This window comes from Danio rerio, chromosome 19 (genome assembly GCF_052040795.2).
Source record: "Danio rerio strain M-AB ecotype USA chromosome 19, GRCz13ab, whole genome shotgun sequence".
Lineage (NCBI taxonomy): Eukaryota > Metazoa > Chordata > Actinopteri > Cypriniformes > Danionidae > Danio > Danio rerio.
Window position 1 is genome coordinate 6,714,345 of NC_141039.2, and position 288,358 is coordinate 7,002,702.

Consider the following 288,358-nt stretch of genomic DNA (forward strand, 5'->3'; position numbering starts at 1 on the left):
AGAGGGGAAGGATTGTATGTGTTGAATTGAAGTGCATGTGTCGACGCACAAACCACTCCAAAATTGGCGCAGAAAATTATTTAAATATTATTAAGTATTAATAATAGTCAGTATGCTAAAATAAGTGTTGTAACAACTATTACATATAAAGTATAACGCACGTTAGAATAGTAACGTTTAAAAACTGTAATGTTTACTGTAAATTACACTGGTATTTTTTCTTGTGGGTATGAACTGCAAAATGCACATGCATAATGAATTACTGTACTGTACTGTGCTGTGGTTGGCAAATGAGGTTAGTGTTCCAGTAGCTGACGGTTTCACATACAGTCTATGTGTTTGCATTGGTGAGTTTCTAAGCAACTGGACGAGCTGTGCTAGTTTCTTATCGAATAAAATCTCTCTTTAGGCTAATCAGATGCGTTTGCATATGACATCCCTCAGAGCGTGTTTTGCATTTCCAGTATTTCCTCTCCTTTTCTTTTGCGACACATGCTATCACAATGCATTTGGGTTACCTTCTGTGTTTTCTTTTATTTGTATTATGCTTGTAAATATCTGATCCTTGGCAAACTTTATGTACATTGAAAAAAATAATGATTCATTAGATTTACAAACTTTTTTTTTAAGTAAGTGTTATAAATCAATTCATATGGGCTGAATTTAAACAAACATATTACGTTTAGTAATGTTCAGCTTAATTTGAGTGTTAAAATTCAGCCCATATAAATTGTTTTGAAAATCCTATCCTAATTGAATGTAGTAAATCCAATGACTCATTTTTTTTTCAGTGTACCACCTACTGTATGTGATAAAATCAATGTCAAACTGTTTCCAAGCTGAATATAAAGCACACTCATGTAGTTTCTTTATCTTTCTTCATGAGGTAAAACGCTTGCTGCTGTCAGCACTCACTATCAAGTGTAGATGTATTGGGTGTGGAAAACTTGGCAAACCTCACCGCTTCGAGAATTTGGCGGTAAAAATGTAGCACAAATGTGTGTAGTTATTTACAGCATAATACTTTATAGTACATATCTAATAAATATGTCCTTAAAAGGGTCCCTACAGTAAGTTAACTCGAAAATTGCATTATTTATCACAATTGTTTTATATTATATTCTTTATTATATAACTATTATTGCAGACATTATTAATATGCTGTTAAAGGGACAGTTCGCCCAAAAAAAAAAAAACATGTTATAATTTACTCACCCTTCACTTGTTCAAAACCTAATTAAGTTTCTGTCTTCTGTTGAACAGAAAAGAAGATATTTCGAAGAATGCTGCTGGCTGGCACTCATTGACTTCCATAGTAATTTATTTCCTACTACGGCAGTAAACGGGTCCTAGCAGTCAAACTTAATATTTCATTAAAGGTAAAGGTTTTCATTGAGGTCACTTTCATCTATCGGTTTACTGTCTCTTTATGAGTTCACTAGAGTTAGTATTAATAAGAAGATATTTTGAAGAATGCTGGTGCCTGACTTCTATAGTAATTAATTTCCTACTATGGAAGTTAAAAGGTCCTAGTAATCAAATTTTGTGTTCATAAAGGTTTAAACTGCATGAGGGAGAGTAAATAATGAGGTCATTTTCATTTTTGGGTTTACTGTCTCTTTAGGAGATCACTATAGTTAGGACTAATAAGAAGATATTTTGAAGAATGCTGGTGGTTGGCACCCATTCTATTCCATAGTACTTTTTTCCCAACCAGCCAACTTTTGTCTTCGAACATCTGGGAGAGCAGGTGGAGGGCTTATTTAATTTAATTAATTAATTTGTTATTAAATAACTACTACTGATGTTGCTAACACTGCCATTCAAATCCCACATCAACCACCTGCACAGAAATCAACAGCGCAACCGGGTTTTAACCAGGGTGCGAATAATACATTAATACTAATTTATACATACTATCTTAAAGAGATAGTTCAACCAAAAATAAAGCTTATTCTTTCTTATCAGAAGGGTCATCTTTTTACACTAATGTTAGTTTGTGTAAAACATGCTTCATTGATTCAAAATTATGTATTTACTTCAATGACAACTCATTTATTAATGAAAGGTATGTAACTTTTCAGTGGTTTGACGGACATCTAGTGTATTTGACCTACAGAATCCTCTGATTAGCTGTTCCAGAGGTTACTGTAGGTCAAGCCATACAAACTATGCATCTAATTTGACTTTACTTTTAGGTTATATGCATATACAAACAACTATTTTATGAGAAAAGTGTGTTGTTAACACTTAAGATGTCTATCGGTGCTCTAGATCTGCTGATTTCACATTGTTGATTTTTTTTTTCCTGCATAGACTGATTGAATATGCATTCACAATGGTATGCACCGTTGTAGGGGTGTTCAAATGTCTATGTATATTATATAATACTTTAATTATTAATATTATTATTTAAGATACAGATTTTAAAAAACTATTTCTTACTTTTAAAGGGCTGACCCCCCTCCCCCCATTCATCTTGTTTTGAGGCCCTTCAAGCATTAAATCCACCCCAAACCCCCTGTAACTCACACCCTTGTTATGACATGTTTCCAGATTAAGGTAAAAAAAATGCTTAGAGATTTTAACATTTCATCAATTAAGCGAGGGGATGAGCTTCATACAAGATCTGGCAACTTAACAAACATGGATATAAAGTGATTTTTACATAGCTAGATTAGGCCATACAAATTACGAGAGCTTCCCGGGAGAGATAACGCAATAGCAGGGTGGCACGGAGATGGGGCTAAAATACGAGGAGACTCACAGAAAAAACGGGGGTATTGGCAGGCTTTTGAGTGTTTATGCTACCAGCAACCAGCATTCTTGAAATATCTTTTTTTGTGTTCAGCAGAACTCCTTAAGGTTTAAAACACATGGGGGGAGTAAATGATGAGGCAATTTCCATTTTGGGGTGAACTATAACTTTAAGAAAAACTACAATCTTTAGTAACAGTGGATTCAGTGTTTGAGGTGTATGAGTCGCCCATGTTCTTGTTCCTTATTGGGTTTAGAGCTGGTTTTGGGATGGCATGCGATGTTAAGCAGATACTTCCGTTCAAAGGTTTCAGTTCACTTAGAAATGAATTCTTTTATTCATAAATGATGCATTAAATAAAGCAAAAGTGTCAGTGAAGAAATTTCGGTGACACTTAAACGGAAAGTACAGTTCTTGCTATTAGCAATCAATTAACTAACACTTTTAGCTCAATAAACAACTAATTAACTGCTAATTTTTTAAATAATAAGGTAGGAGTTATTTTTAAATATTGGCCAGGATTAGGAATGTACTGTAGAGTAAGATCCTACTTTAGAAGTACAAGCATTAGGAGGTAATTAATAGTGGTTAATAGTGGAAATTGGTACTCAAACTACTGTAAATAGTTACTGAAATGTCACAAAATATTTCTATTAAAAAAAGCTTTTATTTTGAATAATAATGTTAAAGGGTCATGTGACATGATGATGCCTAATATTCAAATTAAATGTCATCATAAAAAAATATATATTAAAATAGAAAACTTTTATTTTGAATTGTACCATTTTTTCAGCACATTCCCATCACTGTTTTTTTAATCAAATAAATGACTTTTATTTTTTAAAATCTTACAGATCCAACCTTTTAATGTCAGTATATGTTTCTAAAAGGCTTACTTGACATATATATGTGATTACATCATCAAATAAAAGTCCCTATCGGAATAATAAGTTACATTTCATGGACAAGACTGAACAATATCGCCTGATTACTGGTGCTGTCTCATCACTACTAGAAAAGACTGGATTTATGAAAGAACATATTAACCTATGCCCGAAAATGAAAAAGGTCATGATTTGATGTTAAAGTGTCCTTTCGGCAAATCATAATGACTGGAATGGAATCAGCAAGTCATAGAGCACATCATATCCTCTCTTACAACACATGTGTGCGTCTGTATTGACTGACAGTAATGTCTCATGTCATCCCCCATATCCTGTGAGGTCAAAATGTTCAATTATTTGAAGGGTTTTATATTGTGTAATACAGAAATGTCATCGCCTCATGAGTGGGTGTGCAGTCTGAGGATGCAGAAAAATGTGCAGAACGAGATCTGCAAGCTTATTTTCAAAGTGTATTAACAGATTTGTGGTAGACAATCGATTAAAATGCACAATAATTTCAAATCAACTATATTTACATGTACAGATGAAATGATGCAATTTTAAAATGATATTTAAAAATTTTTAAATTTTATTAATTAATTAAATTATTTTTAAAACAATATAAATAATTTAATATTACACATTTGTTTGTTTATTTATTTAAAAAACAATATTTCAAAAAATTGGAAAACTTACAAATTTATTTATTTAAAAACAATATAATTTTTTAAAATAATTACTTATTTTTTATTTATTTTTAAAACAATATAACAAAGAATTATGATTACATATCTAATTACTTTTAAAATGATTAATTACATATATTTATTTATTTAGTTTTAAAATTATATTATAAAACATTTAAATACGTACATATTATTTATTTGGTTTTAAAATGATATATAAAAATGTAAATAACTGCATATTTATTTATTTTTAAAATGATAATATGAAAATTTGCAATAATTACATTTTTTTTTCAAAACAATATTATAAAAAACTAGAAAAATTATATATGTATTTATTTACGATATAACTTTTTAGAATTAATTATATATTTGTTTATTTTTAAAACGATATTACAAAAAAAGAAATACTTGCATATCTAATTATTTATTTGTTAAAAACTACATAAATATTTGAATAATTACATATTTATTTATTTATTTTGAAAACAATAATAAAAAATTTGAAAAAATTACATATTTAAAACTATATTTAAAAAAATTACATATTAATTCATTTTTAAAATGATATTATTAATATGAATAATTACATATTTATTTATTATTTTTATTATATTATAAAACATTTGATTACTTACATATTTATTTATTTATTTGACTTGATTTATAAATAAAAATTGTAACAATAGCTTATTTATTCATTTATAAAATAATATAAAAAATAATAATTACATATATTTTTTAAAATGATAATATAAAACATTTGAATAATTACATATTTATTTATTTATTTGGTTTAAAAATTATATATAAAATTTGGAATAATTACATATTTATTTGTTTATAAAATGATATTTAAAAATTGTATAAATAAATACTTATTTAGTTATTTATTTAATACTTTCCAAAAGCTGTTTTCCTTTTTTATTTATACATATTTTTGGTTATCTAAATATAATTTGAATTTTCAGCTTCATTACTCTAGTCTTCAGTATCATGTGACCCTTCAGAAACTCCTAATTTGATGATTTGCGGCTCAAGAAAAATGCTACAGCGTCATCAATGTTAAAAACAGTTAAATAATGACTTTTATGATACTTTGACGATTAGAAAGTTTAAAAGAACAGCATTTCTGTGAAACAGAAATCTTTGTAACATCGAAAACAGTTTACTGTCACTTATAAGCCATTTAACTTTGCTGAATAAAGTTGATTAGATTTTTAAAGTCAAATATTACACTGGTAGTAGATGCATTTATATTAAAATTATATAACATTCAATATAATACACCCATTTTATGTGCTGTTTAGTTATGAGAATATTGCATCGTTAGCTTAGCAACATGCTAACTCCAAACTACCAAACTCAGTGAGATCTCTCTGTACATGTGACTTTTAGTTTTAAACATAGCAATCTAATATTTAGTATAGTATACCCAATAATTTTAGTGCTATATGGTTATCAGAATATAGCATTGTTAGCTTAGCAACATGCTAACTTCAAACCCAGTGAGTTCTCCGTGTACATGTGGCAATCTTGAAATGACTGGATTATTAATATCAGTCTCTGTGAATGCTGTCAAGACAGATTAACTTGCATTGAACTCTGAGCATTCTTTCAAGGGCTTTCTAGATCACACCCAGATCAACAAAAGCCCGAACTGTTCACACAGCCATTATCTAAGCGAGTTCTTGGTGTTCAGATTCCTGAATGTGTCGAGAATACTGAGAAGTTAATTTTACACTCACTCTAAGCTTGATTTCTTCTTGCGCTTTATAATGCAAGCGATGATGATTATAGCCACAATCACACCAATCACAATTCCAGCGATCGCTCCTCCAGACAGACCGGTGTCTTCTTTACCGTCCGCTGAAAAAACAGGATGAGCTGTTTAGCGCATGATAGACTAAAATAGACAAAATTACACCCGATAAACAAATAAACACCACAAGAATAAAATATTGACTAATACAAAATAATAATGAATAAAACATATATCATGCAACCCTATTGTCAAGTCAATATAATGCAACTTTATTGTCGCGACCCGCTTTTTAAGACCTCAAAACTCTCATTTATTTCTGGCAACGATTAATCTCCAACCTTAGAATTAAAACAGCGTCATATTTACTTGTCACTGCGAGTTTGTGTGTCGTTTTGTCCATCTTTCCTGTGATGTTGTTGAATGCTTCACAAGTGTAAATGCCGCTGTCTCTATCTTTGGCCCTTTTTACAACGTAAACCTGTTGGCTGCTGTTCAGTGCTGTGCCGTTGAGTTTCCATGTATATGTGCTTGGAGGGACAGACTCTGCAGTGCAGGATAATTCCACATCGTCTTCAAACTTCACCGCATGCTTGCCTTGAACCGCCACCTTTTCTGGACCGTCTGAATCACATCAGAGACATTTACATTAGAGTAATGCAAATAAACTGTCCATAACAGACACAAGCATAGTGGAAAGCACCACCATTCGCAAACAAGATATGGCTAATGTTTAGACAAGACAACAAAAGAAATGAGATACACAAATCAGTATGTCCTTGGCAGACAGGATAGGCATCCGTGACCTCGGAAATAAAATAATGTGGAAAGTGAGAAAAATAAAATAAAATACTGAGGAAATCTTAGGAAAATCTTAATTAATATATTTGCTGGAGAATTGGTATTTCAGTGAACAGAAAAGGAATCTAAAAAACATACCATTATTTAATATATATTTTTTAAAGAAGGTAATTGTGTAAAATTATTTACAATTAATTTAAAATTAATTATCTTTAATATAAATTAAATTGCAAAGCAATTGCATAAATTCTGTAGGTAAAAACAATATATGAGCAAAAAGTTTTTGAAATTAAATAAAAACCATAAAGCTGTCATTTTTGTTAAATAAAACACATGCTAAAATAACAAAATAAAAACAATTCAAAACAAAAATAAAATACAACAGCTTGCACCTATTTTATTTCAGCCAGCTTGAAGATATTTACACAAAGGCAAAGTAAATAAAAACCATAAAGCTAGTAATTTTTGTTAAATGATATACATGCTAAAATAATAAATAAAAAAGTAAAATAAAACAAAAACTAAATTAAACGAAGCAAAACAAAAATAAAAAGAAAAAAAACAAAATAAATAAAAACAAAACAAAAATAAAACAAAAAATAATAAAACGAAATAAAATAAAAACAGCATGCACCTTTTTTTAAGCCAGATGTCAGGGAAATATTTTAGCATATAATTATTATTAGTTTAATTTGATTAGTTAACTAACATTAAAAGAAGATTCATAAAAACAAAATGGGCATATTTACAAAAAGGAAAAAAGAAAAATGTGATTTTTTGAAAATAAATAAAAACCATAAAACTGAAGTCATTTTTGTTCAATGAAATACATGCTAAAATCATAAAATAAAAATAAAATAAAACAAAAATAATAAAAAAATACAATAAATTAAATGACATAAAACACAGTAAAATAAAACAGCCTACACCTATTTTATTTCAGCTAGCTGTCAAGGAAATGTTTCAGCATATAATTAGTTATTAGTTTAACTTAAAAGCAAAGATTTATAAAAACTAAATGGGCATATTTACAAAAAGGAAAAAAGGAAAATGTGATTTTTGAAAATAAATAAAAACTATAAAGCTAAATTTATTTTTGTCAAATGAATAATAAAATAATAAAATAAATCAATAAAAATAAATAATAAATAAAATAAAAAAAACTATAAAGCTAAAGTTATTTTTGTTAAATGAATAATAAAATAATAAAATACAATTAAATAAAACATAACGAAAATAAAATACAATAAAAATAAATAAGCTTGCACCTATTTTATTTCAGCCAGCTGTCAATGAAATATTTTAGAAATATATATTTTATAATTTTAATGTTTTATAATTTTTAAAACTGAAATTAAAAGCAAAGATTTATAAAAATTATTTTACAATTATATTTACAAAAACACAAAAACAACAAGCTTTTACATTTAAAATAAAAACAGAGAAGACACAAACAAAAATGTATTTGAATTATTACTAAACTAAAATTGTCAGTCGATGTAACTAAAATGTCATCAAAAAATACACTTTCATTCATCCTTTTTTACTTTTGTAAATTTAACAAGCCTGTTTACTACTTTAAATCGTTTCTATGCCCTTTTTTCAGTGCATCCTCTCAGTGCTGAGTACAAAAAAGTATTATCTATATATATATTATTACTTATCTATCTACTGTATATATCTATATCTATCAATTTATCGATTTATCAATTAGATCTGGTTGAGACACAGTGAAGTATAAAAAAATATTACATCATTTAAAAAATAAACTCCATGCTCTGCTATGCTCAAATTTTCCGACACCTGAACCTTTATCTAAATACTCTTTAAACCCAGTTGTCAAACACTCACTCAAAATATGGGCACAATTTAGAAGAAGTTTTGCACTTAAAGGACTATCAGCCTATGCCCCCATAGCAAGAAATCATATGTTCACCCCCTCTACTATAGACAAAACTTTTGACATCTGGTCTATGAAAGGTCTTAAGATATTAAAAGATATGTTTATTGATGGGCAATTTGCTTCATTCCAACAAGTAAAAGTTAAGTTTCAAATTCCAAATTCCCACTTCTTTAGATACCTCCAGCTGCGAAGTTTTGTGTCCTCCTCAATGAGTCACTATCCCTCACTGCCTCCCCCCTCCCTGCTTGACTCTATTATGGAGCTAAGCCCATACTCAAAAGGACTTATTGGCAAAATATATTCTATAATTAATTCCCACAATCTGGAACCCCTAGTAAAATTAAAAAGAAAATGGGAGGTGGAGCTAGAGATAGAACTATCAGAAGATATGTGGCAATCCGTTTTAGACAATATCCACTCATCTTCAATTTGTTTAAAACATAGAGTTATACAATTTAAAGTAGTACATAGATTACATTGGTCCAAAGTGAAACTAGCCAAATTTAAACCAAATATAGACCCTAACTGTGACCGGTGTAACATTGAGCCAGCTACTTTATCTCATATGTTTTGGGCTTGTTCAAAATTAAAGAAATTCTGGCAGCTAATATTTAAATTCCTCTCGGACGCATTAAATACCTATGTAGAACCTGAGGCCATAATTTCAATTTTTGGAATCACACCACAGTCCTTATGTTTTAACAAAAGCAAGATAAATGTGATTGCCTTTGCTACGCTTTTAGCTAGAAGATTAATATTGCTGAAATGGAAGGAAAAACTTCCTCCAACCTTTAAGCAATGGCTTATGGAACTTCTACACCACCTGACCTTAGAAAAAATACGATACACTCTAGGAGGCTGTACTGATATGTTTTTTCTCACCTGGCAACCTGTTTTAGATCACGTAAAAAAGATGGACCCCTCAGTCATTTTAGAAGAGTAGAACCTTTCCTTGTTTGTTTGTTGTTGTTTTTTTTTTTTTTTCTTCAATTTTTTGTATTTTCTTTTTTCTCCCCTTATTAATGAGAGTAACATATGTTTTACTTATTATTACTATTTATTTGTATTTTTTCTTAATATTATTTTTTTTTTTTTTTCTAGAACCTAAATGTATGTGCGGCAGGTTTTGTTTGTTTGTTGTGTAAAAAAAAAAAAAAAAAATTGAAAAGCTATTTTGTAATGTATGTTTCATATCTAATATGTTCAATAAAAATACTTTTGGAAAAAATAAACGACTAAGTTCATAATAAAAACAACAATTGCTGAAAAACAGATCACTATAAAGAGCATCTAACACTGACACTATCATCCGCAATACTTACAGTTGATCTTTAAATTATAGCTGGCTTCGTCTTTATTCACTTTGTTCCTCAGAAGGCACCTGTATTCGCCTCTGTCCTCCTTAACTACTTTATCAATGCTCACAGATGTCTTGTCAGCTGAGAAAACGATGCGAGAATCAGGATTCAGAGGTTTGCCGTCCTTCACCCATTCCACAGTTTCGGCTCTTCCAGCAGCTGCAAAGCAGGTGAGGTTGACTGTGCTGTTACCAGCGATGAGCAATGATGTGGAGCTGGAGATGTTTGTTCCAGATAAAGACTCTACAGGAAAGAAGACACATCATCAGTGATGCTGTCAGATATGGGTAGATGTTATATCTATTACAAGGTGCGAATGTTAAAAAGCTCCAAATGTTGGTACATCAATGTTGGTACAGTGTAATAAAGATTCCTAAATTTGTTTTGGATGTTAAAAATAGTCAGTGTTAACTCTCCCTTGTTCCTAATCTGTTTGACTTTCTATGTTTTGTTAAATGCAAAAAAAAAAAAAAGATATTTTGAAGAATGTTGGAAACCTGCAACACCTTAAGGTTAAACACCATGATTTAAGTTAGACTGTTTTTAAAGCTAATAAAACAACCACAATTTATTGACAGTTGCATTTTGTTGACAGTGAACAAGTTGACAGATGTCACTGTTGCCATGAAAGCACAGTAGTACTATTACAGGAACAGGTATACTACTTAGAAAGGGCATATCTTTAAGCTATTTGAGCAGACTTTGCTTTTCTAGTGAGCATGTGCACACTGTAAATTTATTATTATTTTTTTCTGTAAAATTGACAGTATTGCTGGCAATTTTAGATGCTAGTAATACTGTAAAATATACGTGCAAATATAAGTGCACTGTAAATTAAGAATTACAATTATGTAAAGCTACAGCTCAGTTGTAATACATTTTGCCAGAAATACTGTAAAAATTGCTATACTGTAAATTTTACAGCATTTTTTACAGTTCTTGCATTGGTAGGTACAATACTGAGTCATTTAGTCAAGCTAGTAGATGCTCTTGTGCTTTGGCCGGTGCAGCAACAAACAGCGGCAAGCTATTGAAATGAATGGGTTTCATAGCACTGTGCTTTCCACATCCAGTGTGAAAGTAGCTTTAAATGAACAATGATTACCGCCGGTGGGAGAGTGAAACTAGTGTGCTGAAAACCACTGGACAGTGTGGCACAACATAGCCTTTTTTTGGCTTTGTTGGCAGTGTTGCCAAGACAGCACAGTAAAACAATTGCATGAACAAGTATACTACTTAGAAACTTCCTATCTGCACGTTATTTGAGTGGCCTTTGCTTTTCTGTTGAAACACTGTGCACACTGTAAAAAATTGCAGTAAAATTTACAGTGTTACTGACAATTCTGGGTGCTAGTAATATTTTCAAATTCACAAGTGCGCTGTAAATTAACAAATACAATTGTGGTGTAAAACTATAGAACAATTGTAATTGTTAATTTACAGTGCACTTGTAAATTTTACAGTATTACTGGCATCCAAAATTGCCAGTAATACTGTACATTTCACAGCAATTTTTACAGTTTTTGCATAGTTACGTACAGAGTAGAATATTGAGTCACTTCGAACTTTAATAAGTTCGCAGATGATCTTGTGCTTTGGTCGGTGCAGCAACAAACCGTGACAAGCCATTGAAATGAATGGGTTTCATAGCGCAGTGCTTTCTGCATCCTGTGTGAAAGCTAATTCAGATGGACAGTGATTACAGCCGGGGGGAGAGTGAAACTAGTGTGCTGAACACCTCTGTACAGTGTGGCACATCATAGCCTTATTTTGGCTTTGTTGGCAGTGAATGAGTGCAAACTCCTCCAGGTCTCAGCTACATTTACAGCATTTGAGGTTAACAATCCTGTGAGGTGCTTTGAAATGTGTGGTTTTTATTCACTGTTTGACGTAATCTCAACTAAAAAATGAAGAAGGTGGGGCATAGATTAGCTCCTCCACTTTTAAAAAAGCAACCAACAGTGTTTTGTTTTATCACCACTCTGCCAATGAGAGTGGTTGAGCTCAAGCGCATCAAATGAGAAGCATTTAAAGAGGACGGGGCATGTCAGATACTAAAATTTGATTGGTCAAGATTTGATGAGAAACGGCAGAAGTGACAAACTACAAGCTTTACATGTTTATATCAGTTTTATATCTCCTAATTGCGAATTTTGTCATCGTTTTAACCCACACTAGCTTATGGATAGCCCTGAAGACTAACATACTGATACTAACATCTAAAAATGCTCACTGGATCTTTAAAGAATTGACAGAAACTCTTAGATGTTTAAAAATTTGAAGAATCTGACATTTTTTACATTCATACACAGCTATATTATGTACTTTGTGAATTTTTTAAACCTTATCGTGTGTATCTCACAGGGTGATTGTTGGCTGATAAGCTGCAAAGTGGACCACAGTGATAATCTCTCAGAGCAGCTTCATTCACCACAGCACTTATGTTTTGACCATCGTCTTTCCTCTAGTTCTGTTTTCTTGTTTTTACAGACATCATTACTGTGGAATGTACCAGTCTGAATCAGACTCTTGCATTCGCCGAATACCTGCCGCTCTATCATTCAGCACACCTTGTCTTCCTCCTCACCATCTGTGTTTTTAGTTTCGAGAAAGACACTTGAAACTGATGAAAATGAACTCCCTTGTTTCAACTTCGACACATGGGAATGAATCCGGGTAACAGATATTATTAGAGGTGTTTTAGCATGGATGGTTTGGAATTGAAATGTGACAATAAAATCAATGGCATATACATACATTATGGACACCATTTTAAAAACAAACCCTACACTGACAAATCCATTGGAGTGAAACCTTAGCCAAGAAGTACCTGCCCAAAATGCATGTGACGTCAGCCAGTTTGTATTCTGCTTTCTTTAGCATAACACACACACACACACACACACACACACACACACACACACACACACACACACACACACACACACACACACACACACACACACACACACACACAGAAACACCTCAGGGGGGAAGACACTGTTCTTTATAAAAGCCACAGTATCTAAGACCACAGGTTCAAAAGCCATGTAAAATCAATCCCTCAACCAAAGGAAGCAAAACACGACTGAAACTTCTAGCCGTGTGTGCTAACGTTAGCCGAGGCAGACCTCAGAGCAAAGCAGAGGAACAGGTTCATCTTTTTAAAAACAACTTTCATGAAGCCATTTTGAATGCAGACAGACAAACAGCCATTGCTTCATAACGCTCAGGATCCGCATACATGAAGACTGCCCCATTATTTACTTACCCACACGTTTACTCAGAATTGCAGTATTGAAAATCTTGTAACTTGAAGATATAGTTTTATTGAAAACTTCAAATTTATGAGTTTCTTTCTTTGATGGACACAAAAGAAGATATTTTGGAGACCATGCATTTGATGGCAGCCATTTTAGCTACATTTTAGCACTATAGCTACTGTCAACTAACAACACTCAAATGATGTTTGCTGCATGTTCAAACTACTTATTTAAAATAAGCTGAAACAACACAATTCTAAAGTTTGTTCAGGGGCAACTTAATTATTTATTTATTTTTTATTTTCGTTATTATTAGATTTGGGTCAAATGACAATTAGAATAGATGACTGCTCTGTAAATATATTTGAGCTTCTGTTGTTGTTCCATTACACTTCCATGCATTAATCTGCCAACACATAGCACTGATTTCTGACAGCCAAGAGCAGGAGTAAGCAGGACTGGTTCAGTTTTAGTTTCGGTGTTTCTGGAGGGGGTTGGTCTTCCTCAATTGAAATTGCAGTGCTTGGGTTCTCCCTGGGTTGTAATCACCAGCTCCCCACCCCCGACAGTATCATCACGATCTTCTTTCCCCCAAGCAATTGACCCTGCTGACAGTTAGGTTGACCAAAGTGTTTTTAGGCAGCTATAAAAGTCAGCACTCATTTAAAAAAATGGTTTCAAACGGTTTCTTCCATTGAGAGTAAGACAAATGTAGTGGCAACAGATCTGACAGTGTTTGCCCTGCCCACATCCACTGTGATTGGAGGGCTGGTGAGTGAGCTAGGGCTAAAAAGAGCCTCATCAACTTGCTGGTGTTTTATATATTTATTATAATTTTTAACTTAGCATTTACAATGGAAACAACTGAAAGAAATATGCTCAGCTCAATTAAAAAACGGAAATGTCCTCCCATACATTTCGTGGTTCAAATGGCTTAATCTTGGTCAAAATGGCTTAAAAAAAAATGTGTTCAGTCTTTCGAGCCCTGGGTCGTTACACACCAGTGATTTCCTAAAAACAGTTTTGAGAGAAAGAAAAGGGAGAGATATATTATTATAAATGTTAAAGTTGTAAACGTATTACTGCTGAAAAAGACTTTAAACTATAATAAAAGCAGTTTTATATAATATACAAAATATTTGAAGTCTCCAGAAGCCATATGACTGCTTTAGCAGAAAAACCCATTTAAAGGTTCTCCCAAAAATGACAGTTTACACACTATTTACACACTTCTTTATTCTACTGAACACAAAAGGAGATTTTTCAGAGCCCCTAGTTTTTCGCAATTTTGCGAACGCTGAATCCATCGCAAAACGAATAAAAAGTCAAAATTTTTTGTGATCCTGCAAAATTCTTAATTTAAAACGCAAAATAATCACAAAAAAAATCTCATAAAACACCCGATTCTAAACCATATAATCAAATTATATCTATTTCAGTTTGCAATTATTTGTTTTTACATGACTTATAGACGTTGCATACGCAGCACACCTGATGTGTTTGAGTGTCTATCAAAAAAATGATGTCTCACCTGCACCCTCACAATCCTAACTGTGCATTCAAAGCGAAAGTATCGGGAGCGTCAGAAGTAGCTGGTAGTCATTCATTTTCAATGGGTGCCGGGCAGCGATAAGTGCCAGTAGCAGCACAGCAAGTCTTTGCCACTGTGGGCATCGAGAAGAGTTGAAATCAACTCAACTTTATGGTAATGAGCTGTGACGCAGTTCGCCGGCAAGCAATCGGAATGTAGACGTCCAGAGAACACAGTCCTGTGTACTTTGGTTCTGACCACAGGTGTTCCCAAGGGTTTGAATATAGCGGTCGTTGGATTTTCAATTATTTTACGATGTTTTCTTACAGGGACAAAAAGTTACGGGAAAGTAACAGATTTGCATTGATTTTATTTATTTTAGTTTTTTCTCACAAAAAGCGGGATTCTCATGGTAACTATAATGACACTACAAAACAGTATTGGACACATATTGGATAAGTATAACAAAGCCATACTACACACAACAACTTGATCTTCCATAGTTTTGAGAATTGATTAAAAAGCATGTTTTTATGTGGGAATGTAAGTGATTTGCTGATCAATACAAGATCAATATAGCGAATTTTGACGCTCTTGCTTTCGCCACCTTCGGTGTGAATGCACAGTTACATTGTGCGGCCTATGCAGTAAGCAGACTTGGATGAAGCGTCAATCGTGAGTGATTTACATGTAAAGTCAATGCAAAGACGCGATTAGACATCCTGTGGCACAAATCAAGTGAATGACACGGCGCGAATTGGACGTTTCGTGCGTTTCATGCATTTCAGACTGCAAAAGAAATTGGGAACAAACATTTACCAAATGTTGCAGAGAACTCAACTCTGGTAAATGTTGCACATTTACCAGAGTTGCAGAGAGCTAGCCGGCAGCTAGCTCTCTGCAACTCTCACATGGTCGCCCACTGAAGCTAAGCAGGGCTGCGCCCGGTCAGTACCTGGATGGGAGACCACATGGGAAAGCTAGGTTGCTGCCGGAAGTGGTGTTAGTGAGGCCAGCAGGGGGCGCCCAACCTGCGGTCTGTGTGGCTCCTAATGCCCCAGTATAGTAATGGGGACGCTATACTGCTCAGTGAGCGCCGTCTTTCGGATGAGACGTTAAACCGAGGTCCCGACTCTCTGTGGTCGTTAAAAATCCCAGGATGTCCTTCGAAAAGAGTAGGGGTTTAACCCCGGCATCCTGGCCAAATCTGCCCACTGGCCTTTGTCTATCATGGCCTCCTAACCATCCCCATATTCAATTGGCTGCATCACTGTCTCCTCTCCACCAATCAGCTGGTGTGTGGTGTGCGGTCTGGCGCAAAATGGCTGCCGTCGCGTCATCCAGGTGGATGCTGCACACTGGTGGTAGATGAGGAGATTCCCCCCACTGTGTAAAGCGCTTTGAGTGCCCAGAAAAGCGCTATATAAATGTAAGGAATTATTATTATTATTATAAATGGAGCAATGGAACAGACAGAAAAGCAAGCAGCTTACAATGATAAAGACGGTTCAAGGATGACAGCTGCTGGACATGACTGAATTGAAATACATTGTTTTTGCTGGTTTGTATGGCTGTTTTTATAATGCGAGTCAAATCGATAAAGGATTTTGCTAAACGAATAACTCCTTTTTGTGCCAATGACGAGTTTTGGCAATCCATGTTTTAGGTGTATTACGGTAGTGGAAGCCCTAACGCACAGGTGTCAAACTCAGTTCCAAAAGGGCTGCAGCTCTGCACAGTTTAGTTCCAACCCTAATTAAACACACCTGATCAAACTAATTGAGTCCTTCAGGCTTGTTTGAAACCTACAGGTAAGTGTGTTGGAGCAGGGTTGGAACTAAACTGTGCAGGGCTTCGGCCCTCCAGGGATTGAGTTTGACACCCCTGCCCTAACGCATGTCCTGAGTGAAATACATGATGTCCAAATGTTCGGCAAATTTCTGAGAATTTCCACCACAAAATGATTATAGTGATTATTGCGAAAATCACACAAAAAAACCCTGTTGGTCTGATATTTTTAAGATATTGACTTCCATTGCAGAAAAAAAAAATTATACTGTGGAAATCAAAATCTCCTTTCTGCAAAATGATTCTTGTTGTGTTCAGAAGGAAGAAACTCAAAGAGGTTTGAAACAAATAAAGAAGTGGGTAAATTATTTCATTTTTAAGTCAAAATGTTTTAATCCTATAGATTCTTTTAAAATGAAACACTGTCAGAGCACAATAAGGAAGTTAACAATTATTGTGAGTTTACATTTCTACCTGTTTTACCACCTTAAGTAATTCCAGAAGACTTGCAATATAGTGTATGAAGACGCCTCAGTTCCCACTCATTGTAACCGGAAAAGAGCAACCAGCAGAAAATCAGCTTTTTTTTGCCTTCCACGGAACCAAAAAAGTAACGTGAAATGAAATGAAATAACCGATTAAACAGTGACTAAATAAACTGGTCATTCAACATTAAACTCAGAAATCAAACTTTCTTCTAGTTTCTCTTCCATTGTCCTTCTAGGCTGAGTATGTTTGCTTAACTTCCCAGAGTTCTATGATTGTTTTGAGTCCTTATCTCACTTGTTGGCAATGAAGTCACCATGGCAGAGCATGTCTATCTGTGTGCTGCTCCACTGCTAATCCAAAGATTTCAACAGATGTCTTTACTGACTTAAAAAAACAATGGTGTTCCTATACAGCCCCATGCATTCATAGAAATACCACCTCTTAAAGATATAGTTCACCCAAAACCCCCCACAAGACATTTTTCTTTAGTAAGACATTAAAGAAGATTTTTAGCTAAATTCAAAATCCCCGGTGGTTCATGTAATGGCAGTGAATGGAGATGGGGTTTTAAAGGGGACCTATTATGCCCATTTCTACAAGATCTAAAATAAGTCTTTGATGTCCCTAGAGTGTGTATGTAAAGCTTCAGCTCAAAAAAACACACAAATAATGTTTTACAATGCATTGAAACTACCTCTTTTAGGTTTTGATTTGAATTGTGTCATTTTGGCGACTGTCGCTTTAAATTCAAATGAGATTGTGTAATAGAGGAGGCTCATTCTTCATCCTCGTAGTGCAGATGGTCTGTTTAACTGTTTTCTCACTGGTGAAGCGTTCGGTTTTTCATCATAGAAAGTCCACCATGTAAATAGCAAATGCACCATGGCGGGATGCAACTGACTTGCGCAACTGAGTTGAGTCTCTGATTGATTTAATGCATGTTATGCTCAAAACACACCCATAACTCATTAAGAGTATAAGCAAAACCCTGTTAGACCATGCGCTAGGGGGCAGAGCATATTTTTTCGTTCTTAAAATAGCAAAAGTTGATTCGGACACGACCTTAATGCTTTTGCACCATGCACTTTAGACTTTGCGCCTAGACCGTAAAAATAGAGTCCGTAATCTTAATATAGCCTGAATTTGCATTCTCTCAAACTCCTGTAATACAGTGGTATAGCACAACAGAAACAATATACACTTGTTGGAACATTTGGTAGTGTGTGAGATTTCAGGGTTTGGACTTACCTACAACCGTCACAAATGCAACCCGCGAGGCAATGTAGCGCTTGGTCTGTGCATTGTAGGCTACACAGGTATAGTTTCCACTATTTTTTTCCTCTAAGTTGTTGAGAGTGAAGTTGGCTGGGGAAGATACGGCGTTCGAGGGCAGATTCACTCCATTAAACACCCACTGGATCGTAGCAGGTGGGTTCGAATCAGCGGTGCAAGTGAGTGTTAAAGTAGATCCTTTCTTGAGATATGTATCTGTCGGAAACTGATTCATAAGGATGTTCTCAGGGCCGTCTAGACACAGAGGGGGAAAAAAGACGATTAAAAGAAGGTTCAATTTAGTAAATCACAAACTTGTAGCAAACTTCACAATTACAAAGCATCAGCAAATAATATATTAAATGAAGTGTAACATCCTAAAAGGGTCACGAAACCCTTAAACATATTTTTTTAGATGATTACAACAGTTCGGTCTAGTTCTCAAATCTGATTGGCTGATAGTCTTGTGATTTTCTGCAATTAACAGCACTTGTACAGCCTCCTCATCCTTCTGTATTACTCCGCAAACATAGAGTGACAGCAGATCAATAAACTCACTACAGTTTGACAAATATTGCAGCTGTTAGACAACATAATGTACTTTTGAGGCTTTCAGGCGAGAATGTAGTTGTTTAGATTGCAACTATGCAGTTTATTTATAAGGATAGTACCTATTTTAAATACTCATAATTGATTCAGTGTGTTGGCAGCCAGTGTGTCATACAGAGCAGAACAAAGGTGATTGACGTTACGCCACAAGAGAGCTGATAATAACTCCTTATGGAAGAAAAACAACATTTTCTCAGCATAAGTTTCAAACTACAGCTGAACAAAGGTGAGTGACATTTTAAGTCAATCTCTCTCTTGTATGACGTAGTGCTGTATTTATACCATAGTAATCTGGTAGTGTTTGCTTTGCTTTGGCTTTTTCGGGGTTAATTATTGTGAAATCCCGACTGCAAGAGAGAAATACTAGGAAATCTCTGTAGACTGATGACATTTCATGCCGTTTAGCCTTCTATAATCTTATTAATATAATCTTAATATGTGAGCAAAATCATCCCTTTTGTAATCATTTTAGACATTACACTAGAGAATCATTCAAATACTATCTCTAAAGTAAAGTTGGTAAAGTAGCAATGATTTCTGCTGTTCTGACGTTTAAAGTAGAAGAAAGTAGTTCCTCTTACAAATGATTTTTAGACTCAGTGTTTTATTCCCTTTTTATATACACGATTATGCCGTCGAACTGTTGTATAAATGCAATATCACACAAGTAGCAGTGCGTTATGGCTGCGTTATCGTCACTAGTTGGACACTAATGGGGACACAGCCTCAATGCTTGACAGAGGGGTTGTGTCTGAAGTTGGGACTGACGCGATCGTCATAGCAGCAGAAATTAGTCAGCAATTGGCTAGTCTGAGCTGGTGAATTTGCATTCAGGGATCTGATTGGCTGATGCTTCCATCGGCGTTTGAAAAGTTGAGAAAGTCTCAACTTCTGCAGCGAGCAAGCCTCTTGTCAATGGGGCATAATCACTCAGCCTGTGGCCTCGAGCCAACACACGCCTCATATATATGTGCCATGTTGCTCAAAACACTATTAGGACACATATATTTCATTAACAAGTGAAAACGTTGCCATTGTTTACGGCAAATTTATTCTTCCAGTTTTGAAGCAACGTCACAGCGATGAGGTCATTGCATAAATTACTCTACTTAGTATAGTTTGTAGTACTTATAGTGTTTTCTTTTAAGGTATGTTAGCATCATGTGCTTTAATTACACTACAACCTATACAAATAATGTTTTCTGGATTTAAAAAGTAATGTATTTTCCTTTTAAAGGGATAGTTCACCCAAATTTGAAAATTGTGTCACGATTTACTCATCCTTTACTTGCTACAAACCTCTTCAACTTTCTTTAGTCTGCTGAACACTAAAGAAGATATGTTGAAGAAAGCCGAAAACCACTGACCTATATAGTATTTCAGCTTTATTCAAAACATGTTTAGTGTTGTTCAGCAGAATAAAGGTTTGAAACCACTTGAGGGAGAGTAAATAGTGAGTACATCTTCATTTTAGGGTGGACTACCCCTTTATGAAATGCATTTCTAGTTTCTGCAATAAAAGCTCTGCAATGTTAGATTTGCGACACTAATTTACATCCTCCACCTTATCCTAATACTGCTAATATTATCTTCAAATGAGGAGGAAGTGTTTTGATTATCAGGATGTGGTTATACAGTAACTGATGAACTGCATTTTAACCAAAGATGTTTCTAAAAAAAAAAAAAGCAATGATACAGTAGTTTAAGACTTGAGAGACTGTGCTGCAATGTGTTTAAAGTCTGTCTTTCAGTATGGTTTGATCTGTCTGGAATGTAAAAGCACACACAAACACTATTTAAAGACATTTGAAGTTCATAGGCTCAACCGTATTTAATCTAATCTCGGTCTCAATTTTTTTTTTCTTCCTGCACCTGCGCCTGAACCTGTCTGAACTAGAAAGTGGCTTGCGATCTGTGCTGTCATGTGTACTTTCTAGTGTGCACCATCTGCAGAGACAAAGACTGCTGACAGTAAAAACTATTTCAACTTACCTCCAGGAGGTTTAGTACTAGGGCATTGGTAGATTTACTTCAACTATTTGCATGCGTACACTACAGCTTTGTTGTAAAATCAAGTTCACAATGAAACTACTTATTTAAAGGTGCTGTATGTAAGTTTTTGACTCTTCTAAAGAATAAAAATACTATAATATGTTTGCAGATATTTAAGAAATATGCTAAGTAAACATTTTTGTTTATCTGAAAAACAATACTGAAGTCAAACATTCCGCTTTGAAAATGTGCTTTCTGTGCTGGAACGTCTTTGTTTTGTTCCCCGCCCAATGCCAGTTTGGCCAATTATATTTTAGCACCCTGGGTCATTAATTCATCATTAATTCAATCAAGTGATCAATCAATCAATCAATCAATCAATCAACCAATCAATCAATTAATCAATTAATCTATTAATTCACTACTTAATTAATTAACTGAAATTGTGATATTTTAAACTACAAAGCTGTTGTATTGCTTCTAAATAAATGAAAATGAAAACTATCAATGTAAAAAATGCTATCGTTTTTCAAAGTAGGCTTCAACGTGCAACTTTGTGAAACCAATACAGTAACATGTCTTCGTGTGAACCACAAAAAGAGAATTTGCAAATATGTGCATGTATATTTTGTGTTCAGACTAATAATGTGTTTTGGACGACCAAATCCACAAGGGCGTACTAAAGGACTGCAGACTTCAGTTAATATTTCTTGATAAAGTAGCCAGACATCAAAGTCCTCTGCACATAAAAAAGTGAAGGAAAAAACTACATTTTTGCAAGGGATGATAATTTACTCATTATTTAAGCGGGTCGCACACTGGATGCGCCGCTTATCGCCATAACACGGCACATACATGACAGTTGGAAGTATCGCACACCAGACATGCACGTTCACATGTTATTTAGAATGAAACTATTCAGATGGTGCTCTGTGAAATATAAGTCCTGAATCGTAGCTGGGCGCTAAAAACATCCACAGACTTGCGGCGCCGATGTGCCTACCCTGATTGAAATCTATGTTTAGAATTCTAAAATGCATGGCGCTGTGTGGCGCGACGTTTGCATATCCGGTGTGCGTCCCCCTTTACTCATCCTCAAGTAGTTCCAATCCTTTATGAGTTTTCTTATTATGTTGAACACGAAAGAAGATAATTTGTAAAAATGTTAGAAACTTGTAACCATTGACTTTCATAGTATGGGGAAATATACTACTATGAAAGTCAGTGGTTACAGGTTTTCAACATTTTTCTAAATATTTTATTTTGTGTTTAACAGAATAAAACAATTGAAGGATGAGTAAATGATGGCAAAATTAAACATTTTGTGATAACTATCCATTTAATTACACTATACACTGTAAAAATGCTGGGTTCCACACAATCCCTTCATGTTGTCCCAACACAAATGGATTAATTAAAACTTAATAGTTTTTACAAATTTAAGTGAATTGAACATAAAGGGCCCTATCATACACCCGGCGCAGTGTGGCGCAAGACGCGGCGCAATAGTCTTTTGGTAGTTTCAGCTTGGCTCAAGAGTCGTTTTGAGGCATTGCGCTACGCTGTTTAAATAGCAAATGCATTAGCGCTCATTTGTGCGCCCATAGGCGTTCTGGTCTAAAAAGGAAGGCGTTCTGAGGCGGACTGCTGGCACATTGCTATTTTGAGAAACTATAATAGATTTTTCATTAGACCAAAACTAACCGGGTCTAAACTCCGGTGCAGAGTTGCGCCTCGTTTACGCACTGCTTAATACGCACAAGAGAGCAATAGGCAAATATCTTTACATATGAAAAAATTTTAAAAATAAGGATATATATATAGGATATAATAAGAATAGATATAGGATATAAATATAAAGGATTAAAATATTACAAAACATATTATTTTCTAGCCTACATAAATATGAAAAATCACTGCTTTTATGTCTTCTTCATCTCGGGAGGCTTTTTCAGTTCATTCATAACAATTTGCTTTTTTTAAAATGTTATTATTATTAGCAGTATTATTTATTATATCCATATTTATATTTGTTTTATTAAAAACAAGCTTAGATTTGCCCACCTGTCAGGTTTTAGACCATATGGGGCACAGCATGTGTTTTAGGATATAACTCAGGTTTTTGAACACACTTCGTTATTGTTGTTTATTTATTTGTTTGCTGGAAATTAGAACTGAATTTAGAAATAGTTTTTAAACGAATATTTGCGCTTAACAAACGCAATTAATTATTTATAGGCTAATTGATGTCTGTGCGTAAAGGTTTCCCTATCCAAGAGCGAAAGTGAAAGTCATCCATTATCTCTCATTCTCACGCAGTAGATGCTCTGTTTATCAGTTTTCTGTTAAAAAACTGTCAACTGTGAACTGTTTGCTTGTGAAATACTCAGTTTTTCCACTTAGACTTACTTTGCGTCCTGTAAATAGCGAATGCGCTCTTGGCGCGGCGCAGCTGGCTCTTAAGGGGAATGGGAGATGAGACTCTAATTGGTTTATTCTCAAAACACACCTATAACTCATTAAGAAAATAAACTCAACCCTTTTAGCCCATGCGCCTTGGTGCAAAGCGAATTTTCCCATCCGTAAATTAGCAAAAATGCATTCTGACACGCCCTGAAAGCGTTTGCGCCCTGCGCATGGACCGTCAAAATAGAGCCCAAAACGATTAGGTTGTCCCCAAAGAAACAAGAATAGTGTTGATTAAGCTCATTTTAAAAAGGTCAAAATATTTTTTTGAGTGTAGTCATGTACCGTAAATGTATTCTAACAGTATATTGCATGTTCAGTATTTTCATTATAGCTTGAAAGACATGGTGATTGAGATTTCTTGTTGTCTCAATACAAAAAAATGACATAATTAGCGTTTAAAATGACATGAGGGTGAGCAAAGAGCTGAACTGCTCTCTTAAGGCAAAGCAGTGTGTATTCATGTCTCAGACTAAGCACATGTGGGTGTGTTCATATACGTACAGCTCACGGTGAGATTGAACGGCGCGCTCTTTCCCGACTCCAGTGCGTTCTCTGCTATGCAGACAATGGGTCCTTGAAGATCTGTACGACGGACTTCAGAAATCTTTAGCTCATTGCCGACAGCGTTAAGCTGCATGTGTGTGCCATCCACCACCAAAGGAACCGAACCATTTATCCACTTGTATGTAAAGGAGCCTTTAGCAGAGCATGTAAGAACCACTGTGCTGTTGAACTCCACAGGTTCCAGGACATTTGACGATATCTTGACATCGGTTACAGGCTCTGGAGAGAAAAGGAGAGAACAATGGATTGCGTTGCATGCATTTGAACAGGGAGTAAACCCTCAGAGGTGAAATGTCTTGCTCATGGCCATAAAAGCTACAAGTCAGGACTTGCTTCTTGAGGATTCAATCAACAACCTTAGGATAGCCAACACTTGAGATCTAACATCAAACGCTTGCTTTCCAGTTACTAAATGAATGTCTTTGCAATGAGTCATACTGCAGTCAGAATTCACTAACTGAGTCACCAGTACTATCTACTTGGGTTGATTCAATCAGATATATCATCGTTCTCAAATTGAACTCCATATTATAGTGTACATATAGACCATTGCTGCCATGAATGGTGAATAGCAGCTCAATAATGCTTTTAAATATGGATAGTTTACCCCAAAATGAAAATGCACTATTTATTTATCTTCAAGTGGTTCCAAACCTGTACAGACATCCCGAGTTGGGTAAAGTCATTTCCGGGGTATACAGAGTTGATTTGCGGGAGGTAGCGGGATAGTGGGTGCCTGATGAGAGAGAGAGGGGGGGAGGGGAGGGGGGGGAGCTGGTTTAATGAGCGACGTATCTGAGTAGGGGGCGTGTGACGTACCCGAAGAGCTGTGGGAGTTGTGCGCGCGACATGACATACCTGAAGAGCGGTGGGGGTAAGTTGCGCGCGACATACCTGAAGAGCTAGGAGGGATGCGGTGGAGAGAGGGGTGTGCAACGTATTTAAGGACCGGGCGGAAGACACGCGATTTCCGGGAGATTATCATATATTTGCTGCCATCCGGGAGTGTCTATGCATTTGAGGGATACTCCTGCAACTTCCGGGGGTTGGGATGTCTGCCTTTATATTTTTTTCTTAGTATTGTATGAAGATATTTTGAAGAAAGCTGAAAAGCTGTAACCATTGACTTCCATAGAATATGTTTCTGCCATTATGGAAGTCTTCAGGTCTTCAGCTTTCTTCATATTGTCTTCTTTTGTGTTTTAAACTCATAAAGGTTTGGAGCAAGTAAAATGATGACAGAATTTTGACTTTTGGGTGAACTATTCCTTTAAGAAGTTTGTTCAAGACTTAATTATCCAGTAACGAATGCAATTTACTTACCAAGAACCTCAAGATCAATCTGTCCAGTCACCAGGTCTCCATTGTTAGTGACTATAGTGAGAATATATTCCCCTGTGTCCTCCTTGACTAGCGGCCCAAGCTGAAGCTGAAAGGTTGTCCTGTTGCAGCTGATTCTGTTGACGTACGGCGGGCGAACACTTACAGTGTTCGATGAGGGAATGACTGTGACCATCGCGATCGGCTGACCTTTGTTGAAGGTCCATGTTACAGTTAGAATGTCAGGCGTCGAGACGACTGTTGTTTTGAAGGTCACGTTTTTACCTGTTTCAAAGAAAAGGTGACTTAATTAAAGATCTTAGGAATGTATACAAACATTTCAGTCATTCAACAACTTCTGATTTAGTGAATGACAATACAAACTTCTATTTAACAAAAACAAATATTGTCAAATGGCAACAACAGGGCATGAATATGTCACTGATAAGGGAGATATATATATATATATATATATATATATATATATATATATATATATATATATATATATATATATATATATATATATATATTCCATGACCGTGTACCACAAAACATATCACAACTGTCAATTATTTAAATTAGGATATATACAGAGCATCCGGAAAGTATTCATAGCACTTCACCTTTTTCCACTTTTTTATGTTGCAGCCTTATTCCAAAATGGATTTAATTAATTTATTTCCTCAAAATTCTACACACAATACCTCATAATGAGTTTTTAAAATTGTGGCAAATTCATTAAATAACAAAAACTCAATACTTTGTTGATGCACCTTTGGCAGCAATTACAGCCTCAAGTCTTTTTGAATATGATGCCACAAGCTTGGCACTCCTGTCTTTGGGGATTTTTGCCCATTCCTCTTTGCAGTACCTCTCAAGCTCTATCAGGTTGGATGGGAAGCAACAGTGTACAGCCATTTACAGATCTCTCCAGAGATGTTCAATAGGATTTATGTCTGAGCTCTGGCTGGGCCACTTAAGGACATTCACAGAGTTGTTGTGAAGCCACTCCATTGATATTTTGGGGATGTGCTTTAGGTCATTGTCCTGCTAGAAGATGAACCGTCGCCTCAGTCTGAGGTCAAGAGCACTATGAAGCAGGTTTTCATTCACGATGTCTCTGTACATTGCTGCATTCATCTTTCCCTCCATCCTAGCTAGTCTTCCAGTTCCTGCTGCCATAAAACATCCCCACAGCATAATGCTGCCAACATTATGCTTCACTGTAGGGATGCTATTAGCCTGGTGATGAGTGGTGCCTGGTTTTCTCCAAACGTAACGTCTGGCATTCACTCCAAATAGTTCAAATTTAGTCTCTTCAGACCAGAGAATTTAGTTTATTATGGTCTGAGAGTCCTTCAGATGCCTTTTGGCAAATTCCAGGCAGGGAGTGGCTTCAGTCTGGTCACTCTACCATACAGGCCTGATTGATGGATTGCTGCACAGATGGTTGTCCTTCTGTAAGATTCTCCTCTTACCATTGAAGAACGCTGAAGCTCAGTCAGAGTGAACATCAGGTTATTAAACACCTCCCTGACTAAGGCTCTTCTCCCCCGATCACTCACCTTAGATGGCCGGCCAGCTCTAGGAAGAGTCCTGGTGGTTTCAAACATCTTCCACTTACGGATGACGGAGGCCACTGTGCTCATCTGAGCTTTCAGAGCAGCAGAAATTTTTAGTAACCTTCCCCAGCCTTGTGCCTCGAGAAAATCCTGTCTCAGAGGTCTACAGACAATTCCTTTGTCTTCATGCTTGGTTTGTGCTTTGACATGCACTATTAACCCTGGGAGCTTATAGACAGGTGTATGCCTTTTCAAGTCATGTCCAATCCACTGAATTGACCACATGTGAACTCCAATTAAGCTGCTGAAACATCTCAAGAATGATCAGTGGAAACAGAATGTACCTGAGCTCAATTTAGAGCTTCACGGCAAAGGCTGTGAATACTGACGTACATGTGATTTTTCAGCTTTTTTATTTTTATTAAATTTGCAACAATTTCAAAAACTCTTTCACATTGTCATTATGGGGTATTTTGTGTAGAATTTTGAGGAAATCAATGAATTTAATCCAATTTGGAATAAGGCTGCAACATTAAAAAAATGTGGAAAAAGCGAAGCGCTATGAATACTTTCCAGATGCTCCGTACATCATTTGAAAGCTGAATAAAAAATGTTGACACCACTTCCGCCACCATTTTTTGTTTTGTTTTTTTAAAGCCCTATAAAAATATTAAAATTATTGTACATTCTTAATTAAAAAAACACATATTCAATTAGTTTACCAGCTGAATATTAATAGCCTTCTTCTAAAGCAAAGTGTAATCCTTTCTTTTACTTATTTTTTTCCATAATTTCCATTGATGTTTTGGTTTGGTAGACAATATTTAGCTGGGATATCACTATTAAAAAAAAATCTGTATTCTTAGTTAAAAAAAATCTAAATATAGAGAAAATGACATTTAAAGCTGTCCAAATCATGCTTTCAGCAGTGCATATTACTAAACAAGAATTGAGTTTTGAATTAAAGTAGAACATTTACAAAAATCTTCATGAATATGACCTTTACTTAATATTCAATGATTTTTAGCAACGAAAATCTATCATTTTGAGCCTTACAATGTATTTTTGTGGCCAATATACTAGTGGAACATAAGACTCAAGGGTCACACACCCACTCGAGCGCACACACACTTACAAAATACAAACACTTAAAAAAATAGCCAATAACATTGCTTTTTAACTACAGCTACCAGATAACCAACATTTCTTAAGCTCTCCAGACACCATTACTTCAAGCCCTACAAAAATATCAACATTATTTTACATTCTTAATAAGGAAACATGTATTCAATTCATTTACAGGCAAATTTTAGTAGCCTACTTCCAAAACCAAGTTTAATCCTTTCTTCTACTTCATCTTTTCATAATTTCCATTGATGTTTTGGTTTGGTAGAAATATTTAGTTGAGATCTTTAAATAATTTGAATTCGTAGGGTTAAAAAAATTCAAAATATTGAGAAGATGATATTTAATGTTGTTCCAATCATGCTCTTAGCAGTGCATATTACTAAACAAGAATTAAGTTTTGAATTAAAGTAGGAAATTTTCTAATATTTTCATGAACATAACCTTTACTTAATATTCAATGATTTTTAGCAAAGAAAATGTCTCATTTTGAGCCTTATAATGTATTTTTTGGCCAATCTATCAGTGGGACATAAGAGTTAAGGGTCACACATCCACTCGAGCGCACACAAACTTTCAAAATACAAATGCTTTCAAATATATATTTTCAAAAACAGCCAATCACATTGATTTTTAAACAACAGCTACCAAATAACCAACATTTCTCAAACTCTCCAGACACCATTACTTTACAGAAATATCCACATTATTTTACATTCTAATAAGGAAACATGTATTCAATTCATTTACAGGCGAATATTAGTAGCTATCTTCTCGAGCAAAGTATAATCTTTTCTTCTGCTTTATTTTTTCATAATTTCCATAGATTTTTTGGTCAAAATCTGAATTCTGTGGGTTAAAAAAATTATATATATTTATAAAACGACATTTAAAGTTGTTCCAATCATACACTTAGCAAAATTAATAAACAAGAATACACACCCACCCACTCTCTCTCTCTCTCTCTCTCTCACACACACACACACACACACACACACACACACACACACACACACACACACACACACACACACACACACACACACACACACACACACACACACACACACTTTCAAAATACAAACACTTTCAAATATATATTTAAAAATAGCCAATAACATTGGTTTTAAACCACAACTTACTACAGATAACATTTCTCAAGCTTTCCAGACACCATTTGTTCTATTACTTTAAGCCCTACACAAATATCAGCAATATTTTACATTCTTAATAAGGAAACAAATTCAATTAGTTTAACTGTTACTAATATTAGTAGCCTACTTCTAAAGCAAAGTTTAATCATTTCCTCCTTCTACTTCATTTCCAAGATCCCTTAGAACTCACACCTAAAATGCCACAACCATCTTGCTATCGATAAATGTTAGCCTAATTAGCTACTGAAAACATTTAATAATACTACCAAATATTAATATTAGAGTCATAAGATAATATTATAATATGCCAAACTCTTAAACTAAAACACACTGGAATCATTTGCATAATATCCTAACACTTCCATACACCCACTTACCTACAACGCCGTTGATTTTGTCGGTAGCAAGCGGACTGCTCCCGGAACAGCATCCTTGAAAAAGGCACGATATTCAGTCAGGTGAACATGAGGATGAATTTAAACGACTCGTTATATATGCTGGTGTATACTACTGTTAATAGGCCAGCCTTAGATTAAGTTTTAGCTTTTAAAACATAAGAAGTATCACGTTTGTCTCTAATTTTATTTGAACTTACCCAGAGCGGCCAGAATGATAAGCAAAGGCAGCCTAAAGTTATAGAAATCCATATGGAGAGCTGTGAGTCCCTGGAGCGACAGAGAGGAATGTGAGACTGTGAGACCTTTCTGTAAGAACTTGAGAAAGTTAACAACGCGGACACACCCAAAAAAAAAAAAAAAAACCTTAAAAAAAACGCCCTTCTCCTCTCAACCTGTGCTCATCTCCCGTGTTTCACCGATGCTCAAAGACTGCGCTTGATTAAGAGGAAACAGCGCCCTCTGCAGTCCGTTCTCATTACTTCTTAAAATTTTTATTTCATTATAAATGAGGTGGGGGTTCTCCAGACTGCAGTTACCCATACTAGTTATAATTTGTTGCAACGATCAACATCGCAAGACATGTTTACCATTAAAATAAACAAAATAAATGTAAATTATTCTTTTAACAAAAAAACAAAAAAAAATTAATTAATAAATAACAACTGCAGAACGGAGCAATGAGCATTAGAAAATATACAGTTGAAGTCAGAATTATTAGCCCCCTTTGAATAATTTTTTTCTTTTTTAAATATTTCTCAAACTATGTTTAACAGAGCAAGGAAATTTTCACAGAATTTCTGATAATATACAATATAATAATACGTTTGAAGAGGCGATTTGTATTCCTGTCTTATACTGACTTCTAGTGTCAAAACGAGACACTACATCAAGGGTCACCAACCCTGCTCCTGGAGAGCTCTTCCTTCCTGCAGAATTCAGCTCCAACCCTGATCAAACACACCTGAACCCATTAATCAGAACCTGAAGCAAGGCTTGATGATTAGAGACAGGTGTGTTTGATCAGGGTTGGTGACCCCTGCAGTAAAAGTAACACCAGCCAGAATCACGAATAGTCAGTTAACAAGGATCTGAAGTTAAAGAGATGCTTTATGTAATCACAAAATATATTATGTGCTTTCATTTTACTCGATGTTAAATGCTCCTAATGTGAGTTTAAACACCATTTTACGTGACTTTTATTGCCACACGGCTGAACACAGCAGCCTATATATATATACATATATATATATATATATATATATATATATATATATATATATATATATATATATATATATATATATATATATATATATATATATATATATATATATATATATATATATATATATATATATATATATATATATATTCATTCAATTTCTTTTCGGCTTAGTTCCTTTATTAATCTGGGGTCGTCACCTGTACTGCATTTCTTTGGACTGTGGGGGAAACCGGAGCTCCCGGAGGAAACCCACGCTTAAATAGACAAAATTTAGCTAAATACAATGTTTGCGGTAATATGTTTTCATTTTTTGGATGAATACATGCCAAGCAGGCACAGGACGTCAACATGACGCTAGATCGACGTTTTACCCCAACGTCATAAGACAGTGTATTTTGTTTGGAAATTAAAATCTTGTTGACGTCAGAACCCAACGTTCAACCTAATATTAACCAAATATTAACATCAAATGATGTTACAGCTTGAGGTTACCACTGTGACGTCTATCAGACGTTGGATTCTGGTTGCTAAACTTGACGAATAAATGGTCAATACGATGTTGGCTTAAGATTTTGGATTTTGAACTTTACAACACAACCAAATATCAACGTCATTTGATGTCATTATTGGACACCATGATAACGTTGTCGTTAGACGCTTGCTAGATATTGTCTAATGATGGTTTGTTCTGTAGATAACAATTTTTCTTAAGTGGGCCAATAATTTTGACCTTAAAATGTTTTTTTTATTTAAAACTGTTTTTAATCCAGCTGAAATCAAACAACAAATAAGACTTTCGCCAGAAATAAAAAATATATAGGAACTACAGTGAAAAATGTATTGCTCTGCTAAACATTCATTCATTTTCTTGTCAGCTTAGTCCCTTTATTAATTCAGGGTCACCACAGTGGAATGAACCGCCAACTTATCCAGCAAGTTTTTACACAGCAACCCATCTCTGGGAAACATCCACACACACATTCACACACCATGGACAATTTAGCCTAACCAATTCACCTGTACCACATGTCTTGGGACTGTGGGGGAAACCAGAGCACACAGGGGAAATCCACGCGAAGGCAGGGAGAACATGCAAACTCCACACAGAAACGACATCTGAGCCGAGGTTCAAACCAGCGACCTTCTTGCTGTGAGGCGACAGCACTACCTACTGCGCCACTGCCTCGCCTCTACTAAACATCATTTGGCAAATACTAGAAAAATAAAGATAATACAATGGCGAACCATTTGGAATTCAACTGTTTTTGAAACTTTAATTTCTTTGTGTAGGAGCATTTGAGGGTTCATTTGTCAATTCTCTACTGTTCGCCCACCTTCCATATGCCTGTTTCTCCTCATTCTTTCCTGCAGTCTTCTCCTGACAGAGACAGATGCCTGTGAAAATACATGACCGTCAATGAAGGCTTACAGGTGTTCATACTTTTTACAAGCGTCCCCTGGAGTGCTGAATGACAGCGCAACACCACGGCCTGCTCAATAGTGAGTTTCACTGAAAACAATTACCTAAAGAGAACACATTCTTCTAACACTCTGATTTATGTCTATAGCTCCAGCTAATGGCGGCCCAAGGGTGTTGCATATGGGGACTGAGAGAATTGACTTGCCGTTGCATGTTTTCTTATCTGGTACAGAGCCCCAAATTAGACATTTTTTTTACCCTTAAGGGGAAAAACTACAAATTTTGAAATGTGTTACTGCTGAATGCTGTCAATAGGGGAGGAATATTAACATAGCAATTTTGTCTTAAGGGTAAATTTTTGGCCAGATGAAAGAATGTGCAAAAAAATAATAATAAAACTATATAATACACTCACCGGCCACTTTATTAGGTACACCTGTCTAACTGCTCGTTAACACACATTTCTAATCAGCTAATCATGGCAGCAACTCAAAGCATTTAGGCATGTAGACATGGTCAAGACGATCTGCTGCAGTTCAAATCGAGCATCAGAATGGGGAAGAAAGAACAGGGCATGATTGGTGGTGCCAGACGGGCTGAACTGAGTATTTCAGAAACTGCTGATCTACTGGGATTTTCATGCACAACCATCACTAGGGTTTACAGAGAATGATATTAAAAAGAGAAAATATTCTGTAAGCTGCAGTTCTGTGGGTGCAAATGCCTTGAGGCCAGAGGTCAGAGGAGAATGGGCAGACTGGTTTCTTGAACATTATAATGAGTTCACTGTAATCAAATGGCCTCCACAGTCACCAGATCTCAATCCAATAGAGCACCTTTAGGATGTGGTGGACGGGAGATTCGCATCATGGACGTGCAGCCGACAAATCTGCAGCCACTTTATGATGCTATCATGTCAATATGAAGTAAAATCTCTGAGGAATATTTCCAGTACCTTGATGAATCTATGCCATGAAGGATTAAAGCAGTTCTGAAGGCAAAGGGAGTCCAACCCGGTACTAGTAAGGTGTACCTAATAAAGTGGCCGGTGAGTGTATAATATAATATAATAAATATAATATAATATAATATAGTTCCCTCATTTTTAAATAATTTATGTAATGTTTGTTGACATTTTGAGAATCACTGTTGTCTTTTACTGTATTTATTCAGGATTATTATTCATATTTATCATGTTTGCTTGAGTTTTAAAAATCTAACTTCTTCCAAAGTCCACTTTCAGTTATAGACTTGCTGAAAATTATTCACAAAAACACGAAAAAACATGACTTTTTCATCACTTTCGTAGGGTAAATCGGGGACATGGTGCATCTGTTTCTTTGGAGTAAGGACTATAGGGAGGGTCCTGGCTGACTTGGTGTTCAAGACAAGATACAACATGAGCGCATGGTAAGAAACACTCTTTAGGTACTTAATTTTTGATGAAAATGTAACATTGCTAGTGATCTGGTAAGAAAAAGTAGGCCTACTGAAGTTCCAAGCTTAAAGTTAAAGCTGACTGTTTTATTCTCGAGACAACAATTCAGTATATAAAATACAAAAGTCTGATAGCCGAGAGGTTGAAGTTTGATGATGGATATTGTGCTTTTAATTACTTTAGCACTAATCAGGGGTATCAAAGTGAACCTGAGTGATGTTGAACACTGAAAATTATGTCATTGATAAGTCAAGAGTATTTATTTAATAATAAAATTAATTACTTACATTTGTATGGCACTTTACTGGGCACTCAAAGCACTTTACACATTGTGTGGAATCTCCTCATCCACCATCAATGTGCAGCACTGGATGATGTGATGGCAGCCATATTGCACCAGACCACACAACAGCTGATTGGTGGGGAGGAGACAGAGAGTTGAAGCCAGTTATGATATGGGGATGGTTAGGAGGCCATGATGGACAGAGGCCAGTGGGCCAAATTGGCCAGGATGCCGGGGTTTAACCCCTACTCTTTTTTCGAGTCAGGACCTCAGTTTAACGTCTGACCGGGCAGTATAGTCCCCTTCACTTTACTGGGGCGTGGGGCACCCACACAGACCGCAGGTTGAGCCTCACTAACACCACCTCTAGCAGCAACCTAGCTTTCCCATGTGGTCTCCTATCCAGGTATTGACCAGGCGTAGCACTGCTTAGCTTCAGTGTGCGACCATGTGAGAGTTGCAGAAAGCTAGCTGCCAGCATATTTACTTACTTAATGCTCATTTAATATGAACTGTTAAGCCTGATTTATTTAAAAAAGGATTAAAAAATATAATTAAATAATAATAATGTAAAGAATATTTAAATAAATTGATTTTATTTTTTTATTATTCATATTATATTATTTTTGTAAATTAAAAGTCTTCTATACATGCAGTATAAATACAGTCAAGCCCCAAATTATTCATACCTCATTTATATAATTGTTGGCTAGGGTTTTATTCATTTATTTTACATTTATTTATTTTAAGAATGGACAACTGAAGAGAAACGTTCTTACTAATAATTAATTATTTAATTAATCATAAAAATGTGCCATAAAAAGTTACTTACTTATTCATTGAATGAATTTAAAATTAAAAAATGGCACGTTTAAATATTTAATATTAGACTAGATTGGATTTTCTAAAAAAAAAAAAAAGAAAAAGAAAAAAATGGTTGCTAACTATTTATATGAGCTGAATTTAAACAAATTAAAAATTGTAATGTTCAACTTAATTTGATTCTTCAAATTCAGCCCATATAAATAGTTTGCAACAAATTAAATAAAAAAGAAAATTACTAAAAAAGTTAATTTATTAATGCGCTGGCCTGCAACATTTTGTACTTTATCAATAAAAGTTTAATTTAAAATCCACTTGACAGAAACGTTATAGGGATCACACAAGGGACTAAGACTGCGTGACATATCTGAGATTAATTATATTTACAAGCATGAATGCGGCATCTCCACTCACTGTCCCTTTGACTGCGAGTAGATGTTTTTAAAAATAGATTCTCATTTCATCATCTGTATTTTCCTCCAAGCCAGGCTTGTTCATTTCACTTGAAGTCACAGTCTGTCCTTCTTCCCATGTTCTCTCATTTTGCTGGCCTCATTTTACCTCAGACACCCAGAATATCACATAAAACACACGTTAGCGTTTAGCCAGAGAACATCTCACTGACGCTACTATTAGCTTGCAATGCTCCCGTTCAACACTAGAAGGCGGTTTTGTATAGATTATGTCAGCCTGCGAGTGTATGCAAACGAACAAAAACCGGACATCTGCTCTGTTTAGTCGTCTTATCAATTCCCCTTGGTCGCCCTTATGTAATTCATAAGCAAATGTCAAGTATCCTTGAGATGTGTGGAAATGCTTTAGCTGTCTTTGTATTATAAGGTGTTGAACAGGCTGATGACATCTAGCTTCTGCATATATTTGCTTGAATACTGTTGTGTGACTCACCTTGATTCACACGTGCTTGTCCTTGTAGGATTGCTTAAACATTAATTGTTAAACATAATGCATAGATCTGTTTTTAAACAACACACAGACATATTAGCATACAACACAATTCTGTTGGCCAGGCCTGAAGTAATTTCTATCCACAATGAATGTCAGTAAATTCTGTAACTACCTGCATAAGCAGCCATGAACGCAGAAGGTTGTATTTGCAAGAGCCCAAAAATCAGTTAAAACTTATATTTTGGTAACACTTTATAATAACAGTACATGAATAATGGTGTGCTAATGTGTAAACTAAACATTACTTTATTATGAATTGATGATGAGTTAAGGCGCATGAACTAGCTTTAACAACAAAATGAGCCAAACGAGTTCATGTGTGAATAACAGCTTCCTTAATTTCTTGTTAGCTCATGTTGTTAATCAATGTATTAATTAACATTTAAGTTTAAGCTAACATGAACTCATGAGCTGTTAATAATTATGTCATGACTTTACTTGGAGGGGTTCATCACCATTAACTCATTCTACTCTTGAACTCCCGTGTTTAAACTGTTCCTGTTAATGGTGACAGAACACTTTTCTATAATTATTTAGTGTAAACTAAATCCACATGGTTAATCAGCTATAGATCACATAGGGCTACAGCTGGAAGTTAATGAGAATTATAAATATTATTATAGATTATATTATATTATAATTTATTAAATTTCCCATTAATTGTATTTTATAAATGTCTACCCCAATCCTAAACCAAACCATCACAGTAATGTAAAACAGATTCGGATCCGAAATCTTCTCTATTTGTATAGCTGATTAACCATATGGATGGATGATAACAGCCTTCTGAGCCTACTAGGCACAGCAGGCCCATGCAGAGACTAAGGTCATTTGCAGGATAAATTTTTTGGAGGGGGGGGGGGGGGGGGTGTTGTTGTTGCGCGCGTACTGAAGAGCGGTGTTGTCGCGCGCCTACTGAAGGGCGGGACCGAAAGTGTGCCGCGTCGCGGGGGCACTTTTGATAATTTTGGAAGGGAACTTTCTATCCAAGACTAAAAAGGGCATGTGTACTGCACAGGTTGAGCCCTATGTGTGCACGTGCCTGAGGCACAGAAGGCTCCTACTGGTCCATATCTATCTGTTGATAACCACTAATAACGCCCATTCAATCAAGTGATAACGTTCAAAGCGGGTGAAATAATACTGGACATTTTTCTCATAACTTTTTTAGTGGAACAAACAGTATTTGTCATTCAAATGTCTTAATAAAATAATTTTTAAGAGCGTCATAAATATGTAATGACATTTTAATGACAAATTCAGCTTGTACCACTGTAGTTGAAGTAAAAAGAAAACAAACATTAATGATGCTGATATAAAATAGTTGCGTATTTATAATGGCTTCATGGCAATCATGTTTATGATTGATTTATGACACGTTTTGTTGCCTTGGTAATGTCAAGTTGTCATGACAATGTCATGTCTTTGTTTATATCAAGTTGTCATAACAAACATAGCCCCTTTCACACATATAGTGCATACCTTTCCTGAAAATTACCGCCAATTGTCTGTAAAGGGATCATGTGTGAATAGATCCTTTTTGAAAATACCAGTAAATTCGTTCTGGCAATTTTCCAAAAAAAGAAGTTGTAACATTACTGGTAATTTGCCGGAATGCTGCTCTGCGTGAATTCAGAAGAAAAATTGCCGGAAAAGCGCGTTCACGTTTTGAACGCACTGACATGAGACGTCCACTCTAGCCAATCAGAACATTCAGACGCATTTACATCTGCGCTCTTTATGAAAATAAAAGTCTTTGAATATTTTTCCAGACACGTTTAGCTGCTAGATGTCAGCCAGAGAACGTTTTTATGTTTGTTCTTAATGCCAACTGTGTAAAAAACTATAAAAATCGATAAAATCATTATGATTAACCGCTGTTTGTTTACCTTCAAGCTCTGCTTCAGTTGCTTGACGTGTGTGCATGTGAAGTGCAGGAGTGCTCCAGTAAGCGCCAGCACACACACATATTAATGTACATCTTGACATGCGAACATGCTCCTCCATATGTTTTCATACAAGTTGTTCACAATACTTATCCATCTACAGAATTTGTAATGTAGTCAAGTGTGTAAACATTTAGCTGTGGTTCACATTTTTGCCTTTGGATGTCTCTGGGACAAAGCAGCTGCATGAATGCTAAAGCTTTAAATAAAAGGGAAATCAACAAAAGCCCAACACTTTCTATGTTTACAGATACATAAACAGCCGTTTAGAGATCATTTCTGGTTAATGATGTCAGAATACCTGTATTTTGGAATGGATGTGTGAACGATCTTTTCTTGAAACACTACAGAATGTCCTTGTCAATGTCCTTGTGAATGTCCTTGTCAATGTCTGTGAGAACAGCGCTTTAATCTTGAAAGTTTAGGGATATTTACCAGTATCACTGTCTGAAAGGAGCTAATGTCTTCTTTGCATTTAAAATGTCATAACTAAGCAAATGACACTTGTTATAAGCATGCATAAAGTGTCATGTCATGGTTATAAAGGTTTCATTTCTTATGAACAGTTCCTTCAGGTAAACTGTTATCCTAATATTCCAAAAAGCTTGCAAAATAAATACTTCAAACTCCTTGTACAGTTGAAGTCAGAATTTTTCTTTCTTTTTCAAATATTTCCCAGATGAAGTTCAACAGTGCAAGCAAATTTTCACAGTATGTCTGATAATATATTTTTTTCTGGAGAAAGTTTTATTTGCTTTAATTAGGCTAGAATAAAAGCTGTTTTTAATTTTTAAAAACAATTTTATGGTCAATTAATAGCCCCTTTAAGTCAATATATTTTTTTGATAGTCAACAGAGCAAACCATCATTATACTATAACTTGCAACCCAGGCTCATTCTGAAAACGTAGTCCCGCTGACATTTCTGGAGACCGGGAATTATGTAGCCGGAGGTACGTATGGCGACCGCTACGGACGGTGTGATGCTGTTCCCTTTTGCGCTTGCCAGTCGGCCGCTTACCTCTGTGTGGAGGACTTTCCCGCGCAACCAGTTTGACGACGACGACCGGGTTCGAGTTCTGGGAAGAGCGGCTCCAGAAATCAGGTAAGCAAAAATCCAAAAAATAAAGTGAACAAGTTCATAACAAGTGAGAATGTGGTAAAATTTGAAAACGTGGTAAAAACCAGACAAGGGCTTTTCTTTTTCTTGACAGCTTTTGTAAATCATTGGTTGGGTTTAGGGAAGGAGGAGGGTGAGTCAGCCGATTGGCCGGTCGCACGGTCAATCATTCTGTCATTCAGACAGACGGTCGTTCAACAGCGGCCTCTGGCGGGCTTACACAAGAACTGCGTGGGCGCGAACGCCCTTGTGAGAGACGTTTGAGACACGAAAAAGCGCGCACAGCAACCTCTTGCGGATTCGCGAAAACAAAACCTGCACAAATACGTACCTTTCGGGACGTATTTCGCGGTCTCCAGAAACATTCGTGGGATTAAGTTCTGAGAATGAGCCTGGGTTGATAACTTGCCTAATTACCCTAACCTGCCTAGTTAACCCAATTAACCCTTTAAATGTCACTTTAAGCTGTATAGAAGTGTCTTGAAAAATATCTCAAACATTATTTACTGTCGTCATGACAAAGATAAAATAAATCAGTTATTAGAGATCAGTTATTAAAACTATTACGTTTAGAAATGTGTTGAACAAATCTTCTCTCCGTCAAACAGAAATTGTGGGGAAAAATAAACAGGTGGGCTAATAATTCTAACTTCAACTGTATATCTAATATTAACGACAAACAAAAGCAAAAGTCACAGTTGAAATCACTCCGTTTTATTCCAAACATGTGTCTATATATTTAACGAAGAGGGGCAACAGCCCTCCTACATAACCCCACAGTTTTATTGGAATATTGATAACAATATAATCTGAATCATTTGCCTTGTTCTCCTCATCGTGGGTGTGATTCTTCAAGCACTGATATAGAAATCTTCGAAAATTAATGAGAAATTTAAAAAAATCAGCTTTGATTTAAAAAAAATGATTCTTCTCATACACTCGCACACGTACGTACAATCGTAAAAGCACCGACATATGAATGCTATGATGCTGCAGATTCTAAACGGGGCTGCTATGTTTACACTTTGGGTACAAATGAATACCGGCTTCCTCCAGACAGCAACTTCTAGTGCACTTCAACAAACCATTCATGATAGAGGCTCATTTAGCTCCATAATGAAAAACATCATTAATTGTCCTCACACATAATCAGATAAATGCCCCTTCGAGTGCACAAAGGGTCCGCCGTCTTATCTTGTTTTTGTTTCGGGGATGAGAAGTGCTTCTCGGCGTACTTGCCAATTACAAATATTGATGGGTAGCTTGTTAAAGTCAACATGAAATCAAAACCGATGCCGTTTAGTTCCCTAACACACATTAGTTTAAACAACTCCCCAGAAATCCCTTAATTTGAAGAAAAATAAAATGCTGGAATATCACAATCTTTTATAAAAGTGTAACTTACTTTCTTCTTGAAATGATTCTCCTGTTCAGTTGACATCGTCTTTGCTGTGCGGGCTATTAGTTCACGTTAACCGATAGCCAAATTGGCAATATGAAGGACTACAGTAGCAGGCACAGTAATCCGAATCCATTGTAAAATGTTGCCAACATATATAACACAGTAATTTAATGCTGGTAAACGTTGAAACAATAAAAGTTACAGCAGAAATAGCAAATAACGACATATTCGTATTTGGAAAAGCAGTGTTACCACTGGGATTTGCTGAAATGGTCTCAGGGGTGAATGACATCCATAATCCGCTGACATTCAGGTCTGAGATGCTCGCGCTACGTGATCCACTCAATTCCCGATGGATAAAATCAAGTCGTGCCCTACATTCTTTCCTCCTTGAAAATCCTGTCTACCTGCAAATACATCAGGGGAGTGAGTTGGGTTTTTCAATGTTGTTTCATGTTGATTTTAACCATTAACAGTTGACATTTAAATTAAATAATACTAGATTGAAATCTCTGATAACCAAAAACAAAAGCTCCCCTTGAAACGTACAAAAAAAAACCGATATACTTAGTCCTCCGAGAAATTAACAATACAAGTATCATATTCCAAAAAAAAAACTAAACGAAAGCCTGGAAAGAAAACCAAGAGACATTCAGGAATAATAATAATAATAATAAAAAGATTTTAAAACCACTTTTTTTTTAAAGAACCAAAAGAAAAGTACTAGTTTGCACCAAAGTCGTTTGAGTTTTGCGTGCACACATTGACTCCAGGAGTGCAGTCCTCCATCTCGACTCGTGGAAAATCTCCGCACTTCTATGCAAAAAGTACAGTCGTCTTTAAAGTTTCCCTTTCCATGTTGCATAGCATACGTTCACGGGATATGCATTGTAACAGTAACTGCGCTGGCTCTGAATGACGTGGTGTTAAGTGTCCGGCTGAATCATCATCCCTCTCTCTCTCCCAGAGTCCATTAATGTGATTTTGCATCCTTTGTTTGCAGTATCCCAGAGGTCACTTTGACAGGAGGTCTATGAGTCTGTCCTCCAGCGCTCATTTACATGAATTTACCGTCCCGAATGTTGGCCTACTCCTGCTTGCAGAGCAGATCAGTGGAGGGGGATTTAGTTGGAGGCACAGGCCTTGGCGGAGGTGCGGGTTTTGCTCTCCGTGGGCTGCTCAAACCTTCTTCTTCAGTTTCGGGGTTTGGCGGCGGCGGCGGTAAACGGGGTAAAGACGATGTTGCTGACGCCAGTGGCGAAATTCGCGAACAAGACGATGTGGATCGAAGACTCTGTATCCGCCGGCACTCCTGGCACACTCTTACATGCGTACATCCACGGGGCGCTGCTGTAGGGAGCAAAACAGGAGCGCTACTTGGGACGCTAGCATTGAGAGGGTCTTCTAGTAGTCGTTGAGGGCCTGGGCCCATTTCTGCTGCGCCTGCAGCAGGTCCCGGTCCTGGTGTGCCACTAGGCACTGTTCCCGTCCCGCTGTAGAGTTTGCCATTGCTGAGACGCATCTCGCGCACCAGTCTGATGGGCCGCGAAGCTCCTAAAGGGAGACGGGCCGGGTGTCGCAGGACACCCTGAGACGAGAAAGCTCGTCGTCGCCGCAAACGAGAGTTCTTTTTACAGGAGATTACATTCCTGAATTCGGTCATCATTTCCTGACACACTGACACCTGGGTGAGGAGGAAGAAAAGGAAGAGAGTGGACGAGAGTCAGGAGGGAGGCATACAAAGAGAAAAGGATACATGATGGGATGAGATGATTGTGATGGGAATTACACAGGCTCATTATGAAACCGTAGCCCTATAGACATTTCTGGAGACCTCGAATTATGTACCCAGAGGTATGTATGGCTGCATTTTATTTTTTAAACAAACACTTTGGGCCGGTATTACGCCAATTTTTTTTGCACTTATCAGCTGACTGCATGTCTCCGTATGGACGGCTTTTATGCTGTAGCCAATTAGCTGCCATGTACGTCGGCGGACTTGAGACGCAGAGAGGTGTCGATCATGAGGACGGGGTTCAAGTCCAATGGAGAACGGTTCCAGAAAGCAGGTAGGACAAAAACAGAATCCAAAAAATAAAATGAATAAGTAAATAACAGGGTGAGAATGAGGTAAAACGTGGTAAAAATCAGACAAGGGCTTTTCTTTTTCTGGATTGCTTTTGAAAATTGTTGGTTGGGTTTAGGGAAGTGGGTGGGCGGGTCAATCAATAAAGTTGGTTGGGTTTAGGCCAGGAGGAGGGTGGGTCAGTCGATCAGTCAGTCAAACAGTCAGTCGACTGCGGCCTCTGGTGGGTTTACGTGAGAACAGCAGGCATGAATGGCACTCACGAGAGAAATTTGAGATCTCAAAAAGCGCACACAGTGGCCTCTTGTGGATTCGCAAAAACAAAAACTGCAAAAAAACCCACGGCGGCGTATTTTGCAGTCTTCAGAAATGTCTATAGGTCTGTTTTCAGAATGAACCTGGGTTGCGATCATCATTACTACTATTTCATATTGAGAAGTTGAGGTAGCCGTTTTGACAACCAAGGCTCAATTTGGATATGTACCCCTGTATACATTTTTGGAGAGCACAAAATACATCCCAGGAGGTGCGTTTTTGTTTTGCAAAACCACCAGAGGCCGCTGTGTACACTTTTGCAGATCTCAAATTTCTCTGCCGAGTGCCATTCGTGCCTGCTGTTCTCACGTAAATTCACCAGAGGCCGCTGTCGACAGACTGACTGATTGATCTGCCCACCCAGCCTTTTCCCTAAACCCAACCGAGCTTTCAAAATCACTGATTGACCAGATAACCCCCGTCCCTAAACCCAACCGACAGTGTTGTCAAAAGCAATCCAGGAAAACAAAAGCCTTCGCGTCCACCTGATTTGTACACATTTCAGATCTTACCACGTTCTCACCCTGTTATTTACTTTTAGTTTTTGCTATTTTTTTTCCAGATTTATGCAACCATTGTTTGCCAGACTCAAACCCCATCATCACGCTCAACTCCTCTCTGCATCTCAAGTTAACTGACATACACGGCGAGTCACTGAGCAAACTGGTAACAGCATAAAAGCTATTTACATCAAAGTAAGCGCGTCAGCTGGTAGCGTAAAAAAACAGAAGCCATCGGCGGCATCATACCACCCCGTATTGTTCGTTTTAAAGACAAAATGCATCTTTATACATAATTCACGCTCTCCAGAAATTTATACAGGGGTTTGTATTAACAATGAGCCTGTGTTGGTTTTGATTTCAGGGACTCAGTACCGGACCAAAACACACCATAGCAGTGGAAAAGCATTTCTAATGACTAATCCAGTTGTGTGTTGTATACTTATATTAATATAAATATTTTTATTCACACACAACTTCTATCCTTGTAAAATATTTTATACCAGAATAAGTAGACGCATGTGCACCTTTAAAGGTTTGAGATTGCTTCATTTTGTACACCAAGGCTGCATTAATTTCATCATTTTAAGTAACAGTTTTTTTTCCCCTAATACTTATTAAATTTGGTGACTAAAAGATGAATTTTCAGCATAATTACTTCAGTCTTCAGTGTCAAAAGATCCTTCAAAAAATATATATATTTATGGTTATTATTATGATCAAGGTTTTATTTTTGTTGAAAATGTTCTTTTCAAAAGTACATTTAAAATAAATTTTGTTTATCAAGGACACATTTAATTGACCAAAACTGAGAGTAAACACATTCATTGAGTTACAGACTGTATTTATTTTTTAATTGCTGTTATTTTAAACTTTCTACTTGTTAAATAATCCTGAAAAGCAACGTGTGTAGCAGTTTCCAAAAAAAAAAAAAAAAAACAAACAAAAAAAGATTTACAACATTGAAAAAAACTAAAAGTTCACAATTAGAGTAATGTTTGAGCACCAATAATAACTGATCATAACAGAATATAATATTACTAGAATGGTGTGAAACTGAAGACAGGCAGTGATGCTAAAAATTCAACTTTTATCAATGTAATTTGTGTAATTAATCAATTCATAACAGTTTAAAACGTTCACATAGTAAACATTTTAAGATGAAATAATCACAATATTTCTATTCTATACTTTATCATACTGAAGTGACTTTAAAAAACATCAACAAACCTACAAACTGCAACATACACTCACTGGCCACTTTATTAGGTACACTTTACTAGTACCAGGTTGGACGCCCTTTTGTCTTCAGAACTGCCCTAATCCTTCATGGCAAAGATTCAACAAGGTACTGGAAATATTCCTTCGAGATTTTGCTCATTATTGACATGATAGCATCACGTAGATGCGAATCTCCCATTCCACCACATCCCAAAGGTGCTCTTTTGGATTAAGATCTGGTGACTGTGGAGACCATTAAAATACAGTGAACTCATTGCTCACAGTGAACCCTAGAGATGGTTGTGCGTGAAAATCCCAGTAGATCAGCAGTTTCTGAAATACTCAGACCAGGCCGTCTTGCACCTACAAACATGCCACTTTCAATGTCGCTGAAAAGCACCTTTCTTCCCCATTCTGATCTCGGTTTGAACTGCAGCAGATCGTCTTGACCATGTCTACACGTCTTAATGCGTTGCAGCAATATGATTGGCTGATTAGAAATTTGCATTCAGGAGCAGATGGACAGGTGTACCTAATAAAGCCGGTGAGTGGAATTAGTTTCATATGACTATTCCAGTTCTATGAATCACATTTTGGTTTTAGTCATTAAAATGTATCCAAAGTGAATTGCAATGCAGATACACACATCTAAAATACATGTAGTTCGAGATTCATATTTTATCAGCAGACATGCTCCCAGGAAAGCAAACCTACAGTATGACCTTTTGAGCAGCAGAAACAGCCTGCATTGAATAATATGTGCAAAATAAAGTTTTCCGAATAAACTTAGAACTAAGTACATGCGATTTCCTCATTTGTCTCAAATATGATGAATAAAACAAGTTCTTCAATCATAAACAAAGACTGTGACGCGCTCTGGTTTTGCATAACACAAGCATTCTCTAATAAATATGCAGGTTGCTTCTAGACAAATCCAGATACACATGAAAACTAATCTCTTTCTCTGCTTTAGGTCTTTTGTGAGCGATGTGTCTGTTTACATGTGCAGTCTTAACCCGGTTATGCTTAATAAGACGACAATGCAGATGCTCATGTAAATGTGTTAACCCATTAGTGAGGTCACAAAGGCTTCAGCATAAACCAATGATCACTGCTAGACTTTCGCCCAGCATGTAAACATATTAACCTTCATGCGATGCAACATGTCCTCAGGCAGAAGAAACGAGTTAACTTCAGATGCTTCTTTTGACTCACAGAATTATAAAAACATGTTTTCATCTCGTACAGTAGAAGAACTACAGTCAATATTCTGCTTCTGAAGAATATAAGATGTTTCTTTTCCACTGACACATTCTCCTTCAGTCTTGAATCATTTATTTAACGTCAACCGACATCAAATGGAGTATTTAGAGATAATTATATAATCTCATTGTTGGTTCCAAACTCAATACCGGGGTGGCAGAAATATGTGCAACAAACTATGTGGAAGCTATAGAACAGTTGGATTATATGAGAAACACAGAGGGTGTGACTGGTTGGCGTGGAGACCTACTCGTGCGTGTCTGTGGTTTCGGACGGGGCAGGGGTGAGGGCGTACCTCATCTGTCTCCGCCGACCGGCGCGTGGACCACACAAACTCCATAATGGCTACAAAAACAGCGATTATGAGCCCACATATCAGCACCACGAATATCCCGCCGATATTATCCATACCAAGACCTGAAGAAAAAAAAAACATGGTGAGTAACACACAGAAATATCCTTACACAAACACACTCAGGATTGTTTTTTTATGAATTGTAGGGACAATATGCAGGTTTCCATAGTTTTTATACTCTACAAACTGTATTTTCTATCCCCCTCCTCCAACTCTATCCCTAAACCCCTCATAGGAAACTGCTCATTCTGTGTGACTTAAAGAGTCATCAGTAATGTCCTCATAATTCACCACCTTCTAGTAAAACCAGTGTCATATCCATGTCATTATACATATTCATGTCTTGAAATGTCAGAAAAACCATGTACAACCCCCCCCCCACACACACATACACACACAAACAGCATGATGTAATCTGAAATACTTAAACTCCACAATGCTAGAACTTACTGGTTTTGCTATACTTTTGGGGACATTTAGACCACAAAATGCAAGGAATACAAGGTCATTCAAGCACGCACACACACACACACACACACACACACACACACACACACACACACACACACACACACACACACACACACACACACACACAGAGAAAGAGAGAAACAGCATAATGTACTCTGAAATATTTAATTCTGTGCAATTCATGAGCTGTTTTCCTGTGCAGACTAAAAAAGTCCCCACAATTCCGGAAGGAATACAAGGTCATTCAAGCACAAACACACACGCAAACACAAACAGCATAATGTACACTGAAATACTTGATTGTGTGATTTTTTTTAGCCTTTTTTTCATTGGGGACCAAAGAAAAGTCCCCACAATGCTAAAATGTACTGGTACTTTTATACTTTTGGAGGCATTTGGTCCCCACAACGCAATAATACAAGGTCATTCAAGCACACACACACACACACAAACAGCATGATATACTCTGAAATACTTCATTCTGTGTGATTTAAAAGCCATTTTGTCATGGGAACCAAAAAAGTCCCCACAATGCTGAAAATTGACTAGTACTGCTATGATTGTGGGGACATTTGGTCCCCACAACACAAGGAATGCAAAGTCATTCAAGCATGGACACACATAAACAGCATAATGTACACTGAAATACTTCATTCTCTGTGATTTTTGAGCCATTTTCTTCATAGGGACCTAAAAAAAGTCCCCACAATGCTAAAATGTACTGGTATTGCTATACTCCTTTGGGACATGTGGTCCCCACAACACAAGTAATACAATATCATTCAAGCGCGCACACACTTGTACAGCTATCTTTATAGAGACTTCCCAAAGTCGTATTGATTTTTTCTACTGTGCAAACTGTACATTCTGCCCCCCAAACCCCTAAACTCAACCCTCACAGATAAAAAAATCTGCATTTTTAGATTTTCAAAATGCTTAATTCTGTGTGATTTATGAACCATTTTTCTCATGGGAACCAAGAAATGTCACACAAGGCCGGAATTTACTGATATTGTGGGGACATTTGGTCCTTACAATGTAAGTAATACAAGGTCACACACTTGCACGCACACACTTTGGATCTGATTAGAGATTTGCATACCTGCAGGATTCCAGAGGGATCCTATTAAAGTACATTTCGGAGATGTAGGTGGGTGTAGGCGGCATTCCTATGAGTTTTCGGCATGAAGACTGAACAGACTTTATTTTTTTAATGCATGTCTGAACTGATTTGTTTCAATGAGCTGAATGGGGAAAAAAAGCGGATCCATCCATGCATGCTTCTTATGAAATAACATCTGTAGATATTCTTTGTTTTTGTCTTATATAAGGAAGGATAAGCAGCTTTATCACATGTAGGAAAACTATTTAAACCTATGAACAAGACCTAAAAACAAGCAGAAGTGTGTGGGAAGAAAGACTTTAACCACTGGATGTATAAAATAAAGGAAACATTTCATAATTCCAAATTAACAGAACAATTGTTATTGTTTGATTTTTATATACAGTTATTATTAACTCATTATACTTATTTTTGGGTGACACGGTGGCTCAGTGGTTAGCACTGTCGCCTTACAGCAAGAAGATTGCTGGTTTGAGTCCCGGCTGGGTCAATTGGCGTTTCTGTGTGGAGTTTGCATGTTCTCCCCGTGTTTGTGTGGGTTACCTCTGGGTACTCTGGTTTCCCCCACAGTCCAAAGACATAAGCTATGGGTGAATTGGGTTAACAAAAATGGCCGTAGTTTATGTGTGTGAGTTAGTGTGTGTGGGTGTTTCCCGGTATTGGGTTGCAGCTGGAAGGGCATCCGCTGTGTAAAACAAATGCTGGATAAGTTGGCGGTTCATTCCGCTGTGGCGACCCCAGATTAATAAAGGGACTAAGCCGACAAGAAAATAAATGAATGAAAAATTAAACAAAAATGTTCTGTTGATTTGGAATTAAGAAACGTTCCATCATTTTTTTATTGCGTTATTTTATTAAATATTATTAATATCAAAATTATTATACAGTAGCTCATTACTAAATCTAAAATAATAAAAACATGAAACTAAAATAATATTTGTTGCCTAAAATAAATACAATTATTTTAAAATAAATATGTATATTTTTATTAATTATTTTTTATTATAACTTAATTATTTTTTAATTGCAGTTAGTTAAACAAAAAAATACAATTTTGTATTTTATTTAAATAGAATTTCTAAAAAACTATACATACATATACAAAATAATAATAATAAAAATAATATTATTATTATTATTATTAATAATAATAATTATAATAATAATGATAATAATAATAATAATAGCAATATTAATAATAATAATAATAGTTATAGTAATAATAATAAAATAGTAATTATAATAATAATTATAGTAATAATAATAATAATAATAATAATAATAATAATAATAATAATATTATTATTAATAATAATAATAACAACAATAATAATAGTAATAATGATTATAATTATTATAGTATTACTACTACTACTACTACTAATAATATTAATAATAATCGTAACAATTATAATAATAATAATTATACTACTACTACTATTAATAATAATAATATTTTTCCCCCCCACAACAAGAAATTTTAAATTCTAAAAATAAAATGATGATAATAAAAACATTCATGAAAAAATAGCTACCCAACCCAACCAAAATAACATCTTAGCTCATCATCAAAATCTGGGTCAATTTTAGTTACCATTCATTCATTTTCTTGTCGACTTAGTCCCTTCATTCAGCAGAATGAACCGCCAACTTATCCAGCAAGTTTTTACACAGCGAATCTCTGGGAACCCATCTCCACAACCCATCTCTGGGAAACATCCACACATTCACACACACACTTATACACCATGGACAATTTAGCTTACCCAATTCACTGTCTTTGGACTGTGGGGGAAACCGGAGCACCCGTAGGAAACCCACGCGAACGCAGGGAAAACATGCAAACTCCACACAGAAACGCCAACTGAGCCGAGGCTCGAACCAGCGACCTTCTTGCTGTGAGGCCACAGCACTACCTACTGCACCACTGCCTCGCCCAATTTCAGTTACCAATGAAAATGAAAGTCAATTTCTAGCACTTTGAGAGTAAAAAAACATACACAGAAAGACATATGTGTCCTTATTATAAAAGCTGCAGCTTTCGCACAAATCCTGTTTGTTTACAGCTTTTTTTTTTTAAATAGGAGTCATTATAAGTAACAGCAAATGTCATCCCCAGACTGTTAAAAATGTTCCTTCGGGTTTTATTGAAAACTAAAAAGAGTCACCTTCATCTCAGATGACCTTAAGCCAAGTCAATTAAAGTCAGAATGTCAGTTTTGGGTGAACTATCCTTTAATTTCCTCACAAAGGAACACAAATGATGTGCTTGTGCAGGAACAGCCGTGCTGAATCACAAAATACAGAGCTCATATTATCTGACATTTTCTCGCCGACCTGTAAATAACCCTGAGAGACTGTAAATGTCACTATCTGGTAAAAAAAAAAAATGCAAGCTTTTGTGAGCCACACCAGAGAAATCACATGCGTGTACAGGCCTGCGTGCACCGAAACAGCTATATTTTCCTTCCATTCCCCCTGGGCTAGTGTGAGTCTACAACACAGAGAATGCAAATATCACCAGACCACATAAATAAACACTCTCGGTGTTGGCAGAGCTGCGAAGCATCTGTCATTCCCAAACAGACGGATGTAGTGCTTCCTATATGCCATATTATAACAATATAGAGAACGGCAGGGAATCAAAGATGCTCACCGCCACTGTTTGTCTGCTTTGAGTCAAACACATTTCTTATATTGAGCTCAAATGGATTTGTTTGAAGAGCAAGATATATTTAAGTAGGAGAGATAAGGCTACTGTTGGCAAACAGATACACAGCACACAAGCATTCATGCTTTTTTATGACATTCAAGGCTGAAATAAAGGATTTTTTGCTGCTTGTTCAAACTACTTATCAAATATGAGCTGAATCAACACAATTCTTTAGGTTCTTGGGGGGACAACTTAATTGTTTTGTGTTTAATACACTTATAATATATAGTATAGTGGATACTAAAATATAATTTATGTATACACTGACTGCACCGGCCACTTTATTAGGTACACCTTTCCAACTGCTTGTTAATGCAAATTTCTACTCAGCCATTCACATGGCAGCAACTCACTGCATTTAGGTATGTAAACATGGTCAAGATGATCTGCTGCAGTTCAAACCGAGCATCAGAATGGGGAAGAAAGGTTATTTAGGTGACTTTGATCATGGCATGTTTGTTGGTCCCAGACTTTCAGAAACTGCTGATCTACTGGGATTTTCACACACAACCATCTCTAGGGTTTCCAGAGAATAATCCGCCATGTCAAATAGAGTAAATCATCTCAGACTGGTTTCTTGAACATGATAACGAGATCACTGTACTTAAATGGCCTCCACAGTCACCAGAGCTCAATCCAATAGAGCACCTTTGGGATGTGGTGGAGATTCATAAATGTGCAGCCGACAAATCTGCAGCAACACGCGTGATGATATCATGTCAATATGGAGCAAAATCTCTGAGGAATATTTCCTGTAGCTTGTTGAATCTATGCCACGAAGGATCAAGGCAATTCTGAAGGCAAAAGTGGGTCCAACCTGGTACTAGTAAGGTGTACCTAATAAAGTGGCCGGTGAGTGTGTGTAATAATATTTAAAATATTACAAATATTTTCTAGGATTTGTTATCACATTACCTCTGAGTTTTACAAAGCTGGGCATTTAATTAATATGGTTATTAATTCAGCAATATATAAATTGAATATAGCCTACATTCCATCCTCAACAGCTTAGGAGCAGAAGAGGTTACTCTGCTGGGTTATATTAGAAATCTCACTCACTCCAAGATTAAATACAGTAAACCTCTATAGATATATATTTATATCGGGTGAAAAGATTGAAAAAGACATCTACTCAATTTATTCCATTTTTTTTGGCAACTGAGGTATTATTTTGTACTTTTACTTGAGTACATAAGTGTGTTGAGTTCTTCACATGAGTAAACATGAGTATCTGTACTTCTACTTGAGTAAAGGATGTGTGTATTTTTGCCATCTCTGCCCATTTGCATACCTGGAGGATTCCAGAGGGATCCTATTATTTTTCATGAGACGTTTTGAACTTACCTAGTCCGCAAACCTACTTTGTATCAGAGAACAACTGAAATCATCTAACCACCTCTACGGCACCTTTAATGTATTGAAGGTAGGCATATTTGGATGCAGAGATTGTCTTTGTCAAGGAATCATTAATTAAATTAAGTGACAAGTTTTTATGAACAGTTTACTGAATGCAAGACTCAGTCGATTTGTTTAAAAGCACAGATTCATTCATCAGTGAAAGCGCTGTGTTTGCTTTGTTTGTAATAATGAGAAGATTCGCGAGTGTGCCAGCTCAGCACTGAAGAAAAATAAATTGGGCTTATTGAGCATGAGTGGATTCTAACTTTATAGCTTGCCCATTGCTTTAAAGAAAACAAAAGATGTGCCTTCCGGAATGCTGTGAAAACGTGCTTTAATAAATAGCGCCATTGGGGTATTAGGCTAAATGTCTCATATTACAGCCTGCTTTAGTGTGAGGGTGTTTTAAACCAGGCCTAACCAAAACACTTGCATAAGTGTAACTAAATATTTTTATCACAGACATAAGCAGTAATTTAATGGAAATGTAAACTGGCAAAACGGGTCTGTATAATTACGAGCAAAAAACAATCTACTTTGTATGTATTTGACAAAAAATGAATAAAGCCCTCATCTAATTATCCTAGTTTATTAAGAATAGGATACATTCTCAGATAGTGTTTTTTTTTTCTTACCGATAAACTTCTGATCAACAGTTAAATTAAGTTTTTTTTAATTTTATACAGTTTTTTTTTTACAGCATCAATGTTGTAATGTAATTAAAATATGTTCAGTTAAATAGGCTTAAGTATTCATTTAGGCTATGTTCACACTGCAGGCAAATGTGGGTAGAATCTGATATTTTCGCCCACATGTGACTGAGGTAATGACCTTCATCTTTTCAATTCAGATTAGTTGTTCCAGTGTAAAACTCTTTTAATTAAGAATAAGCAACGCCATCTCAAAGCAATTCGTAAATTTTGATTTAGTAGCTAATTCCTATGAATTTTTACATACTTATTCATACAATTTGCTCATGCCCCAATGACGATTTGGTTTTGTGCCATGTCTCCTTTTAAAAATAAACATTTTTGTATGATTGAACTTGTACTCGGAAATGAATTAGCCACTAAATTGACAAAATGCAATAAATTAATAAATAAACGCATGAATAAATGATTAAAAATACAAATCACACAGACAGACGTTATAGAAGTTAAATGAATAAATGAAGGCATGAAAAAATTATTTAAAAATAAATACAAACACTACATGTATAGGATAATTTTTTTTCCAGTGTAAAAATAGCAGAACTTGGTCCCAAAAAAAAAAAAAAAAAAAAATATATATATATATATATATATATATATATATATATATATATATATATATATATATAGGATAAAATAAATCTAACAATTTTCCCCAGCAAAAATAGCAAAACTCACAATATGAAAAATATTGAATGAAAATATTACAAATATCTATTAAATGAAGACAATATTAAACACAAATAATAAAAACATACTAAATATTACAAAACAAATACAAACATACATACCTACATAGTATAAAACAAATAATTTTTTCCCTGCAAAAAATAGCAAAACTTGTTCACACACACACACACACACACACACACACACACACACACACACACACACACACACACACACACACACGCACACACATGCACACGCACACCCACACTTAATACGCTTCTAAAACAACATAACATTAATAAGTTACATTAACAAATAAAAGGTATGAATAAATTACTGGATGATAATGATTAAAAAAGTAAATACAAACATACTACATATATAGGATAAAACAAATCAAAAAAATTCTCAGCGAAAATTGCAAAACTTGCTCACACAAAACACAAAACATAAAAAATATTAAATAAAGATATTACAAATATATATTAAATAAAAATAAAACATAATATTAAAATATATCGAAAATTTAAATAAATATATATAAAAAATAAAAAAATAATAAATTGTAAAAAAATAAATACAAACATACTACATATGTAGGATAACATAAATAGAATATTTTTTCCCCATGTGAAAATAGCAAAACTTGCTCACACAAAAACACACTTACTAAATGTGGATTACAAGCATCGACAAGCCCCTAAATGAAAGTGTCATAAGCAGTCAGAATTAGAACATTATGGTAAGCGGACCATACGTTATGGTGAGATGCTATTGAGTGCTATTAAACTGTTTTTCACTCACCTTTGGCTCGATGGTCTTCTTCTTTAAGACACTTTCCCCCCTCCCACCATCGGCGCTTGAGGATTTCTAATCTGTTGTTTTCCTGTAGCTGCAATATACCTAATGTGATCTCATCTCTAAACGGTGAACCTGCCGGAGAAAAAATAAAACAGGTAGCTTAGCTGGTTGCTAACCTAAACAAAAACGTAAAACCTTAAACCATCTAAAAAGCAAGCTAACTATATTTAAACAAGAGATACAGAAGTGCAGACAAGCTAATGCTAACAATGCTATTTTAATACTGTCAATGCTACACAAACAGTAAACAGATGTTAGCCTTTTACCATTTTTACAGACAGGGACAGTGATAAGAACAGACTCGAAGCAGTTTTGCCCTCATTAGCGCTATGATTGAACATGTCAGAACACAAATGCTAACAGCTAAGATTCTGAATGTCTTAAGTCAACGGATGTCGTGCAAATGAGCTAAATTAGCCAGAGTGTCAGGACGGAAATGAATGTTATGATAGGTTAATTCCAAATTATTTGACTTGTTAGAATAACATCATCCTTCATTAAACATTCCTGTATCACAGCTAATCATGTCACGCTAATAACAATGTGACGTGAGAGGATGTGTTCATCAAATTAATAGACGTTCATTTAAATGAGGCACTGCAGATATGCATTGGAACGGATCGGCTGTCACTGAATGTTATTATTCATTCACCGTGAGTGTGAATTACATTTAGGGTGCATGTTTTAGCAGGGGCGACAAGGTGGCTCAGTGGTTAGTACTGTCACCTCACAATAAGAAGGTCACTGGTTCGAGTCCCTGCTGGGTCAGTTGGCATTTCTGTGTGGAGTTTGCATGTTTTTCCCGTGTTGGCGTGGGTTTCCTCCTTGTGCTTTGGTTGTACAACCCAAATACATGCACTCAGGGACGTAGAAGACATTTTAAAAGTGGGGGGGGGGGCAGTAGTATGAAATCCAAATGTTTACATTCTTAATCAACTATTTCTAAATGGTCTGTCTCTAAAAGGGAGGGGGACGTACCCCTAAACTAAAATGCAGTAATTTATGTGTGAATGAGATTGTATGGGTGTTTCCCTTACTGGTTTGCAGTTGGAAGGGCATCTGCTGTGTAAAACATTCACGAATCGTGATTGCGAACTGAGGAGCGGGGGGTGGTGGGGGGTTGTTGGGAGGAGCGGGGCGTAAGTGAGCATGTTTGGCAGTTTGAGACCCCTGGTCCAAGCTGAAGGAAATATTGTCACAGTTCAACTAAATATTTATTTTAGTATTTTGCTCTGCATTTATCATATCATGTAAGCTCGGAAATATGCAAGACTTCAAAAACACCCTTATTTCAAAAACAAATCATTGGTTCTCTGAAAAACAATGTGACCACAGTGACCACGATTAATTAATTTGATTCAGTCTGTACACAAACATTAATTAGCTTGCAGTAATAAAATGGTTCGCGAATACCTCTGTATAATTAATGCATGTTTGTGTGTGTTAAAACAGGTCGTTTTGCACAAAACAAATATTTTAACTTCTCTACATTTCCATGCCAGAAGGTGAAAACAAAATCCTCACAACATGAATTTAATTACAACTTAGCAATGCATAATACTGATGGTGGCCCTTCAGAACCATGCTGTTATAAATACTAGAATTCTTTTCTATTTTTTAAGACAGAAAAACATGTTAAAAGCAACAGGAAATGAATAAATAAATAAATCAAACCTACTACCTATACATGCTTCTTACTATAGCTTTGAACTTAAGTGAATTTGTTGGTCAATGAGAAGCATGTTTGGCAAATACTTTCAAAGCGAAACGTCCAGTGAGGTGTCAAAACCATGTTCAGATTTTTGCAACCAAGCTCATTCTGATTATGTACCCCTATATACTCTTATGGAGAGTGCCAAATATGTCCCAGGAGCAACATTTTTTTTGCAGTTTTTGTTTTCGCGAAACCAGCAGAGGCCGCTGTTTATGCTTTTTGAGATGTCAAATTTCTCTTGCGAGTACCATTCGCGCCTGCGAAATCCACCAGAGGTCGCTGTTGACTGACTGACTGACTGACTAACCGATCGACTGACCCACCCTCCTCCTTCCACAAACCCAACCGAGTGTGTGTTTTAAAAAGCACCGATTGAACAGTTTCCAATGCCTTCCCTAAACTCAACCGATAGTGTTTTCTAAAGCAATTCCCGACCGTCTGATTTTTACCATGTTTTCAGACCACATTCTCACCCTGTTATTTACTTGTTTATTTTATTTTTTGGCTTTTGTTTTTGTTTTACTAGCTTTCTGGAACCGTTCTTCACCACACTCAAACATCTTAATTGTGGTCAATTCCACTCTGGGTCTCAAGTCCGCCAACTTACGTGGCGAGTTACTGGGAAAACTGGTAACAGCAGAAAAGCCGTCCATAGGGAGGTAAATGGTCAGCTAGTGAGTGTGAAAAGAAACGGCATCATACCGCCCTGTAGCATTCGGTTTAAAGAGGAAATGCAGCCATATGTACCTCTGGCTATATAATTTGTGTTGTCCAAAAAACTATATAGGGGTACGTTTTCAGAATGAGCCTATGTTGGATTTTTGATCCCAAACAGATGACCGTGAATCTGGCTATGCTTCATTATGTGGGATTTTGAACAGTTTATTGCAGTAGTTTGGAAATGAATTAGCCTGTGGGTGCCACTACAAGATTAATGTTCTTTCATTGTCAAATTAACATACCACCATATCTAAGACATACATCGACATAGCTAAATAAGTAGAGTTCAGTACATGGAAATGACATATACCGTGAGCCTCAAACACAATTGTTTCCTTGTTCTCATGTAAATCCAATAAGCGTACAATCTCAATTAAAATATAGGCCAATTACAACAAAACACAGACTGTTACTTTCCACACTGTAGCTTTTTTATGCAAGCACCCCGCAGAATTTGATTCGCCACAACTATTTCCTAGTTTTCTCTCAATTTTTAAGTTTATCTAAACTTGTCTGATTCCTACTATAAAATGAGGAAGACAGTGTGTGAAACAGATCATGTTCTTGTGTGTTCACAATGCAAAATGCAGGATATACAGATTATACATTTATTTAATGCACACCCCGAAGAGTCATATGATCTGTTTAAATGCATCTTTAGCTAGTTTAACATGTATATTGTAAAATTAGCCACATATGTTTGTAATGAGGCAACAAACACATGTGGTCTGTTGAATGTGTTTAAATCATATTTATGCATCGTGTCATACCAGTCAGCTCATTTTTTTTCAGGAGTAAAAGAACGGCAATAAACTTTATTGTACACTTTAAACTTTGTCAACAAGATGTAGATAGTATTAACAAATTATAAGGCATGAAAAAAAAGAGTATGAATGGGAATAATCAACAACTAATCTCTCAAAAAAAGTCAACTCTGGTTTCATGTTTCGCAGTTTTATCCAGTCAGAGGAGGCTGTGATGACACCATCTGCACCCGAGGCTGCTATGAAAGCAGATGGAGGTGTCCATGGCGACCAGCCTCTTCTTGAATGAGCGGATGAGAGAATTTTATCACTTGGCACCACAACTTTTGGAAGGGACTTGAAGAGACGTGTTAGAAGCAGGAGGAGGGAATAAATGTTGCAGCTCCTGGAAGACATGCTATGACCTGGAAATACTCTTTGAAGACGGATGCAGCTTCTGGGGTCTTATTTCAAATCTGGTTATGGGATCACGCGATTATGAGTGTGTGTGGTGATATTTGGAGGACACCTCAGCCTGGTGGTCATGACTGATCTTCCCCGAGGACAGAAGATCAAAAACAGAAAGCAGAACTGGAAATTTCCCTCACCTACTGTAGGTACAAGTTCCCCCCGTTTAAATGTTCTCTCTCTCTCGTACCTCATAATTTTATCAGCTAAAACAAGACTGTATTCATTATTTCTCCTAAAAGATTTGGAGGTTTTTTAGAAACCAAAACCCAAAGGTCTTTATTATTCTTCACGCATCATGGGAGTTTAAGGCAGCCCGTATAACTGTACTGGCACACTGATCTGGCAAGTTCTTCGCATCCAATTCCGCCACTTAAACTCTCTAGTGCTACCGGCAGTTTTTAACTAACAACTTTTCCACAGAATAATTTGGACATCAGTACTACTGTAGCTTAAAATAAAGTAATAGTTTTTTTCTGTTAAGGCACTCATCCTCTGGCTGTACAAAATGTGATTTTTTTTCTTCAGTGAAAAACTAAAGCAGATTTTTGGGTAAAGAATTATTGGTGATTCACAAAAGGCAAGTCAGTCACCTGTTTTTAAATAAATATAGTATGTTATAGGCAGATTCAGAGATATAAATATCCACATAAGCAAAGCAAAACTGTGTCCTAACAACAGGTGGCATGACAAGATTCCAGCAACAAGCTATTTGTCTGTCGGCACCAAACACGACATGGCATGACAGAAACAGTTAAATACCAGCCACTGCACTCCCAACAACAACAACTCTTTAACATCATTAATTGGCTACTAAGTGCCTTTTATGGTTTGTACTGGGTCACATTCTGACTTACACTTTCACACTAGCCTGCTAGTTATTTTATTTTTAAGATCTGAGGTAAACTATCTGCTGCTGTTTTCAGTTGTATGGTAATTAATACCATGTAAAATGGTATTTAAACTCAAACTGGTAGCATTTATCACTGAATAAAGCACATGATCTGTACCTGAGGGGCAGCACGGTGGCTCAGTGATTAGCACTTTCGCCAGTGTAGCATTTAGGAAGTGTTATTGCAGAGTAGAAATGCTCACAACAGCATTAGCTATGTGCAAGTGTCACCTTCTGGTCCTACACCACCCAACCCGCTCTTTCCTGGGATCGAATCTGTGACTCTTTGTATGGGAGTCGGTTGATCTAACATGGAGGCTAAAAACAATGTCCCATAGCAACTGTCGCTAAAGCACCTTTTTCGGGTTCAGAGGAGTGAGGTTTACCGACACAGTACTTCACTAGCTGGCCTCTGTTACACTCAGCCTCCTAAATCTCACTCCCATCTGGGTCATGGCACCAGTGTAACCTAGTCCTACACAACCCAACCTGCTCCGGGATCGAATCAGCAACTCTTTGTATGGAGGTCAGCTGCTCTAACCAGGGGGCTAAAGACCATGGCCTCTTAACGGCTGTTGCCAGAGCACCTCTAGAGGTCAGAGAAGTGAGGTTTCACTCAGCCTGTCAAACCTCACTCTCATCCAGGTCACTAATGTAACCCGCTGTTCCTACACCATCTCCGAGCTGGGAAAGAACCAATGACTCTTCGCATGGGAGTCGGTTGCTCTAAGAAAGAGGCTAAAGACGATGATCTCTAGCATCTGTTGTTAGAGCACCTTTTTGGGTTGAGAGAAGTGAGGTTAACTTGCAGAGCCTTTCACTAGCTGGCCTCCGTTACACTCACCCCCCTAAACCTCACTTCCATATAGGTCACGGCACCAATGTAACCTGGTCCTACACCACCAAACCTTCTCCGGGATCAAACCGCCAGCTCTTTGTATGGGGTCCAGCTGCTTTAACAAGGAGACTAAAGACCATTGCATTGAGCATCTGTTGCTAGAGCACCTTTTCAGGTTCAGAAGAGTGAGGTTTACCTGCACAGCACTTTACTAGCTGGCCTCTGTTACATTCACACCCCTAAACCACACCATCCGGGTCACGGCACCAATGTAACCCACTGGTTCTACACCACCCAACCCACTCTGAGCTGGTATCAAACCGGCGACTCTTCGCATGGGAGTCGGTTGCTTTAAGAACGAGGCTAAAGTCCTTGGTCTCTAGTGTCTGTTGTTAGAGCACCTTTTTGGGTTGAGAGAAGTGAGGTTTACTTGCAGAGCCCTTTAAGAGCTGGCCTCCGTTACACTCACCCTCCTTAACCTCACTCCCATTTAGGTCACGGTATCAATGTAACCTGGTCCTACACCACCATACCTTCTCCGGGATCAAACGGCCAGCTCGTTGTATGGGGGTCAGTTGCTTTAACAAGCAGACTAAAGACCATTGCCTTGAGCGTCTGTTGCTAGAGCACTTTATCGGGTTCAGAAGAGTGAGATTGACCTATACAGCACTTCACTAGATGGCCTCTGTTACATTCACACCCCTAAACCTCACTCCCATCCGGGTCACGGCACCAATATAACCCACCGGTAATACACCACCCAACTCACTCTGAGTTGGTATCGAACCGGCGACTCTAAGCATAAGAGTTGGTTGCTCTAACAACAAGGTAAAGACCATGGCCTCTAGCATTTGTTGTCAGAGCACCTTTTCGGGTTCAGAGGAGTGAGGTTTACCTGCACAACACTTTATAGGCTAAGGTATGGGCTTTAGGGTTCGATACTCACTCGATGCAGAAATATAAATCAGGCTTTACTCTCCAGAAAACTGCTATAAATAATCAAAATATTGTCAAAATAGCCATTTACAAGAGTGTTTACATTCAGATAGATACTTTGATAAGATCTCAAGATGATGTTCATTGCTCCCAGTGTTTCCATTTCTTTCAAATTAAATCTGAACCATTTTTAATCCTCCCACAGGTTTCCTCAAATCCTCCCGAAATTTCATCAGAAACCCCACAGACCATGTCAGTAAAGGGCTATTAAAAGCTCTGTGATACGCTACACCGCTCAGCTGTAACACATCAAAGACTCTAAACAAGGTAAGGTCATATTTGTGCAATTCTTTAAGCGACTGACATGTATTGTTGCCAGAACAAGACATGTCACAACATTCACAATTGAAGCTCTTTTCCTCTGTCTTGAAATGACAAAAGCAGCAGGTCGGGATCTAATTCCAGGACAAAAAGCGATACAATTATGAAGCATTTTCAGTCACTCTTGATAAATTGTTCTGACAACAGTATTTTGAGTTTGGATTTTGCGTTTCAGAAATTTGCTTATCAGCGGCAAAAGGAGGTGGAAAAATATAACACAGCTATTAGCTTGCTTTAGAAGTCTTTGGGAATTGGAGCAGTGGGCCTACTGTGTGAAATCACCACATGACGCCAATAACACTTTTACAGCCTATTTCACTTTCACAGCTGGACATAAGCTTCTTAAATTTTGACTTGACAAGCCCCTTTGCACTCAAGTCCAGAAATCCCTTCTACAATATTCCTCTGCATACAGTAGCTCAATAGTGGCCATTATCTCACCCGGCGCGATTCTTTAGCCATGATTAAGACCCCATGTTTTCTCTTTTCCAGCCCTCTTCATTGTAAAACACACTAGTGAGCGGTAAAACCCTCAATGCTAAACATACATTCCAGAATTGTTCTCGATATCCTTGACTGTCAAGGAATGATTGCTAGAAATGTCAAAGACAAAGTCAGAACTGCTGTTAATCAAGCGCAGTGGACAGGGCAGTCAGAGATGTGCAACATCAGAGATGCTATCACTGTGACAGTGGCTTTCTTGTGTGATCATCAATGTTTATTTTTTTTTTAAAAGGATGGTTCACCTAAAAATTAAATTTCTGTCATCATGTGCTAATTTTTCCATGTGTTTCACAGCTGTTTTTTCTATTCGAGAGACCTCATCGTTCTCGAGTCACATAAATGATTTGTTAAAAATGAAGGAAATGTTCAAGAAGGACCCATCACTAGTACTCAGCATATTATAAAGCATACTCACCCAAAGGCATGCCGATGCCGTAGCCCTTGGTGTCCAGCAGGCCTCCTATCTGCGTGAGGTTGCAGTTGAGACGTCGGTGGTACTCGTTCATGGTGCTCTCCAGAAGAAAGGCGTACTTGGAGTTTAAAACCCGCGCGATGCCCTCCTCTGTGCTCTTCACAAACACGCTGGGCTGCTTGGAGTACATGTAATTCCACATGCGCTGATACGTCTGATAGCGCGAGTTCTGAGGGCGCAGAGAAGGTTTGTTTTCAAAGAAGAAAGCCATTGAAAAAGACAGAGACAGTAATTGACATAGTATTAGAACAACTCAGGCTCATTCTGAAAACATACCTCTATATACATTTCTGGAGAGCACCAAATAAGTCCCAGGAGATATGTTTTTTTGCAGTTTTTGTATGTCGCGAATCTGCCAGAGACCACAGTGTATGCTTTTTGAGATCTCACATTTCTCTCGTGATTGCCATTTGCGCCTGCTGTTCTCGCGTAAATCCACCAGGCGGCTGTCAACTGATTGACTGACTGATCAACTGACCCACCCTCCTCCTTCCCTAAACCCAACCAATAGTGTTTTCAAAAGCACCGACTGACTCGCCCACAAACTTCCCTACACCCAACTGACAATTTTAAAAAGTAATCCAGAAAAAGAAAAGCCACTGCCTGATTTTTACCACGTTTTCAGATTTTACCACATTCTCACCCTGTTATTTACTAGTTTATTTTATTTTTTGGCTTCTGTCTTTCTTACCCGCTTTCTAGAACTGTTTCTCACTGTACTCGAACCTTGTCATCGTGGTCAACCCCTCTCTGCATCTCAAGTCCACCGACTTACGAGGCAAGCCCTTGAGCAAACTGTTAACAGCGGGAAAGCCGCCTATACGGAGTTAAGTGGTCAGCTGGTAAGCGCGAAAAGAAAAGGCAGCATACTGCCCCGTAGCGTTCCTTTTAAAGACAAAAAGCAGCCATACGTACCTCTGGCTACATAATTCGCGATCTCCAGAAATGTTTTTAGGGCTACGTTTTCAGAATGAGCCTATGTTGTATTGGAGGGTGGCGGAAAAAAAAAAAATTCAAAAAGTAAAATTATATTTGAGCAATTCCAACGTTATGGATTTGACGTCTGCAGTAAAAACTCAAAACATAAATTCTCAGAGAAAGTAGATGTTAACATTATTTTCATAATATTACTATTCATATTTTCCAAAAAAATAAATAAACAATAACCCAAAGTTATGGGATCAGAAAAATATTAATCTGTAAACATTTTTTTTAGCATTTTTTAGTGTTATGGATGTGACCAAAAAAGTTAGCCGGGGTACAGTCGACAAAATACTTTGTAGAAATTCTGTAAATTAAACTGCATAACCCAAAAGAAATAAAGCCAATAAAAAGGACAAGAGTTGGCTCTCTACAGCAGTGGTCCCCAACCCCTGGGACGTGGACTGATACCGGTTCGTAAATCAATTTGTACTGGGCCTCACTATAAAGGCCGAGTGTAAGACCCACGAACTGCCAACGAATGGATTCGCAACCTATTTGTCAACAAATCAGGTGAATCCAGCATGTCTATTCAAGAAGAAGATCAACTGCTGGAGATAGTAAATGACGGTGGGGACTACTCACATATCATGTCTTTTCCACTCGCAAGTTCGTTATTTCCAATGGAGGTGCGCATATTGGGAATCCCAGTTGAAAAAATCTTAACTTTTCAGAACGCCTTGAGCGCACCATGAGTCATGTGATAAGAACTGACCACGCAGCTTCATACTTTGGTTGGAATACACATTTCGCTAGACTAATTACTTCAGAAAAACACAGAATACCCAAACCCTGCAGTGCTTTGTAATTTTCTCCATAAATAAAACTTGTATCAGAGTTACAGCAATGTTTTGTCAGCTTGTCATCCTTTGAGATCCCCCCGATATGGGGTAAAATTGTGATAAAAGGGTTGGGGACCACTGCTTTATTGAACAAAAAATATTGATTTTATTTTATTTGAAATGTTTGCATTTATGAGAAAAAAAAGCTTTGTTGTGGATGAAACACTACCCAGTTACATGTTTGCATATGATGGATGTGAAATTGCCACTTGAGTGACTAAGTCATTGTTTTCAAACTGTTATATTTAAAGTATTTTTAAAGGTCCCGGGAAGTGCTTTAAAATATGCATTGTTATTGGATGTTTGACATAATCTCAACCGAAACACGATGAGAGGGTGTGACATAGAGTAGCTCCTCCCCTTTTTAAAAACAGCCAATAGTAGCTTGTTTTACCACAGCTCTGCCAGTGAGAGGGGTTGAGCTCAAGCGCATCAAGTGAAAAGCAAATGAGAAGCGCCTTGAAGAGGGTGGGGCACGTCAGACACTAGAGAGCATTTGATTGGTTATGATGTGATGAGAAACTGTAGTGTGAGGTGATGTGACACTAACATTTAAATATTTTTATTTTAATTTCAAGAGATCTTTAAAGTACTTTAAACTTACATGAAAAAATGTAGAAACGATTTTGGTAAAAACGTCATTTTTTTGTGGCAAGGTTGACATTTTTATGGACTTGCTCATTTGCTGTGACATGAGGACAGGTGTGTGTATAAAGACACATTTTATTAGCAGCCACTGAGAGTGAACTAGATTAAGGTAACAGATTGAGAGAAGGCAAAAATGTAGATGGTTAATACATGATTAATGTAACAGGGGAAGTGAACTTGGCCTCGGGTGTGAATATGGATGTGGCTGTGAGTCAGTAGGCCAACTGCTTACTGCCATAAACAGGATATGATGCATTGTGACATTAGTCAAAGCACTTGCACAGACTAGTCGATCAATTCTAGCACTAATTACAGCACTTGGTTTGTTTCGACCAGTCATGTGTCACATTACTTTAGATGCACTTCTTGTATGTTTAATGAGAAAATAATTTTTTTTGTTATGGTATAGTTTTTCAATTACTAATTTAAATGATTTATATTACACTCAAAAATGACGTTAGCTGTTTATTCAAACTACTTATTTTAAAATGAACTGAGCCAGCTTAATTCCTTCATGTTGTATCAACACAAATGGATTGTATGGAACCCAGCGTTTATTTACAGTGTAGATAACTACTGATCCTCAGAATAGCTGACTACTTTTCTGGGGAAAATGTGTAGAAATGATGTACACACAAAAAAACAATCTAGCTGGCTTTACTTTTTTAATTGAACCAAATAAACTTTTCTAGTCATCCCAACTAACATCAAACTGACTAAACATATCAAGTTAAGTTTTGTACAACTTAAAAAAGGGTTGGAACCTGATTAGCTTATTAAAATAAGTTAAAGCAACATAAAAAAATTCTTGACTTTTTGATTATTAAATGTGCACAGTATTTACAGCTGTCTACAAGCAAATCCAGAAGGAATGGTTTGGGGTTAAATCTTTTTTGAGAAAATAAATGACTTTAAATTATTTTGGAATAAGGCTGTAACATAAAATTTTTTGAAAAAACATGAAGCACTATGAATACTTTCCAGAAGCACTGTGTATATATATATATATATATATAAACAAATCTGGACCCGGAAACATTATTTCATATATACTTAACAAGCAAATTAAATCAATCAAACATCAGACTAAAGAAATTTATAAACTTTTTTTTATACAAGATTTAGATTAATATTTCAAATAACCGATGTTCTATTGTAAGTTTCTACAATGAAAAAAATATATACTGTATATACAGTCTATGCGATTTCTGGAGAAATTACTATGAAAAATTATTCTAGAGCACCAAATCAACATGTGACTGAATATGAACCAAACGACACAAGTAATGACTTCATAAAATTTAGCTTTTTTCACAGGAATAATTTACACTTGAATAGAAACTCTGAATAGAATAAAATAAATACAGCTTTGGTCGGAAGAGAAGACACTTCTTTCAAAAATATTAAAAACCTTCCTGACCCAAAACTTTTAATAAGTACTGTATAAACACTGCTGGTTTTATATATATATATATATATATATATATATATATATATATATATATATATATATATATATATATATATATATAAAACATACAGTTGAGTCAGAATTATTAGCCCCCCTGAATTATTAGCTCCCTCCTGTTTATTTTTGTCCCCAATTTCTGTTTAACAGAAAGAAGATTTTTTTCAACACATTTCTAAACTAAAATTTGGCAAATCATTGTTTAATGATGGGTTGTTCTGTAGACAATTGGAAAAAAAAATAGCTTAAGGCGGTTAATAATACTGACCCTAAAATCTTAAAAAAAATGTAAAACTGCTTTTATACTAGCCAAAATAAAACATATAAGACTTTTTGCAGAAGAAAAAATATTATAGGACATGCTGAGAAAATTTCCTTGGTCTGTTAAACATCATTTAAGAAACATTAAAAAATATAAAAATAAAAAATCCCAGGATGGTAAGAGCAGAGTGTGTGTAGAACTTTGTGAATGAGTTTCGTTTTTGAGGAAATCTGAAGTTCTGCCTGCACAGATTCTATGTGGGCCTGCATATGAGTCACCAGTCTAACAACTGCTGTAAACAGGAGGTGATGTTATATGACATTACACTAGCACAAAGTGCAAGCCAGAGAAAAATAATCTCACACACAAACAAGGACATGCGTACCATGAAGAAGGTCATTGTGCTTCCTCCTTGAATTGTCCCATACTGGATGTTGGTCTGATCGGCCAAGTCTTCAGCGGATTCGATCGGCACCTCCATCCTCTGAACCGTCAGAAAAGCGGCAAGGTTTGCAGTGTACGAGGAAATGATGATCAGCGTGAATGCCCACCTGTGCCATACACATACAGACATGTTATTGTTGAGAAATATTACAGCATGTACAGTTGAAGTCAGAATTATTAGCCCCCCTGATTTATTAGCCCAATTAATTTTTTTCTCCAATTTCTGTTTAACGGAGAGCAGATTTTTTCAACACATTTCTAATCCTAATAGTTTTAATAACTCATTTCTAATAATTTATTTTGTCTTTGCCATGTTGACAGTAAATAATATTTGACTATATAATTTTCAAGACACTTCTATGCAGCTTAAAGTGATATTTAAAGGCTTAACTACGTTAATTAGATTAACTAGGCAGGTTAGCGTAATTAGGCAAGTTATTGTATAATGATGGTTTGTTTTGTAGACTTTCGAAAAAGATTTAAGCGTAAAGGGGCTAATAATTTTGTCCTTAAAATGGTGTTTAAAAAATTAAAAACTGCTTTTATTCTAGCCTAAATAAAACAATTATGACTTTTTCCAGAATAAAAAATATTATCAGACATACTGTGAAAATGTTCTTAAACTGTTAAACATAATTTGTGAAATATTTTAAAAAGAAAAAAAAAGTAAAGGGGGGCTTATAATTCTGAATTCAACTGTAGATACTTTAGAGACAGATGTGTTAGGTCAGACTGGGGTGAGAAAATATGCCGACACATAAAACAACACTTCACACAAATAACCAAAGCTGTGAAGTCAAACAGATGAACCTGGTTTGATCAAATGCAAAATAGAAAACTATTAAAAATTCATTATTATGGATATAGTGTTTGTTAACACAAGGTATGATGACTGAATAAAAAAAATCAAATAAAAGAGACAAAAACAGCATACGTATACATCAGTTAGTCTAAGCACCAATTCATTAATTCATTTCCTTCGGCTTAGTCCCTGATTATCAGGGGTCGCCAACTATTCCACCATGTTTTTTTTGCTGCGGATACCCTTCCAACTGCAACCCAGTACTGGGAAACACCCATTTACACACATTATCTAAAGCTAGTTTATTCAATTCACCTGTAGCGAATGTGTTTGGACTTGTAGGGGAAACTAGAGCACCCAGATTAACCCACCCACACCAACACGGGGAGAAGATGCAAACTCAAACAGAAATGCCAACTGACCTGGCCAGGACTCGAACCAGCAATCTTCTTACTGTGAGGCAACAGTGCTAAACACTGAGCCACCGTGCCACCCCTAAGCACCAATTCTCACTATGAAATAGTGGATTATTATCTGCTGGTTATTAAGATATTGGTTGTATATTAGTATTTATAAAGTGCATATTCTGCTTATTCTACATCCCTAATCCTGTGTAATATCTTAACCTACTGTAACTAATTATTTAATAACTATTAATAAGCGCTATTAATAGTGATAATTTTATGTTATAATAAAGTGGGACCCCTGTTCGCAGACAGGTCACATCCAAAACAGCATAACTTGTCATAAATCTGTCATAAACATGATTGTCATGAGGACTAAATAATTGTGTCATGAATATTTTTCTTTCAGTGGAACAATATGTATTTGTCATTAAACATTGTGAGTGAGAATGACTCACTTTATTGAGTGTTAGGACTCCATCAGGATTTTATACCAGCATCATTAATATTTAGCGACATTTGATTACACTTAAATCACATCTGATTTGCACTTTTTAAGTTGATGTCAAAAAAAAAAATTAATGACATTATTTTAAAATTCATTCTTTCATTCATTTTCTTTCAGCTTAGTCCCTTATTTATTAGTAGTCGCCACAGTGGAATGAACCGCCAATTATTCCAGCATTTGTTTTTATGCAGCGGATGCCATTCCAGCCACAAGCCAGAACTGGGAAACACTCATAAACTCTTGCATTTACACACTCAAAACTTTTTTGGTTTTACCCAATTCACCTGTATCGCAAGACGATAAACGTTTTCAAGGTATCCGGCTTTTTGGAAAAGTCAGGGTTCTCAAACCGTCAAAATGTTCTGCTATACCGTTCCTAAGGTATGTGTAAGATTTTTTATTTAGATTTATTTGCCCTCGAACTTTAATTATATTGTTCAATTAAAATATTTTTGGTCAAATAAAAGATTTTTTCTAGAGTCATCCACCATAATTTTGGGGCTTAAAAGTATCAGTTTTGGCACCGGTACCGTTTTAAAAGTATCGATTTAGCACTGGTATCAAAATAACCCCAAACGATACCCAACCCTAGAGAAATATATACATTTTTAAAAGAAAGCATATTAGTGTGGACATAGCCTAATGACAGAATGACACTTAATGACAGTTGTCCATGCAATCATGTCTCACGATTATAAAGGTTTCATGACCTTTATAACTTAACTACGCCCACACGGAATCTGCGATTCCAAGACAAGATTTTTAGCTCATCATTGAGTCTGTGTTTTACTTGTGTAAATGTGTGTAAATTTAAATTTGTTCAGTTTTTAAATTAATTTCACTAATATCATGATATAATAATAGTAACATTAAGTGCAATATACTTTGTTAAGGGCGAGGCAGTGGCGCAGTAGGTACTGCTGTTGCCTCACAGCAAGAAGGTCGCTGGGTCGCTGGTTCGAACCTCGGCTCAGTTGGCGTTGGCGTGGAGTTTGCATGTTCTCCCTGCCTTCGCGTGGGTTTCCTCCGGGTGCTCCGGTTTCCCCCACAGTCCAAAGACATGTGGTACAGGTGAATTGGGGAAGCTAAATTGTGCGTAGTGTATGAGTGTGTGTGTGGATGTTTCCCAGAGGTGGGTTGCGGCTGGAAGGGCATCCGCTGCATAAAAACTTGCTGAATAAGTTGGCGGTTCATTCCGCTGTGGCGACCCCGGATTAATAAAGGGACTAAGCCGACAAGAAAATGAATGAATGAATGAATAGTTTGTTAAGTAATATTTTTTGTCTGTTTAACAAATGAGTGTATTTGCATTGTAAACATAATTTTTTTAACATTATTTTTAATTTCATATATTATTAATTTCATATAAGTTTTTAGTTACGATACTCCCAAAATTATTCCGCATAAATCCGCAGATATTTTTACAGAATTCTCCTTATAACCTATGAAGGTTTTCATATCTTATGAACACTTGAGTCAAGTAGTGATACTAACAAACCTATCATCTGCTTTTAAAACCTAATAACGGAATCTTCCCAATGCCAAACTTTTGAACGAAGGTGCTTATTAGCTTTGCTCCAAATGCTGATTAACGTTGACTAAGGATTTTCAGTAGGACGTTTGAGAGCCCTTCAAACACAAGCATGTGAATCACGTCCAGATGAAGGAAGTCTTCAGAAGCCTTCAGCGAAAGAGCTTTCAAGAGAGCTGAAAACTTTTCTCAAGAGGCCGCCCTCCAAAAAAACGCACAAACACACAGATTAGTTGCATGTCATTTAGTAAAAGCTCTTTATCAAAAATTAAAGTAGACCAATTGCAGACATGCGTCCCCCAGAGCATCCCGGAGACAGCGAGCAGATAGACGAGCGCTTTTCTGGGTCACCCCTGTGTGGGATTAAAGTTGCATCTATTGTGCTTATTCACACCGCAGATGATTAAACGCTCAGCTTCCGCCGCATGCTCAGATCAAATCATTTCAATTCCACTGTTGCTCTTCCTGAAAGTGTCTGACTCAAATGACCCTAACAGCAAGACGCAGGACACAAATTGAAAAGATGGAAGCGAAGACGGCTTGACTTGATAACAAACACTGCACAATAAAGGAAGACAGAAAGAAGCTTCGTGAGATGAGGTGAGAGACTAATCTGAAAATACACTGATGCTGTGCGTCTGTACACAAAACAAACATGCCCGAACATCATCAACACACTTTACACTTGCAATAAATGTGAAGAGACTGTTAATGGTCCTGTTAATGGTCTCTTTGGACAGAACAGATTTTCGACGCATGTTGAATTGAAATCATGCATCCCCATGTGTGAAAATCTGCTCTGCGGAAGATTTGCACAGAGAATAGGTCCAACCTAAAATGTCCAACCTGTTTTCATCTTCATCATCCTGCTAATGTAGATGTTGGACTGAAGCAGCTGATATTCATTTACAATGAGGAAGGGCAGAGGAACTACTGAGAGATTTCAGCTGCTGTCTGAGCTTTTCCTGCCTCTCTACATCCTTCCTTTCTTCATGTGTTCAATACTTTTTCCTGTGTCATTTCATTTTATTCTGCATAACTTTTATGCAAACTAACTAGAATTGTTCTCTTTTCATATACTGTATGGATTTCTTTGGTTGTTTCCAAGTCAACAGTCCTTTAGAAATAGCACCTTTAAAAAAATGTTTTCTGAGAAAAATGGTGTTGTGTTCAATACTTATTTCCCCTCCTGTAATTTACTTTGCTTATCATTATTTTAAAACTTGTGTGTATTTATTGCAAAGGAAAAAAGAGACAATTTAAAAAATGTCAAGTGTTCAAGTATTGTGTTAACACTATAAAAAGTAAAGAGAAACAATACAGAGTTGAAAGCTGCTAAAATCCAATCTTAACTACTAGAGCAGTGGTTCTCAAACTGTGGTACGTGTACCACCAGTGGTAACAGGCTTCCTTCTAGTGGTATGTGGAGAAATGAAATATGTCATGTACATGCTACACACATGCAAAAATGATGTTATAATATGCCATATATGACATATAGCCTATATTTCTGAGGTTATCTGCCACGTTTTTTTAACTGTGCAGAGGTGTAGCTGTATTACTGGGCCTACTACGCTATTGTATTTCAATACTGCTCATTTTGGTGGTACTTGGAGAGACAATTTTTTTCTAAGGTGGTACTTGATGAAAAAAGTTTGAGAACCACTGAACTAGAGATTCGTCTAATTTGAACTCCCTCTGTGTTATCTTAGGAGTATTGTAATATTATAGATTTCATTTCATATTTTTAAGTTGCTCTTATTTACAGTTATTTTTTCATCCTATTAATATACTTTTAATGTTCCAAATTGCGTTTCATATAATACATAGTTTTTTTTTAAATAAATAAATACACAAACAAATAAATATATGCTTCATTTGTAAAATATTTTTGGAATTTAGAAGGCATTTAAAGCTGAAAAACAAACACTTTATTTCCTTTCTTTTCCTTTCTTTCTATATACATACATACTTAAAAAAATGAATTTTATATTTAAATATATAAATATATTTTTATTAATATTGCATTTCTATTGATGTATTAATATATATATATATATATATATATATATATATATATATATACAAACACACACACACACACACACACACACACACACACATATACAAACACACACACACACACACACACACACACACACACATATATATATACATATATATATATATATATATATATATATATATATATATATATATATATATATATATATACACACATACACACACATCAACACATCAATAGAAATGCAATATTAATAAAAATATTTTTATATTTTTATTTTTTATTATTATTGATATTATTTACTATTTTAGAATTTATTAAAACTTTTTTGCTCTATTAAATATTTTAAGGCATTTTTCCTGAAAATGTTTGAATTTTTTTTAAATCAATAAGTACTTTATATTGATGGGGTCTTTCGGATGAGACGTCAAAGCGAGGACCCGACTCTCCGTGGTCATTAATAATCCCAGGATGTCCTTCGAAAAAGAGTAGGGGTATAACCCCGGCATCCTGACCAAATTTGGCCACTGGCCTCTGTCCATCATGGCCTCCTAACCATTCCCATATCATAATTGGCTTCATCACTCTGTCTCCTTTCCATCAATCAGCTGGTGTGTGGTGTGAAGTCTGGCGCAATATGGCCGCCATCCCGTTATCCAGGTGGATGCTGCACATAGGTGGTGAATGAGGAGATTCCCCCTATGTGTAAAGCGCTTTGAGTGCCCAGAAAAGTGCTATATAAATGTAAGGAATTATTATTATTATTATTATCACTTTAGTAAAATTACAATACTTTATTACAACAACCAAAAAGTCTCCTTAACACTTTGTTATTATCAACAATACTGTCCCCCAGGCTGTTTGCAGGTCAGGTTTGCAGAAGCAGCTGGTGCAGATACTGATATTGCACTTGTTGTGAAGGCCTGTCTTTAACACTCGCAGATAAGCACCTCATAAAAGGTGTGAAAGATCGTCACACTTACCAGACGCCACTGACGCAGCGTGTGGACAGAGCCCGTGGCATGATCTCTGAGCCCTGCTGCATGAAGCCACCAATCGGGAACCACAGGCTATTCCCCAGCGTGTACTGATTCTCCAGCAGGTCCCTGCGCTCCCGCCAACACGGGAATGGGTTGTACCACTCATAAGGACTCAGCCTGATAGCAGACGCCAAACACACAAACAAATAAAAAACAGAGTACTGTTATCTCAAGAGGAACGCTGGATTGTGAATATTATGATATTGAAAATAGATGTGTGTGCGTTGGGAGTCAGCGTGGTACCTGGCGGCGAGGAAAAGCACACAGCTAACAGCCAGATAGGCTAAAAGCATAAAGAGCCAGACAGCCGGCGAAAAGGGATCCAAGAAGGAGAAATAACCTGGCTTTCTGCCCTATAGAAAGCACATCAACAATTCAAACAACGCTTTTACCAGTCCTACAGAGCAGAGGATCTCAGAACAGATGAAAGCTTTTGCTCATACAATTTCGTGTTTGTTATTGTGGTGTTTTTTAAATGAAGGGGTTCGGTAAAAGTTTAGCTTCTGATGCTGACAAAACAGTGTACGCAATTGTTCGCGCATCTATGCATTATGTATAAGGCAGGTGCTTTTATCCTTGCAATATATTCATCGGATCAAATGATGCTTTTCAAGGAGCTGAAGCTTTTTACACGTGCAACCATGTTTGATTTTACTATAGGAATGCAAGATCTGTGTGTAAGGTGAATATGTTTTAAAGGGGACCTATAATGCCACCTTTTTGTAAGATGTAAAATAAGTCTCTGATGTTCCTAGAGTTTGTGTGTGTAATTTCGGCTCAAAAAACACCACAAATAATGCTTTATAACTCTTTCAAACTGACCCTTTTAGGCTTTGACCTGTATTGTGTCGTTTTGCTGACTCTCTGAATTTAAATGAGATTGTGCTCTTTTTAAAAGAGGGCGGAGCTACAAATGCATATGTGTCAGCATAGTGACAGATTCAAAAACAAGATTAACGTTCTATGCTAACGAGAGAGAGATTGTCACTAATGGCTGGGGCTTTCCCTCTATGATGACACGTACAAGGGGAGGCTTTAATCCTAATTGTGTCATTTTGGTGACTGTCGCTTTAAGTTCAAGTTAGATTGTGTTCTTTTTAAAATAGGGTGGAGTTACAAATGCCTATGTGTCAGCATAGTGGCAGATTCAAAAACAAGACTAACATTCTACGCTAATGACTATCACTAATGGGCGGGCTTTCCCTCTCTGGTGAGACGTACAAAGTGAGGCTTTATTCCTAATTGTGTCGTTTTGGTGACTGTCGCTTTAAATTCAAATGAGATTGTGTTCATTTTAAAATAGGGTGGAGTTACAAATGCCTATGTGTCAGCATAGTGGCAGATTCAAAAACAAGACTAACATTCTACCCTAATGACTATCACTAATGGGCGGGCTTTCCCTCTCTGATGACACGTACAAAGGGAGGCTTTAATCCTAATTGTGTCATTTTGGTGACTGTTGCTTTAAATTCAAATGAGATTGTGCTCTTTTTAAAAGAGGGCGGAGCTACAAATGCATATGTGTCAACATAGTGACAGATTCAAAAACAAGATTGACGTTCTATGCTAATGAGGGAGAGATCGTCACTAATGGGCGGGGCTTTTCCTCTATGATGACACGTACAAAGGGAGGCTTTAATCCTAATTGTGTCATTTTGGTGACTGTCGCTTTAAATTCAAATGAGATTGTGTTCATTTTAAAATAGGGTGGAGTTACAAATGCCTATGTGTCAGCATAGTGGCAGATTCAAAAACAAGACTAACATTCTACCCTAATGACTATCACTAATGGGCGGGCTTTCCCTCTCTGATGACACGTACAAAGGGAGGCTTTAATCCTAATTGTGTCATTTTGGTGACTGTTGCTTTAAATTCAAATGAGATTGTGCTCTTTTTAAAAGAGGGCGGAGCTACAAATGCATATGTGTCAACATAGTGACAGATTCAAAAACAAGATTGACGTTCTATGCTTACGAGGGAGAGATTGTCACTAATGGGCGGGCTTTCCCTCTCTGATGACACGTACAAAGGGAGGCTTTAATCCTAATTGTGTCGTTTTGGTGACTGTCGCTTTAAATTCAAATGAGATTGTGCTCTTTTTAAAAAGCGGGCGGAGCTACAAATGCCTTGTGTCAGCATAGTGGCAGATTCAAATACAAGAATAACGTTCTATGCCAATGAGGGAGAGATCATAACTAATGGGCGGGGCTTTCTCCCTCTGATGACACGTACAAAGTTAGGCTTTAATCTTAATTGTGCTGTTTTGGTGACTGTCGCTTTAAATGCAAATGAGATTGTGCTCTGTTCAAAAGAGGGCAGAGCTACAAATGCACATGTTTTAGCAAAGTGGCAGATTTAAAAACAAGACTAATGTTTTATGCTAATGAAGGAAAGATCATCACTAATGGGCGGGGCTTTCCCACACTGATGACATATACAAAGGGAGGCTTTGATCCTAGTTGTGGCGTTTTGATGACTGCCGCTTTAAATGCAAATGAGATTGTGCTCTTTTTGAAATATCTATGTTCAGTATATACAGTTGAAGTCAGAATTATTAGCCCCCCTTTGATTTTTTTTTCCTTTTTTTAATATTTCCCAAATGATGTTTAACAGAGCAAGGAAATTTTCACAGTATGTCTGATAATATTTTGTCTTCTGGAGAAAGTCTTATTTGTTTTATTTCGGCTAGAATAAAAGCAGTTTTTACATTTTTAAACACCATTTTAAGGTCAATATGATTAGCCCCTTTAAGCTATATTTTTTCGAAAGTCTACAGAACAAACCATCGTTATACAATAACTTGCCTAATTACCCTAACCTGCCTAGTTAACCTAATTAACCCAATTAAGCCTTTAAATGTCACTTTAGGCTGTAAAGAAGTGTCTTGAAAAATATCTAGTCAAATATTATTTACTATCATCATGGCAAAGATCAAATAAATCAGTTATTAGAAATGAGTTTTTAAAACTATTATGTTAAGAAATGTGTGGAAAAAATCTTCTCTGCGGAAAAATAAATAGAGGGCTAATAATTCAGGGGGGCTAATAATTCTGACTTCAACTGTATCTGTGCATACCAATGTTACAAATATATCTTACTATGTGGACGCGGTACAGGATACTGATGCCAAGGTTCATAAAGGGTTTAGAGAAATCGATGACTTTCTCCCTCTCTGATGTGATCGTAAATCCAGCCACTGCCAGATCTGCTTTCTGCAACAAACAAAGACAAAAGAGAGACAATTAGCAATACCAGATAGATTTAGTGAAGTCAGTCATTTTGGAGGCTGATACAACATTTTCTGTAGCCACTACAGTACTGCAGAGTTATTTATCACCCATTGTCTGATAACAGTGGGTTTATTAAGATAAACTGCAATAGCACATAAATTGCCTCAGATGTGCACAACAGCTACAAAACAAGGTCAAAATATTTTGGGGATTTTTCATTAGCTTTAGCTTTAGATTTTATTTCGTTTTCGTTTTTATCGAATTTTTGTTTGAGTTAGTTAAATTTGAGTTAGTTTCTATTTGAGTTAGTTAAAAGAAATTTAGATGCAGATTTACTAGACTTTTTTGGGGTTTGAAATTGTTTAAATTTTGTTTAGCTTTAATTAGTTTCAGTCTAAGCTTAAGTGTTTTTTTATAATGATATTTGTTAGGTGAATGATTCAAAATCATAAGAATAAATATTGTAAAATAAAACCTTTTTGAAAAATGTATTCAGAGGACATCATCGCTATCATCTACCACTACCATCTACCCATCCTCAAATTCAAATACAATAGCCCACAAGATAGCAGTCCAAAGTACGCATGCACAGTATTATCGGTTCACCGGTTCTCAAATCCAATCTCTGTGCACTGTTCTAGTAACTGAATAACTCAGGAAAATGGTTTATTTCGGGTCAGAATGGGGTATTATGCATGTTAAAAAGTTGCTTGTGGATAAGTGTTTACTGGAGACAAGAATCATTTCAAATGATTCAGTTTGATTTGGTGAACTGGTTCAACCAATTTGCTTGATTCACAATCGGGATCATTAACAAAGTAATAAGCCCCATTATTGGGCACAATTAATACTTTTAAGTGTATGCTTGGGTCGTATTTAATGTTGTAACCATGTGGCTGTCATGTCCAATTATGGTTTTTGTCATGGGAGCAACAGCAAGGTCTGACTGTAGGAGGACTACAGTCGTACGGGTCAAACACCTTGCAAAAAGCTGGCAGCGTGAAGTAAATTTACTTCTAAAAAGCTTATATATTTAATATATTTACAAGGACGAAAACGAAGGACATTTTTGCTATGGTTTTAGTTTGTTTAAATTAGTTTTGTATGTACACAATACAGTTTCAGTTAGTTCTAGATTTATTTCAGTTAACGAAAATGTTTAAAACCACTGAACATAATATACATTGTAAAAGCGCTACAGAAATGAAGATATGAAGATGAATTTAATTTAAAAAAAAAAAAGCTAATTATTTAAAATAAAACTTGCTTTAAACTTTCAAAAGAGTAACTTAAATATTATTTATTTTTTAAAAGTAATTTGTTTCTTTAACCGTTATATTATTAAAGTAATATTATTACGTAACTTGCGTTACTTGTAATGCCTTACCCCCAACACTGATAATGGTTTGTTCTGTAGACAGTCGAAAAAAATACTGCTTGACGGGGCTAATAATATTGACATATTAATTAATTAGTCAATTATTGACTAATTAATATTTTTAAAGAAATTAAAAACTACTTTTATTCTAGCCAAGATAAAACAAAAAAAACTTTCTCCAGTAGAAAAAAATTTTTTAGGAAATACTGTGAACAATTTCTTGCTCTGTCACATCACCACATCTAAACATCATTTAGAAAATAATCAACAAATCAACAACAAAAAAAAGGGCTAATAATTTTGACTTTAACTGTATGTACTTCCTCTTTAAATCCAGTCACTGCTGGACATGTTTAAAAACAAAACACACAATAAAAAATTATCATAAAAATGCTCTTTAATCAACTTTCTTTGCTTCAACTTAGTGAGTAGTTTTTTTGCAGACAGAAACTAAATACATCCCCCTCTATTGTGGTGATAATTTAGCGATGATACTAAGCGCTAATTAGCATACCGCTGTGCCTGTGGTAAAATGCTTGACTAGAACCAGGTCTGCAATTTGGTTTCATGTTGCGTCTTTAAATGCTAAACACTGACCTTGGTTTTGAGAACTCGAAAGAGAAAGCGTTCGGCATTATCTGAGGTTCACTGATAAAGATTAAAAAAACAACAAGACATTTACTGTAGCACAACAAAAATGAGCAAAGAATGGAGAAAAACGAGAAAGTCAAGGCTGGACAGCTGGATGGATGAATTGGCGGATAATAAAGGGATGTAAGTGCACTGGAAAAAGCTTGTCTTGATGGGAGAATTCGATATGAGAGTCCTTGGGTAAAAGAAAAGAGATTTATTTATTATGGGGAAGCAGGGAGATGGAAAAACAGGGCTAAAGAGTGGAGTGCAGCCTGACGAAAACGGAAAGAGAGAGGCGGGGAGGAATAAAGTGGCGGTCCTTGAAGGAAGAAACGGATACTTGTGGAGGAAGGGGTGATGAGGAATGGTTAAGAACAGAGAGATGGTAAAGAGAAAGCTTCCAGCGACGACACAGGAATATTGTGCCCTTGAGAGATGAAGGAAACGAGGGATATGGAATGAAAAATGAAGGGGGAGAATAAAAAAACCTGAGAGTGAAAGTTCCTGAGGAAGAAAAGGAACAATAATGAACAAAAACAACAACAGTGTGGTATTATTTTTTATTTTCTTTCTCAGGGAGGAGGGGGTCGACTGTGGTGGGGACCTAAATCATTAACTAACTAACAGTAGGGATGCCACTAATTGAACAGTGTTTTGCAGGGGTGCAAGAGATTGCTCAGCGGTTTCAAAAGCGAAGTGTTTAGCAAGACAAAATGCAACCGTTTTTTAAAAAAAAAACTGTTCACATGGAGTTTTACTGCCAGGCAGACTAAGAAAAATTCACTGAAAAACTGAAACACTGAAAAATTCAGGAGTCTCTGTTGTGGTTGCATTTTTTCTAGTGGTTTTGGTGATGCTAGTCTCATTGATGGGATTGTGAGTGTAGAAACCTATAGGGCTCTATTTTGACGGTCCATGCGCAAAGTGCAAAGCGCAGGGCGCAAACGCATTCAGGGCGTGTCAGAATCCACTTTTGCTAGTATAAGGACAGAAAAGTCTGCTTTGCGCCGTGGCACATGGTCTAAAAGGGTTGAGTTTATTTTCTTAATGAGTAATATGTCTGTTTTGAGAATAAACCAATCAGAGTCTCATCTCTGAATCAATCTTTGTTTATGATACTTTGTTCCACTGACTTGTTTGACCTTTGTTGCCTGCTGAAATTATTTTTGTTCTTTAAATATGGTTGCATGTTTTGTAAATAGTTTGTAAATAGTGTATATACACACACAAACACACACAAACATATATATATATATATATATATATATATATATATATAGGGATGGTAAGGAGTTTGACACCATTTTCTTTGTAAAACCTTTTGACCTCTGTTTTTGTGTTAGGTAGTTAGGGTAGTGAATTGTACTTTCTTTTCTTTTCTTTTTGATCAGGTAAGTTAGAGATTTAACATAAATGAATTGTTGTTTGTTATTTTGGCCTTGTCAGCTCCCAACTCAAACCCCAATAAATCTTTGACTTCATTTTCATTGTTTTGTTTTTCATGTTGTGTACCATCCCTAGACGGTGCGTAACAAAAGAAAGAAGGAAAGACGTATTAATAAAGTCATCTGGAATGACAAATAAAGAGTTCTTGCAGGAGTCCCAGAGTTCATCAAGATCCTTTGAATTGCCTCCTCCATCTTACTTCAGACATGCTCAATAATGTTCATGTCTGATGACTGGGCTGGCCAATCCTGAAGCACCTGGACCTTCTTTGCTTTCAGGAACTTTGATACCTCATGCTGTTGATGTTGCCATCCACTCTGCAGATCTCTCGCACGCCCCCATGCTAAATGTAACCCCAAACCATGATTTTTCCTTCACCAAACTTGACTTATTTCTGTGAGAATCTTGGGTCCATGTGGGTTCCAATAGGTCTTCTGCAGTATTTGTGATGATTGGGATGCAGTTCAACAGATAAATCTTCTGCCACTTTTCCAAATGATCAACTAGAAGTCAAGTTATTACTTGATGCTCTTACAACTAGGATGGACGACAAGACTATTTGTCAGGTAGTGTAAGTTTTGCTATGAATAAGAATTCACTAACGAGGCTTGAGTTTTGTTTTGAGTCACTTTTATGCTTTTCTAAGGTCAGAAAGTCTCCTTTTGGGGCCCTGGAATAGTTCCTTAAACCGTCAGGCCTTGGGAGAAAAACAGCAAAATCATTTAATAATTTGATTTTAATTTAAATTCATATAAACTTTAGTGTTTTACTGTTTAATTAGAGGTATTTAATGCAAATCATTCTGTTCAAAGACAAAAATCCTCTTTTATTTTAAGCCAGATTTAGGTTTTTTTTATTAAAAAAAATGCATTAAATAAATTTAATATTACCCTCAAATAGCATTTACAAATGCATTTACATTTTATTAGAAACCAGCTATTTTAATTCAGGGGAAGCTTTGCAGCTTGTCAAACAAAGTAGTTTCCCCAACACTAGGGCTGATCAATAGCCGTTTATTCTGCTTAAAAACCCAAGTGTACCCCAGGTATCTCTCAATCTCCTTAATTACAGCCTAATTGATTACCGAGCGCGAGCTTTGTAAACTGCTTCAAAGGGTGTCATCAAATGCTGGTGCGAAGGAAGAGCTGAAGTGCGAGTCCGCGGAGAGAAACATAGGCGGTAAGTGTGCACACTTTACAAACACAACACGCCAACATGTGTCAAGCGTACGCTGGTTTAGCAGCTGTAATGGTATAGTGGCGCAGAATAATTAGACACCGGAGGAACTGATTAGTATGTGTTGGCGTATTTCAAAAGGGCTTTGGTGAGACCTGCCTACACTGAGGTTAATAGAATGGCATTAGCGCTCGTATTGCCGTCGCCATTATTTTTAGCATTAGCGTGAATAGCGTTAATATCTGTAATTGGACAAAATCGGCTGCTAAAGAAGCAGTGAGGAAATCCTGCTTGGTCCTCCTGTAATGTGCTTTTTCTCATTCAAATGTTTCTCAAATGATGTTTAAGAGAGCAAGGAATTTTTCATAGTATTTCCAATAATATTTTTTCTTCTGGAGAACGTCTTATTTGTTTTATTTCGGCAAGATTAAAAGCAGTTTCTGTTTTGTTTTTTTTTTAATCATGTTAAGGTCAATATTATTAGCCCCCTTAAGCAATATTTTTTGATAGTCCACAGAACAAACCATCGTTATACAATAACTTTCCCAATTATCATTGCTTGCCTAATTAACCTATAAGCCTTTAATTGGCCTAGTTTGAATAAAATCAGGAAGGTGGGGGAGTCCAGGGCTGTTTAGGTAGGAGTGTCGGGGGTTTTGCATAAAAATGGAAGTTTTCGTTTGGGCACGCACTGATTTTCACAGATGTTTTGATTAACACAGATGTTTTGAGATGGATTATTGGTGATTGGGTGTCAGCCTGATTGCGTAGCTTTACTTGGACATAGGAATATTAAGACCTGTTTATAATGATTTAAGACCTACAGCACTGTATTTCAGTGTATTTAAGACTTTTTAAGGTCTAAAATGCTGTTTTTGAAATGTATGACTGTTACAACCTTTTTAAGAGTATTTTAAGACTTACGCAGGGCTAAACACAAATGATTTTTTTTCGAATGGCCCGGATTCTTTTGTAAATAGTTTTTGTATTAATGGAAGATCATGTAAACAGATGTGTTGCTTTATAGTTTTCTTTCCCCTTTACAGAATTTGCTGTAAAAATGTCTAAAAGCTGTTTGGATTGTCTTTTTTTTTTTGCAATTAAGAACTTAAATTTTAAATAAAAAGGTTTTGAGATGGATTATTGGTGATTGGGTGTCAGCCTGATTGAGTAGCTTTACTTGGACACAGGAATATTAAGACCTGTTTATAATGATTTAAGACCTACAACACTGTATTTCAGTGTATTTAAGACTTTTTAAGGCCTAAAATGTTGTTTTTGAAATTTAAAACATTTTAAGATTTTTTTGAATGGTGCGGTTACTTCTGTAAATAGTTATTTGTATTAATGAAAGATCATGGAAAGGGAAAGGGAAAATGTTTTATAAGTTGGTGATTGTTTGTACTGTGTTGATGGATGAGATGTCTGTCTGTTTTTATGTTCTGCAGAGCAGGAACCTGCAGAAAAGCAGCATTCATGCTGAGTCAGGCCCGATTATCTTTTAATTTATCCTGTTTAAAAATTATAAATAAATAAATAAAAGGATGTTTTGCTTTAGTTTCTCTCCATGATTAGGGAATTTAACTTGGAGAATTTGCTGTAAAATGTCTAACAGCTGTTGGGATTGTCTCTTTTGCAAAAAAGAATTTAAATATTAAATAATAAGGTTTTGAGATGGATTATTGGTGATTGGATGTCAGCCAGATTGAGTAGCTTTACTTAGACACAGGAAAATTAAGACCTGTTTATAATGATTTAAAATCCACCGCACTGTATTTCAATGTATTTAAGGCCTTAAATTATGTTTTTGAAATTAAAGACATTTTAAAACTTTTTACGACCCTTTTAAGACTTACACAGGGCTAAACACAAAGGATTTTTTTTCGGATGGCTCAGTTCTGTAAATAGTTTTTGTATTAATGGAAGATCATGTAAAGAGACGAGTTGCTTTTGTTTTCTTTTCCTGATTAGGGAATTTAATTCGGAGAATTTGCTGCAAAAATGTCTAACAGCTGTTGTGATTGTACCTCTTTGTAATAAAGAACTTAAATTTTAAATAAAAAGGTTTTAAGATGGATTATTGGTGATTGGGTGTCAGCCTGATTGGGTAGCTTTACTTGGACACAAGAATATTAAGACCTGTTTAAAATGATTTAAGACCTACAGCACTGTATTTCAGTGTATTTAAGACTTTTTAAGGCCTAAATTGTTGTTTTTGAAATTTAATACATTTTAAGACTTTTACAACCCTTTTGAGACTATTTTAAGACTTACACAGGGCAAAACACAAAAGATTTTTTTCAAATTGCCTGGATTTCTTTTGTAAATAGCTTAAGTATTATTGAAAGATCATATAAATGGATGTGTTGCTTTAATTTCTCTCCCTAATTATGGAATTAAACTTGGAGAATCTGCTGTAAAAATGTCTAACAGCTGTTGTGATTGAATCTCTTTGCAATAAAGAACTTAAATATTACAAAACATTTTTTTTGAGATGTCAGCCTAATTGGGTAGCTTTACTTGAACATAGGAAAATTAAGACCTGTTTATAATGATTTAAGACCTACAGCACTGTATTTCAGGCCTGAAATGTTGTTTTTGAAATTTAAGACATTTTAAGACTTTTTAAGACCCCCCTGATTCCATAAAGATGAGATATGCCAAGTGTGATTTCCTGATGATTTAAACAGACATAAAAGACACATAAAAATCTACCAGAGCCATTCTGTAAAAACCCCAAGTGTTTCATTGAGGTCAGTGTGACAGGAAAGCGTCTCTGTTTTTACATAATGTGCCCACAGAGCCTAATTTTGGCAGTGTGTGTGTGTGTGCAGACATGCATACCCTGTTGATGAGTTCCCCCACCATGCCAGTCCATGACCCATTAGGTTCTGGAGCTCCATAAAGACCGTCATCCACCAGCTTGATTCGGAAGGAAAACTTGAGTATGTCTGCCAGCTCTCGCAGCATATCCACACAGAAGCCCTCGTACTGATCGCTACCCTGAAAGTCCTGGTAGTTCTCCTTGCGCATCACGTATGGATTCTCCTATAAAAGCGGATGAAGGTAACATTTAATGCTCTAATATTCCACTCTCCATTTCCATACAGCGAAGCGCCATAAACTCAAATGAAAGTCAATAGCCATACAGTGGAAGTGGCATTTTGATTGGTGTTAAGCCATGAAACGGCAGTAAAAACCCAGTGAAACTGTGCTCCCTTGGCCTTGACATGTGAAAGTTCTTTTCCTGGGTTTGAATGCATTATATCTCCTACAGAACGACGTCTCGTCTGGATAGCAAACCTATTTTTTTTATGTAGCAAAGCACATGATGCAAATTAGATAATTAATACTAGATAATTCAATATAAAGGCTTTAAATGTTTATTTGTTTAAAAGGGATCCTATTATGCCCCTTTTTACAAGATGTAAAATAAGTCTCTGATGTCTCTACAGTGTGTAAGTGAAGTTTTAGCTCAAAGTACCCGACAAATAATGTTTTATAACTCTATGAAACTGACCGTTTTATGATTTGATCCAAATTGGGCCATTTTGGTGACTGCCGCTTTAAATTCAAATGAGGGCGGGGCTACAAATGCCTGTGTGTCAGCATAGTGGCAGATTCAAAACTCTAATGCCAGACGGCTGCTTCTCACTCAGGGCTGTTTATGTTAATGAGGGAGAGATTATCACCAATGGGCGGGGCTTTCCCTCTCTAATGACAAGGGGAGAATGTCAATCAAAGTGTTTCTGTTGACTGTTTTTACGATGTGTGATTATAAATAAATATAACTTAATACATTTTTACCATTTAAAGCTGGTTATATTCACAGACCGTTGCACAAAACTGTGTTTAAACCCCTTATGAAAGTGATTTTTGCATAATAGGACCCAGATAACGCATGTTTTTGTAATCATCTATCCATTATTAATGTCTTTACTTTTTCCTCTAGTAGTTATTGCATTGTTTATGCTACAATTTTCATTTATTAGCTTAGCTTTAGGTTTGTTGTTCACAATATTATTAGTTGATGACAAATTCAATAACTGTATGATGCGATTTTTTTTAATTCATCCGTCCATGCCTGTGTAAACAGCGCTTTTTTTAATACATTGGTAAAGTCATTCCGGAAATTTTCCGGATATTTACTGGTATCATTGAGTGAAACGGGCTATTGATAGTATAGAAGTATGCGATTTTAAACGCAGCCATCAGTTACAGGTTTTCAGCATTTTTCAAAATATCTTCTTTTGTGTTCAACACAAGAAAACAAACTCAAACTGGTTTAAAACAAGCGGCGAGTGGGCAAATGATGTCAGAATGTACAGTTTTGGGTGAACTAACCCTTTAAGAGCCAGGATTTGTTTAGTTAGGAGCTGTTTTTTGAATCTCTTAACATCTGTATGCCAAAAACTCCATTTTCGTTTTATTTACCAAATGGTTTTATTCACTTTTATATGGCTTAGCGTTTGTTTTGTTTCTTCCTTCAAAAAAAAAATGTAAAGGCATCTTTTATTTTGTTGCAAATCATGCCTCCTGCTTCATTGGAAGTATCCTGACAACAGTAAAAGGGTTTAAAAACAGAAATACCTGTACAGACTTCCTCAGGTACATTTCTTATGTTCTGAGGAATTGCTTTAATATGCTTGTCACTTGAAAGTGACATTGTTCGGCAGGGGAATGAATAACGATGCAGTGGATATAGAGTCAATCAATGAAGGCACTATAGACATTATACACTCTGCATTCATAAAGAGACATTATTTTAAAGTGATATAGGACATTCGCTGAGACATAAACGCAGTGCAGTTGTCATATTTTCCATCTGGAATTGATTGGATGGTGCGAAATGGATGGCGTTCTTCACCAGAATGGAAACAGACCGAGAGATTGTAGAGAAAACCGATGCTTGAAAACAGTGTTAACATCAGCTTGGTTTTATCATGTAATAACTTCAGGCTGAAAAACATATGTGCTGGTAAAATTCTCACAGTGGCACCAGGAAAGTGCTTAAAGTAGATTAAAAATAAATTTCACTTTGATGTCGACTATTAATGCATTCAACAAGGGCAAATTGGTCTGCTTGAATTGGTATGCCTACTTTGTAATAACATAAATGAGTCGAGTCTGAATTTGTTCTGAGATTTTCATTACTAAACAATGTTATTATATGATAAGTAATACAATTTTCCTCTGTGCACCAAGACTGTGCTTATTTAATCCAAAATACAATAAAAATGGTAATGCTGTGAAATACAATTTTAGTATAAAATACCTTTTTTTCTACGTGAATATATTTTTACATTTTAAAATGCAACTTGAGTGACTCTTTATTCATCAGAAATCATTCTAACACACTGCTTAGATGCTCCAGAAACATCTATTATATTACTATCATCAGTTGAAGCTAAGCTAAGCTAAGTTTAATGTGCTCCCGGCAATACGAGAGATCCTGTTTTGTTTGTTTGTTTGTTTAATTGCCAGGTTTGCTGGTTGATTCTTTTCCCGAATTTTCAATGGCAATCTTAAGCCAATTGTAGGCTAATTGTTTGTTTTGGTTCAATTTCCCCAACCATTGAAGAGCCCAGGGGATCAGAGAGAGACTCCAGCTTAGCCCCACCATAATCCCATACCGGAGATCATTTAAATCAGTGGTCTCAAACTAAATTCCTCGAGGGCTGCAACTCTACACAGTTTAAATCCAACCACCTCCAACTCACACATGCTTAACAGTCTCTAGTAATCTTGGACGCCTTGATTAGTTGGATCGGCTGTGTTTGATTACAGGGTTGGAGCAAAACTGTGCAGAGCTGCAGCCCTCCAGGAATCGAGTTCGAGTCCTATGATCTAAATGGATTTAAAGCAGGGGTCTCAAACTCAATTTACCTGGGGGCCGCAGGAGGCAAAGTCTGGGTGAGGCTGGGCCGCATAAGGGATTTCACAAAAAAAGTCCTCAAATGTCATTATTAACAGTTTTAATTATTTCTTCTGAACATGAAGTGTCCTGAACATTAATAGAACATTGAGTGAAGATTATGAACAGTTCTTCTGAACATGGCATCTTTTGCCTACTCCTTACTGCCAGAGACTTGACAGCGCTTCTTCTCACAAATCTGAACCACATTTGGCTTCAGAGCGGAAGCAGTTGAGACCCTCAGTATGGCTTGAAGATGATCATCATTAAGTCTAGACCTGTACTTTGACTTATTGAAGTCCAAGGGAAAAAAGTGTGGGAACTCACTCAAAACTTCCATTCCCTCACCTAAAAAAAGGCGTATATATGTATAAATAAAACACCCCCACCCCACTCCAGTCACATCAGTCTGTACCAGTCTGTATCTACCTATGATATATATAAGATGCAGGGCAGGCACGTGCACACATAGGGCTCAACCTGTGCAGAGCACATGCCCTTTTTAGTCTTGCATAGAAAGTGCCCTTCCAAAATGATCAAAAGTGCCCCCGCGACGCGACACACCCTCAGTCCCGCCCTTCAGTAGGCACGCGATAACACCGCTCTTGAGTACGCGCGCGACAACACAGCTGATGAGAACGCGCGCGACAACACAGCGGGCGGGGAATGCCAGTGACCGCTGTGTACGGATAGAATCAGCGGAGCGGGGAGAGAGAGCGCTCCCCGCTCCGCTGATTCTGTCAGTGTACAGCGGTTGGCGCGGGCCACAAAATATTGCACTGAGGGCCGCAAATGGCCCGCGGGCCGCGAGTTTGAGACCCCTGATTTAAAGCATCCATAAAGTTGCTTGTGTGGGAAGAACTTACTAGTATTGTGGTGACGGTGAGCGTCTTGTTGGCTAACGTCTCAGACGTGTTGATGTCTAATGATGTGGAGTTCATCGCCAACGTGTTATTGGAGTACCAGACACCAATCTGCACATGTGAAATAAAAACAACATGAGATTTGATGCTTCAGTGCTTTAGTTTAAAGACATAGTTCAACCAAAACTGAAAAATCTGTCATCATTTATATACTCTTTCATTGTTCCAAATCTAACTCTGCTGAAAAATCCAGCTTAAACCAGCCTAGGCTGGTTGGCTGGTTTTAGCTGGTTGACCAGCCTGGTTTTAGAGGGGTTTTGGCCACTTCCAGGCTGGTTTCCAGCCATTTCCAGCATGGTCTTAGCTGGTCAGACTGGAAAATGACCAGCCAAATCCAGCTAAAACCAGCTTGACCAGCCTGGTTTAAGCTGGATATAGCTGGTTTTGGCTGGACTCCCAGCTTGGCTAGGCTGATCAAGCTGGTTTTAGCTGGTCATCTCCCAGCCTGACCAGCTAAGACCAGGCTGGAAATGGCTGGAAACCAGCCTGGAATTGGCCAAAACCCCTCTAAAACCAGGCTGGTCGACCAGCTAAAACTAGCCAACCAGCCTAGGCTGGTTTAAGCTGGATTTTTCAGCAGGGAAATGAGCTTCTTTCTTCTGTTGAACGCAAAAGAAGATGTTTTGATGAAAGCGGGAAACCTGTGACCACTGACTTCCATAGTGTCTGTTTTTTCTACTATGAAAGTCAATGGTTACTGGGTTTCAGCTTTATAAAAACATCTTCTTTTGCATTCAACAAAAAAAAGAAACTTAAAGTAAAGGGCGAGTAAATCGTGAGTAAATTTTCAACTTTTGGTCAACTATTCCTTTAAATACTAAGACAAAGCAGTTATAACCACACTGAAAAAAACATTGGATCAACATACCTAAAAGAGTTAGCCCTAGATTGCCCCTCTTTTAATTTGACCCGAACCTTTTTAATTATTGTAGTGTTTTCGTGCAGCGTGTTGTAACTGACTAAACACCAAGTTAAACCATAGCCGATGAAGACAGAGTCGAAGAAAGGTTGATCGTTTACTGTCACTCTTCTTATTAAAATTGCACTTAAAATGACCATACCATGACAGACTACAGTTCTCCTTGCAGTAGGGATTACAGTATTAAGCAAACTTATAAAAGATTGTGTTTTTAACAAAATAATCACTGACATCATTTCTTCAACATGTCTAATGTACAAAACATGCTTATGGCATTGCCTCTATGGCGAATTTAAGTGGATGCTTTAGATTGCCCGAGAGAGCACATGTCTGACATGGCTTTCACACAGAGCCAGGAACACTAACAGGAAGTGACTAAACAGGAAGTAGCTTATAACATAAAAGTATTCCTTTTTACAAATGAAATAGATTAATTAATCAGAAATTATGATTTTTACATATATTTATATATATATATATATATATATATATATATATATAGAGAGAGAGAGAGAGAGAGAGAGAGAGAGAGAGAGAGAGAGAGAGAAACTTGTTTATTCCTGCCTGTTTCCTCTCTCGAGCTCAAACTTAAATATATAAATACATATATATATATATATATATATATATATATATATATATATATGTATTTATATATATTTAAGTTTGATCTCGAGAGAGGAAACAGGCAGGAATAAACGAGTTGAGCGAATAAGACGAGGGGATGAAGGGAAGATAAAAGAGCATGAAGCGAGGGATCAATACTATAATCAATAAGAGAGGAGTGAAGTGGTGATTACTCCAGCTACCACCCATTCATTAGACCTCACAACCTCTGCCGTGATTCTGGATACAATCCGGAGTAAGTGTTCATGAGAGTGTGTGTGCGTGTGTACTGGTTTTGGTGGCTTACAAGGACAGTGTTTTGTAAAAGGACATGGGTGTGACCTTGTTTTACTCTATTAAAGTCGGCTTTAAATCAAAATTTACAGTGTTTATTTTGCTAGCTCACATTTTTATACCTAAGGTGAATAATTAATCCGTGCAAGTTACCAAAATGTTAGGTTTGGTAATCTTCAATCAAATTCTCACCATGTTTTGAGTCGCGGTTCTTCTGTTGATGTCAATCTAAGGGGTTTCATAGCAACTGCAGATTAAAAACCTCTCTTACCATTAGTTTGCTATGAGCGAATGATGCACAAAAGAAATCCCTGCCCCCTACTCAATATTCCTTTTCAGTCAGAAGTGCATTAACATAATGAAACAAAGTCTAAGGTGTTATTAACTGCACTGGCTTAATGAGTTGAGTTGTTTTCTGATATCTACATACTGTTGTAGGCATATGGCTTAGGTAAGTTCAAAACAATCATTTTTATTTGCTCATTTATTACTCTATAAAACATCACCAGAATCATTCATTCATTCATTTTCTTGTCGGCTTAGTCCCTTTATTAATCTGGGGTCGCCACAGCAGAATGAATCGCCAACTTATCCAGCAGGTTTTGACACAGCGGATGCCCTTCCAGCCGCATCCCATCTCTGGGCAAATCACCAGCATCAGAAGGTCCATAATGGCCCATTTCCACTGAGTGGTACGTACAGGTCAGTACGTTTCCCCATTTATAAGGTATGACTTTCCACTGCCAAAAGGGTACCAATGGTGGTCATGGTGGTCATTCTCACTCAAAGAAATGTCAAGTAAAGCTGCACGGGTCGATTACATTTCATATGAGAAGCACTTCTCACAAAACAGATTCTTTATACACATAAATACTTGTGTATCAGGCTTGCACGCTCGGACTTGCATGCTCAGGCAACCGTGCATCCTCTGCAAGTGACGTCATTTACATTTATCACCTGTGTCCGCTTGCATGAAAGTCCTTCGGTAATTTAACTTAAGGGTGTCCCTGAAAAATCTCGAAGGTAATGGATTTCATTAAGATCGTTGCAACAAACTTCGTGTCTGTCACCCTTACTCAAGTGCCTTTTTTTTCTCTAAGCGTTTCACTGTGGTTTCTGGCATCATACGGTGACGAGCACTACAGTTGCTATAGTTACCTAAACAGATCGTAACGAACCACGAATGCTTGCCTTACAACAGCTCTGCACTAATGTTACACATCATCTGTGCCGCTTTCTTTCCGTTAAGTGAGGACCTATAAAACTGGGCTGGGATCATGTAGAGACTGTAGAAGCTGCGCTGCAACTGTGTTTTCATATGGATGCACTCCTGCGCAGACGTGCTAACTTATCAAGAATAGTTATAAAGAATAGTTCCCCAAGTCGTTCAAGAATCATTGCTGTAAGTCCATAATGTGTATCTGTTAGTTGTATAACTGCAACTAATGGAAATGTCTGTCATGTTGTACAATGTAAGTAGGTGTAACCCCGCCGGTCCTACGCCACCCAACCCGCTCCGAGCCTCCATTACACTCACCCACCTAAACCTCACTCCCATCCGGGTCATGGCACCAATGTAACCCCCCCGGTGCTATGTCACCCAACCTGCTCCGAGCTGGTATCGAACCGGGGACCTTCCGCATGGAAGTCGGTTGCTCAAACAAGGAGGCTAAAGACCACGGCCTCTAGCGTCTGTCGCTAGAGCACCTTTAGAGTACAGAGGAGTGAGGTTTACCTGCACAGCACATACTAGCGGGCCTCCATTACACTCACCCCCCTAAACCTCACTCCCATCCGGGTCACGGCACCAATGTAACCCCACCAGTGCTATGCCACCCAACCTGCTCCGAGCTGGTATCGAACCGGCGACCTTCCGCATAGAAGTCGGTTGCTCAAACAAGGAGGCTAAAGACCACGGCCTCTAGCATCTGTCGCTAGAGCACCTTTAGAGGTCAGAGGAGTGAGGTTTACCTGCACAGCACATACTAGCTGGTCTCCATTACACTCACCCCCCTAAACCTCACTCCCATCCGGGTCACGGCACCAATGTAACCCCGCCGGTGCTGTGCCACCCAACCCGCTCCGAGCTGGTATCGAATCGGCGTCATTCCGCATGGGAGTCGGTTGCCCTAACAAGGAGGCTAAAGACCACAGCCTCTAGCATCTGTCGCTAGAGCACCTTTAGAGGTCAGAGGAGTGAGGTTTACCAGCACAGCACTTACTAGCTGGCCTTCATTACACTGGCTACTTAGAATTATTTGACAACGTCGTCACTGGCAACACAAACGAACTGGATCTTGCTTTTGGTTTATTTGTCTTGATTTCAAGTGATGTGACAGGTGCAGGTGTCGATTGTAAATGACGTCACTTGCATAGGAAGCGTGGGTGCCGGAGCGTGCAAGCCTGAGAGTGCGAGCCTGAAGATGCAAGTTCAACTCTGCAGCCAGACTCTTCTCGATTTCCTGGTGGTTTACAAGAACATGCCTGATGTGTTAGCAATTCAAAATGCTTACATAACACATACAGGTTTCTTGTGAGGGTTGGCTTTAGGAGTAGGGACATATAATTAGTAGTTTTCACAATATGAAAAAACATTGCGCCTATTGAGAGTCCCTGTAAACCTCAAATATTAACTAGTGTGTGTATGTTACCTCTTTGTGACCCCCCTTGAACTTCTCAAGAATACGCAGTGTGTAATTGGTTCTCTGGCCTTTGCTGTTAAACTCCACACGGCCTGTTAGGCCATCATACTCTACCTAAAATGAAAGAGAGAGAGAGAGAGAGAGAAGGGGAATTTAAACCAAGGGTAACAAACAAGAATGACAAATAGCATTAATTTTGACCTACAATATGATGGTGGAAATTATAGAGCGGGCAGAGGAAAAGAGAGAGAGACAGCCAGAGGACAAGTGGGAATAAACTTTGGAATGATTAAGAAAGTTAAGGTGAAGTGTCATTTCCGCTCTAGCAAATGCAATTGGGAAAATAATGAGCGTTTCTCATTATTATTGGCAAGTGAGGTAAACACTTGGAGTTATGGAGACAAACCGAGAGTGGCGGGCGAGAGGAGGTGATGGCGCCAAATGGAGTGGTGAAATGATGGAGTAATGGAGAAACTGCAAAACAGATGGAGGGACACAATGAATGAAACATTGCACTTCTGCGTCTAGACAACACAAACACACACTCGCTAGGATCACACAGTTTATAATAGCGGCATTAACGTGATCAAATAGATGCAGACCGTCAGACAGGTTGCAATAAACAACGCACATCTGGTGTTAAGGGCACTGTTGTAATTGCTCTGAAACTAAATGTCAGATGTAAAGTTATTGTGGCTGAGTGTAATCATTATAGAGGACGTAAAAGTCATTCTGTGTTGGTCACCATCAGGGCTATTGATGAAGGGGATGAACAGCAATGTTGTCCTGGGCTCTCTGACAAGGGCGGCTCATTAAGCACTTCAGTTACTTGTGATTATAATAATAAAAAACATCTATTTGAAAATTGACATTAAGCTGTGTGTGTATAAATTCGAAGACTTTTTGGGGTTGCAGACTTTGCATAAGTAAAACTGCTTCTTGATTTAAACTATATAGGTACTGTATGTAATATATACCTGCATGATGTGACGTGTCTGCATGATGTTAAATTTATAAACGAGACTTCATATACATAGAAATGCATTTTAGATGCAATTACGTGTCTGTTTTAATGTTTTTTAAAAATAGTGAACAAAGCATGTCAAAATATAGGTGAAATAATGGGGGGAATAATTGTCTTTCTTAATATATATATATATATATATATATATATATATATATATATATATATATATATATATATATATATATATATATATATATATATATATATATATATATATATATATATATATATATATATATAAATATGATAATAATAATAATAATTATTATTATTATTATATATTTTTTAACTAATTATGTCATTTTAATAAAATAATAACAATAATAATAATAATAATAAATAATAATAATAAAAACAACGACAACAAAAACACATGTATTTATTTATATATTTATTTTATAAAAATAATCATGTCATTTTAACAACATAAATTAATAATAATAATAATAAAACAATAACAATAATAATTACATATTTATTTATTTTATTAAAATAAATTGTCATTTTAATAAAATAAATAATAATAATAATAATAATAATAATATACTACTACTACTACTACTACTAATAATAATAATAATAACAACAACAACAACAACAACAACAACAACAATATTAATATATTTAATGTATTAAAATAATCATGTCATTTAATAACATAAATTATATTATTAATAATTAAAACAATAACAATAATTTATTTATTTTATTTAAATAATGTCATTTTAATAAAATAAATTAATATTATTAATTCATAATATTATCAATAATAATAATAATAATAATAATAATAATATATTAATAATATTAACAACAATATTAATATATTTAATTTATTAAAATAATCATGTCATTTTAATAAAATAAAGAATAATAATAATAATAATAATAATAATATTTCTTTCTTTATTTATTTATTTTATTAAAATGAAATAATTATTCTAACCTGTTTTGTGAAATGAATATAAAAAGACTAAGCAATCATGCTAAAATTATTTTTTTTAATTTTTTTATTTCATTCTTGAAATTATATTAAAAAAAACTTGATAAAGTGTGTAAAACCAAAGTATAAAGATTTAAAAAGACTTAATAAATTACTATTTTGGGGCTAATTATTATTTTATTTTAATTAAAGGTGTCATCAAATGATTATTGTTCAAAATATGCCTGACAAGACACTTTGATAGGTATATATAAATCATTACTATGTTAAATAACATGTGAGTTGCTGTCTTTTGTAAATCATGGTAAAAGTATAATAGTCTTTTATTTTGAGCTCACAAATGTTTAACATAATAAATTATTAAAGCGGCTTTCTACATTTTTCTTGCAATAAATACGTATTTTATATATTAAACTAAATGCAAATGTATACTCTTGGTTCATTTCCTGCCGTTATCGCTGTTTAATGCATAGTTTCACAGTGTTGAACTGTGCTAAATGCTTCCTGATGGTGTTAAATGATGCGCAGCGATACTCAATCCACAATAATGCAGTGGCTGAGTTTTAAATTTATTGCAGGCTAAATTGAAAAGCAACTGTCATAAACTCTCAGCATCTTGTTTATCGACCCCAAGTGGCCGTTGCAAAGAACACAAAGGCATTTCTTTTCTATGGAATATCATGCATTGATAAGTTGTGCACAAAGTTATTTAGAGAAAGTAAACAGGGTCAATTGAAATTTCATGTTGGTGAATTTAACAGCGTCTATAAAAGCCATATGTGCGGTAAAAACATAATAAAATGCTTCTGCAGCCCATCAGAAATGAAACAGACATCAACAGCTATGTTTTCATCTAAATATATGAATTAGAATTATGCGCAAAATTAGAAAATTGCATGAAACATTTGCGAATAAAGCTATGTTACACTGAAAAAAGTGTTGCATGCAGAACTGTTGCAAACAATTTATTTGTGCTGAATTTAAACAAACAAATTAAATTTAATAATGTTCAACTTAATTTGTTTGTTTAAATTCAGCACAAATAAATCGTTTACAACCACTTAACGTAAATAAATAGAGTAAATCCAAGGAATGATCTTTGAATACATTTTTTCAGTGTAGTCAAAAGAGAACAAAATTGTTGCTTCCTGATAAACTATAGCACCACATATCAAATCAAAATATATATTTTTTGCAGCAGTAGAAGCCACTATGGGCCTTTTTTCTTGCATATAATGATGCTAAAACACTTTGATGGCAGACTTTTGCTAAGGGATTTTACACTTAACAAAAAGCTGGGTTCACACAATCTATTAGTGTTGGGACAACTTTTTAGTTTTTACTAATTTACTGTATTTTCCGCACTATAAGGCGCACCTAAAAGCCTTAAATTTTGTCATAAAACGGCCGTGCGTCTAATAATCCGGTGCGCTTTATGTGTGCACGGAGTTCAAAAATCTGTAAAAATGTTGTGTGATTTCGGAAAGCGCTCCGCTTGATTGGCTGTCGGAGCATTTTCCGCCGACACAGAGACGTAAAACGTACACTCCGTATGCAGCAGCAATAAATCAATCAAAACCACATATGTTTGTCTAATGATCCCCGAACATGGCACCAGTGAAGAGACATGCTTACGAGGCACAATTCAAACTACAAGCTACTAGTTACACGGTTGTAAATGGGAATAGAGCAGCTGCGAAACAATTCCATATAAATGAATCTATGGTTCGGAAGTGGAGGAAACAAGAAAATGTACTGCGCCAAGTTAAGAAGACGAAACAGAGTTTCAGCGGGAACAAAGCAAGGTGGCCACAGTTAGAAGACCAACTTGAATGAATTCGGAGCTTGAGGTCATTCCGGGAGGACTAACAAAACAACTCCAACCGCTGGATATTGATGAAAACAGGGCGTTTAAAGTGAAGTTGCGAGCTGCGTGGGAGCAATGGATGACAGACGGCGAACACACTTTTACTAAGATTGGTAGGCATGCCGGGCGAGTTACGCCACCATATGTGAATGGATTGTGGATGCCTGGGTTAAGGTGTCTGCTTTAACTGTTGTCCGAGCTTTCGCAAAAGTCGGCATCATTGCTAAACAGTCACCCGGCAATAAGACTGACTCCGACAATGATGAGAGAGAACCCGGCGTGTTTGATGTCGAAACTGCCCAGCTGTTCAATTCAGACACAGAAGATGAGGACTTTGATGGATTTGTGGGAGAACACTGATTAAAAAAATAATAATAATGTGAGTGTATTGTTAAATAGTAAAATAAAGTACAACTAAACTATGTTAACTGTTTTGCTTCCATTACCTTTTTTTTGCAGACAGTGTATTTTAGCGTGCACCTTATAATACGGTGCGCCTTATAGTGCGGAAAATACGGTAAGTGGATTAAACATAATTCTTGAGTTGTTTTTGGGGGGCAAATTAATTATTTTGTGTTGTTTCAGCTCATTTTAAAGGTGCAGTATGTAAGTTTGACACCCAGTGGCTGAACTGGGTATTGCACAGCTGGTTTAAAATACACGCAAGCGCAGGTTGCCAGATTGAACTCCAACAGTGTGCCTTACTGTTGAGCCTAAAGGCTGTGTTCTAACCAAAAGCAACGGCACGTGATATTTCCCAGTATAATTTAGCAAATTGTAATCTGGCTTGTTTTGTTGTTGTTGATTCTGGCTTGTTGATTTTCCCATGTTGTCACAGAAGGAAGCAGTGTGTTTGAGGTTTTCCTTAAAAACTATTCTACAGTTGTGCCACCAATTAACTTAAATGTTGTCAATTAGCCAATCAGAAACTTCCAAATTGACACCATCATATGAGCTTTTTCAGAGGCAGAATAATCTCATTGTATGTAAACTTGACTTTCAAGAAAACTTATAAAAATTTCTCCAAAAATATCTCTCTTGTATTATTTTGCTATTGAGCATAACAGAAACAAATTCGATAATCCTAATTTACCTAAAAGAAAAAAATGTTTGTCACATTTAAGGTGAAGTTCGGTTCGGTTACGATTATCATGCCATCGATTCGGTTCAATTCGATATCTCGGTGCATCACGGTGCATTGACGATGCTTTCTATATACAGTGTTATATTTTGGGGGGAGGCTATAACATGCTGTCTGTATAAACACACAGACACACAGCACCACACTGTCTCTCATTCAAACACATTCACAAACATAGACAGCATCAAACAAACAAACACACACACGCACACACACACACACACACACACACACAAACAAACACACTTAAGCCCTTGCAACAGGGAGAGCTCGCGCTGAGCGGAGCAGAAAAACGAAAAAAAAAAAATAAAAAAAAAAAATAAGCACTTTTCCGACGGTCCCTTACTGAGAGCTCCTCTCAGCGCGAGCTCTGCCGGCTAAAGTAAACGCAGACTGCGAGGGCTTAAACGGAGCAGTGCTGGTAATGTCGAGCGAAAAAAAGAAAGACAGCTGTGAAACATTACCAGCTTTGTCTTTCTGTAGGAAACACACTTTAGATCTTTTTAGGGTAAGAGTTTTTTGAGTTATTGCCGTGACCGTCTATAACTGAATGTGTGTCAGGAAAATCGAAAACAAAACCAACTGAAGCGCGCTCATTTCTGGCGCCCCACTGGATATACAGCGCCCTCACGACAGAACGCATAGGAGATAAATGATGTCACTACATAATAACCGGTTATGATTATTACTGAATCGATACCGAATTGTCCGCGTCTGCATCGCGGTGCACCGGAGAAACAATTAATTTTGACACCCCTAGGATATACTTTTAAAAAAAACCTCTGTTAAACATCATTTGGGAAATATTTATATTTAAAAATAAATTCACAGGAGGACGAATAATTTTGACTTCAACTGATAATCGTTTTGAATAATCGTGATTACAATTATGACCAAAATAATCGTGATTATGATTTTTCCCATAATCCATTAGCCCTAACAATTACACTCTATTAAAGTTACAAATGGTCAAATTGTTTGCGTCTGAATACTTCGAACTCTGTCAGGACCTAAAAACATGCGCAAATTAAAAAGCGTCCATCAATTTTGGTTAAAATATCCAATTCTTATGTGTTCTGAACTCTTTCTCTTGGTAAACTATAGTCTATCATTGCATATCCTGCGATGTGACTGTTGTGGATGTGCACATTGTGATATCAATGCTGTAACGATACATTGTGCAGCCCTAATAGCTAGTGTGACATACAGCAAACACCACCATCTGCGAAGCCATCAAACGCAGCCGTCAGAAACTGGCTGCCAACAGAGTAGCCATGGTGACACATACCATGCGCAGGTAGTTCATGAGACTGGTGCCGTGCTGCCAGATGAGCGAAGATGTGCAGCTCAGAGGCTTCACTCCGATCTCCTGACTGCGGTTCAGCTCTCGCACCGCTCCAACCACCACATGCACTGCGTCGAACATCAGCGCCGATGACAACTGTAGGTGGAACGAAACGAGACGCAAGATAAGCCGAGGCCAAGACAGAAAAGAAGGTGAAGATCGAGGAAGGAAAAGAGAATAAAGGGATGTAGGATTGAGAAAGACATCGGATGGGGTCGCTAGGGGGACAAGGAGACTTGACGTCTGTTAGGGCCCTAAAGCTACTGTCTTCCTCCTGAACGTCTAACAGAGGTTCCTAAATTACATTGTGTGGCGCGTATGCTTTTTGGACACATCAGAAAAATCCTCCAGGCAGGAATAACACCTCATTATTCTACCGGTTTAGTCGTTTCTATGGTTTGCAGTTGGCAGTTTTTCTCCATCTAAGCAAATTTCAGCAATATCGGTTTTAAACTGTGCAGTGGAATGTCAATCAAATTACTGAAATTATGGAGAATTTAAATCTCTCTTACCCTAGGATGCACCTCGATGTCAAAATGACGTCAAAAACATGTCAAACATCCAAACTGATTTGAATGATCTGATTTGATTGGCATAGATAGATAACTACATACATATTAGCATGTTTCTAGTATGGATCAGCATGTTTCTTGCTAGGCACGATAGGGTGTGCTGAGTGGTTGCTGAGGTGTTGCTAGGTGGTTGCTAGGGTGTGCTGAGTGGTTGCTAGGGTTTTCTGACTGGTTGTCAAGGCATTGCTAGATGGTTGCTAAAGTGTTCTGAGTGGTTGCTAGGCAGTTGCTAAGGCAATGCTATGTGGTTGTTAGGGTGTTGTTAAGTGTTTGCTAGGGTGTTCTGAGTAGTTGCTAAGGCTTTACTAGGGTGTTTTATGTGGCTGCTCAGATGTTACTAGGATGTTCTGAGTGGTTGCTTAGGCATTGCTAGGTGGTTGCTAGGTTGTTCTGAGTGGTTGCTAAGGCATTGCTAGGCAGTTGCTAAGATGTTCTGAGTAGTTGCCAGATGGTTGCTAAAGAGTTTCTTAGTGGTTACTAAGGTGTTGCTCGGTGGTTATTAAGGTTTTCCAGGTAGTTGTTAAGGTGTTAGGTGGTTGTTAGGGTATTCTGAGTGGCTGCTAAGGTGCTACTATGTGGTTGCTAGAGTGTTCTAAAAAGCTGCTAAGTAATTGCTGGGGTGTTTTAGGTGCTTGCTAAGACATTGCTAGGCAGTTGCTAAGGTGTTCTAAGGGGTTGCTAGGTGGTTTCTAAGGTGTTGTTAGGCAGTTGCTAAGGTGTTGAGTGGTTGCTAGGTGGTTGCTAAGGTGTTGTTAGGCGGTAGGTAAGTTTCTATAGTTTACAGTTGGCAGTTTTTCCCCATCTAAGCAAATTTCAGCAATATCGGTTTTAAACTGTGCAGTGGAATGTCAATCAAATTACTGAAATTATGGAGAATTTAAATCTTTCTTAACCTAGAATGCACCTTAATGTCAAAACAATGTCAAAAACAACTTAAAAATATCAACAAGACTTTCCTGCAACTGATATTTGATGTATTTTATGATGCTAATGTTCAATGTTAATTTGACGTTGTATAGATATCAGGTTTGCATGTATTGAAGGGAAACTAAATCCAGAGCAAATTTGGAATCAAAGCCTTCATTTTATTTAAATGAAAAATTACTGTAATCTTACCGCTGGACCAGGGTAAGGGCTAAGGTCGCAACCTTCTCTCCATGACAGGTTTAGACTTCTGATGAACTCAAGATAGAAAGGATGACTGTTGTTCAACATGGAGAAGCCAACAATATTTGATTGATCGTTTACCACATCGTCCAGCCTCAACAGAGGGAAATCCTAAGAGAGACAGTGAGAGATAGAGAGTTAAAAATCTTTCAAAACAGTATAAGCTACATTGTACATCTTTTATTTGATATCAGTAAACACTTTAACCACATAAAGTAACATCTACAAAACGCAACATCTTGGTATTTAGTTTATTAAACACTTTAAGTCCTTATTCAATTTAAGTATCTCTTTGATCGGCCCACGTGAAGTATTTATTTAATTTAAATTCAACCACAAACAGAGTCTTGCAATGCACAGGTCTAATATTGCGAGTCAACAAGAGGGGACTTTCACATACTCTTTGGCGCTAAGTTTATTTTTTTAAATGGAGACGTGCGGGTTGAGTGCACAAATAGGAAATGATGCACATGCTATATGTCATGCTCACATTTTCCAGGCACCGCGAGTTGAAAAAGTTGAAATATTTCAGACTGCCGCGAGTGAACCACGAGTCATGTGTAAGGAACCAACCAGGCAGCTTCACATGTTTTAGGGAAATACACAGTAATACAGGTAGACTAAACAGCTTAAAACAGTGGTTCTTAAACTTTTTTCACCAAGTACCACCACAGAAAAAAAATAGTCTCTCCAAGTACCACCGTAATCACCAGTATTGACATAAAGTAGCGTAGTTGGCCAAATTAAGCAGCTACAGCACTGCACAGTTTGAAAAGGAGGCAGAGTCATATTCATTCAACGAAATTATACTCCATACAAAATATGACCGAGAGTAGCAAGAAAATACAGTCATTTTTCTAAATAAAAGTTTTTCAAAATAAATGATCGTTTAGATTCAGATCATAAATAAAACAGAAATAATTAATGATTTTTAGTTCAACCCGGTACCAATTGATCTATAGACTGGTGCCGGTCTGTGGCCCGAGGGTTTGAGAACACTGCTCTAGCAAGTATCTGCTCTGCAAGCACCACGCACCTAGTTTTGCGCCAATTCAATTGATTTTTAGCAGCTGATGACGCAATGCACTAAAGCAAACATTTTACGCACAGCGCTTTGACCGTAGGCTTTAGAGAACAGCCAAAAGCTGATCACATTGGTGTTATTGTACGCATCAAATTCATTACTCAGTGAGTCCTCCGCGTACCACTAGAAGCCCACGTACCACTAGTGGTACACGTACCACAGTTTGAGAACCACTGCCTTAGATAAACAATTTAAGCAATGGAGATACAGATCCTCCCTCAGTGATGATCATTACATTACATATCCACCTCACATTCAACCTGACTTCAGTGCACTTGTTAACAAATGAATAATCGAACAAAAGACCAAATGACGAACATCCGACTGACTGAACGAGCAATTGAACGAATGACTAAACATCTGACCGACCAACTGAACAAGCGATCGAACAAACGACTGACCAACTGACTGAACTGAACGAGTGATCGAACGAACGAACAAACGAACAACCAACCAAATGAGCAAACGAACAAACGAACGACTGACTGACTGACCAACCAAACAAATGACCGACCGACTGAACTGAACGAGTGATCGAACAAACGAACGACCAACCAAATGAGCGAACGAACAAACGAACGACTGACTGACTGACCAACCAAACAAACAACCGACCGGACGACAGAATGAACGAACAATAACTAAGGTGAAGCAATCAAACAAACAACCTTGTGGCATTTATATGAAGCTGATATTGTGATGCTCGAATATTTTGGTCAAGAGTTCACATTTATATATTGCTTGATAATATTAGCAGGTTTGGCATGCTGTCCTGGGAAGGAACCCTGAGCGTGGAGATAATTAAGCCCAGGGCTCCCGCCTGGTCGATGAGCATGTAAGGAGAGTACGAGATCAGGTAGTTCTCGAGAGCTCCCCCTGGTAAAAGAGGAAAGGGGGAGATGGGGTGGATGGGGGGTTTCTTCGGAAAACAAAGCATGTAGTTTTAGCCGGGCTACTTATAGTGAGTTTAAATTAATCTGATTGGCTAACTAATGATTGTAGATGAGAGACCAGCTGTGATCAATCATATCACATGCTCCTCTCGAAATGAGTTTGTGAAACTTCACTTTGTGTAGAATTGATTCTTTTTATAACTTTTTTATTTATTGAATAGTTCACAAAATGTTTTTTTTTTTAAACAAAATAACTGTATTGGTCTGGCCCTCTTCAACTGCCCAAGTCTCTAATGTGGCCCCTTGGAAAAATTAATTGCCCACCCCTGTTCTATAAGTAGGAAGTGTATCAATTGCACCGTCACTAACAATAGATAAACTGCACTATTCTGATGATGTGCAGGCACGTTTTCGGTTGGTTAAAAGAGGCGTAAAGTTCAGCTCTCCAACAGTCCGGTGTCGTGAGTGTTTAATAGTGCAGTCATACAGAACATAAGCAATGTTTTCCTCACAGCATTATAAACTGTTATTTCTGTCCAACAGATAGTATTGGGAGGCAGCCCAGGTTTGCCACAGTTAATAGCCTATTCCTACGGTGAGCTGAGAGGAGTTTGCCAGAATTTTCTCTAGCACTTTGTCATTGTCACTGTATCATAAATATTTAAATTTGACAAGTGTAATAGTTATTGTATACAAGTTATTCATAGTACTGTATATAATGTATATATTTTTATTAATTGAATTGATGGCCAGATTTTGGTGAACAAAATAATTTAAAATGAACAATTTATGGTTTAGGCTAAATCTGAAGAGGAAGAAGTGAGGACCCATAAAAGTAAAATGTATAGCATATGTATATACACACAATAATTAATTAATAAATGAATTCCTTCATTTTATATTCGGCTTAGCCCCTTTATTAATCTGGGGTTACCAGAGCAGAATGAACCGCCTATATGCAATAATAAAAATCAATAAATAATAATTTCTTACGTTTATATAGCACTTTTTTTTACACATTGGGGGAAATCTCCTCATTCACCACCAGTGTTCAGCATCACAGTGATATTGAGACGTTCACCCCTCAAACAATGTGTGATTGTCGGCAAGGACAATAGAAGACAGAATAGGTCATCTGTTAGAGGTGATTGTTCAGTTAAACTTAAGAGAACTGCTTTTGGACAATCAGTTTTTTCAGTTAAAGCAGCAGAAAGATGGAATAAAATACCAGTGTATATCAGAGAGAGCAGCACTTTTAATAATTTTAAAACTGTTCTTAAAATCTGGCTAAAACAAAATCAAATATGCAGCCACTGATTTGATTTCATTTTATTGACAATGATGTATTGTATTTATTGTACTGTAAGTGTATATTGTATTTGTTATAAGTGTTAAATTTGTTACTTCCTGCCCAGGGACTACAGATGTAAATTAGCTTTATAGCTAACTCTGGCACAACATGTCATGTTGTACATTGTCCCTGTAAAAATAAATAAAGTAAATAAAATAAAAAATAAAATCACATGATACCAGACACAAGATAAGCTGAGGCCAAGACAGAAAGAAGACTGGAAGAGAATGAAAGAATGCGACGGCAGCCAGATATATCGCCAGACCGCACACCAGCTATTGGTGGAGAGAAGACAGAATGATGAAGCCAATTATAATGTAGGGATGGTTAGGAGGGCATGATGGCTGAGGCTAATGGGCAAATTTGCCAGGATGCCAGGGTCATCCTGGGATTTTTAACGACCACAGAGAGTCAGGACCTCAGTTTAACGTCTTATACGAATGACAGCACCCACTGAGCAGTATAGATTCCCTTCACTATACTGGGCATTAGGACGCACACAAAACACAGGTTGAGTGCCCCCTGCTGGCCTCACTAATACCACTTCTGGCACCAACCTAGCTTTCCCATGTGCTCTCCCATCAAGGTACTAACCAAGCGCAGCCTTGCTTAGCTTCAGTGGGTGACTATGTGAGAGTTGCAGAGAGCTAGCTGCCAACAATATAGTGGCCTAGCCTAGCTTACATACAATTTCAGCCCTCTCTAAAATGACAGCCTGAACAAACAATGCTTTCCCAACCACTTTGAATTTCTGACTAGTTAAAAAATTCTGAAAATCTTGTAGAAAATAAGAGAAGTGGGTGCCAGAGTGACATTCAACATAATAATGAAACTAACAGTGAAACCAAATGACTATGCAGTCACCACATACTATCCCACATTCCTAGTGATATCAAGTGCAATATTTAGATAATCAGAAAAGATCGACAGGTTTTTAAATAGCCTCATTGACACAGCAGTTAGAGTTTTTGCAAATAGCAGCCGCTCCCTACGGGTTTGGGATAACCCTCATCCATAAATAAATAGTAATTTACTGAAGGCAATATTTAACCCAGCTAGAATTTCACTCAACATAAGTGCTGCCCATTGGGATTGTTCAAGGAAAACATTCAAATTTGGCTTAGATTGTTTTAGAAAAAGCTTTTTTAGGCTGCCGTTGAGCATCATGGCTTTCACCTTGTCTGTTAAATCAATCAGCTCTTGCGCTTTCTCGCCTACTGGCAAGTGGATAATCTCAAGAGGTGCTGCAGGTATAGTGAGTTTGTCAATGGTAAAGTCAACAAAGACTTTTTTCTGTAGCTAAGTGGAAGCGATAGGAGAGCTCTTGGAGGATCCTTCAATGTTGCCACAACAAAGAAGCCTTTAAATTATTTATCACAAACCATTGCCTTTCATATGGCTGCTGAAGGCAAGTAGGTACCACTGCAGCCCGGAGATCTTCAAGTTGGAGGGAGATACGCTGTAAGCTAGTTGGGTGATCTCCAAGTGGGAGAGATTTACACCACAAGTAGGTTGGGTTTGGGATTGTGGTAGGTGTAGATGTTATTTAAACAAAGTAGGTAACCTTGAAGTTTGGGTTTAGGGTTGTGGTAGGTGCAGACGTTAATACAACACAAAAGGTTACTGTGAGGTTGGATTTAGGGTTGTAGTAGGTGTAGATAAAACCCAACAGGTACCAGTGAGGTTGTGTTTAGAGTTGTTGTACAGTCCACTTGGAGCTCAAGTCCCACCCATTTGGAGCTGACCTGTCCATTTGTAGCTGTCTTCGAACTTTGTTTATTCCCTAGGAGCAGGGCCAAATTAATCAATGGGCATTATGTGCACAGGTCAAGAGGCCTGTGCGCACTTGGGGGAATGCCGATTTTGTAGTGTCTCTAAGTGCAAATAGCGCACCTTATTGGAATAAGCTAGTTGAGTGATTCCCGCCCATCACCCTTTGATTGACAGAGTCAACATAACTAAAGCAACAATCAGCAATGTGAGTGGGGTAGCTTATAAAGTGCATTGCAACATGTTTTGACGCAATCGATCATAAGCTCGATTCGAATCCAGCGTCTGATGACGATTTTTTTCCACACTACATATCAGATTTTGCCTACTCTTTAGACTAGGGGTGTCAAAATGAATTGTTTCTTCGGTGCACTGCGATGCAGACGCGGACAATTCGGTATCGGTTCAGTAATAATCATAACCGGTTATTACTGACGTCATTTACCTCATATGCGCTCTGTCGCGAGGGAGGCGATCGCGAGTATTTACAGCGCTTTAACTACTTAAAACTCATAAACTGTGCACAATTTCACTGTGTGTGTTTGCTGGATCAGTCTTTCACTGACATATACAACAGTAGCCTCTATTTCACTGAGATCGAGAGAATGAAAGTAGCCCACTCCATTTCTCTCTCTCTCTTTCTCACACACACACAGTGGCCCATTTGACCTGCTGGCGTGGTTTTTCTTCTCTTCTCGGCTGTTTTACAGCGTAGTTTTGCATACAGTAACGAGCGCGTGTCTGCAGAGTTTTCTCCACCGAGTCTATCATACATCAGCTGTGAGATCGCCGCTGCCGCCTGCCGCTTATCAGCATCACTCATCTGTGAAGAACGCAGCATGCAAGAGCCAATCCCTACCGTTTTTTTTGAGGGTGTGCCCAATCAAAGGGGTGTAAGAGAACTAGACAAGGATCAGAAATTGAGCTGGATGTTTATATTTGTTTATATTATTTGCTAAATGCTTGTTTTGTTTAAAGCTATAGTTTATATATCTGACTGTTTGTATTGAATGACAAAATTGTATTACAAATAGTATATAAATATATTCATACATTTTAATACAAGAAATGCTGCTGTGAAGAAAATATAAAACTGTGTATGGAAAGCACCGTCAATGCACCGTGATGCACCGAAATATCGAGTTGAACCGAATCGATGGCATGATAATCGTAACCGAACCGCACAGTGAGACTAGTGTAGGTTCACAGCTCTACTTTAGACATTAGGAATCATTAATAAGTTTGTGTATTATGGAAGACTAAGGGTGCTTTCACACCTACACTTTTGTTTCGTAAACTGTCTCGTTTGCCCAGTTAGCGCGATTCGTTTGACATATGTGAAACCACCAATTGCACTCGGATCCGCGCCAAAAAAATCGCTCTGAGATCGCTTGAATGAGGTGGTCTTGGCTTGATTGAAACGAATTCTGGAGCGGATCGATTGTAGTGAGAAAGCAAACGATCCGAGCCCGGTTATATCACAGTGTTTTATGGATATGTAATAGGCATACGGCTATATGAAGAGAGAATTATGAGTAGGGCGGGAATTCATTCAACAGACATCCCATGTCTCCCGGAAATTTCAATAGTCTCCCGCAAATGCACAGAGACTCCCGGATGCCCGCAAACGAATGATAATCTCCCAGTAATCACGCGTCTCCCTCCCAGTTCTCAAATACGCTGTGTAGGGACACCGCACCCCACCGCATCCCTCCTCGCTCTTCAGACACGTTGCGTGCATCTTGTCAAACACTGAAACTCTGACCAATGTGAGGAGAGTTTACTCACACGTGACTTGTTTTAGCTCTTTTGGTCTGTTTAGAAACTTGTGAAAGCGAACCGCACCAAGAACAAAGAACAACAATGTAACAATTTTAATCCCTGTTTCGTAACCACTGAATAGATTCACAGGTGTGAAAGCACCCTCAGATTTATAGAACTGGATTGGAGAGGTGTTATATCCAAATCATATGTATTAAAAGTTTGTAGAAGTTTTACATTAAAAAGACCCTTAAATATAAATTTTAGTACTGCTTCTGTGAACTTGAACAAGTATATTAAAATCCATTAATTTTCACTAGTTGTATTAGTATTTTTGTATCAAAGTGTGTTTTAAATGCTTTAAAAGTTAAATCTTTGTAGACTAAAAATATATGTACAGTATATCATTTATTTTAAAAATTCACCCAATACATTATGGATTAATTTAATAAAAAATATGTTATTAATCTTATTTTTTAATTCAACTATAGGGATGCGGCAAGGTAGGGTGCCCTACAAGACATTGTGCCCAAGGGCCTCTGAGTTCTCAATCCGGGCCTGCCTAGGAGGATCCAATTCCACGTTTATAGACACCCATTCACTTTTTTCAGAGATTCTCATATGCCTTCGTAGATTTATAACCTACAATCCAAAACCGTCCAAAGTGCATGTGCCTATCAAGAAAATCTGTGAGGTGTCCTTGTTCTGCCACCGACCCCTTTAGTAGCATCATGTGCTTTTGATTCCTCCTGAGGGTTCTTGTCATACAGTGTATAAATCCAGGTATGATATATAACATGGATGTCTTTGAAGGGCTCGATAATGGCAAGTGTCTTTCATCTTTAGTCTGGTTCTCAATTAGATTGCTGACAGTGCGAATCTGACAAGACGATGACCTTATTTCAATCGCACACTTAATTTTAGAGACTGCTACTGAAAGCCATCACTCAATCAACAGCCACCGAGGAATCTGGTATACATTTGCAGCATTGCCTGGAGGTTGTCTGCATTTGCCTTCTGTTCTTGGGGGGAGATCTCTTGCCAGAGATTAATAAAAGGCTGAGATTGAATTTGAAAGTTCAAATGAGCCGTTTCATAAAAAGAACTTTTTTCATTTTATTAACTTTTAGAAAAGATGCACATCAAAGATCTTTATGATGCCGTAATGATACTCAAGCACGGTGCATTACTAAATTAAAACATTCAGAGTAAATGTAAATCAACTCATCTTCGTTCGCACTCATATTCATGTATCTTTAGAGTTTTACGCTCTTAGGATAATTGCCGCCTCGCTGCAAAGTGAGCTCTGGCTTCCTCCCAAATCCAAAAATAAAAAGATGCATGTTAAACAAATCTATAAACGGTTTAAATATTTACTGAGACGACAAGAAACAGCATATTTTGACAGTCTCAAATCTTATCTCGCGTGATTCAATTTGCCTCTCAAGGTCAAATGCTTTAGCCTACTTCACTTAAACTTGTAAGAGTCGTAATGAATTCCCAAGCTCACAACAGAAGCATATGCGACCTCAAAACAAGGACATAATCCACCTCATCCACGATGATGATGATAAACGGCATGGATGCGCTCTGCATCTGCGATGAGCTGGTCAATGGCCAGGACTACCATCGCTGTAACTCGATGAAAGTGGGTTAAAGGGTAGTGTGTCATTGGTAAAAGTGAGAAAAAAAAGGCCTTTGTTTACCATTGTGGTGAGGATGTACTTGTAGAAGGCTGATGTCATTCCTAATTCTGAGGCCTAGAAAGAGCAGACGTAAGCAATGTTAAAATTAAAATGGACAAATCTGAATTTGAAGCATCTTTGATCAGATTTTCAGACAGAGGTATCATTCAGAAATCATTCTACACTGCTGATTTAAACCCAATAATCATTTAGAATAATATAAAGACACTTTCTGACTCAACCTTGATTGCAACAAAAGGCAATTGTAAAATTGTATTTTTATAAATCTCCTTAAATCCCTGGGATTCAGCTTTTGCCAAGCAGGTACAAGACGTCAACGTTTTCAATTTAGACTCTTGGTCAGCTATAATGCAGATTCAACATCACATATCCTGGTTTACGGCTGAACCCAGGCCGTGTCGTCATTTGTCAAGAGCATTAGCATCTCAAAAATTTCTATAACTTTCCATTTTAAAGCTTGTCTGTTGCAGTTGCATGGATTACTAAAACTAACTATATATGATTGGTTAATTAGGCAAGTCATTGTATAATGATGGTTTATTCTTTAGACCAGGGGTCTCAAACTCGCGGCCCGCGGGCCATTTGCGGCCCTCAGTGCAATATTTTGTGGCCCGCGCCGACCGCTGTACTCTGACAGAATCAGCGGAGCGGGGAAAGAGAGCGCTCCCCGCTCCGCTGATTCTATCCGTACACAGCGGATCTGCGAATCTCTCAGTTGTCGTGCGCATTCTTATCAGCTGTGTTGTCGCGCGCGTACTCAAGAGCGGTGTTATCGCGCGCCTACTGAAGGGCGCAACCGAGGGTGTTTCGCGTCGCGGGGGCACTTTTGATCATTTTGGAAGGGCACTTTAGCCCTATGTGTGCACGTGCCTGCCCTGCATCTTAGGTAGATACAGACTGGTACAGACTGATGTGACTGGAGTGGGGTGGGGGTGTTTTATTTATACATATATACGCCTTTTTTTTTAGGTGAGGGAATGGAAGTTTTGAGTGAGTTCCCCCACTTTTTTTCCCTAGGACTTCAATAAGTCAAAGTACAAGTCTAGACTTAATGATGATCATCTTCAAGCCATACTGAGGGTCTCAACTGCTTCCGCTCTAAAGCCAAATGTGGTTCAGATTTGTGAGAAGAAGCGCTGTCAAGTCTCTGGCAGCAAGAAGTAGGCAAAAGATGCCATGTTCAGAAGAACTGTTCATAATCTTCACTCAATGTTCTATTAATGTTCAGGACACTTCATGTTCAGAAGAAATAATTAAAACTGTTAATAATGACATTTCAGGACTTTTTTTTGTGGAATCCCTTATGCGGCCCAGCCTCACCCAGACCTTGCCTCCTGCGGCCCCCAGGTAAATTGAGTTTGAGACCCCTGCTTTAGACAATCAAAATAAAAGTATTGCTTAAAGGGGCTAATAATAGCTGACTAGCCAAAATTAAACAAACAAGACTTTCTCTAGAAGAAAAAAAAACATTATAGGAAATACTGTGAAAAATTCCTTGATCTGTTAAACATCATTTGGGAAATATTTGAAAAAGAAAATAGTAATAAACAGGAGGGTGATCGATTTTGAGTTTAACTGTATACAACGATACTGTTAATACAAATGACTGCTATATTAACCACTATTAATACAAATTAGTATTGAAAAACACTGGAAATAATACCATGATTTTTCAGCACACATACCTTCTTTAGTATTAGTATTGACACTGATGCATTGGCATCAATGATAATAGTTGCAACTTTGTCATCCCGGATTTCTTTCAGCAGGGGGGTGGGGTCCAAATTTTCATCCAGCATCCTGACTGAGAGAGTTTCCCGGGATATGAGGAAGTGACGCACAAGCTCCTCCAACCTCAGCAGGCCTGCGAATCCAACACAAACCCACAAATCTTTTAGTTAACCGTATTATTACAGGGCATTTGTGAAACATTAGCAAAACTTTAAAGGGCACCTATGATGAAAATCAAGTTTTGTAAGCTGTTTGGGCAGAACTGTGTGTATATATAGTCTCCACTGTGATTTTGGAGTGATAGAAACACAATACTTTTTTTTTTTTTTTTTTTTTTTTTTTTACTTCTAGATGGTAAAATAGGATCCATATCAAAGTGATTTTGAGGCCCACCGCAATGTGACATAGGAGTGCAGTTTTATCCGCCCACCGATTTGATTGACAGGCACCATGTTTCTATAATAACATGTATGCACACGTCCACAGAACATTTTTTACAAATAAACTGGGATTAAAATATCTGTTCCAACTTTCTGTGATTTTTAATGAAGTTTTATACATTAAAACAGAGCCGGTTTGTTATAAAGACAGTATATTAGATGTATTTCTTAATTGATATAATCACCACAGCCACATGGTGTCAGTAAACATGCATATAAATGTATGTGTGTGTGCGTGTGTGTGTGTGTGTTTGTGTACTGCAAATGGCATTTGTGTGAGACTCATCATTTCAGAAAGGCTTGAATAAACTTCCCCACAAGTACATCAAATAAACTTACTTGGTATTTTTGACTAATGAGCTGTATTTCAGTCTCATCCATGTCTGTCTCTATCACTGACTTCTGTTTATCTGCTGTAATGTAGTGCTGGGTCATTCTTGAACGATTCAATTATTTTCAACAAATCTTTTGTGTGACTCAAGAACGATGAGTCCTCTTAGGGAGTGATCCGTTCATTCACGCATATCCACATTTGTGCAGGTGGAGTAGAAGATTAGCTCCTTCTTCAAGTCTTCTATTAGGTTTGAGTCGTTCGTTCATCATGTGAAAGACAGAAGCCAATCATATGCCTTTAAAGTTGGAAAAAGATTTGATCCATTAATTTCTCAAGTACTTGAGTTTGAGTCATCTCTCTTTACACGAACTACTCAAAAACCAAAAGACTCAATGGGTGAAACAATCATGGCTCTTTTCGGCTCAGATTGTGTGCATTGGTTAAACTTATCTGCTTGTTAAGTCGAAATGGATAGGTGACGTATGGAATACTGTTTCGGAGTCCAAGCCGCTACTCATTTGAATTGCGAAAATATAAATTTTTAGTCCTCTTAGACATTAAAGTGAATGTAATAGAAAAGCATGGTGTACACGGCAGTCTCTAAACGTGCTTCATCACAAATACCAAAATTGTAACAATTTATAAAAAAAATTATCATTTATATATATATATATATATATATATATATATATATATATATATATATATATATATATTATAATATATATATATATATTGCGATCGTGATTTTCAAAAGTATTACAACGCTTTGTAAACATTTAATATTACTATTTGACGAGTCTTCCCATACCGTTTGATATAGCAAATGGACCCGGAAGCCGATTCGCGTGTCGTGACACTTAACGAATGAACTACTCAAATTTGAATACCTGTCAGAAGAGGTGAGCAGACAATTATGGACAAAAGAAAAAACAGGTAAACAGTAAATTACCATTTTCTCTTCTTTTAGCACTCTATTTATGACTTGTTTGTATCAAGATCGACGCTTGGTGTGTTTGTTGATGCGTCTGAAAGCAACTCGTATCATTTTAATAATATTTTGGCAAATTGAACGAAACGACTTGAAAAAATGATTCTCACTGAACGAGACTCAAAGGTCCGAGTCAGTAAAATGATCTGAATGTCTCATCACTACTGTAATGCAGGAGAAGTAGACATGCACCTGGGAGGAGTGGGTGAGGAGAGCAGCTCATTTGCATTTAAAGCCACAGGCTATTAAAAACAGCTACAATGTAGTCAGAGACCAAATTGGGCATATTGTGTAGATAAATGATCTGGTGGGTATTTTGAGGTGAAATTTTATAGACACATTCTGGAGACAACAAAGAGGTAATATAGGTGCCCTTTAATAAATATTGCAATTTTTTACAGTGATTGTACAGTTGAAGTCAGAATTATTAGCCTTTTTTATCTTTGCCATGATGACATGTGCATAATATTTTACTAGATATTTTTTACAGATACTAGTATTCAGTTTAAAGTGACATTAAAAGGCTTAACTGGGTTAATTAAGCAAGTCATTGAATAACGTCCTGGTTACGTACGTAACTCTCGCTCAACAAATAGGGAACGGAGACATGTGTCTCCACTGCCACAGCACCTGAGTCTCCAGCTGGGAGGTGAGCGATCGGCTCTTCAGCAGGCAAAATTCTGATGAGCTGACTCCAGCAGCTGACTGATATAGCCCAAATTGGCTCATCAGTTTCAGCTGTGGAGCTAAGCTCCGCCAATTCATTTGGCATTTCATTGACCTGTTTTCATATCTTCAGAAGTGTTTGGTCGTCTAATGCCTAGTTCAGACTGCATGATTTTAGCCCCGATTTTGGCTCGCCGACAGGTTTTGGAAATCGCCGACAAATGCCTGAAATCACAGGTAAATTGCTGCTCGTGCATGTGAGTGACAATCACACAGTATGATCTTTCAAAGACGTGATCTGAGAGAATCGCTGATGAGTCGCCGATGCCTGTGAGGTGTTCGGCATGCTAAATATCTGGAGCTGTCGGCGATTCAAATCATGCGGTGTGAATTGAGTTTTGACTGAAAATAACATCAGCCATCGCCTACAGCCAATGAGAGAGCGACATTCACTTGCGTGTGTGTGTGTGTGTGTGTGTGTATACCTGCTGCAGGCCAGCGGGAGGCTGGGGGAGAAGTTAAAAGCGCTCTTTTTTGGTTTATTTGGACCCATGAAATGGAAGAAAAACTAGTGGAGGTTTGACAGGACTCAGGAGCAACCCTGTCTGTTTGACGTTTCATACAGAAAGAAATTAGTTTATTATCAACGTTAAGGAGAAATGGCTAATTCCCTTTAAACCCAGGTGAGCAAATATGTACATTTTCTACCCCATTAAAGGCTTCTTTCTCATTATGTAGTTATTAATAAAAAAAGATATACTACGTGTTTTTGGCTGGGAGACGTAGTTTGGACGAAGTTGTCGGCGATTCTTCCTATAGTAAAGTCATGCAATGTGAAAGTCCCTGTCGCCGATCCATCTTGCAGTGTAAACAAAGCAGCGACGAAACGCTAGCCCAGATAGTCATGCAGTGTGAAAACATCTGTGACATGACTACTTTGAAAATCATGCAGTCTGAACTCGGCATAAAGCTCTCCCAAAGTCTGTTTATTGGCCTTATTCTAAAATGCCGAAGTGCGCTCGTTTTCTCGATCGTTTTAGAACTTCCGATTCAGTTGCCTATGGGAGAAATGACTAGGAATAATAAATGGCAGAAAACAGTCGAACTACTTGCTCTACAAACAAATGTTTGCATTATTATACAGACCAAGTAGAATAATATAATAAGAAAATATTCGTTTGCAACATCAAGCAGCGTAACGAGCAGTTTTTAATGTCTAAAAATGAATGGAAGTGAATGAGACCGGAAGTCTTGAGCCAAAGGATTCAAATGGCTACGCCCGCTCGTCAGGCAAAGAATAAGGTGAATACAGACACACGTAAGAGTTCCCTTATGAAGGGGAACAATGGTTTGTTCTGCTGCAAAAAAATTGATGATAATATTGACCTTGAAAGAGGCTAAATTATCATATGCATTTGTTTATATGACAAAACATGCTTTTTGACTCAAGCAGGTCCATACTGACTACAAAGGCAGATACTGATAAGATCAGGGCCTGTTGTGTGGACCTTGGGGGTTTTATGGTGTGGTCACATGTTGATTGGTCAGTTTGAATGTCTTGAACGACTTTAGTCAAGAAAGATACAAGATAGGTGGTAAACTCGAGCTCTGTCTCTTTTCCTGCCCTCTCTTTTGCTGGCCTGCTTCTCTCCTGCTCTGCTCCACTCCTCCTCTGGAGTCTATCTTCTCTGACTCTACTGCAATCAGGCTTTTGGGCCTGCTCTCTTTGTCTCTCTCTCCCTCCCCCTGTGTCTCTCCTTCTACCTCTGGTAACTTTAATTTTACATTTAAGCTGGGTACAATTTATACAATATGTTTTATCATTTCATATTTGATCATTTTATACAGTATTTTGTTATTAATTCAGTTGTAACCATAGAGAATTATTGTCATTAAATCATTTCATTTTCCAGTATTTGTGAATTGCTTTTGATTTAACATCAACACTTAATTGTTCCATATTGCAATACAATACAATCACATAATATCAACGCTCTCCCACATTTATAGCTATTAATACTGCCCTTATTTCCGTTTTTGGTATGAGATTGCAGAAGAATGGTTTAACTTGAAATGTACAGTTTTTTACCATCATGCTGATCACTTTTTAGTCACTCTGCAGAACTACAGTTCGAACCGCTGTGGTTTAAAGACCGTCCTTACAACCTTAAAATGATTTTTAAAAAAGTGAAAAACAAATGAGAACAACAAAATAAAACAAATAAGACTTTCTCCAGAAGAAACAATATTTTCAGAAATACTGTGAAAAATTCCTTGCTCTGTTATACATCATTTGAGAAATATTTTAAAAAGTGGCTTCAACTGTATATCGTAATTAGCGCTCATCATAAATCCTATACTGTGATAATTCAAATAAATGTCAACCAAACATCTACAACTGTCAATTTTTTGTACACCTTACCTTTCTTTCCACCCTGCTCCTCCATATTAAAGTCAGCGACTATCGAATGAAGTGACTTTGAGAGCCCATAAAGTTAATTCCATATGTACATAAATTTGTGCTCTGAGCCACCACAAAATCCAATATGGTGACTTCATTGATTTTGGACCGCAGTCAACAAGATGCACGACTAACGATAACAGCGAGGGGAAGTGATGAAAGGGTGGTCACTCAAAAAAAAAAAAAAAAACGCTAACAAAACACTGTGTGCGTGGTATTTATGTTCTCTCATGAAGCCACATTAGCAAGGAATTAGCAATGAGCACATCCATGCATGCTAATGTACACGGAGAGCTCAAAGATGCATAACCACCTGCATCTTAAACAGACGTACGCTTTATCATGAGCACAGGCTGCAATAATTATATGGAAAAGGATGTGATGTGTAGATATGCAAACAGCAGTAAACACTGGTGCGTGAAAGCGTACCTCCATTTCCCGGACCGTACCAATCAAGCGAGAGCTGCTCGCATCAGCAAGTCACGAGAGATCAACTATAGCGGCTCGCATACGTTTCACTCTAGCACACTAACTACCCCTCATTAAGCAGAGTCAACAGAGGATAACAAACACAATTCATAGGTCTTCTTGTTTGCTCGCATGCGGACACAATCCTTAATGTGATGTCCCTCAGAATGTAGATAGCACTGCGCACTGAAAAAAATCAAGGAGCAAATTTTTTTTTGTATATACACTAACCGGCCACTTTATTAGGTACACCTGACTAGTACCGGGTTGTACACTCTTTTGCCTTCAGAACTGCCTTAATCCTTCGTGGCATAGATTCAATAAGGTACTGGAAATATTCCTCTGATATTTTGCTCCATGTTGACCTGATAGCATCATGCAGTTGCAGCAGATTTGTCGGCTTCAAATTCATGATGCGAATCTCCCGTTCCACCACATCCCAAAGGTGCTCAATTGGATCGAGTCTGGTGACTGTGGAGGCCATTTGAGTACAGTGAACTGATTGTCGTGTTCAAGAAACCATTCTGAGATGATTCACACTTTATGACATGGTGCGTTATTCTGCTGGAAGTAGCCATCAGAAGATGGGTACACTGTGGTCATACAGAGATGGACATGGTCAGCAACAAAACTCAGGTAGACTGTGGCATTAATACAATGCTCAATTGGCACTAATGGGCCCGAAGTGTGCCAAGAAAATATCCCCCACTCCATTACACCACCACCACCAGCCAGAAACATTGATTCAAGGCAAAATGGATCCATGCTTTTATGATGTTGACGCCAAATTCTGACCTGACCATCCGATTGTCGTAGTAGAAATTGAGACTCATCAGACCAAGCAACGTTCTTCCAGTCATCTATTGTTCAATTATGGTAAGCCTGTGCGAATTGTAGCCTCAGTTTCCTTTTCTTAGCTGGCAGGAGTGGTACCCGGTGTGGTCTTCTGCTGCTTTAGCCCATCCGCTTCAAGGTTGGACGTGTTCAGAGATGCTCTTCAGGTTACCTCGGTTGTAACGAGTGCTTATTTGAGTTACTGTTGCCTTTCTATCAGCCCCAACCAGTCTAGCCATTCTACTCTGACCTCTGGCATCAACAAGGCATTTGCGCCCACAGAACTGCCGCTCACTGGATATTTTCTCTTTTTGGGACCATTCTCTGTAAATCCTAGAGATGGTTGTGCATGAAAATCCCAGTAGATCAGCAGTTTCTGAAGTACTCAGACCAGCCCGTCTGGCACAAACAACCATGCCACTTTCAAAGTCACTTAAATCACCTTTCTTCCCCATTCTGATGCATGTTTTGAACTGCAGCAGATCATTTTGAACATGTCTACATGCCTAAATGCCTTTAGTTGTGATTGGCTGATGAGAAATTTACGTTAGCGAGCAGTTCGACCGGTGTACCTAATAAAGTGGCCAGTGAGTGTATATAATAAATAACATAATCATCTTCTAATATATATATATGTATTATTAATTTTGTATGGGAACTTCTCACTAAAACTAAATTTCCATTAGACCATTACATCCAAGTCTCGTCTGTCAGCTAGATGTTAGCTTGTCACCTAGCCAGGTTTTAGGAACAACAAATAATAATAGCTTAACTTCTAGTTGATCATTTGGTATCAGAAGTGATTTATACGAAAGGCAAAGACCTCTGGTTATGCTTATTTTACCAAAAAATAAAATTGTGTCGGGACAACATAAGTGTGTGGAAGCCAGCATTTTTTACAGTGTTTATAAACTGAACTAACACAAGCTAATTGCTGAAGCTACATGTTTGTTGAAAATAATGTTATTATAATCATCTTGGAAAAAAAAAATCCAAAAGCATGAAGCTAATAAATGGCTTAATCTTACAAAAAAAATGTAATTTGCTGAAGCATGGCACAGACATTAATAACATCATATAATAGGCAGCAAGCCTAATGATAATGCACTTAGGTTAAAAATAAAGTGAATTGCAGTGTGAACCGGCGACTGTGAAATGAGTTAGAGAGTGTGCTGTGAACAATGAACAATTCGTAGTTCGTAGTTGATTGTGTCATCGCCTTCCCGGCAGACTTACACTCTGCTTTGGCACAGATCAGGCTGGCCGTCGGGTAACCGAAAGAGCGCAAAATGGCACCGATCGCCAAGCTTAAATCCTCGTTGCTAGGATACAGCGTCACCGAGGCAAAGCGTAGATATGGCAAGCGCGGCGTCTCCTCTGGACCGATCTTGATGTGAGGGATCTGGGGGAAACAGACAAGAACAAAGATGGTTTTTCAATCCTGTCCTGGAGAGCTGTAGCACCCCATAACTTATTTGCCTTCCTTATTTAACACAACTGATTCAGATCATAAGCGCATTAGATGAGAGCTCTGCGAAGTGATCTACTGTAAGTGTGTCAGATAAGAGAAAAATACAACGTGTTGCCAAAACTAGGATTGAAAACCACTGATTTAGACGAACAGATTGTGTAATTGACTAACATGGGTTTTCAATGGCTGATGCCAATTTCTAAAGCAGCGGATTTCAGCTGAGCTCCTGGGGGTCCCATAGCTGTGTGCAATGTTGTATGTCTTTTCTTAAACACATCTGATTCAGATCTTCAACTGGTTGGAAAATAGTCTTAAATCAGCAAGCCAGGTTTAGTATTTTTGTCTGTTATGAGAGTTTCTTAGGTTTTTCACACTGCGCTTAGAGCAGGGGTGTCCAAACTCGATCCTGGAGGGACAAAAGTCTGGTTATTTATAGTGAGTTAAGGATCGTCTGATTGGATAATCAGTCATTAGCTAAAGTTGGAACAGCTGTGAACAATCATAAGCACGTAATCCTCTTGAAATTTGTTTATAAATAAACTTCACTACATGAGGCCCCTGGTTATTATAATGTTTAGGGCCTAAATAATGAAAGTGAAAGTAAAAACAGAAAAAGAAAATAATTACTTGGTCTTTTTATACCATAATAAAGCAATGTATCCTGGGAGATACAACTCATAAAATTCTAAATAAATCAAATGTGTTTTAAAAATGAATAAATCTTAGGTCCAGATGATAGAAAAAAAGACATCAAATATTCTTTTGCATTTCCATTCTTGCCCGTTTAAGTGTTAAATTATATTATAACCCGTAATTAAAGCACCCGACCAGACTGTGTATAAATATAACACAATTAAGAGACTGTAAATCCGGTGTACGCAGAATGACTGAAATTAAATGCACACTCATTTCATGCAATACTAAATTGTTAATTGGCTGAGTGGGCACCAAAACGGCCAGATATCGACCAATTAATCATCCGGGCTGATATATCATTCCATCTCTAACCGTAGAGAGAGAGAGAGAGATGGAAGAAAAAAATATGAGAAATTAGGTCAGAGGGAGAGATGCTTTTCAAGCAGCAAAGCAAAGGCGCACAGGAAATAATGGCCTGTGGCTGAGCAGCAGTGTAAATTTATCATCTCAAGAAAAAAAAAAACACACACACACTTTCTTTCATTCTCACCTCTTTTTCCCCACATATATGACTGACAGTGGATCCAGAAGCGGGACTTGAAGCGGGACCGATGACAGACACCACTCCCTTTGGCAGGATCTGACACACTGAGAGGGGTAAAGACATATTATTAGAAAGAGACAGATAAATAGAAGTAGAGATAGAGAGCGAGACAGTGACTGAACGAAAAAGGAACGGGGTAGAGAGACAGACATTACAGTGGGCTGTGAAAAAGCCAACATCTTGGACGGCGTCCAGCTCTGTGTCCTGTTCCTCGATGATATATCAAATTAGGAGTCAATGCAAAGCTCTTTTTGATTAATTACATCAATAAGCACAACACAGATTTATGCTCTGCCTACAGGAGATTGCTGCTCTAATTCTACATAAGAACGGGAGAGAGAGAGAGAGAGAGAGAGAGAGGGGGTGTATATTTAGATGAAAAGATTCTTTTGAACTGTGTTGCATTGAAATGTTGAGGGCACCATGCATGCGTGACATGGCCGTGTAATTCATTTCGCATCAAATGAAAACCTTTTATCCTGTTATTTTTATTGTGAATGTGTGACTCAGTCCAACGGTTGAAGGTAATCTGACTTAAAAATTGACTTCTTTCTTTACCCGTGCACGTAATGCTACAGAAAAAAAGAAGACAGAGTGTTTCATTAGGAGGAAATTACTGTCTGCACTGAAAATATGAATCGATAGTCAATGGGAATATCAAATAATGCAAGTTCTAGGCATTGATATAGACTGATATTGTAGGTAATTCAGGTTTAAAATATGTTGTGAATGGTTAATTTATTAACTTAATATAACATGATATAATAATACAATATAATATAATATAATATAATATAATATAATATAATATAATATAATATAATATAATATAATATAATATAATATAATATAATATAATATAATACAATAATTCATTCATTCATTTTGTCGTCGGCTTAGTCCCTTTATTAATCCAGGGTCGCCACAGCGGAATGAACCACCAACTTATCCAGCACATTTTTACGCAGCGGATGCCCTTCCAGCCGCGACCCATCTCTGGGAAACATCCACACACACATTCACACACACACTCATACACTATGGACAATTTAGCCTACCCAATTCACCTATACCACATATCTTTGGACTGTGGGGGAAACCGGAGCACTTGGAGGAAACCCACGCAAACTCCACACAGAAATGCCAACTGACCCAACCGAGGCTCGAACCAGCGACCTTCTTGCTGTGAGGCGACAACACTACCTACTGCGCCACTGCGTCGCCAATATAATATAATATAATATAATACATTCATTCATTCATTTTCTTGTCGGCTTAGTCCCTTTTATTAATCTGGGGTTGTCACAGCGGAATGAACCGCCAACTTATCCAGCTCATTTTTACGCAGCGGATGCCCTTTCAGCCGCAACCCATCTCTGGGAAACATCCACACACACACTCATTCACACACACACACACTCATACACTATGGACAGTTTAGCCTAGCTCTACGTTGCCTAATATAATATAATATAATATAATATAATATAATATAATATAATATAATATAATATAATATAATATAATATAATATAATATAATATAATATAATAATGTAATATAATATAATATAATATAATATAATATAATATAATATAATATAATATAACATAATATAATATAATATAACATAATATAATATAATAATGTAATGTAATATAATATAATATAATATAATATAATATAATATAATATAATATAATATAATATAACATAATATAATATAATATAATATAATATAATATAATATAATATAATATAATATAATATAATATAATAATGTAATATAATATAATATAATATAATATAATATAATATAATAATGTAATATAATATAATATAAAATGATATAAAATATAATGTAATATTAAATAAAATAATATATGGTGATATCAATGATATCACACAACTCCTGAAAATAGTCCACAGCTAGCTCCTTAGCTTTTCTGTCAGTCTTTGTATGGTTTTAGTACTCTGTAACTATAGAAGAGTCAAGCTTTAAATAGGAAAACTATCTAAACTCTTTTTTAAAATCGAGCAAAATGCCAATGGTCTAATCCGATTTAATGATGTATGCTAAGCTAAGCTAACCACATGTCAGCTGAATAGATTCAAAAACTCAACTGTTTAGAACTGTTTAAAAACTTAAATTAAAAAAAAAGTTTTTACCATTTTTGAAATCATTCAGTTGATCTCTGGTTAGCTTAGCTTAGCATAAATCATTGAATCAGATTAGACCATTAGCATTTTGTCAAAAAAAAGAGTTTTGATCATTTTCCTATTCAAAGTTTGAATATGTTTTCCCATTTAAAGTTGTAAAATGAGCCTATTTCCAAAATAAAAGTGAAGCGTCCCTTTAATATTCATTTAAATTAGTCATACGGCGGTTAGACTGTGAGTGGTGTATCAGTGCACGAGTAGTCATTTTGTTGGCCTCACTTGTGTCTGTAGTCTCATACTGAGAGTCTCTCTGCAGCTCAAAGATGTCGACCTCCACGCGGGCACGCGCCGGACCCTCCATCAAACTGTTGATGTTCTCTCGGGCCAGAGCCAATGCCAACCGCTCTCCACGTCCACATGCAGACTGATCATCTAAAATAGCAGCTGAAGGGGAAACAACAAGAAGAAAAAAAGACTCTCTGTTTTGTTTCTGCTCTGGGAATTAATTGAGTTTTCTGATGTTGATGATTGAAGCTCCATTTGTTATTGCAATAAGATGGAGCTGCTCATCATGACGGAGCACAAACAAGTTTGCAGCGAGTGTTGCACGTTGTGATGTTAACTGATTAGATTGTGCCATTGAGCAACATTTCGTCTGGAGGCTCGCCAGAGATTAATTGATGCTTTATTGTTTGCAGTAATCAAGACGAACATGCCAATGCTTGAAGCAGTCAGTCACGTGGCGCTGGGAAATAGCAGCCAAGCACAAGCCACTTTGAAAAGGCTCCAAATCCGATAATGCTCAGAAATTTTTACATGAACTGTGCTCTAAAGTCAGCTCCATCTATTTTTTTTTTTCATAAAATCAACAGAAATAGATGTGAAATGATGCCAGCATATCTGAGATTATCTCGTTACGCTCTCTGTTCAGTGTAATAGGTGTTTAGTTGGAAAAAAGATTAAGCCTGGAAAGAGGTTAGAGCTTCAGAACTTGCATTTAAACATTCAATACTAAACACGGGCTTTACATTAGTGCCTTCTGCCTTTAATTCGAGTAGTTATATGGAGACTGTAATTATTCCAATAATAAATTAATTCCAATTAAAATCTCAAGACTCAAGATTTACAGTTTAAGTCGATATTTTTCCCCAAAATATTTCCCAAATGATGTTTAACAGAGCAAGGAAACTTTCACAGTATTTCCTATAATATTTTTTCTTCTGGAGAAAATCATATTTGTTTTATTTCGGCTAGAATAAAAGCAGTTTTAATTTTTTTTAAAAACAATTTTAAAGGGCACATAGTTTACCCCTTTTTTATGATTCAATATTAATATTATGGTTCTTCAGAGTGTGCCAGCTTAGGTTCAGTTCAACACACAGTTAAGACGTTTTTATAATAATGTGTTCAAAAGTGTCATGTTGGGGGCGTTTACACAGTTTGCTGTTTTAGGGGCGTGATGCTTCACAGTTTGGGCTTCCCGCCCAACGTAACAAGGGGGCGGAGCCAAGAGCTCCCACGCTCTGTGTTTGCAACAGACAGGCTGACAGACAGAGAGAGAGAAGCTAAGCTAAGCTAGGATGAGCATTCAGCCGTACATGCCCGACCCGGACACAGGCCAAGCAGAGAGTACAAAATCATTTGTGTCTTTGTATAGTCTCGGTGTACAAGTGGCGAGCTTGTACACCGAGACTAATAACCACACACAATGAATTAACTTTGACTAAGGCACTGAATGTGCCATGATACGGCACACCAGACACACTTAGTGACGCGGCAGAAACATTGTGTCCCGAATCGTCGCGCCACGCATTCCAGAACTCTAAACTCAAGCCTCCACCAGGGCAAACACAACGGCGCCGTGGCCGCCGAGCCGCCTGACCCAAAGCTCCGCCACGTCCAACTCCTAAATGCACGGTACAAGCAATAATTCCGATTACATCGATAATGTGTAGAATATCGATCATGTGTTGAGCCCAATGAGCTTTTCATCAAAAATAGAGCACGGGTGTTCCTTTAGTGATATCGCTTTGACTCACATGCTGAAAATGGCGGACGTGCAACAAGAAACTGAGGATATGATCGTGACGTGAGGCTGTCAATCAATATTAGTGGGCGAGGGAACGCTCTCCTACGTAAAATTGCGGTCGGTCTGAAAACCGCTCCAATTGGTCCACGTTTTTATGTTGTTAAATTGAAAAAAAAGGACTGTGTGTGTTTATATCACCCCAATATGACGGTCTATACACTATACTTACACACCTGTTTGTCCAAAAAGCTTGAAAAGTAGATTTTTTACCATAGGTGCCCTTTAAGGTAAATATTATTAGCCCCCTTAAGCTATTTTTTTCGATTGTAAATAGAACAAACCATCATTATACAATAACTTTCCTAATTAACCTAGTTAAGCCTTTAAACTGCACTTTACTACTAGTACTAATATTAGTATCTACATAAATATTGAGTCAAATATTATTTACTGTCATCATGGCAAAGATAAAAGAAATCAGTTATTAGAAATGAGTTTTGAAAACTATTATGTTTAGAAATTGGGGAAAAAAATATGGGACATTCTACCAGAAACGAACAATTTCACTTATAAAAAAAACGTGACAGGGCCTGACTTAAGCTTGTCATCCTCAAAAAATCATACAAAACAAGCAAAAAAATCATGCAAATCAATGATAGAATGCCTTCTTAACCACTGTCAGCTTATTCTCCGTCAAATGATGTCTTCCGAGTCATAGCCTTAAACATGTATTGCACGCATTTTATGTTAAGTTTAATGAAAATGTGACTGACAGAAACACGGGGACAAATGTACATTTATTTTTATGATATATTTGCAGAATTTATTCATAATTTTATGCTTTTAATTAATGTCCCATATAGAGGGGGGCTTATAATTCTGACTTCAACCGTATATATCTGAGAGCTGTGGAACCATTGCTGTAAAGTTCTACACATGGTGACTTTTCGTAATGCGCATTTGAAAGCTTAAGTTGATAGTTACAATATCAAGATTCACAAGCTTGTTTTTTGGAGGATGTAAAGGAACATTTACTCAGATTGAACAGACTGTTCATTAGCAAAATAGTAACATCTGTAAAAATAGTAGCATGAGCAAATTGTCATGAATAAAATGAAAAAGCCCCCGAAATGAAGAAGGCATGAAAGTATGATTTTTTTTATTTATGTAGGCTAGAAAATAATATGTTTTGTAATATTTTAATCCTTTATATTTATATCCTATATATCCTTATTATATCATATATACAGTTGAAGTCAGAATTATTAGCCCCCTTTTGATTTTGATTTTATTTTTTTTAATATTTCCCAAATTATGTTTAACAGGGCAAGGAAATTTTCACAGTATGTCTGATAATATTTTTTCTTTTGGAGGAAGTCTGATTTGTTTTATTTCGGCTAGAATAAAAGCAGTTTTAAATTTTTTTAAAACCAATTTTGGGACAAAATTATTAGCCCCTTTAAGCTAATTTTTTTCGATAGTCTACAGAACAAACCATTGTTATACAATTACTTGCCTAATTACCCTAACCTGCCTAGTTAACCTAATTAACCTAGTTAAGCCTGTAAATGTCACTTTAAACTGTACAGAAGTGTCTTGAAAAATATCAAGTAAAAAATTATTTACTGTCATCATGGCAAAGATGAAATAAATCAGTAATTAGAAATAGGTTTCTAAAACTATTATGCTTAGAAATGTGCTGAAACAATCTTCCCTCCATTAAACAAAAATTTGGGAAAAAAATAAACAGGGGCGCTAATAAATCTGTATTTCTTTACTGTATTTTCTTAATATTTTAATTTTGTTTCATATATAAAGATATTTGCGTATTGCTCTACATCTTGTGTGTAAGCGAGGCGCACAACTAACGCGCTCTGCGCTGTACAATAGACCGGCTTTGTTCTGGTCAATTAAAAAATCTATAATAGTTTCTCAAAATAGCAACGTGCCAGCAATGCGCCTCAACATGCCTTCCTTTCTAGACCAGAACACCTATGGACGCACATATGAGCGCAAATGCATTTGCTATTTAAACAGCATGACGCAAAACGTCAAAACGAGTCTTGCGCCAAGCTGAAACTAGCAAACAACAATTGCGTCGCGCCTTGCGCCGCATTGCGCCGGGTGTATGACAGGGCCCAAAGTAATATTTCATTTTGCTTTAAACTGGTTTAAAGCACTGAGACATTTGTGGTTTGCATCAGAGCACTGGTATTTATAGTGGCACCAGTGGAAACCTCTAACAAAATAACAACAGTCACAACCATTTACAGTCTGAAGCCCTGCATAGATTCTGTGGAGTGAATGGGAAAAACTAAGACAGAATTTGATTTCTTGATGGGCAGAAAGTGAACTACAGTAGGTTGTATCTTAATGCAGCATACTATTATTTTTTACCCTGACATTAAGTATCTACTGTATGCAAGCATTTCCCAAAAGTGTCTGTGCCACATACTTGAATTCTACCTCAATTAATTATCTTGCTTTTTGAGGCGATTTTCTCAGCAGTGTTCTATTTACACCCGGAGGATGATAAGAGGGGGAAGATAGTCCAATAGTCTGTATACAGTAGAAGTCACATTTCTAAACATAATAGCTGATTTATTTTGCCTGTGTCATGATGACAGTACATATTTTACTCAATCATTTACAAGCCACTCAGAATAATGTGACATTTAAAGGCTTAACTATGTTAATTAGGCAGGTTAGGGTAATTAGGGAAATCATTGTATAACGATGGTTAGTTCTGTAGACAATAGAAAAACAAATATTCATTTAGGGGTCTAATAATTTTAACCTTAAAATGGCTTTTAAACAATTAATTGCTTTGTTAAACATCATTTTTGAAATATTTGAATATATATATATATATATGAAAAAAAAACTATAATTTTAACTTAAACTGTCTCTGTTTACCTAAACCAGTAAGCCTCTACTGAGTCTAAAAGCCCCCTACTGAGAAGAGATGATGTGAAGACGCATGTTTGTGTGTTGTCTAGCAGGTAATGCTTGTGATCTCTTACCCATCCTGACGGCTGAGAGAGCGGGCACCTGGCTGTGAGAGGACGGAGCCATGGTCAGCAGCAGGACGAGGAAGAGGAGGTGAATCGACAGCAGCAGCGCTGGCAGAGCCGGCATCTTCCACTGCTCCTCATGGAGAACGGTCGTCTGGCTGCCTGCACCGCCACCTACAGGACAGGTAACGAACAGAAATCAGAAGTCGGAAATCGCCGAAGCGATGGTCTACTCATTCATTCATTTTCCATCAGCTTAATCCTTATTATCAGAGGTCGGCACAGCAGAATGAACCACCAACTATTCTGGCATATGTTTTGGTTAGCACTGTCGCCTCACAGAAAGAAGGTAGCTGGTTGGAGTCAGTTGGCTTTTCTGTGTGGAGTTTACATGTTCTCCCCGTATGTGTGTATAACAGTGTTAATAATACTTTCATTTTGACTCTTTTTATTTATTTATTTTATTTAATTAATTGAAGTAGAAACTGAAAGCAATTTGTATTATTTTATCATTTGCAATCCTTTAACTGTTTACCATTATTAGTATTCTCTTCGTTAAACCAAAGTCTCATATGTTATGTTATATTGTTATATTTTATGGCTTATGAACTTCGCAATTTTGTTCCTATTGTTTATGGTTCATAGATATGTATATATCTATGTTTATGGTTAATTAGTGGTGTTTGGATAGCGGAACTAATTTTGGGGTGATGTTTGAGGGGGGAGCAACTTTAGCGGAACACTTCTGCACAATATTGATTAATGTAAGTATATCCTGCTTGACAACATTTACATAAGTGCAGATAACGATGGATTGTTGTAAATGAAGTTTGTTTGTTGAGTTTAAGCTTGATTTATTCAAAAAGTTCATGCTGCTAACTGTTTAGCATTATGCTCGGTTTTGCTCAGTGTGTGTGTGTTGGAGAGAGGGAAGTTGATGTCCAGTTGCTCCGCTGCTATTTATTAATTCTTTTCAGCTATGTAAATGAATTTTGCTTCTAAAGATAAATAGAAATGTTTACAGTTAATTGTAAATAAACATGTTTTTTTTTAATCAAATGTTTTATATATGTATATTTATTTTCCTCTTTGTCCTTTTATGTGTTTAATTTAGTATTGTATTTTGTAAAATAATTGAGTCTGACGTTCTGCAATGCTGACGAGCGCATGTTTCTCTGTTTCTCATTTATACACATTGTGTGTGTCCGAAACCGCATACTTCCATACTATACAGCACGCTAAAATCAGTATGCGAGCCGAGTAGTAGTCGAGATTCTGAAGTGTGCATTCCATGGACGCTGTGCTGTCCCATGATGCCCCGCAAGAGAATCCATGAATGGCACTGAAGCGACGCCACTGACACAGGTATGTCACGTGACCATGACAAAATGGCGAATGTAGTACGTCCAAATTCCATTCATACTTTTCACATTCATACTGTATAGAACATACTTTTCTAACAGCCGAGTAGTACTTTAAATTCAACAACTGAGTAGTAGGCGGTTTAGGACTCAGCCATTGCGTGTGTGTGTGTTGGAGAGAGAAGTTGATGTCCAGTTGCTCCACTGCTGTTTATTCTTTTTAGAATAAACAAGTTTCATCTCGGAAGTGGTTGTGGGTTTTGTAAAGTAGGAGTTCCAAACAGCTGGAAAGGCATCCACAGTGTAAAACATTTGGTGGATAAGATAGCGGTTCATTCTGTGTGGAGAAGCCTGAAAAATAAAGGGAGTAAGCCAAAGGAAAATGAATGAATGAATCCCTTTAATGGTCAACAAAACAACTATGGATGCACAATATACTGTAAAAAAAAAAATTTTGCCGTTGATAGCAGTGTAGGCAGTGCACAGACATGTAGGGTAACTGTGCTTTGAGCATCCCAAATTCAAATCCCGGCTCACAGAACTTTACCGATCCTGAACAAAACATCATCAAAAATTATATATATATATATATATATATATATATATATATATATATATATATATATGTGTGTGTGTGTGTGTGTGTGTGTGTGTGTGTATGTATGTATATATATATATATGTTTGTATGTATGTATGTGTGTGTATATAAATATATACACACATATATATATATATATATATATATATATATATATATATATATATATATATACATACATACATACATACATACATACATACATACATACATACATACATATATATATATATATATATATATATATATATATATATATATATATATATATATATATATATATATATATAGAGTGTAAAAATTATGGCCATGCTGATAAGTAGGTGCCAAACAACCAACACCATTTCTATCCAAAGTGACTACATTTAAGCCAAGTTTCCCTTTATTCATTATAAGCCATCAATCATTTGTAGCACTCTATCATTTAAAATGCTAAAGGGAATGACAGCATTGCGAATGTGCAATCTGACCTTGGGTGTTTTTAAATGTAACAAATGTGCAAATGAGAACGCACAGTGACACATCCAGTGTCTGTTGACATTTATCCTATAGGCACATAAGAAGACTGATATATTCTGAGAACGGCAACATACTAATTACTTTATTTTTGCAGTATCAACACTGTCCAAAGAACATTTACATTTAGTCATTCAGCAGATGCTTTTAAAGCAACTTACAACTGAGGAGGCATTCAGTGATTCAACAAGAAGAGGCAATACACACGAAGTGCTCATTATATAAAGGAACTGTAGGTGATCGGAGAATGAAGTGCTACAGTATAAGGAAGTAGGAATGTTTTATTTTAAAGAGAGAAAAGTGTTTCTACTGGTGGTTTGTCAAGCCCTCTTATATGTGTGAGACATTATTTATATATATACATAGAGTTGAAGTCAGAATTATTAGCCCCCCTGAATTATTAGACCGCTTGTTTATTTTTTCCCCAATTTCTGTTTAATGCAGAGAAGATTTGTTCAACACATTTCTAAACATAATAATTTTAATAACTCATTTCTAACAACTGATTTATTTTATCTTTGCCATGATGACAGTAAATAATATTTTACTAGATATTTTTCAAGACACGTCTATACCGCTTAAAGTGACATTTAAAGGCTTAACTAGGTTAATTAGGTTAATTAGGCAGGTTAGGGTAATTAGGCAAGTTATTGTATAACCATGGTTCTGTAGATTATCGAGAAAAAAATACAGCTTAAAGGGGCAAATAATTTTGTCCCTAAAATGGTCTTTAAAAAATTAATAGCAGCTTTTATTCTAGCCGAAATAAAACAAATAAGACTTTCTTCATAAGAAAAAACATTATCAGACACAGAGTGAAAATTTCCTTGCTCTGTTACACATAATTTGGAAAATATAAAAAAAAAAAAAATGGAAGGGAGCTAATAATTCTGACTTCAACTGTATATATATATATATATATATATATATATATATATATATATATATATATATATATATATATATATATATCAGACCCTCTAGTTTTTCACAATTCTGCAATAGCTGAATCCACCGCAAAATAAAAAAAAATCCTGCAAAATACTTAATTAAACGCAAAATATTTGCAAAAAATGAATATAACCTCATAAAACATCAAATTCCAAAGCATAGAATCAAATCATATTTATTTCAGTTTGCAATAATTGTTTTAGGTGACTTATAATTGTTGCATACGCAGCGCACGTGATGTATTTGAGTGTCTTTTGAAAAATTCCGTCTCACCTGCGCCCACACAATCCTATTACATGGGATGGAGGGCACAGGGGAGTTTTCAGCTTGTACAGTAAGCAGATTAGGATTAAGCGCAAGTGATTTACATATAAAGTCAAAGCAAAGACATCCTGTGGTTTCGATTGCAATTTAGAGTGCATAAGAAAATTGGAGCAAACATCTAACAAATGGAACAGTGGAACAGGAAGATGGAGACTGGTTCACGTGACCAAATTGAAGGACATTATTTGTGCTTTACATATATGGCTGGTAATATAAAGTGTCAAATGGATCAATGATGTCGTTTAACTCTTTCCCTGCAGTTAACAAGAGAATTCACTTCCCTGCCATTGACGAGTTTTACGGCAATCCGTGTTTTAGGTGTATTACGGTAGGGGAAGCCCTGACGTATGTCCTGAGTGAGATGCATCATGTCAGATGCTCCAGGGAGCGAAATCTATGAAATCTAAGTGAGAGAAAGTAAGATCATGGATAAAAATAAAAGTTATACAACCATCCTTTGGCTTAATCCCAACCATTTTACATCTTGACTTGACAAAAGACCAAAATAAAGAAGCTTTATTTGTGATTTGTCTGTCTGTCTGTCAGTCTGCACACCTAACATAGGAGGCTACCTAATATGGTAAATAATATATATATATATATATACTTGCTGGATAAACTATATATATATATATATATATATATATATATATATATATATATATATATATATAGTTTATCCAGCAAGTTTTTACACAGCGGATGCCCTTCCAGCCGCAACCCATCTCTGGGAAACATCCACACACACATTCACACACTCATACACTTTACTCATACAGTTTAGCCTACACAATTCACCTGTACCGCATGTCTTTTGACTGCGGGGGAAACCGGAGCACCTGGAGGAAATCGACACGAAAACAGGGTGAACAAGCAAAGTCCGCACAGAAACGCCAACTGAGCCGAGGCTCGAACCAGTGACCTTCTTGCGGCGACAGCACTACCTACTGCGCCACTGCTTCACCCTATATATATATATATATATATATATATATATATATTAGCGCCCTATATATATATCAAAATTATTAGCTCCTTTAAGCTAATTTGTTTATATATATATATATATATATATATATATATATATATTTTTTTTTTTTTTTTTGATTCTAACATGTTTTTTAAAAATTCAAAACTGCTTTTATTTTATCTGAAATGAAACAAATAAGATTTTCTCTAGAAGAAAAAAATATCAGACATACTGTGAAAAAATCCTTGCTCTGTTAAACCGGGTGAAACCCACGTGAGCACGGGTAGAATGTAAACTTCTTACAGAAACGTTGGTTGGCTTGGTAAGGACTAGAACCAGTGACGTTCTTGCTGTGAGGCAACATTGTTAACCAGAAATCTAACCTACTCTATCTAGGAAGAGTAAGGGTGGAAGGGGGATTTTTTTAAACGAAGATGGCTGTTATATGGAACTTAGGGTATTTATAGTGGCTTAGGAACCATCTGATTGGTGAATCATAAATTGAATAATGTGGGACCGGCTGCAAGCAATCATAAGTACCTGATCCTCTGGATATTAGTTTATGAATAAACTTCACGTTAAAATCAACATTCATCATCACTCAGAAATAATTCCAAAAAAAGTTACAGGTAAACACGTGACTTGACAAAGTGCACCACTAAACAAATGTTATCAAAACTTTTTGTCTTGTTACTTCAAGATATCAAGATCAATTTTATTTGTCACTGGCTGAATGTTTTCAGTTCACTGCGATTTCAGATGCAAAAACCCAAACATTTCTGCACCAATTATTTCTCTCCAGTCTACCATTTCTAAATGCAGCTTCTATATTCAAAGGCCTGCATCTGCGGCTGTGTTGATATTCAGTACGGCAGCTTGTGTGAAATTGCATAATTAAAAATTGGAACTCAGGCCAATAAAAAAGATGGTGGTCACTGATGTGATCTGTAAAGATTACCAGGCTGTGAGTGTTCATCAGTCTTGGGATGTGTTAAACACGGTATATATTGTTATAGAGAGCGAAAGCAGAGCTCCATTGATTAGCCGAGCCTGATGGCAATTACATTGACTGTTAAACTCAATGCTGGCATACGGGAAAGCTAACAGTTAAATAACTGAAAGAGCCAAGCTTCAATTTCTGCCCATTCAGCATGCTGTCGCATTCATGTGCTGTTTACTTCTGTGTGTGTGTGTGTGTGTGTGTGTGTGTGTGTGTATGCGCGTGTGTGTCCCTTCCCGTCTCCCTCTCAGTAGCTTTATGGAAATTAACAATGGTTTTGTTGCAGTAACCATATTTAAACTGTGCTTTTTGTAGTAAAACCGTAGTAACCATAAAATGAACTATACTTTTACTATGGCATTTGATGTAAAACCATGGTAACTATAAAATGCATCATGATTTTACTACAGTATTTGAAATAAAACCATAGTAACTAAAAAATGAAACAATTTTACTATAGTATTTCAAGTAAAACCATGGTAACTACAAAATGTAAGTTTTAATATAGTATTTGAAGTAAAATCATAGTAACTACAAAATGTAACAGTTTAACTATAGTATTTAAAGTGAAATCATAGTAACTACAAAATGTAACAGTTTTAATATAGTGTTTGAAGTAAAACCATAGTAACTACAAAATGTGACAGTTTTACTATGGCATTTAAAGTAAAACCATAGTATCTACAAAACAAAACATTGTTTACTATGGCATTTGAAGTAAAACCATAGTAACTACAAAATGTAACCATTTTACTATAGTATTTAAAGTAAAACCATAGTAACTACAAAAAAATTAGTTTTACTATTGTATTTAAAGCAAAAACAGTAACTACAACATGAAGCACAGTTTTACTATGGCATTTAAAGTAAGATCTTAGTAATTACAAAATAAAACAGTTTTACTATAGTATTTGAAGTAAAAACATAACTACAAAATGTAACAACTTTACTATGGCATTTGAAGTAAAACCATAGTAACGACAAAATGTAACAGTTTTTCTATAGTTTTTTTTTTTTTAATAAAACCATAGTAACTACAAAACAAAGCATTGTTTTACTATGGTATTTGAAGTAAAATTCTAGTAACTACAAAATGTAACAGTTTTACTAAAGTATTTAAAGTGAAATCATAGTAACTACAAAATGTAACAGTTTTACTATAGTATTTAAAGTGAAATCATAGTAACTACAAAATGTAACAGTTTTAATATAGTGTTTGAAGTAAAACCATAGTAACTACAAAATGTGACAGTTTTACTATAGCATTTAAAGTAAAACCATAGTATCTACAAAACAAAACATTGTTTACTATGGCATTTGAAGTAAAACCATAGTAACTACAAAATGTAACCATTTTACTATAGTATTTAAAGTAAAACCATAGTAACTACAAAAAAGTTAGTTTTACTATAGTATTTAAAGTAAAAACAGTGACTACAACATGAAGCACAGTTTTAATATGGCATTTGAAGTAAGATCTTAGTAATTACAAAATAAAACAGTTTCACTATAGTATTTGAAGTAAAACCCTAGTAACTACAAAACAAAGCATTGTTTTACTATGGCATTTGAAGTAAAACTATAGTAACAACAAAATGTAACAGTTTTACTATAGTATTTAAAGTAAAACCATAGTAACTACAAAACAAAGCATTGTTTTACTATGGTATTTGAAGTAAAATTCTAGTAATTACAAAACAAAGCATTGTTTTACTATGGCATTTGAAGTAAAACCATAGTAACTACAAAATGTAACAGTTTTACTATAGTATTTAAAGTAAAACCATAGTAACTACAAAACAAAGCATTGTTTTACTATGGTATTCGAAGTAAAGCTATAGTAACTACAAAATAAAGCATAGTTTACTATGGCATTTGAAGTAGAACTATAGTAGCTACAGTACGTAATGAAATAGTTTTACTATAGTATTCGAAGTAAAGCTATAGTAACTATAAAATGAACCATAGTTTTAATAAGTATGACCATAGTAATAACTACAAAATGAAGCATAGTTTTATTATGGATGTAAAGGTTTTGATTAAAATCTGTGTAATAAAATGTAATTTGTTTGTTTTTTGTTGACATTATTGCACGACTTTTGTTAAATGTAATGTATGGTTCTGCATTTCCTACAATTATGATTACTATAGCTTTACTGCAGTATTAATGCTACAGTATTACTATACGAAAGGCAAACTACAGTATTACTATAGTAAAACCATGGTAAATTATCATAACAATCTCTCCCTCAGTTTACTTTCATCTTCCTCTTCCTGCTATTTCTGCTTTCTCTCGCATGCCATCTCATCCTGGTTCTCTTTCTTCTGTCCTCTACTCCCTTTTTGGTCCGCTCGCTTCATTTTGGTTCCATTCAGGCTTCAATTTGAATGCATTCAAAGGGCCTTATTGGCAGGAAAGATAAACATTTACTTGACGGAGCCGGGAAGGCCAATACAAATCAAGCTGTTGACAAACTCAAACACAGGCAGTCCAGGATTGACGGCGGCTTTAGGGATGAGGCTCTTGATCTTTAGCTTGACTTGTGTCTGTTTTGTGTGCCGCATGCATACAGTACACACACACACACATACACAACAAACCGGAGTCTATTCAGCTCTATTATGCTGCATTCGTCAAGCATTCAATCTTTCTGGCTTCTCCTTTTTGTCTCCCCAAGTCATTTCTGAGTCTGTTTCTTCTGGCTGCATTCAATTCTCTCGCCTTCTCTTTTATTCTGTTGTGGGTTTTCTTGGGGTGAATTGTTTTATACATCGCAGCATGTGGCGTGTGCCGAGGTTGCGCTACAAATAATCATTATACGTCACTTTTTTTTGACGGACTGGGTTGTAACTGGGTCTATTTTTGTACATTTTTGATTTCCCTGGTAATTCATTTATTGTTCTGTTTTGTATGCATTTCCCACACAGGCACCTCTTCTGAGATTGGTTTATCTGTGAGTAGCATATGTGAAGTAGCCCATCACGCATGGTGTGTTATTCATGTGCTAGCAGCATATTTCAGTCCTGTTTTGGTCAATGGTGACCTGAACATTTCTTATTTAAAAGGTTTGCGCTCATTTCCATGCTTGTGGAAGTGGAAAAACATTACTCCCTGCCAGAAAACCTTTACAAAGCCAGCCATAATAAAATTAAATCAAAATGTTTTATTTTTGCTAGCGCACATTAGATATGTTTCCATCCAAACCTGGAATATTGTTTCCATCTAGTGGCTCAAACAGAAAAAAATAGTCACTTCCTGATAAACTGGCGCCAGATATTAAAAAGAAAATCATTTTGTTATCACATGATCTGATGAAACAAAATCACACTTTTTCAACTCGGCCTCATTCTGTATACGTATCCCTGTATACATTTCTGGAGAGCACCAAATACATCCCGGGAGCTACGTTTTTGTTTTTACGAATCCACCAGAGGCCGCTGTGTATGCTTTTTGAGATCTCAAAAGTGCCTTTCACGCCTGCTGTTCTCATGTCAATTCACCAGAGGCCGCTGTTGATTGACTGACTTACTGACCGATCGACTGACCCACCCTCCTCCTTCCCTAAACGCAACCAATAGTGTTTTCAAAAGCACCGTTTGACCAGGGCCCACTCCCTAAACCAAACCGACAGTATCTTCAAAAGCAATCGAGAAAAAGAAAAGCCCTCAGTTTTACTATGGTATATGAATTAAAACCATAGTTACTAAAAAATAAAACAGTTTTACTATAGTATTTGAAGTAAAACCATAGTAACAACAAAATTAAGTAGTTTCTTTATGTAAAACCATGGTAACTATAAAATGTAACAGTTTTACTATAGTATTTGCAGTAAAACTATGACTGACTGACCAATAGTGTTTTCAAAAGCACCGTTTGACCAGCGTCCATCCCCTTACCTACACCAAACCGACAGTATCTTCAAAAGCAATCCAGAAAAAGAAAAGCCCTCCGTTTTACTATGGTATATGAAGTAAAACCACAGTAACTACAAAATTAAGCAGTTTCTTTATGTAAAACCATGGTAAATACAAAATGTAACATTTTTACTATAGTATTGGCAGTAAAACTATGACTGACTGATTGACCAATAGTGTTTTCAAAAGCACCGTTTGACCAGCGTCCAACCCCTTACCTAAACCAAACCGACAGTATCTTCAAAAGCAATCCAGAAAAAGAAAAGCCCTGAGTTTTACTATGGTATTTGAAGTAAAACCTAGTAACTAAAAAATAAAACAGTTTTACTATAGTATATGAAGTAAAACCATAGTAACTACAAAATGAAGCAGTTTCTTTTTGTAAAACCATGGTGACTACAAAATGTAATAGTTTTACTATAGTATTTGCAGTAAAACTATGACTGACTGACCAATACTGTTTTCAAAAACACCGTTTGACCAGCGCCCACCCCTTTACCAAAACCAAACCGACAGTATCTTCAAAAGCAATCCAGAAAAAGAAAAGCCCTCCGTTTTACTATGGTATTTGAAGTAAAACCATAGTAACTACAAAAAAAGCATTGTTTTACTATGGCATTTGAAGTAAAAGCAAAGTAATTACAAAATGAAACAGTTTTACTATGGTATTTGAAGTAAAACCACAGTAACAAAAATTGAAACAGTTTTACTACGGTATTTGAAGTAAAACCATAGTAACTACAAAATTAATCATTTTTTTTTTTAAGAAAACCATAGTAACTACAAAATGTAAGTATTACTATAGTATTTGCAGTAAAACTATGACTGACTGATTGACCAATACTGTTTTCAAAAACACTGTTTGAGCGCCCACCCCCTTACCACCCCTTTCTCTGATGATGTCAGTTTGACTGACTTGACAGCCGCAATATTTTTGGCCTTACCGTTAGTTTGCTAAAAGGGCATGATGTGCAAATAGAAAGCCCTTCCCCCTACTCAATGTTTCAGTCAGAGGCAAAACAAAATACTGAAATTCTCCTCGTGTTCTGTAAGCTATAGAGCGTCCTACAATTATTATGTGAATCAATGTTTCAAGTGCAGAAAAACAACAGACCAGATACCTTAATATTTTATCCGTCCAAATAACCGTTCTGAATCATCCATCAAAGTTTTAAAGATTTGATTTTCCATTTCCAGTTAACAACACAGACTCTGTAAGTCACTGAGAATCCCGCAAATTTGTTTTCAAGTGCTAATAAATGGCAATATACACTTTCGCAATAGGTGCTGAATATTTTATCACCTCATACCCACAGTATCTAGTGTATAGCTGATATTATAGCACAGGGGAAAAACACACACACCTCAATCGCCCTTTGATGTGTGGTTGAGAATGTATGCCTGTGTTTGTGAAGGGCAGTGAATAAAAACAGGCATTATGTTTTAAAAGTGGCATGTTTGTGCTGCTTTCAAACCGAAATGGTCAAAGAGAAAGCTTTTAATAGCTTAAGTGGGTGATGCAACACATGGACAGAGTGGAGTGAGCATCAGCCAAGTTAAGCGAAATCAAGGCCTATGTTTGGAAGGGAATAATTGCATTCCAATTGAATCCCTTTTTTCCTAGGCAGAATATGTTATTGCTAAACATTTTTAAAAATGTACATTGTAGCACATTTTTTCATGAGACCTCATTTTGTTGGATGTCCATAGCTGTTTCCATCCAAAAATGCAAATTATCTTTATGCGCAAAACTGGAATATCGCAAATATACACGCGAATAAAGCAGCCAACGAGTCAAAGTGAACAAAATCAAAACTTCCTGATTAACTGGCGCCAAATATTAACAGTAAAAACGGATTGGTAGGAGAAGCTGCGTCAGTCTTTTCTTCATTTACAGTGCATCTGGAAAGTATTCATAGCGCTTCACTTTTTCCACATTTGTTTATGTTACAGCCTTATTCCATAATGGATTAAATTAATTTATTTCCTCAAAATTCTACACAGAATACCCCATAATGAGTGTAAAAAAAGATTTTTGAAATTGTTGCAAATTTATTAAAAATAAAACCCCCGAAAAATCACATGTACATCAGTATAAACAGTTGAAGTCAGAATTATTAGCCCCCCTTAGATTTTTTTTTTCTCTTTTAAATATTTCCCAAAAGATGTTTAACAGAGCAAGGAAATTTTCACAGTATGTCTTATAATATTTTTTCTTCTGGAGAAAGTCGTATTTATTTTATTTTGGCAAGAATAAAAGGAGTTTTACATTTTTTAAAACTCATTTTAAGGTAAAAAATTATTAGCCTTTTAAGCTAGATTTGTTTAGATACAAAACAGAAAATTGTGGGGGAAAAAAATAAACAGATGGGCTAGTAATTCTGACTTCAACTGTATATGTATGTTTCCCATATATGTATGTTGGGTTGCAGCTGGAAGGGCATCCGCTGCGCAAAAACATGCTATATATATATATACACTCCAAAACTGTAGAAGCATCAAATGAAAAAAGTAAGTTTCACTTACTGTAATAAATGTTTTTTTTTTTTTACTGAACAAATCTAAAGCACCTCTACAGGTTACTTTTTCCTTTTTTAATGAGCACAGTGTAAATGTTCAAGAATAGTAGTATAACCATGAATATAGGTTTGAGTTGGCAGTATTTACATTTACTAATTTAACACTTAAAGTCTTTTCAGAACCAGCTGCTTTGTCTTTAAATTCAAAGTTGATATCAATAAAAGGTTAATACACTGGAGTGGTACTTATAATTTTAGTTAAGTATAGTATTTGTTTTCCCCACAACATCTGTTCAATATAAATATCTTGTTCTTTTTTATTCCTTTTTCATGTCTTCTTTATCAGACACCCCTCTGTTTACTTTCATTTCACTAAAATCTTAGCATAAAGACCAAATCAGTGTAATAAAGATGGAAAAATAATTACGTATTAGCTGTTTTTAACATTAATAATGCTCATATCAAAACTTTTTTTTGTTTGCTTTTTTAGACATGCCTCTGTTTACTTTTATTTTACAAAGTTTTCAGCTTTAGTAGCTATAGTAGCCTTGTAGTAGTTTACTTCTCTGTATTAACAAGGTTTTTCATCATTGATAATGCTATTATCAAAATCTAGCCCTACTAAAAAAATCTATCCTAAACCAGCCTAAGCTGGTTAGCTGGTTTTAGCTGGTTGACCAGCCTAGTTTTAGAGGAGTTTTGGCCATTTCCAGGCCGGTTTCCAGCCTTTTCTAGCCTGGTCTTAGCTGGTCAAGTTGGGAGATGACCAGCTAAAACCAGCCTGGCCAGCCTATCCAGGCTGGGAGCCAAAACCACTTATGTCCAGCTCAAACCAGGCTGGAAATAGCTGGGAAACAGACTGGAAATGGCCAAAACCCCTCTAAAACCAGACTGGTCAACCAGCTAAAACCAGCCTAGGCTGGTTTTTCAGCAGAGATTTGTGTCTTTTTGATCAGACATCTCTCTGGTTACTTTTATTTCTCTAAAATCTTAGCAGCTTAGCTTTTTTTCCCTGCTGAAAAATCCAGCTTAAACCAGCCTAGGCTGATTGGCTGGTGTTAGCTGGTCGACCAGGCTGGTTTTAGAGGGGTTTTGTCAACTTCCAGCCTGGTCTTAAGAAAAAATGACCAGCCAAATCCAGCTAAAACCAGCTTGACCAGCCTGGTTTAAGCTGGATATAGCTGGTTTTGGCTGGAGTCCCAGCTTGGCTAGGCTGGTCAAGCTGGTTTTAGCTGGTCATCTCCCAGCCTGACCAGCTAAGACCAGGCTGGAAATGACTGGAAACCAGCCTGGAAGTGGCCAAAACCTCTCTAAAATCAGCCTGGTTGACCAGCTAAAACCAGCCAACCAGCCAAGGCTGGTTGAAGCTGGATTTTTCAGCAGGGTTAGTAGCTTTAGTCTTTAGTAGCTATTATAGTAGCTAGCTTTCTGTGTCTTATCAGACATCCCTCTGTTAACTCCCCTTTCACTAAAATCTTAGCATAAAGATCAGTGTATTAAAAATGTAAAATAATAATAATGTGGTAGCTTTGCTGTTTTCAACATTGATAATGCTAATATCAAAAAAATATTTAGGCCACGTCTTCTTGATCAGACATCCCTGTGGTTACTTTCATCTCACTAAAATCTTACTTTTAGTAGCTATAGACTTAGCTTTAGTAGCTTAGCCAATTTTCAACTTTAATAATGCTATCTAAATCTTTGTTCTATTTATCAGGCATCCTTCTGTTTTTTTCCTTTTCACAAAAATCTTAGCATGAAGACCAAATCCGTGTATTAAAATGTAAAACAATGAAATTATATTAGCCGTTTTTTTTACATTGATAATGCTAATTCAAAATGTCTTCTTTATCAGACATCCTTCTGTTTACTTTCTGTTTACTAAAATCTTAGCTTTAGTAGATAAAGTAGCTTTAGTAGCTGTAGTACCTTAGCCGTTTTCAACATTGATAATGCTAATATCAAAATCTTTGTCTCATTTAACCGATATCCCTCTGTTTACTTTCTGGTCATTAAAATCTTAGCATGAAGACCAAATCAGTGTATCAAAGATGTGAAATAATCATAATCATGTAGTAGCTTAGTCGTCTTCAACACTGATAATGCCAATATGAAAATAGATTTATTCTTGATCATCCCTCTGTTAACTTTCATTTCACTAAAATCTTAGCTTTAGCAGCTATAGTAGCTTATAGCAGCTAGCTTTAGTAGCTAAGTAGCTTTAGTAGCTTAGCTGTTTTACAACATTGATAATGCTAATTTCAAAATCTCTGTCTTCTTTATCAGACATCCCTCATGGCTTCTTCCTTCTCACTAAAATCTTAGCATGAAGACCAAATCAGTGTTTTAAAAATGTAAAACAATAACAATATGGTAGCTTAGCCATTTTTAACATTGATAATGCTAATATCAAAATATATTTATGTCTTCTTTTTCCAAACATCCCTCTGTTTACTTTCGTTTCACTCAATCTTAGCATCCCTGCTGAAAAATCCAGCTTAAACCAGCCTAGGCTGGTTGGCTGGTTTTAGCTGGTTGACCAGCCTGGTTTGGGGTTTAAGCTGGACATAGCTGGTTTTGGCTGGGCTTCCAGCATGGCTAGGCTGGTCAAGCTGGTTTTAGCTGGTCATCTCCCAGCCTGACCAGCTAAGACCAGGCTGGAAATGGCCAAAACCCCTCTAAAACCAGCCGGGTCGACCAGCTAAAACCAGCCAACCAGCCGAGGCTGGTTTAAGCTGTTTTTTCAGTAGGTATGGAGATCAAATTAGTGTTAAAAATGTAAAATATCAATTATTTAGTAGCTTAGCCATTTTATTAACATTGATAATGCTAATTCCAAAATCTTCTGTGCACATGCAGCCTTATTCACTTAAAGGGCCAATGCATTATATAGAACATAACACAAGCCTTTTGGTCCATATCATCCACCCTCTGTTCAGACGACACACATCTAAACATCTCAAGCTGTTCATCTAGCTAATGTTTAATGTTTATTATGCTGCAGTGTGCTGTAATACACCATTACACACACACGCACACCTCACCCATCACAAAAAGAGCAAAATATATCCTCCGTCTGTGGCTAAATGAGCGGATTATCCCTTCATTACAGCACAGATGCCATTCCAGCGCTGCCTCTGAGGCAAACAAACCTTTTTATTTGCCTCAACCTCACAGGATGAGCCGCGCTAATGTCCCAAACACAGACAGATGCATTGCAGTCGGAGTGACAGGCGTATTAGGAACACTGTTTTAACATATATCTTTTCTTCTTCATCATCTATCAGCCCGTGGAGAAGGATCAGAGCCAGTTGGCTTTGGAGTGGATGTACCAAAGTAAATCCGAATCAAACCGCAGGACAGCGCTTTTTTTTGCGGCGTAATGTGAGAATTAAGATATTGGATTTGACAGCATGGGAGCAGCGTCTGCCTGGAATATTTTCAGTGGTCTCGTCTTTGTCAGTATCTGACCATTTTTGTACATTCATTCGAGTCTCTTGGTGCTTGTGCTCCCAAAAGCCCTAAAAGCATGGTCTTAAGTGCTATCTTCGGCTTCGATCAAAAGCTCCGCAAGGTCAGAGTCCTTCATTCGTCTTAATTTTCAACGAAGCATCTTGGCACTAAAAAAGACTTTTCAGTAGCTTGCGAATAGGAGACGGGAAAGCTTATGCTTTATCATGCGGCTACACTCAAAACATTATTTTTGCAGCTTGCTCAAACTACTTATTTCAAATCCTGTGAATCAACACAATCCTTCAGGGATTTTGGGACAACTTAGTTTTATTATGTTCAATCTACTTAGTGAAGTTTATTTATAAGTAAATTTCAAGAGGATCATGTGCTTATGATTGCATACCTGTCAATCCTCCCGTTTTTCCCGGGATTCTCAACTATTTTAGTGTTCTATCCCGCTATCATCCCGTAAAGGTATTTTCCCGTATTTCTTCCGTATTTTCAGTCTTTCTCTAAACAGCCAAGCCTCCCTATACGCAACCCATACCGCCGAACCACCAGGGGTCGCCCCATGCTCTAAAACGTGAGTGTTCTGTGCTTTAGCTTTGTTTAGGAATGAAAACACTTATAAACAGGGCTTTACATTAACACCCGCCAACCCGCCAAATGCGGCTAGATTTCAGCTTTGGCGGATAAGACAGCCGCTCCCACTAGCCACTTTGGCAGGTTGGAAATAATTTTTACATTGTAGTTTTCTGAAAGCAGGGTCCGTCTTGACAATAAGGATGGCCCAATATGTGTGCAAATGTGATCTTAGAATTGAGAAACAGCACGACTGAAAACAACTGTGTTCGCGCGAGACAAAGCAGGTGAATACCGTATGAGAGGATGATTACTCGCGCGCACAGGTGATGTGATGCACGTGACTTTAAAGCGCGCACGCTCCCGTTTACTTGCGCTTTTTTCCGTTCACTTGCGTTCGGTTCTCTTTGAAAAAGACTAGACAAAAAATGATGCTCTTGTACCCACAGTCCTGCTGCTTTTAAGAGCTCAAGTCTGAAAAATATATAGGCCTATATTTGTAAGCAACAGCAGCAATCACTGCTTTCGTTTGAATTATTTTCAGGCACGTGATCATCCTTTCACTATCTATCGTGGTATTTTACCTGCTTTATTTTGCTTACAGTTATTTTTGTTAATATAGTTTAATTATCATCCTTTAAAATAACATTTCTTTAATATGAGATTAACCAACCATCTGTGTGTAGTAACTGCTGATCTGGGACAACACAACATCTAAATCAAGTCATTTTAGCATATCAAAGTCACATTTATTTATATAAAATATATTTTCCAAACAACAAAATTGTGGCTAGTGAAAATGGCAAGTGGCTAGTAATGTTGGAAATCTACTAGCCACAGTGGCTGGTGATCAAAAAAGTTAATGTAAAGCTAAAAACGGCGCGATTCCATTTCCTTTTGATTACAGGTGCCGTCACCCATCCTATACAATCCTCAAAACAGTCATATAATGGTGCATGACTCAGCTGACGTGCTTCATAGTGATAAACAGATGCTGTTTCCCAAACGGATTCTGTACACGCGATTTGAAGCGGATCAAAAAAATGGCTTTTGGGTGCATGTTTAAACAGACATACACACATAATTAATAATAATAACATATAAGGATGTCGATCTTGGTGGGGGTTTTTTTCCAAACACAACTAATTTTGTCTTAAATGAGCATAAAATGTAAGGAAAGCAGTCAAATGCTTTTATTATAACGTTAGATGTGTGCATTTTTCCCTTATTATGGTGGGCAAATCCCTTATTTTCACATCCCAATGTTGACAGGTATGTGATTGTTTACAGCTGTCCCAACTTTAGCTAATGACTAATTATCCAATCAGACTATCCTTAAGTCACTTTAAATACCCAGACTTTTTTTGTCTCAATATTTTCGTCTTGAACAACTTAGATTGATGGAAATACTCTCTAACAGAGGCTACATGTGCTGGTGAAGATAACAGACACAGATGAGAGGTTTGCACTGACTGTGGGCTATGTTGCGTGTTGTTTTTGATCTTAAATCAAGACTAATGTATGCAGTAAGCTGTATGTATAGTTTAACTGCCATTAGTAACATTTATAAACCAGTATCTATATGTTTAAAGCATCTGTTTTGTGAGAAGTGCTTCTCATATGATATGTGAACGACCTGTACAGCTTTACTTGACGTTTCCTTGATTGAGAATGACGTCCACTGAAACTTTCTGTCGTACATACAGAAATACCGACCATAACTGAACATGGAGAATGGTCTCCCAGTGGCGTTTTCCAAAAATAAACAATGAACAGACTTGGGCCTATTGGTATGTGTGCACCGCCACAGCAGAATGAACCACCAACTATTCCGGCATATGCTTTGAGCAGCGAATGCCCTTCCAGCCACTGCCAAGCACCTATACATACTCCTAATTCACACACACTGACACTCATACATTCATCTATTAATCTTCCTTTGGATTAGTCCAGGGGTGTCCAAACTCGGTCCTGGAGGACGTTGTCCTGCAGATTTTAGCTCCAACTTGCCTCAACACACCTGCATGGATGTTTCTAGAAAGCCTAATAAGAGCTTGATTAGCTAGCCCAGGTGTGTCTGATTGGGGTTGGAACTTTGCAGGACACCGACCCTCCAGGACCGATTGTGGACACCCCTGGCTTAGTCCCTTATTTATCAGGGGTTGTCACAGCGGAATGAATCACCAACTATTACAGCATATATTTACGCAGCGGATGCCCTTCCAGCCTCAACCCAGTACTGGGAAACACCAATACATTCTCACATTCACACACACACTGATACACTATGGCCAATTTTAGTTCATCCAATTTATCTGTATTACATGTTGTTTGAACTTTGGGGGAAACCAAAGCCCCCGGATGGAACCCACGTGAGCACTGGGAGAACATGCAAACAGAAATTGGCCCAGTCTGGACTCAAACCAGCCACCTTCTGTCAGGGCCAGAGTGGGACTCTTTTTCAGCCCTTGAGTTTCAAGCCTTAGACCGGCCCACCTCAGTTCACCACTGACTATATTAAAATAAGGTCATTACCAATTCAGTTTCTAATTACACTATCACGTCTTTTTTTTGAGAAAACAGCTGTTTTAGAACTTCAAATGTTCAGCAACCCTTACAGTATTATATGTCTTAACAATAAAAATGAAAAAAAAAAAATGTTACTCAGGAGAGGACCGAAGATAGGCCGGGATAGCAGCGTCATAACCTAACGTGCTAACCACTGTATCTCAACAGCTGTACATTAACAGGTAAATTATCTACTTATATCATCATTAGCCTGCAGGCTGCACTGCGGTAAAATGATGAATAAGAAGACTGTGGTCAAGTAAAAAAATTAATTATTTTTAAAAAAGTGTGACTGCTGAGAGCAACAGATTCTGGAGCTAGGGACACCGGCCCTCGCGGCCAAAAAACGGACCGGCCCACCGCACTGCAAAAAATGCTTTTCTTACTTAGATTTTTTTTTCTTGTTTCTAGTCTAAATATCTAAAAAATTTTATATCAAGAAGCATTTTTTAGACAAGCAAAACATATTGCCTTGTTTTGAGAAATATTATGCCAATATTAAGTCAGTTTTTCCTTAAAACAAAAGCAAATTAATCTTGTTTTTTCTTTTGACGTAAGATTATTTTGCTTACCCCATTGGCAGATTATTTTGCTTGTTTTAAGGAAAAACTGACTTAATATTGGCATAATATTTCTCAAAACAAGACAATATGTTTTGCTTGTTTAGAAAATTCTTCTTGATTTAGGAACTTTTAGATATTTGGACTAGAAACAAGACAAAAAATCTAAGTAAGAAAAGCATTTTTTGCAGTGCGGGAATTCTCCCGGTCCTACCGATTAGCCAATCCGGGCCTGCCTTCTGTATTGCTAACCACTGAGCCACCGTGCCGCCACACACTCATAAACTATGGTCAATTTAGTTTATTATTAGCTCCACACAGAAATGCCACCTGGCCCACCTGGCACTCAAACCAGTGACCTTCTTCGCGCTAACCACTGAGTCACCGTGCCGTCCTCACTGAAAACATATCGCAAACACATTAAAAAATGTCCTCTTCCAATCAAGAAACTCAAATAATATCTAAAATGGACTAATGCACTCTGAGCGCATGAATCGCCTCCAAAAATATCCCGAAGATGCAAGCAATAACTTTCCGCATTCCTCAGTCATCTTATTCACATTCCCTGCATCTCATAAGTGAATCCCAAAATCAGAGCAGCATGAAATAAAACACAGAAAATGAAGAAGAATAAGGTTAGCAGGGGGGCACGAGGAACGTTTTAAAACAGCGGTATTCAAGGATTCGCTGAGACAAAGAACAGACAGCGTGAAGCACTGGAGGCCGTGACGCCGTGTTCAACATTGTTGTTGTCATACCATTTCATGAGCTGTTCAACATTAAATATTTACATTCAGAGGCAATTAGTGGTTCTGGGAACGACAGCCACCAGGGTGCCAAGGACATCCTTTTCTTTAATTAACTTTCCCCCCAGGAAAATAACGAGATGTTTCAACCCCGCTATCGTAAATGATGACATGATTAGACATTATAGCTCATTTCTGATAGTGCTGAAAGCGTTTATGGACGGCATTAAAGCATGTCCAACTTGTTATTTTGCTTTATTTCTAGAAAGCGCTCCTCCGGCGAGGTTCTCCACCCAAATAATTAACAGTCCCTAAGGTGAAGGGATGATTAAAATTTTTAAGTGGGAGCCCCCCGTTTTCAAGTTTCCAAACGAGCGGCCTCCCTCATTTGCGTGTAGTCGGGAGGAGGCTGATGAGACTAAATTTAGACAAGAAAGAAAAGCATTCAACCTCCCACCTAGCAATAATGCCCTGCCTTTTGCTTCCTGCGAGGATTCAATTTGCCAAAACAGTCAAATATTGCTGCAAAATGCCAGCTGCGCATTTAATCATTGTTGCTGCAATTATAACACACGGATGTCCTTTAAAGCTGAGCTTTGGCGCACGAAACGGCCATAAAATACGAAATAGATAAAGATCATTTGCCTTTCTGTTCCCCTTATTGAAAAAGCGGGATATTACATTTGCAATCGACTGTACACGGCTTGTAATTGAACCTGCAGTTAGGTAAATATATGGGCATTATCAGAGTGATACAGTACATTAATTGGGAGAGAAAACAGATTAATTGTAATTACATTCATGCCTTTGGCTGACGATTTTATCTAAGCTGACATAAAGTGCACTCGGAGCATGCATTTATCAGTTCCTGGAAATCAAAGCTGTGGTGTTGCAAACTGACATAGGAACATAAACAGACTGCAGAGGAAGACCTGTGACAAGATGTTAATAGGTCACGTTAAATAGAAAACTAGGCAGAAATATACATCAGAATAAGGCTGTGGCTATTGAATCATTTAGTAAGTGAGTTTTCTACCAATAATTGCATGATTAATTATGCAATCGGATAAAAGTTAGGTCTTCTTTATTAAAGAGCAATGCTAAATATACGAGATAAAATAAGACAAGTCTCTTAAAATTAACAACTAATTTAGTAAGGAGCCAGATCCTTACAAAAGAAAATTCATCTACAATTCACATTTATAGAATTCAATTCGTAAATAGCTAAATATAATTCATAAATTCAAAATAAAATTCATAAATGCACAAATCCAACTCGTGAATTTAAATCACAATTCGCAACTACACAATGCAATTCGTAATTTCAAAACACATTTCGTAAATGCACAAATCCAATTCGTGAATTCAAAACACAATTCGTAACTACACAAATTCAATTTGTTAATTCAAAAAACAATTCGTAACTACACTATCCAAATCGTGAATTCAAAACATCATTCATAACTACACAAATCTAATTCGTGAATTCAAAACACAATTCGTAACTACACTATCCCATTTGTGAGTTCAAAACACAATTAATAACTACACAAATCCAATTCGTTAAATCAAAACACAATTTGTAACTACACTATCCAATTCGTAATTTTAAAACACAATTCGTAAATGCACAAATCCAATTTGTAATTTTAAAACACAATTAGTAACTACACAAATCCAATTCGTGAAGTCAAAACACAATTTATAACTACACAAATCCAATTCATGAATTCAAAACACAATTCGTAACTACACAAATCCAATTCGTAATTTTAAAACGCCACTCGTAAATACATAATCCAATTCGTAATTTCAAAACGCAATTCGTAAAAACACAAATCTAATTTGTAAATTCAAAACGCAATTCGTAAATATACAAATCCAATTCGTAAATTCAAAAGCAGGATTCAAAAATACACAAATTCAATTCATAATTTAAAAAACTATTTGTAAATACGCAAATAAGATAAAAAATAAACATATCCAATTGTGTTTTTTTAAGTTCAAAAGGAAATTCTGTATGGGCCAGGTGTAGAGGTTTGGCATACATAATAGAATATGCAGCTTAAAAATCATTACGTCTGTTGGGAATTCCCAAAAATGTTCAGACACCTGTATGTTTGAGTGAGGAAGAGAAAGAGTTGAGACAGTTGATGTGTAATTTTATTGGTGATTTTAGTGTAATTTAAACCTAAGCTTGGCAAAACAATTTTGGAGGATTTGATGTTTTTCCATTAAGACAGAATGCCCGAGCATAATGCCCGAATTGCGTTTCAAAGGTGGCCACCAAGTGAAATGGGACTTGCCTTAAAGGGACTTTGATACTACTCACAATCATACTACATAGAGCGTACTTTTCTAACGATCATGTATTAAATTCTAATTCAAATGCAGTACCTACTCATGTAGTAGGCGATTTCGGACACAGCCATGGTTTTAACTTTTGATGACATTGCGTTAAGATTGTTGATGTCATCAAAGTTTATGTGTATGTAATGGCAGATGTCACAAACCTTTTGGTGCATACTGGTGTATATTAGTGGGAAATCAATAGGTTTATAACACAGCTGGCAACTCCTCCACCCCTAGCATCTGATCCAATGACTCAACTTCCTGAAGTCGATAGAAGCAGATGGTAATGATACCACACTACTAGCTCTTAGCAGTCACACAGCCAATACCGCAGGTGTAGGATTCCAGATTACGGCACCCAGAGTAGATAAGCGGCATGATTGTGGATTACACATGTATCAGCGAGTCGCAGGTAACAAAGCCGGATTCTAAACGTAAAGCCAGATTACAAAATATATAAAGCCGAGGTGGCGACATTAAGCCCGATTACTAGCTATAGAGGAAAGAAGAGGTGGTTTCACTGCGAGTTCTGTTAATTCCACCTACAACTTTTTACCAATACACCAATGATCTATTTATAAATTGAGCACGTCTACAGTCTTAATCCTGGTAGCTGGTACTGTATTTTCCGTCGAGTACCATCGTGTTTGGCAGTGGAAGTGAAGGACACACTCATGCTTGAAAGGCTACATCGATCGAGCAATGGCGCTGATATGTTATTGTTACATTCAGGCCAGCTGAGTCAGTAAGAAAGGTTTCTATTCATACTCATTTTCATTCTTACTCACACGGTTAGATAATCCTCTCTGGACCTTTTAGTGAAAAGTCCAAAAGGCCAGTAGGGCACCTGCTAAGCTCAGGTCTCAGCTATGAAACCTCTGAACAGATGGTGAGCTCGTTTTTTTTAAGTTGCCACTAAAAGGTTCAGTTTTGAGAATTGTTAACCTTCTACTACTTCTGAGTAACGCAGCTGTTCAGTGTTTTAAGCTAAATCTTAAATATGATGTAAAACATTTGAAACATTTCTCTACAGACAGAAAAGATCAGTGATTATGAGCCCTATCATACACCTGGTGCAATAAGGCAACAAGACGTGTTTGGTGCAATTTGTTGCTATTTTCAGACCAGCGCAATCCTAATTTTCACATTTTGCTCCACCTTGGTAAACTCTGCAGACGTCATCGACTTTCGCTTTTAGATTTAAAGGGCTAGCATTGCACTAGACCCCCTTAAGTGGTTTCGTGTGAAAGTGTAGAATCTATATTTTATGCACATAAGCATCACTTTGGTTTTTATTCGACTGTACAAAAGTTATTTACACTTAAATACACAGTATTTTGGATACCCGAGCTAGGTATTTTACATTGGTTCATTTTCATATTTTTCATATGACACATGCACAAGTAATAGCTTAAATAAAAGCTCTTGCCGGTGCTCATACGGTTTTAGCATTCTTTTTACTGAGTTATATTCACATATCAAACAGTTGCCGAATGAATTGCGGTGTTTCCATGGCGCAGAAGAGAAAACAATACATTTATGATCCCTAAGCAGCCCCGGATAGCACAGACAGCTGTCATCTCTTACCTTATGCTGTGCGCTTCAGCGCCATTCTCCTCTGTTTTTGAGGTGATGTGCATGAGTAATCCTTTTATATGTCTGACGTGGTCCAAACACAGTGAATTATGTTTGATCAAACAAAAGAGTAGTGAAATATGAAAACAATAATCGGTCCCTGTGGCTTGTACAGCACCTCTCATCAGATGTAATACAATAACTTTTGCATAGATTATGGTAGAGACATTTTTCTTTTTTCCTATGATTACAGACATTTGCAGGAACCACCAAAATATATTACAGCACCCTAAACCACACAGAACCTAAAAGGTACACTTTCAAATTTGAGTTTATTAAAAAAAAATACAAAAAGCGCCTCTTTTTTTAGATGTTTATTATAACACAGACGACATATACAAATATTTTAAACACTTTCAATAGTGTTTTATGAACATTCAAAGGGTTTTCTTTAAAATGATACCACATTTTTGCATTTACACCTCTGCATGTGGATTTGGGAAGCTTTTAAATTTGGGTAGGCAAAATCCAGGCGGAAATCCCAAAATAACAGCAGAGTTTAACTGTTTAAATAGCAAATGTATTTGCGCCACTTTGGAGGTGTGTTAAGGCGCATTGGTGGCACATTGCTATATTGAGGAACTGAAATAGACTGTGCCATTAATCAACTGAAAGCTGCTCTAAAGTGCGTTAGTTATGCACCTATGCAGGTAAAAAACACATACACGTTGCTTAATACACACAGGATGTACAGCAATCCACAAATATCTTTACATATGACAAACATTAAAGGATTAAAATGTTCTAATTTTTTTTTTACATAAATATAAAAACCTCCATGCCTTCATTTTAGAGGGCTTTTTTTTTCAGTTCATTCATGACAATTTGCATTTGTATAATGTTACTAATATTAGCAGTATTATTTATTAAAGACATATTTATATTAGTTTTAATAAAAACAAGTTTACATTTGTCCATCTGTTGGGTATGCATCAGTATATGTTTTTTTTTGCACACTTCGTTATTGTTCATTTATTCGTTTGTTGGGAATTAAAACTGAATTTAGAAACAAAAACTGAGTTTTGAAACAAATCTTTGCGCTAATATGTAGGCTAATGGATGTCTTCAGTGGAGTGAGTTTCTACCATTTCGTTATCCATGAAAGTAAAGGAGTAAAGTAAAGAGAAAGTAAAGAGTTGAATTTACGAATTTGAGTCGTGTATTTACTTTATCCTCACACTGCAGGTCTGTTTAACTGTTTTCTCGCTAGTGAAGCATTCAGTGTTTTCAGTTACAAAGTCCGTCATGTAAATAGCAAATGCGCCATGGTGCAACGCAACTGACTCTTAAAGGGAATGGGCAATAAAAAACTCTGATTCATTTTAAAGCACGTTATGCTCAAAACACATCCAGAACTTATTAAGAGAATAAGCACAACCCTGTTAGACCATGCGCCAGGGCGCAGACCATATTTTTTGGTCTTTAAAATAGCAAAAGTGGATCTGGACATATCCTTAATGCATTTGCGCTATGCACTTTAGACTTTGTGCCTAGATCGCTAAAATAGAATGTATTGTTGAATGTGTTCTATGTATTGATTTTGTAATCAGTAACACAGACTGGCTAGAATTAAAAAATAGAAAAAACATAGGACCTGGGGGTCAGTTCTACACACTGCACCCCAAATGAGCAGCTTTGTGACATCATAAACCCTGGAAAATAATGCTGTAGTTTACCGAGCCATTCCTTGTAGTTCTTTGCCTGAAAACAAAATATCTCCCTTTAAAGTGGACTTTGAGATTTGCAATTCTGTGGATCTATTTTGAGGTCAAACATACACGCCACACACTGACTAAAAGTCAACAAGAGAAAAAGCATTGGAGGACCTCTTTGAAAGTTTCACCATACACTCAGAAATAAACAGAATAGTAATTAGCAAACAATACAAATATTACAAATGTTAACATAAGCTGATCAGCTTACACTCTAAGATTCAATCGTCAGGCATGCTAACTGGTGTCATCAATCTGGCAACCTGCCTGAAGAGGAGGGGCCAGGTGAAAAAAAGCTCATTAAATATTCAGAACTTATACATAGTTTAACCAATAGGGGTTCAACACACTACACCTTGAGCAGCTTTATGACATCATAAACCCTGGAGAGTAATGCTGTAGTTTAAACAAGCAGTTTGTAGTTCTTTGTCTGAATACAAAATATCTTTCTTTGGAGTGGACTTTGAGATCTATTTTAAGCCCGAACATATAGGCCACAGACTGACTAACATTCAAACAGAGAAAAAGCATTATAGGACCCCTTTAAAGTTCAGTCAGCCACTCAGAAATGAGCAGAATAGTAATTTGAGCTTCAACTTGAATAGCACTTAAAGTCAGCACATGTGAAGGAAATCTGTGGCTGTTTCGCCCTCCCCGACACCTTGCTAAATCCATCCCTGCTGTTGTGATTAGACCCGTACATCCGATTCTTTTGGACCCAGAGCTGCTGCTGCTGCTGTACTGATTAACATCAGCCTCTCCATCCTCTCACCTGCGCCATTCCCTCATCGTCTCCTTCTCTCCTTCTCTCTCTCTCTCTCTCTCTCTCTCTTTCAATTTGTCTATTTCTCTCTTTCTTAGCACAGTGTTAAAGGTGTAAAAAGGTGCTCTGGAGGGGAGGCAGTGACAGGAGGAGGTCAAACAGGTCATTCGAGACGCTGTCAATAGTGTTTCCGGATGCTTCTTGAGAGCAGGTGGTGTTAAGGGCTCTGATGTTGCCTGCTGATAGCTTCTGCCTGTGTTTCTGTGGCATACTTTTTTTCTTTATTTGCACAAGAATACAAAAATATTGGAATAAAACAGAAAAAATAAGCCATGATGTGTGATAATAAGCTGCTTATTTGAAGCATCTATTTAATTAATAATAATAATAATTATAATAATAATAATAAAAAGAGATTGACAAAACAAAAGTGTTTGTTCCCCCACCGAGAAATTTCAGGTGAACGGTTAATGTGTTTTTTTTTTTATTTCAAACGGCTCCTTTTACATCATCAATGTTGTAATGTAATTCAAATATAACCAGTTAAATAGACCTAAGCATTCATTTAGTTTTCAAAGTGTAAAACAAGATAAAAAGCTGTTTAAACGCAAGCGCCGTCAGGAGCAGCAGGTTTGCGCAGAAACTCCATTGTAAATACTGGAGTAATATAGATGTTCAAATTTGAAATACATGGCAAGGAAAAAAAACTTAATGCAGGGCTTCTTGTGCACTCTGAGGCCCACATTGTATCGTATATATCGACCAGGCAGTGAATATTGTTGATTTTTAAAGAAAACTGTCATGATCACCAGTGATCAAGCATTTGCAGATTGCTGGAGAAGTAAATCCACCACTTTAATAAACTACAGATCCCATCACGAACTTCACTCAAACACCTAGCCCAGATTCCCCTTGATTGCAAACACAATCAAGCTGTTCAGGACTAGTCAGATGGACTAAAAACACAGCACACACTCATTGTTGTTGAGTCTTGTTACCCGTAAGTGAGCCTAACGAAGCATTTTCCTGGTCTTGCCTTGTCATGTTTTGACCTTTGTTTTCATTCTACTGGCTTGTTGCACGAGCGAGTGAGGTATCACTGTAAACCAATAGCGTTCAGTTGCGCATGTAGCTCCGCCCTTTGGTATGCTTTTGTTGTGCTAGGTACCCCTTGCAAAGGGTACCCAAAAAGAGGTATGGTGCGGTTCGCTTTTAGGTAACTTTTTATAGTGGAATCAGCCATAAAAGCATACCGAACCGTACCGTACCACTCATTGGGAACGGGCCACTAGTGGTCAGCTATTATATATTGCTTTGGAACAGCTTCAGCAAAGAAGCAGTTGAGCAAATTGCGGTATTAAACCCCACATTGTAGACTTCAAGTGATTTTGTGAAGCAGTGAGAGTTCCTAACTAACATGAAGAGATAATGGGTTTCAATGGTTCCAGGGTGATGCAGCTATGGATGTTAGTTTTTAAATGCTCTGTTTGTGTAATGTTTTTTTATATTGGTCTGACGACCAAATGAACCCTTTGTAAATAAATATGTCTAGTTTTGATCATAAAAAAGCTTAAAAAGTATTCAAACTCAGGCCATTTGCAGCACAGTTACTCTGTACACATGCACTTGCCACTTGGCTACTAGAGTTTTTTACCGACCCTGTCAGTCAAATGCAGATTTGCCAGGTCTTAAATCGTTTCTGAAATGATTGATGCTTCAAATCGGTATAGTCACATGACCTGGGTGTTTTGAATCACCTTAGTCACGTGACCTAGATGTTTAGGATCGTGCTTCAATGCAAGGTTTTGAAACACTTGACCTTCATGATCTCGCGTCAGCCATGCCTAGTTTTACAGTTTACATCGTTTTGCCGCCTGTCCTGACTATTCGCCTGTACTCTGACCACACTTTTGGATTACCTGCATTCTCTTGTCTGTCCCTGTGTTGACCTTTTGCTTGCCAGATGAATAAACTGCCTCTTAGTAAGCTACACTGTAAAAAATAAATTGTTGAGAAAACAGAAAAAAATAAGGCAACTTGATGCAGTAAGAACTTTGAGTTGTCTCAACAACTGTTTTTTAGTTTTTCTCAGTAACAATTTTTTGTTCAGCTAACATAATTTTGTTTCTTTATGCAATGTTGATTATTGTATTTTACTAATGAAGATATTCTTGTCACATCAACTGAAGCAACAGTAACTGCTATTGAGTCAATACATTTTTTTCTGTTTAGTGGATGATTTTTTTTCAAATTTGCAAAATAAGTAATTAGTTCTAGTTAGCATATCATAGCAGTTAGGAGTTTTTAATCATTTTACTTAAAAATTAACACAAACTTACTACTTTATCCATTCATTTTACTTTGGCTTAGTTTCTTTACTCATCAGGGGTCACCACAGCTGAATGAACTGCCAACTTGTTCAGCATATGTTTTACAGGGTATGCCCTTCCAGCTGCAACCCAGTACTGGCAAACACCCATTCACACTTAGACACCTGTATCTCATGTCTTTGAACTATGGCGGAAACCAGAGTACCCGGAGAAAACCCACGTGAACACAGGGATGCCAACTGACCCAGCCAGGTCTCGAACCAGCAACCTTCTTGCTGTGAGGTGACTGTGCTACTAACTGCGCCACTGTGTCACCACTCTTTTAAGCAACTGATAAACAAACTTAGTTTTCGATCGTCATGCAAGCACAAATTATTTAAATATCAACATTTCTGTTCAACACAAAAATGTTTGTCCAGAAAACTCAGTTAAACATGTAGACATAACATTTAGCGAATATTGTTGACATAACATATATTTTTATGTAATCAATTCGTATTCACAATTCTTAGTATTTATGACAGAAAAAGTACAGTGTGCTGAACAAATGGTGATTTTGTTTTTTAGAGTGTACCTTTGGATTCTCAACTCCGTTGTACCCTGACTTAAAAACAGCATAGTTCACCGGAAACACTTTGACTGGGCTACTGAAAATTAAAAAAAGTCCCTCTGCATATACCCTACAGCATTACAACAAATGCTAAATTACAGTTAAAAGTAAATAATGAATACATACAAATGAAATTAAAATCTCCAAAGTCACATACACACACAAACAACATATTAATAACGTAAAATCATGCATACAATGGAATTATTCTGAATTATTCCTTGTGTATCATTCAAAACATCTCTCTGTTTCTCCTCCCTAAACACGCTACAGTTTAAAATCTCACTCAATGCTAAACATCCCCTCTGGTTAGTATTTAAATGCGCTTGTTGTGTTATTGGATTGAGTCTTCAATGTCAGTCTTAAAAAAAAACCTGAACATTTTGAAGTGCATATCTGCGGTAGGTGTTCTAAATAAATAATGCATCGAAGATTGGAGCGTTTTGTTGCGTCTACTCTGATTTCCCGAGCACTGCGCCAATAAGCTCTAAACTGCCAGGCAATCAGTGCAGTTCTTTTTGAAAATTGCCTGCACTGTATCTGGCTCTGTCCTGCGCAGCCATTTTCACTTGTCACTTTGACGGCGGTGCTGACGAGCTTCATAAACGCCCCGAGTCAAGCCCCCCTTCTTCTTATCATACCATACTTATCTAAATGTTTTTTTTTTTTTTTTGCTCTGCAGAAAATCACTGTGTGTACTCCAGAGGCGAAGCTGCATAATTGACTATGCCTTTATTACTCTGCTCTGATGAAGGCCTTGTAGCTAATTGCTAATTATAAAACGGACAGTTTCGGCTCTAAAATGGGATTGGAAGAGCTCTGTTTGAAGCCGTGTGTACTCCAACTAAACGTTAGTTTCACAAAATGATTTTTGATAGACAACTGTCTGCAGATAGCAAGCTTTATTACTTGGAAGAATTGTTTGTCGCCAATCTTAAAATCAAAAATACCTTAACATTTTTCAATGAACATCTGTGCCTTTTAACACAAATTTACATCAGCAATAGTAATTAGTTTAAAAAGTGTTAAATGCAATTGCTTCATACTTAGGCCCAGTCCCAATTGTATTTTATACAACCCCCCAACCCCTCTGCCTACCCGAGGGAGAAGGTGGGCGTGAAATTACGAGAGTTTTCTGGAAGAAATCGCATAACTAGAGGGTGGCTGGAGACTGGTCTGAAATACCAGAGACTCCTGGGAAAAACGGGAGTGTTGGCAGGTATGCTAGTGCAGGTTGTGAGCTCTCCAGATCCATTGTTTTCAATTCACTCGTATTGAAGTTGAGCACAATGCACTGTAGAGGTCTGCATTGTAAATATAAATGTAAATAAATTTCTGAATAAATCGCGGGAGCGATCGGTAACGGGTTTAATTTGGGACGGGAGTGGGCTGTCTAGCAATATCGCTCCCGACTCCCGAGCGAGCATGCGTATGTATGTGTGTAAATGAAATAGCGCGATGCTGTGTTTAGCTTGTTTGTTGCTGTGTGTGTGTGTGTATGTGTGTGCGCGAGCGAATGAGAGAGAGAGAGCTTTGCCTGTGTGTGTGCTTGGTGTTTATGTGTGTGTGTGTTAGTGCGCGTGCGCGCGAATGAGAGAGAGAGTTTTGTCTGTGTGTGTGCTTGGTGCTGTGTGTTTGTGTTTATACAAACAGCTTGTTATAGGCTGTCTGGACTGTATAGCTGGGTGATTTTCGGTTTTGTTCTCCCTTTCTGCGGGCAGCAGGACAACAAATGCTTAATATAAGCAGGAGCGGTCGGGTTCGGGCTAAAACCTGGCGGGAGCGGGATTCAAAATTTTGTCCCGCGCAGATCTCTAATGCACTGCATGAGCATTGATGCTAATCCTATATATGAATTAACTAAACACCTTGCATTCCCGACATCCCTCCAGCACCAAGACTGTTGATAGAGTGGGTGCCTAGTAACATAAAAAGTGCAGCACACTGCTCTTTACTAATGTTAACAAAAGGTGGTGCATCTTGCATAAGAGTATGTGGGTGTTGCAAGATGCACAAAACTATCAACACAGGCTGATAGAGAAAATGTGGGCTTGTGTGCACTTTTGAGAACCGATAAATAATTGCTTGCGCGTACATATAGCTGCATTTTACGTGGAAAACGAAAGCTATGGGGTGGTACCTGTGACTGCTTACATCCGCATGGGCAGCTTTTCTGGCATGACTGGTTAGCTCGGTAGCTTGTTATGTACTGCGCCAGACTTAGGTAGAGCGGGAGCGTGATTTGAGACGGTTCCAGAAACCAGTTAAATGAAACCCAAAAAAGCACATGAGGTTGTGATAGAAACATGCGGCCGCGATGGCTTTTCTATGCTAGTTTGTTTTTGAAAACACTATCGGTTGGGTTTTTGGGAAGGAGGTGATGAGTTAAGTCGATATCAAGCATATATATTATGCATGACTACAAGCTGCCTAGATTCTCTCATGGACACACTCAAGAAAGACATTAATATTCAGAGAAACATATACAGAGGCCTCTAATGGATTTATTTGTATGAAAAGAACACAATTATGAAGTTGTAAATTCAATTAACAAAATATAATTCAGAAATTAATTTAGGTAAGCTCTGGATGACACAAAACATTTATAACCTTCATAAACATGATTTATTTCTGAACAAATTATTGAAAATTAACTGTATTCAAAACGTAAGAAATGCCGTGTTTACACTACCTGACAAAAGTCTTGTCGTCGATCCCAGTTGTAAGAGCAACAAATAATAACTTGACTTCTAGTTGATCATTTGGAAAAGTGTCAGAAGGTAGAGTTTTCCGATCAATCATCTGTTAAACTGCATCCCAATCATCGCAAAAACTGCAGAAGACCTATTTTCGGCATGGACCCAAGATTCTCATAGAAATCAGTCAAGTTTGCTGAAGGAAAAATCAAGTTTTGGGGATGCAATCAGTATGGGGGCGTGCAAGAGATCTGCAGAGTGGATGGCAACATCAACAGCCTGAGGTAAGACATTTGTGCTGCCCATTTCATTGCAAACTACTTCAGCCTCCACATTAAAGCTCCTGAAAGCAAAGAAGGTAAAGGTGCTCCAGGATTGGCCAGCCCAGTCATCAGATATGAACATTATTGAGCATGTCTGAGGTCAGATGAAGGAGAAAGCATTGAAGATGAATCCAAAGAATCTTGATGAACTCTGGGAGTCCTGCAAGAACGCTTTCTTTGGCATTCCAGATGACTTTAATAATAAGTTATTGGAGTCATTGCAGAGATGTATGGATGCAGTCCTCCAAGCTCATAGGAGTCATACATAATATTAACTCTTTTTTCATTGCAGCATGACTTTATATTCTATACTGTACATTATTTCTGTTAAGTGACAAGACTTTTGTCTAAAGTCAGACCTTACTGTCCTAATTAAATAATTAAAATCAAGACATGATCATATTTTATTTTGATCAAATAAGCGCAATCAAGAGGCCTTTACCTTTCATATGAGCCACTTCTGATACCAAAGGATCAACCAGAAGTCAAGTTATTATTTGTTGTTCATCAAACTTGGATAGGCGACAAGACTTTTGTCAGGTAGTGTACGTATTAAACAAAAAGAGACTAATTACAGTGACGTTCATTATGGGCAACATTTGCAATAAACGTCAAGAATAAATGAATTTTTTTAAAGTGAAACAATCAGTGTGTGGGAAACACATTATACAGATACGTCTCTCTCATTCAGCACTAATTTAAATGTGTGTGCTAGTGAGAGAGAGGGGGAATGTTTCGCTTGCTCAATGTTATTGACTTAAAAATACAAATCACAGCGCATTTCCAATTTTCCAGTTTCAGGAAAAAAAAATCATTACATTTAAAATGGCCAAACTTTAGACACATCCTTTGATCTGGAAGCACACAAACAGTCGGAAGCTTTAAAAACAAAACAGCAGCTCATTAGACTTTGAGACGGAGTACATAACATAGCATTTTTCATGTTAACTCGCAGACATTCCGTCTCCAGTAGCAACGTGAGGGGTGTCGCACCTGATGCACACCGGCGTTTCTAATTGCCTGTTCCGTTTGACCATTAGGAAAACAAGAAAGAGACAGTGGACAGCTTTGAGCATCCACCTGCATGTGCCTTCAGCAAAGAGGTTAAATAGGGTTAATTTACTGATCAATGCATGTGTCCCCGAGGCTTCTGCTCTAAATGTCAGATGTTAGCGCTAAATATGTGGCAGAAAACATCTCTTCTTACATGCACGTGCCAAGCAGAGGGAATTTGAATTGCTATTTTAGAGCAACCAGGCTTGTATATTTATGATTAGGAAGAAAAAAAAATAATTAAAATTGTATTGAAAAATGTAGAAAAAATACTAACAGTTCCAAATTTACCAAGTTTAAAATTTTATTTACTTGGTATTTGTTGTTGCTACACTGTAAAAAATGCAATGTTCCACACAATCCCTATGTTGACCCAATGGAAATATAGGTAACTTAATGGTTTTTACCATTTTAAGCTAGTTGAACATACTGTAAAACAATTAAGTGGTCCCCCCAAAAAACCCTCAACAATTGTGTTGTTTCAGGTTATTTTAAATAAGTAATTTAAACAAGTGGCACAAATACTTTTTTGAGTGTAAATATCAACCCAGGCTCATTCTGAAAACGTAGTCCCATGGACGTTTCTGGAGACCGCGAAATTCATCCCGGGAGGTACGTATTCGCGCCCGCCCTGTTCTCGCGTAAAGCCACCGGAGGCCGCTGTCGAGTGAGCGTCTGTCTGACTGACTGACTGAATGATTGACTGGGCAACCGGCCAACCCGACCCACCATCCCCCTCCTTCCCAAAACCCAACCGGTTTTACCCATTGACCCGCTCGCCCGCCTCCTTGCTTCCCTAAACCCAGGCAATGATTTACAAAAGCCGTCCAGAAAAAAGAAAATCCCTTGTCTGAATTTGCCCACGTTTTCGGATTTCACCACATTCTCACCCTGTTATGAACTCGTTCACTTTTTTTTTTTGATTCTGTTTTTGTTTACCTGATTTCTGGAATCGCTTTTCCCCGGACTCGAACCCGGTCATCGCCATTGTCGCCGTCGGCTCCTCTCCGCGTCTCCACTCTGCAGACGTAAACGACGAGCTAACTGGACAAACTGGTTGCGGCGGGAAAGCCCTCCACACGGAGGTAAGCTGTCAGCCGGCGAGCACGAAGAGGAACGGCGTCACACCGTCCCGTAGCGTTCGCTTAAAAAAATGAAATGCAGCCATACGTACCTCCAGCTACGTAAATCTTGGTCTTCAGAAACGTCCGCGGTACTACGTTTTCAGAATGAGCTTGGGTTGGTAAATATGCTGGGTTCCACACAATTCATTCATATTGTCCAACACAAATTAACAAAACTTTACAGATTTAACAAATTTAATTTGATTGAACATAAAAAATAAGTTGTCCCAATGAAATCTCAATAATTGTGTTGTTTCAGCTAATTTTTTTAATAACTAATGTGACAACCAACAAAAAAGCAACATATTTTTGAGTGTATATGCTCAGTCTGCAGAGAAAGTTGAGGTCAGTTAACAGAAACACTATAAAAACATGATATATTGATATATGATGTTTTTATGTTACTTTAACAATTTTTTTTACGGTAATAAAGTTTCAACTTAATCTATTTAGTTATACAAAGTTTATCATCATTTTTAAAATCAGTTTCTTTAATGTAAGCTCAAAAAATTACTTTTGCTGCCTGTTAAAACTACTTACTTAAAATGAGTTGAACCGACACAATTCTAACGTTTTTTTTTTAAGGAGAACTTAATTGTTTTATGTTCAATCCACTTAAATTTGTAAAAACTATTAAGTTAACTTAATTGATCTGTGTTAAAAAATTGATTTGTAATCATACAGACTGGTTAAACCGACCATCTGCTAGCCAACACAGTTTACCAAACTCAAATAATATGCAGCACATATAGCCACCAAGATATTATAAAATAGAAACTGTTTCTTTTTCCTCTAATCCTCTAAATATTTTTTTTTTTTTTAAATCTATTTAAAAGGTAACAATCTAATCGATGTTCATCAAAGAAAAAATAAAAGTAATCTAAAGGGAAAACTTGAATTATTGAACATCAGGTCACTTTCCTCTTAAACTCTTTTTGTTGATGGTTTGATAACTGATGTAAAGCTAGAAGCCCTCTGTCTGATGTCATGACCCTAAATGAGTCTTCACCTAAACGAAAGATTATAAACACGAGCCTCGTCCTTAAGCGAAAGGTGGAGGCACATTCCAAAGGTGCTCTATTGGATTGAGATCTGGTGATTGTGCAGGCCATTTGAGTACAGTGAACTCACTGTCATGTTCAAGAAACCAGTCTGAGATGATTCACGCTTTATGACATGGTGTGTTATCCTGCTGGAAGTAGCCATCAGAAGATAGGTACACTGTGGTCATAAAGGTATGGACATGGTCAGCAACAATACTTATGAAGGCTGTAGCATTGATACGATGCTCAATTGGTACTACTGGGCCCAAAGTGTGCCAGAAAAATATCCCCCACACCATTACACCACCACCACCAGCCTGAATCATTGATACAAGGCAGGATGGACCCATGCTTTCATGTTGTTGACGTCAAAGTCTGACCCGACCATCTGAATGTCACTCATTAAACAGTTAAATAAACTGTTATGTTAAATTTCAGGACCTAAAAATACAATTCAAGTCATTAAAAGTAATTTCAGTTAGTGCCATTCGACAAGCTTTTTATTTAAATACTTTTGGCATTGATTTTCTCCCATACAAGTGGAGTAAATAATGACAGAATTCTCATTTTGGGTGAACCCTCTATTAAATATGTGTTCCTGAGTTGCAAATGCAGCTAGATGCTGCCTTTAAACCATAATATTATCATTTACCCAAGACCTTTTCCTCTTAAATGAGTTATGCTAATTTGTCCTGGCTGACACCAATGACCCCAAGATGTTTTATGTCTTAAAACAAGACTACTAAACTCAGTCCTGTAAGGGCAGAGTTCTGCATATTATTCATTCCATCCATGCAGCACAACATTTGATCTGACTAATTAGCTAATGCCTTAAGCCAAGGAGGCAAATGACTCATACAGTGCACTGCTTAGTCAGAACAAGTGATACAGACATATGGCCAACCTGGTTCAGTCTTTACAATAGACATACATCACATTTACTGCCTAAGTGTGACTCGGATGTGACAGTGAATCTCTTCTAAGCTGCTATTTCAACTCACCTGGAATCAATTCCTTTTGCCTTGAGTTTTGAGGTTGTAGAAGAGATTAAGAAAAATGCAGGTTTAAACACTTTTAACATAAAACCATTTGTAAACAATTTATTGCTTGATTTATATTCAAGTTATTTTATGGTATGTTGGCTAACAGCTAGTTTGGTTCAATTAACCATTGTGTGTGCTTATGGGGTTGTTTTAATCCACTCTGGGGTGATTCTGAGTCTGAATTTGGCAACAATTTCTCTGTGTTTCAGCAAATGGAATAATTCTTGGTAACAAATCTTATTTTGCCATTTACAGTGCATCTGGAAAGTATTTAAAGCACTTTTCTACATTTTTTTTATGTTACAGACTTATTCCAAAATATGTTAAATTCATTTGTTTCCTCAAAATTCTACATAAAATACTCCACAATGACAATGAGAAAAAAGATTTTTTGAAATTCTTTCAAATTTATTTAAAATCAAAACCCTGAAAAGAATATGATGCCACAAGCTTGGCACACCTGTCTTTGGGGATTTTTGCCCATTCCTCTTCGCAGTACCTCTCAAGCTCTATCAGGTTGGATGGGCGATGGTGTACAGCCATTTTCAGATTTCTCTTGAGATGTTCAATAAGATTTAGGTCTGGACTCTGGCTGGGCCACTCAAGGACATTCACCGAGTTATTGTGAAGCCACTCCATTGATATTTTAGCGATGTTCTGGTCATTGTCTTGCTGTAAGAGGAACCGTCGCCCCAGTCTGAGGTCAAGAGCACTCTGAAGCAGGCTTCATGATATCTTTGTACATTGATGCATTCAACTTTCCCTCTATCCTGACTAGTCTTCCAGTTCCTGCTGCTGAAAGCATGATGCTGCCACCACAGTGCTTCACTGTAGGGATGATATTAGCCTGGAGATGAGCGATGCCTGGCATTCACTCCAAAGAGTTAAAATTTTAGTCTCATTAGATCAAAAAATTTCTATTATTATGGTCTGAGAGTCTTTCAGATGCATTTTGGCAAATTCCAGGTGGGAAGTGGCTTCCGTCTGGCCAATCTACCATATGGGCCTGATTCGTGGATTGCTACACCGATGGTTGTCCTTCTGTAAGTTTCTCATAACTCCACAGAAGAGCATTGTAGCTCAGACACAGTGACCATCAGGTTAATGATGACCTCCCTGACTAAGGCTCTTCTCCCCCGATCACTCAGCTTAGATGGCCGACCAGATCTAGGAAGAGTCCTGGTGGTTCCAAACATCTTCATCTTACGGATGATGGAGGCCACTGTGCTAATTGGATTTTTCAGAGCAGCAGAGATGTTCTTGTAACCTTCCCAAACCTTGTGCCTCGAGACGATCCTGTCTCGGAGGTCTACAGACAGTTCCTTTGTCTTCATGCTTGGTTTGTGCTTTGTCATACACTGTCAACCCTGCGACCTTATATAGACGGGTGTATGCCTTTTCAAATCATGTCCAATCCACTGAATTGACCACAGGTGAACTCCAAGCTGCTGAAACATCTCAAGAATGATCTGTGGAAACAGAAAGTGTCTGAGCTCAATTTAGAGCTTCACGCCAAAGGCTGTGAATGCTGACGTACATGTGATTTTTCAGCTTTTTTATTTTTAATAAATTTGCAAACATTTCTAAATATCTTTTTTAACATTATAATTATGGAGTATTGTGTTTAGAAATAAATGTTGTTAATCAATTTTGGATTAAGGCTGCAAAATAAAAAAAAATTTAAAAAAGTGAAGCTCTATGAATACTTTCCAGATGCACTGTATGTTACAGTCTTTCTATATTCTAAAGCAAAACTAAGTACATAGTACCAAGATGTATTGAAGAAGATCATTACTCTGAACAAGTACATCTAGGCTGTGCTGCTTTATTACTCTTCAGCCAGAACATATTGCAAGAGAGAGTGATCGAAAGAGACTTCAGTTTTTGTTTTCTTTCTCACCCTGTGCTTTTCAATTGGCTCTTCATTGCGATTTGCAATTGAGCCGCAACCATTTTTATCATTCTCTTCAATATAACCAGATATCCCTGAATAAAGTAGGGAGGCTGATAAACTCAAACACCTGCTTTACAGCTTATGTAGGTTATGTTCCTTGAAAATAGCTGAAAGATTGATTCCTGGTGTCGAGAGACGGGCAGTGTACAGTAGTTTTATCATGGCTTGTGGTGTCTGGCTGCTGAGTGCAAAAAAAAAAAGACGGAAAGCGTGTCTTGAATTTCACACGGCTGCCATAGCTGGAGATTTTAGCAATGGTGTATGAAAAAAAGTAGCCAGTATGCGAGCATAGAGAGTAAACACGGACCGCTTGGCCTTCAGAATGCTCAGTGCAGTGATTTGTTTTCTTCGTGGGTTAATCGCAAGTGATCACAGGTCAGGCTTTCGCTGGAAGATTATGCAAGCGGATGTGAAATATCTCGTGGACTGGTGTCTCGAAGGGGCCGATGATTGAGCGTCCATTATTAGACTTACTGCCGCGATGTAATTAGTTTCGCTGTCCGTCAGTCACACATACTGTCAGATCACTTCGGCCTGTTCAAACACTGACATTGCTTAAATAAAAGGCCACTCTAGTCCTTTTAATCAATTTCAAAATTAAATATCAGGGAGAGGATTAAAAGGATGTTTCCCTTAAAATGCATCTTTATAGGTGATGCAGTGGCGCAGTAGGTAGTGCTGTCGCCTCACAGCAAGAAGGTCGCTGGTTTGAGCCTCTGCTGTGTCAGTTGGCGTTTCTGTGTGGAGTTTGCATGTTCCCCTTGCATTTGCTTGGGTTTCCTCCGGGTGCTCCGGTTTCCCCCACAGTCCAAAGACATATCCCACATAGCACAATTTCTCTGGCCCAGCTCTGGCCCACACAATCAGGTTTTGCTTGGCCCACATGCCGCAGTGAATTACGGTACATGACTGGACCAAATCTGGCTTCCAGACAAGGGCCAAACACAGACCATATCTGGGCCAAGTCTCAGCCAAGTTAATAACTCATAACTGGGCCTGAACTGGGCCAGATAGGTTGGTGTGTCACGATTGCAATGAAATTGATAGGCAAGGCAAGGCAAGGCAAGGCAAGTTTATTTATATAGCACATTTCATACACAATGGCAATTCAAAGTGCTTTACATAAACACGAATAAAAGTAATAAAATAATAAAAATGCGTAAAAACAAAACAAAACATAAAAACAGGTAAAATGTGATATAAAAGAATGAAGAAGAAGAGAAAAACATGATAGTGCAATCTGTCGGACGCAGCACAGTGCTCATTCAGTAAAGGCACAGCTAAACAGATGTGTTTTCAGTCTTGATTTGAATGTGCCTAATGTTGGAGCACATCTGATCATTTCTGGAAGCTGATTCCAGCAGCGAGGGGCATAGTGGCTAAAAGCCGATTCACCCTGCTTTGACTGAACTCTTGGAACTTCTAGTTTATATGGTCCTAATGATCTGAGTGATCTGTTAGATTTGTATTCAGTGAGCATATTTGTGATGTATTTAGGTCCTAGGCCATTTAGTGATTTATAGACAAGTAATAATACTTTAAAATCTATTCTGAATGTAACTGGCAGCCAGTGTAAAGACCTGAGGACAGGTGTGATGTGCTCTGATTTTCTGGTCCTGGTTAGAATTCTGGCTGCAGCGTTCTGGATGAGCTGCAACTGTCTGACTGTCTTTTTAGGAAGACCAGTGAGGAGTCCATTACAGTAATCCACCCTGCTGCTGATAAAAGCATGAACAAGTTTTTCTAAATCTTCACTAGAAACAAAGCATCTGATTCTTGCTAAACCCATGGAGTGGTGCGCTTTAGGCACACTATGGGCACGCTTTTTCTCAAAGTGACCTGATTGGTAGAATTTTTTTTCTTTACTCAAAAATGATTTTAGTGTATTTTAAATGTGGGTCAAGACTGGCCAAACTCACATGGCCCACTTATCAAATTTTTAAATCTGGGCCAAATACTACATTTTTCATCTGGCCCAAATCTTGTGTGCCGCCTTAAAACCGGTGCCACCTCTGCCAAACCCGGGCCATGTTTGGCCCACATGCTGCATGCCAGTGCCGGATAAATGCCTGCTGTGCCAGCTTTTTGCCAAATCTGGGCCAGAATTCTTTGCTACTAGGGATGCTGTACAGGTGAATTGGGTGAGCTAAATTGTGAATAGTGTATGGGTGTGACTGAGTGTGTATGGATGTTATCCAGAGATGGGTTGCAGCTGGAAGGGCATTCACTGCGTAAAACATATGCTGGATAAGTTGGTGGTTCATTCTGCTGTGGCGACCCCAGATTAATAAAGGGACTAAGCCGAAAAGAAAATGATTGAATGAATAAATGCATCTTCATAAACTCAAGCAAGGCAGTTTTTGTTGTTGCTCAAAGCAGCAATGTTCAGAATGTGACAAAGCCAGCATATTGGTTTCCATACTAATAATATTTCAGGAATTACAGAAAGGTGCAATGCAGCTGTAGGTAGGGCAGCATGATAAATCAAAAAATGATCCCGATTCAATCCCCCACACGATCTTAATCCAGCATGTCTGCGATTCAGTTATTATATCTTCAAGTTAGTAGAGAATCGTGAAGGCGGTCGCACTTGTCTTGACATTGTTTTATATACACACACTAGCCTCTTTATGTTCACCTGTCCGAATGCTTGTTAATGCAAATTTCTAATCAGCCAATCACATGGCAGCAACTCCATGCATTTAAACAAGTAGACATGGTCAAGATGATCTGCTACAGTTCAAACCAAGCATCAGAATGGGGAAGAAAGGTGATTTAAGTGACTTTGAATGTGGCATGGTTGTTGGTGCCAGACAGGCTGGTCTGAGTATTTCCGATACTACTGATCTGCTGGGATTTTCATGCACAACCATCTCTAGGGTTTACAGAGAATGGTCCGAAAAGAGAAAATATCCAGTGAGTGGCAGTTCTGTAGGCGCAAATGCCTTGTTGATGCCAGGAGTCAGAGGAGAATGGCCAGACTGGTTCCATCTAATAAGCTACCTTTCCACTGCTCATGACATTCTGACACGACTGTTGGAATACGCCCCCTTGTGGCAGTCGCACTGAATTTTTATTTTTTGTTGTGCACCATGGGAGAGCTGCTATCGCAGTGCGGAAAAAAAGGAGTGCAAAAGCAAGAGCCTTTATTCTTTGTGCGTTCACGATGGTTGACTGAATGAACACTAGAAACTCATAGGCTGCTAAAAGTTTTGGAGGGAATGTGAACTTTAAAAATTATATTTTTTTATTACTCATTTATGAATAGAAATGTTTTTTTTTTGAATATAGACTTTTTCTGATTAAAAAAATAACAAAAAATTCCTAAAACTATTTTTCATCTCACACGCACGGATCTGCTTGGACAACACTGGAATACATCACATCTAGTTGGCCGGTCGCATGCAGTCTAGACGCAGGAGCTCAAATATTTCAACGGTAACACTTTACAATAAGGTTTATTAGTTAATGCATTTACTAACATGAACTAATCATGAACCACACATGTACAGCATTTATTAATCATAATTACACATTTACTGATGCATTATTAGCATTTAAGTCCCTGCTTGTAAACATTAGTTAATGCACCATGAGTTAACATGAACTAACAATGAACTACTGTATTTTCATTAACTAACGTTTATTAACATGAATAAATACAGTTGTAAATGTATTGTTCATTGTTTGTTCATGTTAGTAAATGCATTACTTATCATTAACTAATGAACCTTATTGTAAAGTGTGACCATTTCAACAGATCTGCAACTCCGATCGAATCTGTACTTTCTGCAAACGGAGATGATCGTAACTTCACACAGCTCCCGGACAACTCTCCATTGGAAATGAATGACTTCCAGTCTGTCGCTTGTCAATCGTTGTGTGCAGTGGAAAGGAGGCAACAGTAACTCAAATAACCACTCGTTACAACTGAGGTATGCAGAAGAGAATCTCTAAACGCACAACACGTCCAACCTTGAGGTACCGCGTGATGCTATAATGTCAATACGGACCAAAATCCCTGAGGAATATTTCCAGTACCTTATTGAATCTATGCCATGAAGGTTTCAGGCAGTTCTGAAGGCAAAAGGGGTCCAACTCGGTTCAAGTAAGGTGTACCTAATAAAGTGGCCATTGAGTGTATGTCTCAAACATAATAATTCAACTTCAGAATTATGAATAGTTGTATTCTGATCACTTTACTGTGCATTAACGACCAGGACAAATTTAACGTCTACTCAAGTCCACCATTCTACACAAAATTTAGCATTTTAACCAACAGTAGACCTACACACAATATTAATATTGTTGTTTTACCATGAGAGAATTAACAATAATAATAGCCTACTCTTATTAAGTAGGCTTTATTATTTTTACATCTACATAATAGTGGGAAAATCGTGATCTTCATTTTAAGCAATAAAAAATTTTGATTCTCATTTTAGCCAGACTCGTCAGCTCTAGCAGTACATATGCATAAACAAACATATTAAAATGCATCCACATGTAACCTAAATGAGCTAACCTTAAACTACTTGTGAAGTTGAATGCGTGTGTGACATTACATTCAATCTGGTTGTCATGACAACGCAACATTATTAAAGCCAGAGAGAACATGGTAACTGCATGACACGTGCAAAGGCAACAGAAAGGAATGTGATGTGCAAGTAACTAAACTACCTTTCAGAAAGTTTGAGGTCAACTTGATTTTGTTGTGAGTGTGTTTGAAAGGATTTAAAAATACTTTTTTTTTTCAGCGAGGACGAGAATGATCAAAAATGATGGTGAATGCATTTATGATATTACAGGAGAATTCCATTTCAAATAAATTCTCTGTTTTCTTTTAACCGAAGTGCTTACATTTGATCAGTTATACACATCGTGTTGATTTGAGAAACACAAATGAAAATGAATCACATTTTAAAGTCTGCCATTTATTTTTTTTTATCCGGAAGTGTTTACCTTTATCCTATGGAGATTAATAAGAAAAATGTAAGCCCCTTTCACACAGGGATAATGGTAAATATTCAGAAAATTTCAGCAACGACTTTACCGGTGCATTTAAAAAAGCTCTGTTCACACAGGCAAGTATAACCCCACCAGTCCTACACCACCCAACCCGCTCCGAGCTGGTATCAAACTGGCGACCTTCCGTATGGAAGTCAGTTGCTCTAACAAGGAGGCTAAAGGCCACGACCTCTAGCGTCTGTCACAAGAGCACCTTTAGAGGTCAGAGGAGTGAGGTTTACCTGCAAAGCACTAACTAGCTGGCCTCCATTACACTCACCCCCTAAACCTCACTCCCATCCGGGTCACGGCACCAATGTAACCCCGCCGGTCCTACGCCACCCAACCCGCTCCGAGCTGGTATCGAACCAGCAGCCTTCCGCATGGGAGTCGGTTGCTCTAAGGAGGCTAAAGACTACAGCCTCTAGCATCTGTCCCTAGAGCACCTTTAGAGGTCAGAGGAGTGAAGTTTACCTGCACAGCACTTACTAGCTTACTCGTTACACAAGGACGTTACAGATTTTTCCGGAAAAGACTATTCACACATTCATTCCAAAACACAGATAAACTAAACATCATCAACCAGAAATGAGCTCTAAACGGCTGCACTAATACTTGTAAACATCAGGCTTTTGTAGATGATTTCACTTTTATTTAAACTTTAGCATTCATGCAGTTGCTTTTGTCTCAGAGATATCCAGGCAGAAACGTGAAGCACAGCTATATGTTTACACAATTGACTACATAAATATTGTGAACAACTTCGATGTAAACATATGGAGGAACACTTTCACATGTGGATATGTATATAATGGTCAACATTGGTAAACCACATTCACCTCACTGTTCCCTCTGTTCGCCTTGTCACCATGGGGAGCAGATCCTTCAGCCACTCTGCTTCTCAGCTTTGGAATTCACTTCCTCCTGATCTCCGTTATTTAGACTCTCTTTCACGATTTAAGTCCAGACTCGAAACACATCTGTTTAGATGTGAGAACAGCCTATTCTCTTTGACCCGATTGCATTTTTAAAGTTTGTATTGTATTCCATTGTTTTTATTTGAATTGATTGTTTTAGCTGTCCTGTACGGTGACCTTGAGTGTCATGAAAGGCGTCTTTAAATAAAATGCGTTATTATTATTAATACATGTGACAAATATGTGATTTTTACCTTTTTTTATGACAATGTTACACACCTTTTCTGTTTAGTGGGTTAAATTATTTTAAAAGGCTGTTGAAATCAAAGATATCCACAATTTATCTTACTTTTATGCTATTCAGGAGCCATGTGCACACACTGACAGGTAAAAACTGCTCTCTCACTCTCTTTTTCTCTTTCTAAAGATGCTGTATTAGCATGAGACACAGTATTGCCAAAGCATTTTAGATGCACGCAACATGTGATTAAGTAATTATATGGGCCGTCCAATTACATTTGAGCATCACATCACCTGCCCAAAACCACTGCTGTTGCACAAAAGGGCATGAAAGTGATTTCGACCAGTTTAAAGGATTGTGAAAACTCATATAAAGACAATGAAAAATAAATTCCTGAATGCAAAAACAAAACGTACTGTATGTTCTTGTTGTCATTAGTGAGAACACATTTTATCTCATGTTTATATAATGTAATACTGATATTCAATAGTGCGTCGTTTCTCTTTATATCACTGATTTATGCGATCTGAAGACCTTGAAAGGGTGTACAGAGCACTGTGTCTGTTCCTCGCGGGTTTGCATGTGTTTTGAGTCAGAGTGCACTCGTTCGGTCTAGATCTGTCAATCATATTATGTGATCATAACTACTGCCCATACATTCGGATACAACCGAGAGAAACACTTCTACACAAGATGAAAAAAACCCCCAAAAAAGTCACATACTCATGCATCTTATGTGTGTTTTTCCATGCTATAAAGAATATGTGTATGACATGTAATGCAGGTGAAAACACTTCACCTTGCTTTATCTTGAAAATACTGAAAATTTTTAATCAACATTATGCACTGAATGCTTAAAAGGTGGATAGGTTTACAGTAAAAAAGGCTTTCATATCTTCATAATACACATTTCACATCCCCGTTTTCTTATACCGCACTGTGTCAGTTGAACAGTTCTCTATCCCATTGATTCATTCTCATTCAGCTTAGTCCCTTATTTAACAGTGGTCGCCACAGCGGAATGAACCGCCAACTATTCCAGCATATGTTTAATGCAGCGGATGACCTTCCAGCAGCAACCCAGTGCTGGGAAACAAGCACACATTCACACACACTTATACACTACAGCCAATTTAGCTTGTCTAATTCACCAATAGCGCATGTCTTTGGACTGTGGGGGAAACTGGAGGAAACCCAGGCGAACATGGGAGAACATGCAAGCTCCACACAGAAAGACTCGAACCAGCGACCTTCTTGAGACAGTGCTAACCACTAAGCCACCATGCCACCTCTTCGATTTTGACATTAGCAAAATTTACTACAAAGGGTCGTAGTTCATCAAGAAGCAAAGCAAACAGCTGTTAATATCGCCGATTTGTAATTACAGAGCCGGCTTTATAGCCAAATGCACATGATAATTAAATGCGATTTATTGTTCAGCCCTAGTTCCCACTAGCTAGGTTTCCATCCAAAGATGCAAATTAGACTAATGCACAAAACTGGAATACATATAAAACATTGGCAAATAAAGCAGCGCTCTTCATTCAAAGATTCAAAGAGAACAAAATCGCCTCTTCCTGATGGCGCCAAATTGTCTGCCGCAATGGGAGATGCCATTTTGAGCTTTTTTTTATATATATAATAAATAAATTGACACAAAAAAGACAAAGAAAAAATATAGTCAGTGGCTACACTGCAAAACACTTTTTTAAATAATCTGCCAATGTAAATTAACTAAATAATATTGTGTCACAATGAAAAATAAGATTATTTTGCTTACCTCGTTGGCAGATTATTTTGCTTCTTTAAAAGTAAAACTCTTGTCTAGAAAGTGATTCTTGATTTAAGAATTTGGACTAGAAATAAGACAAAACAAAAAATCAAAGCAAGAAAAGCATTTTTTTTCGGAAGTGCATCTGTTACTAAAATAAAAATAAAACCATCTTCTTTCATGTTCAGTGGGGGAAAAAATCATAAAGGTTTGAAACCACTAAAGGGCGAGTAAATGATTTAAATAAAAAAAAATTGAAATTTACTTATTAAGCAAAAGCTGCGATTGTCTTGCACATCATGTGAAGAAATTCATACGGGGCGTCAGCATCAACGCTTCCCATTCACTTTGTGTGGGTGACGTCAGGCATTGCCGAACTGCATTGTGGATCCGTCAAGGCCGCTTCAGAGGCGCTGCTCGCTGCAGAAGTAGGGACTAGCTTAACTTTTCAAGGGCTGGCCAATCAGATCGCTGTATGCAAATACACCAGCTAGACAGTGGCCTGATGCTGACTGAATTTCATTGGCTGACGCTTCTATGACGATTGCTTCAGCCCCAACTTTAGACACGGCTTCAGTCAAGCGTTGACGCTGAAGCGACATGTGAATGGGGCGTAAGCCAAAGGATCCTGAATGGTTTACTATTTCAAGTAAAAATTTGAATCGTCCATTCTCTAACTGCTAATATTGCCCACAGTACATTGCGGGTTGAATGTAAATTTCATTAGAATTACAAACCTGGGTAAAAAGTGTAAATTAACTTACAAACATGGCAGACATGTGAGACCAACCGTCAAGTAGAGAGGCTTCAGTAAAGTTTCTTCATTTAAGAATTGTTCAAAATTCGGACTAGAAATCAGACAAAAAAAAAATCAAAACAAGCAAAGCATTTTTTGTAGTGCATCTGTAAAAAGATTCTTGATTTATATTAAATGTAAAAAATGATTCTTGATTTATTTTAAATCTAGAAAACGATCATGAATTATCTTGAGTCAAGAAAATGATTCTTGATTTATCTTGAGTCTAGAAAATGATTCTTGATTAAAAACAAACAAAAAAAATGGTTCTTGTTTTATCATAAATATAGAAAATGATTCTTGATTCATATTGAGTCTAGAAAATGATTCTTGATTTATTTTTGCTAGAAGCATTTTTGCTAGATTTATTTTTGCTAGCAAGAAGGTCGCTGGGTCATTGGTTCGAACCTTGGCTCAGTTGGCGTTTCTGTGTGGAGTTTGCATGTTCTCCCTGCCTTTGCGTGGGTTTCCTCCGGGTGCTCCGGTTTCCTCCACAGTCCAAAGACATGCGGTACAGGTGAATTGGGTAGGCTAAATTGTCCGTAGTGTATGAGTGTGTGTGTGTGAATGTGTGTGTGGATGTTTCCCAGAGAGGGTTGCGGCTGAAAGGGCATCTGCTGCGTAAAAACCTGCTGGATAAGTTGGCGATTCATTCCGCTGTGGCGACCCTGGATTAATAAAGGAACTAAGCCGACAAGAAAATGAATGAATGAACAAAACAAAATAATCAAGCAAGATAAGCATTTTTTAAGGTGCATCTGTTACTAAAAAAAACAGCATCTTTCATGTTCAACAGAATAAAAGATAATCATTAAGGATTGAAACCATTGGGGGCCGAGTAAATAATTTGGATAAAAAAATTGAAAGCTATTTTAAGCCTTGAAATTTCAGTCAACGTGGACCTGCAATCAAAACAAATGTATGAAACATTCGTCTATATAGCTGATGATGTGGTTCCAGAAAGTATTCAGACACTTGCGCAGCATATATAAATGAACATTAGTGCAATCAACTAGTGTCTCCCAACCCTGTTCCTGTAGGCACACCAACAGTACCTATTTTGGATGTCTTCCTTATCTGACCCATTCATTTCAGGTGTCTCTTCTTATGTTCTAATACGTTGCTTCAGGTGTGTTTGAATCGGAAGTGATTGAAAATGTGTACTGTTGGTGTGCCTTTAGGAGCAGTGTTGGGAAACACTGCATTAGACACCCAAAAGGGCAACTGTGCGCTTCTTTGTCTCATTATCTTGCTTTCATCTGAGTTTCTGGCCTCCGTGCTGCCTCTACTGTTCTGGCAGGATCTGTATTACGCACTTCTGATCAAACAGGGAGGGGGTCCTTGGGAGACGTCCCCAGGGACGGTCTTTGCCGGGATGCGGGAAGCATGTGTATATATATGTGTGTGTGTGTGGACGAACAATTGCGAGAAGTGCTGAATCACAGACACACAGCAGCAGAGGCGGCAGACGGCTCATTGCGATTCTGTGTCGAACACACACACATACACACACATGCGCGCTCGTACATAAGCACAAAGAAATACATGGCTGTGAAAATATACTCCCATGCGACACCTTTTGTCAAATCAGGCATAAAGTAGGACACTTCTGTAGTACAGAGCCGCATTGGCTGATGACCAACCTTTGTCTCTAACTCTCTTTAATACACTTACTCGGGCTGAGCAGCCAGTGAGCAGTGCATTTAAAAAGCAGATGGATCAATAAATAAGGACACCCAAACATGGCTCTTGCTCCGACACACATATCCACACCGCAACACCTCTGCTAATACAAGCAATGCAGCAAAAGCCTTCTTCTCTTGGAGGATATGGCCGTGTTTCAAAGCTGCTCCCTAGACAGTATTTTGGGCATCTTAGGCATGCCTGAAAAAATCCGTCTAGGTTTCTAGCTCACAACGCAGCCTATATGGGTCTGCTTACACCTGGTTACTTCATGCATTTTTGATCGCTACAGTACACTGTAAAAAATGCTGGATTCTACACAATCGATTTGTGTTGGGACATCGTGAATGAATTAAGTTAACTTTTCTGAATGTAAGTGGATTAGACATAAAACAATTAGGTTGTCCCAAAAAAACACAAGAATTGTATTGATTTAGCCTAAAAGGCCTTATTATGCATTATAAAAGGTCATGTTTTGGTTTTGGGGGTCTCCAACAACAGGCTGATATGCATGCAAGGTCAAAAACACTTTCATTGTCTTATTAAAATTAGAAATTAGCATTTTTCCCATATGATCCGTTTAGTGATTCATTTGTTCCCTAACTCTTCCTTTGCATGACGCTAATCTGCGCTGATTGTTCTGATGACCCAGTCTATTGCGATTGGTCAACTGCGTTCAGCGCAAGATGGAAAGAAACACCCACCATGGCTTATCAACATTGTTAAAGTAGCCAGAGTGCAGATTATGTGTGAGCCTAATGCAGGAGTGCATTAGAGTAATGCAGTTAAACTGCTTTAATCTTAACCGCAAGTAATAACAACGACAACCATTTAGTATTAACCACACATTGGCAAAAGTTGAACTATTTCGAAAATTGACCACGCCACGCATGTAGAAACAGCTGATGGTGACCATAGCAAAGGCAAACGTATTTAAGGGATCATGAAACACTAAATCCTATTGTTTTATTATTATTATTATTATTATTATTAATATTATTATTATTATTATTACTACTACTATTATTATTTTTTTTTTATCCTGCTGTTTTTAATTTTTTATCCTATTGTTTTATTATTATTATTATTTATTTTTATTCTGTCGTTTTATTATTATTATTTATTTTTATCCTATTGTTTTATTGTCATTATTAATATTATTATTTATTTTTTATCCAATTGTTTTATTATTATTATTATTATTATTATTATCATTATTATTATTATTATTTATTTTTATTCTCTTGTTTTTGAATTATTTATTTTTTATCTTATTGTTATTAATATTAATATTATTATTATTAATTCTTTTTTATCCTATTGTTTTATTAATATTATTTTGTCATTATATTGTTTAATTAATAGTATTATTATTGGTAGTAGAAGTAGTAGTCGTTAATGTTATTTTGTGTATATATTTTGTGTGTGTATAACTTTGTGTAAGTTATGTATCCATATTATTTATATTGATTTTACAGTGTTATTTTCTGTCTGATCCAAGATGAACCTAATAAAGCAAACAATTAAAATAAAGAAAATATATTATATATTTTTTTATTTAAATAAAATTTGATTCCTTCATTCATTCATTTTCTTTTCAGCGTAGTCCCTTTATTAATTCAGGGTCGCAATAGAAGAATGAACAGCCAACTTATCCAGCAAGTTTTTACACAGCGGATGCCCTTCCAGCCAGAGCTCATCAAGATTCTTTGGATTTACCTTTAATGCCTCCTTCTTCTGACCCGAGACATACTTAATTAATGTTCATGTCTGGTGACTGGGCTGGCCAAGCCTGGAGCACCTTGACCTTCTTTGCTTTCAGGAACTTTAATGTGGACTTGGATGTGGAGAAGTATGAGAAGGAGCGCTATCCTGCTGAAGAATTCACCCTCTCCTGTGGTTTGTAATGTAATGGGCAGCACAATTGCCTTGATACCTCAGGCTGTTGATGTTGCCATCCACTCTGCAGATCTCTCGCACACCCCCATACTGAATGTAACCCCAAACCATGATTTTTCCTTCATTAAACTTGACTGATTTCTGTGAGAATCTTGGGTCTATGCGGGTTCCAGTAGGTCTTCTGCAGTGTTTGTGATGATTGGGATGCAGTTCAACATATGATTCATCAGAAAAATCTGCCTTCTGCCATTTTTCCAAATTATTAACTATAATTCAAGCAATTATTTTTTGCTCTTACAACTGGGATCGACAACAAGACTTTTGTCAGGTAGTGCATATGATTTCCATCAGCCTAAATTTTGAGTTTAGACAGCAGTGATGTTGATGATGGCCATTTGTAGCTTAGAATTATTTAACAAGCTCACTTAAAAACACTCCATCACACACACAGAGCAGAAAGGTCAAAATACATCTATGTACACTGGGTACATTCACATATACACACACACACACACACACACACACACACACACACACCAAAAAACACTCTCACAAACAAACCAAAAAAGCACATTTGCTATAATCCAGCTGCACCCTTCCCTTTACACACATACACACACACAGCTGCCAAACCCTGACACCAATCTCATCTCTCTATAGCTTCTGGTCTGCTGTTGCCACGGCAGCCGTCGCCGAGAGAGAGATAGAGAGAACAGAATGCAGCGGAGGGGACGAAACAACATATTCACACACTCATTCATTTATTTAATGACTGAATGCCGCAATAATTAAAGAGTCAATGAATATAAAGAGTCAACACAAAGCTGAAAATGAGCAAGCTGGTAAATAAAGTCAATTAATGCACATGAGTGAATGAAAAAAATTATTTTAAAAAGTCATAAAAACATAAAATTATTAACAATTAGTGAAAGAAAGAGACTAAATATGAAGGTCAGTCCGTGAATAAACAAAAGGAAAGTGAATAAATGTGGAAATACGTTCAAGAATTGAGTGAAATGAAGAGTGAATCATTTAGAATGAGTAATACTTAAAACATATTTTTAAGAGAAATAACTAATTAAATATAAATTATGGTTAGGCAATTAATCGAAATTCAATCATGATTTACATTTAAAAATTTTGTTTTAATTTAATTTTTTTATTTTTTAATCTATGATATATCTTAAATAAAATTGAAATTAAAAAAGAAAGGTTGGGTGGGGGGGTGGGGTTAATTGGTTACTCTGAGGGAGCCCAAACGGCGTGGGTCCTTTTTAATTTAATTTTCAGCATTTTGAGGACTTTTTATTTCTTAGTTGTTTGACTTTGTTTTGTTTTACTTATCTTTTTAAATCTAAGATATATGCCAAAGAAATTCTAAATAAAAAAATAAAAAAGAAACAATGAATTTTTTTAATTTTTTTTTTCATTAAAAAAAGTCAAGGCTGGTTTCCATTTTAACCTCAATCGATTATAAAAACTATAATCCAGATAAAAACAATTATTGCTTAATTTCTTAAAAAATATATTTTTCATAATTTTGTTGAATTTTAGCTTGTTTGTTTCTTTACTTTTTTTTTGTTTTATTTCTTTTTTTAAAATCTGAAATTTATCTAAAATAAATTCAAAATATATATATTTAAATCAATCCAAAAACATTGTCATTAAAATTTTTTTTTGTGATTTTAATTTCGACATTAAACTACTAATAAAACTATAATCAAGACAAAACAATAATTTCTTAAATTCTTAAAATACATTTTTCAGAATTTTGAGGAATTACAGTTTGTTAGTTAACTTTTGTTTTTTATCTTAGATATAATCTCATTAAAATCTAAATTTAAAAAAAAACTATTTAAAAAAGTTTTGTTATTGGAAAAAACAACAACTGCGATTATCCATTTTGACTTCAAACCAGTGTTTCTCAACCATGTTCCTGGACGATCTCCAGCTCTGCCTTTTTTTCCCATGTCTCCTTAACCAAACTTACCTGATTCAGATCATCAGCTCATTAGCAGAGACTGAAAGAGCTGCAATCGGTGTGACAGACAAAGGAGACATCCGAAACATGTAGTGATGGTGATCCTCTGGGAATGTGGTTGAGAAACACTGCTTTAAACAATTATATAGAATCGAAATATAAAAATCTGCTTAATTTTTAAAATGTGTTTTTAATAATTCTGAGAACTTTTTTTTAATTTTCAGATTTATTAAATTACAATTGTCAATAATTTGAATTAACACAGTTCAAATTCAGATTGTCTAGGCATAATATTGGCTTCATAGTTATAAAGCTGAAAAATTATTATGATTTTTTTTTCAAGTATTTCGCAAATGATGTTTAACAGAGCAAGGGATTTTTCACAGTATTTCCTACAACATTTTTTTAGAACTTGCCTAACTAACCTAGTTAAGCCTTTAAAATGTCACTTTAAGCTGAATACTACTATTTTGAAAAGTACCTGATAAAATATTATTTACTGTCATCATGACAGATACAATAAATCAGTTATTAGAAATTAGTTATTAAAACTATTATGTTTAGAAATGTGTTGAAAAAAATCTGTTCTCCGTTAAACAGAAATTGGGGGTGGGGGGGAGATAAACAGGAGGGCTAGTAATTCAGGGGGGCTTATAATTCTGACTTCAACTGTATGTGAAGCACCTCACCATGTCAGAATGAATTTCTCCAAAGAAATTAATAAAGCTTTAACCTAAAAAAACAACTAAACTAAAGTCTATATTGCTCCAGCATTTCTCTTTTTAAAGCGCATCAATCGTCAGGCCATTTTCAAAGCATGACATTTTTGTTAGAAGAATCGATCAAACGTGGCGCTTATTTTTTCCTTCTCTCCATGCCACCGGGGGTCAAATATTTGCAATGTTTTTTTTTCCAAAAGAGAAGCAGGCTGTTACTACACACATTAATCAAAAGGAAACGTATGTTGTTTTGCGCTGCTGATTTTCTCACTTTCCTGCTATGTCGAAGTTGTTCAGGCCTTCTCCCTCAGGCGCATGTTTCATTTCCTGTCCAATCTGGCTGTTATGAGCAACATCAACATGATACGAGCACAACAAACAGGCATTAGCAGTGACACAGACGAGCAAACAATTCTTGGGAATCTGAATGCTCTTTGCTCATTACTGCAAATTAGACCTGATGCTTGCCCTCTGCATCCACTGTTGGAAGAACAAGCCTGTGGGAATGCAACAGAATCAACCGTTCGAATAATATAAACAGTACAATATATAGTCGAAGTCGAAACTATTCGCCCTCCTTTGACTTTTTGTTTGTTTTTCAAATGTTTCCCAAATGATGTTTAACAGAGCAAGGAATTTTTAACAGTATGTCTGATAATATTTTTCCTTCCGGAGAAAGTCTTATTTGTTTTATTTCGGCTAGAATAAAAGCAGCTTTTTAAAAACATTTTAAGGTTAATATTATTAGCCCCCTTAAGCGATGATTATTTTCAATTGTCTACAGAACAAACCATCATTGTAAAATGCATGCCCGTAGTCAGGGGGGGTTCCACAGCCAAAAGGTCCAGAATTTGTCCTTTTAATTCTTTAATGTATTTAATATTATATAATACATTTGTTATATAATTAATATAATATATTTATGTTCAATATATATTGTAATAAATAGGGTGGGGTACTTAAACTCCGTGCCATTAAAGCACCGCTACCTTTGTAACCGGTGTGTAACGGATCAAATCAGCATATGAATTTCAGTGCCAAATTTTGGTGCCACTGGTGCAGTGACAAGGACATAAGAAGCATCAAGGGGTGCATCAAAGGCTCACATAGGTACGCGTTGTCACACCATCTCTAAACATTTAATTCTAAACAACTTTGAGGAATACTGGCGGTTTCTCAATACCAAGTATGCCAAGTTCAGACTTGGAAGAACGAACTCCCGAGGACGCGAGGACACAAGTCAGGTACTTCTTCAAATGGAACAGCAGTGTACTTTATAACGTCACTTACCTTACTACGAATTCATCAGTTGCAGTGTACATTAACAATAAAATAATTAAATTAATATTATATCATTATTATAAATCTACGTTTTTGATTTAAGAAAATGTACACATATATTCATATAAATGTGAATTAAAATGAGTTATTATACACTGACACGTGTCTTTGATTATAAGATTTATTAAACTACAATAGTAATTATACACACGATAAGAAATAAAGATTACGTCAAACAATTTGGTAAAAGACAAACAGCGTACAACACGGTAACATAATTAAAGACAATTATAAAAGGTAACAAAATAACACTGCCAAAATAATACACCTGAGAACAAATAATAGATTTATAAGACAAAAAAATATCCGTTAGATATTCACAAAATGTATTAAATATCAGGTTTTAACTACAATGGAGGGATGAGATCCAGCGGTACGTCCGAGATGGCCTGGCCGAAGTAAAGCTGCTCTGGCGGGAGAGCTGATGACGGAGCTCCCGCTGGCAGGCTGGGAGTCGGAGTCCGCATAAGTTGAGCCACATCGTTAAAGACGCGCTATCTTTGTGAATAAACTTCTGATTCGAGTTTAAAACAACTACATTCTCGCCTGAAAAACTCTTAGAACTTTATTTTATGACACAGTAAAGGAGTATTTTTAAAACCGTGAGGGTTTCCTCCTCCGCCATTAGCGCTTGCTATTTACGCTGCAATGCATTCTGGGATACCTGAGCTTTGCAAGTTCACACAAGTCACCTCTCGATGCATCCTTGGCCAAAGCGGCAGAGCAATTACACGTCCGGGAATTTCATCTGTACTTGGCAAGATGTGAACATTGAATTGGAACAGTACTTTGGGGATGGTTGATGACGTTTCACGAGGACACAAGAACGCATATTGAGAAACAGCCACTGACAAGCGATGTCAGTTTGATTAGGGTTGGAGCTAAAATCTGCAGGACACCGGCCCTCCAGGAACAAGTTTGGTGACCACTGCCTTAAAGAGTCATTTAAAGACTTATTCAGTTAACTACGAAAGCTGAAATAATTTGTTAAATTATTTTGTAACTGATTTGATAAAATATATTAATGCAATTCAAATATATAAAATATGAATTGATGTTTACTTTAAACTTAAAGAGTTTTGTTCTATTAACATTATTTAAAAAAAAAAGCTTTTGTCAAATAAAATATTTTTCCAGAGTCATCCACCATAATTTTGTGCCTAAAAAAGTATCGGTTTAGGCACTGTTTTAGCACCGGTACCGTTTTAAAAGTATCGATTTAGCACCGGTATCGAAACAAACCTAAACGATACCCAACCCTAGAAATAAAGTGTCATTTTTAATAACTCTGGCCAGTAATTCGAATCCCATAAAGCCTCAAAGCCACAATAATGTGGATTTGTGTTGGGACAACATGAAGGAATTGTGAGGAACCCAGCATGAATATATTCTACAGCTCTAACCAATTCAACTCCAAAAGCATGTTCATGCACAAATGTTGCTCTTATTTACAAGTCTCCCCCATCTGTTATCCCACAATCGCTTGTACTTTCTCATAGTTTACTCTTCATTGATTTCCTTCTTTCACATCCATTAATGTGACTTCTCTTTTATTTTTGTTTCTGTCCCCAAAGGCTTCAGACAATGTTAATCCTTCTCTTCTGTTCTCTTGGCCTCCCTCAATTTCATTTCCTCTCTCTCTCTCTCTCTCTCTCTCTCTCTCTCTCTCTCTCTCTCTCTCTCTCTTTTACTCGCAGTGTTGATCATTAAGATAACAGATTTAGCTTGTCTCTCACTTATAATAGATATCTCCAGGACAACAAGAAGCATGCCAGCTCTGTCAAAAATGGATACGTTTTAGACCCGTGTACTCACACACACACACACACACACACACACACTTAACGCCAGTCTGCCAAAGACTCTGGAGAAAAAAAAGAAGAAGATTTGCTCACAGCCATTGAATCTGTCAATCATTTGTGTGGAACAAACCCCAAGCCGTTCCTGCTGGTAAAGACTGGGATGCTGTCCACAAAAAGATGTTATTTGGTGTTCATAGTCATCACGCTTTCTATCATTGGCCAACTTGGATCTTTAAACTTGTTACCTGAAGCGTGTTACTGTTTTTGACGTTTGTAATCGCTGACATTATTGCTCATACTTTGTTTTAGGGACTGGAAAAAAACCCTAAAATGACCGTAAGTAGTAAACATCACTGATCACCCTGCATCATGTGTGCTGTGACTTGAACATATCTGATGACTAGGCCCAAACGGAATCTGTGCGTGCAGAATTCTGCAGATTTTCCGCAGGATTACGCAGATTTCTGCAGATTTTTAGCCCATCATTATAATTCTGTTTATTCACTTGAGTCTATGTTTAAATCTGAATTTATTCAGTTTTTAATCAGTAATTTATTACTTTTTATTTTATATGTTAAGGTTTTAGTTATGATACTCTACTGGATACTCCCAAAATAATTCCGCAGAAATCCGCAGATTTTTACCAAAATTCTCAGCAGAAATAGCAAAAAACGTCCGCAGATTCCGTCTGGCCCTGCTGATGACACTCACTGTCAATATATATCCATTTATTAACAGTTCCATATTTTGTGATTTGCATTTTTGTGAATTGCATTATGGGATGTTGATCTCTGCTCTATTGACTTTTGATATTGACAATTCAACTCTACAGTTTAACAAAGTGACTTTTATCGACATTTTAGAAGTTAATAACATAATGTATAAGAAATGTATAGAGAAATAAGTCTGTCAAATAACAGAAAATGTGCAGGCGGTTTATTGCAAGGTTTTGTAGTGTAATATACAATACCAACCCAGAAAATAAATCTCTTTAAACCAGTGTTTCTCAACTGGTGGCTTGCGGGAACATTTTCAGTCGGTCATGGAGTGTGTAATAAAAAAAACAACACAAGTAAAATTTTTAACTCATTTGGCTTATATCAGACTTTTATTTTGAAATGCGCATGCGACAACTGTACCGTTTGACATGGGAAATTTCATTTAATTATAGCAACAAATATGTCGAAGCGCAAGTACGACCTTGAATATGTAAAGTATGGATTTACATATGTTGACGACAAAAAAAGGCTTAAAACCTCAGTGTGTCATATGTAGTGAGGTGCTCTTACAAGAGAGCATGAAACCCTCTAAATTAAAACGACATTTAGAAACTAAACATCCCAGTTGCAAGAACAAACCTGTGGACTATTTTCAAAGACGACTCCAAAAGCTGAGGGCATCACAAAGTGCCGAACATCTTCATGTTCAAAACAAGTACAGGCACTCCAAGCATCGTACTGTGTAGCTCACCGTTTAGCAAAAACCAAGAAAGCCCACACAATAGCAGATGAGCAAATAACTGGTGATTATTATAAAAATGGTGATGATTATTTTAATCATATTACTTTAATTTGCTGGTTTGTTCTGTTCAACAGGATCATGTGTTGATGTTTTATTGCCAGTTCAGTTTAGTTAATGGTAACTGAACTTTTCCTTACCCTAACCACTGTTATACTGTAATATTACTATAATTTGATACAATTTGATTTATCGGTCACTATTTGTGTATGTTAACAAATAAATACAAATGAATTATAATTCCTAAAATTATATTGTAGTTCCTAAAAATGTGGGTCGTGGCATGATGACCATGTAAAAATGTGGGTCCCATGGCCAAACCAGTTGAGAACCACTGCTTTAAACTATTAAAAATGTTCAGAAAAGTCACTTTTCAGGTTAAAAGTAGTTGGAAGAACGATCTAGGTCCCATAATGCAATTCGAAAGCCTAAATAAATGGGGAAAAATAAAAACAAAAAGAATCACAAAATACAGAAAACTGCTTTTGGATTTGTTTTTACAGTGCCGTGTCAACTTAAAAACAGTGTTTCAGAGAAACTTATTCATGCTTTTATCACCAGCAGAATGGATTACTGTAACGGCCTCCTCACTGGCTTTTCCAAAAAGACAGTCAGGCAGTTACAGCTCATCCAGAACGCTGCTGCCAGGATTCTGACCAGAACCAGAAAACCAGAGCACATCACACCTGTCCTCAGGTCTGGCCCCAGTTACTTTTTAGAATAGATTGTATTACTACTGTAATGTATTACTACTTGTAATTAATGTGTACTGTATTATTACTGTATTATTATTAATGTATTACTACTTGTCTATACGCACATCCTGATTTTGCCAAGAGCTAGTTGTCCTGAGACCAACATAAGTTATAGTGACCCATGGACAACAACTCTATCAGCCAATCAAACGTTATTACGTTATCATTAAGTGCCCCTGCAGAGTCCGCCAAAAATGCAAATTTAAAAAAGAAGAAAATACCCACACGCACTCACGTGCCATGTTCACCTGTGAAGAGGACGAGTGAAGAGGTAAGATCACTGGTTTTCTTCTATAAGTTTACAGAAGCAGTAATCATTAAGATCAAATAAATTGGAAATTCCAGAAGTTTATACAAAGCAGTTTGTTTTAAGCGATGCGTCAAAAACTGCTCCACCAATGAGATTACCACTTTTGTTGTCATGTGTCTGGAGCTGCTGAAGTTACAGTAAACACACCTTGGAGGTGCTAAATCGCAAAACACTCAAGACGAGCACAGTTTCACTTTCATTCAATAAAGGAGACAAAGGCACGGATGAATTTGGGGCTGCTTTTTCATTGATGTCTGAACACAAAGAGCTGTACGATAAACAACAACAAGGTCGGAAAGAGGGAGCTATTATAGAGTAGCAATTCGTATTCGATGGTGAGTTTCATTTCACATTTCTTTTAATAATAAATATTAATAATTCCTTACATTTATATAGCGCTTTTCTGGGCACTCAAAGCGCTTTACACAATGGGGGGGATCTCCTCATCCACCACCAGTGTGCAGCATCCACCTGGATGATGCGACGGCAGCCATTTTGCGCCAGACCGCACACCACAAACCAGCTGATTGGTGGAGAGGAGATAGTGATGAAGCCAATTGAATATGGGGATGGTAAGGAGGCCATGATGGACAGAGGCCAGTAGGCAGATTTGGCCAGGATGCCGGGGTTAAACCCCTACTCTTTTCGAAGGACATCCTGGGATTTTTAACGACCACAGAGAGAGTCGGCACTCACTGAGCAGTATAGCATCCCCGTTACTATACTAGGGCATTAGGACCCACACAGACCGCAGGTTGGGCGCCTCCTGCTGGCCTCACTAACACCACTTCCGGCAGCAACCTAGCTTTCCCATGTGGTCTCCCATCCAGGTACTGACCAGGCGCAGCCCTGCTTAGCTTCAGTGGGCGACTATGTGAGAGTTGCAGAGAGCTAGCTGCTGGCATTTTATGACTTACAAGTTCACTAAGCACCATATAATGTCGGGGGCTGATTTTGCTTGTTCACTCTGCTCATCGCCAGTAAAAATCAATTCGATTTGAATGTGAATGTGAAGCAGGAGTGAAAATTATTCCGGTGTACACATGCCTCTTTTTAAAAAAATCATACGTTTTCATAGAAATTAGCCACTTAACCTATTAATAGCATCCTAATAACACCCAAAACAACACCCTGACAATCATTCACATGGATATTTGTTTGTAAAAGCAACCACTGCTTGTGGTTTCAATAGAAATGTGAAAAACTCATTTTTATTGATTTTATATTATAATACCGAACCAAAAGTCAATGACAGACATGTGATTCTGGCAAATCGCAGCCTCTCAAAACTCCATTGCCATGTTCAAATCCTCAGATCAGATCTCAGGCTTTAGAGTATTCATAATGTTCGCCTTGTCTTGAAATTGAGTCTCAGTGTGGCTTGTCATGTCACAACCAATTAATCTGGTGAAACTGCCAAGAGGAATCCAGCTCATGAAATAAAGAGACAAAAGAAGAAAAACTGTCTACGGACAACCGGTCACATCCTGCTGCCTCGACTCTTCTTCTTTTTCTTTTTTTTTATCTTGACAGCATTTGAACATTGGGAGATTTGAACCTTCCTCTGAAACAACAGCTGTATTTTTGGTCCTCAGGCCTTGGCGGATTATATTGGAAATTGGATGTAGTACCCAGCATGTAAAGAAATAATTCAAAAACAGTGTGTGACAGACAGCATTGTGTAGATAATGAATTCCTGCCATAGTGTACCGCGCAGAGTCTCACATTATTCTCTCCAATGCTGGTTCCCACAAGTGCCGTTTTTTTCCCTGCATGGATTTTAGATTCATTTGAAGTCACCGAATAACTGATGCTGCTTACAAATGTTCAGAATATTATACATAAACATTATATTTTATATAAAGTCAAAAAAGACTTTTATAATCATCAAAAATGGTAATACAGCTTCAATCTGCTGCCATTAAAATCACTAGCCTTTAATAGTGTGCCAGGACAAATCTGAATTTAGTATGTTCACATGCTTCTTTACACCAATATTTCTATTACCCTGATTGTCAGAGGAACATATTTAAACCATAATCAAGTTATTTAAAGGGGACCTTTAACAAAATGTAAAATCTCTAATATGCCTAAAAGGGTGTACGTGAAGTTTCAGTGCGAAATACCACACACATGTCATGTTTTATAACTCGTTGAAACGGCCCCTTTTAGGCATTGATCCAAATTGTGCCATTTTGGTGACTGTCACTTTAAATTCAAAAGAGATTGTGCTCTTTTTAAAAGTGGGTGGCGCTATAAACATCTAAGTGTCACCATAAAAGCAGATTGAAAACTCTACTAGCTGACGGCTGCTTCTCACTCAGGGCTGTCTGTGCTAACGAGGGAGAGATGGTCATTAATGGGCAGGGCTCTCCTCCTCTGATGACATCAGCAAAGGGAGAATGTTAATAAAAGTGTTTCTGCAGACTGTTTTTATCATGTGTCATTATAAAGAATTTAATTAATTATTTTTTTTACCATAAGAGGCTGGATATAACTGTCTTTAAACTCCTTATAAAAGTAAATGTAATTTACTCCTCTCATAAAGAAAACGTAACCTTCAAATGAACACTTATCAGCCACTTTGTTAGGTCCAACTGTTCATTAATATAAATTTCTAATAAGCCAACCACATGGCAGCAACTCAATGCATTTAGGCATGTAGACATGGTCAAGACGATTTGCTGCAGTTCAAACCGAGCATCAGAATGGGGAAGAAAGGTGATTTAAGTGACTTTGAAAGTGGCATGGTTGTTGGTGCCAGACAGTCTGGTCTGAGTATTTTAGAAACTGCTGATCTACTGGCATTTTCATGCACAGCCATCTCTAGGGTTTATAGAGAATAATTTGAAAAAGAGAAAACATCCAGTGAGCGGCAGTTCTGTGGGTGCACATGCCATGTGGATTCCAGAGGTCAGAGGAGAATGGCCAGACTGGTTTGAGTTGATAAAAAGGCAACAGTAACTCAAATAATCACTCGTTACAACTGAGGTATGCTGAAGAGCATCTCTGAACACACAACACCTCCAACCTTGAGGCAGATGGGCTACAGTAGCAGAAGACCACACCGGTTGTCACTCCTGTTAGCTAAGAACAGTAAGCTGAGACTACAATTTGGACAGGCTCACCAAAATTCAGTAGTATCTGGATGCAGCCTTTATGATGCAAGCTGAGATTGCTTCAGTTTCAGCAATGCAATGTCAGACACAATGCACTCAATGGAGTGAGTGACGTCACTGTGACTGGTAGGGTTAGGGGTGGGGTTAGGTGGGCACATTAAAAAGCATTGGATGCAGCTCAGATTGCACTGCACCAGGTCTGCAGCCAGACCCCTCTCCCAAAATTGGACAACAGAAGATTTTAAGAATGTTGCCTGGTCTAATGAGGCTTGATTACTGCTGTGACATTCAGAGGGTAGGGTCAGAATTTGGCATCAACAACATGAAAGCATGGATCCATCCTGCCTTGTATCAACTGTTCAGGCCGGTGGTGGTGGTGTAATGGTGTGGGGGATATTTTCTTGGCACACTTTAGGCCCATTAGTACCAATTTCAACACCACAGCCTACCTGAGTATTGTTGTTGACCATGTTCATCCCTTTATGACCACAGTGTACCCATCATCTGATGGCTTCTTCCAGCAGGATAACAGACCATGTCATGAAGCGCAAATCACCTCAGACTGGTTTCTTTTACATAATAATGAGTTCACTGTACTCAAATGGCCTCCACAGTCACCAGAACTAAATCCAATAGAGCACCTTTGGGGTGTGGTGGAGTGGGAGATTTGCCAACTGACAAATCTGCAGCAACTGCATGATGCTATCATGTCAATATGGACCAAAATCTCTGAGGAATATTTCTAGTACCTCGTTGAAACTATGCCACGAAGGATTAAGGCAGTTCTGAGGGCAAAAGGCGTCCAACCTGGTACTAGTAAGGTGTACCTAATAAAGTGGCCGGTAAGTGTATGCTTTTCTCCACTTTGAAACTAAGTTATTTGCTTGACAATGCATTTGGTGAATCAGTTCAGATAGATCTTTGTGGGCAAAAAAACGTGATTTTGACCAATAATATAAATTTTTTTTTGTAACCGTACCAAATCCAATCAGGTTCTAATAATAACACGAAGTGTCAGCCCACATTATTCCCTGCTAAATAATTCGGTTGACAATCACTTAACAGTATGTCACAATATATGTAGTTAATGGTACTGCAATTGTTTTTTCATTATCTCCTTAAGACAACTAAGAAACGCTACTGTAAAACACTGACTGATGCCTGACGCCCCCACAGTGTTAACAACAGACTTGACTTCATCGCCTTGTACAAAACCTCAAGCTTAATTATGATTGAAAGCACTATTTTAAACCGTGGATGAGAAATATTGTCTCAAATGTGGCATATTAGTTAAGCTCCAGACTAATTATTTAGTAGTCGAATTAATGTATTCATGGTACATGCGTAACAGATGTAACAAGCTACATGTGTTCATATATAATAAATCAGGCCTGCTGTATTACCAGCCCATGCATTTCTGCTGGTGTCAGGAGCTTTGTTTGGGAATCCTTTAACATCAAAGACTGGGTTAAGACACATATAGCACTAGACTAGAGCATGTGGGATTTTCTAGTTAGTTTTAACGCCAATATATAATAGGAAACCAATGGCTAGATCTCAGATTTTGCCTCTCGTATTGATCCAATCAACCACAGCGACAGCAGATCTTTGTAAATCACTACACTTTCAGATCATTACTGGAAGAAAATAACACGATTTGAGCAGAGATTCTTCACTTTGGAGGAACTGAACACAAATATCTAAACCAAATATTCAGCTTAGTGCCTTATTTATCAGGGTCGCAATAGCAGAATGAACCACTAATTATTCCAGCATATGTTTACGCAGCGGATGCCCTTTCAGCCACAACCCAGTCCTGGGAAACACCCATACACATGTACTCATACACTACGGCTAATTTTGTTTATCCAATTCACCTATACCTCATGTGTTTGGACTGTGTTTGGACTGTGGGGGAAACCAGAGCACCTGGAGGAAACCCAGCTGAACATGGGGAGAACATGCAAACTCCTCACAGAAACGCCAACTGGCTCAGCCGGGACTCAAACCATTTACTTTACTGCTTTGAGGCGACAGTGCTAACCACTGAGACACTGTGCTGCCTTATATTAATAATATATTATAAAAATATTATGTCAAATATAATAACAATGTTAAAATTGGGTTAGTTTGAATATCATTTTGCATGTCTTTAAAAGCAATTTTTAGAAAAATCAATCATTTCAATTTTTAGCAAAAAATTAAATCATAATATATCATAAATTTTTTTTCGGTGTATTTATTATCTGAGTCTGAACGATTGTTTATTTTGAAAAATCTTTTATTTTGAAAAATGACCGTATTCTCTTGCTTACATCTCGGCCATTTTAACCTACAAGCAGCAAAAGGAGTAAGAAACAGACGTCTTTGGAAAGTTTCTTTGCGAAGAGGAAAAGGCCCAGAGAAGGACCCGTGAACTGCCAAGGAATAGATCCGTAACCCATTTGTCGACAAATCTGGTCTGTGCAAGAAGAAGATCAACTGGAGATCTTAAATGATGGCACAAATTCTGCTATATCTACTACTGCCACTACTACTACTTCTACAGCTACTACTAATACTGCTCTTACTAATACCACTTACACTACTACTACTAATGTTGACCCATATTTAATGATGCTCTTAAAAGTGAGTTTTATACTCTATTTGACTAAAAATACAATTTTTTGAAGGTGTTAATCCACTTTTTGGTTCCATATATTTTTTAATCATGTTCAGTATTATTATTTTTAAATAGAATAAGGAAAGGCCGGACTTAGTAATCAATAGTGATTTAAAGTCTTAAATAGCATTTTAAAAATTCTTAAAAGCTTTTAATGCAAATCGTCATTTGCGGCTCTTCACGTTTTATGTGGTTTAAATGTGGTCTGTGTACTTGGGAACCCCTGTACGACTGGCAGTGAGGATGTGGCTTGATTTTGCTCTTGGCTGTGCAATGAAGCACTCAACTCATCAGAGTTTGTAAAGACCACTAAAAGCTCCTCCACTGAACAGAATCAATGCAGAACGGCCACTACACATGCTCATTGATCTGAACATCACATGGATGAGTTGAGGCAGTTGAGATGATCCCGCATCTCCATTGACTCAAGTCTGATGGTTAGATGTTAGTTTTCATCAACCTTGCTCGCAAAAAAATGATTAATTGGTTAAAAAAACTTTTACAACGTTAAGCCTGATTTAAAAAAAAAAAAAAAAAAACTTGAAATTTTATGCGTTATCGTGCATTATGGTATATTTAACTGAACATGAGCAGAATATTTAGAGAAAAATATAAGTGCAAACACTAAGACAACTATGAACAAATGTTGCATCTATTATTAAGGTGATTGTTCTTAGAATTTTAAGTAGCAGTTAAAATAAGTAATATAGAGACCCTGCTGAAAAATCCATCTTAACCAGCCTAGTCTGGTTTTAGCTGGTTTTAGCTGGTTGACCAGCCTGGTTTTAGAGGGATTTTGGTCATTTCCAGGCTGGTTTCCAGCCATTTCCAGCCTGGTCTTAGCTGGTCAGGCTGGAAAATGACCAGCTAAAACCAGCTTGACCAGCATGGTTTAAGCTGGACATAGCTGGTTTTGGCTGGGCTTCCAGCCTGGCTAGGCTGGTCAAGCTGGAAATTGCTGGAAATGGCCAAAACCCCTCTAAAACCAGCCAACCAGCCTAGGCTGGTTTAAGCTGTTTTTTTAGTAGGGAAACAACACATAAAAAAACAATTTAAAAATAGGATGTTTGAGAAACAGCCATACAAAGAGGAACTAATGTAATGTATTTCTGTGATGGAGATGATGCGAATCTCCCGTTCCACATCCCAAAGGTGCTCTATTGGATTGAGATCTGGTGATTGTGGAGGCCATTTGAGTACAGTGAACTCATTGTCATGTTTAAGAAACCAGTTTGAGATGATTCACACTTTATAACATGGTGTGTTATCCTGCTGGAAGTAGCCATCAGAAGATGGGTACACTGCGGTCATAAGGAGATGGACAAGGTCAGCAACAATACTCAGGTACAGTAGGCTGTGGTGTTGACACAATGCTCAATGGTTATCATTTTGCATGTCAGCCTAGGCTGGTTTAAGCTGTTTTTTCAGTAGGGAAACAACACATAAAAAAACATAATTTAAAAATAGGATGTTTGAGAAACAGCCATACAAAGAGGAACTAATGTAATGTATTTCCGTGATGGAGAAGCCGAGTTTTCTGTATGTCTGCGATTTCAATGATTAAAAAAACTGTAAAAATCCTACAGTAAATATTTGTAACCAGGCTAACAGTAAGTTTCCTTAACATATAAAGGGTTTTGAAGGGCATCCACAGCGTAAAACATATCGTCACTTTAGAATTATAAGGTTCTATCTGACATTTTTGTCAAACTGAGTTATTGACATATTCTTATTAAATGACAACTTATTTACCTTATGGGATGTTTAATTTAATAAGTTGTTTACATTTTAAGACTTTTTATTACAAAAAGAAATGTTACACACACTGTTTGCTATATGGAATGCAAAAACTTTGAAGCTCGATATCTCAGAATCATTCAAAACGCAGATAGAACCTTATAATTTCAAGGTGACGATATGTTGGTCCGCTGTGGTGACCCAGGATAAATAAGGAACTAAGCTGAAGGAAAATGAATGAATAAATAAATAAACATCATTAGGTATAAATCAATGTAATACAGTAATTTACCTTAAAAAAAGATGCGCCCCCACCAATAATACTGTATTTTTAATGGTAAAATTCCAGCAACCACAGCTGCCTTTTATCACAGTACATTGTATTGATTTATTTTCACAGTGTTGCTTCAATAGCTGGGTTTCTATCCTAAAATGAAGCAAATCTCATGCAAAAAAAAAAGAAAAAAATATCCCAAATGCAATTAGGTTAATTTCCATCAAGATGCTGGAGTGGTTGACTGTAGTATTGGTAACCTATAGCAACCAACAGTAAACGAGGCAAACATAAAGCAGTCACATGAGTGTAACCTTCACTACATTAGAGTTTATTTGGCATATTAAATTCCATCTCCCATTATCTGCATTAACCTTTATTAACATAAGTCCAAAACCACATCAAACAAGTGTATAGAAAACAACCTTTTTAGCGAATTAATGGATTATTTATTCAACATTTGGCATTTCCATCACATGCGATACTTCAAAATGCACATCATCAGCGGCTGATGTTTCAAAAATCAATCTAATATACTGGAAAACTGCTGATAGAAATGTCTTGTTATGAATAATGTTCAAAACCTTTGTGCCATTTAATATTTTTGTGCAACACATTTTTATATCTTACATCTGATGATGAGTAAGTTCAAAACAACATTTTTTCCTAATGACCATCTAATTCCTTTCAGAAAAGCATCTGACTGGTGGACATTAATCACAGTGAGTTAAATCAGAAACAAATATCAGCTTGTTTATACTAAATGCACTGTAGAAATACACTCACAAGCCACTTTCTTATAGGTACACATTAGTTGTACCGGCTCCCCCTTTTGCTTTCAGAACTGCCTTAATCCTTCATGGCATAGATTCAACAAGGTACTGGAAATATTCCTCAGAGATTTTTGTCCACATTGACAAGATAGCATCACGCAGTTGCTGCAAATTTGTCACATCCATGATGCGAATCTCCCGTTCCACATCCCAAAGGTGCTCTATTGGATTGAGATCTGGTGATTGTGGAGGCCATTTGAGTACAGTGAACTCATTGTCATGTTTAAGAAACCAGTTTGAGATGATTCACACTTTATAACATGGCGTGTTATCCTGCTGGAAGTAGCCATCAGAAGATGGGTACACTGCGGTCATAAGGAGATGGACAAGGTCAGCAACAATACTCAGGAACAGTAGGCTGTGGTGTTGACACAATGCTCAATGGTTACCAATGGGCCTGAAGTGTGCCAAAAAATATCCCCCAGACCATCACACCACCAGCCTGAACCATGATCCATGATTTCATGTTGTTGATGCCAAATTCTGACCCAACCATCCGAATGTCGCAGCAGAAATCGAGCCTCATTAGACCAGGCAACATTCTTCCAATCTTCTATTGTCCAATTGTGGTGAGCCTCAGTTTCCTGTTCTTAGCTGACAGGAGTGGCACCTGGTGTGGTTTTCTGCTGCTGTAGCCCATCTGCTTCAAGGTTGGACGTGTTGTGTGTTTAGAGATGCTCTTCAGCATATCTCGGTTGTAACGAGTGGTTATTTAAGTTACTGTTGCCTTTCTATCTGATGGAACCAGTCTGGCCATTCTCCTCTGACCTCTGGCATCAACAAGGCATTTGAGCCCACAGAACTGCCGCTCACTGGATATTTTCTTTTTTTCAGATCATTCTCTGTAAACCCCAGTGATGCTTGTGTGTGAAAATCTCAGTAGATCAGCAGTTTCTGAAATGCTCAGTCCAGCCCGTCTGGCACCAACAACCATGCCACATTCAAAGTCCCTTTCTAATACTCGGTTTAAATTACAGCAGATTGTCTTGACCATGTCTACAAGCCTAAATGCATTGAGTTGCTGTCATGTGATTGGTTGATTACAAATTTGCGTTATCGACCAGTTGGACAGCTGTACCTAATAAAGTGGCCGCTAAGTGTAGATCCAGCCAGTCATGAGAAAACGTAACTATTTCACATTATTATCAGTTTAGTGGAGTTCATTCATATGAAATTTTAGGATTTTAAAAAGGGGGCGTGGCACCCAACCCCGCCCCCGAACCCAAACATCATTGGGGATAAGCAAATCATACTAAATTGTACGACAGAGACTGTACAAATTCATGCGATTTAGCCACTAAATATATAACTGTGAGATTGTGTTGAATAGATTATATTACCTTATCCTTTGTTATTTGCAACAAAGTAAAAAAAAAAAAAGCAATTGTGTTTGGAATCTGTGACAATAGTTTTTGCTAACAATTAAAACTCAACAAAGTCAGTAAAAATGATCTGATTAATCACAGATTTGTGGCAGATGCAAAATAATAAATAAACTAGGTGTTTCTCGCCTAGTGTTTACCACTAATACTGTGGTGATTTTTGCGTATAGGCTTGGAAAGCAGTACCTCAGTGAAAATATTGGAACTGGAAACAATGAAAAACTGCCTTAACTGACTGACATTGACAAGACTTAACAGAATAGTAATTGGGTTATTCTTCACAGTTATTCTTTCAAACTGAAAACAAAAAAAATCTCAGTATGTTTGTTTTTGTGCCAAACCTTGTTATAGCCTTAAAACACTGATGTATACAACCTCCGCAAGCACTTCAACACTGCTTGAGTCTCTGGTTTGTGCTGCTTCTACGCCAAAAGCAAGCATGCTTCATGTTTATGTATGAAACCCCAACGTGGAGCACTTCAAAGAACAGTCCAGTTGCAGAAAAAAATTAACTAAAACAAACCTCAAGATGTCCTCGCTCTTCTTACAAACAAATTCAAAAACCTGCCATGCTAGCAGGTCATAGCAAGCATGTTTTTGTGTCTTATATACATATAACACAATGTTTTGTAAACCATTTTCTTGAAGGACCACGAGCACTTCATATTTCCATGTCTCCTTAGTCAAACACACCTGATTTAGATCATCAGCTCATTAGCAGAGGCTGACAGACCTAAAACAGATGCAACAGATAAAGGAGACATCCAAAACATGCAGTGCTGGCGGTCCGCCAGGAACGTGGTTGAGAACCACTGCTCTAAAAGACTCCCAAATATAGATGACTTGGCTAAAATGAGGCTAAATTTAGGCTATCAGTGAACATCTAATAGACATCTAAGAATAGTCCAAGACTGGACTAATCATCAAATAGACAGGAATGAACACCTAAACATGTCTAATCCGTCTATTTGACGACTAGTCTAGTTTTACTCTCTTCTCTTCTTCGACATAGTTTTTCACCGATAGTCAAAATTTAGCCTTGTTTAAGCCAAGAGGTCTAAGTTAAGACATTTATTAGACATTTATTAAACATGAAATTTTCTTGGTGGAAGCCCTTCATGTGGTTTCTGCTGACCACATCAGTAAATATGCCTTAAAACTAAATGAACATAGCATATCACACCAGTAAAGTACTGTAAGATGACTGTAGCTATAACATTCATTTTAGTGTAATATCAGTCCACTTTGAGTACTTATTCTTTGTACAATCTGATCTGGTCAATGTTTACAACATCTTTTAATACTATTCACTCTACACTGTAATACGTGCTGGGTTCCACACAATTGACTTGTGTTGGGAACACATGAAGGGATTAACTTTTTAGTTTTCACAAATGTTAGTGGTTTGAAGATAAAACAATGAAGTTATCCTAAAAAAACAACTCAAGAATCTTGTTATGTCAGCTCATTTTAAAAGGTGCAGTAGGTAGGTTCTACACCCAGTGGTTGAACTAGGTATTGCACACCTGGTTAAAAACACACGCAAGCGCAGGTTGCCAGATTGATGACACCAACAGCAGTGTGCCTGACTGTCGAGCCTAAAGGCTGATTTAAACTATGTTCTAAACAAAAGCAACATCACGCGATAGAAGAAATATATTCAGGAGTTTTTGTTCTAACCAACACCTAAAATGTATATTTTAGAAACAGCTTCTATTTCTTGCAGCTGAACAACAGGACAAACTGACAATGATCATCTCAGGTACACCTCATGTGCTTTATTCAGTGTTAAATGCTTATGACGTGATTTTTAATGCCGTTTTACATTGCAAAAAATGCTTTCCTTACTTCGATTTTTTCTCTTGTTTCTAGTCCAAATATCTAAAAGTTCTTATATCAAGAAACATTTTAGACAAGCAATACATATTGTCTTGTTTAAAGAAATAATATGCTAAAATGAGGTGAGTTTTTCCTTAAATCAAGCTAAACAATCTGCCAATGGGGTAAACTAAACAATCTTATCTCAAATCGAAAAACAAGATTATTTTGCTTACCCCATTGGCAGATAATTTAGCTTGATTTGAGGAAAAACTCACTTCATTTTGCCATATTATTTCTTAATATTTGGACTAGAAACAAGACAAATAATCTAAGTAAGGAAAGCATTTTTTGCAGTGTACATGTCATTTATTGCCATACTATTGAAAGCAGCAGCAGATAGTTTAGCTCAGATCTTGAAATAAAATCATTTAAAATTGAACTTTAGAACTGTGACTCAACCAACACATATCAGTGATTCAGCAAGTACATTTAGTAATGTTAAAGAGGTCTAATATGTATGAATTAGATTATAAACCTTACCATTTTGTTGGAGTGCAGTGAGTGCACTATTCTGTGCTTCTGAATGGCTGCATTTAATATTCTGTCGTGTTTCGTCTGGTGCGAACAGCCAAACTCTGCATATCACCTGACATAGTGTGTTGTTAAGAAACAGGGTTACAATGTAACCTGCTCACCTAATGTTTACATTTGTAATATTTATATTATTTCCTAATTAATAACCACCTCAGGTGGAACTCTGAATCTGTATCTCATTTTGGAGTCTGCTACTGTCCACTGGAGGTTGCATTTCGGTTGTGGACGCACACTTTGAGAGCCTTCCTGACTGAATGAATACACAGTTTTCCACCAAGGCAAACTAGGGTGCTGAAATATAATTGGCTAAACTGGCATTGGGTGTGTTAAATGGACCAAAACAAAGACAGCCGTTCTGGCACATAACACACATTTTCAAAAGCAGAATACCTGATTTCAGCATTGTTTTTTCAGATGAACCCAAAATGTTTATTTTGCATGTTCCTTAAATATCTGCACACATATTATGGTGTTTTTATGCTTTAGAAGAGTCACAAACTTACATACAGCACCTTTAAATAAGTAGGTTAAACAGATAGCAAACGTCATTTCTTGATTGTAATGTGTCACTATTGACAAGCATTTAGCTGCGGTGCTATATTTAATTATTTTTAGGACTTGGTCAAAGTTCAAATGAACACAAAATCAGCACGCTGAACATTAAAAATGTGCACAGCTTTCTCTTTTGCAACTGATATTGCATTATATTTAGCAAACCACACCATGCCTGCCAAATCATCACAGATGCTCTGGCCAGAGACACAGTCGTGGATCGCTGTGTAAATTTGCTTCAAACAAACATTTAGCCCAAATTAATGCTATAACCATGAGGGGAAATAAGCATTTTAGCACAATGCAAATCAACACTGGACTTCAACCAGTAGTGTCATTTTAAACAGCTTATTATTGTTACGTATAATGAATCAAGACTAAAAAAATACAAATATTACACCTTTATCCCAGACTAAATGTAAGGAGTGAACTGAGCGAAGGGAATATAAAATCAACACTAAGCAAATATGAAATGTCGGTGTCTTATTAGAGGAAGGCATCATCATTAACCAAATCAATTACTTTGGCAAATAGGCAAGCTGTGTAGCAAATTATTGTAAGGGGCTTGTTTATGCATACTAAACTGTTGCATTACTTAGTCTTCATTAACATTTGCAGTCGTATTTAAACAGTGATATAAATATATTTAATTGCTATTCATATTAACCAGAGAGCAAGCAAAGGTTGATGCTTATTTACCAAAGCCTGATGTGTTCGGTCAGTGACCTGGTAATTTAATTTGATATGAAGTTTAATAAATCATTAAATACAGTTCCTTGGCATGTTGTTTTCTCTAAGCTAAAAAGCATATGTAATACTTCTATATCTCCAGTACACTAACATCTAGAGAGTGGAGCTCTAAAGAAAATCAGGATTTAATTTAATTCCTTAACAGTTCCAGGTAATGATTCTTTTAGTATTTTCGACGCATTTTTTTTTTTTTTTTTTTGAAAGATTGAGTCCCTGGGGTTTGTTAGCAAATGATGTTTTCAGATCTAATAGAACTTGATCAAATAAAACTGGGCAGATGAACTAATGAAGAGTTTCCACCTAGAAAAGAAAATCTTTCGGCTTAAAGGTGCTGCATGAAAGGTTTTGATTCTTCTAAAGCATTCAAATGCCATAATATGTTTGCAGATATTTAAGAAACATGCTTAGTGAACATATCTGAACAACAATGCTGAAATCAGATAACTGCTGTAAAAATGTATGTTATTTGCCAGAACTGCTGTGTTTGTTTTGGTCTCTTAACCCACCCAATGCCAGTTAATACAGCCAATTCTATTTCAGCAGTCCGGGTTGCCTTTGGGGAAAACAGCTTATTTCATTCATTCAATCAGGAAGGCTCTCAAAGCATGCGTCCCTGGCCAAAATACGACCTCCAGTAAAGAGTAGCAGCCTCCGAAATGAGACGTGGATTCAGAGTTGCACATGAGGTGGTTATTAATTAGAAAAATAATCTAAATATTTCAAACCTTAACATTAGGTGAGCAGGTAGCTACATAAGGAGATTTACAGTGATAAGCAATTTGACTGTTTGCATCAGACGAAACACGACAGAAATTTAGAATAGAATAGTGCACTCACTGCACTCCAACAAAATGGTGAGGTTTATAATCTTATTAATCCATATTAGACCTCTTTAACTTTATTAAATGTAGATGCTGAATCAATGATGTGTGTTGGCTTGCATTGAGTCAGAGTTTTGAAGTTAAATACCATGTTCAATACCTACTTCAACCACTAGATGTCGAACTTATATACTGCACCTTTAAGTATTTTAAAATGCCACCCTACTTGCTATTTATATATTGCAAAATATGCATACTATTCAATTCATGCTTCCTTTACACTATAAACACAATTGCGGCAAACCATTTAAGTTTTAAAACAAAATGGTTTGAGTACTGTAAACGATATACAGTGCATCCGGAAAAAATTCATAGCGCTGCACTTTTTCTACATTTTTTTTTATATTACAGCCTTATTGCAAAATGGATTCAAATAATTTATTTTCTCAAAATTCTACACACAATCCCCCATAATGACAATGTGAAAAAACATCGAAAAAACCTGAAAAATCCCATGTACATCAGTATTCATAACCTTTGCTCAAAACTTTGTTGATGCACCTTTGGCAGCAATTACAGCCTGAAACCTTTTAGAATATGATGCCACAAGCTTGGCACTCCTGTCTTTGGGAATTTTGGCCCATTCCTCTTCGCAGTACCTCTCAAGCTCTATCAGGTTGGATGGGCGACGGTGTACAGCCATTGTCAGATCTCTCTAAAAATGTTCAATAGGATTTAGGTCTGGGGTCTGGCTGGGCCACTCAAGGACATTCACAGAGTTGTTGTGAAGCCACTCCATTTATATTTTGGTGGTGTGCTTTAGGTCATTGTCCTGCTGGAAGATGAAAAACATCTGCTGAAAAACATCCCCACATCATGTTGCTGCCACCACCATGCTTAGCCTGGTGATGAGCGGTGCCTGGTTTTCTCTAAATGTAACGTCTGGCATTCACTCCAAAGAGTTCAATTTTAGTCTCATCAGACCAGAGAATTTGGTTTCTCATGGTCAGAGAGTCCTTCAGATGCATTTTGGCAAATTACAGGCGGGGCTTCCATCTGGCCACTCTACCATAGAGGCCTGATTGGTGGACTGCTGCACAGATGGTTGTCCTTCTGTAAGGTTCTATCTTCTCCCCTAATCACTCAGCTTAGATGGCCGGCCAGCTCTAGGAAGAGTCCTGGTGGTTCCAAACATCTTCCACTTACGGATGATGGAGGCCAATGTGCTCAATGGAACTTTCAGAGCAACAGAACTTTTTCTGTAACCTTCCTAAGCCTTGTGCCTCGAGACAATCCTGTCTCGGAGGTCTACAAACAATTCCTTTGTCTTCATGCTTGGTTTGTGCTTTGACACGCACTGTCAACCCTGGGATCTTATATAGACAGGTGCATGTTTTTATTTGTAATAAATTTGCAACAATTTCAAAACTCTTTTTTTTCATATTGTCATCATGGGGTATTGTGTGTTGAAATTTAAGAAAATAAATTTAACAAATTTTGGAATAAGCCTGTAACATAAAAAATTGTGGAAAAAGTGAAGCGCTATGAATACTTTCCGGAAGCACTGTATATTGAGTCATATATGCATATATTAGTTGTGTTGATATTGATAAACAAGGAGAGTATTCGTAGCTTTTAAGTTTAGTTATCAAATTGGTATGAGTTCAGTTAATAGAACAAATTAAGTCCAAACAACTATATAGCGCATGTGTTTTGACTGTGGGGGAAACCAGAACACCCACAGGAAACCTACGCCAACATGGGGAGAACATGCAAACACCACACAGAAATGCCAACCGGCCCAGTCGGGACTTGAACCAGCAACCTTCCTGCTTTGAGGCAACAGTGCTAACCCCTGAGCCACCCTGCCACACCAAATCAGTTATTTCGAATGGAAAACAATGTAGTAATACTACTGTTTATACTGCTTTTTTACCCAATAAATCGACCTTGGTGATTAAAAATAAATAAATACATATCTTCTTAACACTACGCTTTCGAACAGTCCTGTTTATTGTCAGCGAAATGCTAGTAAAAGACTGCTGTACAATTACGCCAGTGTTTTAAGCTCTAAAAATCATGTTGAACAAAGCGTTCACATTCAAAGAGATGTCACAGCTTACCGTTCCCACACTGCAGACAGACCTTTTTAGTCAGAGCTCTTAAAGAGTGCGATTACATGAAAGAACTGCCAGTGCTACCCTGACATTTTGATTCCACATAAGAATAGGAACAGAGAAAGAAAAAAGAAAAAGCTTTGTAATCATACTTAACATACTATCTTTCAGTTGTTGTTCAGAAGATAGTCTATAAAGCTAAGAGCACAGGCATTAAAGTTCCTCCGTTTCCCCCCCGCTGACCAGAGAACGTTCTTTGTGGTCTTCAATCATGTCTTCCTTAAGTCTGAAGCAGAGCTAAAATCTGCACCCAGGTCTGTGCTTCTACTTATTCTCCAACTCATACCTCAAGCTGACAGCGGATCGATGCGTTTTGATTGGGTGCCATCATGGCTCCACCAGGCCCTGGTTTAAAGAGGTCTGCGGCCACTGGGAAATTCGCTTTGCTACTGAACATCCTTGGAATAACCTCCCCGCATTAGAGCTATACGTGCCGCGGGCTGTCAGCGCACGCTCTACTTTATGAGTCTAAAGCTGGAGATGAGAAAATATGAAACAAAAGATTAACTACAGCAATCCCTGTTATATTTTTCAAATTGTATACGGATACACGAGGGGAAACCTGGGTTTGGATGAAACTGAGGAAGAGATGTGGCCCCAGGGACCGGCGTCCAGGAGGACTCGGATCCCTCATCCTTCAGGTCTGCGTCCCAAATTACTCTGTTGTCACTAGGGAGAAGCCAGCCCTTCTATATCTCTGCAGCCACTTCAGTATCTGCACTAATGGATGAGATTATAATGAGGAGAACCTTATGCATGCAGAAGGTCAATTAAAATAATGTTCGTTTTATTTCGTGGGGACATCATGTAGAAAAGAGGAAATAAGCACATGTGTGGTTTACTCTATAATGATTCAAGACTAGCGCATGTGTTCTCCCACCCGGGGCATTAATTTACACTGGAAAATTGCTGATAGATGTGAAATGACCCATCATGGTGTTTTATAATGAGGTTCTTTAGTCTATGGTGGAGAGATGATGACATTGTCCAGCGAACATGCTTAGGCGGCGAGGAATTGTATATGTATGGCTGGCTAATATCGTAAGCGTTTTATAATAGGAGGAGATTGCCTGGAGGATTTAACAGTATGAAGGAATTCATAGGCCAATTTTTTTAGATTGTATATTAAAATTTCAGCATGTGGCCTTAAGCAAATGCCTAAAATAAACACTGAAGCTTATTTACCGGACGTATGCCGTAAATATCAAATTTAGTGGATTAAAAATAAAGATGAGGTCTGAATTATTCGCCCTCCTGTACATTTTTTCCACAATTTCTGTTTAACGGAGAGAAACACTTCTAAATATAATAGTTTTAATGACTAATTTCTAATAACTGAGTTCTTTTATCTTTATTTACTATATAATCTATTATTTACTAGATATTTTAGTGTCCACATCCCTTTATGACGACACTTCCATGTCGGCTAAATCGCGAATCATCTCAGACTGGTTTCTTGAACATGACAATGAGTTCACTGTACTCAAATGGCCTCCACAGACACCAGATATCAATCCAATTTAGCACCTTTGGGATGTGGTGGAACTGGAGTTTCGCATCATGGATGTGCAGCTGAAAAATCTGCAGCAACTGCGTGATGCTATCATGTCAATATGGACCAAGATCTCTGAGGAATATTTCCAGTAGCTTGTTGAATCTATGCTATGGAGGATTAAGTTATTTCTGAAGGCAAAAAGGGGCTCCAACCTGGTACTAGTAAGGTGTACCTATTAAAGTGGCCATTAAGTGTATATGTATGTATAAATGAAGCAGACCAAGCACGAATCTTTTGCTTTGATTATTTATAGTTGTATTTTATTTTAGCGTTGGCAGCAGTGGTGCTGTAATTAGCATGATGACTGTGTGGTTTTCAGCTGCGCACATTCAGATGCATACCAATTTTTGAGCAGCCTGCCATAAATATTGTGTCTTTAAGATGGTTTGGCAAGTTAAAAATAGTACAACATTTTCAAACTGCCTTTTTCATTTTTTTATTTTGTTGCAGTCCTTATATAAATTCCCCCTTAAGAAAGGCGCTCAGCCTAAAACCACCCTAATTATACAAGACTTCCATAATACTAATTAGACATATTAGTTGCTCACAAATAACTTTTGCACATGCCTAGATCGGCCACCAGTTTGTGATGTTTGAACCACATAATTATTTTATAAACCCTTTTCACATTTACGGGTTTCTCAGAAGCAGAAGTCATCATAGTTGGGTAAAGTTCAACCCATGCTCATTCTGATTACGTATCCCTATATACATTTCTAAAGAGCACCAAATACGTCCCAGGAGCTATTTTTTTTTATTTCCAGTTTTTGTTTTTGTGCATTCACCAGAGGCCGCTGTGTGCACTTTTTGAAATTTCAAATTTCTCTCACGAGTGCCATTCGCACCTGCTCTTCTCGCGTAAATCCATTAGAGGCCACTGTTGACTGACTGACTGACCCTCCTCCTTCACTTAACCCAATCTATAGTGTTTTCAAAAAAACAGATTGACCAGCGCACTAACCCTAACCCTAACCCTTCCCTAAACCCAACCAATAGTGTTTTCAAACGCACTGATTGACCAGCACCCACCCCTTCTCTAAACCCAATCGATAGTGTTTTCAAACGCGTAGATTGACCAGCGCCCACTTCTTTCCCCTAACCCAACCGACAGTGTTTTCAAAAGCAATCCAGAAAAAAAAAATCCCTCAGGGCCACCTGATTTTTACAACATTTTCAGATTTTACAACATTCTCACCCTGTTATTTACTCGTTTATTTAATTTTTTGGCTTTTGGTTTTCCCTTACCTGCCTTCTGCAATCATTCTTCATTGGACTTGAACCTTGTCAACTCTGCCCTGCGTTCATTTTAAAGACGAAATGCAGCCATACGTACCTCTGGCTACATAATTCGCGCTCTCCAGAAATGTATATAGGGGCTACTTTTTAGAATGAGCCTGTGTTGGTAAACTTGGTGCGCAGTGAATGGGAGAGCACAACAAATACTTATTTACAATCCCATTTGCTGAAATAATTAAAGAAAAACTCCACGATGGTGTTATCAAGACTTTCAGAAAAAGGGAAAAGAAATTGATTGATAACGTCAACCAGAAGAGAGAACGTCAAATTTTCTGTTCTGTCCCCAAAAACTCTGCATTAGAAACGCCTCGCACACTTGGTAATTCTTTTTTTTTATATAGTTTGATGCAAAGATGATATAATACGTACGTGAATATATAAATGCGCATACATTTAAAAAAAAAATCTAAATATTAAAAACTTTCAAGTATTTAAAATTATGATGACCGTTAAACGCATCATAACAGACTTGTCCATTGTTAGAATTAAAGAAATAGGCCTTAATGCAAGTTAAATGAGTTGAATCCACATGCTAAACCTTCATGCTTTATGTTCTTTCTTCTTGTTTTCCCATCTTACGCTCCACCAGCAGAAGCAAATATTTGTCTCTTTAGGTTCTTTGATCTAAAACGTAAGCCTCTGGGTAGGTGAGGACGGTCTCCCAGCTCGTGTATACATTAGACAGCACATATTGATTTTTTTTGTGCTGCTCGTCCCAAAAGGCCTTTACATTCCTTCCCTCATCTACCTTCCACACATGGAGATGAATTGCGCTCCAAGGCCAGGTTTGATGAACCTGTGATTGGCTGTCCTTAGCCTTGGGATCCGCAGGTGTAATTAAAGCCAGGAGTCACGGTGAACGAGATGGCCTCTAGTGCCTGTCCTGCAGATAAATACATGTACATTCGGCAGACCAAAAACTGCCAGGAACAAGATTCATGCTTGCTCTGAGCTATTTGAGGAAAAGTGAAGGCTCAGATAGCGGTGGAGATTCATGCATCGGCCTAAATATAGATATGAAGAACAAGACCTGACAAGGTCAGGAGAAAATCTATGGAAGTGCCTTTTTTTAATCAATAGCAGTTTTTAATCCGTCATTCTGTCAGTTGAGATTGGACCTGTTGACTTCGGACAACTGGTAACTCAACCTTCAGTGCAGAAGGTGTCAATGATGTACACTAATAAGATGGTTTGCAGATTAAGAGGTAAAGTGAGCTCAAACTAAGATGCATTCAAAGCTCTTTGGTATCTCAGGGTGTCTTAAAAACTCAATAGCCCCTTTCACACGTACAGACCTTTCCGGAAAATTACCGGCAATTTTCCGGAAAGGTTGTATGTGTGAACAGGCCCTTTTTGAAAATACCGGTAAATTCGTTCTGGCTATTTTCTGGAAAGAGAAGTAGTAACATTACCGGTAATTTTCTGGAATGCTGCGCTGTGTCAATGCAGAAGGAAGATTGCCGGAAAGAGCGCGTGCACGTCTAGAACGTACTGCCGTGAGACGTCTACTTTAGCCAATCAGAACAGTCAGACGAATTCACGTGCGCGTGGTTTATGAGAATAAAAGCCTTTGAATATTTTTCCAGACACATTTAGCTGCTAGGTGTTAGTCAGATAACGCTTCTTTCCCCTTCGGGGGGAACTTCAGCACTATAAGTGGATTTGATTGTAAAATCCACGCATTGGGAGGTTCGGTTCAGAAGCTACTCGTCTGAAAGAGTATTGAACGGGCCAATTAAGAATGAATTGGCAGCGCAAGCCTGCGCAGGTGAGCGGCATAAGCAATCAACTGAGTATATAAGCTCACCTGGCGCAGCAGACGCTATCCTTTTCGCTTCAGAGACTTTCTGATCGAGTCGATGAGGGTTCCTCCTGCTGTGACCAGCGATTCTGAGCGAACGAGAGCATTCTCCCGGTCCAGAGTGTGTACACGCAGTGGCAGACGGTCGAGCTGGGTTTCTCCCTTGCCTGGCGTTCTTTGGGTCCGGTCCTCCAGAGCGGTGCGTATAAAGTTGCAAACTTCACAGAAAGAGCAACACAGTCGTGCAGCACGTCCTTATCAGGACGGCGCTCCGACTGTGCGTTTCTGGATGCGGTGGTTTCCTGTCCTCGGATGATGGGCGCGGGCACTGTGTTACATGTCTGGGGGTCCAGCATGTTAATGCGCTGCTCGCGGGCAGTTCATGTCGTCATCGCGATGCCATGACTGTTGCGCAAGATCGCGGTTAGCCTTTGCAAAAAGGCGAACCACCCCAGTTGTCCCCTGCTCTGCAGCGGGCACTCGGGCAGATCTGAGGGTTTCAGCGAGAGATAATCCGTCGCCCACGGGCCCGCGGACCTCCCGCTCCTCTAAGCGCTCCATCCAAGCTTCGGGCGGAGGAAGCGATCCGTCTAACAGATGGTAGCCCTTACGCCCGATGACACCGGAGACCAGATGTCCACCGCGGCATCGGAGGGTGGGCTTTCATTGTCCGATGATGATCCAGACCCGCTCGCCCCCTTCGGGCTGGTGAGCGCTGTCACTACGGATCCTGAAACGGACATGTTAGCCGTACTTTCCCGGGCTGCTTCGGCCGTGGGTTGGAGATGGTTTATCCCCCAGCTCCGCGGCCGGACCGACTAGAGGGGCGTTCCCTTCTTCCCGGAGGTGCACAGTAGGCTCACGCGGTCTTGTAAAGCACTTTTTTCTGCTCGTGCTGCGTGTTCCTCCACCCTAACCACTCTTGACGGTGAAACAGCCAGGGGGTATGTGGCGATTCCTCAGGTTGAGTGCGCGATGGCGGTAAATCCGCGCGGCGCCTCTTCTTGGCGGGGTCCGCCTCGTCTCCCATCCAAAGCCTGTAAGTTATCTACCTCCCTCGGAGCTAGAGCTTACATAGCTGCGGGCCAGGCTGCTTCCGCCTTGCATGCGATAGCCACCTACCAGCGCTACCAAGCGCAGGCGCTGGCCGAGCTGCACGAGGGTGGGTCCAACCCAGGCTTACGAGCTTCGCACCGCCGCCGACTTAGCTCTTCGGACTACTGAGTCCGCTGCGTGTGCGTTGGGGAGGACGATGTCCACATTAGTGGTCCAGGAGCGCCACCCCTGGCTGATATGCGCAAAGTCGACAAAGTCCGCTTTCTTGACTTCCCCATATCCCCAGCCAGGTTCGGCGACACTGTCTGTGAATTCACCCAGGAATTCAAGGCGGTGAGAGAGCAGTTGGTGGGTGATGTCTTATCGGCGGTCCGTAGCCCGCTCCGCCCGCCGTGCCATTCATACCTGCTCCTCGCCGAAGGCGCCCGCCTACGAGAGCTGCTCCGCCCCCGCACACGCCTAAGGCGAAGCGAGCGCGTCGGGCACCTCGGAAGCAGGCAGCCCCCCTGCCCAGAACGCCGCTAAGTCCGGCAACGGACCGCGAAGCGCCCCTGGGACAGGCCATCTGGAGAAGAGGGAACTTGCTCTTTCCCCGCTGGAGGGCGGGGCCCCATTTCCAACGGCACTTTTTACTGCCATGAAAACATTATGAAAGGGCACTTTTCACTTCCCCAGATGTGACAGCCCGAAATCTGCCAGTCTGGGACGCTATGCTTTCTAGCTTGCAGATTCGGTGCGTTTCGCCAGTGGCTCACGAGCGCTGGGAGGACGGTCTCCTTTCTCCCACCCCTCGAGCCTCCCCTCCGGAGCTCGGGTTTGGAGTGAGAGCAAATATCTCACCTCCAGCTTTTCCGTGGGACCCGCGAGCTTCCCGGATCAGCACACCCACTCCGCGCTGCCCCACTGCTGGTACGTCAGCGATTGTAGCGATGAGTCCATTAGCGAGAGCTCTGCCTGCCTGGTTAGCGCGGGCCAGCTCTTCGCGGTGGCTCATACGCACAATCAGACTCGGCTATGCGATTCAGTTCGCGAAACGGCCCCCCAAGTCACGGGTGTGTATTCACCAGGGTCAGCCCCCTGTCCGCCCCTGTCTTGCGAGAGGAGATTGCTGTCCTCCTGGCGAAGGATGCAATCGAGCCGCTCCCTCCAGCCGAGATGGAGAGCGGGTTTTACAGCCCACGCTTCATCGTGCCCAAAAAGAGCGGTGGGTCACGGCCAATCCTAGATCTGCGCGTTTTGAACCGCTGCCTGCACAAGCTGCCGTTCAGAATGCTCACGCAGAAGCGCATCCTCCGGTGCGTTCGTCCTCTGGGTTGGTCTGCAGCATTAGACCTGATGGACGCGTATTTCCATGTCTCCACTCTTCCTCGCCACCGACAGTTTCTGCGGTTTGCGTTTGAAGGTCGAGCTTGGCAATACAAAGCCCTCCCCTTCGGGCTCTCTCTGTCTCCGCGGGTCCTCACCAAGCCCGCGGAGGGTGCCTCAGCGCCCCTTCGGCTCGCGGGCATCTGCATACTCAATTTCTTACGACTGGCTGAATTGCCCTCTCTTTTGATTATGCACAGAGTTGATTATGCACAGAGACAAAGTGCTCTGGCACTTCCACCTGTGGGGGTTTCAGGTCAACCGAGAAAAGAGCAAACTCGCCCCCGTGCAGGGGATCTCTTCTCTCGGGCTGGAGCTGGACTCGGTCACCATGGCAGCGCGCCTCTCCGGAGAGCGCGCTCAGCTGATGCTGTACTGTCTGAGAGAGCTCGACAGTAAAATAGTGGTCCCACTGAAACAATTTCAGAGGCTCCTGGGGCATATGGCATCCGCAGCCGCTTCATGCCGCTCGGATTATTCTATATGAGACCACTTCAGCACTGGCTTCACGATCGAGTCCCCAGACGCGCATGGCACGCGCGCGCACACCGAGTCTCTGTTACTGCGCTGTGTCGCCGCGCCCTCAGCCCTTGGAGCGACCCCTCGTTCCTACAGGCCTGGGTGTCTCTAGAACAGGCGTCCAGTCTTGTTGTCGTTTCAGCAGACGCTTCCAACACGGGCTGGGGGGCTGTGCGTTGCGGGCATGCGGCTGCGGACCTGTGGAAAGGTACCCAGTTGCATTGGCATATCGCCTGGAGCTGTTGGCAGTGTTCCCCGCTCTCCACCGTTTTTTTCCGGTGTTGGAGCGGCAACACGTGCTGGTCAGGACGGACAGTACGGCGGCGGTGGCGTATATCAGCCGTATAGGGGGTATGCGCTCTCGCCGCATGTCTCAGCTCGCCCGCCGTCTGCTCCTCTGGAGTCATCCGCGGCTGAAATCGCTGCACGCCATTCATATTCAGGCAAGCTCAACCGTGCAGCCGATGCGCTCTCACGGCAGCCTTGCGTCCTGGAGAATGGAGACTCCACCCCGAGTCTGTTCAGCTGATATGGGCGCGATTCGGGGAAGCCCAGATCGATCTGTTGCTTCCCCCGAGATCGCTCATTGCCAGTTGTTCTTTCCCTGACCGAGTGCTCTCGGCACGGATGCACTGGCTTACAGCTGGCCTCGGGGCACGCGCAATACGCGTTTCCCCCAGTGAGCCTGCTCGCGCAGTTACTGTGCATGGTCAGGGAGGACGAGGAACAGGTTGCTGGTTGCGCCCCTCTGGCTCAACCGGACCTGGATGTCAGAGCTCTACCTCGCGATAGCCCTCCCCTGGCAGTCCCTTCGAGAGAGCACCTACTCTCTCAGGGACAGGGCACCACCTGGCACCCTCGCCGATCTTTGAAGAGATTTTTAGACGCGAGGAAGACTTAGGTAACCTCCGATTGCGGTGGCTAATACCGTCACTCGGGCTAGAGCCCCCTCCCCGAGCGCGCCTATGCCCTGACGTGAAGTCTATTCACTGAATGGTGTGTCTCTCGCTGAGAAGACCCCCGTAATTTGCCAGATCAGCGTTGTGCTTTCTTTACGCCGAGAGAAGTTGGAGAGCAGGCTGTCGCCCTCCACACTCAAGGTTACGTGGCTGCCATCTCCGCTCTCATAACGCGGTGACTGGCAGCACCGTGGGAACGCATAACCTCATCATCCGGTTCCTCAGGGGCGTTAAGCGAATTAATCCACCCCGCCCCCTCTCATGCCCTCTTAGGATCTCGCTCTCGCTACACAAGCCGCGTCAGATCCCTTCGATCCTCGACTCAGTATTTTCTGTCCCTGAAGACAGCTCTGCTGGTCGCGTTGATATCGATTAGAGGGTCGGGGACCCGGAGGCATTTTTCGGTCAGTGACTCGTGCCTGTAATTGGGCTGGCTTCTCTCACGTATGAGACCCCGCCCGCGATATGTGCCCAAGGTTCCTACCACTCCGTTTTAATACGAGGTAGTGAGCCTGCAAGCGCTGCCCTCGGAGGAGGCAGACCCAGCCCTTATTATTGTCCAGTTCGCGTTTTGCGTATTATCCGGACCGCACTCAGAGTTTAGATCATCTGAGCAGCTCTTCGTCTGTTATAGCGGTCGGCAGCAGGGAAGTGCCGTACCGAAATAAGTTCCCACTAGATTGTGGATGCCTTTCTTTCACTATCAGAGCCGAGATGAGCCGCGTCCCCCGAGAGCGCGTGCGCACTCCACTCGGAGCTTCGCATCCTCTCGAGCGCGCGCACGCGGCGCCCCTCTAACAGACATCTGTAGAGCTGCGGGCTGGGTGACACCCAACACATTTGCAAGGTTTTACAATCTGCGAGTGGAGCCGGTTTCCTCAAGGGTATTAGGTAACCCTTGGTGATTGAGGAAACAATTCGGTAGGGTGTTGAAACACGCTTGCTGCGCCATTTTCCCTAACACGGAGATACGTGCGCCTTTTTATCTGTCAGTAAAGTTCCCCGTCAGGTGAGCCCTGCAGATTCCTCCGTGGCCCCCAGCACTGACTCAGCGGAGGAGTCACTTGCTGGCCCACTACGTTGTAGGTCTGCCCGCTGGTCAGCCCGCGTTTTGGGTAAAGGTGCCTGCTATGCGTGGTCCCCACTAGGCGATCCCATATGCTTATTCAGCCACGGTTAAGTCCCCCCCCCCTGGGCGGACCCGTGTCTTCCCTCCCCGCTAACCACTCTTTTGCTATGCGTACTCCCCCTTTTTAGGGCTAGTCCATATGTAAATTCTGCCATCTATCCCCCCTTGGGTAACGGATGGCCTCCGCAGCGTCCTCCCTATCGGGATTGCACGCTTCCCAACGTACTGTCGTATTTTCCTAGAATTATCTAGATGCTCACGACTTCCCAAAAAATATATATAAATCCGTAAAACTTCTGTTGAAGTAGGATAAATTAGGGCCAGGGACACGTTGGAGGACCGCGCCCCCCATGATGTGGGTGCGTCACGCTTGCTTGACTATCTCCTCATCGGGGGTGTTGGTAAGGTGCAGTCATTATGGCGCTTTCAATGGGCTCCCAATGCGTGGATTTTACAATCAAATCCACTTATAGTGCTGAAGTTCCCCCCGAAGGGGAACGTTCGAGGTTACTAAAGTAACCCTTCGTTCCCCGAGGAGGGGAACGGAAGCACTATACTCCGTCGCCATAATGACTGTCCCTTAGCTGTTGAAAGTCTCTTCAGCTTAAAAAGGATAGCGTCTGCTGCGCCAGGTGAGCTTATATACTCAGTTGATTGCTTATGCCGCTCACCTGCGCAGGCTTGCGCTGCCAATTCATTCTTAATTGGCCCGTTCAATACTCTTTCAGACGAGTAGCTTCTGAACCGAACCTCCCAATGCGTGGATTTTACAATCAAATCCACTTATAGTGCTTCCGTTCCCCTCCTCGGGGAACGAAGGGTTACTTTAGTAACCTCGAACGATGTTCCTTCTTAATGCTAACTGTGTAAATAATTATCGATAAAATGTTCATGATAATCCATTGTTTGTTTACCTTTAAGCTTTGCGTGTGCCTGTGAGCGCCAGCACACACACATATCATGAACATCTCGACATGCGAAAGTGTTTCTCTGTTTTCATTGGAGTTGTACTCAATACTGATCCATCCGAAGAGTTTGTAATGTAGTCAAATGTTTACAAACACAAGCGCAGCCGTTTAGAGGTCATTTCTGGTTAATGATGTCAGAATTTACCGGCATTTTGCGATGGATGTGTGAATGCTCTTTTCCGGAAAAATTCCGTAACGTCCTCGCCTGTGTGAACAGCGCTTTTTTGAATATACCGGTAAAGTCGTTCCGAAAATTTTCCGGATATTTACCGGTATCACTGTGTGAAAGGGGCTCACTTGATAAGAGATTTTCCTCGCTACACAAGGCTTCAGCCCTGTACAAGAATAATTGCATCTTGCTGTAAACACAAGGTTATATCCCCAGCAATGTGCGTAGAAGAAAGAGTGATTCATATCATGGCAAGCGATCTATTGCTATTAACAGACCACAGCAGTTGTTTTTGTTAAACAATATGAAGATCAAGTATAATGCAGTGTTAATTAGTATTTATAATTATAATTTGATATCTAGCAAATACACCCTATGTATAGTGAGGATATAAAGTTTTATAAATTGCATTATTGAGTATTGAAAGTAATATTTTCCCCAAAAAAATGCATCAAGTAGGGCTGTGTGATTAATTAAAATCAAATCGCATTCTTGATTTGAAATGTTGCGATTAGTTAATCGCTAGAGGCTGCAATATGAAATGTATGTATTATATAGTTTCCCCCAGCGAGAGCAAATACATGACTGCCGTCTGTGTGTGACAGTCTTACTAGCCGACTGAGAGAGCACCAATCTTTCTGGGCTGTGTTTCTGAAAACCATCGCTAGTCAACTAAGGTCGCAAGTTCCAAACATTGAACATAAGAACATTTAGAACGGTTAAAACATTTCTGCAGTGGTTTGCATGTGTCAAATTGTAAAAGAAGACTTATAAAATTAAAAAACAATATCTTACTTAATAGTAATAATAATAATAATCATCATCATCATCATCAACATCATCATTAATATTATTATTAAAAATAATTAAATAACGTAAACAACAGTGTTTATATAATATTTGCAAAATCTAGTGTTCTGAATTTGATCATGTCTAACAATTTACTGAAAAAATCCTGTCATAATTGACTGTCATGTGGTTGCAAATTCGTACTCCTTTTCTATATTAATAAAAACAATAGCACATGTTATACAGGTGTCCCTTTTCAATACACAATGATCTAGTGATCATGAACTTCCCCTCTACCGTAACTCTAAAACATTTATCTGTCAGTCCATTCCCAGAAAATAAAGTCACACAAGAGTCCATGCTGCTTGCTCTTACAGACATCTATCTGAAACTAAAACAAACTTCATGATGTCCTCCCTCTATGTACTAACAAATTTAAAAACTCCCGTTTTTCCCGGGAGTCTCCCGTATTTCAGACCCAGCTCCCGCCCATCTCCCGTATTGTTCTGTCACCCGGAAAACTCCTGGATATCACACAGCTTCCGACCCCAGCCTTCACTTTGTTTTGATCCATCTGAAAATAAATGAAACCCTAAGATGCCCTCCTTCTACGTACAAGCAAATTTTAAAAAATCTGCAAGGCAATTTAGTCATATGCTAGCAAGGATGTTTTTGTGTTTAAAGGAAGTCTAATATTTACATTTACATTTACATTTAGTCATTTAGCAGATGCTTTTATCCAAAGCGACTTACAATGTGCAATATACATCTAACAGACACCTAAATATAGATGCCTTGGCTAAATTTGGTCTGTCAGTGAAAATCAACATCTAAGAATAGTCTTAAACTAGACTAGTCATCAAACAGACAGAAATAAGTGACTAAACATGTCTGATCTGTCTGTTTGTTTAGTCTAGTCTTAGACTATTCTCAGATGTTGTTTGTCACTGACAGACCAAATTTAGCCTTGCTTTAGCCAAGAGGTCTACGTTTAGACGTCTATTAGACATCTGTTAAACATAACATAACATAACATAACATAACATAACATAACATAACATAACATAACATAACATAACATTTATTGTTCATAACGAAGCTGCACATGTAACTAGTCATATCCTAGCAAGGATGTTTTTGTGTTTAAAGGAAGTGTAATATACGTCTAACAGATGCCCAAATATAGACGCCTTGGCTAAATTTGGGCTTTCAGTGAAAATCTAATAGATGACTAGGAATAGTCTAAAACTTGTCATCAAACAGACAGGAATGAATGACTAAACATGTCTAATCTGTTTATTTGTTGACTAGTGTAGTTTTAGACTATTCTTAGATGTTGATTTTCACTGACAGACCAAGACAGGCCTTGTTTTAGGCAAGAGGTTTAAGTTTAGACGTCTATTAAACACAACAACATTTCTCGTTCATCACTCTCACGCTGTTGAAAATTCATATGCCTTGTAATATTAATAAAAACAATAGCACAATAATTAGTGATCATGTACTTCCCCTCTACCGTAACTCATAAAAATTAAGCCGCCGGTCCATACCTGTAAAATCATGCTCAGTCACACAAGAATCCATGCTGTTTACTCTTAGAGATCTGAAACTAAAACAAACCTCAAGATATCCTCCCTCTATGTACTAACAAGTTTGAAAACCTGCAAAGCTAACTAGTCATATCCTAGCAAGGATGTTTTTGTGTTTAAAGGAAGTCTAACATACATCTAACAGACGCCTAAATAAAGATGCCTTGGCTAAATTTGGGCTGTCAGTGAAAATCTAATAGATGACTAGGAATAGTCTAAAACTTGTCATCAAACAGACAGGAATGAATGACTAAACATGTCTAATCTGTCTGTTTGTTGGTTAGTCTAGTTTTAGACTATTCTTAGATGTTGATTTTCACTGACACCAAATTTAGCCTTGCTTTAGCCAAGAGGTCTAAGCTTAGACGTCTATTAGACATCTGTTAAACATAACATAACATTTCTTGTTCAAAACAAAGCTGCAAAGGTAACGTTCGAGGTTACTAAAGTAACCCTTCGTTCCCCGAGGAGGGGAACGGAAGCACTATAAGTGGATTTGATTTGTAAAATCCACGCATTGGGAGGTTCGGTTCAGAAGCTACTCGTCTGAAAGAGTATTGAACGGGCCAATTAAGAATGAATTGGCAGCGCAAGCCTGCGCAGGTGAGCGGCATAAGCAATCAACTGAGTATATAAGCTCACCTGGCGCCAGCAGACGCTATCCTTTTTAAGCTGAAGAGACTTTCAACAGCTAAGGGACAGTCATTATGGCGACGGAGTATAGTGCTTCCGTTCCCCTCCTCGGGGAACGAAGGGTTACTTTAGTAACCTCGAACGTTCCCCTTCGGGGGGAACTTCAGCACTATAAGTGGATTTGATTTGTAAAATCCACGCATTGGGAGCCCATTGAAAGCGCCATAATGACTGCACCTTACCAACACCCCCGATGAGGAGATAGTCAAGCAAGCGTGACGCACCCGCATCATGGGGGGCGCGGTCCTCCAACGTGTCCCTGGCCCTAATTTATCCTACTTCAACAGAAGTTTTACGGATTTAGATATATTTTTTGGGAAGCAGACGGCGGGCGAGCTGAGACATGCGGCGAGAGCGCATACCCCCTATACGGCTGATATACGCCACCGCCGCCGTACTGTCCGTCCTGACCAGCACGTGTTGCCGCTCCAGCACCGGAAAAAAACGGTGGAGAGCGAGGAACACTGCCAACAGCTCCAGGCGATATGCCAATGCAACTGGGTACCTTTCCACAGGTCCGCAGCCGCATGCCCGCAACGCACAGCCCCCCAGCCCGTGTTGGAAGTGTCTGCTGAAACGACAACAAGACTGGACGCCTGTTCTAGAGACACCCAGGCCTGTAGGAACGAGGGGTCGCTCCAAGGGCTGAGGGCGCGGCGACACAGCGCAGTAACAGAGACTCGGTGTGCGCGCGCGTGCCATGCGCGTCTGGGGACTCGATCGTGAAGCCAGTGCTGAAGTGGTCTCATATAGAATAATCCGAGCGGCATGAAGCGGCTGCGGATGCCATATGCCCCAGGAGCCTCTGAAATAGTTTCAGTGGGACCACTATTTTACTGTCGAGCTCTCTCAGACAGTACAGCATCAGCTGAGCGCGCTCTCCGGAGAGGCGCGCTGCCATGGTGACCGAGTCCAGCTCCAGCCCGAGAGAAGAGATCCTCTGCACGGGGGCGAGTTTGCTCTTTTCTCGGTTGACCTGAAACCCCCACAGGTGGAAGTGCCAGAGCACTTTGTCTCTGTGCATAATCAACTGCTCCGAGAGAGGGCAAAAATCAGCCAGTCGTAAAGAAATTGAGTATGCATTTGCCCGCGAGCCGAAGGGGCGCTGAGGCACCCTCCGCGGGCTTGGTGAGGACCCGCGGAGACAGAGAGAGCCCGAAGGGGAGGGCTTTGTATTGCCAAGCTCGACCTTCAAACGCAAACCGCAGAAACTGTCGGTGGCGAGGAAGAGTGGAGACATGGAAATACGCGTCCATCAGGTCTAATGCTGCAGACCAACCCAGAGGACGAACGCACCGGAGGATGCGCTTCTGCGTGAGCATTCTGAACAGCAGCTTGTGCAGGCCGCGGTTCAAAACGCGCAGATCTAGGATTGGCCGTGACCCACCGCTCTTTTTGGGCACGATGAAGCGTGGGCTGTAAAACCCACTCTCCATCTCGGCTGGAGGGAGCGGCTCGATTGCATCCTTCGCCAGGAGGACAGCAATCTCCTCTCGCAAGACAGGGGCGGACAGGGGGCTGACCCTGGTGATTACACACCCGTGACTTGGGGGGCCGTTTCGCGAACTGAATCGCATAGCCGAGTCTGATTGTGCGTATGAGCCACCGCGAAGAGCTGGCCCGCGCTAACCAGGCAGGCAGAGCTCTCGCTAATGGACTCATCGCTACAATCGCTGACGTACCAGCAGTGGGGCAGCGCGGAGTGGGTGTGCTGATCCGGGAAGCTCGCGGGTCCCACGGAAAAGCTGGAGGTGAGATATTTGCTCTCACTCCAAACCCGAGCTCCGGAGGGGAGGCTCGAGGGGTGGGAGAAAGGAGACCGTCCTCCCAGCGCTCGTGAGCCACTGGCGAAACGCACCGAATCTGCAAGCTAGAAAGCATAGCGTCCCAGACTGGCAGATTTCGGGCTGTCACATCTGGGGAAGTGAAAAGTGCCCTTTCATAATGTTTTCATGGCAGTAAAAAGTGCCGTTGGAAATGGGGCCCCGCCCTCCAGCGGGGAAAGAGCAAGTTCCCTCTTCTCCAGATGGCCTGTCCCAGGGGCGCTTCGCGGTCCGTTGCCGGACTTAGCGGCGTTCTGGGCAGGGGGGCTGCCTGCTTCCGAGGTGCCCGACGCGCTCGCTTCGCCTGAGGCGTGTGCGGGGGCGGAGCAGCTCTCGTAGGCGGGCGCCTTCGGCGAGGAGCAGGTATGAATGGCACGGCGGGCGGAGCGGGCTACGGACCGCCGATAAGACATCACCCACCAACTACTCTCTCACCGCCTTGAATTCCTGGGTGAATTCACAGACAGTGTCGCCGAACCTGGCTGGGGATATGGGGAAGTCAAGAAAGCGGACTTTGTCGACTTTGCGCATATCAGCCAGGGGTGGCGCTCCTGGACCACTAATGTGGACATCGTCCTCCCCAACGCACACGCAGCGGACTCAGTAGTCCGAAGAGCTAAGTCGGCGGCGGTGCGAAGCTCGTAAGCCTGGGTTGGACCCACCCTCGTGCAGCTCGGCCAGCGCCTGCGCTTGGTAGCGCTGGTAGGTGGCTATCGCATGCAAGGCGGAAGCAGCCTGGCCCGCAGCTATGTAAGCTCTAGCTCCGAGGGAGGTAGATAACTTACAGGCTTTGGATGGGAGACGAGGCGGACCCCGCCAAGAAGAGGCGCCGCGCGGATTTACCGCCATCGCGCACTCAACCTGAGGAATCGCCACATACCCCCTGGCTGTTTCACCGTCAAGAGTGGTTAGGGTGGAGGAACACGCAGCACGAGCAGAAAAAAGTGCTTTACAAGACCGCGTGAGCCTACTGTGCACCTCCGGGAAGAAGGGAACGCCCCTCTAGTCGGTCCGGCCGCGGAGCTGGGGGATAAACCATCTCCAACCCACGGCCGAAGCAGCCCGGGAAAGCACGGCTAACATGTCCGTTTCAGGATCCGTAGTGACAGCGCTCACCAGCCCGAAGGGGGCGAGCGGGTCTGGATCATCATCGGACAATGAAAGCCCACCCTCCGATGCCGCGGTGGACATCTGGTCTCCGGTGTCATCGGGCGTAAGGGCTACCATCTGTTAGACGGATCGCTTCCCCCGCCCGAAGCTTGGATGGAGCGCTTAGAGGAGCGGGAGGTCCGCGGGCCCGTGGGCGACGGATTATCTCTCGCTGAAACCCTCAGATCTGCCCGAGTGCCCGCTGCAGAGCAGGGGACAACTGGGGTGGTTCACCCTTTTGCAAAGGCTAACCGCGATCTTGCGCAACAGTCATGGCATCGCAATGACGACATGAACTGCCCGCGAGCAGCGCATTAACATGCTGGACCCCCTAGACATGTAACGCAGTGCCCGCGCCCATCATCCGAGGACAGGAAACCACCGCATCCAGAAACGCACAGTCGGAGCGCCGTCCTGATAAGGACGTGCTGCACGACTGTGTTGCTCTTTCTGTGAAGTTTGCAACTTTATACGCACCGCTCTGGAGGACCGGACCCAAAGAACGCCAGGCAAGGGAGAAACCCAGCTCGACCGTCTGCCACTGCGTGTACACACTCTGGACCGGGAGAATGCTCTCGTTCGCTCAGAATCGCTGGTCACAGCAGGAGGAACCCTCATCGACTCGATCAGAAAGTCTCTGAAGCGAAAAGGATAGCGTCTGCTGGCGCCAGGTGAGCTTATATACTCAGTTGATTGCTTATGCCGCTCACCTGCGCAGGCTTGCGCTGCCAATTCATTCTTAATTGGCCCGTTCAATACTCTTTCAGACGAGTAGCTTCTGAACCGAACCTCCCAATGCGTGGATTTTACAAATCAAATCCACTTATAGTGCTGAAGTTCCCCCCGAAGGGGAACTAGTCATATCCTAGCAAGGATGTTTTTGTGATCAAATATACGTCTAACAGACATCCAAAAATAGATGTCTAAGAGTAGTCCAAAACTAAGCTAGCCATCAAATAGACAGGAACGAATGACTAAACATGTCTAATCTGTTTATTTGTTGACTAGTGTAGTTTTAGACTATTCTTAGATGTTGATTTTCACAGACAGACCAAGACAGGCCTTGTTTTAGGCAAGAGGTTTAAGTTTAGACGTCTATTAAACACAACAACATTTCTTATTCATCACTCTCATGCTGTTGCAAATTCATATGCCTTGTAATATTAATAAAAACAGTAGCACATGTTATTTATAAAGGCTTCCCTTTTCAAAACACAATGATACCGTGATCATGTACTTCCCCTCTACCATAACTCTTAAAAATTCATCCGCCAGTCCATACCCAGAAAATCATGCTCAGTCACACAAGAATCCATGCTGTTTGCTTTTACAGATATCTATCTGAAGTGCTGTAGTTGAGCGCACATGGACAAGAATGAGATTTGAGAGCTGCAGCAAATGGGAACTTTAACTACTCTACCTTCAGCCGGTATCGCGAGTCTTCAGATGGAGTCATATAGGCTACTTTTATGGTGCCTTCATTGTACATTTTTTGTCCGTTCTATAGCTTGACAGCTGTTTGGTCATGCGCTTTCACTGTACAATAAAGTGCAGCTCCTTTGTGCTCTGCAAAATGAAGAGAAAGTCATTGGTTTTAAATGACAAGAGGGTGTAAATATAGAGTTTCCATTTTGGGGGTAACTCTAAAAGGCTGATGGAAAACGAACAGAAAGTAATATAATGCGGAGTAAAGCTCTTTTATGTGACATTATAATCACTATTGGAACAAATCCAGGTAAAGCTTATTAAAGCAGGGTTTTATTATTTGGACAGCACTGTTTCATGTTGCCTTTGCACTCGCTCTCTCATTCATACACACACACACAAGGGGACCCGGCACTGACTATGGTGATGGATTAGCTCTCAAGCACCGGTCCTCCCTCTTTCTCTCGCTCTCATCTCTCTGTGCCACAGTCTGTGACCACAGCAAGAATGTGTGTATTTCTGACCCCTGAATTCTACATGGACTGGAAGAAACAGGCGGATGGAAAAAGAGACCTGAAGAATAGAAGGATTGGTGTCTGCAAAGGCAAATGACGGATATGAAAGATGAGGCGAGGACTGGTGGAGGGGAAAGTGTCTGACTCTCGTCCAATGATAGCAGAATACCTGACCAAAGAACTCTGCAAGGGTAAAAATGTCAAGGCAATGAAACACTTGCTCTTCCATCTTTCACTGACTTCTTTACACACTTTGAGTTCAACTAAAGTCAATGTTATAATTCAAACAAAATAACTGAAATGGCCAAAAGTTAGACAAAAATTACAAAATCCACCCGAATCAAGGTTCTTTTTGACTTAATTTTTCAGAAACAAATGGTTAGACTTTAATTTTTTAAGTGAAATAAGCTGCACAGATTAAATGTTACCTAAAAATAACAACCCAGCAGGCATAGGTCATAAATATGACCCAACACCAGTGGGATGTTACATTTTGTTTGTAAATTAAAAATCAAGTTAGTGTCAGGACCCAACGTCAGGCTGACATCAATGTCCAATGTCCAATGTTCAACCTAAAATCAACCAAATATCAACGTCTAATGACGTTGCAGCTTGACGTTGTGTGGACGTTACCACTATGACGTCTATCAGACGTTAGATTTTGGTTGCCATACCTGACGAATGAATGTCAGTATATGATGTCACTATGACGTTGGGTTTAGATGTTGGCTCGACGTTGGATTTTGGCCACTTTGCAACACAACCTAAAACAACCCGGGCTCATTGTGCAAACGTAGCCCCACGGACATTTCTGCGGACCACGAGATACGTCCCGGGAGGTACGTATTTGAGCGGTTTTTGTTTTTGCGGATCCGCGAGAGGCAGCTGTGCGCGCTTTTTTGCGTCTCGGGCACCTCTCGGGAGCGCGCCGTTCGCACCCGCGCCGTTCTCGCGCGAAAAGCCAACCCGTCGCCCTCCTCTTCCTCCTCCTTCCCTAAACCCGAGCGACGGTTTGCAAAAGCCGTCAAGAAAAAAAAAAAAAGCAAAAGCCCTCGTCTTCGATTTCGACCGCGTTTTCGGATCCCGCCGCGTTCTCGCCCTTATTTTTCGGATTCTGTTTTTCATCTTACCTGATTTCTGGAACCGCTGTTCCCCAGACTCGATCACGATCATCGTCCCCGCGGCCGGCTCCTCCTCTGGGGCCTCCGCTCCGCCGATACAACGCTGTGAGCTAAGCGGACAAACTGGTTGCATCGGGAAAGCCCTACACTCGGAGGCGAGCTGTTGGCCGGCGAGCGTGAAGAGGAGGAGCGGCGCCACACCGCCCCGCAGCGTTCGCTCGAAAAAAATAAACGCGGCCATACGTACCTCCAGCCACGTAAATCGCGGTCTCCAGAAACGTTGGCGGGGCTACGTTTTCAGAATGAGCTTGGGTTGACCTAAAATCAACCAAATATCAACGTATAATGATGTTACAGCTTGAAATTGTGTGGATGTTACCACTATGACGTTTATCAAACAGTGGATTTTGTTTGTCATACCTGATAAAATAATGTCAGTATTTGATGTCAATTTGACGTTGGTTTAAGATGTTGGCTTGACGTTGGATTTTTGTCACTTTCCAACACAACCAAAAATCAACCAAATATCAACGCCTAATGATGTTACAGCTAGACTATGTGTACGTTACCACTATGATGACTTTTAGACGTTGGATTTTGGTTATCATACCAGATGAAAAAATACCAGTAGTTGACGTTAATATGATGTTGGTTTAAGATGTTGACTCGACGTTAGATTTTGGTTACTTTCCAACACAACCTAAAATCAACCAAATATCAACGTCATTTGACATTGTAAATGGACGTCATGATCTGAATCAAACCTAATACTATTGTCTTATGATGTTGGGTGCCTGCTGGGAATGTACACTAGCAAAATAATATGAAAAATGTTGGAATTTGCACAGACTTTAAAAATCAAGAGAGATCCTTAAGCCCTCCCAATTGCAATGTTAAATTCTACAGGGACTGGAAAAACAGGCAGATGGAAAAAAAAGGCTTGAAGAATAGAGGGAATGGGGTCTGCAAAAGCAAATGACGAATCTGAAAGATGAGGCGAGGACAGGCAGCAGAAAAAACAAATGTCTCTGAGTCAGTTGAACGCTTTTCCAACAATACCAGAATACCTGACCAAAGAGCTCTACAAGGCTAAAAAGTCACAGAAATTAAACACATAATCATCCATCTTTCACTGACTTCTTTACACACCTTGGGTTTAGTCCAACCCTAGTTTGACTTCTGAAGTCCCTAGTATAATTCAAACAAAATTTCACCTAATCAAATCTCTTTTTGAGTTACCTTTGACTGTTCAAGAAAGCTCACAAAAGCTTACATCGTGTAGGAGTTCATTTTGCCTACCAAACACCTCTAAGCTACCATTGGTCTATGGTGATTAGGCAATCAAAGAGTGTGTTTTGAAACTTCACCTTCTTTGATGTGCATCGTATTCTGGTATATGAACAGTACAACTGCATCATGCCACATCTGATAAAATTCTAAACATTATTCCATTGAGTGTTTGACCAAGTCAAATAGAAAGCAATGTGGCGCACTGCAGTGGTGATTCTCATAGGAAAGGCTGTTTGCCAGATGTTTAAGAACTCTTCTTTCTCGGCTGTTATTTTTGTTGTGTTTAGCAGTACATTCAAGCAGTGTGACACATTTAAAACTCATGGATGTTAGGGTATGTTCGGAAAACAGTAAACCATCACTCAGACTTTTTGAACTTCGCCCTTAAATGAAAAACGATGAAGTATACTGGGGCCTTAACATTAGGTTTATGATCAAACTCAAATGAATTAAAATAGTTTTCATCACTTTGGACCAGTTCTCTGTACACAACATGCTCCACACAACAAGGTTTAAATTTAGCCTTTTGAATTTTATCTGCAGATCAGATAATCTTTTAATTTCTCTTAAAATCTGGTTGAAACAGAAGTTGCAGAGACTTTTATTTGAGTATGTTGATGTACTTCCCTTGTTGCAAACTAACGGTAAAACAGTAAAACTCCTTCAAACTCCAGATCCACCACTCCAATCGCAGAAGCACATGGTCAAACTTTGATTGAAGTGGATTAACTTGCACAGATTAATAATGGTTACCTAAAAAATAACAAGCCAGCAGGCACAGGATGTCAACATGTCGTCAGATTGACATTGTATCCCAATGCCGTGGGGAAATTCCATCTTGTTTGGAAATAAATAAAAAAAAAGGGTTGTCCAACGGTCAACCTAAAATCAACTAAATATCAACGTATAATGATGGTACACCTGCACATTGTGTGGACATTACGTCTATCTGACGTTGGATTTTGGTTGCCATACCTGACGAATATATGTCAGTATTTGACATCAATACGACGTTGGTGTCACTTTCCAATCCAACCTAAAATCAATCAAATATCAACATCATTTGACTTCATTATTGGACGTCAAAATAAAGTTGTCCTCAGATACTGGCTAGACATTGAATTTTATTCCCATGACGTCACAACCTAAATCTAACCTTATATTAACGTATTATGACGTTATGTGCTTGCTGGGAATGTACACTAGCAAGCTAAATAACAACAATTTGGGAATTTACAGAGACTTTAAACATCAAGAGAGATTTTTAAGCCATTCCAAGAGTTAGAAAAGTTGAATCGATTGTCTATTGGGACATTCCACGTTATCATGCATTTGTCTTTTGTGGATGATCATGCAGACTTCAATGAGTTTGTGACATTGTAATGATGCAATATTCTTGAAATCACAGATTTAGAACTACCAACTTCTTGACACAATGTTTCAGTCACTTGAGAATGGCTCAATATCTTGCAAAAACAGTGAAAACTGGAAGGTTAGACTGTGGTTTAACAGATAATTATTGAAACTACCATCAGCTGCCAGATTTACACCAATATCTGAGAGGATCTGAATGAGGATCTCTAATCTTGATTAGTGTTTCTTTTAAAATCTCTTAAATTTTCATACTGTGCTTCAGAATGTCTGGTATATATAAATATATATATATACAAATGTATTTCTGTCATTGAAACAGCAAACCTAATGAAGCCTTGATAATAGGATTATAACAATACACTCAACTCAGGTGTTAAATTTATGCCAATGTTTATGCAAATGTTGCCAGAATAAAAATATTTATTATTTAGACGCTGAAAATTACATAATTGTGTTAGACACTTGTGCTTGCACTCTGATCGCATGCAAATAAGCATTTTAAACTAGTAAAATCTAACATTTGGCATTCGCCTTTGATTTATTAAATTGTATGTTGGATGTTATATTCATAGTAAATTCACTACTATCAAACTCTGTAAATTCAAATAGTAAAATGTTCTCACAGAGTGTACTCTTTATATGAATGCAAGCATTTGCTGGATCTCTCACAGGCAAGCCGTGTGCACACAGACTCAATGCTCACTACTGTATGTCCAGCCTCTTTAAATTCAGTCTCCATTCTCTCATTCATGTTGTGCTCGTGCGTCACAGAAGCCTTCAGACTTCCTTGTTTTAGACAGTTTAAGTGTTTAGAAGTCACTGTGTTCTTTCAAAAGGGGATTAGACTGCTTTTTTACAATGCTTTTATGCAGTTTTTAAATTATTTTAAGCTCAGGGTTGCCACTTTAAGCCAAATATCAAACACCCCAACTTACAGACTAAAAATTTTAATTTCTATGACATCTAATAAAAGGAAACAGCTGGCGTTGTGCTTACACTCCAAAAATAATACTTTTGCTGCTTGTTCAAACTACTTATTTAAAATGAACTGAATCAACGCAATTCTTGAGACTTTTTTGAGACAACTTAATTGTTTTATGTTTTTACTTCAATTTACTTCAGTTAGTAACAAAATAAAATTAATTAAGTAAACAATCATTTTTGTTTGGAAAACATGCAGAAATTGGGAAACCTAACATTTTATAGTGAATATATTAATAATAAAATATTTAAATAACTTGTTAAAATAATAACATAACATTCAAAAATTGTTTTAGCTTGAATAATATTTTACATTGTTTTAATAGCTACTGTGAGAATTGGTTCCACACAATTGCTTCGTATTTTCCCAACTCAAACTGATTCAGTAAAAATTATTGTTTTTAAAAATTGAAGTGGATTGAACATAAAACAATTAAGTTGTCCCCAAAACAAAAACTCAAGAACAGTGTTTATTCAGCTTATTTTAAGTAGTTTAAACAAGCAGCAAAATATTTTTGAGTGTACAAAAACAAATAATTTATCTCAGATTATATATATATATATATATATATATATATATATATATATATATATATATATATATATATATATATATATATATATATATATATATATACAGTATATAATCCTGATTCCTTGCTGTTTTTGTGACTACGAAATGCTTCCTCTTTCATATTTGACAGCTCGATATCAGTTTTAAAAACGTTTTATATAGTTTTTGTCATCTACTTCTTAACCCCTAAAATGGAAAAAATGATTGCTGCCTTACATTTTTTAGTTGAATCAAATGAATTTTTTCAGTCATCTCAACACACAACAATCAAACTAACAAAAAATATTAGGTTAAACTTTGTATAACCTAAGTTTAGTTGAAACATAACTGACTTATTAAATCAAACTAATAATAACTTGACTTCTAGTTGATCATTTGGTATCAGAAGTGGCTTAAATGTAAAGCAAAGGCCTCTAGATTACGTTTGTTTTACCAAAATAAAATATGATAATGTCTTGATTTTAAGTTATTTATTTAATTACTTAACTAATTATTTACTCAGACAAAAGTCTTGTCACTTAACATAAATAATGTACAATATATAATAAAAAGTCACGATGCAGTGGAAAAATAACTAATATTGAGTAAAATTTCATGATCTTGGAGGACTGCATCCATACATCTCTGCAATGACTCAAATAACTTATTAATAAAGTCATCTGGAATGACAAGGAAAGCAATCTTGCAGGACTCCCAGAGTTCATCGAGATTCTTTGAATTCATCTTCATTGCCTCTTACTTCATCTTACCCAAGACATGCTCAATAATGTTCATGTCTGGTGACTGGGTTGGCCAATCCTGGAGTACCTTAACCTTGGCTTTCAGGAACTTTGATGTGGAGGCTAAAGTATGAGAAGGAGCGCTATCCTGCTGAAGAATTCACCCTCTCCTGTGGTTTGTAATGTAATGGTCAGCACAAATATCTTGATACCTCAGGCTGTTGATGTTGCCATCCACTCGGCAGATCTCCCGCACACCCTCATACAGAATGTAACCCCAAAACATGATTTTTCCTTCACCAAAATTGACTGATTTCTGTGGGAATCTTAGGTCCTTATGGGCCCCAATAGGTTTTATGCAGTATTTGTGATGATTGAGATGCAGTTAACAGATGATTGATTAGAACAATCTACCTTTTGCCACCGAATGATCAATTAGAAGTCAAGTTATTATTTGTTGCTCTTACAACTGGGATCCACGACAAGACGTTTGTCAGGTAGTGTATTCCTTATACCTTTTCATATACCAAAATGCAATATATCAAATGTCCATTAGACATCATGAAAGCAAGTTTCTATAGGCAGAACAGCACAGATTACTACAGTATATCCAAATCTGAAAGCAACATACAGTTTGAAAGCAATATAACCTAGACCTGCCTTCATTAAGAGCAAAACAGATGTTGACCAGTAAGGCAGCCGCTGACCAGCCCAGTGCCAGAACTACAGACGGGAACACATGGCATTTTGGGAAAGAGCCCAATCTGACTGCGAAACTAGCAATACCTTTAACAACCCAAACACTTTCAACAGGAGGTCGACAACAGGTGCCATTCCACAGTCTGGACATGAGAATCAAGACATTTGCAAAGCGGATCCATCACTGAAATACTAAACCCCAAGCTTTAGAAATGATAAGAACAATGTAGGTGGTAAATGAATCACATCTCAAGCTCTATTTCTTGAACACCTCCACATGATTATTATTGTTCTTTCTCAACATATCATTTGTCATTCGAGATGTACATCCCCCCTAAACCGAAGCCCACCACACAAAACCTCCAGCTTTTTGGGTTTTGTTTGTCATGTTGGTGGTATCCTGCATGTCAGCATCATTTTTTATCTCCTAAAAGCTTATTACCATAAGGCAACCACCAAAAAAAAAAAACCTTCCAGTCATCCTCAAGCTCAAACAATTAACTGAAAAGGATGCTCAAACCTAATGTATTTCACACTCCATTCGATTAACTGTAAATAAAAGTGTATTATCGCAGCTCTGTGTTTTCCCGAGCAGAATATCAATATAGATTTTCAATTATTGGCCAGCCAGAAGTGAGGTCTAGACACTGATTGAGCAAGTGATGGGAAAAAAAGGCAGAGACAGAGACCACAGCTGTTCAATCTGGGGGGCAAAGCAGAAAAAAACAACAACACACAATCATTTCTCGCGCCTGTTGTCAGTCACATTTATTATGAATAGCTCTCGTAATACAGCTTATGAACCTCTCCCTGCATAAAAACTTTAAAGACGCATACATTAGAGTGACTTTTGACTACTTTATTAAAGAGGCGTAGCATGAAATGTATCTCCAATTAACGCGTCTAGATCCATTCATTAGCACACAGGCGCCCAGAAACTCTGAAACCACATCCGAAATGTGACACATGCGACGCAAAGCGCTCTACAAACACACTGTGTCTGCAGCAGAACATATATTTGCGTATTACGGGAAACACTCTTTGCATGAGTAGCCCGGCGCCGAAGCCTCTGCCATTAACCTTGACTCGCTTCTACGTTCAGCATAGCGTAAGCATCCAAGTTAAACACCCACCCGGCCGTACACACATAAACAGACGATAGATAAGCACAGTTGCACAGGGAATTGAACAACATATGGAGCCAAAGTCAAACACACGACTGCACACACAGACGGAGAGAAGCTGGAGGTACTCACAGAATGAAGCAGACGACACCGGGAGCTAATATCAAAGGATTGGCACGGATACAAGCTGGCTGCGTCCCGTCGGGAATGCTGACAAATTCCGGGGGAAGAAAAAAAAAGAGGAAGGAATATCCGAGGACACCTCTGAAACTGGATGGGGGACGGAAAGGGGGTCGTGGTGCTGGGCGAGAGGAAATCTCACGTTTTCTTAAGATCGGAGGTTAGGCTTTAGAAGATTTCCATCTCTTGTTCTCGTTGCCTGGCTCTCCGTTTGCCGAATGCTATCAGGTTCCTGATTTTGACTGGAGATACAACTGCATTTTGGCTAGGGGTGAGCAGGAGTACAGAAGAAAAATCAGACGGGAAGGCGAATCCAAAAAAAAATCCAGCGGAGATGAAATAACTCAATTCCCTCCTTTGCTCTCCCAGAGGCATGGAGAGGGGGATAAAAGCGGAGATGGAGTGACAAGATAAATACCTAAAACTGCAAAACTGAGAAGGCAACAGAACATTCTGTTTCAGCTAAAGGGGGGGAAAAAGATTCTCCCTTCTTTCCCTCCACCCTTTTTCAGTCACTGCAATCTCCCCCTTACAGTCTTAAGGGTCATCCGAAAGAAGAAGAAGAACAAAAAATCTCATTTTCAAGATGAAAAGGAGATGAAAATGGAAAAAGAAGCTTAGCTTATCAAAAGGTTGAAGTTAATGATGATCTGTGGCATCTGCCCCCTCCCTCCCCTTTCTCGCTTTCTTTGGTCTTGTTCTCCTTCTGTCGTTCAAGTCACCTGAATCTGAACAGTAAATTTTCTTTGTTAGCCCCTTGTCGATCCAAGGTTCACAGTTTCATCCGTTTTTCTCTCTCTTTCTGCACTGTAAAACTGTTGAACATCAGTGTAATAGCTGAGATCTAACACAAAACAATCCCAAAAGCTGTTTGTCCCTTCTGGACAAATACTAGCAGAAAAAAATAAATGATTGGTAGAAGGTCAGAATCTGATCCTGAGTGGTGGGGTGCTTTGAAGGATACCCCTGAAAAAAAAAATCCCACTTGAACCTCTAGTTCTCCATTTTCAGCTGCCTGCCAGGCAGGAAGTTCAATTATCTCCTGTTGAATGCTATCGCTTAGGATCTTCGCCGTGCAATATGAAATCAAAGGATCTTTGTGTGATTGGATGACACTTATTCCTTTGGCCCTTCGGGGTTCCTTTCCAACTTGAAGCACTTGATGGTTTCAGAGTAGTAAACGTCAAGTGATTTCAATATATATATATAAAAGAAAATCCTAATCAAGGAGATTTGTTCTTTCTTTTCAGCCCTACTTCCTCGGCAGATATCTTTAAGTCTCTGCGCTCTTGTCACCGGGCTTTCGTTGGCAGGAAAGTAGGTGCATTCTGAGCGTGTCTGGGGATGTATGGAAGAAGAACTTGCTGTCAGCAGGCAGGAGTGGTAAGACGCCTCAGGGGTGGAGAAATGGGCCTTTACGGAGCACAAGACAGCCTGGAGCTGGAAGAACAGACAATTAGGAACGTATAATTAAAGCAGCAAAAGACATAATGGTGTAATACAGTGGTGTAGACTGCGCTTTTTGCTTTCTGCGTTCCTTTTATCACATCATTGAACTCTACGGTGTCCTTGCACTGGCATTCCACCTCCCTACAGTGGGGGAAATAAGTATTGATAAGTATACAGTCCTGTTTTTATCCTGGGAATAACACTTCTAAAGGAGCTGATGACATGAGATTGATCCAGATTTTGGGAAAAACCCAAACAATAAGAATCAAACAAAACAAAAAAGTCTGAAAAATGAGTTATGTGTAATAACAATAGAATGACACAAGGAGAAAATACTGAACAGAATACCAAAATGTATTTAATACTTTATATAAAAGTTTTTTTTTGGTGATGGCAGTTTAAAGACACCTCTCATGGACAGAGTGTATAAATCTTGATGGATCTGAGAACTACTAAGACCCCGTTTACACTAATACGTTTTAGTTTTAAAACAGCGTTTTAGAATGAAGTGGATTTGCATCCAGACTGGCATTTTACCTTGCAAAACTTATGCAGTTTAAAACAAAAACAAAGTAGTGTAGTGTAAACGGGGGCTGAGAGATTTCAGCTGCTGTCTGGGCTTTCCATGCCTTTCTACACCTTCCTTTCTTAATGTGTTCAATACTTTTTCCCTGCATCATTTTATTTTATTATAAATTAACTGTAAACACATTGAGACATTGAAACACGTCACGCTTTGGCTCTCAGGTCCAATTTGATTAGTTTTGGCTCGGGGAAATGTATATAATTTGTGTTGGACTTGTGCAGGGCGTGATGAATGCTAATATGCTAAAATAAAGCATTACTTTTGAAGATGGTGTAACTTTAATCATCATTTTGTAATGTGTCGTCTTGGTATTTTAGTAAACGAAACCATTTAAAGTCTGCGTGAACCAGAAGTTGCTGAGCCTTTTAATTCATTCATTCATTCATTCATTTGAGTAACTTATTTACCAGGGGATACCATAGCGGATTGAACCGCCAACTATTCCAGCATATCAATAACTTTACCAGAGTGAAAAGACTTTAACAGAGTGTAAAAATCTTGATGGTTCTGAGAACTACTGTAAGATTTCAGCTGCTGTCTGGGCATTCCATGCCTTTCTACACCTCCCTTTCTTTATGTGTTCAATACTTTTCCCTTTGTCATTTAATTTCATTATTGATTAGTTTTGTTTTCTTTGTTTTATATGTTGTTTATCTGTTTTTACCAACACCCTGTGAAAATTTCAAGTCTACAGCAAAGAAAACAATGACATTTTCAATACTTATTTCCCCCACTGTGTACCTTTCGCAAGTCTTCTCCCTGCAGCAGTCATATTTTCCTGTCATTATTGAGCTAATATTTCAGCACAATCTTTCCTCTTATCCAACTCACACAAGCTTCAAGCACAATTTCCATTATAAATAATTCTAAAAAGTAATTACAGGCAATTGTCCTTTAGATGAAGTGAGAAGCCAATGCAAATGCTTTGAGCAGGGAACAATCACTGTGATTATATTTTCACCGAGTGAAGTGGTGTTACAAGCGACCGTATGTAAAATGCTCCACGGTAGATATTAGCGAAACACTGGCTGCTTCTATGCTCGACTGTTACGTAAGCCTGTTAGCAGTAGCTGGAATAAAAGAAAGAGGGGAAGCCGGTCAAGTGGCTGCCATGTGTCTAAATCTGTCAATCTACCAATCAACCGTGCTTTTTGAACATCGCAAGCTGATGCTTTTTTACATCATGGCATTAAAGTAGAGCGCTTCACACTGTAAACACATTAAGCCATTAAACCGCATTATGCTTTGGCTCTCAGGTCAAATTTCATTTGTTTTGGCTCGTGGAAACTAATATAATTTGTGTTGGACATGTACAAGGCGTGATTATTGGTATGTTGTGCTAATATAAAGCATTACTTTTAAAGATGGTGCTTTTTTATCATTTTGTAATGTGTCGTCTTGGTATTTTAGTAAAGGAAACCATTTAAGGTCTGCGTAAACTGGAAGTTAATGAGCCTTTCATTCATTTTCCTTCAGCTTAGTCCCTTATTTATTACAGGATGCCACAGCAGAATGAACCGCCAGCTATTCCAGCATGTATTTCATGTAGTGGATGCCATTCCAGTTACAACACAGTACTGGGAAATGAATTTTTTTTACACAAATTCTGTGGTGGTTGTGATGACAACTCAGAGATTTCAGCTGCTCTCTGGTCTTTCCATGCCTTTCTACACCTCCCTTTCTTCATGTGTTCAATACTTTTTCTTTGTCATTTAATTAAATTATTGATTAGTTTTGTTTGCTTTGATTTTTATATAGGTTTTTGTTGTTACCAACATCCTGTTAAAACTTTTAAGTAAACAGCACAGACTTTTACTTCAGTATTTTTTGTACTTCCAATTGAAACAGAATATTGAGTAGGGGTGAAGCTTGCTTTTTGCGCATCATTCACTTGTAGCAAAATAATGGTAAAAGCAGCTTGGTTAAGGATATTGTGGCTGAAGCCATCAAAATAACATCAGAGAAGGACCACCACTCCAAGCTCGAAAACAAATTTTCAGAATTTCAGGGGGGTGTTGGTTCAGCGTGGATTGCTAGGCGACCATCAACCATTTTCTCAGAGGTTGACAAAACATCGCTGTAACTCTGATACAAGTTTTACTTATGGAGAAATTTTAAAATCACTGCAGTGTTTGGGTGATCTGTGTTTGTGTGAAGTAATTAATCTACCAAAATGTGTATATTCCATACAAAGTATGAATCTACTCGGTCAGTTCTTATCTCGCAGTGCGCTCGTGGCATTCTGAAAGATGTTTTTAACTGGGTGTGCCTGAAAGGCGCAAGCGCCTCGCACAGCTTGTGCATGTCGCTCCCATTATGCGAGCCACAAGCCTCCAATGGAAATAACAAACTTGTATGTGATAGATAAGACGTGATTTATGAACATCCCCAAAAGCTGTCGTCATTTGCAATATTTGATCTTCTTCTTGCACAGATATGCTGAATTGGCCTGATTTGTTGACAAATGGGTTGCAAAACTATTCCTTGCCAGTTTGTAGGTCCTTCACTAGGTCTTTTCCCCTTCGTAAAAAAAACTTTCCAAAGACTTCTGTTTTTAATAGCTTGTGGATTAATTTTTGCAGTTCAAGAGAACGAGATGTAACCAAGAGAATACGCTCATTTTTCAAAATAAAAGACTCAGATAGTAAATAATACAGAAATAATTCATACAAAAAAAATTGTTAGGCCTGGTACCAGTTGATCTACGAACTGGTTCTGGTCTTCGGCCCACGGATTTGAGACCACTGCATTACCTAAATAAACACTGTAAATTAAAATTTCACACAAACTTTATATTTTGTGCACGTCAGAGCATTTGTCCTTGAAGCGCACATGCCATGTTTCAGATAAAGGTGCTTTTTTAATATTATCGAATTGTGCATGGAGCCAAACCAATTCTTTTTTTTGCCTACTCGAAGCCTTATTACACCATTTTCGAAGCTGTCATGGTAAATCAATAGGTCTGAGCCCTTAGCAGACATCAAACTCGGTACCTTCGGAACACATATTAACAAAGACTTCAGCAAAGGGCACTGAGGATCACATTCTGTACTTTTCTCTGTGTGATCTAATGCTTCCGCGAGCAAGTCAGAGCAACGTGCCAAGAAACCAACCGAAGGTGAGAGGTTGAAAACGAGATTCGTTTTTTTTTTCCTCTTGCACTTCTTGCGCTTTTTGCACAGTGAAACATAATTCGGGTCTGCTTTGTCATACTCTCTGTCTGAGATAGTGCCTCTGAAAAGGATTTACAACTCTGAAGATTTCCCTGATAAATCCAACTCTTTGCATCATCTAAGTTACACAGAGGTTAAGACAACAACGGTATTTCACTCTGATATCACGCAACTCTATTTCACGGCAATTTACGAATCATGTCAGCGGGTTCCTTTATACTGCCTTTCTCATCAATGTTTCTTTATATTTTGTCATCTTTCCCAGTTGTTTAGGAAAGGTAGAACTTGTATTTAAATTGTCAAGAGATCTTAATATTATTGTAGACTATTGGAACTCACAGGAAATTGTACTTGCATTTGCTCTTGTAATTATGCTCAAGACTTAATGGTAATCTAAAAAAGTGGTTAATGCAGAAAGCATAATTAAAATGGTATGCAAGTTATTTTTAGTAAACGAAAACAAACTATAGGTCAAAAATAAAAATCAAACAATGAAAAACTAGAACAAAGGAAAAAATAACTGAAATAAAAAATAATAATAAACCAAAATATTAATAGTTTTCAGAATTACTAAGGACTCGTTCAGTGACAGAAAGGTTGACCTGCGGCTGTTAATAGAATAACCTGTAGGTGGCGCTTATACAAACACATTTTCTTCATTTAACTAGATAAATTACTATGTAATAATCATATTACTTTTCAAGTAAAGTAGATAGAAATGTAGCTAAATAATTAATTATTCGAGTCATCTTAACTTACATTAATCAAATTGACAAAAAATAATACGTTAAACTTTGTATAACTTTTAAAAAAGTTGAAACCTCATTAACATTTTAAAATAAGCAACATAAAATTATTTGTCTTGACTTTTTGTCAGTTTTTTTTTTTACAGAAATTATCTTTAATGTTTAGTTAGTCTTAATTCTTCCTAATTTTTCACTTTTATTTGTGTAAATTTGTGTAGTGTTGTGTTCAGCGGCTGTCCAAACTCTTATTTAATTTTCATAACCAAGAGGTTTTCACAAGAGTTAGCCAAAACAAAACTTTCCTCTGGTCGACACTGGACGTGTTCAGTTAACTAAAACTGAAACTAAATATATATGTCACAAGGGGGGCGTGGCCGAGAGCTGTGGGAACTAAACGAGGCCAGTCACAAGTAATAATGAGCATCACCTGTTCGCGCACCGGCCTCGAGTCTCACGGAGGAGCGGAAGCACAGGAGAAGTGACGATAGAGGATGACGAGAGAGGACCTGGCCTGGACACTTCATGTTTTGTTTTGCGTTTAGTTTGCCGGCAGTCTTCGTAAGTAGCTGCTTGTTTTGTCATTATTAAAATTGTTTAATGTTTGTCGGTTTTCTGCCTTCTTCTTCCCAATGGCTAGAGAGGCATCAACATTGCTACAATTTAAAAACTCGAAATGTTTTTCTAAATAAAACTAACAAAACCATTCATTAAACCCTACTGAAAAAGACAGCTTAAACCAGTCTAGGCTTATTGGCTGGTTTTAGCTGGTTGACCAGGCTGGTTTTAGAGGGGTTTGGGCCATTTCCAGGCTGGTTTCCAGCCATTTCCAGCCTGGTCTCAGCTGGTCAGCCTGGAAGATGACCAGCTAAGACCAGTCTAGCCAAGCTGGGAGCCCAGCCAAAACCAGCTATGTCCAGCTTAAACCAGGCTGGTCAAGTTAGTTTTAGCTGGATTTAGCTGGTCATTTTCCAGCCTGACCAGCTAAGACCAGCCTGGAAATGGCCAAACCCCTCTAAAACCAGGCTGATCAACCAGCTAAAAACAGCCAACCGACCAAGGCAGGTTTAAGCTGGATTTTTCAGCAGGGAAAACAAACTAAAACTAAACAGAAATGGACTACAAATTGAAACTTGTTTCAAAATAAAATGATTTTGTTGTTGTTTTAACTCTAGAGCAGGGGTGTTCAAACTCGGTCCTGGAGGGCCGGTGTCCTGCATGGATTAGCTTAAAACTTCAACACTCCTGCCTGGAAGTTTCTAGTATACCTAGAGAGAGCTTGATTGGCTGGTTCGGGTGTGTTTAATTGGGATTAGAACTAAAATATGCATGAAACCAGCCCTCCAGGACTGAGTTAGGACATCCCTGCTCCAGAGAAAATGTAAGGTTGGTAAGGTTGGATATCTCTAAAAAAAAGAAAGAAAGTGTCCCCATTTAGTCTTTTTACTCTCTAATAGATACAAGTGAGATTATTAAAGAGATCCTGTGATGATTGTCTTTGCTTCCAAGTATGTGTATATACAGTATGCTAGCCTTGCTCTCAGGTGTTAAATTTAAATAACCTTCACACACACACACACACACACACACACTGAGAGCCAGCAAAAGCTCAGCATTGTGGATAAGCTGTCACAATCACCATCAATCTGCACACTCTCTGCCTGACCCATGAAATACAAGCAGGGTTCACCGGCAGACGCATATACTGCCGTGACCATATACACTAGAAGTGTGTGTGTTTGTGTGAAGCATGTGTGAAGGATGTGTTTGACCTGAGCGCGTTGGTTTAGGTTGAGCGCTTCTGTGACACAGACAGTTGTTAATGGCTGTTGAGGGATGGGCAGATGGGGAGCGATGGAGGGAGCAGAAGAGGGGGGACCGTGACAGATGAGAGAAAGAATGAAAGATGGAGAGAAAGAAAGAGTAGGTGGAGACGATGAAAGAGAATAAAATGGCTGATGGACAACAGTAAAAGGAGGATCTGGAAATAACGGGGCTGGGAGGGAGGGGGGGGGGTACGATTGCAGTCAACTCAATGCCTATAACCCAAACACACAGAGAAAAAAAGAACAAGAAAAGCAAGACACACTCACCTCATAGCTTTTTCTTCTTCTTCAGCTGTGATGCTGTTAAGTCTACTGCGCTATCAGAGAGAGAAAGACAGATTAAAGAATGCCAAGAAGACTAATACAATAACTGTGCAAAAAAAGGACGAGTTAAAGTGTCCGAGCGGCTCTCTGCATCACTCGCCGTGCATATGCATGAATGCAAAACGACTTGCTAATCGGAGTCCTGGTGAATTACACATGCGGTTATAAATCAACATGTCAGCATACATGCGCACACACACATACACACATGCACGCAGCGGCATGAACAGACTCCACAGGCGCTACCTCAGAGGACGCAAGCTCTCTCTCTCTCTCTCTCTCTCTCTCTCTCTCTCTCTATCCCCTCCTCCTCCTCTGTTCCCCCTCTCTCAGCCTCTTCTGCGGTTTCTGTTTATTCACCACAGATCATTTCCCAAGAGGATGCAATGGTGGGTTCTCTTCATTTTCTGCGTCCTTGCCATCCTTCGGTTTTCACGCCCCCCGTTCCAGTCCGGCAGAATTGAGCTTGCTGTAATTTCTGGCAGCTGGGCTAATGTGTAAACTGCATTCGTGCCCTCTCGTTCTCCCTCTCTCTCTCTCTCTCTCTCTCTCTTCAGTGCCTCTTCAGCACTGCCTCCAATCCAATCAGAAGCACATCTCTCTCTCTCTCTCTCTCTCTCTCTCTCTCTCTCTTTACACTCATTCCCACAAATTCTGTAAAGTAAACATCTGAATGTCAATTTATCCCAGTCATACTGGCGTCCTGAGCTTTCCCCTTTGTCAAAACACATGCGTTCAATGATCAAGGTGACACAGAACAGTTCAATTAATGGCGGGAATGAGAATTAGCACCTTCAAGTCCGAGGCCATGGTGCTCCACCGGAAAAAGGTGGTTTGCCATGTCCAGGTTGGAGGAAAGTCCTTACCCCTACGTGTCTTGGGGTTTTGTTCGCTAGTGAGGGAAGGATGGAATGTGAGATTGACAGGCGGATTGGAGCCCTGGCAGCAGTATTGAGGTCAATGTACTGGTCTGATGTAGTAAAGAAGCAGCTGAGCTGAATGGCAAAGCTCTCGATTTACCGGACAATCTACATTCCTACTCTCACCTATGGTCGTGAGCTTTGGGTCATGACCGGAAGGATTAGTTCTCGGATACAAGTGGCCGACATTAGTTTCCTTTGGAGGGTGGCAGGTCACACCCATATGGATAGGGTGAGGAGCTCTGTTACCCAGTAGGAGCTTTATGTAGAGCCACTGCTCCTCCACATCGAGAGAAGTCAGCTGAGGTGGCTCGGACGTCTGTTTCGGATGCCTCCTGGGGAGGTGTTCAAGGCAGGTCACACCGGTAGGAGGTCTCAAGGAAGACCCAGGACACGCTGGAGGGACTATATCTCTCGGCTGGGAAGGTAGAGGGAAGCGACCCGGCCCCGGAAAAGCGGTAGCAAATGAATGAATGAGTTAGTGAATGAGACTTTATAACACATTCATTATGGGAGCATGCGAGGGATCTGCAGAGTAAATGGCAACATCAACAGACTGGGGTATCAAGATATTTGCGCTGCCCATTATATTACAAACCACAGGAGAGGGTGAATTCTTCAGCAGGATAGCGCTGCTTCTTAAACTTCAGCCTCCACATCAAAGATCCTGAAAATGAAGCAGGTCAAGGTGCTCCAGGTGTGGCCATCCCAGTGACATTATTGAGCATTTCCGAGGTAAGATGAATGAGGAAGCATTGATGAATCAAAAGAATCTGGGACTCTGGGAGTCCTGCAAGAACGCTTTCTTTGCCATTCCAGATGACTTTATTAATGTTATTTGAGTTATTGCAGAGATGTATGGATGCAGTCCTCCAAGATCATGGGAGTCAGAGACAATATTAATTCTGTTTCCACTGCAGCATGACTTTATATTTTATACTGGACATTATTTCTGTTCAGTGACTAGACTTTTGTCTAAGCAAAGTCAGACCTTACTGTCCTAATTAAATCATTAAAAATCAAAGCATGATCATATTTTGTTTTGGTAAAATAAGTATAATCTAGAGGCCTTTGACTTTCATATAGGCCCCTTCTGATACCAAATGATCAACTAGAAGTCGAGTTATTATTTGTTGTTCCTAAAACTTGGATAGGCGACAAGACTTTTGCTGGGTAGTGTAGAAGACTTCTAGAGGTCTCCATAATCCTGGACCTGGCCATGTCCTGAGCAGATGCTGTGGTGGTCATGAAGAAAATTTCTAATCAGCCAATCACATTGCAGCAACTCAATGTATTTAGCCATGTAGACATGGTCAAGACGATTTGCTGCAGTTCAAACCGAGCATCAGAATGGGGAAGAAATGTGATTTGAGTGACTTTGAATGTGGCATGGATGTTGGTGCCAGATGAGCTGGTCTGAGTATTTCAGAAACTGCTGATCTTCTGGGATTTTCATGCACAACCATCTCTAGGGTTTACAGAGAATGGTCAGATAAAGAGATAATATCCAGTGTGCAGCTGCTTTTTTGTGCACAACTGGCTAGCTGATGCCACAGCCAACCTGAGTATTGTTTCTGACCATGTCCATTCCTTTATGACTTTCTGATGGCTACTTAACGCGCCATGTCATAAAGCATGAATCATTTTAGACTGGTTTCTTGAACATGACAATGAGTTCACTGTACTCAAATGGCCTCCACAGTCACCAGATCTCAATCCAATAGAGCACCTTTGGGATGTGGTGGAACCGGAGATTCGCATCATGGATGTGCAGCCGACAAATCTGCAGCAACTGCGTGATGCTATCATGTCAATATGGACCAAAATCTCAGGAATATTTCCAGTACCTTGTTGAATCTATGCCACGAAGGATTAAGGCAGTTCTGAAGCAAAAGGGGGTCCAAAACTGTACTAGCAAGGTGTACCTAATAAAGTGGCCGGTGAGTGTATATTCCCACTGCATTTTTTTTTTTCTGTTGACTTACCGATGAATAAAAATAATTGCACCGTTGCTGAATTAAAAAGGAATATTTTGCTGAACATGATTTCTAACAGAATCATTTTAGGATTTATATTCTCAATAATTCCCTTGGGGTTTAATTTCTGATGATGACCATTATGCATCAATTAAAACGTGTATTTACAACCTTAACCTTCACATATAGTGTATCAGCCATAATGCCGTGTTCCAGCGCATCTATTTGTAAATACAAATGACACAATATACCTACCGTATATATCTACCGTACTCTGAATGACATGAATGGAAGTCAATGGAGCCCAGAGTCAAGTGTGACCAAAGCTTTGCCCTGAAAATCACTTAGTCACACAGAAACATCAAGAATGTATACCAGCTTTTCATGGATGCATGCACAAACACATGCACGTAAATACCAAAGCAATATAAGCCATGAGGCGCTGCGTTACAGTAAATTTATCACAGAAGATGAGGATGTCTGTCACAACGTGAAACGAGTTTTAAGTTCCAATAGGTTAAAGCAACATTTATACTGAATTCAGCTGCCATTCAGCCACATGCATCACCTAATATAAAAAGCTTCGAATGTAGCTTATGTTTCATGAATATACAATCAATATCAAATGTATTCATACCCCTGACAGATTCTGACTTAACGTTTTTGATCAAATTGAAATAAAAGCTAAAAAATATTTCTTGTACGTCATCTTATTTTGAGCGAAAAAAGACTTGTTGAATAAAAGTAACTAAAAGAACCATGGGTATGAATAATTTGGGGCATGACTGTATAAGTGATTAAATGTTGTTGTTTTTTGATTGTTATTATTTTTCACGTTTAGGGAAAAAAGATCATAATTTTTGCCATTAATATTTAATCAGATAAATTATCAGTTAAATCAGCAGTAGCAGACTAATATTATTATTATTAGACTCTCTACTAGTGATAATCATTGTTTAGATGCACATATATACAGTAAAAAAAAACAAATCTTATTAAAGGTTTGTCTTGTTTTGAGTTCAAATATCCAAAAATATTTTAAGGTGTTACATATTCCATGCTATAGTAATACATTGTTTTTGAATGCATAACACTAAACCTATAACTCTATAGGTTATATAATAATTCTAACCCTAACCATATTAAGAAAGGGATAATCAATGGCTCGATGTGTGTTAAAAAATTGCGAGGCAAGAATGTATGAAGGCAACTGCCTGATGGGAAGTGAATATAACTACAGCACAGTTGGGTCCAACAACTTAGTTTTCAAGTGCAGAAAGTAAATTACAGTAACTGTACTTTTTCTTTTTCTTTTTGCCAGTAAATCTGTCATATATTGTTGTGTTTTGTCCCTACTGGCGAGGTCAAAAGTAGCAATGTGCAATTTATGTTTAAAATGACATCATTTTAGTTGCTCATTTATTATTAATATCTCTTTTAAAGAATTTCTTTAAATTTTCATTTATTTTTTTTATTTATTATTATTCTTTTTTCTGTCAGAGGATATGTTTGTTTATAATACATTTATTTAATTTTTAGGGGATAGTGGGAAAATAGGAAAAAATGAGACAATCTGTAATTGTTCCTATATTGTATTGTATACTTTGATGTATTGTCTTGTTAAACACCAATAAAAAATAAATAAATAAAATAAAATAAAATAATTTTTAAGCTGTTCTACATGTATACAAAAAAATCAATGGTTATTGATAGACCACATTTATGAGTTAGTAACCACAGCAAATATATATATATATATATATATATATATATATATATATATATATATATATATATATATATATATATATATATATGTCTAAAACTTTTTATCTAAATCTTTTTTAAATATTTGTATGAATTGGATTGAGATCTGGTGACTGTGGAGGCCATTTGAGTACAATGAACTCATTGTCATATTCAAGAAACCACAAGGCAGAATGGATCCATGCATTCATGTTGTTGATGCCAAATTCTGACCATACCATCCAAATGTCGCAGCAGAAATTGAGACTTATCAGACTAGGCAACGTTTTTCCAATCTTCTATTGTCCAATTTTGGTGAGCCTGTGCAAATTGTAGACTCAGTTACCTGTTCTTAGCTGAGAGGAGTGGCACCCGGTGTGGTCTTCTGCTGCTGTAGCCCATCTGTCTCAAGGTTGGACGTGTTGTGATGCTGCAGACCTCGGTTGTAACGAGTGGTTATTTGAGTTACTGTTGCCTTTCTATTAGCAGGAACCAGTGTGGTCATTCCCCTCTGACCTCTGGCATCAACAAGGCATTTGCGCACACAGAACTGCCACTCACTGGATATTTTCTCTTTTCAGACCATTGTCTGTAAACCATAAAGATGGTTGTGTGTGAAAATACCAGTAAATACCAGTAGATCAGCAGTTTCTGAAATGCTCAGACCAACATGTCTGGCACCAACAACCATGCCACATTCAAAGTCACTTAAATCACCTTTCTTCCATATTCTGATGCTCGGTTTGAACAGCAGCAGGTCGCCTTGACCATGTCTACATGCCTAGATGCTTGGCTGATTAAAAATGTGCGTCACTGAGCAGTTGGACAGGTGTACCTAATAAAGTGGCCGGTAAGTGTAAATTTCTGCTATCAAAAACATCCGACAGCAAAATCATAACTTTACTTCAGACATATCTTTCAAACTTAAGAAATAACATTTTCACATGTTTAGGGTTCGATTGCAAGACAAAGTGAGGTAAACACATTGAGGGGCAGTCTAAGTAAACAATTATAGGCTATATAACAAAAAAAAAAAGAGTAATGACTTAATAAAACATTAATAATCAAAAAATCATAATCAAAGCTTAATTCTAAAATCTTAACAGAAGCTTCGAATGGAAATATGATGCGACAAAAAAATCAATTCGGCAAAAAAAGTATTCTGCAAAAGAAACACAAACTCATGGCAATTCGTAACTTTTTGATCTAGTGCCAATTCATCTGAATATGTACAATCTCATTCGTACAATTTAGTACGATTTGCTCATCACTCGATGATGGTTGAGTTTAGGGGCGGGGTTTGGTGCCACGCCTCCTTTTTAAAATCGTCCATTTTCTGAACTCATACAAATTAGCCACTAAACTGACAATACGTAAAATAGTTACATCTCCTCGTGAGATCAGGCCATCCTGACCACTTTTTGATTAACTGACTGGATATTTTGCTGGTAAAAAACTGGACAGGTAAATATATCATCATCTGTCTTTTTAATTATTTCCGGCTGGTTAATCAATGGCTTGTTAACTTGTTGTCCGGCTTGTTAGAAAGATAACACCGTACGAAAGAGTGTTTGATGTTATTTGAACATAAGATAGAGGCTTAAACTCATCACTGCAGGAACTGTCTCATTCTATCATATGCATTTACACACACTGTTTTCTCTCTCGTTCTCAGATAGATGCCCTGTAGGGAATTTGTTATTGTGAGTCCCTTGTCTGTCTCATTTTCCCCTCTCTTTCTGTAATACACACACACACACCCACGCGAGCTCCTATGACACACGCTGTCACGCAATCAGACATGCTCTCGACGGCATTCAGCAAACGCACCACAAAGTCATGCAAAACAGTATTTTGATTAGACGACACACCTGATTTATTATCATTAGCACGAGCCATCCATTCTGTTCCGGTAAGAGTCAGCTCTCGCCGTGGGAATGCTGGGACATTGGTCCGCGCGAGGTGACAGCAGGAAATGAGATCTCGCAGCAGGAACTTATTGATGTATGTAATGCACGGCCATGTTTTCACCTGAGATTAAAAGCAGCCGAAAGGAGAGAGGCAATATGAAGAGCAGAAGTGCAGAAAAAACGAAAATGGCAAAAGGGCCATTGCCGCGAAAGGTCAACTGCTTTCACAAACTATTATTGACCCTTGAATACAACATTAGAAAGGTGCCGAGTGCCCTTCTGGTGATTTGTACAACCACTTTCAAGTGTTTGCTATTATCTTCAATATAGACTAGCAGCAGATTTACCAGAGTGTACATGCTCAGAATATGATATGAATTAGCTTAAAACAGTCAGGGCACACAGTTGATAACAGTTAGCTTAGCATTATTTTCATTTGTTTACTTCGCTATCTAAGGAATTATTTGATGAAGGGTTGTTAAATTGTTAGTGAATCGTTCTTTTCTAATTACTCAGTTAATAAACCGGAGTAAATTATTCTGATTATAATATGGTTGCCACACCTAAAAGACTTTCAAAACATTTGTCAGGTTCCTTAAACAACATCTGTTTATTTTTATTTTTTAAAGCTTTAGATGGTAAATTGCCACAGTATATATGTGTGTGTGTATGTGTGTGTATATATATATATATATATATATATATATATATATTAGGGGTGTCACGATTTCGATTTTTAATCGAAATCGATCAAAATTTATGCTCAATTTCGATTATCGAATCAAAAAATAGAATTGTTGATGCTGCCACGCCCCCATGTCACGTCAGCTTGGCTTGCCAAGCAGGAAAAAAACAGGCTTGTTGAAGTGCTTGTTAAACTGCCGAAGCAGGAGACCCGTCGACAGAACTTAAAGCCTCTCCTCTTTTAATGAAGTCGCCGGTGTGTGAGCATTTTGGATTTCCAGTGAGTTATGTTGACAACGTTCGTGTTGTCGACAAAAAAAACACAGTTTTGCAAGCTCTGCTATGTACGTATTACGTACGGTTCGTCCGATAGACAACACCGGCATCGCGATCCTCCGCCCGCCCCCGTTGCGAATCCGCTCGCGAAAAGTACACACTCAGGCCCTGTTTACACTGTCTTTGTTTTTAAATGGCATTTTAGTACGACAACGATTTGACATCCACAGTGGCGTGTAGCATTTCTGAGCAGCCCTCCTTACTCTCTACCTCTGAAAATGCACATCACGTGACCACACAGACACAGCCATGCGCTCGAGACAGCAGGTCCAGGCAGTCAGAGGACTGCTTCAATCTTTCACTCACTTGTACTTAGTCATTTTAGCGAACACCTCAGATACTGTTGGCTGGTTCCTGTTGGTTGTGCGTCTTTTTTACCGAAGCCATTATAACGACACAGATCACTGCCTATTTACGAGTCCCACAGAAAAAAGTGATTGACAGGTGGTAATTATGTGTGTATCTTGCCTTTATTCATTTACTGTATGATTTGTTTATGGGTAAAACAAAGACCATACAGGTCAGGTAGTTTAAACGGTAGGCTACAAATAATTAATTGGTCATTAATTAATTATTCATAATCTAAAATCGAATCGAATCGTGCCTTTAGAATCGAAAATGTAATTGGAGGATCGTGACACCCTTAATATATATACGGGGTTAATAGTCAAATAGGCTATTCACTCCATCCCTATTAACAATATCAGTGCATTGTTCAAAGGGCCTTTTCTACAAACATATCCAAATGTTTTCGGCTGCTCACGCCACTCGCTTATTGTCAGGTGGCTCACTCTCTGCGCAGCCTTTACCTGCAGCTTGCGCTGTTTTGAACAGACAAACGTTACTTTATAATTATATCGACTGTTTTTCGACTGAACTAAATTTGTTTGTGATGTCTTGTTCACACTATTTGGAGGGCCGGAACAAATTGCCTCAGGGGCCGGGTTTAGCCCGCAGGCCACCAATTGAATAGCCCTGCCTTAGGTATTATTAAATGACGGTGTAATTATCACGCAGCCTGTTTTGTTCAGTGATAAGCTGTTTGGGACGCAAAATCCAGCAAGGCTTGGTGGAAAACACTGTTCAACTGAGCTAGAAGATCTACTTTTCTTGTCAGTGGTATTTATGTGCAACAGCTCAAGCTAATGAAGCCTTATCTAGACTGTGTGTGTGTGTCTGTGTGTGTGTGTACTGTGTACACAGTTGATGCCAAATTTATTAGCCGCCCTGTGATGTTTCCCAAGTGCTGTTTAACGAAGAGACTTTTTCAACACTTTTATTTAAATAATACTTTTAATAAGCAATTTCTTTAGTCTTTGCCATGGTGACGCATTATATTTTTCAACGTATTTTCAAGACACTAGTATTCAGCTTAAAGTGCCATTTAAAGACTACTGTATAATGGATAAAAGTGGTTTGTTCTGTAGACATTTACAAAAATTGTGAAGGCGGTTAATAATATTGACCTTAAAAGTCTTTTTAAAAACAATTTTATTCCAGCCAACCTAAAAAAAAAGACTTTATCCAACAGAAAAAAGACAAATCCATTTCAAATTCCCTTGGTCTGTAAAACATCACTTGGCATTAGCCTTCTGTTTTCAATAGCCATCTTAAAACTTTTAGAAAGTCTTCGACTATGCATTGGCATAATATTTTGACGGCATAAATGTGTATATAAAAACAAAATCAAACATGGAGAGTTTAAAAACCCTTTTGTATGAGGAACTACTTTCTTCCGGATTCAAATCATAAGCTGACAGTTAAACAGCTGAGCAAGCATCTTTTAAACTTTAGATCTGTAGTGTCTGCTTTTTGCTGGCTGTGTGTGGGCGGAGTAATACACAAAGAGTAAAGAGGCTGTACGGGTGCTGATATTACTTAAATATATCACAGCTATCAGCCAATCAGATTCGAGAACCAGACAGAACTGTTGTATAAATAAATAAATAAATAAATTTATTTTTTTATTTTTTTATTTTATAAAAAAATAAATAAATATTTGTAAATATTTCCCTAATTATGTTTAACAGTGCAAAGAAATTTCTGATAATATTTTCTCTTTTATAGAAAGTCTTATTTGTTTAATTTCGGCTAAAATAAAAGCTTTTACAAAAGTTTTACATTTTTTAAAAACCATTTTAAGGTCAAAATTATTAGCCCCTTTAAGGTTTTTTTTTATTTTATTTTCGATAGTCTACAGCACAAACCATCACAATAACTTGCCTAATTACCCTAACCTGCCTAGTTAACCTAATTAACCTAGTTAAGCCTTTAATTGTCACTTTAAGCTGTATAGAAGTGTCTTGAAAAATATATAGTCAAATATATATGTTTCATTTATGTCAGAAATTTACATGACCATATATGGAAAACACATATATGTCTTACAGTATATATGTCAGAAACATATATGTCCCCTAGATGTATAACACATATGTATCATATCTATGAATCACATATATCCACATGTCAGAAACATAATCCCATATATGGTAAAAACACAAATGTCCCCTACATGTACATGTACAAACATGTCCTACATATATATATATATATATATATATATATATATATATATATATATATATATATATATATATATATATATATATATATATATATAGCACATATGTACCATATATGTTAAAAACATATGTCCACATATATATCAGAAGCATATGTCCCCTACATGTATAGCACATATATGCCCCATATATGTAATAAATTTGCAACAATTTAAAAAAAACTCTTTTTTTCACATTGTCATTATGGGGTATTGTGTGTAGAATTTTGAGGAAATAAATACATTGAATTCATTTGGGAATAAGGCTCTAACATAAAAAAAAATGTGGAAAAAGTGAAGCGCTATGAATACTTTCCGGATGCTCTGTATTTTGCTAATGAATCAAAGAAACAATGACTTTCAGCGTTTGCTTACTTATATACTTTTATTTTAAATTTGGGCTGGGTGGGTAATAGTACACTTCCTTTTTTAGAACTACACCACTGATCCAGTTGTCTTCTTTTGTGTTTGGAACAAGTGAATGAGGAGAGAATTTTAAGTATTGGACAAACTCTTTAAGCCTTTTAAATATGTCCAGCTGCTGTGATCAGCCCATTGTAATGTTTTTCAGTGAATATTAAATCACTGAAAGAGCTGCAGTTTATTTTGTTTTTTTTAGGTATATTTTATATGTTTCAAAAGTAACTTCAAAGTAAAGTAATTAGTAATCTGATTACTTTTTACAATAAGTAATTGGTAACGTAATCAGATTACAATTTTTGAGTCGTACTCAGTAATTTGAAATCGATTACTTTTGTAAAGTAACTTACCCAACACTAGGGGTTGTAAGCAATTTATTTAGGCTGAATTTAAACAAACAAATCAATCTTTGTTTTACCTATAGAAATCAAATAGAATCTCTAAACACTCCCAGCAAACGACATTTCCTAAATGCCTTCCTAACATTTTTACACTCTGCTGTCAGATGCGCATAACTGTTTTAATGCAGTCTAATTGAATTCTTTAATTGAACTGTGTTTAAGTTAAATTAAAGTAGGATTTATGGTTCTTCCATCAGATGCAATACCCATAAAAATCATTCACATGACTGATAAACAAGCTCATAATTCAAAACCTTCGAATTCACCGACACGCTCGACTGCCTGTTGCATGAACACTTCAGTCTCTTTAGTGCAGGCCAGGGAAATGCAGCAATCACTGAAGCATAAAGTCATTTATAGGGCCATGTGCTGACAGTGGGCTTTGCATAAATATCATATACACTTATTTATAACTAGCGGCCTTGCTTTGTGCAAAGAAAATCAAAGATGGAACAAGAAAACTAAATTTCTCTGAACCCCTTTATTGGATTGATTGCTGTCATTCTCATTCCTTTAAACATCACAATAAAGTAAATAAATGTGGACAGGAAGTTCGCCCCTCATCAGCTGTGTTTGTTAACACACAAAAGCAGCATTGGATGCAAATTACCACAGAAGTAACAAAAAAATAAAATGTCAGCAAACACACAAAGAGCCTTGATTTAGGTCTGTGAAACACAAACTTAGTGTTATTTAATCCAAAATCATCTTGTAATGTTCACTGATATTTTATGTAAACCTATTTGAGGCTGTACAGTTTAACCTCTGAGACTGGACTGATATTTAGGTAATTGTGCAGCACTGACTCAGACTTGGACTTTGTTCTGAAAAAAAAATAGATGAACAAATGCTGAATAAAAGTGTTTTTGTGTGACTATTCAACAGTGCAACAAAGAATAAATCTCTCTATCTCTCTTAATAGAAAACATCATGTTTGCTTTATATAAATTTAATGAAAATTTGTTTACAACAAACCACAATTTTAACTTAATAGTTTGTGATTGACTGTATACAACAGTTCTGTCTGGTTCTCGAATCTGATTGGCTGATAGCCGTTCTTGCTGTGAGGCGACAGTGGTAACTACAATGGCAGGGAAGTACAAAACAACATTACAAAGTGTGAAACACTTTTACAAAGCTCGAGACAAATTTACATTTTGAAAAACACTTTTACCTTTCATCAGACAAAATTATATAGGAAAAACTATTTTACCAAAGATGAAACAAATTTACATTTTAGAAAAAACTTAACAAGCAAAAAAACACTTTTACAAGTCCTGAAACAAATTTACATTTACAGATTCCTTACGGCAAGGGAATGTACCACACACCGGTAGTGACACGGAATGTACCACACACCGGAAGTGACGTGGAATGTACCACACACCGGAAGTGACGTGGAATGTACCACACACCAGTAGTGACACGGAATGTACCACACACCGGAAGTGACGTGGAATGTACCACACACCGGTAGTGACACGGAATGTACCACACACCGGAAGTGACGTGGAATGTACCACACACCGGTAGTGACACGGAATGTACCACACACCGATAGTGACACGGAATGTACCACACACCGGTAGTGACACAGAATTTACCACACACCGGTAGTGACACGGAATGTACCACACACCGGTAGTGACCCGGAATGTACCACACAAAGGTAGTGATACAGAATGTACCACACACCGATAGTGACACGGAATGTACCACACACCGGTAGTGACACAGAATGTACCACACACCGGTAGTGACACGGAATGTACCACACACCGGTAGTGACACGGAATGTACCACACACCGGTAGTGACACGGAATGTACCACACACCGATAGTGACACGGAATGTACCACACACCGGTAGTGACCCGGAATGTAACACACACCGGTAGTGACCCGGAATGTAACACACACACTACATAATATCAATAATATCCATCTCGTGTGAGACAGGTTTCCACAAGTCTACAACTATAAAAATCATGGTTTGACTAACTGCGATAAAACAAATCAGAGCTATTCTGAGAAAATATCAGCGTGAGAGTATGTAGAAACATTTAAATGCAAGTACATGGAAACAATCAAAGCACGGCATATGTTGACTGAAAAAGATATCATAACCAGTCTCATCTTGTAGATCTGAGTAGCTCAGTTAAGTATCAATTGGTTGATACTTATGCAAAACATTTTGACGGGTTCGAATCCCGTTGATGACATGTCAGTTATAATTGTTTCTTTACATTAATTTTGGTTTACTGTTCTGCTACACAGATATTAAAATCAGTTTACACTGACACCAAGTAATAGGAATCTTTATTTGGTATGGGCATGTTTTGTTGCTGTGAAAAGGTTACGAATCTGCCAATCTGCAAACGTGAATAGTTTACATCTGAAAATAAAATATCGAACACATTGATGCAGTATGTCTGGTGTTTCCGTCTGGTCCTTTATAAACTCCAAACACCGACCACGCGTTAAGCAAAACTGCGTTAAGCTGCTCATGTGTTTGCCGCAAAACGGGCAAAACAACCCTTGACCGCTGTCCATGTTCGGTCACCATAAACTTAGTTTACACCATGTACTCCACAGCAGGGGTCCGTTCTTCGTACGTGGATTACTCAGCTGGATTTGGATATTGACGATTTGACATGATCCAGGATCGTTTCGTTCTTCAAAGCTGATCTGAGAGTTGTTGTCATAGCAATAGTTCTGCTAGCTCAAACCTGATCGGAAGCAGGTTCAATTCATATAAACAGGATTAGATCGGGTCAGTTCAAGCAAAGATAATAGAGAAAGTACCAAATTATGATATTTTCTTACAGTAGTAGTTATATACACTTGGGAAAATAGTTTAAAAAATTAACTATATATATAAAGTTATAGTTATTAATAAAATAAATAAATTTATATTAACAAAACTTATGCAATCTGCACCCTCGAAATGAAAGTACAAAGAGAAAATTTAATTATATGAACTTTTTAGATCGCTTTAGTACAATTTGTTTATGATAATAGAAATGCAGAATATGTGACTTTTTTAAAAAAAGAAATAATACATTAATGCAGTCATGAACATGTTTTGGCAGTAAATATGCCAGTGATTATGCTTCACAAAAGTTGCAGACACCTTTACCAAACCTTTTGTAAACATCCAGTTATTCCATACAGCGGTTAAAAAACAGCTACTGTAATAAAGAAAATCTTTTCTAAATGTAGAACTAAATACATTGATATGCATTGAAATACATGATAAATACTCTTGACACATGAAAGTGTAAAGCCTGCAGTTCACAACATATGTGGAAAGTTATTGCGTGTCATATTTAACAAACCGTCGACTGCTAATTTGATGTAATTTTGCTCACATGGATAATTGAATATTAATCAGATGATGTCATTACGCTGCTGTTTCGTCAGCCAATCGGTGCATTGCTGATCATGATTTCCAGGATCGATAGATCTGTCCTTCACAACACACGCAGCGATCTCAGATCAGTTCATCCAGACATTCTAATCTAATTCACGAACTTGTTTGAAGAACCAAATTAGCCAGAGATCAGTTATCAAGATTAAAAGATCCAGGATCGGCAAAATCATCTTAGATCATTTAAGCGAGGTACGAAGAACGGACCCCAGGAATTCACCGGGCTCACCAACAACAACAACTTTCCCCCGTGTCATTCCAGGTGTGGTACATTCCGTGTCACTACCGGTGTGTGGTACATTCCCTTCCCGTAAGGAATCTGTAATTGTAAATTTGTTTCAGGACTTGTAAAAGTGTTTTGCATCTTGTTAATTTTTTTCTAAAATGTAAATTAGTTTCATCCTTGGTAAAATTGTTTTTCCTATATAATTTTGTCTGATGAAAGGTAAAAGTGTTTTTCAAAATGTAAATTTGTCTCGAGCTTTGTAAAAGTGTTTCACACTTTGTAATGTTGTTTTGCACTTCCCGCCACTGTAGGTAACCACTGAGCAACCATGGAAAAAATATGAAAAAGAATTACAATTTCACAGGAGGGCTACTAACGAATTTCTTCTTGATCAAAAGTCAGAACTTGAAGTGGTGGTGCAGCTTTCCACACTCATTCCCCTGTGCCAAACGAAAAAAGAAATCCAGGTTAAATAAAAGGTAATCAGGCTCAGCGCTATATCTGTCAGCTGGACTGAAGGAGAGAGCGGCGGTGAGAGGGACTCATCCTGTTCTCCAAGACTTGACTGTGTGGTCCCTCTGTTCATAGAAAGAGAGAGAGACAGATTGACATTCCATCCCGCAACACGACCTCATCCGGCGAATAGTGATTAGCCAATCAGCATTCCGGTCACGCGAGCTCCGCTATCAATGAGTGAGTGAGACGGAGCGAGAGATAGTGAGCCGTGCAGAGACACAGAGAGAGACAAGCTGGCCTGCAGATTCAATGGGAAGCGAAGCTGGCCGATGTTGATGCAAAGTACTGACAAACGGCGAGATGAAGCATTAGGCATGACTGATGAAGATGTATGGCGCATGGCACGCATGCACACACACACACAAACGCTCCATCATGGGTAATGCCACACACAGCAGGACACCTGTGAGGCTCCATACATGTATGCATATTCACTGTGTTGACTCATGCTGAATGAAACGCTGGTAAATACACACGCATGTGGATGAATCGGCTGTATACTTTTACACTCACTGGCAGAGTCACAGTAATAAGGTCACTGAGATATACCAGCCTGATCTCACGAGAAAACGTAAGTATTTTACGTTTTGGCAATTTAGTGGCTAATTCGTACGAATTCGTACGAGTTCAGTCGTAAGAAAATGTACGATTTTAAAAAGGAGGCGTGGCACCTAACCCCACCCCTAAACCCAACAGTCATTGGGGGATACGCAAATCGTACTAAAATGTACGAATTAGATCGTACGAATTTGTACGAATTAGCCACTAAATGAAAAAGTTACGAATTGCCGTGAGATTGTGTTGGATATACCAACACAATCTCACGGCAATTCGTAACTTTTTGATTTAGTGGCTAATTCGTATGAGTTTGTATGATCTAATCCGTACAATTTAGTAAAATTTGCTCATCCCCCAATGACTGTTGGGTTTAGGGGTGGGGTTAGGTGCCACGCCTCCTTTTTAAAATCGTACAATTTCGTACAAATGAACTGCAGTTTTTAATTTAAAAAATTTTTTTAAAAACGTTTTAAGGTCAATATTATTGGCCCCCTTAAGCAATTTCTATTTTGTTTTTTAATTGTCTACATAACAAACACTGTTATACAATGACTTGTCCAATTAACATTAAGCAAAAATTGGTAACAATATGTTGATGTTTGGGAAAGCCACATTTTTGCTTACTATAACATTTATTTGAGGGCACATAGTTTACCCCTTTTTTATGATTTAATATTAATATTATAGTTCTGAGTCTGCCAGTTTAGGTTCAGTTCAAAACAAAATTTTAAAAATTTGACTAACATATAGGTGAATATATATATAAACCCATATAAATGCATGTATGTACATATAATATAGGAAAACGGCCAATTTTATATATGTCACAAATATCAAAACCTACAGTTGAAGTCAGAATTATTAGCCCCCCTGAATTATTAGCGTGCCAGTTTATTTTTTCCCTGTTTTCTGTTTAACAGAGAGCAGATTTTTTTTCAACACATTTCTAAACATAATCATTTTAATAACTCATCTCTAACAACTGATTTATTTTATCTTTGCCATGACGACAGTAAATAATATGTTACTAGATATTTTTCAAGACACTTCTATACAGCTAAAAGTGACACATAGATATATACACTAGATATCGCAAAGGGACCCTGAGCATGCGTCAATGGTGCCGCCATATTTGTACAGTACTCCCAGGACAAGTGTCATTCAACCGCACTAGTCAACACAGTTTTATTACGTAAAGATGCTAGACTTTAGCGCTGTGTACGGGTGTAGTAACGAGCAAACAAAGAAAACAAAGCACAAAGGCAGAACATTTCATAGGTAAGATTAAATTTTTACGTTTTTGTATGTTCAGAACTTTTGTGCTAAACAGGTAATGTTATTGATGATAATACAGTCACTTACTGCATTTACCATGAGGCAAAGTAGCTCCAACTCACACTAAATACTAGGCTTATGCTAGTTTTGTTGAATAAAATCAGCAAACAATGCAAAATAAATACGACAACGAGATGCTGCAGTGCTTGTATTATTGTTGGCTAGTGAACGAGTCGTTCATAATGGAGATTCATTCACAAACGAATCGCTCCTTCCGTCAGTATGAGAAGTGAAAGCAGGAGAGAGGCTGTGTTTTAGGACACAGATTGGATCAAATACAACAGGGAGGGTGGATAGTATATTTCCATACACACAAACACAAGCTTTTTGTCAGAAATGCCTGTGCAATCACTGATCTATCAATGTACAAAAGTGATGTAAAATTATAATTTTCGGAATTAAAAATAAAATTTGAATACTAACATCCAGGAAAACTCCCGATCATAGATATATGTGTATATGTGTATATCTCTAGCTTTGGATGGCAACAGTCCTCCACTGTACCTTGGTCCCGCATTCATTTCAATGGAGCGCTACTCTGTTCCAAAATAGCGGTTCAACTGACGCATTCCTTCCAATAGACTAATGTATATATCTATGAAAGTGACATTTAAAGGCTTAACTAAGTTAATTAACTAGGCAGGTTAGGGTAATTAGGCAAGTTATTGTATAACGATGGTTTGTTCTGTAGACTATCGGAAAAAAAAATTAGCCTAATTTTGTCCTTAAAATGGTGTTTAAAAAATTAAAAACTGCTTTTATTCTAGCTGAAATAAAGCAAATGAGACTTTCTCCAGTAGAAAAAATATTATCAGACATACTGTGAAAATTTCTTTGCTCTGTTAAACATCATTTGGGAAATATTTAAAAAAAAAAAAAGAGAAAAAAATTCAAAGGGGGCTAATAATTCTGACTTCAACTGTATATTAAAACATATATGTTTACTGTATATAGGTTCTTTCCATGTGGGTATGTTAGAGATGAATGAGAGAAAAACAAGAGAAAAGAGATGAAGATAAACAAGAAGCATAGAATGAGGAATCTGTCAAAAAGCAAAAGACATAAAAAAATGAAGAAAAAACATTGAAAGAAAAGAAAGATTGACACAAAGAGGGATGAAATGAAAGGCAAGAATGCACAGCTAAAGAAAGAGAGAGATGAGAGAAGAAGAAAAAACAAGGTTCCCACTGAGCGTGTGCAGTGGGATCCATCATCGGCTGCATATGTGTGCATGCAGGGATCAATGTGATGATGGGAATCAGAGAGAGGAAAATGATCAACTCCTGCAAACACACAGCACTGCGCTCCGACAGCACCAGAGGCTCACTGCAATTAATGAAGCGTGCCGCTCGGTTCTTCAAAACCAACGGCACACAAAAAACACAGCGAGTCAAAAAATCTACAGCATCTCTGTTGCTAGAGGCACACCACAGTACATATTTAGGACGCCTCCCTCATCTGACCCATTAACTTTAGGCTTTAGAGTCTCTTCTAATGCTCTGATGAGTTGATTCAGGTGTGTTTGATTAGGCTGAAAATGTATTGGCGTACGTTTGGGAACAGGCTTGGGAAACACTGATCTACACAGTAATAGCTTGAGTGTGAAACTCCAGTCAATGAACATGCAGCTCAAAGCACATGTGGTCATCTTCAAGGTGAGCATAATCACCATCTGGACCACCATCTGCAATTATGTAATGTCTTTCAACATCAAAGCATGCGGTGATTTGTGGGACGGTGTTGGGGGGGAGGTCAGTTTCCGGCACATAATTTAATGGCGTAACACTGTGGACATATGGAATATGTGCAACAAGCATGGCGGAGATTACATCCTTCAATATGCTCTACCACATGTTCATATTATCCCTCCACGAGCAACTCGATGACACGTCTTCCATTCTTAATTATAGCTATAATCTGAGCGAATGTAAATTACGAATCGATAATTAGACTGCAGTGCGCTAGTATGATTGAACAAGCAGCGTCACGAGATTAATATTTCATTTTTCTTTTCATAACAGTTCCATGGATTCAGATGAGTGTCAATAGTCAAGGTTGTGTGTTCAGTTTAACAATGTAGCGTTTAAAGGTCACGTCTGAATCACAATGGTGCTGACACATGTATGCAATTCAGTGATAGAGGATTCTACACAGGTCCATCTCTAAAGATGATTGGTTGATCTGTGTTCAAGGGCATTATATGCATATGTGTAAAGTAACAGTATAGTATACACAATAAATTAGCAGAGCAAACACAAACCTATATGCTTCAAATGTGAGTGTATTTATTCATTTTTCTTCGGCTTAGTCCCTTTATTCATCAGGGGTCGTCACAGTGGAATGAACCGACAACTTATCCAGCATATATTTTACTCGGCGGATGCTTTTCCAGCTATAACCCAGTACTGGGAAACCTCCATACAGACTCATTTGCACACATACATTACAGCCAATTTAACTTATTCATTTGACTTATAGGGGCATCACGGTGGCGCAGTGGGTAACACAATCGCCGCACGACAAGAAGATTGTCAAGAAGTCAAGAAGTCAGTCGGCATTTCTGTGTGGAGTTTGCATGTACTCCGTGGGTTTCCTCCCAGTGCTCCGGTTTCCCCCACAAGTCCAAAAAACATGCGCTATAGGGGAACTGGATAAGCTAAATTGTCCATAGTATATGTGTGTGAATGAGTATGTATGGGTGTTTCCCTGTGATCGGTTGCAACTGGAAGAGCATCCGCTGCATAAAACATATGCTGGAATAGTTGGCGGTTCATTCCGCGGTTGTGACCTCTGATAAATAAAGGGACTAAGCTGAAAAGAAAATTAATGAATAAATGTTGACCAATAAAGAATATATTTTAGGCCAAGCAAAAAAAATAATTAAATAAAAAAATGAATAAATAAATTAAAATTAAAATAAATAAATAAATAATTAAAAGCATCCATAGATTTAATTATTCACAATGCAAGACTAAACTGACTACAAATTAGGAAATAAAATGGTAAGAATAAAACTCATTAAACTTTGAGAAAAGCCATTGTGTTTCGAGAAAAAAAACTAACTAAATAAAATTAAATGAAGTTAATTAAATTCTGAGATCAAACTCGTTAAATCGCGAATAAAATCCTGTTTCGAGAAAAAAAAAAAAGTTGAAACAAAATGTACAAACGCTTCTGCAGATGAGAAATAATGTAGCTAGAGCTATGTATGGCTGCGTTTCGTCTTTAAAATGAACGCTACAGAGCGGTATGAAGTCATAGGCTTACCAACTGACCGCTTACTTCCACTTCACTGCTCCCAGTTTGTTCAGTGGCTCGCCATTTACGTTGGTGGACTAGAGACGCAGAGCGGAGTTGACCGTGATGACAAGTTTGAGTCCGGTGCAGAACGTTTCCAGAAAGCAGGTTAGATTAAAACAAAAATTAAAATAAACAAGTAAATGACAGGGTGAGAATGTGGTAAAATCTGAAAAAGTGGTAAAAATCAGATAAGGGCTCTTCTTTTTCTGGATTGCTTTTCAAAACACTGCAGTTGGGTATAGGGATGGAGGAGGGTGGGTCAATCAATCGGTCGTTCGGTCATTTAGTCAGTCAGCCGACAGCAGCCTCTGGTGGATTTAAATTTGAGATTTAAAAAAACATACACAGCGCCCCCTGGTGGATTCAGGAAAACAAAGTCTGCAAAAAAAAAAAAAAGTAGCTCCTGGGACATATTTGGCACTCTCTAGAAATGTATATAGTGGTACATATCATCAGAATGAACCAGGGTTTGTTTATTCTCTCAATTTTTAATGTTTTTTTTTCCCAAAAACAAACTTTATTGTCAAAATGTAATGGGTTTATTCTCAGCTCTTTTTTCCCTTTGAAATTGACTGAGACTTTTCTCAAAACACAAATTTGTTCTTGACAGCATTTTATTAAATCATTCTCGTAACATTTTATTTTGCATTAGAATGACTTTATTTTGTATTATTGCTTGGCTCTTTCATAAACCTAATTATTGACTAACAGCACTTAAATAGGTAGCGTGTACAGTTGAAGTCAGAATTCTTAGCCCTCATGATTTTTTAGCCCCTCTGTATATTTTTTCCCAATTTCTGTTTAATAGAAATAAGATATTTTTCAACAAGTTTCTAAACATAATTAATAACTCATTTCTAATAACTGATTTCTTTTATCTTTGCCATGATGACAGTCCATAATATTTTACTAGTTATTTTTTAAAATACTAGTATTCAGCTTAAAGTGACATTTAAAGGCTTAACTAGGTTAATTAGGTAGGTTAGAGTAGTTAGACAAGTTATTGTATAACAGTGGTTTGTTCTGCAGACTCAAAATAGTTGAAAACCAAAATATTGCTAAAGGGGTCTAATCATTTCTTACCTTAAAATAGTTTTTAAAAATTAAAAACTGCTTTTATTCTAGCCGAAATAAAGCAAATAAGAAAATTATAGGAAATACTGTGAAAACTTTCTTGCACTGTTAAACATCATTTAGGAAATATTGGAAAAAGGAGGGCTAATATTTATGACATAACAACTATACATAATGCTAATCAAAGAGATTACAACAGTAAAACAAGGTCAATAACACAGCACAAGCTCCATGATTGAATGATTCTGGCCAAAATAAGCAACTTCAATATACTCCACCAGGCAATTTTGTGTTCTGAAAATCTTACGGGTTTATAATAATTGATGAACTAATTCTCAAACTCTTTCTTAAATGAAAAGGTTAATCTGTGACAGCGGTGAGGGGAAGTTGAAGCTTAACCGAAGAGACAAGACACTTAACCTCGCTCAGACCTGGAGGGCTCACGCGTCTCATGCTTACACGGACTACAGTTCAAGTGTCAGGTTAGATGCGCTGACCTTCAATATAGACGGTGTGTGGGAGTTTTGAATGACAGGAGTGCAATTATTTCCATGTCTTTTTTTTTCCTGGCTCCAGATATGGCTGCTGCTTTTGTGCGGTACCGCTTCTGGTGGTCACTATGTCTTTTTCAGCTACTCCACCTAAAAGCTGAAATGCGCCATGAATAAAATGAACCGAAGGCTAACAGTGTTCGGCTGCTTCCTTAGTGGCAGAGAAGTATTGCGGTGTTAAAAATGCGATCGCTGTAGACAAAATACCAAGAAACAAGAACAAACCAATGGCAAAGCTAATCAAGTTTCTGCCTGGGGCACAAGGCTAACAGACAAACTCATAAAGAGTCCTAAAAGCTCTGGAAAATGCACTTCTCCTTAATGGCTTCCATCTTAAATGTTGCCCTTCGTGCGGCTAAGCCCTGCATTGAGTCTTTGATTGCTTCTATCTGATGTTTTATTCACATAATGCTGGGAGAAGGAACGCTATCCAAGTTCTGTTGATGCGCTCCCTTATTATTTGTGTTGAAGCCTCAATTTCACAGCATGTGAGGCGGGTGTACTGTTCAACGGATGGGTTTTAAATTGACTGAAGATTTCGTGTCAGTGTTTATTCGAAGACAAAGAAGATTTTATTGTGTTTATACTGTAATAGCACAACATTGCGTGCTTGGTACAAATTATGTTTTACTGCCAACAGTCACCTTTAAGTGTGGCATATTGCCTGGTTTAAGGCTATGTTGATAAAGTAAACATGTGTTTGTGGTTACAAACCCTAATCAGAACAATTTGGGACAGTATGGAAAATGCAAATAAAAGAAGAAAGTAGTGATTTCTAAATTTACTTTGACTTGCAGACAATATGAACAGAATATTTCATGTTTTGTCTGGTTAAATTTATTTCATTTGTAAATATACATCCTTTCCTGTTTTTCAGACCTACAAAACATTTCAAAAAAAGTTGGGACAGGAGCAGTTTAGGACTTGCTTTAAATTTGGAAATTACTACTTTGGTTTTTTATTTGTGTTTTCCATACTGTCTCAATTTTTCAGGATTTAGGGTTGTCAATACCATATACCAATACACTTTCCCAGACATAACAGAAAATAAAGAACTGTGAATAATAAATGTAATACCATGGTATTTGAACAAAACATAGTAGTTCGGTAATTTGTTCATATTTTTTAAGTATTCAGGTTCTAAAGTTATTATATACTGTATATACAGTTGAAGTCGTTTTTTTTCTCCATTTTTAAAAAATATTTCCCAAATGTAAGAACTATGGCCACCAGTAAGCAGAACTTTCCCACAATAGAAAGTCAATGGTGCTGGTTGGATTGTTTTCCTCTCTGATAGGGGCGTGGCCTAAATGTGCCCTGTCTCTATACTGACACTGAGGAAAAGACATTGTTGAATGAAGTCATTATTTTTGTTTTTTATATATGCATAATTTTCTGATTCAACCACTGAAGGCATATGATAGGATGTTCTTTGCTATTTTTCTAGACTTTCTGAAAGAGTCAGGACTGTTGTTGAGTATGGAGGATGAGGGAGCTCTCAGATTCCACATAAAATTTCAAGAGTTCACACTTAACTGATGATTGATTGTAAAGCTTGTCTGGCATGCTGTCCCGGGAGAGAGCCCTGAGCTCATAAGATCCTTGAGCCCGGGGCTCTCTCCCGTTTGCAAGGCGAGAGGGGAGTTTGAGCTCAGGTGGATCTCGAGAACTCCCCTGCTGTATTAGCTAATGAACAGATAGGGATTGAATTAAGATGTAACTACTTATTAGGAGCATGTCTATGGTGCTGATTTGGATTAGTCAATTAACTTAAGTTGTATGTTTTTGGATGGTGGGAGGAAACAGGGGTACCTGGGGGAAACCAACGTGAGCACGGGGAGAACATGTAAACTCCGAACAGAAATGTTGGCTGGCTTGGTAAGGACTTGAACCAGTGACGTTCTTGCTGGGAGGCAACAGTGCTAACCACTAGCCCACCGTGCCACCCATCTAGGAAAAGGAGGAGGAGTAGGGGTGGAAGGGGGGATTCTTCAAAACAAAGATGGCTGTCATATGGAACTCATAACTATTATAGTGGCTTTGGAATAGTCTGATTGGTGAATCATAAATTTAAAAATGTGGGGACGGCTGCAAGCAATCCTAAGCACACGATCCTTTTGAAATTAGTTTATAAATAAACTTCAAAGACGAATGAATGTCTAGCGGGTTTGGAATAACATGAAGATGAGTGATTACTTACATAGACTGCATTTGAAATCATATACTTTCATACTATATAGTGCATTAAAAACAGTATGCGAGCTGAGTGGTATATCCAAATTCATAGTAATCGAAGAACAGAATGCGAGAACTACCCAGATGACCTGCTACTTCCAGCGAGTGCACATCCAATGAATGCTACTCTCTCCCATGATGCCATGAGCGAATTCATGAACGGGAGTGAAGCGTCCAACTGACGCAGGTAGAACACGTTATAATGATTATCGCACACAATGGCTCACATTCATACAATATAGAATGAATTTTTCTAACGATCATGAATTACATTTAAATATGGTACCTACTCGAGTTCTTCAGATGCAGCCATAATTGTATTTATTTATTAATTTTTTTGGCTGAACTAACATTTTAAGTGCATTTCTAAGAAATCCATGCAAAATAAGAACAAACATTTTGAACTTTGCAAGCATGCAAAAAAAAGTCCATCTCTAAAAGTATGAGATTCATCTGGAAAAGCCACTTGCTTCATTACTCTGTGTGTTTTTGTGTGTGCAGATGGTGAACAGTGCTGCAGACCGCACTTGCGAATCTATTATTTATTTGACGACCGATTTAATTTTTATCAAGCCATCATGTTTATTTTTCCAATCCACAGGTCGCAATTGAAATTCTCAGAAGGCAAGCAGGCAATAATATAAAGTAATAATAAATAAGGAAATGAATAAACGAAAGTAATGGAGCAGTGGGCAAATCAGTCAGCAGGACTCCTGGGCTTTTTCTCTTATTGACTGCAGGGCTGCAGGCTGTGCTCATATTAATGCTGTTTAAATTCCTTTATGTTCCAGGCAGGTTCGAAAATGAATGCAGTCGGTTTGGATTTCATTTCGATCTACTTAGATCTATGTTTTACTTTACAAAAATTAACATACGCTTATCGGGGCTGGGTTAGGGTAAGAAATGATCCGGGTCAGTTTGGGTTGGGTATTGATTTTAGCATCCGCCACAAATGTTTACACTTTGAGAAATAAAGTAAGAAGAGCTGCGCATTTTAAAAGGGACAGATTTATATCAAAATAGTTTATATTGGTACTTTAAAGGGCCATTCGTAACAAGCAAGATAACTATAAATATTATTATAACAATAAACATGTTTTTTTCCACATAGGCGAACGTTAGCGATGTTGTTTTTTGTTAATACTTTTTGCATTACTGCCTTGCAACCAGCAGATGTCATCAGTGTGCTATTAGCTCATCTGACCAGTGAATCCAGCTTATGTAACTTAATCTGTAAAATCAAACGATGAATTTAGCAATGGCAGTCAGTGACAGTGTAGTGGAAAATAATGATAAAAATAAATGGAAGTTATTCAAGCCAGACTCACAATTGAACTATAAGACATTATATTTTAACGATAAGAAATTATTTTGTGAATATCTTACTATTAATCTTTTATTTAGGCTAACAGTTTGTGTTTTCCCATGTTGTTTTGGCTGCTGAAGGACGGTCTTTGAATGCAATATATGTCAGCTCAAATGTTATCCATTCGTCTTGTTTATTTTGTGGATAACTGACCGACAAAACAATGTTTTAAAATTAATACACAGATTATACCAAACAAAATTTGTTCCAAAAAGACAAAGACGCCCTAATGGCAGTCAGTGTAGTGGAAAAAAATATCCCAAATTATTTTCCAAAAGCATTTTCCAATAAGGCAACACAAAGACAGCGAAGTAGCACTTTATTTTACACTCAAATTGTGAGTCTGGCTTGAATAACTTCCATGTATTTTTATCGTTACTTTCTGTTATAGTCAATCGTTTTCTAGATAGCCATTATATTTAAATAATCTTTGAAAACAAGGCTTAACATCAAGCAGAGCTTCTCTACAATGTCGTCTGCTGCTTTAAATTGCAGGAGTCCTTTCTATTTCAATGGATTCTGCAACAGTATGACTCCGCGGACGGCTTCTGTTTCCTACGTCAGTGGACTTAAGATGCAGAGAGGAGGTAACTGTGAGGACAGGGTTCGAGTCCGGCAAAGAACGATTCCAGAAAGCAGGTAAAACAAAAGGCAAAATATAAACAAGTAAATAACAGGATGAGAGTGTGGTTTCGAAAACATGGTAAAAACCAGGCGGCCATGAGGACTTTTCTTTTTCTACATTGCTTTTGAAAACACTGTCAGTTGGGTTTAGAGAAGGCAGTGGGCGGGTCAGTTGGTGCTTTTGAAAACACTGTCAGTTGGGTTTAGGGAAGTGGGTGGGTACATTGGTCAGTCGATTAGTCAGTCAGACAGTCGACAGCAGCCTCTGGTGGATTCACGAGAGACCAGCAGGCGCAAATGGCACTCTCAAGAAAACTTTGAGATTTGAGAAAGCGTACACAGCGTCCTCTGGTGGATTTGCGAAAACCATCTCGAATCTCCTGGGATGTTTTTGGTGCTCTCCAAAAATGTATACAGGGGTACATATCAATAATGAGCATGGGTTGGGATTCTGACTAGCTTTCAGTGTTTTATTGTTTATTAGTTCTGAAAAAATGTACTCAAAGTGATCTCAATGATATCGCTTCTCCACATCTTTATCGTTATAACTTTGGTCTAAACTCAAAAAATATTTTTGCTGCTTGTTCAAACTACTTATTTAAAATAAACTGAAACAACACAATTCTTGAGATTCTTTTGGGACAACTTAATTGTTTTATGTTTACTCCACATCAATTTGTTAAGTTAACTTAATCAATTCGTGTTGGGACAACAGGAATGAATTGTCTGGAACGCTGCCTTTTTTACAAAGTGGGTTTATTTTTAGAATGATTTTTAGAACATTGTACAAACTAGAATGTAGAGCATACAGAATATAGTACGTAAAAAAGTGTCAGCTCTTTTATCATTATTTCTGAGACTGAAGATCAAGACACTCAAGATTCGATCCATTTAATTCATTAGCAAATCATTTCAACTTGTCACGTGAACTAGATCAAAATATGACTCAAAAGAATGATTTGTTCATTAATTATGCTCTACTTTTCTCAGGGATGCGCCAAGAAGATCTGGGATGACTTCCAGATTTTTAGCAATTCACATAAAGCTCCCATCAGCATTGGAAGTCTTAAATGTAGCACTTTGATTAGTTTTATTCTGTTTTCATTGAAATTTTGACATTGCTAAAGTTATGATCTAATGTGAGTAAAGGCAGAGATCTTTTTGTCTATATTGTGACGTATGCCTGAGTGTAACCTGGATATATATATATATATATATATATATATATATATATATATATATATATATATATATATATATATATATATAAAGGCTATGTAGCATTGTTGACTAGATTTTAACTGGGAATTACAGTCAAAAGTGAAGGTAGATGAATCCCTTAAACATAATTATTTATTCATTTATTTTGTTTTAGCTTAGTCCCTGATTTATCAGGTGTCGCCACAGCGTGATGAACCACCAACTACTCTAGAATGTTTTACACAGCATATTAAAGAAGGTTAATATGGACTTTTTATGCAATATGAAGCTCACACTTGTTCTCAGGAACATTTGCTGTGGATGTTGATACAAGGCTTCTGCCAGTATCAAATTTTCTTTGAACAGTCTTTATCACAATATATATATATATATATATATATATATATATATATATATATATATATATATATATATATATATATATATATATATATATATATATATATATATAAACTAAATCAGGACTAAATCAGATTAAAGCAAGTGTTAAAATCTTAATATTAGTATTAATTATTCATTTCCCTGCTGGTGAAAAGAGAACGTGCAAGAAAGTAGTATTGATACTAACCAAAAGCAAGATTGTATCATTTTAAAAACTTCAGCATTGATATTTATGGATATTTTAGACAACCCTACTCATCTGAATATTCTTAAAGGCTCTCTAATACAATGTTTCTCAACCACGTTCCTGGAAGACCACCAGCTCTGCACATTTTCCATGTCTCCTTAACCAAACACACCTAATTCAGATCATCAGCTCATTAGCAGAGACTGAAAGACCTGTAATGGGTGTGAAAGACAAAGGAGACATCCGAAACATGCAATGCTGGTGGTCCTCCAGCAAAGTGGTTGAGAAACACTGCTCTAATAGTAATAAATAAGTAAAAAGTAATAAATAAAAGTAAATAAAATTAATTAATTATTGCTCAGTGTATTTTGAAGTACCCACCGTATCAATATTGTGCATGCTCATTATTACAATATATTGAATTATTGGTATATCACCATATGTCTAGTACTGTACCTAACAAGTACTGATCATTTTTCTTCATGGACGTTAAATGTATCATCAGCAGCCTCAGGTATTAATTTAGTTTTGCCTGTGTATGTTTATTCATTTTCACACTGCCAGCAGCTGTTGACTTGCATGAGTCACCGCAGTTTCCGCTACAAATCTTTAATGTTCTACTGAAGAAAAATGGTCATCTACAGCTTGGATGACCTGAGAGTATTTTTGTTGGGGTGGTGAACTATCCCTTTAAGGAATGGAGATAAATCCTGCATACTACATCACCGAGAAGCCGTTTTCAGCAGAAAGTCCAGTTATCTCATTTTAAAGTACAAAAAAGAAATGCACAGAATTGTCCTCAATATGCTCGACAGCATGCACTTAGAAAATTGATAGGGCAAAGATTCATTTAGGCCAATTTTGAGTTTTACATCGAACCAGAAAACACTTCTGTAAAATCCTCTGCAAGGTCTTCTGAGGATATACAAAAACTCCTGCACACTCGCAATCCTCATTAACTTTCATTACATTGAAGACTGCGGCCAAGACATTCTTCCTAAAACACTTTTCAGTGTTTCATAAAAGAAAAAAAGGTCGCATGGATTAAAAAAGACACAAGGATTCCATTTAAGTTCATTCAAGGGCTAATTTGTACCTTTATAAAAACTTTCTTCCAGCCTTTTCTAATAAATCAAATTACTTAAAGGGATAGTTCACCCAAAAATGAAAACTCTGTAGTTATTTGCTCACCTTTCACTTGTTTCAAAACTATTTGAGTTTCTTTCTTCTGTTGAACACAAAAGAAGATATTAAGAAGAATGCTGGAAAGTGGCAGCCATTGACTTCCATAGTGTTGCTGCTACTATGGATGTCAATCAGTGGTGGAAAGAGTACTGAAAAATCATACTCAAGTAAAAGTACTATTACTTGCCAACAAATGTGGTGTGAGTAGAGTAAAAGTATCTGTTGTAAATATTACTCAAAGTAGGAGTAAAAAGTAGCCCTTTCAAAAGTACTCAAGAGTAGTGAGTGAGTAATGAGTATTACGCTGTGAACGCTGATGCATTTACATGTAATTTGTGCATGTGTGTGTAAACGTAACATTCTGTAGTGCATGGAGTTACTGCCCAGCAGGCACACAAAGTCATAAGACATTAACATTAGGTTATATTTAGGTCATGATGTCAGGTGACCAAAATTCAATGCCTAGCCAGCGTCTAAGGACAACGTTATATTGATGTCCAATAATGACATCAAATGGTGTTGATATTTTGTTGATTTTAGGTTGTGTTGAAAAGTGACCAAAATCCAACATTGAGCCAACATCTGAAACCAAAGCCTTGTTGACATCAAATACTGATATTTATCCATCAGGTATGGCAACCAGAATCCAACATCTGATAGACGTCATAGTGGTAAAGTCTCCACAATGTCAAGCTGTAATATCATTAGATGTTGATATTTGGTTCATTTTAGGTTGAACGTTGGACATCGAGGTCACCTGTAGTTAAGTTCTGACATCAACCTGATTTTCATTTCCAAACAAAGTGCAAGGTCCCCACAACGTGAAGTTTATTCATAAACTAATTTCGAGAGGATCACGTGCTTATGATTGACACGGCTGGCCCCGAGTCAAGCTAATGTACGAACCACCAATCAGACTACTCCTAACCAAGTATAAATAACCAAACACCTTACCTTTAGTCATCTTCGTCTTGAAGAATCCTCCCTTCCACCCCTTCGCCTCCTCCTTTGTCTACAGGGCAGCACGGCGGCCAAGTGGCCAGCACTGCAGCCTCACAGTAAAATGCCTCCGGTTCGGGCATCTACCCAAACGGTCAGCATTTTCGTGTGGAGTTCATGTTCTCCCCGTGCTTGCGTGGGTTTTCCCCGGGTCCTCCGGTTTCCTCCCACACTCCCAAAAACATGACACTTAAGTAAATTGACTAAACCAAATTAGCACCAAATTCGATTCAATTCTGTCAGCAACGCATAACCTTAGCAACCCTCACGCAGCAGGAGGGAGGGGAGTTCTCGAGATCTACCCGAGCTCAAACTCCCCTCTCGCCCTGCAACGGGAGGGAGCCCCGGGCTCGAGGCTCTCATGAGCTCGGGGCTCTCTCCCGGGACAGCATGCCAAACTAGCTTATTACCAATCATCAGCTAAGTGTGAACTCTTGAAGATGGGGTACAACGTCAATCTGACGTCCTGTTGACGTCTTGTGCCTGCTGGGTGTTTAAGGCCATTACAGTCATCATACAGAAAACATCCACCATCATCTCATCAGTGACATGCATGTAAACAGTCTCTGGGTCAATGCATGTAAAGATTTTGGACATCTTCTTGGACACTTTTAATGCTTCCAAACAGTTTGCTGCATTTATATATCATCCATGTCTTGAGATAGTTCATTATGATGCGATTATGATTTACCTTCTATGCGTGATTTGACAGGAATCACAAAACTGATTTTTCTAATCCTTATAGACATCCTGGGAGGTACGTATTTTTGTTGTTTTTGTTTTCACGAATCTGCGAGAGGCCACTTTGTGCACTTTTTCATATCTCAAATGTCTCTCGCAAGCGGCGTTCGCACCCACTGTTCTCAAGTAAACCCACCAGAGGCAGCTATCGATCGACTGAATGATTGACTGGGTGACCGGCCAATCGACTGACTCACCTTCCGTCTTCCCTAAACACAACCAATTTTACCCATTGACCCGACAACCCAATTACTTCCTCTAAACCCGATCAACGGTTTACAAAAGCCGCCAGAAAAAGAAAAGCCCTCATCTGATTTTTACCATGTTTTCATATTTTACCACATTCTCACCCTGTTGTTCACTCAGTCATTTTATTTTTTGGATTCTGTTTTTGTCCTACCTGATTTCTGGAACCGACCTTGCCTGAACTCGAACCCAGTGGTCGTCATTGTCAACTCATTTCTGCGTATCAAGTCTGCCGACGTACATGACGAGCTAACTGGACAAACTGGCTAAAAGGAACGGCGTCACTCCACCCCATAGCGTTCGCTTAAATAAAATGAAATGAAGCCATACGTACCTCCGGCTACATAATTGTGGTCTCCAGAAACGTCCATAGGTCTACGTTTTCAGAATGAGCCTGTGTTGGAATGCTGTGTGCAGTGGAAAGCCAGGCTTATTAGTACTATTGGTGTGTTTTGTGCAATGCTTGCTTTCTTTCTGTTCTCACTGGTGTCTATTCTATTCTTATTACTCAAAAAGTTCTTTGATATTCAAACAATGCCTTAATTACTGTTTTGTTTTCAGCGTTTATATCTAAACCAAACAGAGCAGCTTCCATACCAGACTCCCTTGACAAACTGTGTCACAGTCTGGTATGGAAGCTGCTCTGTTGCTGAGCGTAAGGCACTGCAGCGGGTGGTGAAAACTGCCCAACGCATCACAGGGACTACTCTGCCAGCCATAGAGGACATCCAGAAGAAACACTGTTTGCGCCGAGCACGCAGTATTCTGAAGGACACCTTTCACCCCGCTCACAGACAGTTTTCTCTCCTGCCCTCCGGCAGGCGCTTCAGGCTCCCCCATACAAAAACCAGCAGACTGAGGAACAGCTTTTTCCCCAGAGCTGTCTCCCTCCTGAACTCTGCCCCACACTGACTCTTTTGCCCCCCACTGAATCTTTTAATTGTAATTATGTTTTAATTTAATTGTAATTTTGTAATTATGTACACACCCACTATACATATACACTTGTAATCATGCTTATTTATCTGCATACTACTGACTATTAATAGCAACCTGTACATATATTCATATATTGTAACATATATACTTGTAATCATGTTTATCTATCTGCACACTACTGATTATTAATAGCAACCTGCACATATATTCATATATTGTAAATCTGTTCATAGCTTATCCAACCTGTATATAATGTTCATAGTACATCCATCTGTAAATATCACCATAGTTTTCTATAACTGCACTTTATAACTTATTCCTGTATCCTGCACTTGCTGCTATTGCACTGCTGGTTAGACCTAAACTGCATTTCGTTGCATTGTACTTGTACATGTGTAATGACAATAAAGTTGAATCTAATCTAAACTAATCCAAACAATGTCCATTTTCCAACCATACACAACAAACACAATCTGTAAGTACACTCAAAAAACTACCATTGCTGTTTGTTCAACCTATTGTTTAAAACGAGCTGAATCAACACAATTCTTGAAGGTTTTTTGGGGATAACTTAAATGTTTTATGTTCAATCCACTTAAATTCGTCAAAACAATGAAGTTAACTTAATCCATTTGTGTTTGGACAACATGAAGAAATTATGTGGAACCCTGCATTTTTTACAGTGTAACGTCCTTAGCATATCAGCAGCGAACATTACGTCACGTATTTAACATTCGCACGCTAAGCTGATAAGTTCCAGAATGCGTCTCTGCCACTTTTCAAATTGCCCATACGCCCGTCTCTGAACCGTAGCTCAGTGGATCCACTATAGAGACTGATATGTGCAGTGGGATTAGTATTATGGGATGCCCAGGACAATGGATGTGGACAGTTGGCAGCTGCTGGTGAACGCCGGCCAAACTCTAATGGTGTCAGTCTTCCAGCATTGTCCTCTTGCTAATGCCCAGCACACTGACCTCGCGGTGTCGTGATACTGGCTTGGGCCGGCCTCCACCACTCAAGGCCCGGGTCTGCAATGCAGGGGTAGAAAAACAAAAGTGTGTGAGTTTTCATGCACGCGATGACACTATTGTAATGCCTAGAGGGCCCTTTGACATTTATTCCCGCTTCCACTTTGCAGGTGAACAGTATTATCCTAGCATTATAGACAAGAAGCCGTATTGCGCTTCCAAAATGATGCTCTTGAAACTGATCTGAGGTCTGTCCTCGGGGGATTGAGGTAGGGGGTCACTGTTTGCCATTATCAGCATTTATCAAGAGCAATGTTATATTTGGTGCGTGTTCTTATAGAAAGCTGATTCTAGCAAATCCTTGACTCGACGTGAGAGAGCGTTTTAATGACTATTTTATGATCATCTATCATTTCTTGAGGCTCAGATGTCAAAATTAGGAGTAGCATTGGCTTTTGGTTTGGTTAAGCGAATATATTAAATGAAGAGTCTTTATATATATATATATATGTTATGTGTTATACCCTATGTGCTATGTTATTGTTTATGCTATGTTATGTAATGTGTTGTTATGTTATATGTTATGTTTTTTGTTATGTTGGTATATTTTATTATGTGTTATATTATTTTTTTAAGTTGCGTTATGTATTGTTATATTTTACATTGTTATATGATGTTTTGTAATGTTAAAAGTTGTGTGTTATATGTTATACGCTATGTGCTATGTTATTTTTATGTCATGTTATGCTGTTATGTTATATGTTATGTTTTATTTTGTTATATTTCATGTTATGTTATGATTTTATGTTATGTTACATGTTATATGTTGTGTTGTTATTTTTTATGTCATGTGTTATGTTATGTTACATGTTATGCTATGTTGTTATAGTTTATATTATGTGTTTTATATAATGATTTATAATATGTCACGTTTTGTGATATGTTATGTTTTGTTATGTTAAATGTTATGTTTTTATGTTATGTTATATTTTAAGTTATGTTTTATGTTATTTGTTATAGTATGTTACATGTAATGTTTTAATGTTATATGTTGTGTTGTTAAATGTTATGTTATGCGTTACGTTACATGTTATGTTAATTTGTATGTTATGTTGTTATATTTATGTTGTGTTTTGTTATGTGTTATATGTTATGTTTTTATGTTATATATTGTTATATTTCACGGAATTTGTTGTTATATGTTGTAAGTTGTGTGTTATATGTTATATGCTGTTATTTTTTTGTTGTGTTATGCTATGTTTTGTTATAAGTTGTTCTATTTTATGTTATGTGTCATGTTATGTGATGTGTTATGTTACATGTTATGGTTTTATGTTATGTTTCATGTTGTTATATTTTATGTTATGCAATGTTGAGTTATATGTTATGTGTTATTGTATGTTTCATGTTATGTTTTATGCTATGTTATGTTATATGTTGTGTCGTTATATTTTATGTTATGTGTTATGCTACATGTTATGTTGTAATATTTTATGTTATGTGTTCTGTTGTGTATTATATGTTATGTGTTGTTATATTTTCAATTTTGTTATATTATGTTATGTTTTATGTTATATGTTATAAGTTATGTGATATGTTATAGTCTGTGCTGTTTTATATTTTGTCGTGTCATGCTATGTTATGTTTTTGCTATGTTATATGTTGTTATATTTTATGTTATGTGATACGTAATGTTATGTTAAATGTTGTTACATGTTATGTTTTATGTTGTGTTATGTTTTATATTATGTGTTATGTTATGTTACATGTTATGTTTTATGTTGTTATATTTGAAGTTGTGTGTTATGTTATTTTTTTATATGTTATAAGTTATGTGTTATATGTTATATGCTATGTGCTATGTTGTGTGTTATGCTATGTTATGTTTTACGTTATGTTATGTTAAATGTTGTTATATTTTATGTTATGTGATGTTTGTTATGTGTTGTGCCGTACACACCGTCTACCCAGAATGGCTGTTCTGAGCTGTCCTCTTCCACAATAGTGGACTTCACAGCACAAGCAGCATCTGGTGTATTTGCAGAGGCTGGACACTGACTAAAAGGCCTGATAGCGCAGGTGCCATTGGACGCCGTTTCTTTCCATTGTGTGGTCATGAATGTCCTGCCAGCCGGTGAACGGACACACACACACACACACACACACACACACACACACACACACACACACACACAACACACACAATCGCTCTGCCACAGGTGTATGTTCTATTTGGAAACGCTTTCCGCAATAACCGCTGAAGCAGATGATGACAGCAGAAGCTACACTGTCAAAACACTCAATTATTATACGTGTGAATTGCAAATTTGGAAAAGGAAACTATTTACGCCTGAAACTTAATATATGAATTACACTGTATGAAATGGAGCTTCTTACCTGACAGTTTCGCTCAGCTGAAAGTTGCTATTTTGGAAAAAAAATGTAGTTAGTTACATAAGAAGCACAAACAATACATAGTCATTGGTTAGAAAGGAAATATCAATTTGAATACAAATCAATCAAATGTGTTAGCGCTCCATTTTCAAGGACACACACAATGAGGCTTTTACAGTGTATTACCAATGGGAGGCAGAGTATTAAACATGAATAGATTCAATGTTGTATAGAAAATATAAATGAGAAATCAGCAATACATCTGGATATACAGTATTCACTTCATTCAGTATAGATATTAATTTTAGCATTACATTTTTATGATTAAATGATATAACAAGATTAAATTTGAGGTCACTAAAAGGTTAGTAAAAATAGTAATAGTTGTAATAGTAAAATCAGATATATTGTGACATGTTTCCTATTCTTGCATCTTAATTTATTCCTTACAGTTGTATTATGTCATTGTATTCGTAAATTATTATTACTTATTATTACATATCATTATTATTTTGTTATTGAATCCTTCAGAAATGGCACAAAAACTATTAAAAACCTTTTTTTTTTGTAAGTAACTAATTAACTTATAAGTCTTTAAAAACATTTTTTTTTTATTTTTAGATTTTATTTTATGAATTATAGATTTTTGTTGATGTCCTTTTATAGCTATAAACCTTTCCATTGTAGAAATGCTTTATTTATAAAAGGGTTTGTAAATTTGATGGGCTCTATTTTAATGGTCTAGGCTCAAAGTCTAAAGTGCAAAAGCATTAAGGGCATGTCAGAATCCACTTTTGCTATTTTAAGGATGGGAAAAAAAATGCTTTATGTGGTTGAGCTTATTCTCTTAATGGGTTATAGGTGTGTTTTTGAGAATAAACCAATCAGAGTATCATCTCCAATTTTCTTTAAGAGTTAGTTACGTTGCGCCCTTTCGCATTTGCTGTTTACATGGCGGACTTTGTAAGTGGAAAACTGAACCCTTCACTAGCGAGAAAACAGTTAAACAGAGCATCTGCAGCACGAGAATGAAAGAATGAGCCTCCTTATTCTTTCCTTTCACTTTCACTCTCTTTTGTGGATAAGGAAAAGTGTTTTACGCACAGACATCCATTAGCCTACATAATTAATTTAGTTTGTTAAGCGCAAAGATTTGTTTCGAAACTATTTCTAAATTCAGTTCTAAATTCCAGCAAACGAATAAATGAACAATAAGAATGAAGTGTGGTCCTAATACACATGCTGTGCCCCATATGGTCTAAAACCAGACAGGTGGACATATCTAAGCTTGATTTTAATAAAACAAATGTAAATATGCATACAGAAAATAATACTGCTAATAATAATAACATTATACAAAAGCAAATTGTCGTGAATAAACTGAAAGAGTTTTTATTATGGCAAGAATAAAAGCAAAATAGTACACTTACTAAAAATGACAGAATTGTTTTATTTGTTTTATTTTTTAGATTTAGCCTACTCCGCAATTCACACATTGCTGTCCGGCTAGTTTCTATCCTCTACTCACAGTATATTCCAACATTCTTGACCATTATCACCAATAAAACCTAGAAAAACAGGGCATCAGTATTTTGTAAATCCATAGGTTCAAATATTCCTTTCCAATTATCAAAGAAAAAAATTGTTCAGTCATTATAGTTTTGTAACTATTAAACTGATTTAAATTGTAAATTGTAATATATATATATTAGGGTTAAACCTATAACTGATGGGAAAACATATTTCTGTAATTAAATAGTCTGTTTTGGCTTTAACAAACTTATCCCTCATCTTTTTCCAAACTTTTCCAAAAACTTTTCACCTTTCCTACGGCTGTTGCAATTTCTAGACATCTGTTTGTCCCTATGATCACGCATGGACGGAATATAAAGATGTCTGTACATGCACACCCGTTTGAGACAAAATCTCTTAAGCGATTCATATTCAACTCAAATTAAATGTGGTGCCGCGCCAACTGTTCGCTCAGTCTCAAAAAAATGTCATTGCATATCATAAAAAAGGACAATCGACAGTCGAGCTCCAGACAAGGTCTGCAATTTATTAGTAATTCTTAGAGCATTTGGCAGTGGGCATGAAGTTTCAGTGTATTATACAGTAAATGGTTAATGGAAAAGATGGGCTGTAGTTTTCATTCTCTGCTTAAATCTGTTTGACGTAAAAGATCTAAATTGCACATTTAGCAATGAACGTTGAAAGAAAATTTGCCACAACTGTAAAATAATGTCAAGAAATTTAGTAGTATGCTTAATACAATTTATAATTTTGAATCATTTGTATTGGAATAGGATTTTTCAACACAATCTCACGGCAATTCGTAACTTTTTGATTTAGTGGCTAATTCGTTAGAATTCGTACGACCTAATTTGTACAATTTAATATGATTTGCTAATCGCCCAATGACAGTTGGGGTTATAGGGGTGAGGTTTGGTGCCACGCCTCCTTTTTAAAATCATAAATTTTCGTACGACTGAACTCGTACAAATTAGCCACTAAACTGGCAAAACGTAAAATACTTACGCCTCCTCGTGAGATCAGTCTTGCTTTTTAGGCGCTGGTTGAAGACTCTGCTGAATGCTGGAGATGCTAGAGCGAAAAAGACTTGATGCATGCCCTGTGGTCCTGTTCTAAAATACAAGAATTCTGGGTTAAAGTGCCAACCGAAATCATGTCGCGCACACCGAAAGTGAACCTCCGCAAACACAGCGAGGATGTCACATTTGCCGTGTGCACTCAAACGAACTAGCGTATGCGTCGAGTACAAACCAGGCTTTAGACATTTTACCTAAAAACATAATTACATGTTGCATCAGTTCTCAACTTATCCAAGTGTTTCCCAACCTTGATCCTAAAGGCACACCAACAGTACACATTTTCAACCTCTCCCTAATCCAACACACCTGAATCACCTCATCAGAACATTAGAAGAGACTCCAAAACCTGAAGTTAAAGGGTCAGATAGGGGAGACTTATACTGTGCAAATTAACACACTACAACAAAATGTATATAAGTTAGCTAACTCTGCAACACTACTGAGTGAGGAAGTATTTTGAGAAGGTATGATAGCGCTATATGGCCGTGGCTGTGCACTCTGGCTGATGTCAGTGCTTGTGGAGGATGATGGGTCGCAGTGAGTAGGTGCTGCTGAAGGGTATATTTTGAAGCCAAGCGTGTGAACGGCATACGCATCCGTCGCAATGGAGGTTTCAGCCTGGAGTGAGAGAGACGCTGAAGGTCAAGCTCCTTTTTGAGTCACACAGCCATGACCACAAAGGTCACAACAAAGCCTTACTATTCACCGAGCACCACCAGCCTCTATCCCTCTGCCAAGCCGGTCCGGGTTTTATCCTGCTTTGGCCCTGCCTTTCCTGACCTTCACTGAATGCTCGGAAAACAGAAGGAGGACTATTGCATCCCAAATCAAAAAGTAAATCTTGCTTCAAATATGTCTTTTTATACAGGATTTAATAGTTTTGAAGTGCAGCAGAAGATAAATACGGAGAACCAAGATCCTTGTGGGAATAAAGCAGCCTGTTTTCATGAGGAAACGTAACTACTTTACGTTTTGTCAGTTTAGAAGCTAATTCGTACAATTTCATACATGTTCAGTTGCCCCCCGACACCAAACTTAACCATCATTGGGGGATGAGTAAATTATACTAAACTGTGTGTATATATATATATATATATATATATATATATTTTTTTTTTTTTTTTTTTTTTTTTAATAATACTCATGCCCAAAACATACCCATGCACAATAAGACTGGTTTTGTCAGGGTCACAAATTAAAAACAATTAATTTGAAGTATAGCATCTATTGGTGCAGACATGTATTAAGTTATCAATAGTTACCATTTTTAGTCTGAACTGTAGTGACATAGCTCCCACAAAAATGACAAATTTGAGTTTTTGTTTTTAAAACTCACCCCCAAGCAATTCATATTTATGGCTTGCTTTCTTTATCCGAAGAGAAATTTCAGGACATCGTGAACATTCCACTTTATTTATTTTATTCAGAAAATGACTCATTGTTTTGCTAAAGATGACCCTTATTTGTCAGCTTAAGTCAAGTAGATTAAAATATGCCTAAATATGAATTCTGGAACATTAAAATTGGTCTATGTTGACCCATGTTCTCTCACATGAGAAAAATCTTGGAATGTTGTCCTCCAAAACATAAAAAAGGACAACAAGTTTTCTTTGTAATCTAATAAGAAGACATTTTTAAGCTAATTTTATTTGAAAGGTTCTGTGAAGTGCTTTAAATTGTGCCTTTTTGTTCAATGTGTGACTGTATATCAACTGAAATGAAAACAAGGTGGGACATGGAGCAGCCCTTCCCCTTAAAAAAAAAAAAAAAAAAAACAATTAGTAACTTTTTAATTTAGAAGCCAATTCGTATCAATTTGTACAATCTCATACATAAAATTTAGTATGGTTTGCTCATCCTCAATGACAGTTGGGTTTAGGGGCATTGTTGGGTGTCCTGTCTACTTTTAAAAATCGTACACATTCGTATTACTGAACTCCTATGAATTCGTGCAAATTAGCCACTAAACTGACAAAATGTAAAATTTTAACGTTTCTTTGTGAGATCAGACTAAAAAAATAAATTAAAAAAATGTATCCATTTAGGTGGAAGTTGCAAGATTTGGATGTTTATATCTTCTAAATGTGAATTTTGTCACTGTTTCGAGAACACTACACTGTAAAAAAAATCTGTTATTTTAAGGGGGGTTTTTTTGTCAACAGAAAAGAGGCTGGAAAAAAACGTGAAATAACTGCAGTTAAATTACAGACATTTGCCATAAAATAACAGACAGTAAATCAAATTTATAAATTCCAAATTTATATTTCCAGTAAATTTCTGTAATTTACCGTCTGTTATTTTACAGTAAATGTCTGTAACTTAACCCTAGCTGCCTAGAAAAAAACGTTATATATATATATATATATATATATATATATATATATATATATATATAAATATATCTATACTGTTACAGTATAGCTTATAGATATCCTTAAGACTGACATATTGATACTAACATCTACAAAACTTTAATTTGATTTTACAGAAACATTAAATCCAACGACTTAAAGAATAATTAATTTTCATAGCCCAAATGCTGAAATGATTTTCAAAACGCCCAAGTATGACCAAGCATTAACACGCATACTTTGATAAGGCACGCCATGAATAAATTAACACAATTATTATCATTATTAATTTAACAACATTTCTTCAGAATTTCTTGTCAGCCAAAAAAAAAAAAAAAAACACCACTATCTCACAGCAATTCATAACGTTTTTATTTAGTAGCCAATTTATATGAATTTGTACAATCTCATTCATACAACTAAGTACGATTTCCTCATCCCCCAATGGCGGTTGGGTTTATGGGCGGAGTTGGATTCCATGCCTCCTTTTAAAAATCGTACACTTTTGTACGACTAAATTCCTACGAATTTGTACAAAAATAACCACTAAACTGACAAAAAGTAAATACTGTAAAATAACAAACGTTAAAATACAGAAATTTCCTTAAATTAAAATTTCCGGTAAATGTCTGTAATTTAAGCCTATGCCAGAAAAAAAATTTAAATAATGGATTTTTTTTTTAAAGTGTAGCTTATATCCTAGATAAATCCAACAACTTATCATAAAAAATACGGCAACAACCTTCAGCTCAGTCCTTTGTTTATCAGGGGTCGCCACAGTGGAATGAACCACCAACTATTCTGGCATATGTTTTATGCAGTGGATGCGATTCCAGCCGCAACCCAGAACTGGGAAACACTCATAGACTCTCACATTCTCAAATACACTTATATACTATAGCCTATTTAGCTTGCCCAATTCACCTATAGCGAATGTCTTTGGACTCTGGTGGAAACCGGAGCACCCGGAGGTACCGGGACTCAAACCAGCAACCTTCTAACTATGAGACGACAGTGCTAACCACTGAGCTATACGTCCCGTGATATGACAGCATTTCTTGTCACCCTGAAAAAAACCCCACTAGACCAACTTCCAGGAGTGAGCAGTATACTTCTCACAAGCATTAAAGCATCTGCCTCGACATCTAACATCACTGCACCATGCGCAAACTTTCAGAACAACAATAAGAAAGCAGGACAGACAGAGCTGATGTACAGCAGCAGTGGGAGAGGCAGTTTTTCCACAGCCATCATGTGTTTTGGCAGTGCTAGTGTGACGAGAGTTGCTGCGGGCCACAGGACGACTCTATGCGTTACGCTTGGCTACATCTCTTCTCCATCTCTGCCTCTACTGCTGGATGAGCAGGAGGAGAGAGAGAGAGAGAGCGCAGTATATTAACACAATTCTGCCAAAAGCAACCGAGCTGGAAATGTGGACAAAAGCAGCTCAGTGTGAATGTAAAGTTGATGTGATGAATACACAGAGACAGGTAGAGGAAGACGGAGAGAAACTTTACGAACATGTGCAGGGAGGTGGAAAGAAGGGCTGCGGAAATAACAACACACACGCACACGTAAATACATGTGATGCAATAGTAGCACTAAAATTCAGTTTGGCATAGCGGCGCCAACATGAGAAGATCAGACGTAAAGTTCTGCTGTGGAAAGTGTGCCGTATCCCTTGTGAATAAATATAAGCAAATGAAAAAGAAAATGCATTTATTGAGAGTGAATCGTCTCCACAGCCTTCAGGTGAACCTTTTTAGATGCAGAGTTAAAAGAATATTTCATGCGGAAATGAAAATTATGGCATCATTTAATGCACTGTTGAAACAGGAGAAATTTAGCAAAAAAAAGTGTATTTTACACCTGCTCAATGAAAATCAGATGATTTACTACATTATTAAATCTGACATAACTTGATCAGAAATTGATAAAGGGGAGAAAAAGATTAAACCATCAATAGAAAGTAAAGCTGTGGTTAATAGAGTCCTACAGATAGCAGCTGTTGTGGTCCAGCGGTCAGCACGTTGCATTACGATGCTGCTGACCAGAGTTTGATCCTCACCTGAGTAATTATTTTTTTTGTGTGTGTTAAGACATGTAATACTGTTTGGGTTACTTATGTAGGTGTAAATATTTAATTTAAATTTTTGATGTGACCACCGTTACAAAGGTTTGGATATCTATAATGAATTTTGCACAGAATCTATATTCAGATATTGCAGGAAAGGACCTTGTGATGTTTTTATGAATAGTGATGGAGATTTAGCTCCCTTTATTGTTCTCATATTTATGAAAAAAATTTGAAGTTCTAAAGCAGCTGTGTCTTTGAAAAACACGTGATAGTGTCATTAGAAACCGAATTGGAAATGAAACTCCAGGGCTGAAAAGGAGTCCCACTCCGGCCCATTCACACTCGTACACTACGAACAATTTAGCTTAGCCAATTCACCTGTATCACATGTTTTTGGACTTGTAAGAAACTGGAGCACCCAAAGGAAACTCACGCAAACACGGGGAGAACATGCAAACTTCACACAGAAATGCCAACTGACCCAGCAGGGACTCGAACCAGCGACCTTCTTCCTGTGAGGCGATTATGCTAACCACTGCGTCACTGTGCTGCCATTATTATTATTATTATTATTATTATTATTATTGTTATTATTATTGTTATTATTATTATTGTGATAATTCACTCAAAACTAAAAATTCTGCAATTATGTGTTGCAATTATTATTCTATAACTCACCCTTTAATTGTCCCAAACCTGCTTGACTTTATTCTGTTGAACTCTTAAGAAGATATTTGGAAGAAAGCTGAAAACCTTTAACCATTGAACTCTGTTTTCTCCTACTATGGAGGTCAGTTGTTGCAGTTTTTTAGCTTTCTTTCAATTATCCTCTTTCATGTTCAACAGAAGAAGTCCGAAACCACTTGAGAGTGAGTAAATAAGGAGTAAATTTACATTTCGGATGAACCATCCCTTTAATTGGGCTCTTATTTTCTCAATATTCTCTCATGTTCTTCGATTTCTGTGCACTGCATGGAAACAAGAATGAAATTCATCCTCAGAATGTTTGCCTTCCTGCTCCCACTGACAAAATAAAATCATACACCATTTCCATCTGAGGGTGAACTATTCCTTTAAGGTATATGACTCATTACTAAGACATCAGGCCAACTATTTTTTAACTCTCTCTCTCTCTCTCGCTCTTTCAATCTCACTCTCAGACTAACATGCTCTTTCTGACCTTGACGTAAGAAGCAGTAGACGCTTGTAGCGAGGGAAGGATTTATCACAGACTGAATGAGAATGAACAATGGCGTATAACTCACCCAACCCATGCATCTTTAGCGGACATGTTAAAATTGCATTAGAACCTCTTTAAATCCCTTAAGGTCGATGGAAAGAGAGCAAAGCCAGCACCGAAACATGGCAAGGAGAGGACACTGCTTATATTTTGGCAGCATGCACAGCGTGTCACTACTCATTTTCCAAGCACTATATGTAACGCTTGAAGCTAAAGTAAATAATTAAACAAATCTTTTTGCAAACTCTTGCATCAGCACAACAAAGATGTGGTTTGTACCATAGCAATTATTCTGGCACAGCCATCTAAAGGAAAAACTGGATTTTTACAGTCTCATTCAACAGCTTTGACTAGGGAAAGAATTAGTTTAATGGCTAATCACAAGTTCATTACATCGCTTTCATTTATTGGGATTTAAGAAATTGGCTATAAACCAGTTAGGATTATTTCCCATTCAATAGCCTGACCGATCCTCCAGCTCTCGCCTTTATTTCATAGACAGAGACGGTATTACACCACTGATCTGTTTTCATTTGTTTCCAACACAGGCTCGTTGTGAAAATGTAGCCCAGTATACATTTCTGGAGAGCATGAATTATGTAGCCAGAGCTACATATGACTGCATTTCCTCTTTAAAATGAATGTTACGGGGGTGGTATGATGCCACCAATGGCTTCTGTTTCTGTTCATGCTACCAGTTGACTGCTTACTTCTGTGTGGATGGCTTTTCTGCTGTTACCAGTATGCTCATTAGCTCACCATGTACGTACGTCGGCAGACTTGAGACGCAGGGGGGAGATGACCGCGACAACGGAGTTTGAGTCCAGTGAAGAATGGTTCCAGAAAGCAGCAAAAACTAAATAAACAAGTAAACAAAAGGGTTAGAACATAGTAAGGTCTGAAATTGTGGTAAAAAAAAAAAATCTATGCTTTCAGAGCAGTCAATCAGTGCTTTTGAAAACACTATAGGTTGGGTTTAGAGAAGGGGTGGGTGGTAGTCGATTGGTGCTTTTGTAAACAATGTCAGTTGGGTTTAGGGAGGGTGGTGGGCGGGTCAATCGGTGTGTTTGAAAACACTGTTGGTTGGATTTTGGAAAAGGGGCAGGTGCTGATCAATCTGTGCTTTTGAAAACAATATCGGTTGGGTTAAGGGAAAGGGGTGGGCACTGGTCAATTGGTGCTTTTGAAAATACAGTCGGTTGGGTTTAGGGAGGAGGGTGGTGGGTCAGTCGGCGCACTTGAAAACACTGTCGGTTGGGTTTAGGGAAGAGGGTGGGGGGGGTCAGTCATTGCACTTGAAAACACTGTCGGTTGGGTTTAGGGAAGAGGGTGGGGGGGGGGGGGGGGCAGTCGGCGCACTTGAAAACACTGTTGGTTGGGTTTAGGGAAGTGGGTGGCGGGTCAGTTGGTGCATTTGAAAACACTGTTGGTTGGGCTTAGGGAAGGGGGTGGGCGCTGGTCAATCATTGCTTTTGAAAACACTGTCGGTTGGGTTTAGGGAAGGGGGTGGGTGCTGGTCAATCGGTGCTTTTGAAAACACTGTCGGTTGGGTTTAGGGAAGGGGGTGGGTGCTGGTCAATCGGTGCTTTTGAAAACACTGTCGATTGGGTTTAGGGAAGGGGGTGGTTGCGGGTCAATCGGTGCTTTTGAAAACACTGTCGGTTGGGTTTAGGGAAGGGTGCTGGTCAATTGGTGCTTTTGAAAACACTGTCGGTTGGGTTTAGGGAAGGGGGTGGGTGCGGGTCAATCGGTGCTTTTGAAAACACTGTCGGTTGGGTTTAGGGAAGGGGGTGGGTGCGGGTCAATCGGTGCTTTTGAAAACACTGTCGGTTGGGTTTAGGGAAGGGTGCTGGTCAATTGGTGCTTTTGAAAACACTGTCGGTTGGGTTTAGGGAAGGGGGTGGGTGCGGGTCAATCGGTGCTTTTGAAAACACTGTCTGTTGGGTTTAGGGAAGGGGGTGGGTGGATAAATAATTGCTTTTGAAAACACTATGAAATGGTTTAGGGAAGGGAGTGGTTGCTGTTCATTCAGTGCTTTTGAAAACACTGTTGGTTGGGTTTAGGGAAGGTGGTGGGCGGGTAAATCGGTGCTTTTTAAAAAAATTTTAAAATGTTGTTCAGTCAGTCAATCAGTCGACATCGGCCTCTGGTGGCTTTATGTGAGAACTTAATTCACGCCAATCGCATGTAAATCACTTGTCCTTGACACTTCATCCGCATCTGGTGTAAACACAGCATTACACTCACTATCACCCCCCCCCCCCACACACACACACACACACACAATGTAACAGCCAGAAACTAAGCTTTTTTTGCACTACAAATGATAATCAACAGTAAAAATTGTACATTTGGCCTCTTCTCAACAGGGAAAACCACCAACAACCAAGAATGGATGATTATATGGTGTCATGGCTTTGTAATCAAAAACCTGTGGTTATAATGGAAGTGGCAATGGGGCAAAAACAACCATCAATATAACAAAGGGGTAGTCAATTTGTATTGTTGAGTTTTTAAAAAAATATTCTGAAAGTATTTTCCTAAAATATGTCAAAATAAGATTTATTATCAAAAATCATGTTCATGATCAGTTATGACCAAATTAAGACTCAATATCTCCCCAGAGTGGATGAAAACATCCCCAACAGCAAAACAAGGGTTAAGCAAGATTTTAAAATCTTCTCTTATTGCCTTCACAAACATGTCCACTAGAGGACACCGTGTCAGTGACACTTGCACACCCAGCGTCATGCCGCAGTATTGCATTGGTTCAAACAGGAATCCCCTGCTATTAAAATTAATGAGTCGTTTTGCTTGCGCTATTACTTCCGCTTGCCCGCCCTAATTTATGGGGGCCTGTGTGGCCTGTCTGCATGGCCAGCTTTGGTCCACAAGCCCTGCCAATGTTTATCTGCAGCGGCCAACTGAGTGTGCATGAGCACACGTTTGTGTGGGCGGTTGAAGGAGATGCATTGTGGGCCGAGCAGTGAGTTTAAATTCGATTAGACCTCAAATCTGTTGCAGGTTATCGGTGCTGTTTAACCAGGCCAAAGGAGGTTTGAATCATGCCGGTGGAGTGATAAACTGCATTTGTATACTGTGTTGATAACCCAAAGGTTGCAAACTGTGTGTTATTACAAATCAGACATAAAGTCAAGGTCTGGAAGTAAGAATTATGTATTTGATGTAATTGCTTTTTTATTGCCAGTGTGTGAACAGATTGTATTGTACCCCCTAAGCCTTTAAAAAAAATGCCTCCAAAACTCTGCAAAGCTCACCTCCCTTCTGACCACTGAATAATTATCTCTTACAATCTGTGAAAATGGAAAGATTTGTTTTAATATTTCGAAAACCTGTAATGAAAAATGCCTGCAGTTGTGTTTTAGTGTGTTTCAAACACTGAAACGTGTTACACTAAGTGAGCATAATAAATCAGAACATACTGTAGCTTTTAATGAAAATGAACGACAAGAAAAAGTCTTAAGGGTAACACTTTATTTTGATGGTCCCTTTGAGTTTTAGTAGACTGCTTAGTATCAGTTGATACTGCTCCTTCAACAGCCATTAACAGGCTGTGAGAAACTTAGCTCACACCTAGACTTTTGTTTAGTCTCGTTTGCCCAGTTGGCGCGGTTTGTTTGGCATATGTGAATCCAGCAATCGCACTCGGATCCACACCAAAACAATCGGTCCGGGATCACCTGAATGTGATGGTCTCGACTTGATTGAAACGAACTCTGGAGCGGATCGATTGTAGTGAGAAAGCGATACGATCCGAGCCCGGTTATATCACAGTGTTTTAGAGATATGTAATGGGCATACGGCTATATAAAGAGAGAATTATGAGTAGAGTGGGAGGTCATTCCAGACATCCCAATTCTCCCGGAAGTTTCGGGCTTCTCCCGCAAGTGCACAGAGACTCCCGGATGCCGGCAAATGAGTGATAATCTCCCAGTAATGGAACGTCTCCCTCCTGGTCCTCAAATACGTTGCGCACCCTCCCCACTGCATCCCTCCTCGCTTTTCAGACACGTCTCGCACACCCTTTCAAACACTACATCTGAAAACGGAGGCAGGACGGCTGAGATTCGCTACCTGATTGGGGCTTTTGTGTCATTGTGTATCCTTCCCTTAATCGTCAAGTCCCTATCACATGACTATAACACATGGCTATAACGCTAGCGGAAGACAGTACTGTAAACAACAACATGGGCACAGAAATGGGAGCGTTGTTTGCACAATTGTCTGTTTTAGGCGCCATTGTGCAGTTATTCATTTGTATAGTTGAGTAACAAATCGACCTCGTCGTCTGTCCTAAAAAATAACTCTCTTGCTTTCTTTGCCATCGCGTTCATCGTTCAACCGGCGTTTGTTGACTAACAATAACCAAATGCCGAGCGAGACACATGCTTTCTGTTTATACTAGAATGCGCATGCCCAGAGTGCGTAAATGGTCATGTGATATACGTTTTTTGTGGCGTAGTGTGGACGGAGATATGTTGAGAGACGCTAGGTAAAACGCTAGTGTGGACGCGGATCGTTTTTGATCTAAAACACCGTTTTAAAACTAAAACGCACTAGTGTAAACGGGGCCTAACAGTCTACTCCTAATGTAATGAGAATTAGTTGGCATGTAGGTGCAATGTAACTTCAAAGCAACAAATGGACCATCAAAATAAAGTGTGACCGTCTTACGTATTAAATGTAATATTTTAGAGATCCTTCTTTTTGTGAACAAAAAAAATTCAATTACTAATAAACAAAAGAAAAAAAAATTCATCAGTTGCCACTTTTTGATTTACAAGATGCTTTTTTTTACCTCCATAAAGTTTTATAATTAAAGGCTCAGTACAAAAGTTTGACACCCAGTGGTTGAACTAGGTATTGCATGCCTACATCAAAACACGCAAGTGCAGGTTGCCAGATTGACGACACCAACAGGAGCAAGTCTGACTACTGAGACTAAAGGCTGATTTAAAACCGCGTTCTAAATAAAAGCAACGGCACACGACAGAAGGAATATTTTCCATAAGAAAGGAGTTTTTGTTCTGAACAACACCTGAAATATATATTTCAGAAACAGCTTCTATTTTCTGCAGCTGAACAACAAAAAACTGACAATGATCACCTCAGGTACACCTTATGTGCTTTATTTAGTGTTAAATGCTAATAATGTGAGTTTGAATGCCATTTTACATGACATTTATTGCCATACTACTGAAAGCAGCAGTAGAGTTCACCTCAGATCTCGAAAATACAATAAACAGAGCACTTCTGTGAGGAAGCTTGAACAATCAAGTAATAAACAACATCAATTCGTCACTTTTGGACTTTAGTGCAAGAGTAAATATAAAAAAGTCTAATATAAAAACAAATAAAAGAGGTAGTGCTGTCGCCTCACTGCAGGAAGGTCGCTGGTTCGAGCCTCGGCTGGGTCAGTTGGCGTTTCTGTGTGGAGTTTGCATGTTCTCCCTGCGTTCTCGTGGGTTTCCTCCGGGTGTCACAGTTCAAATACATACGGTACAAGTGAATTGGGTAGGCTAAATTTTCCATAGTATATGAGTGTGTGTGGATGTTTCCCAGAGATGGGTTGCAGCTGGAAGTGCATCCGCTGCGTAAAAACGTGCTGGATAAGCTGGCGGTTCATTCCGCTGTGGCAACCCAAGATTAATAAAGGGACTAAGCCAAAAAGCAAATGAATGAATGAATGAAAAACAAATAACACCTCAACTTGAAATACCCGCCAGGCAATCCCAAGTTTACATATCTCACAGTTTCCTATAGCAATGTTGTTTACATCAACTTTACAGTACCTCCAGTCCGCAGACATACTCACACTTTCCGCATCAAGCTGCTTCCGTGTTCTACTTTGCCAGCATTTACCCAATAGCGCACACACATTGCTTTTTCTGTGTGAAGTCAAGAGGTCTAACCATGTGTCACCGCATAACTTAAGATGTGTTCAAATATTGAGAATATATATATATATATATATATATATTCGAGTCCTCATCAGGAGGTAACGTTCGATTCCGATCGAGTCTGAAACTGCATGATCGGGCCTGATTTCCAATCTCATTATTGGATCTGGACATCCCTACTTTTAATATTCAGTAGATGACCTGTGAGAAGAATAATTCTGCAATCTACCCAGATTTATTTATATTATATTTTTACATTTGTCTGATTGTTAACAGAAGTCACTGGTACAATTCATTCACAGCATCATGAGGTGTAGGAAAAAGCTGAATAGAAAATGACCTGTGGCAGTGTTTTTAGAAGTGCTGTTTCCATCAATGGTGGATGAAAAGCTGGCCACGAAACACGAGGAGATGAAGAGACGGCTGGAGGCTGAGACAGATGCGGTAAGAAAGCTTGAAACAACATCATCGGGATGAAGATCTTGACCTTTTCTCAAACCCTGGAGCGCGCCTTGTGTTTGGACTCCTGAGAGAGAGAGCTTCTCTTCCAAGGAACCTGGAAAACATCATCCATTAATTAAGCAATCCTATTCATCACAATAGCAATTGCTCAGTTGGCCCTTGAAGTGCACAGCCTGGATGACACACTCGCTTCCAGAAACTATTTTTTTAATTCACAAAGCCATAAATGTCATGTGACTGATCACTTTAAGTGGCTCCTGGCCCAGCAAATGGCGCTCGAGGCTAGTTTTTTTAACAGCAGACGATGCTCTGAGCTAGTTTCTAAAAGCAGATGGTGCTCTAGGCTAGTTTTTAACAGCAGATGGTGCTCTAGGCTAGTTTTTAACAGCAGATGGCACTCTAGGCTAGTTTCTAACAGCAGATGGTGCTCTAGGCTAGTTTTTAACAGCAGATGGTGCTCTAGGCTAGTTTTTAACAGCAGATGGTGCTCTAGGCTAGTTTTTTAACAGCAGATGGTGCTCTAGGCTAGTTTTTAACAGCAGATGGTGCTCTAGGCTAGTTTCTAACAGCAGATGGTGCTCTAGGCTAGTTTTTTTAACAGCAGATGGTGCTCTAGGCTAGTTTCTAACAGCAGATGGTGCTCTAGGCTCATTTTTAACAGCATGTAATACTCCAAGCTAAAAGCAGCTGGCCATCTAGACTAGTTTCTCACAGCAGATGGCGCTCTAGGCTAGTTTCTAAGAGCAGATGGGGCTCTAGGCTAGTTTTTAATCAGCAGATGGCATTCTAGATGTTTTAACAGCAGACGGCCCTCTAGGCTAGTTTTTAAATCAGCAGATGGCGTTCTATACTAGTTTCTAGCAGCATATGGCGCTCTACACTA

The 288,358-nt window shown here is 37.9% G+C and overlaps 2 protein-coding genes and 4 long non-coding RNA genes across 14 annotated transcripts in view; 3 read left to right on the forward strand and 3 right to left on the reverse strand.

Annotated features, from left to right (window-relative positions):
* The window catches only part of si:ch211-264f5.6, a 42,766-nt gene extending 12,772 nt beyond the window's left edge, over window positions 1-29,994 (reverse strand). Inside the window, exons 1-8 of one of the 4 annotated variants that reach the window (XM_087295316.1) lie at window positions 29,889-29,994; window positions 29,671-29,724; window positions 25,453-25,734; window positions 24,067-24,348; window positions 18,472-18,750; window positions 10,117-10,395; window positions 6,460-6,714; window positions 6,077-6,197 (exon numbers count right to left, since the gene is read on the reverse strand). In XM_087295316.1, coding sequence (XP_087151442.1) covers window positions 6,077-6,197; window positions 6,460-6,714; window positions 10,117-10,395; window positions 18,472-18,750; window positions 24,067-24,348; window positions 25,453-25,734; window positions 29,671-29,724; window positions 29,889-29,940 — 1,604 coding nt within the window. In that variant the 5' untranslated portion in view covers window positions 29,941-29,994. Of the gene's footprint in view, window positions 1-6,076; window positions 6,198-6,459; window positions 6,715-10,116; window positions 10,396-14,221; window positions 15,826-16,403; window positions 18,751-24,066; window positions 24,349-25,452; window positions 25,735-29,670; window positions 29,725-29,888 lie in introns of those variants that run through there. The other 3 variants (XM_087295317.1, XM_087295319.1, XM_087295318.1) reach the window with 3 other exon arrangements.
* A 9,608-nt stretch (window positions 29,995-39,602) lies between these two features.
* On the reverse strand, window positions 39,603-237,950 carry si:ch211-264f5.8. Of its 6 annotated transcripts, none has more exons than XM_087295327.1 (23): window positions 237,625-237,950; window positions 237,322-237,371; window positions 229,230-230,717; window positions 126,261-126,425; window positions 121,488-121,652; window positions 118,995-119,092; window positions 117,574-117,739; window positions 110,098-110,276; window positions 108,413-108,466; window positions 99,797-99,958; window positions 98,052-98,204; window positions 92,192-92,259; window positions 91,795-91,899; window positions 87,268-87,375; window positions 83,332-83,535; window positions 75,723-75,836; window positions 72,868-72,977; window positions 72,568-72,741; window positions 66,255-66,420; window positions 61,612-61,837; window positions 53,944-54,072; window positions 45,993-46,114; window positions 39,603-41,996 (listed from the first exon to the last, which is right to left on the reverse strand). In XM_087295327.1, the coding sequence occupies exons 14-23, from the start codon at window positions 87,340-87,342 to the stop codon at window positions 41,400-41,402; spliced, it is 1,917 nt and encodes a 638-aa protein (XP_087151453.1). In that variant the 5' UTR covers window positions 87,343-87,375; window positions 91,795-91,899; window positions 92,192-92,259; window positions 98,052-98,204; window positions 99,797-99,958; window positions 108,413-108,466; window positions 110,098-110,276; window positions 117,574-117,739; window positions 118,995-119,092; window positions 121,488-121,652; window positions 126,261-126,425; window positions 229,230-230,717; window positions 237,322-237,371; window positions 237,625-237,950; the 3' UTR covers window positions 39,603-41,399. The 6 variants fall into 6 exon arrangements, with proteins under 6 accessions (XP_087151453.1, XP_087151452.1, XP_087151451.1 ...); XM_087295326.1 differs by having other exon boundaries at window positions 45,948-46,114; XM_087295325.1 differs by lacking the exon at window positions 92,192-92,259 and having other exon boundaries at window positions 237,322-237,366.
* On the forward strand, window positions 53,989-62,813 carry LOC147832445 (uncharacterized). Its single transcript, XR_015516436.1, has 3 exons — window positions 53,989-54,095; window positions 57,388-57,790; window positions 60,517-62,813. It is a non-coding gene; the product is annotated as an uncharacterized LOC147832445 (long non-coding RNA).
* Window positions 131,112-136,169, forward strand: LOC147832446 (uncharacterized). The gene is made up of 4 exons (XR_015516432.1): window positions 131,112-132,549; window positions 133,056-133,504; window positions 133,608-135,827; window positions 136,065-136,169. It is a non-coding gene; the product is annotated as an uncharacterized LOC147832446 (long non-coding RNA).
* Window positions 237,951-243,344: 5,394 nt separating the features above from the next.
* Window positions 243,345-269,872, forward strand: LOC147832447 (uncharacterized). The gene is made up of 5 exons (XR_015516434.1): window positions 243,345-243,484; window positions 263,420-263,563; window positions 267,063-267,152; window positions 267,255-267,343; window positions 267,962-269,872. It is a non-coding gene; the product is annotated as an uncharacterized LOC147832447 (long non-coding RNA).
* Window positions 269,635-275,459, reverse strand: LOC141378999 (uncharacterized). The gene is made up of 4 exons (XR_015516435.1): window positions 275,351-275,459; window positions 272,816-272,842; window positions 272,379-272,542; window positions 269,635-270,478 (listed from the first exon to the last, which is right to left on the reverse strand). It is a non-coding gene; the product is annotated as an uncharacterized LOC141378999 (long non-coding RNA).
* Between the last annotated feature and the right edge of the window lie 12,899 nt (window positions 275,460-288,358).

Coding starts and splice junctions, on each gene's coding strand:
- si:ch211-264f5.8 (XM_087295323.1), bottom strand. CDS start 126,375: ATGCCGGCTCTGCCAGCGCTGCTGCTGTCGATTCACCTCCTCTTCCTC. Junction 117,740..118,994: donor ATATATGTGGGGAAAAAGAG/GTGAGAATGAAA, acceptor TGTTTCCCCCAG/ATCCCTCACATCAAGATCGG. Junction 98,205..99,796: donor GCCCTTACCCTGGTCCAGCG/GTAAGATTACAG, acceptor TTCCACCTACAG/TTGTCATCGGCGCTGATGTT.